Source organism: Gorilla gorilla, chromosome 7 (assembly GCF_029281585.2).
Source record: "Gorilla gorilla gorilla isolate KB3781 chromosome 7, NHGRI_mGorGor1-v2.1_pri, whole genome shotgun sequence".
Classification (NCBI taxonomy): Eukaryota; Metazoa; Chordata; class Mammalia; order Primates; family Hominidae; genus Gorilla; species Gorilla gorilla.
The window spans coordinates 133,440,980-133,729,337 of record NC_073231.2 but is presented as its reverse complement, the minus strand read 5'-3'; the positions used below and the strand labels follow the sequence as shown (position 1 = coordinate 133,729,337).

At 45.3% G+C, this 288,358-nt stretch overlaps 1 protein-coding gene across 2 annotated transcripts; it reads right to left on the bottom strand.

Moving 5' to 3' along the window:
- Positions 1 to 181,327: 181,327 nt before the first annotated feature.
- Positions 181,328 to 186,172, bottom strand: MYC (MYC proto-oncogene, bHLH transcription factor). Of its 2 annotated transcripts, none has more exons than XM_004047526.5 (3): positions 186,149 to 186,172; positions 183,747 to 184,518; positions 181,328 to 182,366 (listed from the first exon to the last, which is right to left on the bottom strand). In XM_004047526.5, exons 2-3 carry the CDS (start codon positions 184,501 to 184,503, stop codon positions 181,804 to 181,806), a joined length of 1,320 nt encoding a protein of 439 aa, XP_004047574.1. In that variant the 5' UTR covers positions 184,504 to 184,518; positions 186,149 to 186,172; the 3' UTR covers positions 181,328 to 181,803. The 2 variants fall into 2 exon arrangements, with proteins under 2 accessions (XP_004047574.1, XP_018888332.1); XM_019032787.4 differs by having other exon boundaries at positions 183,747 to 184,515.
- Positions 186,173 to 288,358: the final 102,186 nt, after the last annotated feature.

Here is a 288,358-nt window from a genome sequence, read left to right as displayed (position 1 = left end):
GCCAGAGGGGGCATGGAGCAGACAGCCAGGAACTCTTATTTTGTCTCCTGCCCCGAGCAATTCCTAAACAGTGGGAGTTAAATATTTATAAAGCCGTCACTGTTTGTTTAATGTTCAATCTGTACTTGGGAAGGCTGATGCAGGGAAATGCTGAAGTGACAGCTGATTATACAACCTGGGAGAAGTGCGGCGCACCAGGATCTGACACTTCCCAGGGCTCTGGCCCTCGCCTTCTCTCCCTTTTGCTCCCCAGCATGGGCTGCCTTCCTCCTTCTCCATGTGCCCCTGGGTTAGGGGGAGGCTCCTGTGTTTAGTCTCCTCTTCCCAGCTCCCGTGGAACAAGACAAAATAGCCCTTTTCACCAAAAGCCAGAGTCTCAGTGCTTTTAATGTGATGTGAACAGTCCCTGAGACTGGGATGCTGTTGGGGAGACATCTTCCTTCATGGAAGCCACTGCATTGAACCCTCTGCCAATAGAAGATCCTGCTCAGAAGCGGGGACCCAAACCAAGGCAGTGAGAGCAGCACACTCAGACCAGGAACGCCTTCTGAGGCCTACCCCAAATCATCCTCCTCGTCCTCCTCTGAGCATGTCCCACACCAGGCCCCAACCTGAACGCTTCATCGAAGATGAATGTTGGAATCCAACTCACAGGCTTCACATCTGGCTTTGTCATTTATCAGCTGCGTGACATGAACCTGCTCTGACTCAGTTTCCCACACTGTGAAGCACAAATGAATGGCCCGTCTGCCTCGCAGAGTTGCTTGTGAGCATTAACTAAAATAGTACTTTGAGGCAGCCAGCATCGCTATGATGAACTCAACGGTGACTCTGCCACCTGCTTCGGAGTCCTAACTCTAAACCTCACTTGTCTGTGACCTTGGGCAATTCCAGTCACTTGTCCCAGCCCTCCTCACTGGTCTACCCAGCAAATGAGATTACCATATAATGAGATAAAATAAGATACCTAATAAAATGATACAAACAAGATATACAGTAAGATAAAATGAGATAGGGTGAGCACTGCCCAAAATATGGGTCAGGGCTTAGCGGTGTTGCTGATACAGCAAGGTGGGGAGATGGCCGCTAATGCTCCTTCATGTCTCGGACTCCTGTGACTCTTTTGGGGGCCCAGATACCTCTGAAAGTGGCTAATGCACAGGGATTATCCTGCCAGCTGCATCCGGTAAGAGGTTGCCAGAATCTTCAAATTGCCAGAAGGCATTATGGTGTCACCAGTTGGTCTGGAAGTGAAGAGATGGGCCTGGGCTAAGTAATGGTGACAGATCCTGTCCAGCTTGCAGGACCTTGCCTAAGCCTGCCGCCTTCCCTTCCTACCACTGTGTTGGCAGTAGAGTGGGGGACACAGATGGATGAGCAAGATCTCCCTCTTCAAGGAGTCCTGGGTCCCACAGTGAGCTGGACACATAAAGAAACCCCTAATGAATGCAAGGATAGAGGTAGGAAGGTAGCTCAGAGAGGTGCAGTCAAGGCAAAGAAAAGTGAACTAGGCATAAGGAACAGCAGGAGCTCTGTAGCCATGGAAAACTGAGGCAGAAGAGAACCTCATTACCCCAGAAAAGAACCCACTTAAAATAGGTCCAGATATTTAATGTAGCGTATGGGGGAGGGGGGTTGCAGCATCTTGAAAAATCAAGCTTCATCACCTGCTTCAGATTCCTAGCTCTACCTATTTGGCTGTGATCCGGGGTGACTTTTGTCACTTGTCCTAGCCCTCCTTGGTGGGGGGGTGGGGGGGGGGTATCTTGGAAAAAGAAATAAAGAATTATAAAAATGACTTTATATTTATTAGTATACAATTTATAATTACACATAAATTATACATAAAATAAGATTGATCTTATACTTTGAAACCTGAACTGGCCGGGTGCAGTGGCTCAACGCCTGTAATCCCTGCACTTTGGGAGGCCAAGGCGGGCAGATCACGAGGTCAAGAGTTCAAGATCAGTCTGACCAATATGGTGAAACACCGTCTCTACTAAAAATACAAAAATTAGCTGGGCGTGGTGGCACATGCTTGTAGTCCTAGCTACTCAGGAGGCAGAGGCAGGTAAATTGCTTGAACCCAGGAGGCAGAGGTTGCAGTGAGCCAAGATCATGCCACTGCACTCCAGCCTAGATGACAGAGCAAGACTCTGTCTCCAAAAAAAAAAAAAAAAAAAAAAAAACTTGAACCAAAAATTATAATTTTTTTTTAATTTATTTATTTTTCGAGACAGAGTCTCGCTGTCTCACCCAGGCTGGGCTGGAGTGCAGTGACGTGACGTTGGCTCACTGCAACCTCTGCCTCCTGAGTTCAAGCAATTCTCATGCACAGCCTCCCAAGTAGACAGGAAGACAGGCATGCACCACAATGCCCAGCTAATTTTCTGTATTTTTTAATAGAGATGGGGTTTCGATATGTTGGCCAGACTGGTATCAAACTCCTGGCCTCAAATGATCCTCCCTCCTCGGCCTCCCAAAGTGCTGGGATTACAGGCAGGAGCCACTGTGCCCGGCCCCTGAAATTATCATTTTAAACTATGATCTAATTTGCTGAGTTGTGTACAGAACGAATCTAATGTCGAGGCCTTCCTTAGCACACGTTTTCTCACAAAATAGAAACTTCCTTCACTCCACTCCTTCATCATTGATCCAAGGAATCATTTTGCAAAACACCTTTCAAAGACCTCTCTGTTTTTTTTTCTTTGAAGACCTCTCTTAACTTTTTTTTTTTTAACATTTTTAAATCACTTTCCCTTGATTTGCATAGAGAGCCATCATCTTTCCTTTCTCTTCTCCACGGTTAACAGCTCTGATTCTGCTAGTGCTCCCCAATTGCTGTATCCTCAGCATTACTCAGCGCTCCGCACACAGGAGGTGTCAGTAAGCGTGTGTGGTTCATGCAGCCTCTCACAGGCCTTTGCTGATTCCGGGAAACCCTGCAGCTGATACAAAACGTGCAATTTCTGGCAGCTGATCTGCCTTGGAGAGAAAAACCCCTGTTCCTCAATTCTGCCACTGTCATTTCATTGAAAATGTAGGCAATCATAAGGACCAACACTTAAATATTTTATTATAGTTGCATATTTATTAACCAGTCAAAGGGTAGGATCTTTTTTTGGCATGCTGACTAGAGATGCAAATCATCTTCCATGCAAAATACACACTCACAAGTCAACATCTACAATTCCTGGTTTCAGTTTCTTTAAAGCAGTGCCAAAGTTAATCACCTGTAAAGCATATGGAATACAAACGATGGTTTTACAATTTTTTACAGCTGTTTTGCCTTTAAGTTATTTGGTGACAATTTTTTTTAGCAAATCAATATTATCCATTCTATCCAAAGTACTAAACTTTTCATAAAACAACTCTTTATAAACTCAATTTTCATTAGTTTATGTAGTACTTAATTACCAACACAACAACTTTTGGCAAGCACATAAATCAACTAGTAGTAACAAGCCTTCTGGGCACACCAATGTCAATAGCTAACATTTATTGAGTGTTTACCGTATCATAAAACACTGTTCTAAGCCTTTAAACGTACTAATTCATTTAATGCTCATAATCACTTGAGAAGGTGGGTACTAGTATTAATCTCATTTTACAGATGCAACATACAGGCACAGAGAGGTTAATTAACTTGCCCAAGGTCACACAGCTAAGAAATAGAAAAAATTTTGAATCTGGAAAGTTGGGCTTCTGGGTAACCCACAGAGTCTTCAATGAGCCTGGGGCCTCACTCAGTTTGCTTTTACAAAGGGAATGAGTAACATCACTTAATTCAGTGAGTAGGCCAAATGGAGGTCAGCTACAAGTTTCTGCTGTTCTTGCAGTGAACTGACAGATGTTTACAACGTCTGGCCATCAGTAAATGACTGATTATCATTGGATGTGGGTGGGCTGAATGTTGGCAGTGAGTTTATTCATGCATATTTTTATGTTAGGGTGACTTTTGCCGTCCTAGGCAAGCTCTGTCTGCAGGAACACAGATAACGCAGGACCCCCTCAATTTCTGTGTGGCTAGAACATGAACCACTGTTGGGGACAAGAGGAGAGGCTGGGGGAGACTTCAAGGCCAGATGTGTCAGGCCAAGTGTTTTGGATTTAACTCCGCCTATAGATGCTTCTTCATGTTCAGTGACTGGCCAGAAATTGCACCTGCCTACCACTGCGAAGGGATAAGATTCAGGAGACCCCCAAACTGCTGGCACAAAATGTAGAGCAGAAGGAAAGGGAAGAAAACCTGACAGTGGAATGGTGGGCCTGCATGCGAGGGCTTGGAGGCTTTCCTTCCACTTCTGACCTTCCCCGAGTCTCCAGGACACCTGCACTGCTGGATGGTGGGCCACAGTGAGTGAGGCCAGAAAATGAAGGTAGGGACCCTGACCAGAGGCCAGGCAGCTCTTCCAGGCAGAGGGAAGGTCAGACATCTGATCTCTGGGCTCTCAGTCCAGCGTCCTTTCCACCACCCTATGCCACAGTCGCCAACAGAGCCGGAGTGGGTAGCAGGATGGTGACTGCTCAGGGGAGGGAGCAGACCCCACTCAGACTGGATGAAGAGTGAGAAAAAATATATAACATTGCACAAAAGTGGGGAGAAGCCTTCAGTCTCCAAAGCCCTGCTCCTGAAGCCCAGACAAACAGACTGTGTCGCTAAGTCAATAACTTTCCACAGTAGAGGGTTAAGAAGAGGAAATGGCTTTGTTACCTGAACCCTTTTCACTTGTTAAAAGAAGTCACCTTCCTGCTCCTTGAAGTAAGCGACATCAGGGAGGAATGCCGAGAATTTTCAGCTTCTCAGCCAGCTGACAAGGTGCTGTGTTAGAATGTGCACACTCCATAGCAGCCCAAATACTACTTAAAGTGCAGAGGCAGGTGACATTAGAAAATAAACAAGCCAACAAAAGTAAACCGGGCTTCACTGCTCCCTGGTTAGCAGAAGCTGAGGGCTGGCCAGGCTCCTGGTACCCGACGTGCAATCACATCTCTAGGGAGGGAAGGCCCAACGCGCACTGCCTTCACCAACCTGACAGCTGTCATCTGAAGAAGGGTGTCAGGACAGCCCCAACGATCAGAACCCAGAGAGCTGGAAGAAAGCCCCCACGACCCAGCGAGAGGAAGAACATTAGAACTCTGCACACCATCTTTCAGTGGTAGTGAGTGCCCCGTCAGTGGAGGTATTCCAGGGCTGACTAAACAGACAAGTGGCCAGGTTGCTACGAGTGGGGGTTCAACTTATCTCTTGGGTGGTTAGAAAAGAATGCAGTGACTCAAGGCTTGTGCATTTGCTCACTGCATTACAAATGCATATCAGAAAGGTTGCACAACCTAACCTGACCCTTTGTTCCTTCACATTCTTTCTCTCTAGGGCTTTCTCTGCAAAGCTAGAGGAGCTGTATGGATGTCAGGAGCAAAGTGTCCCTTCTTACTTTATGGAGGGCCTACTATGTGCCAGCATTGTCTAGGGAACTCAGATGAATCATGCAAGCCCCTAGTGCCAGTTCTCTAGAGCTATGGCACAATGGCTTCAGTTTATCAACGAGACTAGAAGCCAATAAACATTCCTGAGGGCCTAGTGGTTCCAGTTGTGAAAGCCATCGTCGTTGGTGGTAATGTTATTCTATTATTCCCACTGACAAATGAGGACACAGATCAGGGAAGAGAAAGGATGCCCTCCGTTCACCGAGCAAGTCCGTGGAGGAGCTGGCTTTCCAATTTAGCCAGCCATACCAAGCTCCAAGATCCACACTCTTTCCCTGGCTGTGCTGCATGGGCCGATACACAGTTCCACACCCCCAGGAACGTCCCCTCTACCAGGAAAGTCAGGACTTGTCTCCACTCCCCCATCCACTGCCTTCAGGGGTCATTCCACCGTTTCCTCTCTATTTCACCACTGGCCCAACTGAATTCCGGTGGCGCAGGCCGCCCCCGAGGCATGGCAGAGATGAGCAGGGCTTTGAGAGCAGAGATGAAAGGCTGCGCTGCAGAGCGCATGAGGTCTCAGCACAAATGTCAACTACTTTCATCAGGAAAACCCAAAATTACCCACTCTTACACGCAGTCTTTCATCTGCTACGGGGCAAGCAGAGGCTGCTTATTAGAAATGCTGCCTTGTCCGTAATCTCCTTGTGGGGGACAGGGTTGAGGGGCAAACGCCAGCATCACCCTCAGAATCACGGCGCTGCCTCACTCTGAGGGGCAGCTGGCCTGTCGGAAACACAGGCTCCACTCTGCCCTTGGCCACCAGACGCTGACTAACCGGACAGAGAGGAGGTCTGCCTGGGCCAGCTGCCACCACTGCAGAGGCAGATTCTGCCAAGAGACGGCTGTCCCCAGAGCGGGCTGCAGGAGCGTTGGGCCGGCCAAGCCACTGCTGTGCACCTCCCACACATACAGCCTGCAGCTCCAGGAAACAGAGGTTTGAGACCGCAAACTAAATGTACAGGAGGGCTGACCGGCCCCTCTATTTCTTCCTTCTCTCTTTCTCCAGCAAAGCCAGCAATTGAGAACTCCACATCATAGATTACTGTGGCTAAAAGGGGCCTCTTGAGGTCACTGATATGGTTACCCTGGATCAAGACCAGTCTGTCCTGGGTCATCACAGGATCCAGGCTATAATCCTCATGAAAGGGATCTCAAGGGAGAGCTGGTTTCCTTTATTGCTACCAGAGCAGCCTGCACCTTTCTGAATCCCAGCACTCATGACATTTGACTTCTGCCTTCTATTCCAGTATCTATCGCCTCCTCATGATCTGTGAGTCCTTAAGACCAGGGGCTGTTTTAGCCTTTTCTGTGTCTTCAGGACTTAACACAAGGCCTGGTCCAGAGACCTGGCTAGGAAATGTGGGTGGGTGGGTGGGTGGATGGGTGGTTGCGTGGATGGATTAGATAGTAGCGCAGGCACAAAGGGGAAGAGACAGAAGAGAGTTGTAACTAGGGGCTATCAAACACATCTACTCTAGACTGCCACAATCATGGAACTTTTGGGCCAAAGTGGGCTTGAGAGATGCTCTAAGTCTCACTGCCACTCCTTATTTTGCAGAGGAGAAAACTTAAACTCTAGCACTCACTGTCTTGTGCAAGGTGAGATAATCCATCCTAACATCTAAAGCTTTCGGCAGCCTCCATCAGAAAGGATACATAACAATCCATCCTGCTATCAGAACCGAAATGATACTCACGCTCCCCTAGCTTGTGCAAGAAGTGCTGCCTCTAACCTGCAACCCAGAAAGCTTCAGCTCAGTGCCGCTAAAAATACAATAAAATCAAGAGGAAGTGGGGCTCAGGAAGGAAGGAACACAGGTCTCCCACCACTACAAGCCAAGCTTAAGGTGATGGCCCACAACTTCCCACCAGGAAGGCCAGTTCTCCCTGCTTCTCACCTGGATCACACACCTCACCAGGATGAGAGGAGGACAAAGCTGAGCATTTGGATCTTCCGGGAATAACTCCTACTATGAGAGAAAATGCAGCCAAAATCCAGAGACCAGAATGAAATCATCTATCTCCTGCTTGGTTATGGTGAATACGGACACATTAATCCATGACTACTTCCTGACAGCCTGCTGTGCATTCAATCCTGGGCTGAGCACACACAAAGACAAGAAATCTAAATCCTGACCAGGCCCACATTGAGGTCATTGACCTACTACTCATTCATGCACTTGTTCACACAACAAATCATTATTGAGCACCAACCACATGCCACAGCACTAGATTCGGGAGTTTGGGTCTGTTCTCTGCTGAGTATGCAAGAAGCTTGAACTTGATTCCAGGAGAGAACATCTAACAATAACCACCATGCACATCACTCATGTCTGCACAGTGCTTTTCCATTCTCAAAGCACTTGCCCCTAAATGGTGTGTTTAATCCTCACAAAACCCCAGGGAAGACATCAGATAAGTGTTCTCATGCTCTCCCACTGCACATTTAGGGAAACTGAGGTACTGAGGGTTGAAGGCACTCATCCATGACCACATAGTGGAACTGTGACTCAAACCCACATCTTCTGTTTTCTTTTGGCTATAAATATTTGCCCCCCTGTAAGTGGGATGTGGGGAGTCCCTATTGGCCTAGTGGCCAGGGTGGGATGGACTGTGAAGGATGTGAATATGTGGAAAGCACAGGGCAAGGCTGCATGAAAAGACATAGATCTGGGCTCTTCATGGTCAGGTGATGTACCCATGGCACACAGCACTTGGCATGAGCCAAGAATCTGAAGCAAAGCGAAACAAAACAAAAGCTGTCCACTGTAGAGGAGGAGGAACATAGAAAAGTGATCAAAAGCAGCATTCTAGAGTCAGACCAATCCTGGCTCCACTTCTACACTGTGTGCGCTAATGGAGCCTCTACTTTCTCATCTGTAGAATGGGGCTAATGAACCCATCCCATCTCTATAGAATCCACCAGTTTAAGTGCCAGACATAGTGTCCACATATCCTTTTTTTTTTTTTTTTTTTTTTGAGATGGAGTTTCGCTCTTGTTGCCCAGGCTGAAATGCAATGATGCAATCTCGGCTCACCACAACCTCTGCCTCCCACATTCAAGCAATTCTTCTGCCTCAGCCTCCCAAGTAGCTGGGATTACAGGCACGTGCCACCACGCCTGGCTAATTTTGTATTTTTAGTAGGGAAAGGATTTCTCCATGTTGGTCAGGCTGGTCTCAAACTCCCGACTTCAGGTGATCCGCTGCCCGCCTCGGCCTCCCAAAGTGCTGGGATTACAGGTGTGAGCCACTGAGCCTGGCCCACATGTCCTCTTTTAACCTGATGGGATCTGTGATGTCATAACTGTTTTAACTGAGGTAAAAGCTGCATAAAGTAATATTAACCATTTTAAAGTGTACAAAATCAGTGACGTTTGTCTAGTACATTCACAATGTGGTATAATCACCATGTCTATCTAGTTCCAAAACATTTTTATCACCCTCAAATAAAACTTTGTACTCATTGGCCAGGTGTGGTGGCTCACACCTGTAATCCCAACACTTTGGGAGGCCAAGGTGGGTGGATCACCTGAGGTCAGGAGTTTGAGACCAGCCTGGCCAACATGGTGAAACCCCATCTCTACCAAAAATACAAAATTAGCCGGGTGTGATGGCACATAACTGTAACCCTAACCGCTCAGGAGGCTGAGGCAGGAGAATCACTTGAACACGGGAGGTGGAGGTTGCAGTGAGCTGAGATTGCACCACTGCACTCCAGCACTCCAGCCTGGGAAACAAGAGGGAAACTCGGTCTCAAAAAAAAAAAAAAAAAACCAACAACAACTTTGTACCCATTAAGCAGCTACTCCCCATGGCCCCCAGCAACCATTAATCTGCTTTCTGTCTATATAATTTTGCTTATTCTTGAAAATTCATAAAAATGGAATCAGACAATATGTGACTTTTTGTGCCTAGCTTCTGTCACCTAGAACAGCATTTTTGAGGTTCATCCATGTTGTAACATGTATCAATGTCTCATTCCATTTTACAGTTGAATACTCTTTGCTATTCTTCCACGGACAGACATTGGACATCTGGGTTGTTCCCACCTTCTGGCTGTTGTGAATAGTGCACATGCCTGTAAAAGCTTTTTGTGGACTTACGCCTTCAACTCTCTTGGATATACACCTAGGAGTGGAATTGCTGGGTCATATGTAATTCTATATTTGACTTTTTGAGGAACCACCAAACTGTCTTCCACAGAGACTGTATCATCTTACATTCCTACCAGCAATGTACAAGGGTTCCAATTTCTCTACATCCTCACCAACACTTGCTATTTTCTGCATTTTTTTTTTTTTTTTTTTTGCTGTTGTTGGTGGTGGTGTTTAATTACTGCCATCCTAGTAGGTATGAAGGGGTATCTCATGGTTTTAATTTGCATCTCCCTAACAACCATGGCTACTGAGCATCTTTTCATGTGTTTATTGGCCATTTATATAACTTCTCTGGAGAAATGTGTGTTCAAGTCTTCTGCCCATTCTGAAACTGGGTTGTCTTTTTGGTTTTGAGTCCACTAATGTTTTGAGCAAGTGTATAGCAAACTCGTATGCTGCCTCAAGCCTGTTCATCTGGCAGTCCCAGCCACTACTGAAAAGCAGGTGTGATGCCAGGGGGCTGCTGGATTCTGCATGTGGGCCTGGAGAGAACAGACAGCCATGTGTGTGGCCCCAAACCCTTCACTTAGAGAGGCACTGGAGCCCCTGGAGATGTCCAGGCGAGAGCAAAGGACATGATTAAAATGCGGTGGGAAGCGGCACTTTCGAGGAAAGTTAGAAGAGATTAAGGGAGGGAAAGACTGCGGACGACTTAATCCCACACAGACCCTGGAGTGTCTGAGTAGGTGATTTCAAGGAATCAGTGGTCAGCTGTTTTCCATTTCCCCAGCAGAATAGAAGGAAATGTGCACACTCGGGGAGAGGCTGAGCACAGGGAAGTGCTTCCATACTGAAGAGCTCTACCTGGCAGAACCTGCCAACACTTGGCATAGAATGCAGACCACCCATGGGGCAGACTGGACCCACCCAAGCAGCAGCGCCCAACAGAACCCAGGCTTAACTGCCCCTGTCCCCCATGGAAACACCTTCTTCAGCAGAGAGAAAGGGACTCATCACAGTCATGTGTGGCCCAGCATTAACCTTAACACCCCATGGCCTCCCAACATGGGAGGGCCTATACTGGGCCCAGGTCAATGGATCAGGCTAGGTGCAGTGAATTCCTGGTTTGAAGGCCAAGTGCCAGGGAGCAGATATGAAGAGCATGTTGTGCCTGACCCTGAGGAATGCATGGCTGATGGGAGGATGCTGTGGAAACCACTCACTCCAAACCAGCAGAAGGCACAGGCACCATGAAAACACCTGGACAGAAAGGCTCTTGGACAAGGAGCTGAGCTTCAAAGTTAGCAAGAAGGGAGGGAAGAGGCCAAGCGTGGTGGCTCACACCAGTAATCCCAGCACTTTGGGAGGCCGAGGCAAGTGGATCACTTGAGATCAGGAGTTCAAGACCAGCCTGGCCAACATGGTAAAACCCCGTCTCTACTAAAAAGAAAAAAACAAGGTGGGGTGTGAAGGGGATGGGTGGGTGTGGCTCACGCCTGTAATCCCAACACTTTGGGAGATGAAGGCAGGTGGATTACCTGAGGTCAGGAGTTCAAGACCAGCCTGGCCAACATGGTGAAACCCCATTTCTACTAAAAATCCAAAAAATTAGTCTGGCCTGGTGGCAGGTGTCTGTAATCCCAGCTACTTGGAAGGCTGAGGCAGAAGAATTGCTTGAACCCGGGAGGTGGAGGTTGCAGTGAGCCAAGATCATGCCATGGCACTCCAGCCTGGGTGACAGAGTGAGACTAGTCTAAAAAAAAAAAAAAAAAAATTTGGGGTCAGTGGACATGTGTTCAATGCTAATGTCACCATTTATAATTTCTGGCAAATTCCTTCACCTTTCTTCCTCTATCACAATAGGGATAATCCAACTTCTCCACTGGGATGGTGTGGAATAACACAAGTGAGTCAGCTCACAGGAGGCTGCTGCCCTTCCATCGTGGAGGGCTGTACCTTGGCAGAATCTCCTCCTAGGATTATGCTCTCTCCCTGGGTTCCAATCCCCCCTTAGCCACTTACTTGCCAAGGGATCTTTGGCAGATTACTTAATTCCTCTGAGCCTCAGTTTCCTCATCTGTAGAGTGGGTGTGTAAACATAGTACTTATTATAGGGTGGTTGCGTGTGTTACATGAGTCAACACGTAGAAATCACTTGGAAGATGAATGGCAAGTGCTCCAAAATTTAAGTAGCTATTATTCTATAACATTCAACAAAATAAACAATCCTTCTTCCTAAACTGTCTATATGTTTAGTATCGATTTCTGCACAGTGGGCTGAGCTGAATGCCAAGATGTTCAAACTGCAGGATCACAGAACTTTATCACACGTGGGATCTGGAGAAACTAATGTTCTGCTCCAAGAAGTGAAGAAACAGGTACAAAGGCTCACCTAACTCAGGGCACTCAAATCCAGGTCTCCACTAAAAGCTGGTTACTCTGCTGCCCTCTCCCCATCCACCAACTTCCCCACACTGAGCCGCACCCATTCTTTATCCATTATGAAACAAGCACCACCCGTAAACCTGTGGTGAGGTTCAGTTAAAACAGTTTACTGAATGTAAAGCTGTTCTTTTGGCCATCGCCTAAGATAAGGGCCTGAGGCCAAAGGGAGCAGGGAGGTCACCCATAGTGCGGACCCCTAGTCACAACAAAAGAACCATCAATTTCTCTAAACAGCACTTCAAGAAGCAAATAAAAGCACAGCAGAGGGGGCACGCATGCTATTAGACACAGCTGGTGTAAGCCCTAGTTCTATGACTGTGCCTTTGGACAAGTTCCTGACCTTCCCTGGGCCACGGTTTCCTCAACTGTAAAACAGGGACTACACAGGGGTGGTAGCGAGGATGAGAAACAGAGGCTTATACAGTGCCTGCGGTTTGGCAGCCTGTTTTTATTAGAGCTGTCATCTCCTCCGGAGACCTCCAGTCCTGTACTTCACAGTGGCCACGGGGATCAGTTTCAGTGATTCACGGGCTGGGGCCTGGCCCTGCAGAGCATTTGCAAGGCCGGCCAGGTGAACAGCTGGCAGCTGGGGACCAGCAGCCACTCAGACCTGCTGTGCAGGTCAGAGCAACTGCACACAGGAGCACTCCCCTTGCGGTATCTTCAGGGCTTTGAGTCTCAACCCAGCTGCGTCTGGATGCAACTGACACAGGCCCAGGAAAACAATGGCCAGAACAAAGGAATACTATAGCATAAGCAAGGGGGTGGCTCTACTAACAGGAGCCCGACACAGGCTGCAAGTGGCAGAGGAGGTCACTATTCTGGGAGTCCCACCTGTCTGACCTCCTCTGAGTCCCTGGATGGTTCAGGGCAGGAGGAAGAGGAGATGGAAGTCTATAGGTCCAGCCCGCCCCAGGTTCTGGGACTGACAGATTGTCAGAACTGAGTTAAAGCCCATGGCCCCATCCTTCTCACAGCTTCTATAAGTAAGCCTGACCCACCAAGACTGTAGCACAGGAATGCCTTACAATGATTTCTATTGCTCTTCACCGTACAACGCACAATCTCTCTCTCTCTCACACACACACACAGACACACACACACACACAAACACACACACACAGCAGACTGATACAATGGTTAACAGCACAAACTCTGGAGCCAGACTGTTGGGGCTGGAACACCAGCAAGCCACTTTCAGCAGTGTGACATTAGACATTATACTTAGCCTCTCTGATCCTCCAGTTTTCTTGTTTGCAAAATGGGGCTAATTATAGCACCATCCTCCTAGGATTATTACAGGAATTAAATTATTTAACAGATGAGACCAAATTCGCACTGCCCAGAAGTTAATAAGCACTAGATAAATGTCAGCTATGATTATTAGTTACTAATCTAATTATTATCATTAGGAAGTCATTTAATTTAATTGATTTGACTGGTAGGTTCTTCATGAGTTATCAATCACACAGAGATTTACCAAGGAAAGGCCATAAAGAAAAGAAGGAAGAAAATTAGCATTCTTTGTCAGCTTCCTACACATGTGATCGTTTCAGGTCAGAATTTCACATTCCCTGCAAAACTGAGATTGTGATCCCCAGTTTGCAGATGAGGACACCAAAGTTTGGAGAAGCCAAGGCAATAGAGTCAGATTCCAAAGCTAATAAATTTATTATGAAACAAAAACCGCCTTCTAAAATGTCACCTTCTTGTGCATGTTTCCATGACCCTGTACCTTTCGCACACAACTGCCCCCGCTTCCATCTCCCCAATCTTCCCACCAGTCCCATCTTCCCCTTGCGTGGCCAGCAGAGACCCACGTCCATGGTGGACACTGCTTAGGCACCCCGCTATTTGCTCTTCCAGCGCATGTACAGAGCTGACCTCATAGCAGGATGAGGATGGACGTGGTGTGCAGAGGCCCTTTCCTGCACCGCACTCCCAGCACCTTGCGACCAATCCCCACACACCCAGCCTCTGCCCCATGTTGGAAAAATTGCCTCCCACTCTGGTGCTACAGGTATGAATCTGAGCCACAGTGATGACTGTGGCAGCTATAGGCCTGATGAACACCCCAACAAGAAAAGGAGCATCATGTGCCTGCTTCTCTCTGGTTCCTAAATCCTTTGGCCAAACATTTTCCCCACAACCCTCCACTCCAGTTGGCTGGTCACTGCCTCTCAGAAAGAAGTCCCAGGTCCCTGTCAGCCCCAGAGCGCCTGCATGGACTCTGCCCACTGTCCCTTTCCAACACGGAGGCCCCCAATTCTGGGGTCCCCTACACCCTACCCTGTACCACCACATCCCCATGCCTGCTCCAGACAGCACTAACCTCCCATGACAGTGGGACCAAAGCAGTTCTTAAAGGTCCAATCCACTCAGTTCTTAAATGAAAAACAGTTGCCCATGAGTCACCCCCAAAGAGCTCCGCACATATGCCAAACATTCGGTGTGCACTATTTCAACTGATCCTTGAAACAATCCCCTGAAGCGAGCACTATTATCACACTCATTTTGCAGCTGGGAAAAACAAGGCTCAGAAGGTAAAGTGACTAGAATCACAGGCTGGTAAGGCACAAAGGCATGATTCAGACCCAGGCCCTCCCTCTCTCGAGATGCATCACTTTGAAGACTCTTTCCTACTGTTCTCCTGTAGTTTCACCTGATTTGGGGAGAGAGAGCTCTGTTTTTCCAGTAACCACACTGCGAACACAGCAGACAGTCACTTACATTCACGGATGATCTGAATAGCAAAAGTAGCCAATAGGCAAGGACAAAAACGCGGCCTGCATGACCCATTTCCCTTTAATTTTTAAAAGTCTCTTTCAACCAGATCTCCTCAGAGTTCTTCATCCATCAGTAAATACGAACTAACGCCATATTGAGGGCCTTCAAATATTGTGGGCCAAACCTTGTCCTTCCACTGGAAATACGCACAGGATCACGAGAGACATGGACCTAAATGGCAGGGGCCACGTGGGGGAAAAAAAGGGCAGCGTCTATAAGCTAAGAGGACAGAGCAACCAACTCTGCCGGGTAAGTCAGAACAGGCTTTGAAGACCCGGCAGCTGGGTTCAAAGCTGAAATTGGATGGGGACTGGAGAGGGAGACAGAGGCAGAGGGTGACCATACCTCTTAGGACTGGTGATGGTGGCTGCCTCACCTCCCTGTGGCAGGGACCCTACTGCTACGATAGTTCAGACACCTTCCGCAGCCCTTCCTCCCGCACTCCAAGGAGTTCCTCCATCCGACTCAAAGTCCACCATGAAACCAGCAGTGCTACTGCATCTAATCTCAAGGTCCCAGACAATGGGGGTGTTTAGCCGGGAGTCCCATCAAGGGTTAAGAAACTGAACAGGAGGCTGGATGCGGTGGCTCACACCTGTAATCCCAACACTTTGGGAGGCTGAGGTGGGCGGATCACAAGGTCAGGAGTTTGAGACCAGCCTGGTCAATATGGTGAAACCCCGTCTTTAATAAAAATACAAAAATTAGCCGGGCGTGGTGGCACAACCCTGTAATCCCAGCTACTCAGGAGGCTGAGGCAGGAGAATTGCTTGAACCCAGGAGGCGGAGGTTGCAGCAAGTCAATATCACGCCACTGTACTCCAGCCTGGGTGACAGAGCAAGATTCCATCTCAAAAAAAAAAAAAAAAAAAGAAAGAAAAAAGAAAAAAAAAGAAAAGAAACTGAGGAGGAAGGGATGAAGGGATGCACATGCATGCACAGATAACGAAGATCCACCCTCCTCACGGCTGACCAATGTGAAAATACAAAGCCTGGGATGCCCAGAAAGGACTGTGTACGGAATACTAAAATGTGGTTGTATTTTGTGGAGTTGTGCCATATGTCTCCTTGACTTATCACCCAACACACAAAAAGAAGGCGAATTCCAAAAAGATGAGGCTGCCATAAAATTAAGATAGAGAAGGCCATGGGTGATGTGTGGCCACAGATTAACTGAAATGGAATTTCCTCCTTAGTCACTGGAAGGCATAGGAACCCAACTCCAGGCAGGGAGGCCACTGAGCCACTTGAATCAGCCTCTTGTTCGCTGCTTGGAGGGAAACACAATCAGGAAGAAGCTGGGTGTGGAATGTGCTCCTTTCTGCAGCACTTTCTCATTTCTTCAGCTACCCGCCTCCCATCCCAATCCCCAATCCAACCATCCCCTCCTTACAACCACTATAAAACTTGCCTTGGAAATCCAAAATCCACAATTATTAGGGTGATAGCTTAGAAAACAGGGTCTGAAACGGTGAGGATTTCGTGGAAAAATATAAAGATTTAACACAATCTTTCTGCCATCTGGGCTTCCTGACCCAAATCTGATCATTGGCAGCACTGCATACTAATCCAGGAATTCACTGACAATATGGTCTGAACTGTTTCAGTGGTGTTTTCCTCCCTACCAGCCCTGTCTGCCCGCTCCCTGTCCAGCATGCACCCCAGCCAGCCCACAGAGCTGCAGCAGAATTTCCTGTCATCCTCCGGAGTGCTGGCCACCACGGCTGATGACTTCCGGAGACCCTGCAGGAGAACAGGCACTGTAAACATAGCAGGCCCGTGTCAGTTCCATCAGGCATAAAGATCCAGACTCCTGAAGGCCAGAGTGCCTTCAAAGGGCCCGGGCTGTCCATCTGGGACCAGAGCCCTGTCATTTACAGCACTGCATTTTGACATATCTGGGGTAGGAAGCAGGCGGTCTGGAAACATGCTCAAGAGTGCCAGGGAAGGCCGGGCATGGTGGCTCATGCCTGTAATCCCAGCACTTTGGGAGGCCGAGGCTGGCAGATTACCTGAGGTCAGGAGTTCAAGACCAGCCTGGCCAACATGGTGAAACCCTGTCTCTACCAAAAAAAATTAAAAATAAAAATTAGCCGGGTGTGGTGGCACATGCCTGCAAATCCAGCTACTCGGGAGGCTGAGGCAGGAGAATTGCTTGAGCCCGGGGGGAGGGAGGTTGAAGTGAGCTGAGATTGTGCCACTGCACTCCAGCCTGGCTGACAGAGCAAGACTCTGCCTCAAAACAGAAAAAAAAAAAAAGAGAGTGCCAGGGAAGGCTGGCAATCCCAGCTGAGTCCTTAATGGCTAGGTAGGTGTCTCAGCCTCTCTGAGCCTGTTTTCACATCTGTAAAACGAAGGTGATATGACATTTACATCTTTGGGTTGCTGAGAGAAATATTGAAATCCTGGCACATAGTAGGCACTCAATAAAGGGTAACAATTACATAAGAATAGTGACATTAATGCCTGCACATTGACACCTCAACCATTATGCACAAGACCTTAACACCTGACAGAATGCATGGAAACAAGACTCAAGCGTGAGACCCCAGAAGCATCGGGAAGGCACTGGATTCTCCGGATGGCAAAACAGAGTCCACTCCCCATCCCCCTCTCAACCCCTAGGAGCAGGGGACATCAGATGTGTCCTTTAAGCCACTTCTCACCCATTCGTCACACCAAAGAGTTACAATCTGCTCAGCCACAGCCTGAACTACCCCCAGTTTCTCCTTTTACCATTATCTTCGGTGCTATCTAAACATTTATCATCCTCAGGAAGATGTAAAATGCTGGTGCTGTCAGAATTCAAAATGCAATGTCAACTGGAAGCCTCAAAGCCATTTGGAGGATTTATTTTGGTGCTAACTAGAGAGCAAATGAAACCCCAGGAATGGCTTAATTAACCCCGCAAGCAGCAGCCAGGCATTTTCTTCCTGTCTCGTTCTGGCTCTCAAGGTTCCCTTAGGTTATCAGCAAGGACAAAGGAATTGACAGGGACAAGAACATAACCCAGGTGGTCATTAGGGTCTGTCCATGAAAGCAGAGTGGGGAAAGGAGCTCTCATTAGGAAGACGAGTCCAGCTCTGCCCAAGATCTGCCATACACCGATTATGTGACCATCTGCAAGTTCCTAACCCTCTCCAAACCGCTCTGAGGTTATAAGGATAATCAGCCTTCATGGATACTTGGTGTGTGTGGGGTGTTGTGCAAAATGTATCTTACTGAAACCTCAGACCCTTCCTACACAGAGCAACTAGTATAGCCCCATTTTACAGATGGGGAAACCGAGGTCAAGAGAAGTTAAATCACTTGCCTCAGACCACAGCTGCAAATGGCAAAGCCAGGATTCAATCCAGGCCAGCCAGCTCAGGCCCCGAAAGCCAGTGCACTCTTGCACATGACACAAAAGACTCAGACTGTGATGTCAGGTAAATCCAAGATAGGAGATTGACTCAACCTCTATTTCCTCACCTGAGAAATGGGGGTGACAGCAACAACCTCACAGTGTTGCTACAGCAATGAAATGAGGTGAAAGTCATGTAAAATGACAGAAGAACACAATTATATATACTCAAAAAAAACCCACAGGTCCTCAATTTTTTACTACACTGCCCTGCACATAGTAGGTGCTCAACAAACATTCATACAAACACATTCACCTGAGTTGAGGTGCTCAACTCAGAAATGACCAATGGATGTGAAAACCTTACAAAGTTGTTGTAAGGATTAAATGATGCCAAAAATAAGAATTGCCAGCATGCTAAGACCACAAGAAATACACATCCCAAAGGAAATTCTCTTCTTCATGTGAGGCTCCCCGTGGACATAACCCCCAGGGCAACACACAGGTGGTCTATATCCCTGTAACCAATCAGTGCCCAGAAGAGATAGTGAAGCTCAGCACAAAAGAGCAGGTGAGAGCTCCCAGCCCATGGCATTTGCCCATGTTCCTGAGTGGGAGAGAGAAGGCATGCTAAAGCATCACCCCCAATGTTGCATCCCCCCAAATCACATTAAGTCATCAAGTCACAGACAGAAGCTGGTCCAGTTGGATTTCTAAATATTCATCTGAGCATTTGTGTATTTTGAGACTGGGGAAGGGCAGGGGAGAGAGAAACTTTTCCCCAAGGAAGACAGGTACCTTTGAGCACCACAGGGACTTATCAGCAGATAGACCAGAGCTCTGCAGACACACAAAACACAGCCTGGACCCAGGATGCTTGGCCATGGAAGTCAATATGAAGCCTGAACCTTAGTCCTGCCCTAGGACCAGCTCCTTGGACATACAGTCTGTGCAGGCACACAGGGCTCCTGGCTCAGAGGGGTCCGAGCTTGGTTTAAAGCTCTGCTGTCAGCATCTAGAAATTCTTCATAATTTTTGCCCAAGAGAGCCCATATTTCATTTTGCACTGAGCCCCACATATTATGTAGCCAGCCTGGCCTACCACAGACAAGCCAACAGGCCCAGGTGCTCCCCATCACCAGCCTCAGTCTGTCAGTGGTAAAATGGAAGCATAATGCCTGCCTCACAGTTGCCAAAGCTGGCCAGGGACCCATACACTCAACACTTCATGAGTGTGAGATGCCATCCCCCTAACGGAGGGCCATGGTTTGCTGCCTGGCAAGTGGGATTATTTTCCCAGGTATTGGCTACCACATGAATGTTTTGCAGGTATAACGAGGCCAGAGATAGACACACACCTCAGAATGATGGATGTTGACATCATCATCATCATCATCATCATCATCTTCATCACTGTAAAACACTGAGCTGGCTGTGAGAATGGGTCACATCATTTAGGGGTCTGAAAGTGCTGCACAGCAGGGCCAGGGGCAGTCAAATTCAGCATTGGTACCAACATGCATCCTCTCTCCTGGTACCAACCTGCAAAACTGGATAACCCACCAGAACAAAAATATCCTTAAACCCCTAGTACCCAATAATAAAAGAAGGTATTGCCCAGGCTACAGTAAGACCCCCACTCTCACAAGTGAAATGCCCCTACTGCATACCAAAGACAAGTTGTAAGCTCCTTAAGGATAGAAAACAGGGCTTCATACACACATAAATAAAATATCTAGTAATACTTCTAACCAAGGAGGTGAAAGATCTCTACAAGGAGGACTACAAAACATTGCTGAAAGAAATCAGACATGACACAAATAAATGGAAAAACATTTCATGCTCATTGATTGGAAAAATCAAAATCATTAAAATGGCCATACTGTCCAAAGCAATTTATAGATTCAATGCTATTTCTTTCAAACTACCAACATCATTTTTCACAGAAGTAGAAAAAACTGTTCTAAAATTCACATGGAACCAAAAAAGAGCCTGAATAACCAAAGCAACTCTAAGAAATAAGAACAAAGCTAGAGACCTCACATTACCTGGCTTCAAATTATACTACAAGGCTACAGTAACCAAAACAGCATGGTACTGGTGCAAAAACAAATACACAGACCAATGGAACAGAATAGAGAACCCAGAAATAAAGCCACTTATCTACAACCATCTGATCTTCAACAAACTTGACAAAAAGAGGCAATGGGGAAAAGACTTCCTATTCAATAAATGGTGCTGGGATAAATGGCTATCCATATGCAGAAGAAAATGAAACAGAACCCCTATTTATCACCACACAAAAAATAACTCAACATGGATTAAAGACTTAAGACTTCAAACTATAAAAATCCTAGAAGAAAACCAAGGAAATACCCTTCTCAATATAGGCCTTGACAGGAATTTATGGCTAAGTCCTCAAAAACAACTGCAACAAAAACAAAAATTGACAATTGGGGCCTAATTAAACTAAAGAGTTTCTGCAGAGCAAAAGAAACTATCAAGGGAGTAAACAGACAAGCTACAGAATGGGAGAAAATATTCACAAACTATGCATTTGACAAAGTTCCAATATCCAGAATCGATAAGGAACTTAAATCAAAAAGCAAAGAAGCAAATAATCCCATTAAAAAGTGGGCAAAGCACACGGACGGACACTGCTCAAAAGAAGACATTCATGCAGCCACCAAACATGAAAAAATGCACAACATCACTAGTCATTGGAAAAATTCAAATCAAAACCACAATGAGATACATTTCATACCAATCAGAATGGTTTTCATTAAAAAGTCAAAAAATAACAGATGTTGGTGGGCCTGTGTAGAAAAGGAGACACTGACACACTGTTGGTGGGAATGTAAATTAGTCCAGCCACTGTGAGGAGCAGTTTAGAGATTTCTCAGAGAACTCCAAGTTGAACTACCATTTAACCCACCAATCTCATACCTGGGTGTATACTCAAAGGAAAATAAATTGTTCTACCAAAAGTACACATGCACCCATGTGTTCATGGCAGCACTATTCACAATAGCAAAGACATGGAATCAACATAAATGCCTGTCAGTGGTGGACTGGATAAAGAAAATGTGGCACATATACACCAAGAAATACTATGCAACCATATAAAAGAATGGAATCATGCTCTCTGCAGCAACATGGATGCAGCTGGAGGCCATTATCATAAGCAAACTAATGCTGAAACAGAAAACAAAATACTGCATGTTCTCACTTACAAATGGGAACTAAACATCGGTTACACATGTGCATAAAGATGGGAACAATAGATGCTGAGGGCTACTAGAAAGGGGAGGAAAAGAGGGTGACAAGGATTGAAAAACTACTGGATACTATGCTCAGTACCTGCGTGATGAGTTCAATCATACTCCAAACTTCAACCGCATCCCATATACCTCTGTAACAAACCTGCATATGCATCTCTTGATTCTAAAATAAAAAGTGAAAAAAAAAAAAAAAAGAAAATAGAACTTCAGCTCTGGAGCTCTGGTGCAGCTCCAGAACATGCAGCCTCGCACAATGCCTTGCACACAGCCGAAACCAAGTACACACAATGACAGCACTAGAAATGACTTGTGAACTGTCAAAGTGCTTGATGCTCAGTGGTATCATTCAATTCACAGGTAGGGTGAACGACCATCCCAGTTTGCAAAGGACTGAGGAGGTTCCCAGAGTGTTGGACTTTCCGTGCTAAAACCAGGAAAGTCTCTGGCAAACCAGGACAAGTTGGCCATTCTGTTCACAGGTATTATTTCTAAGGCCAAATGTGAACAGAGAATACTCCTCAGTGGAGGGTTAAGGGGCTCTTTTCAACCACCAACACATTTCTACGCATTCTAAGTTTTCACCAAAGATCTTGTATTAGTGCTATTATCATGGGAAGTGTTGAAGAAGTAAAAAGGTTATTTCATAGTATGCACTATCCATTACCAAATCCAAATTTTCTATTTCTAATGATATTTTTCTTAAAAAAAAAAAAAAAAGTACCCTTGGCCAGGTGCAGTGGCTCAAGCCTGTAATCCCAGCACTTTGGGAGAACAAGGCAGGAGGATCACTTGAGCTCAGGAGTTTAAGACTAGCCTGAGCAACATAGTGAGACTCCATCTCTATTAAATATAAAATTAGAAATTAAAAAAAAAAACTCTTCTCAAACTGTCTATGTTTAATCTTCCCTTGTGGCTGTACAATGGTGGTTCATGCCTATAATTCCAGCACTTCGGGAGGCCAAGGTGGGAGGATCACTCGAGTTCAAAAGTTTGAGACCAGCCTAGGCAACATATCAAGACTGTCTCTCTAAAAAGAAAAAGAAAAAAAAGAAAAGAAAAAAATCATTCCTCGTTCATTTCTGTCAGCTTTTTCCCACAGCATTCAACTTCCTTCCAGAAGTTTCCCCCTCCTGATCTTTACAGCCCTGCTGCCCTGAAGTGTCCTTCTGGGCCACCGAGGGCATCTCAATCTTGTCTTTCCTAAAATGTGCCTGTGCTGTGGGCTTTGCTAGAAGCCCCAGATCCTGGCTGAGACAGTCTCATAAAGTGGTTACAGTAACTCTGGGTCCCCCACCCCTCTTCCTGCAATGGGTCACTTGGATAACCCTCAGTGAGTGAGGGCCAGAGCCAGACTCCAGCCAGCCCCTCCAGCAGCCCTCTGCAGCAAGCCCAACCTCCTCCTCAGCTCTCCACTGTGCATCCAACTCCCCAAAAGCCCACAGCAATGGTGCCTGGGACCTCCATGTCCAGCCTCATGATATCCAGCCAGGCCCAGACAACGCTGTTGGCCTCTTTACAAGTGTCTTCTCAACAGCAATGTCTTCATTCACACCCCCACTCCAGGCCCCTATTTCTTTGTTCTTTCTGCTGCTTCTGCAAGGGGCCCCCATTATGTTGCTCCTTCCACACCCAGACTCTGGACCTGCCCTGGCACTTGCCTTGTCCCCTTCCAGAATTCACCCCATTCAGGCATGTCATGAGCTGGTACATGGTGTCGGGCATGCTGACTGGCAGAGGGATACAGTGGTGAACACCACCCACCCCTGCCTTCCAGAAGTTCCCAGGCTCTCAGGGAAGGAACCTAGGAAATAGTGCCAACTGGAGAGTGATGTGGCAACCTCCAGTCAGGCTGGAAATGTGCATGCTCTGTGCCCTGTACTCCTGGGACACACCCAGACATGCACCTGCAGCCCTGTGCTAGGATGCTCATGACAGCATTGTTTACAAAAGCAAAATTCTGGAAACAACCCAAGACTCTGTGGCCCAGGGAATGAATGAACAAGCATAGTAGCATCATCTGCCCAGCATAGCGCCGGGAGAAAAGAAGAGCCGGGAGAAAAGAAGAAAGTGCAGACATCTTACACATTATGTCACCTACCTAAAAATTTTAAAACACACAAAATGGTGCTACCAGTGATCTTCAAATAGATTTGTAATGAAATTGTAAGAGCATGACCTGTTATACCCCAAGTTCGGGAGAGGTACTTGTATGAAGAGAAGGATGGGGAATGGGAGACAAGGCTCATAGACTTCCTATTTATCTATTTTTTTTTTTTTTTAATTTCTTTAAAGACAATGATCCAGGCTGGGTGTGGTGGCTCACGCCTGTAATCCCAGCACTTTGGGAGGCCGAGGTGGGGGGATCATGAGATCAGATGATCAAGACCATCCTGGCTAACACGGTGAAACCCCATCTCTACTAAATATATAAAAAATTAGCCAGGTGTGGTGGTACGGGCCTGCAGTCCCAGCTACTCAGGAGGCTGAGGCAGGAGAATCGCTTGAACCTGGGAGGCAGAGGCTGCAGTGAGCCGAGATTGCACCACTGCATTCCAGCCTGGGCAACAGAGCGAGACTGCATCTCAAAAAATAAATAAATAAATAAATAAATAAGGAAACAAATAAATAAACAAAATAAAATAAAATAAAGACAATGATCCAAAGCAAAGCATGCCACCTCATGAGCATGTGCCAATCCTTGGGTGGGAATACGGCTTTTGTTACATTGCCCTTTGTAGCTTTCTCTTTTGTGTTTCAGAGCTAGATATTCACACTATGCAGAGATCCCCCTGAAACTCCACAGCAGATTCTAGAATACATGGAGGCTTTGGGAAAGACAGTGGAAAGCCAAGGAAGCCAGAGAGCTCCAGGCACTCACAGCACAAGAGGGAGGCGGACCACCAGATCATGAGGTCTCCACCGGTGCCTCAGCAGCCAAGCACTGCCTGGCCTGAAAGGAATGTGCTCTATGCCCTCACTTCCACCAGCTCCAGGCTCCCTCCCCGAATAATCAAAAGTCAGGCTCTGCTCTGCTCCCTTTTCCGGATGTCTCTGTGGATGAAATGCAATCCCACAGAGTGGTGTCATCCAGCTCTCAGGCAGTTTCCCAGAGGTGACTCATCTGTCCTCTCAACAAGCGCGTGAGGGGCACAAGACGAGGACTGTCACCCCATTGAGAGATGGGGAGCCAGAGCCTCACAGAAGTCCCAAGAACTGCCTGAGCTGACTCAACAGCCGGAAACTAGGACAGTCAGAAAGTCAGTCTGACTTCCAAATTTAAATGAGATTCAGGGCTTACTATGCGTCATGTTCAGAGAGGGGAGATGGACAACTGGCCAGTTTTACCTCCCAGATCATCTCACTTTCACAATAACAGGCTTCCCAAAGGAGCAAGCGAAGGCCCAGAGAGGCCAAATGTCCTCCCTCAGCTCACAGAGCCAGAAAGCCTCAGGGATTTTCTAACATGCCTCAACAACCTCCCCAGAGCATTTCTCCATCAGGAAAACTATTTTCATTATGGGTATCCTTATTTTCCCTGCAGATGCAACAAGAAGCTTCTGGGGCCCCCCAGTGAGCAGAAAGCTGAGAGCTGGGGGCCAGCCAGTGTTTATTTGTTTATGCCATCATCTCCCACTGAACCCAGTCCCAAGCTACGGAGTGACTCAGAGACCTGACCACCAACAGCTGTTCTTTGGCTGGAGCCAGATAAGCCAACAGGGGGTGGGGGTGTCCATTGCACTTCCCAGTAATCAGGTGGGACACACTCTTTCTGTCCAGTACCCCCACCCCTTGTGGAGTGATAAAGGGTGACAGACAGATGAGAGGGAAAGACCCCCATCCCCAGCAACTGCACTGGAAATCCAGTGATCAGCATGTGGCCACTATTTTAACAAGGCTACAAGGCAGAGAGAGAGGGAAGAAGCCCCCACGCCACCGCCTCACCCCCACCACAGGGAAATAATCTGCCTCCTGGGAAGGTGAGAGGGAAGAGAGCCACCAGGGCCACTGGAATACAGGTTCCAGCCAAGGCCACCCTGAGGCCCAGAGTCTCAGCAATGGGCCATGGTTGGCTCCAGTCTAGTGTGGCCCATCAATTATGGTGACTTCACTGCCTCAGTCTGGTCTCCAGCATAATAAGCAAAGGCGCTTCCCTGCCTAGCTTGGTCTCCAAAGCCTTTTCCCTGAAGGTTCCCTGAGCCAGAAACAGAATGTATCTTGAGGCTTTGCCGTCCTCAAAAGCCTGATCTGTGGATCCTACTCCACTCATTTTAACTGAAAACACCACTCAGGTCCAAAGGACAGTAATGAATCTTTCTTTCCTTTCTTTTCTTTCTTTACACTATTTTCTTTCTTTACAGTCTTTTCTTTCTTTACATTCTTTCTTCCTTCCTTCGTTTCTTTATTTCTTTCTTTTCTTTTCTTTCTTCACGCAGGTACAAAGGACAGAGTATATTTCTTCACTCAGGTTCAGAGGACAGAATAATGAATCTTCTTTCTTTCCTTCTTTCTTCCTTCCTTCCTTCTTTCCTTCCTTCCTTCCCTTTTCTTTCTTTCCTTTCTTCCTTCCTGTCCTTCTTTCTTTCTTTCTTCCTTTTCTTTTCTTTTCTTTCTTCACGCAGGTACAAAGGACAGGGTATCTTTCTTCACTCAGGTTCAGAGGACAGAATAATGAATCTTCTTTCTTTCCTTCTTTCTTCCTTCCTTCCTTCTTTCCTTCCTTCCTTCCCTTTTCTTTCTTTCCTTTCTTCCTTCCTGTCCTTCTTTCTTTCTTTCTTCCTTTTCTTTTCTTTTCTTTCTTCACGCAGGTACAAAGGACAGGGTATCTTTCTTCACTCAGGTTCAGAGGACAGAATAATGAATCTTTCTTTCTTTCCTTCTTTCTTCCTTCTTCCCTTCCTTCCTTCTTTCCTTCCTTCCTTCCTTTCTCTTTCTTTCCTTTCTTCCTTCCTGTCTTTCTTTCTGTCTTTCTTTCTTTGTCTGTCTTTCTTTCTTTGTCTGTCTTTCTTTCTTTCTTTCCTTCCTTCCTTCCCCTCCCTTCCTTCCTTCCTTCTTTCTTTCCTTCCTTCCTTCCTTCCTTCCTTCCTTCCTTCCTTCCTTCCTTTCTTTCTTTCCTTCCTTCCTTCCTTTCTTTCTTTCTTTCTTCTTACTTTCTTTCTTCATTTTTGGAACTGGGCCTTCTTCCAAACTTCTCACATAGCCCCTTACTCTGCTCTTCCTATGGACAGCTGAGAATCATTTTCCAACTTTATCAAATATGCTCCCTCCTCTTAAAATAGCCTGCCCTGGCTGCTTCCTATGTCTCTCGCAGTCTAACCAGGCGCTGTAGAGAAGAGGCCCAAATGCACCCACCTGGCCCAGATATCCAGAGGCCAAGGCCACGGTCCTGCACCACAGCCTGAGAGTTCTTCTTTGCAGTGCCTACCAACCTATGCTTGCTCCCAAACTCGCTCAGGGATAACGGCGTTGGGGAAAGAGTGGAAGGTCAAACAGAGACCCTCTTGGAATCTGTTCCCTTCATTAACTTTGGAATTCCACAGGCCAGTGTTTTCTCAAGGCTTGTTACACTGAATACTCCCCCAGGAGGAGGGGGCTGCAATCTTCATACCCACAGGCTCTAGCTGGGAAAGCCAGGAGACAGCTTCATGGGGTGAGGTCAGCCACCGCCCGCCCAGCCCCCAGGTGGAGGAACTAACATTTAGAGAGCAAACACTAAATAGCTAGCATTAGAGTAACAAATAGAGATTCAGAGGTGTTATGGTTTGCAGATGAAGAAAGTGAGGCTCAGAGAGATTAAAACACTTGAGCACATTGGGGTCTGTGGGGCGGGGGCAGGGGGAGGAAAGGCATCAGGAAAAATAGCTAATGCATGCTGGGCTTAATACCTAGGTGATGGGGTGATAGATGCAGCAAATCACATGGCACACGTCTACCATGTAACAAACCTGCACATCCTGCACATGTACCCCAGAACTTAAAATAAAATAAATACATACATAATAAATAAAAATAAAATCCCTTATACAGAAAAAAATAAAAATAAAAACTTGAGCAAGATCACACAGCAGGTATAAAACAGCAGAGCTTCAAAACAGATTTAGTTTTGTTCTAAAAACCACACTCTTCAAATAATTGCAGCTATCAGTCAAAGAGGGCCAAGATTTCACGACACGACCACTCTTGAGGCAGGACGCTGAGTGACTGTCCCTGGAGCCCAGGCCTGCCGGACCAAAAGCCCACTCAAGTTAGCATTGAGGCCTGTGTGTAATTCAGGGACGGAACAGTGTGTCCAATACTGTTCTAAACTGACTTCCCAAAACTGTCACGGAGACCACTCCTTGTCAATGCAGCACTCCCTGCCAAAATGCACACGCCTTTACATTTTACTATGTATGGATACCAGAGCCTAGGACGTAGTAAGCCCTCAATAAATGTCTGTTGAATGAACAGTAAGGGAACTAGCCATGTGAAGGCCATCTTCTAAGTTTTCTGTAAAATCCTAATGAAAGCACTGCGCATATACTGCTTAACAAGTCTCACAGAAATATTGCATCTTGTAACAATTTTTTTTTCAGTGTTTATGATCCAGGAGAAGTTTCTGCCTTTCAAAGACAAACATGTTTCCTTTATTTAGGCCAAGGACAAACTACAGCCTAAAGGCCTATTGCCAGTTCTTGTAAATAAAGTTTTATTGGCACACAGCCACACCCACTCATTTACATATTATCTATGGCTACTTTCCAGACACAAAGGCAGAACTGACAAGCAGTACAGAGCTGTATGGCCTGCAAAGCTGAAAACATTTGTCACCTAACCCTTGATATAAAAAGTTTGCCAATCTTTACTTTAGATACAAATATAACCTACTTAGCATGTTGTGCTAATTAGGAAGCTCAGAGCTAAACGTAATGTTAAATTTTAGTAACTCACTCATCTTCAATATTTTTTATACCTTTACGCCTATATGCTTTGATCTTCTAATCCCATTTTAAAATTTTATTTAAAAAAAACTAGTATTCCCTGAGTACATATTATATGCCTGGCACTGAATGAAGCCTTTTAATATGTTCTGTTATTTAATTCTCATAATAAACTCATGGGGTAGGTAATATTATCTTTTATTTATTTATTTATTTATTTGGGAGATGGAGTCTCAGTTTGTCACGCAGGCTGGAGTGCAGTGGTGCAATCTCGGCTCACTGCAACCTCCGCCTCCCAGATTCAAATGATTCTCCTGCCTCAGCCTCCTGAGTAGCTGGGATTACAGGCGCATGCCACCACACCCAGCTAATTTTTCTATTTTTAGTAGTGATGGGGTTTTGCTATGTTGGTTAGGCTGGTCTTGAACTCCTGACCTCAGGTGATCTGCCCACCTCGGCCTCCCAAAGTGCTGGGATTACATGTGTGAGCCACTGTGCTCAGCCCTTATCTTCAATTTATTGAGACTAAATGAATGAAATGAATACATGAATAAGTCACCAATTGATTGCATAGTGGAAATATTTACTATTTCATAATTCAATCCCAGAGAATAATTAACTCAGGAATTCACTGAAAAACTTTGGGTGCTCAATGAACATAACAGGCAGGTCTGAGATAGTAACTGCAGGCAATTTGAGCCAAATTATAGGATTGTAAAGTGCTATCGTTCTGGGATCCTTATTGTTTTCAATCTAGCTTCAGACCAAGCCGGCCAGTCACTTCATCATGAATCTTCAGGATTTGGGGAGAATCAGCAGACATGACACAGAGCTACTACTCAAGTCACAGGCTCAGACACTGCCTCCAGTGGCGTGGCCAGAGCCACACAGCCAGAGTACCGCACATAGAAACAATTACCGGTGCCCCAATGTAGTCCTCTTCAGGAGGACTAGGTCCACATGTCACTAATAGTATTTTTGAAAAGTTGACCTTTTCTTAAGTACCAACATCCTAAGCAGTATCATCTGCAAAACCACAGGTCTCACATACCAATTGTTGCCTTTTTCTAATTTGAGTTAAACACAAAACAATTTTTTTATTCTTATCTATAACATGAAATCATCTTGCATTACTCATCAGCACGCTTTGAGAAACACTGGCTGGACAGGAGTAGGGGTGTCAAGGCTGACAGATGGGACTGCAAACACCAGCTTCTCTGCTCTCTCCATCAGTAACCATGGCAGCTTTCTGGATCTCACTGAACCTCAGTTTGTTCATATGCATAAGGAGGAGACACATTCTGCTTGCCAGATTAGAAGGTGAACTGGCACATTCCAGGTATTCATATACACCAGCTGTTAAGCAACCTTGGGCTGTTCACCGAAGAACCCCTGGAGATGATCAAGTCACAGCCTTTCCCTCATTGCCACCCTGGGTAGACCATCAGGGGCTCCAGGCACCCCATGGGGAACAGGTCCAAGATGACAGGCCATCTCCAGGAACCTGGCCAGGATGTCAGTGTAGGTGGCAGGGCAGCCCGTAGGACTAGAGAGTGTGCTGTCAATAATTCCAGGAGCCCATCAAGTGAAAACAACACAGGTTGGGACTGCTGTAGCGGCAGTCAGGGATAACAGGGCTCTTCTAAGTGGCTGAAAGCAGGCTTGTGCTTGTGACATGAAATCAGAACAGCAAGCTCCTGCACCACGAGTAGAAGTGCAAACTGTTCTGGCAAAAGTCCAGGGAAAACTGGGAGAGCCAGCCTTGGATGCATGATGCACCAGCAGCACCAGCACCCACCATCTAACTGATGAGTGTGGGAGCCACTAGGCCTGGCTTGCCCAGCTACATCCTCGTGTACACCTGTCGTCCCAGAGTAAGTGATACAGTGCCTCTTTCACTCTCAAGTCTCCAGGCTGAGAAGAGAAATTAGCCAGTTTCTCTATGAATGAATGTACTAAGGCCCAAAAAGCAGAGGTAGTTTGCCCAAGGTCACAGTCACCAGTGGCCAAGAAGGGAGAATGTGTGTCTCTCAGCTCCAGGCAATGTTGTGCAGTGGCTTTGGAGTCAGACGGGGCTGTCCAAATGCTGCCTGTATTCCCTAGGGACACTTGATTTCCCTCTGGGTGCTCCAGTTACTTCAACAGTAAAACAGACCGGGCAAGGTGGGTCACGCTTGTAATCGCAGCACTTTAGGAGGCCTAGGCAGGCAGATCACTTGAAGTCAGGAGTTCAAGACCAGCCTGGCCAACAAAAATTAGCCAGGCATGGTGGTGCACGCCTGTAGTCCCAGCTACTTGGGAGGCTGACGCACGAGAATCACTTGAACCAAGGAGGTGGAGGTTGCAGTGAGCCAAGATTGCGCCACTGCACTCCAGCCTGGATGATAGAGCAAGACTCAGTCCCAAAAAAACAACAAAAACAAAACAAAACAAAAAACAGTAAAACAGATAATCACCATAATGGTGCGCATCTCATAGCTCTGTTTTGAGGTTTGAATGGAAAAACATGTGCTATGTGCCCTGTAGACAGCATGGCTTAATAAATGGAGATTATTACTACATCAGCATCCTTGCTGACACAGAGAAGGAATCTTATTCATTGCCATAACCATTCTGTGTCCTTTGGTGTCTGAGCCCACTCTGGCCCTACTGTGAAGAGTGGGAGATAACCCAGACCACCACAATTGGGTTGTTCTAGGCAGTAACTGATAAAAGGGGAAAAAACAGAGCTATGGACCATGTGATAAGTGAGGCACAGCTGCCACCACGATAGGGTGTGGGGAGAGGGCAGGAAGGGGTGAGAGAGGCCTGGGAAGGCACAAAGGAGTGGGGAGTATCTGCCTCTGTCTTTCCCAACTGATCCCCTCCTATCCGAGAACCTCTTTGCTCACCACTGTGAGCCTCTCTCCAGACCCTCAGCAGCCCCCCGAAATGGCTCCTCTGCCTGCCCCTACGTGACCACAGTCAAGCACAGCCCAGCACCTGCTGCAGCTCACCGTCACACACACCCTTCCCAAGACCGCAAGGAAAAGTCTTCAGCTGAAGGGGCCTTGTTCGGTGTAAAACACGAGGCAGTTCTCAGCTTCTGGCTCTGTCTTCTCCTGGATAAATAACCTTGGGAAAGGTACATGGCCCCTCAGAGCCTCCAGGCGCTCAACTGTATAATGGATAAACCATTGCTCTCCTAGTGGGATTGCTGGGCTAAGTCATATACATACTCAAGGAAAGAGTGTTTCCCTTCCGTCTGACCTTTTCAAAGAAACCAAGAGAAAACCACAGAGAGTCACCATATTTGATCAAGGCAACTGTGATGCAACAAATAAAATGCCTACTATGTGTCTAGCCTGTGCGCAAGGCAAATGCATTTCCTCAACTCAGAAAGATTACTTTCTAGTGTGAGAGAAAGACAGGAAACCCAGTAAATTGCACATATGAATATACAATTAGAACACATCTAAGAGCTATGGGTGAGAACAGCGTGTAACACCCAGAGGGACGTTATTTACCTTAGGAGGTCAGGGAAGCCTGTCTGAGAAAGTGCTGTCAGGCATGAGCAGAACTAGGAATCCAATCAAAATCAGACTCAAGGCCCCGCCCCAACTGTGGTCTTGGCCGCCACATGCCAGGTGGCCTCAAGTGGTCTGAGAGCTGGACCACTTGCTGTTTGAGCTGCAACTCTCCTTCAGGCACCTTGGCACCACTCATCGCTCAGAGCTAGCAGCCTCCCAGGCCACCAGGCCTGGACCTGAGAGGCCAGTCCTTCCACTTGTCAGCTGCAGAACTGCAACAGGCCTTTGTGGCCAACCCAGCTGCTCCCTCCCTCCAGCTGGCATGAGACTCCATTTCCTCATCTGCCACTGACTTGTCACTCTGCCTTCCCATGGGCTGCAGGGAAACTGTGACCTTTAATCAACTGTCCACGCCAACCAGCTGTGCCCAGGTCAGAGTCCAGCACTGCCTCCCTGGCTCTGCTCAGAAAGATCATCAGGGCCAAGAAATGTCCACCATCCCCAAAAGCTACCCCCAGCCAACATCACCCACCACATGCTGAGTGTCTGTCATGTGATCAGCATTTCAGTGTCTACTTGGCGATCTTCAACTCCAGTCCTGTGACGTGTGATAATACTTAACCCTTCACTGCAGGGAAAGGAATCCATCAGTCTGCATGGAGGCATGCAGTGTGTATGTGTTAAAGAGTCACACCCAGGCCTGTCTGCCTCCACATGCATCTGCCCACATACAACCCTCACAGTACCAGCCATATGGTCTTATGTTGTTCCTAGCTCTGAGCACAGAGCCAAGAAATTATCCCCCCATGCATATCTTTCCATTGAATCTCCCATGTCTTCATTCATTAACAATCCTGTCTTAATTTACCCTTTCTGCAGTATGAGAGACTGTGCCAAATGCCACACAATGTCTTAAGGACACAGAACCAACAGCAGAGGCACTTTATAGGGAGGTAGATGGTGACAGATACGCCAACTGGGAACATCAGAAAATGGTGACAGGTACAATAACACACGTCAGGGCAGGGAACAGTAACGGCTTCCAGGAAGGACCTCTTTAGTTCCATCTGTCTCCCCCAGGCACCCAGCATCACGCCAACCACACAGAGGGTGCTCATTAAATGCCACCTCGTTGAGACAACCAGCCACATCCCAGTGAACCCTCCGCGACCAGCCAGGACAGCCTCACCTCAAGCCCAGCTGAGCGCCGGATGGAACGTGCATCAGATGCTTCACCAGGAAGAGTCGGGGTCTTACATTCCATAGGGAGACCCAAAGGAAGTTGGCAGAGATCTAAGTAAACAGAGATCTCAACCCTCTCAGCCAGCTGCAGTCCTTCGTCCCCCATGGACATCCAAGCTGTAAGAATCCATGAGGCATTCGGCCACAGCCTCCCTTAAAACCACTTTTAGTATCCTGAAATGTGCCGGGCGTGTGTCATTCCAGTGCATGGTTCCACCAGCGTTATTCCCCAGACCACCGAAGATCACTGTAAATCCATCAGGCTCAGAAAATACTTGAACGAAGCTCCATGCAGCTGACAGGCACGGCCATCTTTTTAATCTCCTTCTGGCCAAAAGATCAGGCCTGCAACAGGGAAGAAGAAAAAAACAGTCTTGTCACAGTCACTGACCCAGAGCAGTATTCAGTCACTCTTTCCTCCTTGTGTTTGGCCCTAACAGAGTGTAACTCACTAAAAATAATTCTCCATAACTGGTAACACACAAAGTTGAGACTGGTGTCCAGGGAGGCCTTCAGGTGAGAGCTGCCTCTCCTGCGGTACCAAGGACCTCTCAGACAGGGAACTGCCAGCTGCTCATAGCCTCAGGAGCACCCTGAGAGGGGAGAGGAGGCTTTGGGCATCCATTATAAAGTTGAGAGGAGAATGTTTGTGACTGGCTTAGAAAGCTGACAGCAAGGCCAGGCCTGGCACATAGCCTGGGCTCCCCTGCAGGGCTGAGAGGTCCCTGCAGGGAGCTGAGGGGTTTAGGGTCAGCTGGTAGGAAGTAGTTCTTTGTTTTGTTTCTTTTTAAAGACAACCACAAAACCCTGGCCTGGTTCCAGGCCTTGTCCTGCACTGTGAGCCTCTTCAGGGCAGGGCTTAGGACCCGTTCTGTTCTTACTCATTCATTCACTAACTACTGAGCACCTGCTAGGTACCCAGCACTCTCCCATCAGGAGGGTGATAGCTTTGTCTTCCCAATCCAGTGTATTTAAATTATTCCAAAGATAACTGAAGAACAAATTGATCCACAATGCCTAAGGCTGGAGGCTCAATATTCCCCATCCACCCAATGATAACAATAACTGTCCTTTGGGGAATGTCTATGATGTATCGGCTAAAAACTCTGGCCTCTCCATCTGATACCATCTCTCAAACACCCTGGGACGCCTGCCCCTATTTTCCAGATGAAGCAGTGGAGGAACAGACAACCATTCTACTTCAGACTAGTAAGAAGCCTAAATCTGAAGCTAGACAGTCTGTCTCCCAAGTCTGTGCCCTGATCCCCCGCTCTAAGTTACCTAGTGAGGGATTCCTGCCCAGAATGGCCGCAGCTAAAACTAACTTCCAGGCTTTCTGCATGTATGAAACCCTCATTTCATCCTCACAAAAAACTATGAGTTGTAGATTATTGTTAACCGACTTTAGAGATGAGAAATTTGAGGCCCAGAGAAGTGAAGCAACTTCCACAAGGTCACACAGCTTAAAAAAAAAAAAATCACAGGAAAAGGGTTTGAGGCTGGGCGCGGTGGCTCACACCTGTAATCCTAGCACTTTGTGATGCCGTGGCTGGTGGATCCCTTGAGGCCAGGAATTCAAGACCAGCCTGGCCAACATGATGAAACCCTGTCTCTACTAAAAATACAAAAATTAGCTGGGTGTGGTGGCGCATGCCTGTAATTCCAGCTATTTGGGAGGCCGAGGAATGAGAATCGCTTAAACCAAGGAGACGGAGGTTGCAGTGAGCCAAGATCACACCACTGCATTCCAGCCTGGGCCACAGAATGAGACTCTATTTCAAAAAAAAAGAAGAAAGAAAGAGAGAGAGGGAAGGAAGGAGGGAAGGAAGGAAGGAAGGAAGGAAGGAAGGAAGGAAGGAAGGAAGGAAGGAAGGAAGGAAGGAAGGAAGGAAGAAAGAAAGAGAAAGGAAAAGGGGTTTGAAACAAGGCAGACTGGCAGACTGGCTCCAAAGCCCACGAGCTTGACCACTGCTCCAACTTCCATCAAAAGCAACGATTACTGCCAAAGAATTGTTTACAAACGTAGTGGTTTAAAACAGAAAAAGAAATAAAAAATAAAACAGCACACACTTATGACCTTACATTTCTGGAAGTCTGACATGGGTCTCACTGAGCTAAAACCAGGCTGTTGGGAGGGCTGCATTTCTTTCTGGTGGCTGAGAGGGAATGCGTTTCCTTGCTTTTCCAAGCTTCTAAAGGCTGTCTCATAGGCCTTGGCTGTGGCTTCTTCCTCCATCTTCAAATACAACACCAAGGCATCTCTGACTCTGCTTCTGTGGCCATATCTCTGTCTCTGAATAACTCTCTGCCTCCCTCTTCCACTCCTAAGGACGCATGTGATTATATTGGGCTCACCCAGATGATCCAAAATCATCCGTCGACCTCAGGGTCCTTAGCCTTACTAGCATCTGCAAAGTCCCTTTTGACATGCAACATATTCACAGGTTCTAGGGATTCGGATGTGGACATTTAGGGGGACGTTATTCTGCCTGCCATACAAGAATAACAGAGGGCACCCATCTCCTGTTTTAAGAAGTCTTCCATGAGGAGGCACCACTCATTCCCAAAATGGAAATCAAGCTAGCTACCTCACCCTACCCACAATGCACAGAGCCACACACACTTGCAGCGGCTAGTGAAGAAATCACGAAGGAAACAGTAAGGTACGTTTTCTTCTTAAAAAACATATCCAACCCGGTGCGGTGGCTCACGCCTGTAATAATCCCAGCACTTTGGGAGGCCGAGGCGGGTGGATCACGAGGTCAGGAGATCAAGATCATCCTGGCTAACACGGGGAAATCCCGTCTCTAATAAAATACAAAAAATCAGCCAGGCGTGGTGGCACACACCTGTAATCACAGCTACTCAGGAGGCTAAGGCAGAAGAATGGCTTGAACCCAGGAGGCCGAGGCTGCAGTGAGCCAAGATCATGCCACTGTACTCTAGCCTAGGTGACAGAGTGAGATTCAGTCTCAAAAAAAAAAAAAAAAAGAGAGATAGAGTGAGATTCCGCATCCAAGTTGGGTTTGACTCCAAAGCTGTTTTCTTTCCATTCTGAGACACACTCTTTCTTATTTAAATAAGACAGTGTTTCTAGGCCAAGCGTGGTGGCTCATGCCTGTAAATCCCAGCACTTTGGGAGGCTGAGATGGGTGGATCGCCTGAAGTCAGGAGTTCGAGACCAGCCTGGCCAACGTGGTGAAACCCCGTCTCTACTAAAAATACAAACAATGAGCCAGGTGTGGTGGCAGGTGCCTGTAATCCCAGCTACCTGGGAGGCTGAGGAACGAGAATCACTTGAACTCGGGAGGTGGAGGTTGCAGTGAACCAAGATTACACCACTGCACCCCAGCCTGGGTGGCAGAGCACAGAGTGAGACTTTGTCTAAAAAAAAAAATAAAATAAATAAGACAGTGTTTCTAGAAAGTTCAAGAAGGTTCTGGCAATGGTTGAGTAGTTCCTATTGAAGCAGTTCCCTGGTAGATAGCAACTATAAACGCTGAACAAATATTTTTAAAAAATAAAAAATCTAGGCACCAGATGACCAAAAGTAGGACATTCTGGAGTGTGATCAAGACTTGGACACTCAGCAAGCCAGTGAGTTCCTGCTTTTGGTCAATTTTAGTCTGAGAGTAGGCCCGGTTCTGCAACATGTGAGTGGCTAACACTCAGATGGTGTTGCTGCACTCAAACATCAGGACAGAGATCAAGGCAACACAATAGGTGAAAGTGAAAGAAGAAATCCTGGTAAAAAGAGAGTTTCCAAAAAGGGGAGTTCAAATTCTGTGTACAAATGTTCCCTAAGTCACTAAGTGACTCCTGAGCCAAGTTTGTATGCAGTAGCCCAGTTAAAGCCAAAAGAACTAAACAGCAATTTATATTGCTGCCCAATACTAGGGAGTCAGAATTTGAAGTCTTAGTTTACTGAGTTAACTACCTACTGAAACAAAAAAGCACTACTCTTTGGAGTAACAAAACAGAATCAGTCCTTACCAAGTATCACTCACAATGTCTGTGATATAATTTATAATAGCTCAATATAACAAACAACTAAAAAGAAAACAAAAACAGGAAATGTAATCCATTCTTAAGAAAAAAGATAGTTACGGGGACCGTCCCCATGACCCTGAGATGACCCAGTTTCTGGAATTAGCAGACAAGGGTTTTTTAAGCAGCTATTATAACTACACTCAAAGACTCAAAGGAAAATGTATTCTTAGTAAATAAAAAGATAAGAAAGCTTAGCAAAGAAAGAGCCAAATGGAAATTCTACAATTAAAAAAAAAAAATCTGAAACAATCAATTGGATCCATTTAACGGCAGACTGAAGAGGAACCAAGAGTCAGTACAATTTGAGGAGAGGCCAATAGAAATTATTTAATCTGAATAACAGAAAAAAATTTTGAAAAATTGAAGAGCGCCTCAGAGACCTGTAGGACAATATCAAAAAGCCTAACAGACATGTAATTTTAGTCCCAAAAAGAGAGAAGAGAATGGAGCAAGATCAATATCGGGGGGGGAGGGAGGGGAGGGGGTGGGAAGGGATGAAAGTGTTCTAAATTCAGTGAAAGACATTAATTTATAGATATAAGAATATCAGCAAATCCCATGCAGGATATATATTTTTTTAAATCACACCTAAGTATATAATAGTTGAACTGCTGAAAACCAACGTTTGAAAAAAGTCATGAAAAGAGCCAGAGAAAAACAGTGGTTCTAATTTCTTAAAATCATTGAAAAAGCAGATAATTACATCTGAACCCAATATGTGCTCTGCAGGTCACTTCCTCTTGTCCCATTTATTTATTTATTTATTTATTTATTTATTTATTTTATTTATTTTTTCCTTGAGACAGAGTCTTGCTCTGTTGCCCAGGCTGGAGTGCAACGGTGCCATCTCAGCTCACTGCAACTTCCACCTCCCAGGTTCAAGTGATTCTCCTGCCTCAGCCTCCCAAACAGCTGGGATTAGAGGTGTTAGCCACTGCATCTGGCCTTCTTGTCCCATTTAAATCTACCTGACAGCTTTTAGACCCAAGAGGAAGATGGCTTCAAAAGGAAGCTCAAGTATCTAAACAGCCCCTAAGAGAAAAGAAGAAGGAAGTACAGTAATTAAAAATTACAGTTTGAAGTTAGACTCCCAAATTTACTACGTTTCTTACTCTGGGAAAATGTTTTTAACCCTTAATTTCCTCATCTGAAAATGGCGGTAAACAACATCTACTCATTTCATAGAACTACTGTGAGATTGTATGATGTTTTGAATGTTTGTTACCCACACCCCCGACCCCTAAATTCATACGTTGAACTCTTAACTGCCAAGGTGATGATCTCAAAAGGGGAGGCCTTTGAAAAGTGATTGGGTTATGAGGCTGGAGGGCTTAGTGCCCTTATAAAAGAGGTATAAAATACCTTATTTGATCCTTTCACCATATAAAGACCCGACAAGAAGGCATCATTGCTAAACCAGGCAACAGGCCCTCACCAGACACCAAATATGTCTGAGCCTTAATCTTGGACTTCCCAACCTCCAGAACCATGACAAATAAAGTTCTGTTGTTTACAAGCTACCAGTCTAAGGTGGTTTGTTATACCAGCCTGAATGGACTGTGACAGGTTGCAATAAACAACATAAAGGACTTAGCATGTTGCTGGGCACATATTAAGAGCTTGATGGATCTATCATTCTCACATCAAATGGAAGAGGCTCCTGCAAGTTACCCCACAGCAGTGACTCCAGGACTGCACACACTCACTCCTCGGCTCCTACAAGTGACCACCAAGACCTGCCAGCCCTGGGAAGCAGCCCAGGAGAGGCACTGCTCCTGAATGTCAGGACTGGAGTACCGTCAGCTGAGAGGGGCCACTTACAACAGGAAGGGGAGCTGTGATTTATGGTACCAGCCTCAGTTAATGACAGGGGAGTGAACAGGGGACACAGTCTGTTAAATATTTACTGAGGCCCACAGGCAAGTCTGAAGCCAAGTTTGTTTTGTTGGGGTCGGGTCCATTAAAGCTCTGTCACCTGAGGAAGAATTATGACATGGTCTGTTGGGTATTACTGCAGTCAAGTGGTGGTCCCTGACCAATGGCAAGGACTGCCCTGATGCTCACAAGAAGGTGGCTGCACCTCGCCCTCCACCTGCAAAAATACACAATGTGTGGCATTGTACACCGGGATTTCCCGTATCATCAAATCATAATGCTTTCTCAGGGAGCATTTTCTTTTCTCTCCTGATTACTTGCTGTTAGATTCCTTTCATTTGCTCTTTCTGTAATGGGTTGGCTAAAATGTAAAAACCACACAACGCCAATAATTGGCTTTGATGTGGAACTGGAATTCATACGTGCTGGTGAACAGACACTCTGAAAAAGGATAAACAACCACTTTGGGAAACTGTTTTGCACTATTTACTAATGCTGAATATACCCAAACCCTATGACCCTGCAGCTCTACTCCGTGGTATCAATGCACAGATATGTGTGCATATGTTCACCAGAAGACATGTCTAAGGATATCACAGCAGCACTATTCATAACAGCTAAACACTGGAAACTACTCAAATGCCCGTCAACAGTAGAATGGATTTTTTTAAATATGCACACAATCTAGTGACCAGTGAGAATGATCTGAAAATGCACGTACCACATGAATATATCCCACAAACATAATTTTGAGTGAAAGAAGCCAGACACAGGGGAGTGTGTGATGATGTTATTTATATTAAGTACATAAACAGGTTAAACTAATCTGTGTGGTTAGAAGTCAGGACAAAGTTCTCCAGAGTGACTGACTGGGAGGGGGCTTCCAAAATGCTGGAAATGTTCTATTGATCCAGGTGCTGGCTCCACACTCAGGTTCAGTTTGAGAACATTCGTCAAGCTATCGATACACATATGACATGTGCACTTTTCTCCATGCACATTATTTCTATAAAAAGGGAGTTTATTTTTTTTAGTTTTCCTGTGAAAATATGTTTGCTGGAATGTCAAAGACATCAGAACACCCCTTCAAGGCTTGGGAATCGGCAGCTTCCAGGTTTCCCTGTTACATCGTATTCTCACGCCCCACTGCCTCACAGCTGACCCTTCCCCAGAGGACACTGAGGGGAAGTCTTCACAATAAGCATGCTCTGGCCCAGTGACACGGAATTGCCCCACAAGAAAACGTGGCCCCAGCCCCATTCTCTTGGCTCCATCTCTCTCCTCTCTGCCTCCCAGGCTGTCAGGACCAAATCTGTCATTTCCTTCTTTTTTTTTTTTTTTTTCCAAAGTTAAAATCGGAATTCTTTTTTTATTCTTTTTTTAATTTTATTTATTTATTTTTTTATTATACTTTAAGTTTTAGGGTACATGTGCACAACGTGCAGGTTTGTTACATATGTATACATGTGCCATGCTTGTGTGCTGCACCCATTAACCTGTCATTTAACATTAGGTATATCTCCTAATGCTATCCCTCCCCACTCCCCCCACTGTCATTTCCTTCTTGACCCTCCCCACCAGGTATTTCCACTAGCTGAGGCCTTGCCGAAGACATCTGGAAGAAAAACGAAAAACAGGCTGCGTCTATTCCCTACCCAACACCAACAGACCACCTCTGCGCATCCACTCCCCCTCAATATAGGACGGGCAGATGGATGCTTTGGTAACTGAAGACTTAAAGTATACAGGGTTGGCACAGGCTGGTAAATGGGGTATGAGGTACAGAACACAGAAAGTGAGGGAAGGTGTCCCTGGTCCTAAAGCTTTGAGGGGAGCACCATTTGCAGGGGGAGCCATAGTAAGTGTCTCCCAGTGTGTGTGTGGCTGTGCCTTCCTCTCTCTCTCTCTGTCTCTGAGCCTTCTGGACTCTGCATGTGTGTGTGTGTGTGTGTGTGTGAGATGTGTGTGCATGCATGTGTGCATACAAGTGTGTGTGTGCATGCATGTGTGTGCGTGTATCTGCACATGTGTGTATCTCTTTCCCTCTCTTGCAGAAGGGACCAGTCATGTTGTTAATTTTAGTACCAGCGAGAGTCAGAGGATGTTAATTATAACACCTCTGAGACCCGGTCAATGGGGCAGCAGTTGTAGCAGCAGAAGTGAGAAATCAGTCTCACATGCTAAGTGTGCCTCAATTTCTCTTTCTCTCAGGATTGTGAAGTAAGATTTCTTCAAAACTGGCTGGGTGCGGTGGCTCACGCCTGTAATCCCAGCACTTTGGGAGGCCAAGGAGGTGGATCACCTGAGGTCATGAGTTCGAGACCAGCCTGGCCAACATGGCGAAACCCCCTCTCTACTAAAACAGAAAAATTAGCTGGGCGTGGTGGCAGGCACCTGTAATCCCAGCTACTTGGGAGACTGAGTCAGGAGAATCGCTTGAACCTGGGAGGCAGAGGTTGCAGTGAGCCGAGATTGTGCCATTGCACTCCAGGCTGGGCAACAGGAGCGAGACTCCATCTCAAAAAAAAAAAAAGATTTCTTCAAAACTGATGCCAAAAAGACGATGTCTCCTTTATCTTCTTCCGAGGAAGGGAGAGGTGGCAATTTCTCTGGCTGTGCTCACATTATTTCTCTGTGGTACCCCAGGAGCTGGGGCTTCCCTAACCTGGAAGATAAATCGGGGAGATCTGTTCCCAGAGAAAGCGGCAGCTGTCCCCCCGCTGACAGGCTCTATTTTTGCTTCGTTTCACTTCCTCCCTAACGTGTGCTGGGATGACATGGATCAGCTGCTTTGGAATTCCCAAGCCTTCGAGTGCCTGCTCCCGTCACACTCACCCGATTCCTCATTCAGGGGAGGGGGGATGGGAGCCACAGGAACCAAGGTGTGAATCCTCATGCTGTGGTCACAACCGTGTGGCCTTGGGCACATCCCTTAAGCTCATCGAAAGTGTTTCCTCATCTGTTCAATAAAAACAAAGAATAAGCCGGGCACAGTGGCTCATGCCTGTAATCCTAGCACTTTGGAAGGTGGAGGTGGGCAGATCACTTGAACCCAGGAGTTTGAGACCAGCCTGGACAACATGGTGAAACCATATCTCTACAAAAAATACAAAAATTAGCTGGCAGTGGTGGCGCACCTGTAGTCCCAGCTACTCAGAAGGCTGAGGTAAGAGGATTCCTTGAGTCCAGGAAGTCAGTGGAGGTTGCAGTGAGGCAACAGCCTAGGTGACAAAGTAAGACCCTGTCTCAAAAAATAATAATAATAGGCCGGGTGTGGTGGCTCGCACCTGTGATCCCAGCACTTTGGGAGGGCAAGGCAAGTGGATCACCTAAGGTCAGAAGTTCGAGACCAGCCTAACTAACATGTTGAAACTCCATCCCTACCAAAAATACAAAAATTAGCTGAGTGTGGTGGCGGGCACCTGTAATCTCAGCTACTCGGGAGGCTGAGGCAGGAGAATCACTTGAACCCAGAAGGCAGAGGTTGCAGTGAGCTGAGATTGTGATTGTGCCACTGCACTCCAACCTGGGTGACAAGAGTGAAACTCCATCTCAAATAATAATAATAATAATAATAATAATAATATAATAACAATAATATTAATATTATTATTATCTCAGAAAAACAAATGATAATAATAATAATAAGGAATAGAAACATGTGTCCACTGGAGTTCATCTGTGGACAAGACACTGAATGTATAGAGAGTGCTCGGCACGCAGTGGGCTCACAACACAAGCAGATAGTCAAAGTCACCCTCAACAGCACAGCGCTGCTATTATTGTGGCTACTCCCACGAGTCAGACTCGGGAGATGCAAACCGAACCCAGTCCAGTTCCCTAATGTTATTAAGGGCTTGATTTCCTCTGCACTTTGCCAGACACAATGTGGGTCTCCACAAGGAGGAGGCAAGCAGCCAATATAGAACCAGCCTTCTACCAGCAGGCACCTTCATGGGCATGACGCAGCAGAGCCCTGCTTGAGCTCTGCAAGGTACATTGCTTAGAGCCATTCTTCAGGAATACTGACATTCGGGTTCTGCCAGCCTCCAGCAACCCATGCGTGTTCGGCACAGTGCTTGGGAACTCAACAGGTGCTTAAGAAATGACTGGAAAGCTGAGTGCAGTGGCTCACACCTGTAACCCCAGCACTTTGGGAGGCCGAGACAGGCGGATCATGAGGTCAGGAGATCGAGCCCATCCTGGCTAACACAGTGAAACCCCACCTCTACTAAAAATACAAAAAAAAAAAATATTAGCCAGGCGTGGTGGCGAGCGCCTGTAGTCCCAGCTACTCAGGAGGCTGAGGCAGGAGAATGGCGTGAACCCGGAAGTGGAGGTTGCAGTGAGCCAAAATCATGCCACTGCACTCCAGCCTGGGGGACAGAGCAAGACTCCGTCTCAAAAAAAAAAAGGAAATGTTGACTGGAATAGTGGGTGATTAATTCCAGCTACACAGACAGTGTTCACGTGCTAGCTCCTAGCACAGTGCTAGAAGCCAGAAATCATATCAAACATGAAAGACACAATCCTGACTTCATGGAGCTTTCAGGCTGTACCAAGATTTCCAAAGAAGCAGGACATGTCCATAAGCGAGGACATTTGTTGATGCTCAGGTTGCCTTGGCGGGCTGGCAGAAGCTGAGGAACAGGAGGAAAGGTTGGACCACATGGAATGTGAGAGGCCCCAGTACGTCAGCACACAAGAAACCTTGGAAATAATCTCGTTTAATGTCCTCACTGAAGAGCTGAGAAGTAATGCCTGGAGAAGTAAAGTGACTTGCCCAAGATCACCCAGCGAAGACCTGCAGATGCAGAGTGAGAAGCAAATCTCCGTGAGAAGGGTGCGCTGGGCACAATGCCTAGAGGAGGAACTGGTCCTTAAACTGGTGGGTGCTGGGGCATTGTCCATCGAAGGTGGCATGACCAGAAGCCCAGAAGAGCATGTAATTACCACACTTCCTGAGTGCTGGTTCTGAGAGCATTGGTTGTGTTCCTGTAATCTCCAACAATGCTGTGAGATACGAACTCACTAAGAAACGAGAACACTGGTGCACAGCAAAGCCCAAGTACGCCCAAGTACGCCCAAGCCATGCAGGAGTCAGCAAGAGACAGAGCTCGGATACGAGCCCAGGCACTGCCTCCGGTGCCTCTGTTCTTTTTTGTTTGTTTGTTTTGTTTTGTTTTGTTTTGTTTTGTTTAATTGAGATAGAGTCTTGCTCTGTCACCCAGGCTGGAGTGCAGTGGCGTGATCTCAGCTCACCACAACCTCCACCTCCTGGGTTCAAGCGATTCTCCTGCCTCAGCCTCCCAAGTAGCTAGGATTACAGGCACCTGCCACCACGCCCAGCTAATTTTTGTATTTTTAGTAGAGACAGGGTTTCACCATGTTGGCAAAACTGGTCTCCAACTCCTGACTTCAACTGATACCCCGGCCTTGGCCTCCCAAAGTGCTGGGATTATAGGCAGGAGCCACCATGCCCAGCCCTGGGTCTTTGTTCTTAACCACTAGTCTGCCTTGCCTTTGAAGAATTATGTGATGAGAAAGACTGGAGGCAGAGCCATAGGATAAGAAGCTTCTAAAAGAAAGAGATGGGAATGGCACTTTGCTGGGAAATGCAAGGAAAATAGAGATTTCCAAAGCATCAATATAATCTACTGCCAGGAGTTGACCAAAACAGCCCCAATAGGGTTAACGTCTTGCTCTTTTTCCCTCAGTAATTTCTTCACGTCATCCATGACATCCTTCTCCAGACTGGCTCCCTGTCAGAGTAGATAATGTGTCTAGTTGTGGCCTGAAGCCATAATATCATTCCCCCTAGGCTCAGGGAGTGAGGAGGCAGGCATCCCCAGAACAGCCCACCCCTAGCCACTTCTCCCCACCCCCTTGCAGGTGAGAAGGCAAACACCCTCGTCTGCAAGATGCCTGTGGGCAGCATCCAGGGAGGCTGTGGGCATTTCTCGCTGATGGGCACTGTCTTACAGATCCATTAGGACTCAGGCACCTAAAAGTTATGGGAATATGACTGTGCCAATAAGGATCCCAGGGTTACCTCACGATAGCCTTCTTTTTAATTAACTAGACCAGACCAGACCAGACCGGTAAGGAATAGCAATAGTAATTTTAAGACAGAAAGAGAGGCAAACAGGAAGACAGGCAGACAGTGGCAGGGAAGGGAAAGAGGAAGAGAGGGAAAAAAGAGGGAGGGATGCAATGTCAAGCAATAACCAACGCTTCAGAGACAAACAGGCTAGGGGGAGAATTCTAGCTCTGAGGCTTCCAAATCTGCGAAGCTTTAAGCTTCAGTTCTTTGAACCTGCATCCATATCTGTGAAATGCCTTGCAGAGGTGGGGGAAGGCTAGAGATAACCCATGTGAGGTCCTTGCACCTAGTAGATCCTCAATATAGGAAAAGCTCCCATTTAATCAGGCTCACCTCCACTCTCCTTCATCTTTAGGCTCAAGATGATTAAGATGCTGAAATGACGAAGAAGAGTCATGAACACTGTTCTTCTCCAAGTGACAGACCTTCAAAATTTGTGGGTTTTTTTTTTTTTTTTTCAATTTCCTTTTGTTTGACTATGCCCACAAAATCCCTCAGGGAAAGGTCAGCAAAGGTCCAAATGTCAATCAATCATGAACAAAGGGGTAAAGTGCCAAGGACCTGAGCCGTCAAACAATGACTCAAGGTGACAGTTCTTTACAGAACAGCAGGACCTGCACTTGAAGATTCCAAATACAGAAGTTCTACAGTGTGCATGTTCTCCAAGAAAGTTCAGTAAGTTTTTTTGTGGGGGAGGGGGGTTGTTGTTTTTTTGAGATAGAGTCCAGTTCTGTCACCCAGGCTGGAGTGCAGTGGCGTGATCATGGCTCACTGCAGCCTCAAACTCCCGGGCTCAAGCAATTCTCCCACCTCAGCCTCCAGAGTAGCTGGGACTACGGGCACGAGCCACCATGCCCTGCTAATTTTTGTATTTTTTTGTAGAGAGAGGTTTTCATCATGTTGCCCAGGCTGGAAAGAAAGTTCACTAAGTTTGACAGAGACTCAAGAGTTTATACTGGTCCCTGTCTGCAAACAGCTTAAAATCTCATTTACAAAACAGGACTATGAGAAATAGTCCATTTAAGGACTAAGTCAAAATGTTATCCTAAACAGTAGTAGATGTGCGGTGTGGAGTTCAGGGAAGCTCCATGAGAGATCAGAGCTGCTTTTCTGGGTTGTCCATGTGTCCCCTGAGAGGAATCTAAGTTGGGAAGAGAGAGAGAGACCCTCGGGGTAGAGGTTGGGGCTAATGTCAAAATAAGGAGGATGAAAGGAAATGGCATTTATCAGTCACCAGTCACAAAGAAAACCCTTTTAATTTCCCACTTAATCCCCATGTATCCTCACAACCCCACAGACAGGTCTCATATCTGAAAGTTACAGAAACAGCAGCGTGAAAAGGGCGGGCCCCTTGCCCAGTTTGTGTGGCTGAAGAGGGTGGACTTGAACCCAGGTCCATAAGACTGCAAGTCCCCTCGGGGGCCATCATCACACCACAGCCTGCTTCACTTTAGAATCTGGGCACATTCTAGGCGCTCTGAGCTCCCGCTGTCTCAGGCGCTGGGGAGTTGGCCTCCTCGGCGAGAGGAAACTTTCTACCACGCCACTCTGCTGAACCTGTCCTCTCCCACATCCCACAGCTCCATACATCCCATAATCACCACCTTTGTTCCAACTCCTCTTTAAAACCTGGATTAGCTGGGCTTCCGGGGAGGTCACGCTCCTGACTTTGGAATGCACTTCTGACTTTCTCAGAAGCAGGTCTCTACTCAAGTCACGCAGGCACATCTCGCTAAGTAAACTTTGGCAGCCATCTAGCTTGCCCAAGGACTCTGGGTAAGTCCAAATTGGGGGGGATGGGGCAAATGAAAGCGATGACAGCACGAACAGCCCATGACCAGGAGCAGGCACATCGGCTCTGCTCTGCTGTCACCCAAGCGCCACGGAGGACAGGAGTTGTGGAAAACTGGCAGCAGGTGCTCTGGGGGCACCTAGGAGCTGACATGGTTCCCTCCTCCGCCTGCTTAGAGGACAGATCCCACTTAGTCCCCATCCCTTCAGAACTGGAGGGGCCAGGAGATGGGAAGAGTGTACGGGTAATGCTAATATCATCCAGGGAAAGGTAAAGGATGAAAGCGGGAGGAGATGAGAGGAAAGGGAGAGAAGGGGAAAGAAGGGAGCAGCCAAAATAAATACACGGGAGACATTCAAATTCACTGTATTGAAAACCTGTCAGATATAATAATACTAATAAAATAAAAATAAAATAAAAAAATTTAAAAAATTTAAAAATTTAAAAAATAAAAATAAAAACCTGTCAGAATAGCACTCCAGAAAAGAACCCTGACTTGGGGAACCTGAGTTCCCAGAGCTCTGTGGGAACTGGGTGGCGTTACAGCATTCATAGCAAACCAAGTGTGAAACCACACACACACACACACTGCTGTTTGGGGCATGTGTGTGAATCACTGTATGTTTTCCAGGTGTCTCCATGGTGCAAGTCACAGTACTGGTCTCTTAAAAGGCTTCTCCCAGTCTTCCCCTCTAGGTCAGTGGCTCTCAAACCTGAATGTGCCTAAGCACCACCTGTGGACTTGCTACAGTGCAGATCCGGAGGCCCACCCCTGTAACTCTGTTCAGTAAACCTGGCTGGGGGTGAGGGGGAGTGGAGGGTGCCTCTTTGCCAGGTCTCCCAGGTGAGGCAGGGGTGCCACAGAACTCCCCAGAGAAACCCTGTTTCAGAGGACTTACTGCTCAGAGAGCAAGTCAATCTCTCTTTCCAGCATGAGGCCTTGGAGATAAAAATGAGAATATGAGTGATGGTTGCTAAAAGGGAGAAGGAGGAGCCCACGACCTGCCCTTACTGAGCTCCATTCTGTGCTGAGCACAGGCGGGGTCCAAACACTCAGGGTCTCCCTTCCTCCCCACCCTTCCCTTGGAAGCAGTTGCTAGAAGCTTGTGCGTATGAGCAGCTAAGGCTCCCCAGGGTGCCTTGTCCAAGGTCACTGAACTAGGAAATAGCAGAACTAGGAACTTCCCTTTGTCTCAGAGAAAAGAAAATGAGGAAAGGAGTACACTCTATATCATGGAGATGTGGAGCGGCTTAGAGGAGAAGAAAGAAATGGAAAAGAAAACAAGGAAAATAAATTATTGAGCACATATGACTTTGCACATTTGGCCACATCCCTTTAAATCCTTCAGTCCTTTACTATGCTTATTTCATAGATGACGAACGGAGGCTCGAAATATGTCTAATGATGAAGTATTCCTCTTATAATCAGAAAACAACATGTGAAAAAGGGAGAGGGAGAAAGAAGAGAGAGAGAGAGAGACAGAGACAGAGACAGAGTCAGAGACAGAGTCAGAGACAGAGACAGAGTCAGAGACAGAGACAGAGACAGAGAGGACACACACTTCTCCCTTCTTGCTATGGCTCCAGAAATCAGGCCACCTCTGCGTACCCTCCTGGCTCTCACAAACCGTTAACACCCGGAGGAAGAACAGACCCCAGCTGTGAGGAAGGGGATGATGTGCAACTTTCCACAGTCACTGGTTAAGGTGGGAAAGAGTTAAGACCAAAATCCAGCACCCCAATTTCTCCCCCAAACACCATAGAAAACTGAGTGCAACTAGCAATGACAGTTCTCATCATTATAGTGGAGGACGTTCCTCCACTCTGAATACACAGGCACCCAAGGGGTCACATCCAAAGAAGCACGCATGGTGAAAGGGCAACTGCACCTGCTCCAGCAGGCACAGTGCAGCCCAGGGCCACACACACACCCACACACACACACACCTAGAGGCCAACCAAGGCTGCAGGGCAAGAGAAGGGCCAGGTGGCAGGCCAAAACTCAAAGATCAGTAGGCTTCCTGCAGGTGGGAAGGGTACCCACCAGGGATGTGAAGGAAGGGAAGGGTGGGCAAAAGCCTTAAAGAGGATGAAAACCTTCTTTTGGGGAAGAAGAGGATCACACAACAAATTGAACTGCTTCACTTCTGTCTCAAACCTGCTTCACAATCAGGCCAAAGGTAATACCCACTGCTAACATTCACGGTGCACATTTCAGATCAGAGACACTGCACACCAAGAATTTGAGTGTGGCTCAGACTCTCAACACCCCTCCTAGGAAGGTACCAGTCTCATACTTGTGTTACAGATGACAAAACCATAGCACCAGCCATATGGGTAGGAATAAGATGAACTGGGATTGAAGACCCACAGTCCAAGCTCTTACACTTTTAGCTTCAGCTGCAACCATCCCTGATCTCTGGACATGGTGGATGTGTCATTCACTGATTCTCCTCTGGGCTTCCGTACCTGCTGTTCCTCCAACTGTTACCCACCCTTGGTGAACCTCTACTCATCTACAAAGCCCTTCTCCTCCTCTGTGCAGCCTTTCCCAATCTTCTCATTAACCCCTTGCGACTCTCAGCTGAATCCACTGCTGCCCCTTCCCCAGTGCTCCCATGGCATCATGACATTATCAAATTTAAATCCTAAGCCTGTCACCTCTACTGTGTCATTCACTCTAGCACTGCACCCCAAGATGCAGAACTGCATGTACTAAAAGCATGCAGACTGTATTTTCTCCATAACCCTCACCCCAAATTGAGCTGCCCTGAGCTTTGCATGTTCCCTTGAGTGTCTTACACAAAGCTGTGAGCAGCTTGAGGACAGTAACTACATAGCCTTAAATTCTACGTCTCCCAGATATAGGGCGCTTGGCTGCTTGGCAGCTAGTGGTGCTCAATTAATGTTCACACTGGGTATTCATCCACTAGACATTTACTGCACACCTATTGTATGTTAGTCACTGTGTTGGCCAGAATGATGGAGACCATTTTTAATGAAGAGATGGCAAAAGATTGCAAAGGAAAAATGGACAACACAGAATCATTGATTCATAGAGGCAGCAAAGTGGAGAAATGGAGCAAAGATTCTGTGGAGCAAAGGCCTCCTCTGGGAAGCCCAGGCTCTGAAATCTCCACAGCACATTTGCACCCTGCCTCCATTGCGTACTGTGTACACCAAGAGGGGTATTTAACATTTCTAAGTTTCACCTTCCTTCTCAGAAATTAACAACTCCCTTTACTCCCTCCCAGCTCTTTTACCTGCTGGGAGGATAAAATGAGACAATCCATGCAAATTGCACGCCGGGTCCCTCCTACACAAAAAAACATGAAATAGATATTAGCTACTATTGCTACCACCTAGTAGCTCAATACGTGAAAGTGAAAGCTAGCCACGATGATTTTTCAGCAGCCAAGAATGCTCCTGAAGGATAAACACACTTTTGTGCTTCCAGAAGTTAGAAGGGGTCTCCTTCCTATTCATTTTCCAAATAAGGTTAAGAAAGTGTTACCCTTCAGTTAATTCCAGATGCCAAGTAATCCAGGGCTGTGCTTACCCAGCAAGTAAAAGAGCTGAAGGTAAATCAGGTGTGTGTCATGGGAATCTTCAGAAGGCTGCAAGGAGAAGCAGGCATTCAGTCTGAGCCTGCCCAGATTTCTCTAAAACTCGCAGGAGGACACACCCAGAGGCCAGAGGCAGGCCCTTGTCTTGGGACACCATAGGCGCTCCAGGCTGGAAGCCTTCTGCCCCATATCCTCACCTAACCCCAAGCAGAACAGCCAGAGCAGGCCAACACCAGCAAGTGAGAGGGCAGGAAAACAGGAGGAACCATACGGGGCTCAGTAGGAGAGAGCAGCTCAGTGGTGCAGCCAGCAACAGATCAGGAAATGGACAGGGCTATCCCGTCACTTTGCTTTAATGTATCTGGATTCCTAGAAGATCTGAAGCAAGGGGCAGGCGTGGGGACAAAGAATATATCTCAAACCGCAAAGGACCAGGGACCACTGTGGACATAATTTCATCAAAAGTCTGCTGTAACTCTCATGATGGCCTTTGACAGTGGCAAGACTATTCCCCATGTGAGACCTGAAACACTGAAATAATCAAGCTCAGATTCCGAGCCAGGGTTTTCTGGATGCTTCCATTGAAATTCTCTGCCAAAGTACAGGCATGACATTCTACGGAAAGGTCACTTCTACTTTTAACATTTCTGTAGTGTTTGAAGTTATTTTTAATGAACTTTTTATTTAATTTTTAATTTTTGTGGGTACACAGGCATATATCACTTTGGCAAACAGTATAAATAATAAGGGCTCACATTTTCAGGCTGTATGCTGGGGCTTTACATGCATCATAGCATTTAATCATTGCCTTGACCCAGACAACTTTGCAAGTAAGGTCACTGAGGCCCAGAAATGTTAAGCCATCTGCCCAAGATCTCATAGCTAGTAAGTGGAAGAAGGAGCTTCCTCTAGCTGAAGAGGATGTTTGTCTAGACGTTTCAAGAGCTCCCAGAGCTCTGAATGCAGAATGAAATGGCCAGTTCTACAGATACTTCATCTTTCCTTCATTCAGTAAATATTTACCAAGTAGTCCTATGTAAAGGGAGGGAGTGCCACTCATTCTCTCGCTCCACTTCCCTCAATCCCCAAAGGGCATTTGGTTCTATGTTGGCTACTGTCTTAGTTTCTGAGGGCAGCCATAACAAATTGCTACAAACTGGGTGGCTTACATCAGCAGATGCACTCTCTCACAGTTCTGGGGACTAGATGTCCACGATCAAGGTGTCAGCGGGACTGTGCTCCCTCTGAAGGCTCCATGAAAGATCCTTCCTTGCCTCTTTCTGGCATCTGGTGGCTTCCTGCAATCCTTGGAGCTCCTTGGCTTGTAGCTGTGTCACTCTAATCTCTGCCTCTGTGGTCACATGGCCTTTTCCCTGTATCTCTATAAATCCTTCTTTCCTATGTCCCTCTCTTCTCCTCTAAGGACATGGGTCATTGGCTTTAGCCCCCACCCTAATCCAATATGATATCATCTTAAGTAATTACATCTAAAAAGACCCTATGTCCGCCAGGCATGGTGGCTCGTGCCTGTAACCCCAACACTTTGGGAGGCCAAGACAGGAGGATCACTGAAGGTCAGGAGTTCAAGACCAGCCTGGCCAACATGGTGACACCCTGTCTCTACTAAAAGTACAAAAATTAGCCAAGCCTGGTGGCGGGTGCCTGTAATCTCAGCTACTCGGACGGCTGACGCAGGAGAATAGCTTGAACCCAGGAGGCAGAGGTTGCAGTGAGCCGAGATCACGCCACTGCACTCCTTCCTGAGTGACAGAGCGAGACTCCATCTCAAAACAAAAACAAAAACAAAAACCCTACATCCAAATAATGCCATGTTCTGGAGTTCATACAGGCACGAATTTTGGGGGGACACTACTCAATCCAGTACAATTATTTACTATGTTCTTCTACTATAAGGTAAAATTTGTAAATGACAAACATTCTCAAGCTTGCAGGTTATGAAGTAGCAGGGAACAGTAGAAACAACCAGGCCCTTAAGGTCTCAGAAAAACAAGAGGAGGGAAAGAGCCTAATGGGAAACAGTTGGTATTGTCTACCATCTTCTTTGTCCCTTCGACTTGTGATATTAGTCCAACACTGCAAAGCTCAATACTAAGTAGTAAGACTGCAATACATATTTGAAAGCATCAGCATCATTTTGTTTTTTAATAATAAAGAATAAGCCAAGCGTGGTGGCTCACACCTGTAATCCCAGCACTTTGAGAGGAGGAGGTGGGTGTATCACCTGAGGTCAGGAGTTCGAGACCAGCCTGGGCAACATGATGAAACTCCGTCTCTACTAAAAATACAAAAATTAGCCGGGTGTGGTGGTGCATGCCTGTAATCCCAGCTACTCAGGAGGCTGAGGCAGGAGAATCACTGGAACCTGGGAGGTGGAGGTTGCAGTGAGCCGAAATCATGCCATTGCGCTTCAGCCTGGGCAGCAGAGCGAGACTCCATCTCAAAATAAAGAAAGAAAGAAAGAATAATAATGCCAACTTCATGATTTACTAATAACTGCTTATAAATAATTCATTGTAATTGTAACAATATAGAACTTGCAAAATTGTTGAGTCCACCCTGAACCAGACCCCTAAGCCTCCAGTCAATATTATCTCTGCCATCTACAGCTTCTTAAGCTACTTGTTATTGACTTTGGTCCAGCAGAAGCAACTCCTGAATACCAAAGTGTGCCTGAAGATCACAGCAGTGCCTGTGTGTTTGTTTTGGGAAATTTTAAGTAATTCTTAAAGTCTGAGAAACTTTTAAAAAGTAAAGAGATAATACATACATATATATATATATGTTAAAAGGAAGGAGAAATAATAGGATGCAAAATTATACACACAGGACTATTAAAAAAAACCTGTAGGCCAGGTGCAGTGACTCACACCTGTAATCCCAGCACTGTGGGAGGTGTAGGAGGGTGGATAATCTGAGGGTGGATAACCTGAGGTCAGGAGTTGGAGACCAGCCTGGCCAACATGGTGAAAACCCATCTCTACTAAAAATACAAAAAAAATAGCTGGGTGTGGTGGCATGCACCTGCAACCCCAGCTACTCTGGAAGCTGAGGCATGAAAATTGCTTGAACCCAGGAGGTTGGGGTTGTAGTGAGCCAAGATCATACCATTGTACTCCAACCTGGGCAATAGAGTGAGACTCCATCTCAAACAAAAACAAACAAAAAAAACTGTGATTCAAGTGATAGGAAATTGGTAAAATCAACTATATGCCTGGATTCTGGAAATGAACACTGTTTCATTTCTGGGTGGTGGAACTCATGTTTTAAATTCCCTTCTTTTCAGTGAGTAGGGAATGCCACAGACCCTGAGGCCTTATAGCTCAGAGAGCTAGCGCTAAGGTGGACCCTAACCTCTCTGTCTTCCCACCACCTCGCAGAACTGCTCTAGGATTAAATTAAATGAGTTAATATTTGCAAAGGACTTAGAAGAGTTACCTAGCTTCTAGAAAGACTACAGAATTCTTTGTTAAGCAAAATAAATATCTATTTCATAATAAGAAAAAGATTATTTTAAAAGTCAAGGAAAAAAACACTGGCAGACAAGGACAGAGGGATCACAGAGGAAGGAGCCTCATGCCCCGGGGGCTGTGCTGTTGCCTCTTGTTATGTTTTCCTTTGATAATAGTTGAGATGGACGTCCTGCCCTCAGTGAAGGCATACTTCAGATTCGGCAGGAGGCAGCAACAGTGATTTTGTTAGGGGGCAGAGGGTGAGTGACCTAGGGCCTCTGGGACATTTTCATCCAGAGATGCTCCATAAAGGATGACATCTCACATCTTAGCTTCAGGTCTCAGATTTCCCAGTCCCCTTCTCCCCACCCCACCCGCCACCATGTCTCTGCATCCCCCAACATATCTGCATAAAAAATGAGACTGCACAGCCACAGGGGCTGTCCTCGAAGTTCATTTTTTACCTTCAATCAAGGCCAGCCCAGAGGGCATTACCATCCCAATAGCCCGGCCTTTGTCAGACAGGAAGGCAGAGTGAGGATGGAAAAGCAGGGAGTAAGTGCTGGTTCAGCAGAGCCCTCCCCAGCGGAGCATCCTCCAGAAGCATCGCTCATTGTTATTCCAGCCAGGTGTCAGCAAGCTGGCCAAGCCCGGGATACTGCCGAGGAATGTGCACATCAAGATCAGAGATAATTCCCCTCACAAAATTCCTCACCTCCCACCCCTCTAACTGCGGAGGAGTAAATGGGGGTGTTCCAGGCAGAGGAGCTGATGGGTCTCCTTTGCACAAAAAAGGACTGCTAGGCTGTGGCGGCTTGGACCCCTCCTCCTCCACCCTCCCAGGCAAGTGTGCCCCTCCCCCTTCTTCCTTCCTGACAGCCTGACCTTGGCTGAGGCCAAACACATGCCCAGGCAGCATCCCCGGCCATTCCTAGCATTCTGGGCAAGCAAGCCCGAGGAAGGCCACAGGCAGGTCTTGAGCAGAACTGAGAAGGGCATCTGAGGCCAGCTAAGCCAGGCCCTACGTGGAAAACACTTGGTAGAGCTTCACCATTCAGGCGAGCAGCCCATGCACTGCCCAGCTGATGACTTGGGTTTCAAGTCATCCTCTACAGTGAATCAGTGAATGCAAGCCTTATAAACAAACACACATAGCATTAGTGCAAACTCCTCACAGGCACAAGGAGCCTTCCTCTAACACGGCCCAAGGCTCCCTGATGATGTGTTTACCTGGCATAATGTGTAGCATCTGCGGAGGGTCGGCGGATGGGAGGCAAGATCTGCCTAGGTCTCGGAGCCCAAGATCTTCCCTGTGTACTAATATGAATGCACAGACAATACATAACAGTCTGGTCTCCTGCAGTGATGTCTGCCTTCACCAGTGATTAACTGAGCCTCCAACACAAACTAAGGTCTCTGCACTGCTTCTGCCACTGTCTGTCACCATCCTGGAACCCACCAGATAGCAGGTTCCTCTCTCCATCCCCTATCCCCTTCCCCCTGCGACCACCCCAACCCACTCCTGTCTCTATTAGATAGGGGCTACTCCTCCAGGCCTCCTTCATTCCTCTGATGCTGAAGGAGAGGGAGTGGGAGGGGATACTGAAGGAAGGCAGGATGTCCCAGTGCCTATGATCCAAGAGCAGGACAAGCCACCAGCAGGTCAGCAGTGGGCCTCAGGTCAGAGAGCACCAGCATCTCTGTCATCTGGCCCCCACTCTGCCACATCCTATTCCTGTGGGTCAGGGGCAGGAAAGAAGACCCAGGGGCAGCCATGCTGCCTACACAGACAGCTCACGAGGGTCCCATCAGCAGGAGTTGGAATACGTGTTATGGAAAACCACGAGGGTGCTGGGCCCAGAGCAGGGACACAGCCAGCAGATATGATCAGCTTGAGGAGTAGGTCGTCTGGGGCCTAAGGGTACTTGTAAAGGGCTCCTGAGAACGCCAACAGACCAACAATTCAAACAGCAGGGCAGGAGGGGAAGGGGTCCCTAATGCACCAACACGCCATCCTGGCCAGGCAGCCGGAGGCAGGGCTGCGCTGTCAGAGGGAGAAGCCATGGGCATGTGAATTTATGCAAGCCCTTTTATCTCACTGATCTGCAAACCCTGCCTACTTAAGCCATCCCTGCCAGGTCACCAGGCAGCTTCAGTGGCCCAACTCACTGATGATCACACGCAAACAAGGGTTTGCCTGCCGGTGCCACACTCAAAGGACATTTCCCTTGGACTGCCCTCAGCTCCCACTCCCCACAGGCTGGATGCCAGGCTGGCCATCAAATGCTGCGCCCATCGCATTCACTTCCTAGGGCTGCCGGAACAAACTAGTACAAACTCAGAGGCTTAAATCCACCCACATTTATTATGATACAGTTCTGAACATACAAAGTTCAAAGTGGGTCTCACTGAGTGTTAGCAGGACTGTGTTCCTTCCTGGAGGCTCTGGGGGAGTTCCTATTTCCTTGCCTTTTCCAACTTCTAGGGACTGTTATTCCTTGTCTCATGGCTCCTTCCTCCATCCTCAAAGCCAGCAATGTTACTTGTCACCTCACATGTTTCTGAACCCTTCTTCTGCCTCTCTCGCCCACTTGTAAGGACTCTGTGATGAGACTGGGCCCTCTGGATAATGTAAAAGGATCTCCCTCTTTTAAGGTCAGCTTTAATTCCACCTGTGACTTTAATTTCCCTTCTCTGTATGGCATATGACATCCCCATGTTCCAGAGATCAGGATGTGAACCTCTTTGGGGGAAGCATAATTCTGTCTGCCACACCCAGGTTTATTCCCATCCTCAGGCTGCTGTTCAATATCTGCAAAGCCCCCAGATTGGCACCTACCACCTTGTCCTTCTGAAAAAGCCAGGACCATCCTGATTCCAGTGACCCCTGGATGATTTCAACCACCTCTCCATCCTGAGAATCCTCGTCCAAATTGAGGTGCAGTAATGTGGTGCCCACTTCAGGATGAAGAAATAGTGGCAAGAGACTCGCCCAGGGCCACACAGCTCTAAGAATGAGATGTGGGATTGGAACACTGGTGTTCAAGCAGGCCTGCCGTCTACAGCCCCATATGAATCTCAAGCACTCAGACTAGTTCTGGTCTTAGATTCTCTTAGCCAGGTCCCTCTAGGACAAGATGGCCTCTGTCACCTCCATCTGGTGCTTTGGTAGGCAAGAGGACCTCTATCTCTAGTTCCCGCTGCCTCCACTGAGAATTTCTCTGTGTTAGAAATATCCTGGCTGGGCGCAGTGACTCATGCCTGGAATCCCAGCACTTTGGGAGGCCGAGGCGGGAGGATCACGAGGTCAGGAGATCGAGACCATCCTGGCTAACACGGTGAAACCCCATCTCTACTAAAAATACAAAAAAATTAGCCGGGCGTGGTGGTGGGCGCCTGTAGTCCCAGCTACTCAGGGGGCTGAGGCAGGAGAATGGCGTGAACCCGGGAGGCGGAGCTGGCAGTGAGCCGAGATCGCGCCACTGCACTCCAGCCTGGGTGACAGAGCGAGACTCTGTCTCAAAAAAAAAGAAAGAAATATCCTGCCACATTCAACACATGTCCGTGTGAAAAGCAACAGGAAAAGAATAAAAGAAGGAGCGAGGGGTGGGAGAGAAATCAAAATTTATTGAATGCTTGCCAAGGGCCAGGAGCAGGCATCCAGTTACTGAATCTTGCCCACAAACCCTGACGGCAGGCCTCATTAGCTCCATTTTACAGACAGGAGGCTGAGGCTCCCAGAGATTGGAAGCATGCCCAAACTCATGCAGCGGGGGACTGGCAGGGCCCCAGTTCCAGCTGGCAGGCTCTCTCCCCTCCCCAGGTCTCCTTCATCCCTGCCCACCCAGGAACCCAGCATTCCAACCCACACTGAATTGACCTGACCCCTTCACCCCACATAACCTTTCTTTCCTGCCCCACCCCCACTGCAAACCACACCCCACCCGCAGCTTCTCCAGCCTGGAGCTTGATTGGTTTCAAGCTTCAGCTTGTGAGGAAAGAGGCTTCTTTCCCCTTGGATGGCAGGCCCAGGAAAGCCATGCAGGGTTTAGGGCAGGGATGTGCCAATCACCTGGAAGCCAGTCCCAACCTTTCCCCTACATCTCGCTCCATCCGCGCTGAGCCAAAATAACCTGGAATCAGTGATGCCAGCGGGCATGGGGGCAAAGGCCTGGCACCTCAGCAACTCTTACCGCTCTCATCCAGGCACCAAAGCAAAGCCCTGGCCACAGGTATACAGAGTCCTGAGGGATCCAGCTTGAAGGTGGGCCCAGACACCGGGTCCCAGATCTGCCAGGTCCAAGCTGAGGGGCCTCAAGCAAGTCATTCTACCCCTCTGGGCTTTGGCTTCCAAGCCAAGCACTGTGCTAAGGGCTGCAGCAACACATACCAAATGATAAAAGAGACATGATCGCTGTCCTTAGCAGAGAAGCTGACATTACATAAATGTTCACACAAGCACACACCTAAGTAAGAAATTGCAATTGGTGCGACAAAGGAGAAGTCCACCCCCGATGCCAACAGCTAATTTAGGGGTTTAAGGTGGGGCTCCCAGAAGAGATGACTTTTAAACTGACACCTGAAGTTAGTAGGATTTTTTGTTTATGAAGACAGAAGGGAAGAGAGAAGTTCCTTGGCAAATGCCACTCACCTGAGAACATTTAAAACTGGCAACTGGCCAGGCACGGTGGTTCATGCCTGTAATCCCAGCACTTTGGGAGGCCAAGGCGGAAAGATCATGAGATCAGGAGTTTGAGACCAGCCTGGCCAACATAGTGAAACCCCATCTCTACTAAAAATGCAAAAAATTAGCCGGCGCAGTGGCGGACACCTGTAATCCCAGCAACTTGGGAGGCTGAAGCAGGATAATTACTTGAACCCAAGAGGCGGAGGTTGCAGTGAGCCGAGATCATGCCACTGCACTGCAGCCTGGGTGACAGAGCAAGACACGGTCTCAGAAAAATAAATAAATAAATAAATAAATAAATAAATAAATAAATAAATAAAAACTGGCAACTGCCCAGATTAATGGGGTAGATCCTTGTATTCACTTGCAAAGCATGGTTTGGTATCACAATCAGATGCAGATTTGTAAAGAAATGTCCCCCATAGAAATGGAGGTGTCGAATCCAGGGACAGGATGCCTAACAAAGGGGACTTACTATGGGGCACCCCGGTTCCACCATCTGCAAAATTCACAAGTTAATCAAGACAGATCTTACAAATCAATGAGAAAAAAATTGCTAACACCCCAAAGGAAATGACCAGTTAACAAACACAAATAAGCCATAAACATGAAAAGCTGGCCAACCACACCAGTAGTCAAAGAAAAGCAACTTTATAAAAAGATAGTTCCCCTCATGTTTTAAGAGTTTGCTGCAGGCTGTGGCTCAACCCATAATTCCAGCATCTGGGGAGTCCAGGATTGCCCGAGGCCAGGAGTTTGAGACCAGCCTGGTAACATAGTGAGACCTCATGTGTACAAAAAATATTTTAAAATTAGCTGGGCATAGTGGTGTGCACCTGTCGGAGGCTGAGGTGGAAGAATCTCTTGAGCTCAGGAGGTCTAAGCTATGAACTATGAACTGAGCTATGAACGTATCATTGCAATCCAGCCTGGGTGAAAAAGCGAGACCCTGTCTCTAAAAAATAAAAATTAAAAGTTAATTTTTTTTTTTTGAGATGGAGTCTCACTCTGTCTTTCAGGCTGGAGTGCAGTGGTATGATCTCAGCTTACTGCAACCTCTGCCTCCTGGGTTCAAGCAATTCTCCCGCCTCAGCCTCCTGAGTAGCTGGGATTATAGGTACCTGCCACCACGCCTGGCTAATCTTTGTATATTTAATAAAGATGGGGTTTCACCGTGTTGGCCAGGCTGGTCTCGAACTCCTGACCTCAAGTGATCCACCCACCTCGACCTCCCAAAGTGCTGGGATTACAGGCGTGAGCCAACGCGCCCAGCCAGAAAAGTTAAAACTTTTTTAAAAGAGTTTGCTGCAGTAATTAGAATGCTCACACTATTGGAGGCTGCCTCAGCAACCCCTAATATTGCCTGTGGAGTGGTGACTGGTTAAATACTCCTCAACAGCAAGCTGGGAATGCATCAAGACCCTATTAAATTCCTGGGGTGTGGGTGGCTCTGCCAAGAAAACAATCAGAGACACATGAAAAGGTTTATACTTTGCAACAGGTAAAAGCAGAGGAAATCTGAAAGCCCCGCAGGACTGACTTGGCTGATGATTAGCAATGACAATGACAGTAATACCAGTAGCAGACAACATGCGCCCAGTACCTGCTCTGTGCCTGGTACTAATGAGGGGCTTTGACAACTTTCTTCACCTCATCCTCGCAACAACCCCATGTAGAAGGGGTTCTTATTTTCCCCATTTTACAGAGAAGAAAAACCTACTTATGGAGTACCTTTCCTGTACAGGTGCATAATGAAATATGGAAAAGATACTCAAAACAAGTTTTTAAAACTTTAAAAGACATAGAGGAGATGATCATAATATAAGTAAAAAAAAAAAAAAATGTCAAGAACAAAACCATCTGGAAGCAAGACAACAAGATGTTAAGGGTGACTATTGCTAAGTGTCAGAATGATGGGTGATAATTACGGGTGATCTATATTTGATCAATTTTTAGTAGAGGCAGGGTTTTGCCATGTTGGCCAGGCTGGTCTCAAACTCCTGACCTCAGGTGATCCACCCGCCTTGGCCTCCCAAAGTGCTGGGATTACAGGTGTGAGCCACGGCGCCCAGCCTGCACCCATGCTTTTGTCCAAAGTCCTAGTCATCGACCTGTTTGAGAAGTGGCTCCCATCAGAAACAAGTGGCCCAACTGTGCCGCTTGAAACTCTGTCTCAATAAAAAAGGATAGTTAGTTGGAAGCCTAGCTAGGTGGAAGGCTGGTTAGGTGAAAGGGTGGCTGGGTGGAATAAAATACAGAAGAATGGTTGGGAGAAAAAAACATGGAAGGGTAGAAGGAAAAACAGAGGCATAGGAGAAAGGGGATATTGAGGTGAAATCACCAGGAAGAGGTGAGGTAATAGGTCCAAGGCAACACGATACCAGTACACCAATGAGGAGGGAGGCTGGGGACACGTCCACAGTGGCATCCCAAGTTCACGCCTCTACCATGGGTCATAAGCCACCATTCTGGGCATGTTTCAATGTGAAAGACACTCTTCAAGGAGCCCCTTGCCCTTGAGAAGGTCACCGAGTAGGAGGGAGAGAAATGGCCACCTGGCCAAGTGCTAAACTCCACAGGAGACAGAAAGCTCACAGTTGTCGCCTTCTCCTTTTTTTTTTTTTTTTTTTTTTTGTGAGATTAGGTCTTGCTCTGTCACCCAGGCTGGAGTGCAGTGGCGTGATCTCGACTTACTACAACCTCCACCTCCTGGGTTCAAGCAATTCTTCTGCCTCAGCCTTCCGAGTAGCTGGGATTACAGGCACGTGCCACCACACCCAGCTAATTTTTTTGTATTTTTAGTAGAGACGGGGTTTCACCACGTTGACCAGGCTGGTCTTGAACTCCTGACCTTGTGATCCGCCCACCTCGGCCTCCCAAAGTGCTGGGATTACAGGCCTGAGCCACCATGCCCAGCTGCCTTGTCTTCTCTACAGGACTGCCTATCAGCAAAGCATCAACCTAGTGAATCTCCCCCATAGTACTCCTTGAGCTCCGAAGCTCCGAGAAAAAGTTTTCCCCCAAAGGCTCCTCTCCGGAATGCTCAGCCCTGTCCTTGCCTTCTGAAGATGGCTTCGAGAAGACTTTGGTTCTGGCGGTTCCTGGCAGAGGAGCAGCCTGTTGCTGGTCCCACACCGCACCCCAGCGCCCAGAGCTGGAAGCCGTTTCTGCCAGGAGCGGGCCTCCTGCGCCAGCACCTCCGCCACCAGGACCTGCTCCTCGTCTCCTGGAGCTCACTGGGAGCCGGTTCTCTTCACAGAGCAGCCCAGTGGTTCTAGGAAGTGGCCCTGCCCAGAAGCACACACACCGTTCCTGGTAGCCCTGGAGCGTCATCAGTTCTCATCACCGCTGGCAGCCGCAGCCAGTCACGGGGTCCGTGTGAAAGGAGGTGTTCACGGGGCTTGATGTCACAGCATTATTCCTGGGGCTCACCACACCCAGGTGGATGACACACGAAAGGAGGGAAGAGAAAGTGATCTCCCCTCAGGATCTGTGTGACTCAGCCTCTCTGCTTGTAGAGACAAAGAAATAAATGACGGCCAAGGGCCTCCATGCATGAGAATCTCCTGCAACTACCTTCGACCTAGATGGTATCATCCCCATGGTACAGACAAGGTGATTGCGGCTAGGACAGGTTCAATAAATAGCAGGCCCGAGATTCAACCCCAGGTGTCTCTAAAGCCCAAATCTGACTCCTGCACAGATTTCTCCAAGTTCAGCATGGCCCTGAGCCTGCTCCGTTTAGACAGAAGCCATGACGGGATTCCACAGGACCAGGGCAGCCAGGACTCTGGCGGGGAGTCAGACCTGTGTGAATAGTTCGCAGGCCAGCAGTGGATATTTCTGTCCTAACCTCATAGCTTCTTATGTGAGGTTACTGTCTGTGCCATGTTTGCCACTTAATTATTTAGGAGGAGCAGTCTAGGGTCATAGGAAGGAAGCAAGCTCCAAAAACAGAGACCAGAGTTCAAGTTTGGAGTCAGCCACGGCGTGATATGAGAAAGCTGCTTCATCTACCTGCTGTTCCTCAATAGAAGGTCATGGCCAGTATGAGGTGGGCACCCAAATACATTGTTCCTAGTCTTTCTTCACCTGCCTCGCAAGATAAGAAGCCCAGACCTGGTTGTTCTGTGTGTTCTAAGAATACAACAACACAGGCAGTTGAAGAGCCAAGCCGACAATCAAAATTGTCCAAAATGAGACAGCCAACTACAGACAAGCATAAGAAGGTTGTGAGGAAGAAAATACTCAATTTACCTCACTTAAGAGTGCCATTACAAACGAGCCTTCGGGCCAGGTGTGGTGGCTTATGCTGGTAATCCCAGCACTTTGGGAAGCTAAGACGGGAGAATCACTCGAGCTCTGGAGTTGAAGACCAGCCTGGGCAACATAGCAAGACCCTGTCTCTACAAAAAGTAAACAAATTAGTCAAGCATGGTGGCACACACCCAAAGTCCCAGCTATTCAGGAGGCTGAGGCAGGAGAATCATTTGAACCCAGAAGCTCAAGGTTACAATGAGCTATGAGAGCACCACTGCTCTCCAGCCTAAGCAAGACCCTGTCTCAAAAAAAAAAAAAAAAAAAAAAAAGAATCTTCAAGTGTAGTCCACAAGAGAAAAAGAAAAAAAAAGAAACCAAGTGGTGACTGAAAGTCACAGAACTGCTTGCTGTACATTAGTAGATTTCATAGGAAACTACTATAATGGCCACCATCTATGGGCCAGTTGCAGTTCCAGAAATCCTTGTACAATAATCATTCCTTTACAGAAAACAGGCTTGAAATTTTCCATCAAAAATAGAAAGTCCACTTTGACATCTGGCCTTTTGGCCAATATTTAAGATGTCTGTTTTCAAAAAGTGCCCATGTTAAAACTTGTCTCCATATCACTCACATGCATTCTGCAGAAGGTAACCTATGCCCAAACCGAAACCTCAAGACCATCTTTTATTTATTTAATTATTTATTTATTTATTTTATTTATTTATTTTTTTTTTTTTTTGAGACAGAGTCTCACTCTGTCACCCAGGCTGGAGTGCAATGGCACAATATCCGCTCACTGCAACCTCCGCCTCCCAGGTTCAAGTGATTCTCCTGCCTCAGCCTCCCTAGTAGCTGGGATTACAGGCACCCGCCACCATGCCCGGCTAATTTTTGTATTTCCAATAGAGACACAAAATACACCATGTTGTATTTCACCATGTTGGACCGGCTGGTCTTAAACTCCTGACCTCAAATGATCCAGCCGCCTTGGCCTCCCAAAGTGCTGTGATTATAGGCATGAGCCACCACACCCAGCCTAAGACCACCTTTCTGGTGACAAGTTTGAATCTTTGGGGATTTCTCACACCAAAGATGATAACTGAATTCAGAATCATGGATCCCTGACAGCACTCCAAAGATTCTGAACATTCGACTCCATTCTCTTTATTTCCTTAACTCACATTTCCTCTCTTCTCAACCCAGAGTTTAACTTCATCACAGTCCACCATACGAATCAGAGCACTTTGAAGATTCATTTGAAGACAGTTTCAACTCACAAAAGAAAACACAAATGATTTAATATCCATTCATTCATTCGACCAATATTTATGAAACTTCTCCCAAATGCCAGGCAATGCCAGGAGAGGGGAGAACATGAGGGTAAAAAAGCAATAAACAATGTCAGAAAATGTGGATGCTCCTCCCTATCTGTACCTAATTGTTTTTGCTTTGTTTTGTTTTGTTTTTTGAGGCAGTCTCACTCTGTGGCCTAGACTGAGTGCAGTGGTGTGATCACTGCACACTGCAGCTTCCAACTCCAGAGCTCAACCAATTCTCTCATCTCCTCCTCTTTCACCTACTGAGTAGCTGGGACTATAGGCACACACCACCATGCCCAGCTAATTTTTTATTTTTTGTAGAGATGGGACCTCACTATGTTGTCCAGGCTGGTCTCAAACTCCTGGACATACTCCATCCTCCTGCCTCAGCCTCTAAAAGTGCTGGGATTACAGGCAGGAGCCACCATGCCCCAGCCTGTCCCTAACTGTTGAGAGTCCCTGGGGGAACCGAGCTGCCTCTTCTTATAACCAATGTCATCAAGAGCCCAAAAGAGGTCTTATTCATCTCAGTATCCCAGAACAATGTAGGCACATGGTAAGCACTCTCGGATTATTATTATATTACTATTATTATTATTTTTTAGGCAGGTCCTGCTCCGTCTCCCAGAGTGGAGTGCAGTGGCACAATGTTGGCTCACTGCAACTTCTTCCTCCCATGTTCAAGCAATTCTCCTGCCTCAGCGTCTCGAGTAGCTGGGATTACAGGTGCCTGCCACCATGCTCAGCTAATTTTTGCATTTTTAGCAGAGACAGGGTTTTGCCATGTTGGCCAGGCTGGTCTCGAACTTCTGACCTCAAGCAATCCACCTGCCTCGGCCTCCCAAAGTGCTGGAATTACAGGCATGAGCCACTACGCCCAGCCCTCGGATTATTTTAGCTTCAGCTTCAGTAATATATCAAATGGGATGACACAAGGATGGAAGGTTTCCCTCCTCACTCCAGGCATAGCGGTTAGGAGAGCACTCCAGGCCTAAATGTTAGCCTTGCTCCTGACTGGCTGTGTAGCCAGGACCAGTTACTGTGACTCTCTAAACCTTAATTTTCTTATCTATTGAATGGGGATAATGACAATACTCCACTGTCATTTACTTTTTTAGTCTTCAACAAAAACTCCATTTTAGTCCTCAACAAGAACTCCATTGAGTTAATATAGCTGGCTGGGGCCGGGCATGGTAGCTCATGCCTGTAATCCCAGCACTTTGGAAGGCCGAGGCAGGAGTATCACCTGAGGTCGGGAGTTCGAGACCAGCCTGACCAACATGGAGAAACCCCGTCTCTATCAAAAATACAAAATTAGCTGGGCATGGTGGCAGGTGCCTGTAATCCCAGCTACTTGGGAGGCTGAGACAGGAGAATCACTTGAACCTGGGAGGCGGAGGTTGCAGTGAGCCAAGTTCATGCCGTTGCACTCCAGAGTGAGACTCCGTCTCAAAAATAAAAAAGAAAAATATATATACATATGTATGTACAGCTGGCTGGGAGCACTTAGAGTCCTAGGCCTGCCACGTAGTGTCTATAAAAGCCTTCCCAGGACACCCAACCACCTTTCCCAGCCACCCCAGCATACCCCCTAAGCCCTACACATCACATGCCCCATCAAAGCTCTCCACACACCAAAAGGACACTCATCCTTTTGTCTACACATTGGGTGGAGGGCAGGTATGGAAATTCTTCCTTTCAGAGAAGAGGGATGCCCACTCTCATTTTTCTAGAAACATAGAGTCCTCAAGTTTCTTGCTCTACTTTTGATAAAGATGTAGGCACAAGAAATATTTCTCATCTCTCTTTTCTAAAAGAATAACAACGGAATGAACTTGAATATAAATGGCAACGTCAGGTGGCCTGGTCAGGGAGGGGCGAGATTATGGAGAAGGGAGTGGGGCATGACCAGGGGACGCTGCTTGTGGGCTCTGGCTAGGGCGGCTGCACAGGTGTGGGGCCCCCACCCCTACCGGCCATACCTTTCATGCCTCCGCTCCCCAGAAGGGAAGCCAGAAATTTTCATTTTCACACGAGGTCTATCCATTTTTACAGGTTAGTGATTAGTTCAAAGGACACTTGTCTCAAACACAGGCCCAAGAAAAACGTTGTCCTGAGCAACCTCGCTGGTGGGGGTTCCCGCTCAGTCTGCTGAGGGCTGAGATGACAGGAGTTCACCGGGAAAGGTGCTCTCCAGTCTCTCCTGGGTAGTGTGTTACGAATGCAGATTCCAATCCCCTCACCCACTTGTCTCCCTTCCCGGGAGAGACAAGGGGCTACACTTTAGAAACACTGCTCTAGTCCAGTGTCTGCCAGGGCCAGCAGAAATGACCCCCTCAAAGCCACCTGACTAAAGGAGGGTGAAGCCGGAACCCGAACCCTAGAGGGTTTCTCTAAGGCCAGAAGACACTTTACAGCGTCAACAAGGGTTTCCCCTTGGGGTCAGCGAGCCATCCAATTTCCGCACACCGGGACCCATTCCCATCCCCCAAGCTCCAGACACTAACCCTTAGGGGTCCTTACAGCCAAGGCCCCCAGCTGCTTCTCCATCCACCTCTGCGATGAAATCCCTCAGGGCTTCACCGGCTCAATCCACAATGACAGCAGGACTCCTAAGAACACTTTTGTTTCCCCTTAATAGTTGGCTTCCTGCACTGCAGACAGCTATGGTCCTTAGGGAAGATTCCAGCAGCCACGTGGGAGAAAGAGAGACAGAGAAGGAGGAGAAACTTAACTTGAATCGGGTAGTTTAAAATAGTAAACTGAGTCAGACAGGTCTGGGGTCAAATCCCAGACATGCTGCTTTCTAACTCTGTGCCTCTGAGTCAGTATCTTCTCCTACTACACCTTCAGTTTCTTCAACCATGAAATGGGTATAAGGACAGCATCAGCATCTTTGGGTCAGGACAAGAATTCACAACATCAGTGCACACCGAGCATGCTACCCTGTGCCAATGGATAAATGGTATTCCTGCTCCTGCTTCTTCATGGTATTGGGTAGATTCTCAAGGTCATTTCAAGACACTCAGAAAACACGAAGACACAGGAGATGTGTATGCTCTTCCTGTGGCCCTGCCAGGACACGCGACCCAGCCCTCTCCTCCCGAAATCTTGCCTGGTTCACTCCTGCCTGGACTTGCTGAATCATTGCCCTGGCTGCTTTCCTGTAACTCAGCTGCTGACTTGAATTGAACTCTTCGATGCTGGATCCTGTAAGGCGGACCGAGATTGAGGAATGTATCTCTGAATGCCTGGCATCCAGCCACAGTTCTGTAAAATGACCAGGGCGCACAAGACCTAGAGTGTCTCTCTTGCATCAGAGAGGGTCACATGACAATTTGGGACCCCTTTAAATGCTCTGAGGGACAGGAAAGCCCAGGAGGGTCCCACAAGGCACTCACTGTCCAGTCCAGGGCTGCACTGTGACTCAGAGGCCTTACGGCTGAGCGATGACTCAGCGGCCCAGCGCAGAGCCAGGGCAGCCATGAGCAAGCCCCTGAGCTGCCTCCAGGAGCAGGGGGTCTTGTGCCAGGCAGGCCGGGCTCGAGTCAGCCCAGAGGAATGCCCCCTGCCCTCCGCCTGTGCCCACTGCCGGAGACTCACGCAGCTGGCATCTCCGCAGTGCTACATGATCTACCTGTCCCTGAGCCAGGGTAAACAGGCAGAAAACAGGAGCCCTGCTTCCCGGCTGCCACAGGGGTGAGGCCTGCCTACGGAGGGCAAGGCCATGCTAGATCGGAGGAGGGTGGGCGGCCTTGGGGCAGGAAATGGCTGGGATACCAGCAGGCCTCCTTGCCAGGCTGAAACAAGTTGGCACGTGGGGCTGGGGACAGAGGAGCCGGGAAGAGAAAACGCAGTACAGAAAGGGCAGGACAGAGCAAGGGCCACGGGATGGGGGCAGGGGTAAAGGAAGGGTCAGTGAAACGCTGGGATGTAAACAATGCTATAAGATGCTCATAGACTTAAATAGCATCGTGCCCTGCCTTTCTTCTCTCTCTCTTTATTCACTTTTTTTTTTTTGAGACAGTGTTTTTTTGTTTTGTTTTGTTTTTGTTTTTGTTTCTTGTTTTTTGTTTTGAGACAGGCTAGAGTAGAGCAGCACAATCTTGGCTCATTACAGCCTCTGCCTCCCAGGTTGGAGTGATTCTCCTGCCTCAGCCTCCTGAGTAGCTGGGATTACAGGCACCCACCACCACACCCAACTGATTTTTGTATTTTTAGTACAGACTGGGTTTCACCATGTTGCCCAGGTTGGTCTTGAACTCCTGACCTCAGGTGATCCCCCAGCTTTGATCTCCCAAAGTGCTGGGATTACAGGCTGGAGCCATCACGCATGGCTCCTCTCATTCACTTTTAAAGCTCAGTTACGACCACGTGCCCAACATTCAGGTCACACCACACCCCTATGGAAAGGCTCTGCCTCAACTAGACTGAGCTAAAGAGCCCCCCTCAAACTCACTCGTGGGGGGCCTCCACTGCTGCCAGCCCTTAGGTCAACCTGAGCCTCCACCAGCAGAATCTCCCTCAGCCCATTCCATTTCTTCTCTCAAAATCCTATGCTGCTCACGTTGCACCTCTTCCAGGAAGCCTTCCTAGAGTTGCAGGAGTCACTTTCCCCTGCCTCCTGCTGGGCATGGTTCTTTCACGATTGCATTATGGGAATTCTCTGGGAGGCTGTATCTTGTCTCCTCACTTGAAGCCCTGGCCTGGGAAGACTCGCTGTCCTTCTACCATGTACTTCAAGGCTCCACCCACAGGTGATCTTGCCCATGGGAGATGCTCGATAAACTTATGCCAGCCGGGACTTTCCCTGATCTGAAATCTGTATGTCGTGAGAGAGAACCTTGTCTGTTCTCCCAGCAACCACTATGCCAGCCAAAGTCACACTCAGCCACTGTTTCCTGAGTCCCTCTCCACGTCAGCTGGACCCAGTGCAAGGTGCCACAGAGGCAGTGAGGACCAAGTCCTCTGGGCCTACCTCGAGGGCCCCACTGTCTAAGCCAGATCATCAGAACATGTCATAACATGTGTCCAGAACCTAGAGAACAGCGGGTACCAGGCTGCTGTGCGGATGGGGAGGGAGGAGGGCTGGGCAGGCTTCTTGAATAGTAATAAAGGACCAATAACATCAGCTCACATTTATTGAGCTCTTAGTGTGTGCCAAGGGCTTAACCTGCCTTAATCCTGATAGCAATCTTGCCAGGAAGCCAGGCACTGTACCATTCACTTTACATATGTTAACTCATTCAAACACCAACCCTACGAAATAGATACTGTTAAAATCTCCTATTTCACACAAGAGGGAGCTGAGAGCCAGAAAGGTCAATATCATACAACATCACACAGGTGGATTCAAACCCCAGCAGGCTAGAGGCAGAGTCGACGCACTGACCACTTCACCTCACTGCCTCTCTGCCTCAAGGCATCCAAGCAGGAGAATGACATGCCCAGAAGAGTTTGGATGACTTGCCCAAGGTCCTAAGCTTACTCATGACAAGGAGAGTCACCAGCTCGCTAAACATCCAAGTGTCTCTCCAATAGGCTCCCACAGGCTTCAGCATTAGCGCAATGCAGCTTTCTGACGCCAGGCTCTGCCTTGGAAGCTGCTGATCGTGCTGTCTTCCAGCTGTAGTCACTGCTGCTACAGTTTGGAATCCCACACAAAGTAAACACAATTCATCACAGCAATTACTGCAGTGACTCAGTCCCAGGAATTCTGTAACCAGAAATCGAGGCAGCTCCCCAACTGCCGCTGAGCCTGGGTATGGGCCACCCAGAGTCACCTATGGTCAGCCAACAGGCCAGTTTGGCTCCAGATCACCCTTGTAAAGTGCTGGCTGAGCTGCAGCCCTTGGAGATCTAGCGATGAGTCCTCACTTCAGGGTCATCACTCACTTCCCGCCTAGGAAGGCAAGAACAGAGACTGTGAGCATGGCGTGGCAACCGGTCTAGAGAATGTGACAGGTTTCTCCAATGAACCAGTCCGGAGCAGCAGGGGCCACAGAGCACAGAGCCCCCAGAAAGACCCCTTGTCCCAACCTCACTCCTGCATGGAGAAACCATGGCTAGAGTCTCCACAGACTGCGTCGTGATGAATCAGCGCCTGGCTCACGTCTCATCTCTGAGACTCTGGACCCCAGGTGCAGATTCACCCTCCTGAAAGGCTGGGATGAAATGACTTCCGCTGCTTGCCAAGGAGAGGTTACTCCTGCAGTGACTCAGTCTCTGACCTCACAGTGGAGGCAGAAGAGGCCACATCCAGAGAATGGCTGTGTCCGTGTACCATGGATTACAGACCAATTGGTGCTAGGCTCTGGGCTGGGTGTTTTGCTACACCGTCTCACTTGCTCACCAAAAGCCTGCAAAGCCCACACTATTATCCTCAGGGTACAGATGAGGGCCATGGGCGGGGTGGCTCAAAGGAGTTAAACAACCAGGTCACACTGCTTGGAACTGAATTTGCATTAGAAACTCAAGCTTCTCTAATTCCATGGCCCTTGTTCTTACCATGCACACACAGTGCACCCCAAAGAAAGGGAGAAACAAAAACCTCAGAAGAGCACCCACTCCAAACGAATACATCAATTAGGGTGACACTTATAGAGCAGGCCATGTGACAAACAAGCCGGCAAATGACTCACAACACCCAGATTCACCACCCCCACCTGCCAAAGTTTATATTTAAAATTGAGTTTCCTTCATCCCCAGTTTTATTGTTTTGTTTTGATTTGTTCTGAATTCCTGTTTTAATATAAAATGCTTAAAAATGCTTAGAAATCTTTCCGTAACTACATTTTATCTTTTTTTTATTTTTATTTTTTTATTTTTTTTTTGAGACAGAGTCTCCCTCTATCACCCAAAGTGGAGTGCTATGGCACGATCTTGGCCCACTGCAATCTCCAACTCCTGGGTTCAAGTGATTCTCCTGCCTCAGCCTCCCCAGCAGCTGGGATTACAGGTGCCCGCCTACTTTTTGTATTTTTAGTAGAGGTGGGGTTTTGCCATGTTGGCCAGGCTGGTCTTGAACTCCTGACCTCAGGTGATCCACCCACCTCAGCCTCCCAAACTGCTGGGATTACAGGCGTGAGCCACCGCTCCTGATCACAACTACATGCTCTTAACTTAAAAAGGCACTGTGATATTATTTCCACAGTTACCCAATCAGTGAGTCTACATAAAAAATGAAAGAACAAAATTCACATCAATCTTACTTGTTTAATCCCATGTGCAGACACCAATTATGTCAGGCAAAGTCGCTATTCTTAACATCTGCAAAGCTGGCTCTGCATGGGTCCACACCATCACTGTGTCTTACTATACAAACCACAGTGCTCTGTGGTATGAAATCTACACCAATCATTTTCATCATTAATTATCTTTTTTAGGATACCTGAACCAGGGCCGTGGCATCATAACCAAAAGTGCAAACATGTGCCCCCAACAGATGCTGGTGGCCTGAGTTTCCAATCAGGTTTCCAATGTGTATCAAACAAGCCGCAGAGATTACAAATCTTTTCCAAAATAAAGGTTCCTTTTCCAGGCCAAAGTACTACTCCCTGATAATCTATGTTGTAAATCAGACCGACCGCTAGGTCCTCTTAAAGGGAGGCACACCTTTGCCTAACTGCCCTAGGGTGGGTGGTATAGAGAGCAGCAATCTCTCAAATGGCCTTTAAGGAAGTTTCTAGTCCCTCAGGGTCCCTCACTCCCCTCACATACCCACAGGCTCACACACATGTAGTTACAGGCTGTGTATCCATGCATATGCAAGCAGGAGCACACATACACATATGTACAGGCTGTGCACCCATGCATGTGCACACAGGAGCACAAATACACATATGTACACAATGTGCACCCATGCATGTACACACAGGAGTACACATACACATAGGTACAGGCTGTGCACCCATGCATATGCACACAGGAGTACACATACACATACGTACAGGCTGGGCACCCATGCATGTGCACGCAGGAGCACACATACACATATGTACAGGCTGTGCACCCATGCATATGCATGCAGGAGCACACACACACATATGTACAGGTTGTGCACCCATGCATATGCACGCAGGAGCACACACACACATATGTACAGGCTGTGCACCCATGCACATGCACACAGTCTTTCTCTTTTCTTATTTTCAAGTGTCCCTGATTCTTATTCCACCTCTTTTTACCTTGATGGCATAACTAGGAGTGTGAATGATAGCTACCACTTCATAGGAACGGCAAGGCCCTAGGAGTTTTTCACAGGATCCTACCTTTATCTGATTGAAAACCAGTCTTTCCACCTCCTGGGAACACCTTGTTTTGAAAGCTGGGCCAAGCTGCAACTTCTGCCTAATCCTCAATAAGTGGAAGCCTATGAGGGTCCCCAGAGCTGTTTTTCACCCATGGTTTACTTCCACTTTGTCACCAAACTGCTCTGACCCTGTCTTAGAGGCACTGAAAAGGTAAAGGTCTCCCAAGGCCTAAGGAAAAGAACAGAAAACAGCCTCAGCCAGGGTCTGCCAGCCTAAAACCTCCAGGCTCCCCAGGCCGGCATTATCTGCCACCTACTCTCTAACCCCCTTCCCTTGTCTTTGGCAAACTCACTAAATGAACACACACTCTTCCTACTGAGCCAGGGCACCATAAGGCTCTCAGCAGCCACCCAACCAATCAGGGTTGGCACAGAGAAAGAGACTAGCTGGCATCCCCTTCCCAGCAATTCAGCATCACACAGGAGAGCCCCTGGGATCTGACTCCCAGCTGTGTCTCCAACCCCACCTCCCTTCAGCGTGGTCCACACCATGCCCTGGGGAGGGCTTCAGTCCTCTCTAGGCCTGGACCTCCTCCCCTAAGGCCCAGCAATATCTCAGAGGGCCTTTCCACACCATGCAAGCATCATGTCCTCTGCCAGGCTGTACCAGTACCACCCTGAGCACAACTGTTCCCACAGCCCTTTATTGGAGCACTAGGGGTGGTGGTCACCACCTTTTCCGTTTTGAGGAGTATTGGTCAAATTTGTTGGCCTCTTTTGTTTGTTTGTTTGTTTGTTTTTTATCTGAGACGGAGTTTCGGTCTTGTTGCCCAGGCTGGAGTGCAATGGCGCGATCTCAGCTCACTGCAACCTCTGCCTCCCGGGTTCAAGTGATTCTCCTGCCTCAGCCTCCCAAGTAGCTGGGATTACAGGCATGCGCCACCACGCCCGGCTAATTTTGTATTTTTAGTAGGGATGGGGTTTCTCCATGTTGGTCAGGCTGGTCTTGAACTCCCGACCTCAGGTGATCTGCCCACCTCAGCCTCCCAAAGTGCTGGGATTACAGGCGTGAGCCACTGCGCCCAGCCAAATTTGTGGTTTTGGAGAGATGAGGTCTTGCTATGTTGCCCAGGCTGGCCTCGAATTCCTGGGCTCAAGCAACCCCCTGCCTCAGCCTCCCCAGTAGCTGAGACTACAGGCACATGCCACCACACCTGGCTTTGGTCAGGTGTATTATAGGGATATGCAACCGGGATTTATATCAGTCGCGTGGATAGATAACCTTGACATGTGATAAGAACTGACGTTTTACCTCTGGGGTCTCCCTCCTAAAAATGCATAACCCCAGTCTAATCATGAGAAGGTTATAAACTTTTTAAATTAAATGTATGATAGATAATATACTCAATGTTTGAGCTGCTCCCGATTTCAATATATTCATGTTTCAAAATTCAAATGACACCCAAAGATACGCAATCAAGAGTCTCCTTCATAGTCTGAGGTTGCAGCAAGCTATGATCACACCACTGCACTCCAGCCTGGGCCACAGAGCGAAACCTTATCTCTGAAAAGAAAAAAAAAAATCTTCTTCATGCATCTTCCTCCCTAACCCAGTCTCCCCTCCCTGCATCTCCCTCCTCCCACCACGCACAGGCCACCACTTGTGTTGGTTTCCTGTGCATCCTAACAGAGTTTGTGCAAAGACACATTTTTACATCCCCTCTACACCCATGCTTTTTTTTTTACAGAAAAGATGGCATGCCATACTCCCCGCTCCACACTGTGCTTTTTGTGTCAACAATACATCCTGAGATCTCCCCGTGTTTGTGCACACAGCACTTCCTTATTCCTTTCCGCATCTTGCCTAGCACAATGTGTCATCATTTGCCAGTCTTCAACTCACAGATGTTTGAGTTACTCCCAGTCTTTTGCTTTTATAAAAATGTTCCATGAATAACCTTGGGCACTGTTCTTGTCCTACAAATATCTATAGGTTATCTCTGTAGGGGAAATATCCCAATGTCCCAACATGAGATGGCCAGGTCAAAGGGCACATGCTTTTGTAGTTTGGATAGAGAATGCCAAAAGGCCATAATTCTTCCCAAAGGGCCACATCCACTTGCATTCCGTCCAGCAACACAGCTTTTGCCAACAACAGAGCGCATCACCAACATGTGTATTATACAACGTTGGTATTTTTTATCTGTATTTCCTTTTTTAGATTGGGTAGAGCAACTTATCAAAGTGTCATTCGGGGCCAGGCGTCGTGGCCAAGAGTTCGACTATCCTGGCCAACATGGTGAAACCCTGTCTCTACTAAAAGTACAAAAATTAGCCAGGTGTGGTGGTGGGCGCCTATAATCCTAGCCACTCCAGAGGCTGAGGCAGGAGAATTGCTTGAACCTGGGAGGCGGAGGTTGCAGTGAGCTGAGATCTCACCACTGCACTCCAGCCTGGGCAACAGAGCAATACTCCATCTCAACAACAACAACAACAACAAAAAAAAAAAAAAAAAAAAAAAAGGCCATGTGCAATGGCTCACGCTTGTAATCCCAGCACTTTGGGAGGCCGAGGTGGGCGGATCACCTGAGGACAGGAGTTCAAGACCAGCCTGGCCCAAATGGCGAAACCCCATCTCTACTAAAAATACAAAAAAAAAAAAAAATTGCTGGGTGTGGTGGCAGGCACCTGTAATCCCAGCTACTTGGGAGGGTGAGGCAGGAGAATCGCTTGAATCAGGAAGGCAGAGGTTGCAGTGAGCCGAGATTGTGCCACTGCACTCCAGCCTGGGCAACATCTCAAAAAAAAAGACAGTACCATTTGGGGCCCCTTTCCTGTGAGCTGTCTTTATATTGTGCAGACCCATTTCCCACACAGCTATCAGCTACACCAGCTGCCACTCGGCCACGAGCTAGACTCCGTGGGTGGTGGGTGCAACTTGGAAACACACGGCACAGACTCCAGTCATCAGGGAGCTGATCCAGGAGAATGCTCTCATGTAAAGGAAGGCTGCAGCCTGAGGGAACACACAGTAGGAATGCAAGGGTAGGAGCAAGGATCATTCTAGAAAGGAAAAGCTCATTTAGGAAATGTGATTAACCACGGCCTCCAAGTACTACCTGCTCCTTGGAGAGATAGGAGAACAGGAAAGGTGCCCCACACAGGTAATCCTGTTTAGTAGGGAGATAAGGCCAAAGACACCATGGACACCCACCAGGGACTCGACAAAAGCCAAGTAACCGGGTCTTACCGTGAAAAAATGGAGGAGAACTCTCCCACCTGTTCTTTCTTTCCATTCTACTGACATTTCCAGACTGGTTACTTTGTTCACTTTTATTACCACTTAGTTCAGTAGCTCTTAAAGCTCCAGTCACCTGAAGAGCCCTTACAAAGCACATGTGCAGCCCTGGAGGGGTCCAGGATGTGTGCTTGGGAAAGGCTCCAGGGTGAGTGATTCTCATGGGTATCTCTGATAAAGGACTACCACCCAGCTCAGGGCTGACAGGACAGCACAGCCTCCCTGGGACCCCGCTAAGAACAGACCTTTCAAAGTGTGGGTGGGATGTGACAGAGAAGCTAAGACAAATAGGAGTGACCTTTCCGCCAAGTTTTGTTCAAGTGAGAGAGAAAAATCGCCAGTGTCAGAGAGATGTCCACCTTGGAAATCTCTTTTGAACACAAAATCCTCGCCAGGCCTGGAGGCTGTGGATGGGAAAACAGGACACTCTGTTCTGCAATTATCTCAGCTCTACTAAGAATTCTTCCCAAGACCATAGACACCCTGGGCAGTTCATCTGCATATCTAATGTATTATTTATGCCCCTGCCAGCTTCCAGAATGCTCTGGGTCATATCACTTGCATAATCCCATCCGGTAGGTGGAAGACAATAATGTTGAGTCTGCTATATAAGTATGTCTGGGGTCAAGGACTAGCATTCTTAAGTTCCTAGACTCACACAGTATTTTTGGCTAGCCATTCTTCTCTGTTTCAGCACACGGCGGGTCTAGGCTTTCAAATGCTTCAAATACTGTTAAACTTCCTCCTCCTCCCCACTTTCACCCTCTCCCCTCTGTCCCAGCCAGTCCACCAGAGAGCCATTCCTGTATCTTGGGCATGACTCCTTGAAAGCCATGAGGATCTCCCTCTTCTATAGGGACTTGAGAAAACACTCTTCATTTAGGCCATTCATGCAACAATAATCTAGATCCAAGCTCAGTCCCCAGCTCCTCACTCTGACCATTAGCTCCAAGGAAACAAGCCACCTCAGCCCCCACAATGAAGCCAGTGCTTTAGGCCCCCAGTGCCATCCCTCGTCACAACACACACCTAATTTCTCTGATTTTATACCCTGCAAAGGGCTAAATTCTACACACACCTCCTTTAAGAAACCTTTCCCCACTACTACAACCAACACCCCCCACACATAAAACACCTGCTAGGTTCCAGGCACTGTCCCAGGCAGTGAGATGCATGTAAAACACACCTCTGGCCGGGCGCGGTAGCTCACGCCTGTAATCCCAGCACTGTGGGAGGCCGAGGCAGGTGGATCACGAGGTCAGGAGATCGAGACCATCCTGGCTAACATGGTGAAACCGCGTCTCTACTAAAAATACAAAAAAAAATTAGCCGGTCGCAGTGGCGGGTGCCTGTAGTCCCAGCTACTCAAGAGGCTGAGGCAGGAGAATGGCGTGAACCCGGGAGGCGGAGCTTACAGTGAGCCGAGACCGCGCCACTGCACTCCACCCTGGGCAACTGAGCAAGACTCCGTCTCTAAAAAAATAAAAACAGCCAAGCAGGCATCTCTCAAGAGCTGTTTGATTTACAAAAACTTGGCAAGGATAAACCTCTTCCAACCATATTACCTGTTTTGTTGTTTGTTTGTTTTTTGAGACAGAGTCTCGCTCTGTTGCCCAAGCTGGAGTGCAGTGGCATGATCCCAGCTCACTGCAACCTCCACCTCCCGGGTTCAAGCAGTTCCCTCCTGAGTAGCTGGGATTACAGGCATGCACCATCACACTCAACTAATTTTTGTATTTTTAGTACAGATGGGGTTTTGCCATGTTGCCCAGGTTGGTCTCGAACTCCTGACCTCAAGTGATCCACCCGCCTCAGCCTCCCAAAGTGCTGGGATTATAGGCATGAGCCACCGTGCCCAGCCCATATCACTATTTTTATCCTCACAACCTGTGTGGTAGGTAGGGTCCCATCTGTCACTTCTGTAGACCAGGAAACTGTGGCTCTTGCCTATTGGTCATACATTCAGAAGACTCCAGAGAGGGTATTGTGACCTGGCCTTCTAGCCCTATGCTACTTGCTCTCTACTATACGAACTCTAGGAAGTTGGGTACTAGGCGATCTGTTAAGGCCACCTCATTCAACTCCCTTTGAGAGCCCGCACAGGAGCTGAGGACCTCTGTGACTTGGTGACCCATCTCACTCAGATGCTATCTCTTGAAATTGATTAATTGGCTCAGGGATGAAAAGGTCTCTTCTGAAGCAAGAGGGAGGGTTGGTGCACACTGATCACTTCATTATTGGCCCTGTCTCACCCTCTTTGGAGGAGTGGACAGATGACCCTCCAAGACGGCTGGGTCTTGGAGAGACTCGGCCTTTCTGTGGAGTCCAGAGTTGCTACTTGGGAATGGGGAGAAAAAAAATTCAACACAGGCCATGCACAGTGGCTCACACCTTTAATCCCAACTCGCTGGGAGGCTGAGGTGGTAGGATTGCTTGAAGCCAGGAGTTCAAGACCAGCTTGAGCAACAAAGAGAGACCCTATCTCTACAAAAAAAATTTAAATTAAAAAAAAAAAAATAGCCTGGTGCGGTAGCGCACACCTGTATTCCCAGCTATTCAGGAAGCTGAGGCAGGAGGATCACTGGATCCCAGGAGTTGAAACTTGCAGTGAGATATGATTGTACTTCTGCACTCCAGCCTGGGTGATGGAGCAAAATTCTTTCTTAAAAAAAAAAAAAATCCAGAGCAGTTCCACAAAAGAGCAAAGCCGTTTTCCAGTTTTTGTCTTAAAAACTCTAAATTGACTTAAAAAAAAAATTTAAAGAGGAAAGCATTAAATCCATGGATTCAAAAAACTACTTCTGCAAAAGTTTAAATGGGCCATACAACTTTTTAAAATAACAAAATATATATAAATAAAAAATATAATAACAAATATAAATAAATAATAATTTTAAAATAACAACTTTAGTCAGGCGCGGTGGCTCACGCCTGTAATCCAACCAGTTTGGGAGGCCGAGGAGGGTGGATCACAAGGTCAGGAGTTCAAGACCAGCCTGGCCAATATGGTGAAACCCCATCTCTACTAAAAATACAAAAATTAGCCAGGCATGGTAGCAGGCACCTGTAGTCCCAGCTACTCAGGAGGCTGAGGCAGGAGAATCACTTGAACCCGGGAGGCAGAGGTTGAAGTGAGCCGAGATCGCGCCACTGCACTCCAGCCTGGGCGACAGAGCAAGACTCCATTTCAATAAATAAATAAATAAGCAACTTTAAAATGCATCAACATGCCTTTGCAAATAAAAATACAGGTGTCGGGCGGGTTCTGTAACTCATACCTATAATCCCTGAACTTTGGGAGGCAGAGGTGGGCAGATCACTTGAGGTCAGGAGTTCAAGACCAGCCTGGCCAACATGGTGAAACCCCGTCTCTACTAAAAAGACAAAAATTAGCTGGGGGTAGTGGCGCACACCTGTGGTCCCAGCTACTCAGGAGGCTGAGGCACGAGAATCACTTGAACCTGGGAGGCAGAGGTTGCAGTGAGCCAAGATTATGCAACTGCACTCCAGCCTGGGTGACAGAGTGAGATTGTCTCAGAAAGAAGAAAAAAAAAGCAGATGTGTAGCTCGTGGGTCAGATCATGAGGCACAAAATTGCATCTGTGATGAGAAGTACACCAAGTCTGGGGTCAAGACTTGGATGCTACCACAGATCTTACCTCAGCCATGGCATTTAGCCTCTTGCTGTCTAATTTCACCTCCTATAAAATGGAGCTAATAAGCCACATGTGGTGGCTCACGCCTATAATCTCGCTGAAGTGGGCGGATCACTTGAGGTCAGGAGTTCAAGACCAGACTGGCCAACATGGCAAAACCCCCTCTCTACTAAAAATACAAAAATTAGCCAAGCGTGGTGGTACATGCCTGTAATCCCAGCTACTTGAGAGGCTGAGGCAGGAAGATCACTTGAACCTGGGAGGTGAAGGTTGCAGTGAGCCAAGATGGCACTACTGCACTCCAGCCTGGGTGATAGAGCAAGACTGTCTCAAGAAAAATAAAAAAATAAAATAAAATAAATGGGGCTAATAGTACCTACCTCCCCTTCCTTCAGGCCAACAAGAGGTGGATGAAGATCTAACCCTGAGCTGAAAGGGAATCTGCTGAACAGGTACTATGTGCCAGGCACATGCCAAGCACTTCTTGCCTTACTCTCAAATGCCCTCTGATGTATACTTTCCCCATTTTACAGGACTGAGGACTCAAAGACAGCAAGCATTGTTTCCCAAACCATCGATTCCCGGAGCAAGCTTTGGGGCACACAAAGCTGAAAAAGAGGTTGCTGCCTGCAGTGGGTTTCCAGATGACTTGGTGCCTTGGTCACAGCAGCAGAACCTGACAGAACTGGGAGCTGTCTGAACAGCCGCCTCCTTCTTCATTTGCCATCCCACTCAAGTGTGTTCTCCCTCCCTGGGCATCCTAAGAGAACCAGCTCATTAAAAGAGACTTGGCTGTAGCGTGGCCTGAGAAGATACTGGCCAACTTTTCATTCCCTGGCTGGACAGGACCAGCTTCCTGCATAGGCAGGACCAGTTCGGTGCCACCCTCTTAGGGGAACAAATCCAGACAAGAAAGCTTTTGTGTGTCCAGCTCTGCGGAAGCACAGCTAGGAGAGTGGCAGGGTCCCCAAGGCCAGGGGCCGGTCCCACCAAGGTGTGGCCAGGGCTGCCAGCACAGGTCTCCTCCCTTTTGGAGCCAGTCTCCCAGCATCCCACACTATTTTAAGGCCTTTGGAGATCCAAACAGGATTCAAGCCTTGCCCAGGACGGCCTGTAAAAGTTTTCCACTGGAACAAAGATTTAAATGCTGTAACTCAAAACATGACTTTACAATGGGCTCTGATTATCAAACGTTCCAGAATATCCTCTTTTGAGACACTGCTCCTTTCTCTTTCCTGTCATTTACAGGCTGGCTGGCATGAGGCACGTAGTCTGGACTGGGCAGACGTCTCCTCTGAAGACGTTGGAGGAAAGGGCCTTTTCCTCCTCAGCACTCATCCTGAGAAAGGGAGAGGAAGGGGTGACTGTTCACACCTAGCATAGAGAAAGACGTTCTCCTGATGGCAGTGGCCATGATGCACACATCTGCTCAAACCCTCCACTGGCTTCCTGCTCCTTCCAAAGAAAGCCAAAGGCCCTGTGTAGTGTGGACCCCGGCCTCTCTGACTTCACCTTCTACCCCCTTTACCTGCTCACTCCTCTCCAGCCATTGGGACTTGGGTATTCTCTAGTTCCCCTCCCTCCCGACTCAATCCATTGTCTGCTCTGTGCCAAGAAGCAGATGCCTGTGGGCTCCAACAACAGCTCCCCAGTGCACTGGCCATCAACTGTGTTTAGCCAATGGGAGGCACCAGCAGGAGGTCAGAAGGCAGAAGAAGGGAGAGTTCACGGTAGGAGTGACAGGTCCCTCTCCACATGGCAGCGGCTGGGTACCCCACACTGCAGCCAATCCTTCCCAGCCCTGGCAACACTGTACCACCCCCATGATCCATGTTGGCTCCTTAACCTTCTCTGACACCTTCCCTAACACCTCTGTCCACAGTCTCTTCCTTAAACCTCCCTTCCTCAGCTGAGCCATTAGACCCTGACTGATGCATGGGCTCATGACCCATCTGGGTGTTTCGTATGCCCTCTGCCTGCCTTATTATCTGGCTTCAAGTCCCAGCTCTTTTTTAAATTATTTTATTTATTTATTTTTTATTTTTTATTTTTATTTATTTATTTATTTATATTTTTTTTGAGATAGGATCTCATTCTCTCACCCAGGCTGGAGTGCAGTGGCACAATCACGGCTCACTGCAGCCTTGACCTCCCAGGCTCAAGCCATCCTTCCACTTCAGCCTTCTGGGCAGCTGGGACCACAAGTCTATGCCACCATGCCCGGCTAATTTTTTTATATTTTTGGTAGAGGTAGGGTCTCCCTCTGTTGCTCAGGCCGGTCTCAAACTCCTCTCCTGAAGTGATCCTATTCCCCTTGGACTCCCAAAGTGCTGGAATTACAGGCACAAGCCACTGCACCCAGCCCGCCTTTTATTATATGGGTGACCTTGGGCCAAGTTAGTCAATTTCTTGCCACAGCTCCTTCATCTGTAAAATGGGGTGATGATAATAGGACAGTCACACATTGCTTAAGGGTAGAGATACATTCTGAGAAATGCGGCGTTAGGCAATTTCGTTGTGCGAACATTACAGAGGGAGCTTGTACAAAACTAGATGACAGCCTACTCACTACACATCTGGACGATATGGTACAGCCTACTGCTTCTAGGCTGCAGTCTTGAACGGCATGTTACTGTACTGAACATTGGAGTCAACTTAATACAATGGTGAGCATTTGTGTATCTAATCATATCTAAACATAGAAGAAGTACAGTAAAAATACTGTATTATAATCTCATAGGACCACCGTTGTATATATGGTCCATTGCTGATCCACTCATCATTATGTGGTACGTGACTGTACTTAGAACATAGGGTTATAACGACGATGAAATGAGCTAATTGATGAAAAGCACCTAGAATAGTGTCTGGCACATAGTAGTAAACAATAAATAGAAGCTACCATTATTATTTATTACTATCATCAGAGTCAGGCTCATTCTGTTGACCAGGTTGGAGTCCAGTGGCACCATCTCGACTCACTGAAACTTCCACCTCCCGAGTTCAAGTGATTCTCCTGTTTCAGCTTCCTGAGTAGCTGGGATTACAGGTGCCTGCCACCACACCCAGCTAAGTTTTGTATTTTTAGTAGAGACGGGGTTTCACCATGTTGGCCAGGCTGGTCTTGAACTCCTGACCTCAGGTAATCCACTCGCCTCAGCCTCCCAAAATGCTGGAATTACAGGCATGAACCACCGCACCTGGCTAGACCTTGTTTTTGACCCCATAGGGTTTAAGCTGAGTCACTTGCTATTCCTCCAAATGACAAACCTTTAAACTACAGATTCCCAACAATTCTGAGCACAGGTTCCATTACCAGTATCTGTCCATAGCCTTGCAAGACAAGCACTTTAGGAAGGACAACCTCACTCTGCAGCAAATTGTGATGTGATATGTAATCAGATATTACGTATACACATATATTTTTAAAATTCATAAATGAGACCGGGTGCAGTGGTTCATGCCTGTAATTCCAGCACTTTGGGAGGCCGAGGCGGGTGGATCACCTGAGGTTGGGAGTTCGAGACCAGCCTGACCAACATGGAGAAACCCCATCGCTACTAAAAATACAAAATTAGCCGGGCGTGGTGGCGCATGCCTGTAATCCCAGCTACTCAGGAGGCTGAGGCAGGAGAATCGCTTGAACCCAGGAGGCGGAGGTTGCAGTGAGCCGAGATTGCACCACTGCACTCCAGCCTGGGCAACAAGAGTGAAACTCCGCCTTAAAAAAAAAAAAAATCATAAATAATCACACCCCTTTAGAGCTACAACTGATATTCTCTACCCCACAAAAATCTAAGTCAAGGAAGCAGTACATAGGCTGATCACACCTGACAACACAAAAGATTATGAACACTGGGACAGAACTCCAAATCCTAGCCATGAGCCGGGGCAAGTTCCTCCCCTGGCTCCGTTTCCCCATCGCTAAACAATACTCATCTTCTCTGCTTCATAGGGTCACTTTGTAACTAACAACTGAAAGGGATGACCATTTAGCCTGGCACACAGGAGGGCCTCAATCAATATTAGTTCCTTTTTTCTCTTTAATAAAACAAAGTAATTGACATAGAAAACTCAGGAAATTATATAGGAATAATATACTCTAATGTTATCTACAGCCTCCGAAAAACAATAAATCAAGGGAATTTTTCAAAAGTACATTTTCCAAGCGCAATGGTTCATGAAGCCATTATGAGGTTTCTGAACTTCCCCTTAATTTCCGGTATTCAAAAAAAAAAAACAAATAAAAAAAAAAAAAAAACGCTTCAGTGATACAATGTCAGTGGCAGCAGCTGAGGCCCACCCCCAGCCTTCTTTTTTCCTTTTACAGGTTGAAAGGTGTTGCATGAAGCCTGCAGTCCGGCCAGAAAGACTTCCGCTGGATGGAAGGCGAGCCCATGGCCTCTTCTCTTGCATGTGGTGTTCCCAGCCAGAGACCCAAGCGTCTATCTCTACAGTCAGCCCACCCATGGCCCTTCTCTGGGAACTAGGTGATAATTATGGCTGAAGGGGCGTGGGGGTGTTTGTCAGTCATGAGCAAGATTCCAAAGAGTGCTGGCACTTCCCAGACAAATAACAGACCCTCAGGGGGCCTGGCTTATGGTCCCATGGGCTAGAATCCATATCCTCAGGTGTGGGACAGGCCAGTGAAGGCCAACTGTAACCAGAACCACTCATGTCCACTGCCCATCACCTAGAGGATTTCATCACACCTGGCATGGGTGTGAAATGGGGAGTTTGAAAACAGAGAGCAGGTGGGGGACTCCCTGCCCGGCAGCCCCTCTCAGCGCAGTGCAGGCGCCAAGCGTGTGGACTGTGAAGCCATATGCCCAGGTATGAATCTAGGCTTTCTTGCTCGCTGACTGTGGGCCAAGTTTCTTATTGTAATACTCTGTGCCTCAGTCCTCTCCTCTGTAACATGGAGACAACTGTGGAAACTAAATGATGTAATGTACTTAAAGCAGCGCTTGTAACACACTGTAAGCACTCTTTTACGTTCTTATTTTATTATTAGCAGTCAGAGTTATTGCCATTACCTCCAGCCTCTGGATCTGCCCAGTTCTGGCCAACTTCAACAAGGACATTCCATTTTCTTCCACCATGGAGGGGCTTCACTGCAGTCACTCCAAAATTCAGACTACATGGTTCAGCCTTGACCTAACCCTCTGCACCCTGTATACAAGCATTTGCTCACCTTTCATAGAAAAAATAGCTAATGCATGCTGGGCTTAATAACTAGGTGATGGGTTGATAGGTGCAGCAAACCACCATGGCACACATTTACCTATGCAACAAATCTGCACATCCTGCACATGTACCTCGGAATGTAAAATAAAAATAAAAATTAATTTTAAAAAAAGAGTATGTATGAACCACCCAGTGAGTATCAGACAACACAGAGTTCAAGGACAAAGTCAGTTTCTTTTCTCTAGGGGAGGAGTCACACCAAAATCAAAGAGCCAAATAATTTAATAACTTTTTTTTACAGACTATGACTGGTGCCACAGTGAAATTCAGCAGCATCCAGTGATGAGAAATGGAGGTTAGGGAATGAGTCTATTAGAAGGGGTGGTCTGAGGAGGTGATATTGAAGTTAGGATGAGAATCAGCTTTTCAACAAGCTGGGGAAAGAGCATTCTAGGATCTGGGACCAGCAAGTGCAAAGGTCCTGTGGTACCCAGGGAACGGTGTCAGGGAACTGATCAAAGACCAGGATGTGGGGCTACAGAGGGAGGGACCACATGATGAGGCTGGAAGACACTAGTGTTCACAAAATAACTCCGTGACTACTAAACAATCTTAGGCCTGCATAGTCTATCTAACAAGTGAATTCTATTTACCTCATCCAATTGTGTGTGATTCCAACCTCTTCTTGATTACCTCTAGTGATGGAGAACTCACTCACTGCAATTTCAGAGAATGCTCATTCACTCAATCAACAGGAACAGGCTGCTCAGGATTTCAAAAAAGTCAGGAGATACAATGGGAACCCTGGAGATAGGGTTTTTGTGGAGATTGTTTGTTTGTTTGTTTATACTTTAAGTTCTGGGATACATGTGCAGAACACGCAGGTTTGTTACATAGATATGCATGTGCCATGGTGGTTTGCTGCACCCATCAACCCATCATCTAGGTTTTAAGCCCTGCATGCACTGGGTATTTCTCCTAATGGCATCCCTCCCCTTGCCCCCCATCCCCCAACAGGCCCCAGTGTGTGATGTTCCCCTCCCTGTGTCCATATGTTCTCATTGTTCAACTCCCACTTCTGAATGAGAACATGCTGTGTTTGATTTTTCGTTCCTGTGTTAATTTGCTGAGAATGATGGTTTCCAGCTTCATCCAAGTCCCTGCAAAGGACATGAATGCATTCTTTTTTATGGCTACATAGTATTCCATGGTGTATATGTGCCACATTTTCTTAATCCAGTCTATCAGTGATGGGCATTTGGGTTGGTTCCAGGTCTTTGCTATTGTAAAAAGTGCTGCTATAAACATATATGTGCATGTGTCTTTATAGTAGAATGATTTATAATCTTTTGGGTATATACCCAGTAATTGGATTGCTGGGTCAAATGGTATTTCTGGTTCTAGATCCTTGAGGAATCACCCCACTGTCTTCCACAATGGTTGAATTAATTTACATTCCCACCAACAGTGTAAAAGCATCCCTATTTCTCCACATCCTCTCCAGCATCTGTTGTTCCCTGACTTTTTAATGATCACCATTCTAACTGGCATGAGATGGTATCTCATTGTGGTTTTGATTGCATTTCTCTAATGACCAGTAATGATGAGTTGTTTTTTGTTTTTTGTTTTCTGTTTTTCATTTGTCTGTTGGCTATATAAATGTCTTCTTTTAAGAAGTGTCTGTTCACATCCTTCGCCCACTTTTTGATGGGGTTGTTTTTTGTTTGTTTGTTTGTTTGTTTTTTCCCCTGTAAATTTAAGTTCTTTGTAGATTCTGAATATTAGCCATTGGTCAGATGGATAGATTGCAAAAATTTTCTCCCATTCTGTAGGTTCCTTGTTGACTCTGATAGTAGTTTCTTTTGCTGTGCAGAAGCTCTTTAGTTTAATTAGATCCCATTTGTCAATTTTGGCTTTTGTTGAAATTGCTTTTGGTGTTTTAGTCATGAAGTCTTTGCCCATGCCTATGTCCTGAATGGTTTTGCCTAGGTTTTCATCTAGGGTTTTTATGGTTTTAGGTCTTATGTTTAAGTCTTTAATCCATCTTGAGTTAATTTTTGTATAAGGTGTAAAGAAAGGGTCCAGTTTCAGTTTTCTGCACATGGCTAGCCGGTTTTCCTGACACCATTATTAAATAGGTTATTCTTTCCCCATTGCTTGTTTTTGTCAGGTTTGTCAAAGATCAGATGGTTGTAGATGTGTGGTATTATTTCTGAGGCCTCCGTTCTGTTCCACTGGTCTATATATCTGTTTTGGTACTAGTACCATGCTGTTTTGGTTACTGTAGCCTTGTGGTATAGTTTGAAGTTTAAGGTTTTAAGGAGACTCAATGAACTCTGCTAGTTAATAAGTGTAGGTGAGGTTGTAAGCAGGCCACAGTGGAAGCAGAGGGCCCAAGTAGAAGATATTACCTATGGGCAGGGAGGAACAATGGTTCCTATGGGAAGACTTTGCTTAAAGTGAGATACAAGGTCGTCAACTTCAGTGTCACCTGTGAGCTTGTTAGATCCAATTCTCAGGCCTCATCCTAAGTCTCTAGGGAGGGGTCCAGCTATCTGGGTTTCAACAAGCCCTTCTGGGGATTCTGACTACACTAAAATTTGAAAATCACTGGAATACAGGACTGATAATATTAACTAGAAAACAATGGTGTCCCCCAGGAATGGCTTCATATCCCTCTGGAGCCAGGCAGAGCCAAAGCCCTCGGGCCAAGATATTAAGATCCATAAGGCAGGCTTGTAATCCCAGCACTTTGGGAGGCTGAGGCAGGTGGATCACTTGAGTCCAGGAGTTCAAGACCAGCCTGGGCAACATGGTGAAACCTTGTCTCTACTAATGATACAAAAATTAGCTGGGCATCATAGCATGCACCTGTAGTCCCAACTACTCGGGTGGCTGAGATGGGAGGATTACTTAAGCCCAGGAAGCTGAGGTTGCAGTGAGATTGTGCCACTGCACTCCAGCCTGGGCGACAGAGCAAGATCCTGTCTGGGAAAAAAAAAATCCATAAAGCAGTTTTCAGAGAAGACTCTGTCCGTGGGATTGATGTTCACTTACCCCGGCTAGGACCGGGCGAGGTCAGGCTAGAGGGCAGGAGAGAGGAGCAGCTTCAACATCTCTGCAGACACCATCACTGCAGCCACATTCCAGTTCCACAGAGGAATGCAGACAATCCCCACAGTCCCCAGGGCAGGGCAGGAGGTAGAGAGGATTATGAAATGCCTGCTTGTTGACCAAAACCTACCTAGGGAATCTCACTGAATCCCTCAACAACCCAGAACAGTACTATTCTGTTTACTCCCTTTGGCTCTATAGGGCCCAACAGATTATGTGTGACTAGCAGGTAACAGAGCCAGGATTTGACGTGCAGAGGCCATTAAAAAAAAAAAAAAAAAAAAACCCTCACTTCACAGGCCTTGGGGTCAGACCTCCCCTTACAGACCCCAAAATATTCCATTTTCTCTTCATTCCTCTCAACCTAGGTGACGCCCATCATCTAAGGCAATCCAGAAAGGCTGAGACCAGAGCCCCAAGTGGCCAAGACAACAAGAAAGGAGCCATAATAGTGTTGCCCACTGTCCCCTCCTATATATCTGGGGAGGTGGGGGGAGATTCCTCTCAAAGATTTCTTGTTTTGTTCCAGAATGGTAAGAGACACTACTGTTCATTAAATAACTCCATGAATGTCAGATAATCTCAGACTTGGATAACCTTTTATCCAATACCTGAATTCTATTTACCTTATCCAATTGCGCAAGAATTTTTTTTTTTCTTTTGAGACAGAGTCTCGCTCTGTCACCCAGGCTGGAGTGCAGTGGTGCGATCTCAGCTCACTGCAAGCTCCGCCTCCCGGGTTCACACCATTCTCCTGCCTCAGCCTCCCAAGTAGCTGGGACTACAGCCACCCGCCACCACGCCTGGCTAATTTTTTGCATTTTTAGTAGAGATGGGGTTTCACCATGTTAGCCAGGATGGTCTCTATCTCCTGACCTTGGCCTCCCACCCGCCTTGGCCTCCCAAAGTGCTGGGATTACAGGCATGAGCCACCACACCCGGCCATGTGCATGAATTTGATCTCTTCTTGATTACCTCTAGTGACATAGAACTCACTCACTGTGTTTTCAGAGAATGCTTATTTGCTAAATCAGTCACAAAACCACTTGCTGAACCAGGCATGACATTAAGTACTACAGTAAAAATGCCTGTTGATGATACCTTATCTGTCAGCAGGTTGACAGACTATCTGGAATGCTGGGTAGAATTCTAAGCTGAGTCTGGGCTCAAAGGAAGAGAAGGTCATGATCAGCTAGTGATGCCTGCCATGGGTACCCAAGAGAAAGTGACAAGTGTGGCAAGCATTTGCTATCTCTGCGTGGGAATATAGAGATGTCATTCAGATCCTCTCTTCACTGGTTCATAATCTAGCTAAGAAAACCAAGAAATGTAACAAACCACAAAACACTGGGATGTATGCCAAGATGGGGATGGAGGAGGGGTGCCTGACACACAACTCTTACTTTTAAGAAACAGCCTGAAAAAAAACACTTGACGTTTTTAAGTTGTGGCTTTCTCATCTGTAAAATGGGAATAATACCTGCCTGCCCTGCCCAGCCTTTTCTGCAAAGATGTTGTTTTGAGAATCAAATGAGCTAATGGGTAGGTAAATACTAATGGTGACATTAGCCTTCAGGGAACCTACTGAGGACACTGATTTGCCTAAGCAAAGAGCAAAAGGCAATGAAGAGAGAGCAGAACGCAAGAGCAGTCACCTTCATTGGTCACTGGCTTCCTCTTGATTGCTCCCATGAGGCGCTCTTGCCAAGTTAGTCAACAACCTCCTTGATGCCAAATCTAACAGTCACTTCTGTGTGACTCATTCTACCTGACCTCTTAGCAACATTGCAAGTGATGACTCTCCTCCTTCCTTAAGAAGGTCTTCCTTCTCTAGGCTCCTGGCATGTTTTTCTGCCTCACCAGTGGCTCCTTGTAATCACCTTTTCCAGCTCCCCAACTTCTACTCCTACCATTAGTGGCATGTCTATTCTTGTGTCCACTTTTCTATCTATACTCCACTCCCATGGATTTGGATCCCACCTCTGCCAAAATCTCCCAAATGCTATCTCCTACCATGATGGTCTCAATTCCCAGACTCACTTTGCCAAGTACCTAGTTGGCATCTCCTGTGGCCATTAATGGGCATCTGCAATTTAACATGCCTGCACAGAACTCTCTGCACCCACAATCTACTGCCCGTCTTCCCCGTGTCCATTGAAGACACCAGCATCTGCCAGGTTGCTGATGCCAAAAACCTAGGAGTCATTCTTTTTTTTTTTTTTTAATTTTTTGTAGAGACAAGGTCTCTCTAAGTTGTCCAGACTAGTCTTGAACTCCTGACCTCAAATGGCCCTCCTGCCTCAGCCTCTGTATTAATCAGGGTTCCCTGGAGGGACAGAACTAATAGGATACACACACACACACACACACACACACACACACACACACACGTATGTATATAAAGAGGAGTTTATTAAGTATTAACTAGATGATCACAAGGTCCCACAATAGGCTGTCTGCAAGCTTGAGGGGCAAGGAGAGCCAGTCCAAGCCTCAAAACTGAAGAACTTGGAGTCCGATGTCTGAGGGCAGGAAGCATCCAGCATGGGAGAAAGATGTAGGCTAAGAGGCTAGGCCAGTCTTGCCTTTTCATGTTTTTCTGCCTGCTTTATATTCACTGGCAGCTGACTAGATTGTGCCCATCAGCTTAAGGGTGAGTCTGCCTTCCCCAGCCACTGACTCAAATGTTAATCTCCTTTGGCAACACCCTCACAGACACACCTGGAAACAACACTTTGCATCCTTCAATCCAATCAAGTTGACACTCAGTATTAACCATCACAGCCCCCCAAAGTGCTAGGACTATAGTAGGCATGAACCACCCAGCCTGACTCGTAGGAGTCATTCTTGATTCCCTTATTTTCTCACCTCCATATCCAATCCGTGTGCAAGTCCTATTGGCACAATTGCCCAGATAAATGTAAAATCTACGTTTTTCTCTCCACTTTCTTTGCTACCACCAAGACACGGGCCACACCACTCTCCCCTGAAATAAAGCAATATGGTTTCCCCAACCCCACTCCCACACCCCCACATAGCAAGCTCCTTGCTTCCATCCCTGCCCCTCTCCACCTGCCAAGCCAACCACACCTCTCCCTCCACTTCCGCTATCTGGCCCTCCTGTTCCTCAAATAATCAGGCTTGCTCCTATCTTCTTCAAGAAATGTGTATCCATACCTCTGGTAAGTGACAATCATAAAAATACCAGATGCTGTCATCTGCCCGGATGTTGTCTGCAATAAAATGCCAGACATCTGTACTGGGTTGATTGCTCCCAAGAATTCATGTCTATTCAGAACCTCAGAATGTAGCCTTATTTGGAAATAGGGTCTTTGCAGGTGTAATTAGTTAAGTAAAGAAGAGGTTCTGGTGGCCGAAATAGCTCAGTTGGGAGAGCGTTAGACTGAAGAAGAGGTTCTGCTAGATCAGGGTGGGCCCTGGATCTAATGACTGGCATTATTACAAGAAGAGAGAATTCAGAGACACACAGAGGGAAGAAGGCCATGTAAAGATGGAGGCAGAATGCTGCAGCCACAAGCCAGAGATTGCCAGCAACCACCAAAACCAAGAGGAGACAAGAAAAGATTATTTTTCGGAGCCTTCATGTGGAGCATGGCCCTCCTGACACCCTGAATTTGGATTTCTAGCCTCCAGAACTGCAAGAGAATAAATATCTTTTGTTGAAAGGAGCCCATTGCTAATTTGTAATGTGAGCCCTAGGAAATGAACACAGCATCTTACCAATATTATCTCCAGTCCATGAGCCAACCCACAAAGGTAAAATTGTGGATCTCACTTTACAGATGGGAAATTAAGTGTCAGAGAGGGGATGTCTCTTTCTCAAGTTCATACTGCCACACTGGCAGAGCTGAAATGTAAAACTCATTCAACTTCAGAAAGCGCTTTCTTTACATTGGGCTGAGCAGCCACCCTCTTTTTATAGAATAGATGTGAAAGAGGGAGGCCAGAGAAGCAACACCTGAAAGTCTTGCTTACTTAAAGGACCTCTGACAGCTCTTGGGTTGGAAAGGATTTCTGGGAAGCCAAGGAGAGAAGAACTGGCTACCAACCATTTCAAGAACAAACTTAAAGGCAATGGGGCCTTAAAACCATAGCTGTCATGTACATTTTTGTAGCTAGGACCATCCCATCTCGTATATACATATGTGTGTGAATATATATAAGGTTTTATTTCATGCAATATGCATTTTTTTTCCCCTGAGATGGAGTTTCACTCTTATTGCCCAGGCTGGAGTGCAATGGCGTGATCTTGGCTCACTGCAACCTCTGCCTCCCAGGTTCAAATGATTCTCCTGCCTCGACCTCCCTAGTAGCTGGGATTACAGGCACCTGCCACCATGTCCAGCTAATTTTTTGTATTTTTAGTAGAAACAGCGTTTCACTATGTTGGCCAGGCTGGTCTCGAACTCCTGACCTCAGCTTCCCAAAGTGCTGGGATTACAGATGTGAGCCACCGCGCCAGCCTCAATCATTATTTTTTGCTCATCACAGAGTCCTTTGTAGCTCCTGACCTGAATCATTATTATTATGCTTGTCTCAGATGCTAACAAGTTTACCTCTGAACAAGCATTCTCAGCAAAAGATCCAAAAATCTTTAACTGGTGGAGGCACAGAACTTGGAACGAGCATCTGGCATGTAATTATTTTTAATGGGAAAAAAATAGTCCATCTCGTCAGCTTTCCATCCCAAGCAAAGACAAATTGGCCATGAGGACACACATGGAAGGATGAGTCTGGGGCGGGGTGGGGGGGACCTGCACCATCCTTTCACGGATTCACTGAGTTTAATCAAGATGAATGCAATCATTCACTCTCTGAGGATGGACTGTCCTCAACATCCCTCTCCCCACGTTTATAGAAAAACCTGGCCTCGCTTGGCTCCCAAAACCACCGTGAAGAGGTTTCATGCAAGTTTTCTAAAGCGTCAGTGAAAACAGGACTTGTTTGCTTTATCATTTAAATTTCAAAATACATCTCTGGCCAAAGAGAAATATAAACAACACAGGGCTTGTGCTTCCATGAAGAGAAAAGGGGAGGCCACTAAGCTTCACCATCCAGCTGAAAAATAAAAGCCTCATGATTTAGGGCAGAAGATGCTTCTTCTTCTAATTATTGTTGTTATTTGCAGCTAATAATAAGTCTCACCTACTCAGAACTTTACAGAGCCTCTCCTTCGGAAACGTCACATCCACTCTGGGCCTCAGTTTCCCTCACCTGTACAACAAGGAACTAGGCACTCAGTAAGAAGCCCTTAGCAAGAGATCTACTTTGAGAATGAAATGAGGAGAGAGCCAGCTCGGCTTGACTGAAATGTACCCAGGTGTAACCTGCCAGAAAGCACACAGCCTTCTGTCCAACAAAGTAGAACATCCCAGCAGCAAGAAGATACACACCCTGCCCACCCCTCACCATGGGATCAATAAAGCTATTTTCATTTTGAATGGAGAAATGAAAAGTAGGCTCATAAACACTTTGATGTTTCCAGAATTGGTCGCTGGGTAGAAAAAAATGCTCACATTGAACTAGATGCCCTCCAAAGAGCAGGCACTCGGCCCTAACAGCCTGGCTCACCAGATGTTACAACGGTGCTGAGGGAAATACGGCACAGGGGCTTCGGGCCAGAATGAAGATCAAAGGCTTTCAGGACAGAGGAGGACTTCAGGCTTTCCACCCCTGCCCCTGCTGAAGCCACCCAGCAAGATGCTCCTGCAGGACTCAACTCAAGACTCATGGTCTGGGGCCATGCAGGGAATCCATCGTATTTGCCAGAAAGAAAGGGGGAAGGAAATTTTTCCAGGGAGCTGCCAACTCCGTGCATGGGGCCTAGGGGAGCAGCTCAACCCTGACATGCAAGCAGAGAGGCCCTGGAGTTCTTGGAACAGGCCTTGGTTCAAAGGAGGATAAGGAACAAGCTGCACAGATTCTCCCTTCTGTGCTGGGAGGCTCCTGGGCCGTGAAGGGGGCTGGTTAGGAGGAAGCCAAAAACTCCAGCCTCAGGGCTGCTCAGTCAGGCTGATGGCTCCCCTATACAGGGAGCCCCAGGGGGTGAACCAGAGGAGCAGTTGGCTGCGGGGGGACCAGAGGCTAAGTGTCTAGGACTCAGTCTAACATATTCTGGAGACAGACTGGGAGGCCAGCAAGAGACAGCAGACAGTCCATGTGAGTGTTAGAAAGCCCTGGGGCTAGGCTGGGTGTGGTGGCTCACGCCTGTAATCCCAGCACTTTTGGAGGCTGAGGCAGGCAGATCACCTGAGGTCGGGGGTTCGAGACCAGCCTGACCAACATGGAGAAACCCCGTCCCTACTAAAAATACAAAACTGGCCGGGCATGGTGGCGCATGCCTATAATCCCAGCTACTTGGGAGACTGAGGCAGGAGAATTGCTCGAACCCAGAAGGCGGAGGTTATGGTGAGCCAAGATGGTGCCACTGCACTCCAGCCTGGGCAACAAGAGCAAAACTCCATCTCAAAAAAAAAAAAAAGAGAGAGAAAAAGAAAGAAAAAGAAAGCCCTGGGGCCAGGATCCAGGGCATGTGAGTTCAGATAGACAGCTATAAAACCAACAGAGAGATTTTGCATACTCCCAGGGATTGTTTCCTTGCATTAAGAAGCAGGATTGGCTTTCAAAGATCTTTTACTACCTGGTGAATTTTAAGAACTCGTTGCTTATTAATTGAAGAACTAAAAGATACACATGGTAAAATTTTCCAACAGGACTGTAAAAAAAGGCATACAGTCAAGGCTAAGTTTCTCTCCTGGCCCCAGAAAGCTCCCGGGTGGCCTCTTAGCAACAGCCACTATGACCATTTTCTTTGTGCACCCTTCCAAATCCAGCCTATGCAAATACGCTTGTGTGTATATGTAAGTATGTGTGTGTTATCCTCCTTTACACACAAATGGAAACAGTTACGAAATTCCAAAATAGACACTCACCATCTGGAGCCTTACTTTGTCATCCATTGAGTGACAAACTTGGATGGGTCCCTTCTGACTCTGAAGATTCCAAACGATGAATCTAGCCAGCCATACACAACCAGCCTGAAGAACTAAAGTGCAGGTTGGCTGAACTCAACGCTGGGGAATCATCAGGTCTGGTGGACTCCACTAGTGAGAACAACCGATTTTTACGAGAAATCACCAGGATTAGGCACCAGGTCAAGCAATCTAGCGGAAGCACTTTGTTCAACCTTCCCAATCCCCTTAGGAATTAGGGACTATTATTATTATTATTATTCCCATTTTACAGAAAACAAAACCAAGATCCAGAGGCCAAGCAATTTGCCCAAGGTTACTGGCAAGTTATAGGTAAACAGGATAGGCTGGGTGTAACGGTAGCTCATGCCTATAATCCCAGCACTTTGGGAGGCAGAGGAGGGGGAATTGTTTGAGCCAAGGAGTTCGAAACTGGCCTGGGCAACATAACAAGACCTCATCTCTACTATCAAAAAAAAAAAAAAAAGCTGGGCATGGTGGCACACTCCTGTAGTCCCAGCAACTGAGGAGGCTAAGACAAGAGAATCCATCGAGCCCAGGAATTTGAGGCTGCAATGAACCATGATTGTGCGACTGCACTCCAGCTTGGGCAACAGAGTAAGACCCCATCTCAAAACATAAATAAATAATAAATAAATAAAGAGGATACAAATGCACTTTTCTTATGCTCAGCATTTTCGAGGACACCCATATAGCTGAGGAAGAGATGCACGCCATATGAAGAAGGTACGTACTGAGCAAGGTTGAGTGACGTGGCAAGGAACATACAGCTAGCCACATATGTCAGATGCAGAACCTAAGCCCTTTGGTTTTGCATTCACATCCCATGCTTTTGATTTCCACTAAAGCATCCTGAAAATGCAACATGGTCGTACCCCACGTAGCAGCCAGAGTTCTGAAGCAGATGTCATCATCTACCCGTTTTTACCCATGAGAAAATAAGGCAAACAGAAATTAGGTAACTTCCCAAAGTTCTCCTTGGTAAGACTGACCCGCAGCGATTGGTGTTCAGGCTCAGGCCAGGATTCTTTCCACTCAGCCACAGCAGATCTCAGGACACAGACTTCCACTGTGCCCCTTCAAAGCTACTCTCATTTTCCACGCAGCAAACTGTGCTATTTAAATCAAACTCAAAATGATAGTGAAAAATAGTGACAAATGCTGAAGAATTATCCCCTTCACCTCAACAAGACCCAAGTCTTCCTGGCCTCAGAAACCCAATTTCATGAGAAAGCAACTCCATGGAGGAAAAAATATTTGGTGTAATTTTGTGACTGTAACTTGGTGTAACCAAATGGGGAAACAACTGAACGACATGCATTGAGAGCCTTAAAAATGTCTAGAACCTTTGACTTGATAATTCTTGCAGAAATCTATCCTATAGGTTCCTGCACACATATGTGCACACATGCACATATACACCAAAACACTCATCTCAACATTATTTAAAAGAGGAAAATACACACAATGTTCTTTTTTTTTTTTTAGATAGTGTCTGGCTCTGTTACCCAGGCTGAAGTGCAGTGCATGATCTCAACTCACTGCAACCTCCACCTCCTGGGTTCAAATGATTCCAGCCTTAGCCTTCCGAATAGCTGGGAGTACAGGCATGCACCACCACACCCGGCTAATTTTTGTATTTTGAGTGGAGATGAGGTTTCACCATGTTGCCCAAGCTGGTCTCGAACTCCTGACCTCAAGTGTTCCACCCACCTCGGCCTCCCAAAGTGCTGGGATTACAGGCATGAGCCTTCATGCCCGGCCACATTATTCTTAATACCTAATAGTACAGATAAAATTGGGAGAAAGACAAGCTATCATTGCAATAGGATGTTACAACATTATATTGCATTAAAAATGATACCTAAAAGCTTGCTCTTTACAACACATGGAAATACTAATACTACATTAGGAGAAAAATCCAATAAACTTGTTGACATTACATGATCTCAAGTTTAAAAGAAATATGCAAAGAAAAAAAGAAAAATGCAGCAATTGCGTTAACACGACTTATTTTCTTCCTTATACTCTTAACATTTCCCACATTTTCTACAAAGAAAAATCTCATAAATAGAAGCATTATTTGAAAGAAATGATGACCCACGCTCCTGGATAAAAAGGTAAAATTTAATAGCAACCTGGCTGGGAGTGGTGGCTCATGTCTGTAATCCCAACACTTCGGGAGGCCAAAGTAGGCAGATCACTTGAGCCCAGGAGTTTGAGATTAGCCTGGGAACCATGGGCTGAAGGGGCCCCAAGGGAGGGGCCTGAGGAACAGGCATCACGTGTTCAGCCTTCATAATCACTTTAGGAATTTAGACTGTTAATTATTATTCCCATTTTACAGTAAAAGAAGCTGACTGAGAGTTTAAAATGCAACTACTCTTAGGATGAAGCCAGATAGTTCCTTTTTTTTGAGATAGGGTCTCACTCTGTCACCCAGGCTGGAATGCAGTGGTGCAATTACAGCTCACTGCAGCCTCAAACTCCTGGGCTCGAGCAATCCTCTCACCTCAGCTAGGACCACAGGCGCACTCCACCATGTACGGCTAATTTTTTAATGTTTTGTAGAGACAGGCTCTCGCTTTGTTACCCAGGTTAGTGTTGAACTCCTGGGCTCAAGAGATCCTCCCGCCTCAGCCTCCTGAACTGCTGGGATTACAGGCGTAAGCCACCTCACCCAGCCTCAGATAGTCCCTTAAAGGGCGATTAGAAAGCTGAGGGCAAAGAGAGAGCTGGACACAAAGGACATGTGATCAAAGCCGACTGCTTCGATGGGCAGTGAAGGCCATTGACAAGCCTCCTAATGTAAACACTGTTCATCCATTTATCAGTTGTTGGAATTAACCTTGCAGATAAAGCACAGGAGTCTTCAGCGTGGGCGTGGGAGGGAGTATAAATGTTCCACACCTTGCCAGGGGGAAAATGGGAAGTACAAGTGGCAAGAGGGGGCATGCTGGTCTCTCTGCCTCCCCCAGTGTGAGTCCTGGGACATTGCTGAGGGTCCAGAAGTCTAAGTCAACAGAGAAGGAGCAACATGAGCTTATTCTTTAGAGGCACTGACCTGTCCCTCATTCACTCTGGGAAACAGGGCTAAGGACAGGCAGGGAAAGGGCAGGGGAATCTGGATTTTCCATAAAAGCCTTACCCATTTGATGTTAAATATATGCATGTGCTATTTCAATTAAAAACCTAATTCTTTCAAAAAGATATCAGACCCAGAATTTAAGTATATCAAAAGCAGGAGTTTCATATTTTAAGCTCCTATCCTTCTCTTTGATATGGTTAAAAAGCTCTGCATCCATATGAAGTCGGCTGTCAGTGGGATGGGCTGGCAGCCACAGCCTAAAGCCTCCCCAACAACCTGACACAAGAATCCACATCCCCATTGAGCAGAAACCACCTTTAGATATGCACCATTCCAAGCGCTTTTCTCATGCAGATAAACTGGGAAGGGATTACAGGTGTGAGATCATAGCATACGTGCCACTTTCAATATAAAGACTTTTGAACTTTAACAACAACAATGAAAAATACACTACTTGAGCTTTGGAAATAGCAATCTTTCTTCTCTTGATCTTCTTGCCAAAGACTCTTGCTTTCCTTCCAAGACAACCTCCTCAAAGCAGTTAGAATGATCTGATCATGAAATCCAATCATGTCACTCCCTGGCTCAAAATCCTTCTTGGCTCTCCATGGGTTACAGGACAAAATTTACACCCAGCTGCTTGGGTTCATTTCCCACTTGCCACATTGCAGTTTGCTCAGGCAAACTGAGTTTCTGCAGTTCCCAGACTGAACTGAGCTTTCATCCATCTCAGCCCTGTAGGTGCTGTTTCTCCCGCCCACAATGTCCTTCTTATCTCTGGCCAGCCCAACAAGCTCGGCATTTCTGCTTCCGAGATTCATCTCAAGTCCTGCCTCAGTGGGAATGCCCCCTGATTTGTCCCGATGGACTTACCCCTCTAATAATCACTGCATTGAATTTATTTTTTCTTTCTTTCTTTTCTGAGACAGAGTCCTGCTCTGTCGCCCAGGCTGGAGTGCAGTAGCATGATCTCAGCTCACTGCAACCTCCACCTCCCAGGTTCAAGCAATTCTTGTGCCTCAGTCTCCCAAGTAGCTGGGACTACAGGCACTCGCCACTACGTCTGGCTAATTTTTGTATTTTTAGTAGATATGGGATTTCACCATGCTGGCCAGGCTGGTCAAGAACTTCTGATCTCAAGTATCCGCTCGTCTTGGCCTCCCAAAGTGCTGGGATTACAAGTGTGACCCACTGCACCCAGCCTGCATTGAATTGTTTAATCTTTCCTTTCGTGGTTTGCCACAGACAGACTGAGTCTTTCCATCCTTGTGTCCTCAGGTTCTAAAAAACAACCACTAAAGTAACAACTACAACAACCAAGACTCACTGAGCTCTTAAAACGGGCCAGACACTATTCTAGGCACTTTATATGCATTAATTCATTTAATCCTTACAACAGCTCTATGAAGTATGCACTATTGCAATACTCATTTTACAGACAGAACAACTGAAGCTCTGAGAGTTTAAACAATTTAATCAATACCACACAACTGATTACTGGTAGAGCCAGGATTCGAACCCAGACAGTCTGACCCACACCTGGTAGGCCTGCCACATATGGCTGTGCAGATTGTACCCTGCACAACTCTAAAGTCCACCGTTTGTGTCACAGTTTAGCATAGCACTGCCCAGTGGAAATATAATGCAAACTACACATGTAATTGTTCATTTTCTTTCTTTTTTTTTTTTTTTTTGAGACAGAGACCCTCTGTCGCCCAGGCTGGAGTTCAGTGGTGCGATCTCGGCTCACTGCAAGCTCCGCCTCCCGGATTCACGCCATTCTCCTGCCTCAGCCTCCCCAGTAGCTGGGACTACAGGCGCCCACCACCATGCCCAGCTAATTTTTTGTGTATTTTTAGTAGAGATGAGGTTTCACCATGTTAGCCAGGATGGTCTCGATCTTCTGACCTCGTGATCAGCCCACCTCAGCCTCCCAAAGTGCTGGGATTACAGGCGTGAACCACCATACCCAGCAGTAATTTTTAATTTTCTAGTTGCTACATTAAAAAATACTAAGCAGAAACCAAAGGTGAAATTCATTTTTAATGTTTTATTTAACTTAATATATCGAAATCTTATCATCTCAACATGTAATCAATATTTCAAAAGTTATTATGAATTTTTTCTTTTTTTTAAACTGAGTCTTATAATCCATTGTGCAATTTACATATACAACATATTTTAATTTGGATTTTCGCACATTTCGACTGCTCAATAGCCACATGTGGCTAGTGGCTAGCAGCTACCATATGGGACAGCACAGGCCTAGCTATTACTTGAAGAAGCCCCAAGTTTCCTGGGCCTCAGTGTCCCCACGTTAAAAATGAGGACGGGCTTGATCTCTGTATCTTCTTTCACCATCAGATTGAGTTTGATAACCTTTCATTGATCTTAGCTAGTATCCGCACAGCTTTTTTCATGTTACACAAGACAACAATACTTTCTCTAGCTCTCAAAACATGCTCCCAGTTGCAAGTATCAGAAACTGAGGCTCAGGCTCGGCGCAGTGGCTCATGTCTGTAATCCCAACACTTTGGGAGGCCAAGGCGGGCGGATCACTTGAGGCCAGGACTTTAAGACCAGCCTGGCCAACATGGTAAAACCCCAACTCTACTAAAAATACAAAAATTAGTTAGGCATGGTGGTGCATGTCTGTAATCCAGCTACTCGGGAGGCTGAGGCATGAGAACCACTTGAACCTGGGAGGCAGAGGTTGCAGTGAGCCAAGATCGCGCCACTGCATTCCAGCCTGGGCAACAGAGCGAGACTCTATCTCAAAAACACACACACACACAAAAAAACCTAAGACTCAGAAAGGCCAACTGCTCAGCCCAAAGTCACACAGTCAGCAGGGGCCAGAACTTGGGCTTCCCTGCCTGACCAGTAACTGGTCTTCAGTTACTGCTTGCTAATTCTTCACCCAAGCACCCTAGGAAATGTGTACCTCCTTCCCTCGAGGGAGATGCTACACCTCCCCTTGGCATTCCAGGCACATTGTTGAAATTTAATGAACCATTCTGTTCATCAACTTTTAAAGAGATCCCATCATGCATCCTGCTCTGATTACTGAGCAGAGGAACATCTGGAAGTTTAAACCACTCAACAGCTGGGCAACATTTTTATCCTTAAAAAGCATAATTTATTACTCCAACAATGAAAACCATATTTGTCAATTTGGGGAGAAGGGTGTGCAACTTTGCAGCTATCAGTTTCTGGGCTGGGAGGGGTGTATGTTTGCCCTTGGCCCCGTGACCTACTGGAGTAAACAGAATGAGCCTGCTGCTAATCCACTCTTACTGATTAAACTCCCAACCCACACAGAGGCAACCCTTCCCTATTACAGATCAGGTCTGTGGGAGGGCTGGACCGCTGGCCTTGAACCCATACTTCTCTTCCAGGCTCAGCAGATGCATCCCAAGCAAGCTGAACTGGGTGCAGGGCAAGTCCCACGGGAGCATCTCTACAAAAGGCAGAGTTCCAAACTCCAAATGCTTGACCTCACCCTTAGAATCATCTCCATCTAGTGACATTCCATGAAGATGAAAGAATGCGGATGATCCTTGAAGCTGCCAGATGAGACTCGATAGAATCTGTGGTGCAAGAGAAAGAGACACGCACCTTCTAATTCCACCTCTGCATTTCTTAGAGGTTAATGATGAGGGCGAATTACTTGGCAAAGAAATCCTTTCCCATGTTAAGAGTCTAGGATTCCAGGAAAATGCAAAGCAGTATTGGGTCCTACCTATTTAATATGTACCCCAGGAACTCTGGCACAGGTAACCTTGCAAGGCATCCCCAACTGCTCTGCTGTGAGCTCCTGAGGGCTGGGTAGCCTGCGGGTGTCATTAGCCGACTTATCCCGAGGCTCTTCCGCATTGCACATCTCAACCTATCTACCTGGAACCCTGGAGGAAGAGATCACCTCTAGACAGGAGAGCATACCAGTTAGGACACATAGAGGGTCTTTCAAATCCCAGCATGCCCTGCTACTGGTTAGCTGTTAACCTTGGGAAGACACTTATCTCTCTGCCTCAGTTTCTCCATTTGTACAACAAGAAATTACTATGGATCAACCACCTCAACTGTTGTGAAGATTAAGTATACAGGTTGAATACAGATGCAGAGTGCTCAGAGCAAAGCCTGGTGACAGTCAGAGCTATCTACAAGCTCACTAACAGATGAGGAAAGCAAAATCCAAAAGGATTCAAGTGACTAGCCTCATTTTGCAGACATGGGGCTCACACTTGGATCCCAGGACTCCAGAGCTGGGAAGAGAAAAACCAAAGTAATGTGTACTGTGAGATTCTACAACTGTAAAGCACCCTTGCTCCTTCAATGATGATTTACCGAGCACGGATTTTGCTATAGCCCCAGTACCAGTGTGCCTACCCCGGGGCTCACAGCCAGTTAGAGAGCAACCAGCACTCCAGCAGGGACCACATAGCAAGACCCCATCTGTACTAAGAATAAAACAAATTAGCTAGGAGCGGTAGCACTTGCCTGCAAGTCCCAGCTACTTGGGAGGCTGAGGCAGGAGTATCCCTTGAGCCTGGGAGACAGAGGCTGTTGTGAGCTATGATCACGCCACTGCACTCCAGCCTAGGCAGCAGAGTGAGAGAGAGAGAGAGAATAACCGGCGTTTATTGAGTACCTACCACATGCCAGCTCTGGGAAAGCTCTACATGCACGTCATTCTACTCTCACAACAAGGTAAGGATCTAGTGAGTACCACTTACTTTCTAGTTTTATAGATGAGGACATGGAGGCTCTAGAGGGTAAGCAACTCGCTGAGATCTCAGAGTTTTGAAGTGGCAGAGGGGGAATTCAAATCAATGCTGCTGGAACTGCAGAGTGCACCCTTATCCATTATGCATGATTGCCTTCCAACAGATGTCAGCAATTTTTTGTGGCTTCTGGTGATCTCTCACCAAATATCTGAATAACACAGAACGCCAGCAGAGCCCTCATTTATAAAAAGCCCAGGCGCTGAGCCTGACGTAATACATGAATGAATAAATCCTGCTGATGAACCGGGTCCCTCTCCTGGAAGAGAGACCTGCCTGCTCTCCCTTCTTACAATCTGGGCCTCAAGTGCGGATGGAATGTCAGGCAGGGGGCAGCACAGGAATTAACAGCTATTGATTCCTCACTGAGACTTCCGGAGCAGGGTGGGACCCCTTGGGAGCCCCTTCTATTCAGTTGCGATAAGTTTATCTGTTTTTGAAAGGCGTATCTTGGCAGGGGGGTATCCAAGCTCAAGGGCACACATCTACTGGAGGAGGCCCCAGCAGGCCTACATTTCAAGTCTAAAATGGGAAGCCTGGAAGGAAGTGGGGGTGAAATCCCACCTGGGCAATTCAAGATCACCTTGAGGAAAGCCACAATCCAGCCAGACTATGATCCTGCCTGGCGTCCTTGGCCCACGTTGAGGGGAAGTAAACTGGACCCGGGCTGTTTCCCTTCTGCTAGTTACTGCCCCTCTCCTGGGCATCAGTTCTGCCTCTGCAAGTGTAAGTGATCTTTAAACACCAACAGGAACAAGGCGAACAGCAGGGAGCACTTACTCTGTGTTTATTATTTCCAGGCTCCGAGTTAATCTCTACACATGCCGTATCTTTCTCTCTCTATTTTTTCTGAGACAAGGTGTCACTCTGTTGTAGCTCACTGCAGCATCGACCTCCCAGGCTCAAGCAATTCTCACATCTCAGCCTCTAGTAGCTGGGACTGCAGGCACATGCCACCACACCCAGCTAATTTTTTTTTTTATTTTTCATTTTTGTAGAGACAGGGTCCAACTATGTTGCCCAGGCTGGTTTCCCACTCCTGAGCTCAAGTGACTCTCCTGCCTCAGCCTCCCAAAGTGCTGGAATTACAGGCATAAGCCACCATGCCAGGTCTCTATCTTATTTAACCCTTAGGGAAATATATATATATATATATGTGTATATATATATATATATATATGTGTATATATATATATGTGTATATATATATGTGTGTGTGTATATATATGTGTATATATATGTGTATATATATATGTGTATATATATGTGTATATATATATGTGTATATATATGTGTATATATATATTTCCCTAAGGGTTAAATTGAGTCTGTTTTATATATATATATATTTAAATATATATATATATTTAAATAGATATATATATTTAAATATATATATATATATATAACAGACTCAATTCACAGACAGGGAAACTACTGAGGTAGAGAGATGTTAAGTTCATTGCTTAATGAACTAAGTAATAAAATGAGGCAAAGGCCCAGCAGGTCTGTGTCTCTCCTGTTCCAGAACAGCGCTCTCAACCATCACACCAAGAGCATTTCTTTTGAGATGACTGATGAAGGTGAACTACTTGGCCATAGAAGTCCATTCCAAATTTGAGAGTCTACAATCCCAGGAAAATCCAACAGCAGTACTGCATCCTAGCTGTATACCCCGGAAATTCTGACATAGGCAACCAGACATATGAAATGTCCACAGCAGCACTGTTTGTATCGGGAGGGGGTGGGGGGACACCTGCGAACAACTCACATGTCCTTGGACAACAGATCAATCAACTGTGGTCAGTTCACACAATGGAACAGATTATCACAGTGAAAAATAAGCTACAGCAGCAGGCATCAGCAGAGACTTACCAACATGATGCAGAGCAGCAAAGGAAGCTGAAGGCAGCATGGAATTTCTGTAAAGCTCTAAAGGAAGTAAAGGAAACAATACACTATTTAAGAATACAAACGGGAGGCCGAGGCGGGTGGATCACCTGAGGTCAGGTGTTCGAGACCAGCCTGGCCAACATGATGAAACCTCATCTCTACTAAAAATACAAAAATTAGCCAGGCATGGTGGCGAGTACCCGTAATCCCAGCTACTCAGGAGGCTGAGGCAGGAGAATCCCTTGAACCCAGGAGGTGGAGGTTACAGTTAGCCGAGATCATGCCATTGCACTCCATCCCCATCCTGGGTGACAAGAGCGAAACACCATCTCAAAAAAAAAGAGAAAAAAAAAAGAATACGCATGGGTTTTTTTTTTTTTTCATCCATGACATGATAAACATCAACATTCAAGATAAGAGTTGGCCTGGCATAGCGGCTCACGCCTGTAATCTCAGCACTTTGAGAGGCAGAGATAAGAGGATCTCTCGAGCCCAGGAGTTTGGGACCAGCCTGGGCAACATAGTGAGATCCTATCTCAACAAAAAGAAAATCAGGGCCACCAATGAGGGAGAATGCTCGGGGGCAGGGGGTAGGCATGGGAGAAAACTGAAAAGAATATGGAGTTGGAGTCAACCATCAGTGTTCATAGTTTGGATCCTAGGCAGGGTGGAGAGGTCATGGGTATTTACTTACCAATATGCCTCCCAACTGGCCTGTAGGTGACATCTATAATTTTGTTTGTTTGTGTTGAGACGGAGTCTCACTCTGTTGCCTAGGCTGGAGTGCAGTGGCGTGATCTCAGCTCACCACAACCTCCGCCTCCCGGGTTCAAGAGATTCTCCTCCCTCAGCCTGCTGAGTAGCTGGGACTACAGGCATGCGCCACCAAGCCCAGCTAATTTTTGTATTTTTAGTAGAGACGGGGTTTCACTATGTTGGCCAGGCTGGTCTCAAACTCCTGAACTCATCATCTGCCCACCTTGGCCTCCCAAAGTGCTGGAATTACAGGCATGAGCCACCACACCCAGCCTTACATCTATAATTTTGTAGGTATTAATAGTGTATAATGGTCTTCAGGTTGAAGCTACATTAAATTCATTCATCACCAATTCTGTCGCATCCAAATTATTTGCTAGCCATTTATGTTGTGGGCAGCATAACATAAATGATGCTATAGATTATTGGAAGGTGATTCAATATGTTGGGATTTTTTGGGTGGGTACCCTGTGCCTCCTCCGCCCCTGATGAATTTCTGCCATGCCCAAGAGAGCTGGGTGCTCCCTTCGAATTTCTGCCATGCCCAAGAGAGCTGGGTGCTCCCTTCCATATTTGCAAAGTGGAAAAGCAGCATCTACCTGATCAAGCTGCCGAAAGCACTGACAAGAACTCATGTAAAAGCAGAAGTCAGCCCCAGCACAGGGTCAAGACTCTGGGAGCAGCAAAGCCATGTGGTCAAGATCCAGGCTCTGCCACTTCTGGTTGAATGGCCTTGGCTAAGTTTCTTAAAATATCTGTGCCTCACACCAAAAGCACAGGCAACAAAACAAAGAGTTAAATGGGAATGAATTTAAAAAATCATTCAGCCTTAAAAGGGCATAAAATTGTGACACAGGCTACAACGGAGATATACCTTTGAAAGATTACACTAAGGCGGGGCACGGTGGCTCATGCCTGTAATCCCAGCACTTAGGGAGGCCGAGGCGGGTGGATCACCTGAGGTCAGGAGTTTGAGACCAGCCTGGCCAACATGGCGAAGCCCCGTCTCTACTAAAAAATACAAAAATTAGCCACGCGTGGTGGTACACGACTATAATCCCAGCTACTAGGGAGGCTGAGGCAGGAGAATCTCTTGAATTGGGAGGCAGAGGTTGTGGTGAGCTGAAATTGTGCCACTGCACTCCAGCCTGGGCAACAGAACAAGATTCTGTCTAAAAAAAAAAAAGTTTACACCAAGTGTAATGAGCCAGTCACAAAAGGATGAATACTATGATTCCACCTATACGGATGCTTAGGGTAGTCAGATTCATAGAAACTGTGGATACCGGGGGATGAGGGGAGGGGGAGAGGAGAGTAAGTGTTTAATGAGTGCAGAGTTTCAGTTTGGAATGATGAAAAATGTTCCGGAGATGGTTAGATTAGTGGTGATGGTTACACAACAATACAAATGGCCTTAATGCCACTGAATTGTACAGTTAGAAATGGTTACAATGGCAAATTTTATTATGTAAATTTTACCACAGTAAAAAACATTTTACACATAAAAATTAAAAATAAACCGTCTGTGCCTCAATCCCGACATCTGTAAAATGAGGATGGTCATCCTGTCAGTCCCCTCAAAGGGTTTGCTAGGGAGATTAAATTAGCCAAAACCTGCAGAGCACTTAGAGCATTGCCCAGCATGCAGCAGGAGCTAAATAAATGAGAGTAAATTAGGAGATGCCCAGCGTGTAGCTGGAACTGCTCATTAAGACACAACTCAGTCCCTCCTGAGCTGGGGAAGAAATAAAGACAAGGATGCGTGAAAGGCTGGCTCACTCAAGCCGACTTCACACAGAAACCCTCCCCAGCTGACGCGTCAGGCAGGCTCCTGGATTCTGGAGAGGCCCAGATATGGCCCAGGTGTCTCCACCTGCTCAGCCTCTCCCAGAAACCCAGAAGCTCTTTTCTTGGGAATGATGAGGAAGGGGCTGGAGAAGGAGGATGGAGGTCTTCCCCACCAGGAAATCTCCTCTCTATTCTCACGTCCACTTTCACCGCTCTCTGGATAAAGGAAAACTCTAGATTTAGGACAACTGAAAGTGCAAAAATAATTTCCCATCTGCGGCCGGGGACGGTGGTTCATGCCTATAATCCCAGCACTTTGGGAGGTCAAGGTGGGTGGGTCACCTGAGATCAGGAGTTCGAGACCAGCCTGGCCAACATAGCGAAACCCCGTCTCTATTAAAAATACAAAAATTAGCCAGACTTGGCAGCAGGTGCCTGTAATCCCAGCTACTCAGAAGGCTGAGGCAGAAGAATTGCTTGAACCTGGAAGGCAGAGGGTGCAGTGAGCCGAGATCGTGCAATTGCACTCCAGCCTGGGTCTGCCTCTCGTTTCCATGTGGTTTGCATCACCGCCCTCCTGTTCACGTTTGGTTTGGGGGTGACCATGTTTTTGTTGAAGGAGCCAGAGGTGAGGTGTGCAGCAACTCACTTAATTTTCTTGGATACCCAAACACACAGGGACCATTTGTATTCCCATTTTACAGATGAGGGAACTGAGGCACCAGGCTCTGAAGCTCACACAGCTACTTGGCAGCAGGGCTGAGGTTCGAGCCACACGGTCTGTTATTAGAGTAGGAGGAGACAAAAGCGGACATGGGTCAGGGACAGTAGGAGAATCCCTGACTGACGTGGTCACTGTCACTCACGTGGCCTAAAGTAGAGCTGGGTCTAGGGGAGGCATTTACAAATACAACCAGGAGAGCAGATGACGTTTGCACACTTTTTTTAGTTCAGAAATCAGAGCCAGAGAGCAGGAGAAGACACTGGGTAAGAGACCTGCAAGTTTCCTCTCCATGGGATCCTGGGATCAAACTGCTCCTCTCCTCCCCCAATCTTCCCATCACCATGACATCCATATATTATATATATACATTTGTATATATTATATATATATTTGTATATATATTTGTATATATTATATACATATATATTTTTTTGAGACAGAGTCTCAAAATTGATTCACATGAATTAATACAGGAAAAGTTCAAACCGGCACAAAGTCAGGGCTTAATATCTATATAATGCCATTTTATTATAGCTATTAGTAGTACTAGATAACATTACTCCAGATTGTACCTATATTAATGCTATATTATCATTGTCAATGCTCTTTCTCTCACTCTGTGCCTCCCAAAGGCATGGACTGGGCTCTTGTAGACTGTAAAAATCTACAGTTCCTCTTGTTTGTTCCCTGTGAGAGCCTGACACAGTTCCAAGTGCATATTAAGCTTCTATAATTCCCAACCAGAGACTTACTGAGTTTTTCCAGAAAGATAACAAGACGGGAAATGCTGCACAAAATGGAGTGGACTGAGACTTTTTTCGTCAAGATAGCCGACCGGTTTTTTCCTTCCTTCTTTCTTTTCTTCCCTCCTTCCCTCCCTTCCTTCCATTTTCCTACCTTCCTCCCTTCCCTCCCTTCCTTCCCTTCCCTTCCTTCCTCTCTCCCTTTCCTTCTTTTTTTTCTTCCTTCCTTCCCTCCCTCTCTCCTTTTCTTTCTTTTCTTTTTTTGACAAGGTCTTGTTCTGTCACTCTGGCTGGAGTACAGTGGTGGGAACATAGGTCACTGCAGCCTCAACTTGCAATCCTCCAGCTTTGGCCTCCTGGGACCACAGGTGCATGCCACTGGCTAATTAAAAAAAAAATTGTTTTGTAGAGATGAAGTCTTATTATGTTGCCCAGGCTGGTTTCCAATTCCTCCCATCTCAGCCTCCCAAAGTGCCAGGACTACAACAGGAAAGAGATACCACGCCCAGCCTTTCATTCTCTTCCTTCCTTCCTTCCTTCCTTCCTGCCTTCCTGCCTTCCTGCCTTTCTTCCTTCCTCCGTCCCTCCCTCCCTCTCTCCCTCTTCCCCTCCCCTCCCCTCTCCTCCCTTCCTTTTCTTTTCTTTTCTTTTCTTTTCTTTTCCTTTCTTTTCTTTTGAGACGATGTCTCACCCTGTCACCCAGGTTGGAGTGCAGTGGTGCAACTACAGCTTACTGCAGCCTAGAGACCTCCTGGGCTCAAGTGATCCTCCCGCCTCGGCCTCCCAAAGTGCTGGGATTACAGGCACGAGCCGCCACGCCTGAAGGTTCATTTCTTTAAGCAATTTTGCTATAATTGTTCACTGCAAATGAAGGTAAATCTGAAAATCATGCTTGTTACCCTGATGGAAATCAGCAATGGCTTACCAGCAGAGAGGGCAAAAGTCAGTGAGCTACCGGAAACCACTGTTGCTTAATAACAGCTGACCCCATGTTATGAAGCCCTGTGTTAACCGGCAGGATACAAAAGAACTGGCAAAAAACAAACAAAAACATATGTTGAGGGGACGGAGAGAGAAAGGAGAAAGGAAAAGAACAGAAGAACAGAGTTATCTAGAATCTAAGGAATGATGACTTTTCCAGGCACATACAGACTATCACTAAAGTATGTAAGGAACTGAAGCAATTCAGAATAGCATTACATACAAACAGTTCTGAGGGAAAAATGTTAACACCCTATGAGCAGGGAGGTGCTTGCTCAGTCTAGCATTCAAGTCAATAACCAATAATTAGGGAGCACCCACTGTGACATGCCAGCTCCCTGCTAGGCACAGGGGGAATGGAAAGGAAAGACATGAAATGCCTGAGGGAGCTTGTGCAATGGGTTAGAGGCACCTATAACCAAGGAGCTGCAAACTGCTGGCCCCGGGGGCCACATGCGGCCCACAGGTATTCGGTTTGGCCTATGAATGTTCCTTTAAAAACTTTACTGAAAACATTTAAAAATCAGGAGAGTTTATATTTTAAAAGGCTTCTCTTTCAAAAGTGGAAGCTCTGGCAACGCTGGGTCTATCTTTTGGCATGAGGAGAGAAAGGGGGCCAGGGGAGGAGAGAGCTGGAATCTAACAGCAGCCTCTATTAACATCTAGCAACCTCTCTCTCTAACAGTATCTCTCTGATAACATCTAGAAGAGGGACCCGCTGGTTTGCCAATCTGGACACTTCTTACTGTATTTGATCAGGCCCACCTGGTGTGGTTGTATAATCTACTCATCCTCCTAAACAGCTAAGTTTGGAACCCCTGACAGGAACCCACTGTAGAAACAATATAGTAATACAATGGGGTGTGAGCTGTGAGAATTCACACACATGGTGCTGGGAGGGGATCAAGCAGAAACGACACACTCAGAACCAGCGTAAGGAGATGAAGGAATGCTTCCTGGAGGAGGTGACCCCTTAATGCAGTCATAAAGCATAGGTAGGAGTTCATTAGAAGAGGAAATGGGGAAAGAGACAAAATCCTGTCCCATTTCCCTGGCTGGCTGATTCTCTCACTATGTGAGACACAAACCTTAGAGAAGAATCTGCAGACACAAATCCTCTGAAGTCTGGAAGAATCATTTCATTCCAAGCCTTCAAAAATATTCACACCCCACATTCACCTGCTGCCTCTGATCCCATGATCACTATTTCTAGCCCCAGGCAATCCTGCCAATCCTTATTTCTGACCCCAAGGCAGTGCTTTCCTCCACAGGGCAAAGGCACTCAGCCTTGGGACAGTGAGGGCCAGATTCCTCGCCCAGGGCCACCATGCATTCAGCAATTCAATACACGCTCACTGAGAGCCTCTGACGCACCAGGCACTCAAGCTAATAATGGGAAGCCATTAAAAGCTTTTAAGTGGTTGCCTTTCAGGATCTAGTTTACCATTTGCAAAGCTCGCTTACAGGAGGGAGGTGCAGGATGCTCCTTGGCTTTTCCTTTTTAACAAGATCAGCATGCAGAGAATGTCTTCCTAATGCAGAAAGTATGTATGGAATTTCCAGAGTCATGAAAAGGAAGAGATACGGCCTTTGCAAGGCCTGGGGAGAGGAAAGAAGAGGGCTCAGACCAGCCAGGAACTTAGCAAAGGCCAGAGGGTGGCCCCCCAGGCCCAGCATGCCTGAAGCCCCCTCCTGCTCCTCTCCCTTTCCAGAGGGCACGCTTCTGGGGGGCATCTGTCCCAGGTGTTCTCAGGGAAGGCAGCCCTATAAATGGGGAGGGACTGCAATGACCATAGGAAGCCCAGCCTGCCAGAGGAAGCTACTGGTCTCCACCGGCTGGGTCTGGCCAGGGCTTTTCACGGACAAAATGAACTCATTTGTTTTGTGAAAAGCGATGTACCACATGGATAGGAGATATCTCTCTTCAAAATCTCTAAGTGCGAAGATTGGCTGACGTGATCCCAACACTGCTGCTGGCCCAGTGGGATGAATCATGAACTAAGTGGGACTAAAACTATGGAACAAACTCAGTCACAATAAATGCCGGAAGGGAACTCTGTCTTCGTTAGCCACTCTCCTATAAATTCCTGGGGACTTTCCACGCAGAGGACCTTTTCCTTTTCCCATTTCCTTTTGAAAAAATGGGAAAAGCCAAGCATCCCACCAGAGGGTAACTGACACAATCTCTGCTACATTACCTAGAACGTTCCAAAGAGACTCCAGGATGGTCACCCTTCCTCTGGACAAATCTCTCTGGCAAAGGCACATCACTCTAATCTCATCCCTGCCCCACCTCAAAACCTTCCATAGAGCCGAGCACGATGGCTCATTCCTGTAATTCCAACACTTTGGGAGGTCAAGATGGGAGGATCGCTTAAAGCCAGGAGTTTTAAGCCTGGACAACAAAGTGAGACCCTATCTTTATAAAAAATTAAAAACAAAACATTAGCTGGGGGTGGTGCCATGCACCTGTAGTCCCAGCTACTCTGGAGGCTGAGGTGGGAGGATTGCTTGAGCACAGGGGGTCCAGGCTGCAATGAGCCGCTATGGCTCACTGCACTCCTGCCTGAAGTGACAGAGCAAGACTCTGTCTCCAAAAAAAAAAAAAAGAAAAAAAAAAAAATGAAAACTTTCAATAGTTCCCTATCACCCACAGGGTAAAATCCAAATGCCTGAGCACAGTTTGGAAGGTCCCTAGCTAGCTAACTCTTCCCTCAAACCTTGCCCTCCAAGAAGTCCTTTCCTTTTTCTTTTTGTTCTTTCTTTCTTTCTTTTTTTTTTTTTTTTTTGAGATGGAATCTCACTTTGTTGCCCAGGCTGGAATACAATGGCTCGATCTCAGCTCACTGCAACCTCCGCCTCCCGGGTTCAAGCTATTTTCCTGCCTCAGCTTCCCAAGTAGCTCGGATTACAGGCACCTGCCACCACTCCTGGCTAATTTTTGTATTTTTAGTAGAGATGGGGTTTCACCATGTTGGCCAGGCTGGTCCTGAACTCCTGACCTCAAGTGATCTGCCCGCCTCAGCCTGCCAAAGTGCTGGGATTACAGGCATGAGCCACCACGCCTGGTCCCAAGAAGTCCTTTCTGTCTCCAAAATAAATACCAAACTCATCCTCTTCTCTTCCTCTCCACTGCTAGAGCCGAGTCCAGCTCTCTCTTGGATTGCTGTAATTCAGTCCCCAAATGGGCCACCTGCTTCCGTTGATCCACCATCTACCCAACAAAAAGGTCAATCAAATCAGGCACCACCCAGCTTAGCCACCCCCAAAGACTTAAAAAAGCACTTAAGGCCCTCCATGACCAAACACCTGTTCATCTGGACCCTGGACATTCACTCCTTTCCAGCCACACGAATCTTTTGACACTCTGAACACACCAAAAGTTTTGCAGCCTCAGGGCCTTCACACATGCTATTATCTTTACCTACAATATCCCTTCCCTAAACTGTTTTGAAAGAAATTTAAAGAACAGGCTGGACGCCGTGGCTCACGCCTGTAATCCCAGCACTTTGGGAGGCTGAGGCGGGTAGATCACCCGAGGTCAGGAGTTTGAGACCAGCCTAGCCAACATGGTGAAACCCTGTCTCTACTAAAAAAATACAAAAATTAGCCAGACGGGGGTTGTACCTGAAGTCCCAAATACTCGGGAGGCTGAGGAACCAGAATTGCTTGAACCCAGGAGGTGGAAGTTGCAGTGAACCGAGATTGCTTCACTACATTCCAGCCTGGGTGACAGAGCAAGACTCTGTCTCAGCCGGGCCCGGTGGCTCACGTCTGTAATCCTAACACTGTGGGAGGCCGAGGCGGGCGGATCACGAGGTCAGGAGATCGAGACCATCCTGGCTAACACAGTGAAACCCCGTCTCTACTAAAAATACAAAACAATTAACCGGGCATGGTAGCAGGCATCTGTAGTCCCAGCTACTCGGGAGGCTGAGGAAGGAGAATGGCGTGAACCTGGGAGGCGGAGCTTGCGGTGAGCCGAGATCGCGCCACTGCACTCCCAGCCTGGGTGACAGAGCGAGACTCCGTCTCAAAAAAAAAAAAGAAAAAAAGAAAAATTCAAAGAACCTAGAATTGACAACCATGAACATCTTGTCATATGTATTTTCAAACTTTTTTTCTTTTCTACATATTTTCAAACTGTGTAAGTGATATGTGTAGGTATCCACCTTCTTTTCAAAAAAAGCATTAAAGATAGGCCAGACACTGTGGGTCCTCCCTGTAATCCCAGCACTTTGGGAGAACTGGGCAGGAGGATGGCTTGAGGCCAGGAGTTCAAGACCAGCCTGGGCAATATAGTGAGATCTCATCTCTACAAAAAATACAGGCATGGTGGCTCACACCTGTAGTCCCAGCTACTCCGGAGGCTGAGGCAGGAGAATCACTTGAGCCTGGAAAGTAGAGGCTGCAGTGAGCCACGATCACACCACTCACACTCCAGCAACCTTGACAGAGTGAGATTCTGTCCCCACAAGTAAATTAATTAACTGAATTTAAAAAAAGCAATAAAGGCAAAGTTAAAGTAGGCTTTGACCTTCACAATCACCCCACTCCCCCTCTCTCCCCAGATGATGACAGTGAGTTTGATACAGATCTTTCCAGCCCATTTTTTAAACCTTCATATTCATCTCTAAATATCCTTAAGTAACATACAGCATGAACTGTGAATTCTCAATCTTACCTAGGAACGGGGCTGCACATGTTTCCAATTTCACTACCTGCTGGCAAGGTGGTCTCTAAAGTGACCTCACACACTCACTAGTGGAGCTGCTGAACACCCTGTGCCTTGTCAACACTTGAGTCAGACATCCTATTTCTGGCACGTTGTAAAGCATGAAACATGTATCTTGTGGAAACACCCAGATGCTCTTCAAATGGTGAACAGATAAACAAACAGTGGTATATCCATACAACAGAGTCCCAGTCAGCAATAAAAACTACCAAACCCCTGATACATAGAACAACATGGAAAGGTCCCAAATGCATTATGCCAGGTGAAAGAAGACAAATCCGAGAGACTACACACTGTATGAATCCATTTATAGGACACTCTGAAAAAGGCAACACTGTAAGGTCAGCAAACAACTCAGGGGTTGGTTAAAGCTGGGGGTGGAGAAGGAGACTGGCTGTGAAGGGACAGGAGGGAATCTGGGTGAACGATGGAAATGTTCTACGCCATGATTGTGGTAATTACACAACAGTGTCACACAGTTCTATGCATTTATCAAAACTCTTAGCATTGTATCCTAGAAAGGATGAATTTTACTGACTAGAAATTAGATATCCAAAACCTGACTTTGTTAGCAAAATTCAGAATCTTTTCACATTTATCATCCACTTTGCTTTTTTTTTTTTTTTTTTTTTAGACGGAGTCGTGCTCTGTGTCCAGGCTGGCATGCAGTGGCAAGATCTGGGTTCACTGCAACCTATGCCTCCCAGGTTCAAGCGATTCTCCTGCCTCAGCCTCCCAAGTAGCTGGGACTACAGGCACACGCCACCACACCCAGCTAATTTTTGTATTTTTAGTAGAAATGAGGTTTTACCATGTTGGCCAGGATGGTCTCGAACGCCTGACCTTGTGATCCGCCCGCCTCAGCCTCCCAAAGTGCTGGGATTATAGGCGTGAGCCACGGTGCCCAGTCATCTACTTTGCTTTCTATGAGCACTGCATGGTCCTATCTTTCACCCACTTTGCTATAAGGCTGTTTGTCTTTTTGTTGTTGACTTTTGGGAATTCTGCATACATTCTAGATATTAGTGCTTTGTAATGTGTTATAAATATTGCAAATATCTTCTAAGTCTTGTATTTGGCTTTTAATACCATTGCAGTTTTTGTTGCTTAGATGTGCCTTTTTCTTTAATATGTAGTCATATTGATCAATCTTGTCTTTTCTGCTAACACTTTGTTCTTCTGGTTAACTTCTACTGAGTCTTCATGTCTCACTCAAATCCTGATTCCTCAGACAGGATTTCAGTATGAACCCCCTTACCTCACAATAACTATCCCTTCATATTATGCTAGTACATATTATTTCATATTCCTTACAATAATGTTATTTTTTCTTTGTCTGTTTGCTTGTTTCCCCCACTTAACAATAAGCCTCTTAAGAACTGGTACTAGTTGATCTACTTTGATCACTACTGAATACCCAAGGCCTCAAGCAGAACTTGGCACACCACAGGCATTCCACAAATACCTGCCAATAAATGAGAGTGAAGAAAAATCCAATACAGGTGCATAGGCTGCACATAAACATGTGCGAGCATATAACACTGTACATACATGTTAATGACATGTTAGTGCATCACGGACAGCAAAAAACATCACACGCCTCACCAGAAAGCAGCCAATTCAGCTTCTGTGCAAATCTCATGAACCACAATATTTACCTGAAATTCTAAAAAATTCAGACATTATGCACAATAATCCTAGGACTGAGAATTTGTTTTTTTTTTTAATTAACTGAAAAATGGAAAACATAATCTATATAAACAGGCTGTTATGAAGCTAAGCATCCAAATCAAAGGAATGATAAAGTAAGCAACAAAACAGTCACTGAACAGAAATATCTACCCAATAAAAATGACATGGACGGCTGGGCACAGTGGCTCACTCCTGTAATCCCAGCACTTTGGGAGGCCAAGGCAGGTGGATCACCTGAGGTCGGGAGTTCGAGACCAGCCTGACCAACGTGGAGAAACCCCGTCTCTACTAAAAACACAAAATTAGCCGGGCGTGGTGGCGGGCGCCTGTAATGCCAGCTACCCAAGAGGCTGAGGCAGGAGAATCACTTGAACCCGGGAGGCAGAGGTTGCAGTGAGCCGAGATCACGCCATTGCCCTCCAGCCTGGGCAACAACAGCGAAACTCCGTCTCAAAAAAAAAAAAAAAAAAAAGACATGGACAAAGTGCATATAATATTCAAAAATGCCTGTGTCCTAATAGCAACTAAGAAAAAAATCAGGATGTGTCCAGATGTGGTGGCTCACGCTGTAATCCCAGCACTTTGGGAAGCCGAGGTGGGATCACTTGAGGTCAGGAGTTCAAGACCAGCCTGGCCAACATGGTGAAACCCTGTCTGTACTAAAAATACAAAAAAAAAGAAAAAGAAAGAAAAAAAATTTAGCCGGGCACGGTGGCATCCCAGCTATTCGGAGGCCGAAGCAGAAGAATCGCTTGAACCTGGGAGGTAGAGGTTGCAGTGAGCTGAGATTGTGCCACTGCACTCCAGCCTGGATAACAGAATGAGATCCTGTCTCAAAAAAAAAAAAAAAAAAAAAAAAAAAAAAAAATCAGGATGCAACATATACACTATGATTATAATACAAAAAAATAAAAAATTAAAAAATAAAAAACCACAGCCTGGGCACAGTGGCTCACACCTGTAATCTCAACACTTTGGGAGGCCAAAGTGGGAGGGTCACTTGAAGCCGGGAGTTAGAGACCAGCCTAGGAGTGAGGCCCAATCTCTGCAAAAATAAATAAATAGGTAAAAATAAAACAAGGCAAAGACAAAACAGTGATTGTATTGTTTGTATTCAACTCAAGAAATATTCTTTTTTATGAATTTACCAACCCCACCTCCCAGCTTTTAAAAATTTATTTATTTATTTATTTACTTATTTTAGAGACAGAGTCTCATTCTGTCACCCAGACTGGAGTACAGTGATGTAATCATAACTCACTGCAGCCTCAAACTTCTGGGTTCGAGCAAGCTTCCTGCCTCAGCCTCCCAAGTAGATGGGAATACAAGTGCGTGCCACCAAAGATGGGACTACAGGTACATGCCACCAAGCCCAGTTAATTAAAAATAAGAATTTTTGAGGCCAGGTGCAGTGGCTCATGCCTGTAATCCCAGCACTTTGGGAGGCCGAGGCGGGCAGATCACAAGGTCAGCAGTTCGAGATCAGCCTGACCAACATGGTGAAACCCCGTCTCTGCTAAAAATACAAAAATTAGCCAAGCATGGTGGCACGTGGCTGTAACTCCAGCTACTCGGAAGGCTGAGGCAGGAGAATCGCTTGAACCCAGGAGGCGGAGGTTGCAGTGAGCTGAGATCTCACCACTGCACTCCAGCCTTGATGACAGAGCAAGATTCCGTCTCAAAAAAAAAAAAAAAAACTGTAGAGACAGGATCTCACTATGTTGCCCAGGCTGGTCTCAGATAGGCTCAACTAATCCTCCCACCTCTGTCTCCCAAAGTGATGGGATTACAGGCGTAAGCCACAGTGCCTGGCCCATATTTCCTTCTTCCACCAAAATCCTGGAATTCTTAAGTCAAGTACCTTCCTCCTTAAATCCACATTCCACATGAGTTTGTCATCTTTCTAGATGTATATTTGGGAAGTTGCTCCTTGCTGACAATCCTTGAAAAGTGCCCAGTTCTCAGGACCCAGTTGAAATAATTTCCGCCTGGGGCTGGGCGCGGCGGCTCACGCCTGTAATCCCAGCACTTTGGGAGGCCAAGGCGGGCGGATCACGAGGTCAGGAGATCGAAACCATCCTGGCTAACACGGTGAAACCTCGTCTCTACTAAAAATACAAAAAATTAGCCGGGCGTGGTGGGCGGGTGCCTGTAGTCCCAGCTACTCGGGAGGCTGAGGCAGGAGAATGGCGTGAACCCGGGAGGCGGAGCTTGCAGTGAGCCGAGATCTCGCCACTGCACTCCAGCCTGGGCGACAGAAGGAGACTCCATCTTAAAAAAAAAAAACAAAAAGAAAGAAAGAAAGAAAAAGAAATCACTTATACCTGGTTATTCAGGCTCTCCAGGCTGTCCTGCCCCTCACCCTCGCCCCACCTGCCTTTTCCACCTTAGTGGACTTGCGCTCCAAGGCCTTGAACCTCTGCACTGCCAGCCCACTGCTGTCACCAAGACCCAGACTGAGACCCAACACCCCAGTGTCTTCCTTCCCTCCTGGGCGAGTCTCTTCCAGCTTCTGGGCTGCAGCAGGCCTGGTTGGCTGTGGTCCCATTTCAACCTGCCTTCTTTCTCTCCTAGCACTTACATCTGCACTGTGCCTCCCTCCCACACTGGAAGCTTCCCGAAGATGGCAACGGTTTCTCATTCACGGCAGAACCCCTGTGCCTCACCCACACATTTGATTCACTAAATGCTGACCTCGTCCAAGGCATTGTTCCATCCAGCGAAAATATGATTCAACCCACATGTAATTTTAGATTTTCTAGTAGCCATAAAGTTAGAAAAAACAGATGAAATTAATTTTAATAATTTAACCCAATATATCCAAAACATTATCAGTTCAATATGTAATTAACATCAAAGAATTGGTTCACGAGATACCTTGGCAGGGTGCAGTGGCTCACGCCTGTAACCCTAGAACTATAGGAGGCTGAGGAAGGCAGATTGCTGGAGCCCAGGAGCTCAAGACCAGCCTGGGCAATACAGGGAGACCCCAGCTTTACCAAAAATACAAAAAAATTAGCTGGGCGTGGTGACACAGACCTGTGGTCCCAGCTGCCCAGGAGGCTGAGGTGGGAGGATCACCTGAGCCTGGGAGGTCGAGGCTATAATGATCTATGAACACATCACTGCATTCCAGCCTGGGTGACAGAGTGAGACCGTGTCTCATATAAATAAACAAATAGGCCTGGTGCAGTGGCTCACACCTGTAATTCCAGCACTTTGGAAAGCTGAGTGGGATGGATCACCTGAGGTCAGAAGTTCAAGACCAGCCTGGCCAACATAGTGAAACCCCATATCTACTAAAAATACAAAATTAGCCAGGTGTGGTGGTGGGCACCTGTAATCCCAGCTACTTGGGAGGCTGAGGCAGGAGAATCGCTTGAACCCGGGAGGCAGAAGTTGCAATGAGCCGAGATCATGCCACTGCACTCCAGCCTGGGCAACAGGTGAGACTCTGTCTCAGTAAATAAATAAATAAATAAATAAATAAATAAATAATCAGATATCTTACTCTTCTCACTAAGTCTCTGAAATCTAATGTGCGTTTAACACAGAGTACATCTCAATTTCCTTTCAAGTGCTCAATACCCACATAGGGCTCACAGCTACCATATGGAGAGCACAGTTTAAGATGCTGGGGATACAACAGTGAACAGCCTAGAAGTCCATTCCTGTGGCCCCATCCACCACTGCCAGCCTGGACCCGGCACTTAACACTCTGTGCATGTTTGTCCTGGTGCTCTAGCTCCTGACCCTGATTTAGTTTCTTCTCAATACAGCAGCCAGACTGACCGTTTCAAAAGCCAAGTCAGATTAAATTACTTTCCTTTTTAGAACACTGCAAGGAAGCCAGTCACAGTGGTTCACACCTGTAATCCCAACACTTTGGGAGGCTGAGGTGGGTGGATCACTTGAATTCAGGAGTTTCAGACCAGCCTGGCCAACATGATGAAACCCCATCTCTACAAAAATAAAAACATTAGCCAGGCCTGGTGGCACGCACCTGTAATCCCAGCTACTCAGGAGGCTGAGGTGTAAGAATCGCTTAAACCCAGGAGGCAGAGGTTGCAGTGAACCAAGATCTCCCCACTGCACTCCAGCCTGGGCAACAGAGCAAGACTCTGCCTCATAACAAACAAAAAACAAAAACAAAAAACACTGCAAGGGCTCCCCATTTTGCAGAGTAAAAGACAGAATCTTTGGAATGCCCTGCAGGCTCTCTGTGAGGCTCCACACTGCATGCTGCTCGGGTTCTCCTACCTCCCTTGCTCACGCCATTCTCATCTCACGCTTCTCCTGGCTGCTCCTCACCCCCACAGGCTCACTTCTGCCTCCACCTCTGTCCTAGCTCTTCCCAGAGCCTGAAACGCCCGTCCTTCCCCTGCTTCAGGTGGAGGTTAACGTCAGCTCCTCCATGGAGCCTGCCCTGACTCTGACCGGACAATTTAACCACACAGCACCACGCCCCAGCCCTCCAGACACTGACCCTGCTAGGCCTGTTCCCACAGCACTTCACAATCTTGAATACACAATTCATGTCCTTCTTTATTATGTCTGCTGTTCCTTATCTGTCTAACCCAGCTGTAACCTAAGCTCTAGCATGGAAATCTGTCCTTTTTCTTCCTTTCTGCATCCCCAACATCTACAGCAATGCCAGGCACAGAGTAGACACATGACAAATATATCCTGGAAAAATGAATGGGTTACAATTTAGTGGGAGGAGAGACATATGGTATACTAGGAAGATAAGCCCTATCGAGAAAAAATAACTCAGGAAGGGGAATGGAAGAAAGGGAGGCTGCCATTTTATGAGGGAGGAGAATAATATAATAATAATAAACATAGCAACTACCACTACATAGTAACTACTATGTGTGGGAGCCTGTGCTAGCACTTTACTGTTAACACAGTGGGGCCGGGGAGACTTTGCACAGGAGTTAGTTTTTGCCTGCACTGCCTCCATCTGTCCCCCAGCTGTCTCTGGGGACCAGCCTGCCCCACTGCTGTGTGACATCCACTAGGACAGAAGCTTCAGGAGGGCAGGGATTTTTGTCTCTTCTGCTCCCTGCTGGATTGCCAGCAGCTAAAACGGTGCCAGGCATACAGCAACTGCTCAGGAAATGAATGCATCCATCACTCTTGAACCAAGTAGTCAATGTTAGGGCTAATGCACCAGAAAAAAAAAAGAGCCCTGAAGAATAATAAATAATAATTGCTTTACTCAAATGTTTTACTGAAGGGCTTACTTCCTCTGTGCTAAGTGCTCTGCACCATCCCTGGGAGGGAGAAGCGATTCTCCTCCCCTGCTCAGCAGCTGAGGAAATGGAGGCACAGTGACCTGAAGTAACTTGCAAAGGCAGTCTGACATCCGAGGGACAGCCCTTTGATTCCTGTCCTTCCTGAGACCCACTTCTGCAGCTTTATTTACTTTCTCATCTGTTTCTAACTTACATAAGCCAGGGCTTGTTTCTGATGCTTGCAGAGAACTATAGTGAAGTCACTGCCATCTTAAGATCTAGGCAACTAGAATGTTGCCTTTCTATTCAGAAACCACTACTTCATGCAGCCACAGGAAGTAATAAAGCTCAATAATTGGAACAGTAATGATATTAGCTAACTTTTACAGTGTGCTCACTTATGAGCCCAGGTCCTCTGCCAGACACATTCTGTTCATCATCTCTTTCGTCATCACAGCAAACCATTTTATAGATGAGGAAACTGAAGCTTAGAGAAGTAACTTGCCCAAAAGTAACCAGATCTACACTCCTCAGCTCCCTGACACATCCCCAGTTGCCTCCTGCTACTGTGTTTTCCTTCTTTTTCATCAGCATACTTTCCCTACAGGCAAGCCCCCCACTTCCACACCATGTCAAGCTGTCTCATATCTAAAAAGATAATGACTGTTGACTGTGTATCTTGTTTCCTTGAAGACAAAGCAGTTCTTTCTTTATTTTTTAATTTTCATTTTATTATTTTTTACAGAGACAGAGTCTCACTCTGCTGCCCAGGCTGGTCTCAAACTTCTCGGCTCAAGCAATCCTCCTGCCTCAGCCTCTCAAAGTGCAAAAATTATAGGCATGAGCCACCATGCCGGGCTGAAGCAGCAGCTCTTGACAGCCACCTGATTGAACAAAGTACCAGGGCTGTGTTGGGCACTTAGATGCCCCTGTTCTCAAGAATTTCACAGTCAATGATAATAAAGAGGCAGATAAACAAAACAATATCCCATACTTCCCCCCCACCTAACTCCACACACACACACAAAGGAAAAGATAAAGGAAAAAAAAACAGATAGTTCGGAATTTCGCAATTAAAAAATGAATGAGACCATTTCCACATCATGTATATGTCTTGTGTTTTATGACCTGACATTGTTTTTGTTTTTAATTAAATCCTGAAACCTAGTTTTGGTCACAAAATCCAGTGCTATACGTGATTGCAGCCTCTTGCAAATGATTATAGATTTTGCACAAAGACCGAGGCGTTTGTTTGTTTGTTTTTTGAGACAAAGTCTTACTCTATCTCCCAGGCAGGAGTGCAGTGGCAATCTCAGCTCACTGCAACCTCCGTCTCCCGGGGTCAAGAGATCTTCCTACCTCAGCCTCCCGAGTAGCTAGGACTACAGGCATGTGCCACCACACCGGGCTAATTTTTTTTTTTTTTTTTTTTTGTATTTTTAGTAGAGACAGGGTTTCACCATGCTGGCCAGGCTGGTCTTGAACTCCTGACCTCAGGTAATCTGCCGGCCTCAGCCTCCCAAAGTGCTGGGATTACAGGTGTGAGCCACTGCACCCAGCCAAGACTAAGGCTTCTGACCTCTACCCATGACTCCTGCCCACACCCACAGCCCAAATTTTCCAGCATGGCAGCCCTCACCTAAGGCCTCTTGGCCCCTTTGTCTCTGACTGCTCCGTGGCTGCAGAAAAGGCCGGTAGCCAGAGCATGAGGTATCTTCGTGCAAGATGTTCAGCTTTCTGTTTGTGCCTAAGGTGCACGGGGAGGGTGGGGGACACACTGTGTTCTCCTGCTCAAGGCCAAGGGGTATACCCTTTTCTTGTTTTTTTGAGACTGAGTTTTGCTCTTGTTGCCCAGGCTGGAATACAATGGCGCGATCTCGGCTCCCGGCAACCTCCGCCTCCCAGGTTCAAGCAATTCTCCTGCCTCAGACTCCCAAGTAGCTGGAATTACAAGTGTGCGCCACCATGCCCGGCTAATTTTTTGTATTTGTAGTAGAGACCGGGTTTCACCATGTTGGCCAGGCTAGTCTCGAACTCCTGACCTCAGGTGATCCACCTGCCTCAGCCTCCCAAAGTGCTGGGATTACAGGTGTGAGCCACCGCGCCCGGCCCTTTGCTTGTTCTTAACGTCATTATCCTCTAACTTCTGAGAGTCACACTAAGAAGTCGAAGATTGTGGTCCAAATCTCTACAGCTCTGCCTCTCCCAAGCTGTGTGACCTGGCAGGATATTTTTAACCTCTCTGGGCTGTGGGTTCCTCATCTGCAAAACCACAATGATAATCATCCTATTTTATAGGAAAGTTAAATGAGATCATATAATTTGAAGTGTTAGAACCAACCCTGCCCCACAACAAGAAGTCTACCATTGCTAGACATTTCATTATAAATGCCTCATGGAGGTGTAGGGAGTAGAAGGTGAAGAACATGCTTTGCGTGATAAACAATGTCCATGTTATACATGCACTATTATTGTTCTTATTATTAATTGTTATTTATTACCGTTATTAGTTCCTTAGATTATTTGAGGTCAGAAAACAGAAGAGACAAAGGGGGCTCCTGCCAAAGGACCCATTTTGGCAGCATTCCAAAAGGCCTTGAATTTCTGAGACTCTCTAGGGATGATATTGAAGTGACTGTCCACAGGACTCAATGGTCCAAATGATTCCAGATTGTTGCTCTGTTCCCATCCTCAGTCAGGGTCCCACCACAGACACTGGGAATATAAGTTGGGGTGGGGGGTGTGGTCCTGATCCCTCAAAGAGATCACAAACCTGCATCAGGAAACAATAAAAAGCAAAACAAGGCCGGGTACTGTGGCTCCTGTAATCCCAGTACTTTGGGAGGCCGAGGAGGGCAGATCACCTGAGATCAGATGTTCGAGACCAGCTTGACCAATCTGGAGAAACTCTGTCTCTACTAAAAATACAAAATTAGCCAGGCATGGTGGTCCATGCCTGTAATCCCAGCAACTTGGGAGGCCTCCCAGCATTTTGGGAGGCCAAGGTGGGTGGATCACCTGAGGCTGGGAGTTCAAGACCAGCCTGACCAATCTGGAGAAACTCCGTCTCTACTAAAAATACAAAATTAGCTGGGTGTGGTGATGCATGCCTGTAATCCTAGCTACTTGGGAGGCTGAGGCAGGAGAATCGCTTGAACCTGGGAGGCGGAAGTTGCAGTGAGCCGAAATCGAGCCATTTTACTCCAGCCTGGGCAACAAGAGTGAAACTCTGTCTCAAAAAAAAAAAAAAAAAGCAAAACAAGAGAAAAAGAAAAATCTTATGTCTGCAGCCAACTATGAAAAGAAATGCAAAATAAAAGGCCACACATCCAGAAGGGCCACCTGATATATAAAACACATAGCAAAGGGGCAGCCATCAGCAGGCCTGCCACTGCCTCTCCAGAGGACCTGGACCGGCAACTATCCAAAGTCTTCCACTTCCCCCAGATATTCTGCCAATACTCTGCCCAAATGCAGGGCCACTCACACAAACAGGAGGAAAGAACAGGGTGTCTTATGGTCCGGGAGATCTCTTGACGAAGCTGCCAGAGAAACGTGTCCATCTTGGGCAGGCAGAAGGCCCAGGCATGGCAAACACTGGCTCCAGAACCCAGCCAGAGTGCCTGCCTACCGCTCAGGAGGCGGAAAAAGAAAACAACTAAAGAACAGGGAATTGATTTGATGTGGGCAGTGAGAATTCACCAGGTTTTCAGACCAGCAATCATATAAACTAGTGGGGATCAGATATGTCAGAACAGAGGGGAGAACTCCTCCTTTCCAGTGCAGAAAAGCTCCAGCCACAGAAACATACAGCATGGAGGTGGCGAGGGGCGGGGGAAGGTGTTTAAGACAGAGGAAAAGGAAAGTTAATCAGAAAAAAAACAAAACAAAACAAAAACGGACTTCTATTTTTCAAGAGAAGCCGTTTATGCAAAAATTCTGCACTCAAGGTAGATAAGGCAACAAGAATAAGCCACTCTTAACCAGGCAAAACAACAACACAACCACTTAACGAATACCTCTGGGAATTCAATGGGTACAGCATATACCCCACAGTCATACCCGTAAGTGGAATTCCAGTTGGGCCCTTGTGCCGAAGCTTTAGACCACGAGGCACGTCCTCACCTCCAAGATGTAACTCATCTCAAATAATGGAGACCAGGCCACGAGGTTTCTCCCAGACACGGATTCTGTATTTGTCCTTCTGCAGCTTCCGGGAAGGTTTTTCTCCTAATAAATCCTGTAGAAAGTTCCACTCAGGGTTCTGAGGACTGATACAACCCCCTTCTTGACTGATCAGAGCTTTAGAAAGATTTGCTATGACCACAGGACTGTGTCAAGTTGAACAAGTCTCAACTTGTCGCTGCCAGTATGCAAAATAGGTCTGAAACATAACAGACAACACAGCAGACACAGTCCCTGCATCCTCAGGGCCCCCGCCCACCCACCACACACAAACACATTTCTCTAGAGTTTTTTTTTCCTAGCAAGGAACTAGCCCCAGTAGCCAGGATTCACAGTAGTGGAGTGGGCGAGAGACAGGCTAACAGCCTCTCTCTGGAAAACCTAATACCAGAAAGGAAACACCAAAACCTCATCCTCTTGTCCCTAAACCCTTGCACGTGATTTCTTCTCCTCTCTAATGTTCTAGAAGGGCCTAAAGTCAGGAGCTTAGATGAACAGAAGAATCTTCCATGCCTGCAAACCACCAGGAAAATGCATGAGGCATCCACACACAGACGCATGCAGCTTCATGGCTGTGCTTCCTGAAAGTCTACACCCAGAACCACAAACACTGGCATAAATAAGAGCACGTTAGCAAGAGAAGGCAAACCTAATTAAATCAACAGCCCAGCCAAGAAGAATTACCACGATGAGGGTTTAGGAGCACCCAACAAACCCTCACATGCGATGCAAAAACTGAGAAAGTCTCAAAACACGGAGTTACTGAGTTTTTGGAAATCACCTTCGCCCAGCCCTGAGGGGGTGTGAGAGGAAGGGGGGAGTGATGGTCAAAGGATGGAGGGAGGATCACACATTCACAGACCTCTAGTTTCGCCAGAGGGGCCTCCAAACCACATCATGGCTCCAAATCTGTTCTGACTGCAGAGGGGTCTATTTTTAGAAATTAGTTAATATGCATTTGATCAAGTTCATAAATCCAGAATTGCCTCTATGCACCGGCCATTCGGTGTCATCCCCCTCCCCTCCCCCTCCCCAAACGCCCAAACTCGCCACCAGTCTTGAGGCTGGTGATGAGGACAGTGCACGCCTAGCACACACATATTGGATTCCGAAAGCCCCTTTCCTCCGTCCGACTACTCACAGCGCATCCCTACTCAAGGCCAAGTCTCGAGAGTTTCCAGAAACGCAGGGGACAAAATTGGAACTTACTGGAGGGCAGATCTGGCCGTGTCTCCACAGGTCACAGGGACCGCCAACATCCTTTCCGCAAGGAAATCCACTGGAAGGTGCCGGGGGTCCCGGGGCACATCTTTGCTCGCAGCTCCTCGTCGCCCCTCCTCGTCCCGGCCGCCCCGAGCCCGCCCGGCCCGCGGGCCCATGTGCTCGGCCGCCACACGCGCTCTGCCCGGAGGAGCGCGGGGCTGGCGGGTTGCCCGTGACGTCACGGCGGCTCGCGCTCGGGCCTCGGGGGAGGGGGGAGGCGCGCGCGGCCCGGCCCGCCGCGTGCGTCCTCGGTCCCCGCGCTCCCGGCCTTCCCCAGGTCCCCGCCCGCCGCCCGGTGCGCCCCTCAGCCTGCTTCCCGGCAGCGCAGGGCACTGAGCCGGAGAGGGCCGCGCGCGGAGGCGGGGCGGGCTTGGGCCACTGCGGCCGCCAAGGGCCCAGACTGGGGGAGCGGAGGGTAGGCTCTGCCCTGGGCTGGGGGTCCTCGCTACAAGCGCGCCGGAGTCCCACCGGGCCGGAGGGAATCCCCGGTGATGCCAGCTCGCTTGTGCGCCGAGCTTTCCGCAGTCTTTCCCTGAGCCCTCTTACCCTCCCCACACCGTCCTGGAAGCAAGCGGTCTTCCCGCTTTCCTGCTGAGGAAGGCGAGTTCAGTGAAATAGGAGGGCCAGAGATGCTCCGGGATAGGTGCAGTTCCCGCAGACTGAGCTCCAGCTCCAGTGATCTGAGCGCCTCTTTGGGTACCACCCAGCATCCACGGGCCTGGTGAGAGGGGCGCGCGCACCTTCTCGCCTCCTTTGACGTCTCCCGCTGTTTCCAGGAGCCGAGTTGCAAACCCGTGCAGAGGGCCAGCTGTCTGCGCAGCTCCCTCCACTCCGAGCAGAGCTGACCTACAGAGTGTGTTCAACTAGTCCCTTAAATGCTCAATAGTTCCTCCAAAGGAACAAGTGGACACTGGCCTCCCATGTGGGATGTAGTTATCTTGTTCTATCTGCATAAACCCGAGACTGGACAGGCGTAAGAGCTGCCCCTGTTCAGTTCAAAGTTTATTTTATTTATTTATTTATTTAGAGATGAAGTTTCACTGTCACCCAGGCTGGAGTGCAGTGGCCCGATCTTGGCTCACTGCAACCTCTGCCTGCCTGGTTCAAGCGATTCTCCTGCCTCAGCCTCCGGAGTAGCTGGGATCACAGGCGCGCGCCACCACGCCCAGCTAATTTTTGTAATTTTAGCAGAGACGAGGTTTCACCATGTTGGCCAGGCTGGTCTCGAACTCCTAACCTGAGATGATCCACTCGCTTCGGCCTCCCAAATTGCTGGGATTACAGGCGTGAGCCACCACGCCAGCGCCAGTCCAGTTCAACGTCTACTGAGCACTTTAGGGGAGTCAGGCACCCTGCTAGGCGATGGGGTGGGGGTTACTCATGGACCCTAGAAGGACGTCACAAACCAGCAAAAATTGGACACACAAATGGGTGGTTTCAATATTATGGAACAGAAGGTTGCCCCTCTTCTCCCCTGCCGGCTACCCTACATCCTACTCACTCCAACCTACCTGGAGGCTCCTCCCTCTTTCTGTGTACTGTTTCATCACATCTCTTCCCGTGGCGGCTTCTCAACGCAAATGTTCTTATTTGAAAAAGAAAAAAAAATTACTCAGTTGATGCTCCTGTTCTGCCTGTTTCACAGATTCATTTACACTCATGGGCATCTCTTTTGTGCCTGGCTCCTTGCCAGGAGCTGGACAAGTCTCCGCTTTGTGCCTGGCTCTCTGAGAGGGGCTGAACAGGTGTCTGTTTTGTGCTTTGCTCTCTGTGAGGGGCTGGACAGGTGTCTGCTTTGTGCCTGGCTCTCTGTGAGGGGCTAGACAGGTGTCTGTTTTGTGCCCGGCTCTGAGAGGGACTGGGCAGGTGCCTGAGCTGCAGTTGTCATCTAGTTGTCATCCATCTTTTAAAATATAAAAAGAAGATGATTAGAAACCTCTGCATCTATACATCATGCGATAGGAGCTGTGAGACCTTAATCCTTTCACTGCTTAATCATTTTTTCCAGAAACCAAAGGCTGTGACCTTGAGGAAGCCAGTGTCCTCCTGGGGGATGCTGGTGGGCTATGAGAGGACCAGCTTCTAATGGCAGATATCTCTGTCCATGTCCTGACAGTTGATGCCCAGTCCCTTCTGCATGGAAAATCTCCCCTGGCTGAAAAGACACTTTCACCCAGGACTCACTCAACTTTGACCTTGATGCTGTTTGCCCTCTCTGGGTCTCCAGCTCTCATGCACTAATCTTAGATTCACATTTTCCTTTTTATTACTTTCTTTTTTAGAATTCAAACATTTTTTCAGTAAAAATACAAAGAAAAAATAATATTTTAATATTCCTACCATCCAAAATAAACATTTTGGTATATCTGCTTTTGTTTTGTTTTGTTTGTTTGTTTGTTTGTTTTTAAATGGAGTCTTGCTCTGTTACTGGGCTTGAGTGCAGCGGCTCAATCTCGGCTCACTGCAACCTCCACCTCCTGGGTTTAAGCGATTCCCCTGCCTCAGCCTCCCAAGTAGCTGGGACTACAGGCGTGCACCACCACGCCCTGCTAATTTTTTGTATTTTAATAGAGACGGGGTTTCACCATGTTGGCCAGGATGGTCTCGATCTCCTAACCTCGTGATCCACCCGCTTCAGTTTCCCAAAGTGCTGGGATTACAGGCGTGAGCCACCATGCCCAGGCCTGCTTTCATTTTTTAAAAGTCACTTTTCTTCTTGCAAAAGTGATATTTTATATATATATATATACACACACACACATACATACACGTTGTAAAACATTAAAACTCTGCAGAAAAAAAATAGAGAAGAAAAACAAATTTTATCAGCCAGAAATAATTTTTCTGAATATCAGATGAGGCCTTTTTGGACACAGATGGATACATATAGGCATAGATCTTGATATAGATATATAGATGGATGCAGGATTGACAGATAGGAAAAATATTTTACAATGTTAATGTCTCATAGTTGCAATTTTTAAGAAATCTAGTTTTTTTAGTAGAAGAAAAGGAGGCTAACATAAAGCTAAACGAATTGTTATGTTTTAAATATTTATTTACCACATGAGAAGCATTGCTTTCTAAATAAGTCTACAAAGGTTCAGAAAAGATAATGAAAAGCAAGGAAAGAGTGGCATGATGATGTTTTATTTGTAGGCCTCATCATTGTAAAGTCCAGGCAACTTTTTGCTACTACATTCACACATTTTCTCACATCTCCCTTTACCTCACCTGTATTTGTTAGTTGTTTTCTGTTTTTGTTTTTGTTTTTGTTTTTGTTTTGAGACAGGATCTCACTCTGTCATCCAGACTGAAGAGCAATGGCGCAATCTCGACTCACTGCAGCCTCCACCTCTCAGGCTCAAGCAGTCCTCCCACCTCAGCCTCTTGAGTAGGTACATGCCACCATGCCTGGCTTACACCTGGGCTCAAGTGATTCACCCGCCTCGGCCTCCCAAAGTGTTGAGATTACAGGCATGAGCCACTGCGCTAGCCTAGTTGTGCTATTGTCTTTCGATTACCACTTCCATTCTGTAAGTGCAGTTCTCATGGTTGTTTAGTATTGGTTCTATAATTAAATAATTTTAGGCTCAGTACCAGTCTTTACCTTCTCTATATCTGCATCCTCTTTTTTTTTTTTTTTTTTTTTTGAGATGGAGTCTAGCTCTGTCACCCAGGCACGATCTGGGCTCACTGCAATCTCCGCCTCCTGGCTTCAAGCGATTCTCTTGCCTCAGCCTCCTGAGTGGGGATTACAGGCGCCTGCCACCACACCCAGCTACTTTTTGTATTTTCAGTAGACACGGGGTTTCACTATGTTGACCAGGCTGGTCTTGAACTCCTGACCTCAAGTAATCTGCCCATCTCAGCCTCCCAAAGTGCTGGGATTACAGGCATGAACCACCATGCCTGGCCCTATATCTGCATCCTTATCTACAAAACCCATTCATTCCTTTATCAAACATTATCAAATTCCTCTTATGTGCCAGGCACTGTGCTAGTCCTCAGGACTATGAGTGCAGTAAGACAGCCCAAGTCCCTGCTTTTGTGAGGTTGACATTCTAGTCAGAAGAAGCAGACAAGCCAATAAGCAAGGTAATTTCAACAATGGTCAATGCTATTGAGACAGTAAATCTCGGCAGAGAGCTAAAGAGAAAATGGGGCAAGAAGATAATTGATTCTAGATAATTTGACCAACAAGAAGAAGCCAGCCGTCCAGGTGTGGTGGCTCATGCCTATAATCCCAGCACTTTGGAAGCCCAAGGCAGGCAGATCACTTGAGGCCAGGAGTTCGAGACCAGCCTGGCCAACGTGGCCAAACCCCATCTCTACAAAAAATACGAAAATTAGCCGGGTGTGGTGGCAACGCACCTTGTAGTCCCAGCTACTTGGGAGGCAGAGGTTGGAGAATCACTTGAGCCTGGAAGGTGGAGGTTGCAGTAAGCTGAGATCACACCACTCCACTCCACCGGGTGACAGGTAGAGGCTCGATCTCAAAAAAAAAAAAAAAAAAAAAAGGAGCCAGCCATAAAAACCAGATAGAGTGTTAGAGTGTTCCAGGCAGACAGAACAGCAGAAAAAGGCCTAGAGAACCATCAGTCATTTCACAAAGGCTTGAGTCAGACAAACAGCCACCCTCATCATTTTCTATTGGGTCAGGAATCACATATCAGTAGCTCCATATAGAACCAATGAGTGAACAAAGGGATGGACATCCTAGATCTTGTGAGAACAGAATGAGAGGGGGTAACCCCAGGTGTGGTGGAAGCACAGAGAGGTATCTATTTGGCAAAGGCTGAAAAGACTGCCCCAGGGAGGTGGGGCCAGAGCTGAAACTCAAAAAATAGGTTGGAGTTTGCCATTTGTCCAAGAGAATGGGAGCATTTGAGCAAAGGGAACAGTGTGTATGTGCATAGGTTGATGCACTGCTAGCAATTCAGGATGGCTGGAGTGCATGACGAATGTTCTTTGTAGATGTATGATTTGAAAGTTTGTCCCCTACTTTCTGCCTGACCTAACAGGCTTCAAGGCTTCAAGAGTGCTTATGACAGGTACCACCACTTGCTGAGGCCATGAACCTGAGTTCTCCTCTTCCCAATGTCTGTCTACTGATTAGTCCTATAGATTCACCCACCCACCTTTCTTCATGCTCACGGTCATTGCTCTGGAATAAGCTTCCATCTCTTCAATCAATCTCTCTCTCTCTCTCTTTGGGACAGGGTCTCACTCTGTCACCCTAGGCTGGAGTGCAGTGGTGCAACTGTGGCTCACTGCAGCCTCAAACTCCTGAGCTCAAGCAATCCTCCCACCTGGGCCTCCCAAAGTTTTGGTATTACAGGTGTGAGCCACTGTGCCTTGTCAGCTTCTGTCTTTTTTTTTCTGGATTCTGCAGCAGCACAACTGGCCCCTCTGAATTCAATTCTCTGCCACTAATAGATTCTCAGTAGTCTCTCCAGATTTATCTTATGAAGATGCAGATTTTTCTTTTCTCACTCTAACCACACAGTATCTAGCTGTCCTGTCTCATTGGCTTTTTCTTTTCTCTTAGAAAATCCTTCTTTAGGGCTCAGCTGTGCATTCTATCTTTTGTGGCTTGGCCCCAGTCTCTTCTCTTCTATGCGCACTTCACAGAAGACTCTAGGCTGCCTCTTCTTCTCCTGCTAGGACTCAGGTCATGCTGGCCCCAGCCCTACCTGGCAGCCTCCAGGCATTACTGAGTCTGGTCTTCCTCTTCAGCCTCTGAACAGCTCCCGGGCTCGGTCATTGTTATAATTCTCACTTGTCAAGTCACACAGGCAAGCCGAGGCCCAAAGAAGTCTTGTCTAAGCAAATCAGCAAGTGGCAGAACCAGGACTTGCTAACAAGTCACCTGTGTCTTCTACAGCACAGCTGCCCTTGAGGTGACAGGAAGCCAAGACCAGTTTTATTTCAAGCAGCAGAGACAAAGAAAGCCAGCTCCTAATGAATCAGCACTTCCTGGAACCACATTGATCATCTTTATTCTCCCACCATCCCAACACTTTGTAAGATTGAGGCGGGTGGATCTCCTGAGGTTAGGAGTGTGAGACCAGCCTGGCTAACATGGTGAAACCCCGTCTCCACTAAAAACACAAAAAATCATCTGGGCTTGGTGGTGCAAACCTGTAGTCCCAGCTACTCATGAGGCTGAGGCAGGAGAATCGCTTGAACCCAGGAGGTGAAGGTTGCAGTGAGCTGATATCGCACCAGTGCACTTTAGCCTGGGCAACAGATAGAGACTCAGTCTCAAAAAAAAAAAAAATTAGACCAGGCATGATGGCTCATGCTTGTAATCCCAGCACTTTGAGAAGGTGAGGCGGGAAGATCACCTGAGCCAGGATTTTGAGACCAGACTGGGCAACATGGCAAAACCCCATCTCTACAAAAAATACAAAAATTAGCCAGGCATGCTGGTGCAAGCCTGTAGTCCCAGCTACTGGGGAGTCTGAGGTAGGAGGATCACCTGAGCCCAAGGAGGTCAAGGCTGCAGTGAGCCATGATCACACTACTGCACTACAGCTTGGGTGACAGAGTGAGATCCTGTCTCAAAAAATAAAAATAAAAATAATTTTAAAATAATTGCCTAGACCAGGGCCAGGCGCAGTGGCTCACACCTATAATCCCAGCACTTTGGGAGGCCGAGGCAGTCTGATCACCTGAGATCAGAAGTTTGAGACCAGCCTGGACAACATGGTGAAATCCCATCTCTACTAAAAAAAGAAAAGAAAAGAAAAGAAAAAATTAGCTTGGTGTGGTGGCCTGTGCCTGTAATCCCAGCTACTCAGGAGGGGAGGCAGGAGAATTGCATGAACCTGGGAGGCAGAGGTTGCAGTGAGCCGAGATGGCACCCCTGCATTCTAGCCTGGGAAGCAGAGTGAGACTCCATCTCAAAAATAAAAATAATAATAATAATAATAATAATTGCTCAGACAAAAGAAAATTGGCATTTTTGAATGTCTACCTATTGACAAATTGTTCTTCAGCACAGTTTTACCTGTGAACTTGTACATTTCCCTGTACTCCCAACCAGGCTCTATTCTTTTCATAGGGGGAAAGCATTCCAGTTCAATGGATTGGGAATAAAAAGAGAGACATTTCATTCTTGTTTTAATTACATACTGGTTTATTACCAAGAATAAATTCTTACACACCTGATCCTTGGCTCATTGTACTTTATTTTATGAACATATTTTGCTTAGGCCCATTGACCACTTTGCTGTTGAGATGCTCATTTACTTTTTGATACATGTTCCCTAAATTAAGTGCCTTTACTTGTTTATTTTATTACAAATGCAACCTGAATGCTCACTAGTTTAAAAAATCAACAAATATATCCGAAAGCGGTGCTTGTAATCCCAGCACTTTGGGAGGCTGAGGTGGGTGGATCGCCTGAGGTCAGGAGTTCAAGATCAGCCTGACTAACATGATGAAACCCTATCTCTACTAAAAATACAAAAATTAGCTGGGCGTGGTGGTGGGTGCCTATAATCCTAGCTACTTGAGAGACTGAGGCAGGAGAATCACTTGAACCTGGGAGGCGGAGGTTGCAATGAGCCGAGATTGTGCCATTGCACTCCAGCCTGGGTGACAGAGCGAGACTCTGTCTCAAAAAAAAAAAAAAAAAGAAAGAAAGAAAGAAAGAAAGAAAGAAAAAGAAAAGTCAACAAATCCATCAGAAATGGCCATTGTTAACTCTGGAATACACATCCTTCTACATAATTACATGCACATACACACACACATACTCCTACATTTTTCTTCAGGTATATAGAAACAAACCATGTGCATTATTTGTATTCTGATTTTGCCACTTAATAACACATCACAATCATCTTTTCATAACGGTACATATATTTCTGCAACGTTGTTTTTCAATAGTCCTGTAGCATTCCATTGTAAGTTTGTATCATATTTTACCTAACCAGCACCTTATTGCTAGGAATTCATCTTGCTTGCAAATTTCCGTTATTAAACAGTTCTGCTACAAATATCTTTGTGACTAAATCATTGCATATGTCCTTAATGATTTCCTTAAGGTGAATTTTTAGAAGTGACTTATGAGATATTAACACTTTATTTGCCATGTAAATTGCAAAAATATATGCCTGATGTCTTATTTGCCTTTTCCTTTTGTTTATGAGTGGTTTTATAAATTTGCTTTAATGTCAATAAGCTCATATTCACCAGTCATTTAATTTGTTATTTATTCCTATGGTTTTTATATTCAGAAAGTCATTATTTATCTTGTGATCACATTTACCTGCTATAGGGCATGCTTTGATTGATGCTCCAGTATCCATTCTACCCAGTGATCAGTCTAAGCCTAGCATGTGATTCTACTTCCTTTGTTAGTGATCAGTTCAGGAATGGCTCAGCTGATCCAATTCTGGCCAATGGCATGTGAAAGGAAAGCTATTGGGGAGCTTCTGGGAAAACTTAGACAATTCTAAGTGAGAGATAAAAGAAGAGATCATTTTTCCTCTTCTTATGTAAAAAACAATACTCTTTGTTGTTTGAGCTTAGTATTGTCAGAGCAGCATATTCTTGGTCTTGGGCATCAAATCCATGGTTAAAGCAGGAATAAGTAAAAGAAGCAGCCTAAGCCAAGTATGTCCCTTTTGAGAGAAAAAGCAAAAACCTTCCAACCAACCTGTGGTAAAACATTCAGCCTCATTGGCTAGAGCTCTCATATGGCCTCTGCTAGCTGCCAAGTAAAGCTGGGATAGCAAGTATTGGAGTTTTCCAACCTCTGTAGCAAAAGCAGTCAAGGAGGAAAGGGATTAGGAATTGGGATTGTGTTAACCAACGTTCAGTATCTGCGTCGGCCAGTTTACTTACTTATTTGTTTGTTTGTTTGTTTGTTTAATTTATTATTATATTTTGAGACAGGGTCTCAGTCTGTCACCCAGACTGGAGTGCATGGTGCAATCCTAGCTCACTGCAGCCTCAAACTCCTGGGCTCAAGCGATGCTCCCACCTCAACCTCCTGAGTAGCTGGGACCACAGGAACACACCACCATACCTGGCTAATGATTTTTAAAATTTTTTTTGTAAAGACAAGATCTTGCAAATAGAGGAGCAAATGAAGATTGTGGATGTAGATGTGGTATTGTGGATGTAGGTGTGAAGATTGTGGATGTAGGTGTGGTAGGGAGTTTGGTACATAATAAACTCTTCATAAACATTTGTTAGAATTACCAGTGCTTAAATTCTTGCTGGGACCCATCTACATTAGTATTTCCTGGGTTTCATTTGTAAACTAATGGAATAAGCCCAATAGGGTGATGGCAAAGATTCTCTTCTTGACCAATCTCTTACCAGGTCTTAACCTCAGCCTATAAAGACTTGGACAGGCTGGGCATGGTGGTGCACGCCTGTAATCCCAGCACTTTGGAAGGCCGAGGAAGTAGGATTACTTGAGCCCAGCAGTTCAAGACCAGCCCGAGAAACAGAGGGAGACCCCATCTCTACAAAAATATTTTTTAAAAAACTAGTCCGACATGGTGGTGTGCACCTGTGGTGTCAGGTACTCAGGAGGTTGAGGTGGGAGGATCACTTAAGCTTAGGAATTCAAGGCTGTAGTGAGCTGTGATTGCACCACTGCACTCCAGCCTGGGCAACAGAGTGAGACCCCGTCTCTGAAAAAAAGAAAAAAAAAAAAAAGCCTTGGACACACACTAACATGGTTCTAACAGCACGAGGATGCCTCCCTAGCACGATTCGAGCCCACCCTGAAAGTGCCTGCCTACAAAATTCAAAGAACTTACTGTTTGTTCCAGCCAACACCTGAAGATAGGGTCCTGTGCCAGTCTCAGTCACATAGGCCAAGCCCTTTTCCCTTCCTGCTCTTTGTAATTTTTCACTTCCCTAACTCATTTCAAGCCCTGCCATCCCCCATCCCTCCTTCTCCCTTTAAAATGCCCAGATACCTGGGCACAAATTGGAATGGAGCTCAGGTCTTTCCCTGACTGTGAGTAGTATTGAATAAAATATGTTTTAATTGCATTAGCGAATGTCCCGCTGGTCTAACACAGATGCTCAGGTGGTGAGGCAGCTCTTCCAGGCAGTCATTCAGGGCTCTAGGTTGCTGACAACTCTTCATCTTCAACGTGTGGCTTCCAAGTTCCCCTGGGGTCACCATTCCAAACAGCCTAAAGGGGAAAAGTCTGTGGAGGAGTAAGCATGGGGTGAGGTGGGGGTTTATAGGCCAGACCTGGAAGTGATTCCCATTACATTCATCCACATTCCTTTTGCCAGAGCTCAGTGACATACAGTGTACCCAAAGAAGAGGGAAAGAGATGGGTGCACAGCTGGTAGTCTCTGACACACATTCTATTCTACTCCATCCCACCCATATCTCACTCTATCTTTTTTTTTTTTTTCTTTTTTTTGAGACGGAGTCTTCCCTGTCTCCAGGTTGGAGACCAGTGGTGTGATCCTGGCTCACTGCAACCTCCACCTCCCAGGTCCAAGCGATTCTAGTGCCTCAGCCTCCCTAGTAGCCAGGATTACAGGTGTCTGCTACCACATCTGGCTAATTTTTGTATTTTTAGTGGAGATGGGGTTTCACCACGTTGGCCAGGCTGGTCTCCAACTCCTGACCTCAAGTGATCTGCCTGCCTCAGCCTCCCAAAGTGCTGGGATTACAGGCATGAGCCACCGCACCTGGCCTCTTCTTCTGTCTTTATAGTTGATGTTGTTTCTAACAGTTTAAATGTTGTATACTCAATATCTTCAAGTAGTTCCTTGAAAGTTCTCTGTTTTGCTCTTGGCAAGCGAGAAGGGAGAATCCAGTTACTGAGCATGAATTATATACCAGTTAGCTTTTGCTGCAGTGTACCAGTTAGCTTTTACCACAGTAACAAATAGCTCCAAAGTTTCAGTGGTTGGCAACTTGCTTTCTGTTCACAGATGTGCAGTTTAACTGTGGCTGTGCTCAACATGGTTCAGTGTGTCTGCTCATTAGGGGATCTGAGCAGATGGATGAACTCACATATGGGATGTGTTGTGCTCACAGCAGAGTGCAAAATCAAGGGAGACATTTCTAACTCCTGAACATGCATTTAATGATTCTTCTCAGACTTGGCATCAGTCACACCCACTCACAGCCCCCTGGTCAAAGTAATTATCATTGATAAGCCCAAAGTCAATGAGCTCAGAAGTATATTCTACCTAGAGGGAAGCAGGGCGAGAATGGGAGAAAGTGAATAGGAGAGAACAAGCAATACAATCTCTCAATCTGGCTCAGTTGGACACTATATCAAAGACATAACAAATATTATTCCATGCATCCCAATTTTGTTCTGTTTTTTAAAAAATTGTATTTATTTTATCATTATTTTGAGACAGAGTATCACTCTGTAGCCCAAGCTGGAGTGTAGTGGTGTGATCCTAGCTCACTGCAGCCTCAAACTCATGGGCTCAAGTGATCCTCCTGCCTCAGCCTCCTGAGTAGGGATTACAGGCATGAGCCAGCACACCTGACCAAAACTTTGTACTGTTTTATAATATTTGTCCATATTTATGGAAACACATTTGGTATTTTGATACATGCATACAATGTGTGATAACCAAATCAGGGTATTTAAGATCTTCATTACCTCAAATATGTATCATTTTGTTGTATTGGGAACACTTTAAATCTTCTCTTCTAGTTATTTTGAAATATACAATATATTGTCATTAGCTATAATCACCCTACTGTGCTATCTCGAATACTAGAAATTATTTTTCTTTTCTTTCTTTCTTTTTTTTTTTTTTTTTAAGACAGTGTCTCACTCTCACCCAGACTGGAGTGCAGTGGTACGATCATCGCTCACTGCAGCCTTGACTTCCTAGAAACTCAGATGATCCTCTCACCTCACCCTTCTGAGTAGCTGGGACTACGGGACTGTGCCATCATGCCCAGCTAAATTTTTGTACTTTTTGTAGAGAGGGGGTTTCGCCAAGTTGCCCAGGCTGTTCTTGAACTCCTGGGCTCCAGCAATCTGCCTGTTTTGGCCTCCCAAAGTGCTGGGATTACAGGCGTGAGCCACCGTGCCCGGCCTCTGCTTTATTTATAACAATATAACAATAACAATATTTATAACAAAATTAAGGTGGTCCTTAACCAGGTTTTAAAAATCTGCCTGTGGAGTGGTCATGGATCCCTTTGAGCAAATAATGAAGACAGTGAGTTCTCCACTTTGGAAAATATACACCAACATGTGCTCACAAATGTAATGGTCTGTTGATTCCCAGTTAGCAGCATCTGCCATGGCTGTGGGCTACAGGAACACAGAAACCATGTCTTTGCATTTTTGTATTCCTGAGAGCCAGCACAAAGCTTAGAACCCAAAGTAGGGTGCCTGGTACACATTGGTTGAATAAACTAATTGGCACATAGGGAGACATTATAGCAAAACTTACATAGAGTTTGTCATGTGCCAGACATTGGTCTAAGTGCTTTTTGTGGGTTACCACACTGAATTCTCACAACAACCTATGAGGTAAACACTATTATTAATCCCATTTTGTCAAAGAGGAAATTGAGGTACCTAAAGTTTCAGTGGTTTATTTAAGATCACTCAGCTTATTCCAGAGTTCATAATTATAACCACTATATTATAACAAAAATGAGGCAAATATATACATATATATTTTGAGATGGAGTCTCGCTCCATAGCCCAGGCAGGAGTGCAGTGGTGCGATCTTGGCTCACTGCAACCTCTGCCTCCTGGGTTCAAGCAATTCTCCTGCCTCAGCCTCCCGAGTAGCTGGGACTACAGGTGTGAACCACCATGAACAGCTAACTTTTGTATTTTTAGTAGAGATGGGGTTTCTCCATGTTGGCCAGGTTGGTCTTGAACTCCTGACCTCAGGTGGTCCACCTGCCTTGGCCTCCCAAAGTGCTGGGATTAAGGCGTGAGCCCCCGCCTCTAGCCTAAGCAAAACATTTTAGAAAGGTTTTGTCATTGTTGCTGTTTTTAATTTAGATTCAGCAGATGTTTTTTGAGAGCTTACTAGTTACCATGCATTATACTGGGTGTTTTCAGTATTAACTAGAGAATAATGCTCCATTTTCTCCATCCTTGAAGGTAATCCAAGCCAGATGGATGCTCTTCTGAGCTCTTGCCCTATTAATGAGGTCCAGGTTGAGCAATTCTTAGTCCAGAACCAGAAGCACAGGTTCTCCCAAGCAGGAGCAGTTTCTTATAAATGGCCAAGAATAATGGGGTTAATTTATTACCTTTTTTAATGCATTGACATCAACTCTAAATACCATAAGCTGGTTGGACTGGCCCATCCGGCAGGAAGTCTTTGATGTCTTGATCAACTCAGTTTATCTATAGCAAACAAAACCATGTGCTCATCCGTCATTGGTCAAACACAAAGAAGCTGATTGTTTTTTAAATTGCCATCATGGAATTTCTTGGCTCCTAAAAAAATTACATATACTAACGACAGAAGCTGTGGTGAGAAGTGCCAAGAAAAGGGACATCTCTTTTCTGCTCCTCCTCCGTTATTAAACTAGATACTTGCCTCTCAAGGTCGCAGTTTCTCATCAGTGAAATGGGAGAACTTCACAGAGTGATCTACATTTTTTTTTTTAAATAGGATCTTGCTCTGTCACCCAGACTGAGTGCAGTGACATGATCACTGTTCATTGCAGCCTCAACCTCCTGGGCTCCAGGGAACCTCCCACTTAAGCCTCCTGAGAAGCTAGCACTACAGGCATATGCCACTACAACCAGCTAATTTTTAAATTTTTTGTAGAGATGGGATATAGCCATGCTGCCCAGGCTGGTCTCAAACTCCTGGCCTCAAGAGATCCTTTAGCCTTAGCCTCCCAAAGTGCTGGGATTACAGGAGCAAGCCACCACACCTGGCCTTTACAAATTTAATTAGGGAGATTGAGGAAGACTTTACAGGGATGGTAATATTATTTAAAGTCTAGGCGAAGTGAGGGAGTGAGTCATGTGAATATTTAGCATAAGAATCTTTCAGGTGGAAGGAAGAGTAAGTGCAAAAGCCCTGAGATGGGAGTTTGCCTAGCAGGCTGGAGGGGCAGCAATGATGCCAGTGGGAGTGGTACAGAAAGACCAAGTGAGAGAGAAGCAGCACCAAGGTCACGGAGTAATGGAGCACCACATTGTGTAGGGGCTGGAGGACAATGTTACGTGAGGCACAAGACTGCATTAGGTAAGATACAAGCCATTAAATGCTTGTGAGTAAGCAGTAATGGTGCTGATTTAGCTGTTTTTTTTTTTTTTTTTGAGTTGGAGTTTCACTCTTGTTGCCCAGGATGGAGTGCAATGGCGCGATCACAGCTCACCAAAACCTCTGCCTCCCCGGTTCAAGCAATTCTCCTGTCTCAGCCTCCCGAGTAGTGTGCGCCACTACGCCAGGCTAATTTTTTGTCTTTTTAGTAGAGATGGGGTTTCACCATGTTTGTCAGGCTGGTCTCGGACTCCCGACCTCAGGTGATCCTCCCAACTTGGCCTCCCAAAGTGTTGGGATTACAGATGAGAGCCACCACGCCCAGTCAACAGTACACTTTTAGAAGCTAAATCAGGCTGGGTGCGGTGGCTCACGCCTGTAATCCCAGCACTTTGGGAGGCTGACGTGGGCAGATCACCTGAGGTCGGGAGTTCGAGACCAGCCTGACCAACATGGAGAAACCCTGTCTCCATTAAAAATACAAAAAATTAGCCAGGCATGGTGGCGCACTCCTATAATCCTAGCTACTTGGGAGGCAGAGGCAGGAGAATCGCTTGAACCTGGGAGGTGGAGGTTGCAGTGAGCCGAGATCGTGCTATATTGCACTCCAGCCTGGATGACAGAGCAAGACTATATCTAAAAAAAAAAAAAAAAAAAACCCGGCCAGGCGCGGTGGCTCATGCCTGTAGTCCCAGCACTTTGGGAGGCTGAGGCGGGTGGATCACAAGGTCAGGAGATCGAGACCATCCTAGCTAACATGGTGAAACCACGTCTCTACTAAAAATACAAAAAAAATTAGCCGGGCGTGATGGCGGCACTTGTAGTCCCAGCTACTCGGGAGGCTGAGGTAGGAGAATGGAGTGAACCCGGGAGGCGGAGCTTGTAGTGAGCCGGGATAGCTCCATTGCACTCCAGCCCCTGGGTGACAGAGGGAGACTCGTCTCAAAAAAAAAAAAAAAAAAAAAAAAAAAAAAAAAAAAAAAAAAAAAAGCCCAAACAAACAAGATGCAGATATGCATGCAGGAGGATTATTAGGCAGTGCCCTTGGGATTAACATGGGTCTCAGAGGCCTTAGCCAACCCCACAGGGAGCTCTGCCACTGAGATGGTCCTTTGGAGAGGTTCACAGTTGGGGCAAGGGGACTTTGCCTTGGCACTCCTGGAGGTAGGCTGCCCCTGGAGAAGGGGCAGAACCTTGGAGAAGTCAGCTCAGAGTGGAAGGCAGCGAGCAGCACTGCTGCCAGCTGAGGTAATAACTGTCTTGGTCATGACAGACTAATTTGAACAGCACATTACAGCACTCACTACAAATCTCTGATTCCCCCAGGCAGTCATTGTGGTCCATTTGGATTTTATATTTTCCACCATTTTAAATATAAAATATATATACATGTTCGTGTATACGTATAACACATCTATACATATATTTTTTATATACACACATACACAAACACTCAAGAAAATACATAGCCTTGTTCCATGTGTGCCTTTCTTATATTATTATTATTATTTTGTTTTTGGAGGCAGGGCCTCACTCCATCATTCAAGCTGAAGAGCATAGCTCTCTACAGCCTCAAACACCTGGGCTCAAGTGATCCTTCTGCCTCAGCCTCCCAAGTAGCTAGGACTACAGGTGAACACCACCATGCTCGGCTAATTTCTTTTCTTTAATTTTGTAGAGACGGGGTCTTGCCACGTTGCCCAACCTGGTCTTGAGCTCCTGGGCTCAAGCAATCCTCCCACCTTAGCCTCCCAAAGGGGTGAGATTATAGGTGTGAGCCACTGTGCCCAGCCTTCTTATATTATTATAAAGCTATTTTCACTCAGTGGTCGGCAGCCTATCTGTTTGCATATGTATATACACATTCTCAATAATGAATTTGTCTTGGAAAGCCATCCATATTAGGACATCCAATTCTATTCCATTTTTCCCTCTCCTCAGTCCCTTCCCCATCCCCATTCAAATGAACATGGTCCTATGTTTTAGATTAAACTGTATGAAGTTGGAATTTTGGAAGGTTAAACATATTGGCCATTTTTTCATGCGTGGTGGCTCATGCCTGTAATCCTAGCACTTTGTGAGGCTGAAGAAGGTGAATCACTTGAGCACAGGAGTTGGAGGCCAGCCTGGCCAACATGACAAAACCCTGTCTCTACTATAAATATAAAAATTAGCCGGGCATGGTGGCTTGCACCTGTAGTCCCAGCTACTCTGGAGGCTGAGGCACAGGGATTATTTGAGCCCGGGAGGTGAAGGCAGCAGTGAGCTGTGATTGCACCACTGCACTTAAGCCTGGGTGAGAAAGCAAGACTCTTTCTTAAAAAAAAAAAAGAAAAAAATATAATTTAAATATATATTTTAAAATATATATTTATATGTTATATATAAATTAATATATTATATATTAATTAAATTATATATTATATTATATGTATATTTAAATATATATATGCCATGTTAGATGGTTTAACCCAAAATCTCCTCCAGAGAGACAGATCCTGAGAAAAAGGAAATGCTACATTTCCAGAGGTGGGAATTTTACTATCCCAATGGAATGGAAGTTTAATGCAAAGTCAATATTCAGAAAATAAAGAAAGTGGTATTTCTTGCAGTATAGATCATCACTGGGCTGAGATTTACATTTCCATCACGTATGGTCTCATCCTGGATGGCTCAGCATCCACAGAGCTGCTGCATCACAGCTACCGATTGCCAATCTGAGAATTAGAGTTGGTAACTCCGGCTGCCCTCATGAAAACTGATGTCCCAGGATGAGGGAAACTCTTGACAGTCATTATTGATTCATAATATTTTCACTCCTGTTTGCACATTCAGGCTTGTCAACAGAGGTTTGTATCTTTCAATTAGCCAAGTGTGGTGGTGCATGCTTGTAATCCCAGCTAATGGGAGGCTGAAGCATGAGAATTGCTTGAACCCAGGATGTGGAGGTTGCAGTGAGCTGAGATCACGCCACTGCACTCCAGCCTGAGTGACAGAGCAAGACTCTGTCTCAAAAAAAAAAAAAAAAAAAGAAGTCTGTGTCTTTCTCTTTGTAAATGTTGCATGTATTCTACCTCATCTAGAATACCAGAATTTATTTAACTGTGCTTAGGAGTTGCTTAGGGATAAATAGTTAGGGTTGCTTCTGATTTTTTTTCTATTATGTACGTTGCTGCAATGAACATCTTTGTGAACTTCAGAAAACTTCAATTTTTTTCTTCTAATTTTACCTTTATTTTATTTATATTATTCACATTATTTTAAAAACATTTTCACACATACAAAAAAAAGAATATTACAGATCTACAATGTAGATTCATTAATTATTAACATTTCCTCATATTTGATTACTTTTCATGGCTGAGATATTTATTTCAGAGTAAGTTACAGATTATCGCTAAATATTTCAACATGCATGTCCCCAAAACAAGGACATTCTGTTAACCACAACAAGATATCCACACTTAAAAAAATTAAACAATAATAGTGTAATCAAATTTTTCCAACTGTCTCTCAAATATCTTTTCTAGCTATGTTTTTCTAAAACCAGGTCCAATCAAGGATAAGGTCATGAGTCTCTTTTAATCTCCAAGAGTCATTCCTGCCTCCTTTTTTTCATGACTTTGACTTTTTGGAGAAATCAGGCCTGTTATCTCGTAGACGATTCTATATTTTAACTTGTCTTTTTTTGTGTGCGTGTTTTCTTTCTACAGTAAAGCCCTACCAATTCAGCATCTGAATTTGGTCTTTATAAATTTTTAGCAAAATAATATTTTAGCTGGATAGATTTACAAGCAACTAGAGGACCTGAATTTTAGTCCAGTGGTTCTCTATTGTAGGTAATCCCCCAACCCTGGCCCCAGGAGACATTTGGCAGTATCTAAAGGTATTTTTGGCCATTACATATGGAGAAAATGATGCTAACAGCATTTGATACATAGAGGCCAGGGATGCTTCTAACTATTCTGCAATGCACAGGACAGCCCTCTCATAACAAAGAATTTTCTGGTCTAAATGTCAGTAGTGGCTAGGAGTGGTGGCTCACGCCTGTAATCCCAACACCTTTGGAGGCCGAGGCCAGTGGATCACTTGAGGCGGGGAGTTCAAGACCATCCTGGCCAAAATGGTGAAACCTGATCTCTACTAAAAATACAAAAATTGTTGGGCGCAGTGGCTCACGCCTGTAATCCCAGCACTTTGGGAGGCCGAGGCAGGCGGATCACGAGGTCAGGAGATCGAGACCATCCTGACTAATGTGGTGAAACCCCGTCTCTACTAAAAATACAAAAAGTTAGCCAGGGCGTGGTGGTGGGCGCTTGTAGTCCCAGCTACTTGGGAGGCTGAGGCAGGAGAATGGCGTGAACCCAGGAGGCGGAGCTTGCAGTGAGCTGATATCGTGCCACTGCACTCCAGCCTGGGCGACAGAGCAAGACTCCGTCTCAAAAAAATAAATAAATAAAAATTCAAAAAAATACAAAAATTAGCTGGGTGTAGTGGCATCTGCCTGTAATCCCAGCTACATGAGAGGCTGAGGCAGGAGAATCACTTAAACCCGGTGGGTGGAGGTTGCAGTGAACTGAGATTGCGCCACTGCACTCCAGCATAAGCAACAGAGTAAGACTCCATCTTAAACTAATAAATAAATAAATAAATATCAATAGTTACCCTCTGAGCCCATTTTGTTTATATTTAAAAACATATAAATAAATAAAATGTGAATAGTGGTGAGGCTGGGAAACCCTGCTCTAATTCATGACTCTGACATTAAATTCCTCTATGACCTTGGGCAAGTGCCGTTCTGTCTCTGGCCCTTTTCGAGGGTTCTTTCCAGCTCCAAATCAGTTGAACAGAGAAGCTCTGTTGCTATACTGGCATCTCTACAGCTGAGACGGAGTGGCTCAGAAGCACTCCATGCCAAAACCTCCTATTTGACTGACAGTAGGTCAAGTTCACATCCTGTCTTATCACTAACATCCACTTTCACACACTGTAGACAAACTGTGTTGGAGCCAACCTATACAAGACAGTTTGGATAGACCCAGCCATGAGACAAATGTGATGTGACTAAACAATGCCACAGTGTTGCCTGTATCTGGTAATTCTCATGATTGACCAAATATGTGGGTTATGAACTGACAGAAAAGGAGAGCAATACAGAAAGCAAAATGTCAGGACGGTCACACTCTTTATTATGACTGTGAGGTGAGAGCAAGGGTGATCCAGATCACCGCAAAATAGGCTATCTGAAAATCACTGGACCCTGAATACCTGTTGACCTGTTGAAGGCCTCCCCTGAGATTCTGACTAGCCTTGGTTCCATATCCGTGTGTAAACCAGCCACCACAAATTGGGTCTCTGCTACATGCCGGGTACTCTACCAGGCATCTAAACACATATTATTCATAAAATGTTTAACTCATTACTACCACTCTGTGGCAAACTGTACTTCCCAAAAATGGCCTTAAGAAAGTCTCTCATCTCTTTTTGCAGTGTGGGTTGGTTTTCCTTCCACTGACAGGTAGATTCAATGTTCCCTCTGAATCTAGCTGGGCTTGTGACTACAAAAAAAGTGATACTATGACTTCTGGGGCTGGGTCATAAAGCGTAATAAAGCGCCTCTCTGGAGTTCTTGGGCCACTCACTCTTAGAACTGAACTAACCTGGCCTGGGCAATATTGTGAAACCCCATCGTGACAGAAAGTACAAAAATTGGCCAGGTGTGCTGGTATGCACCTGTAGTCCCAGCTACTCGGGAGGCTGAGGTGGGAGGATCACCTGAACCCAGGAGGTTGAGGCTGCAGTGAGCCATCATCGTACCACTGTACTGCAGCCTGGGCCACAGAGAGAGACCCCATGAAAACAAAAAACAAAAAACAAAAAAAAAACGAGCTACCATGCTGCAAGGAAACCCAATAAAGCTATGGCAAAACCCAGGCTCCCAGCACACAGTCCCAGCACAGCTCCCAGCTGACAGCTGGCACCAACCTACCTACCACCCATGTGACTGCACCACCATGAAAGTGGATCCCCTGGCCGGGTGCGGTGGCTCATGCTTGTAACCCCAGCACTTTGGGAGGCCAAGGTGGCGGATCACAAGGTCAAGAAATCGAGACAATCCTGGCCGACATGGTGAAACCCTGTCTCTACTAAAAATACAAAAATTAGCTGGGCATGGTGGCACATGCCTGTAGTTCCAGCTACTTGGGAAGCCGAGGCAGAAGAATCACTTGAATTCGGGAGGCGGAAGTTGCAGTGAGCCGAGATCATGCCACTGCACTCCAGCTTGGGGGACAAGAGCCAGACTCCGTCTCAAAAAAAAAAAAAAAAAAGAAAAAGAAAGTGGAGCCCCAGGTGACCTTAGTTCACACTCTTTTCTCAAGAATTGAAGGCTAGTGTGGAGTCAATAGTTTGCTGGAGGTGCTGGGAATGATTTTCTAGTCATTCCTAACAGTAAAAGTAGTAAAAAATACCTTCTGAAACCATACACAGTCCAAACTATTATTCTTTTGAATTTTCCATTACTATGGCTTATAACAGCTATTAATACAGTGGCTGCCTGATTGTTGATTGACTCTCTGAGGTTGAACAAGTAGAAGAAGATGAGATTTTAGCTGCCAACAAAATAGGCAGTTGAGTCTAGGCTAATTTCTAAGCCATGGGATAGTTTTCAGTGTACTTTTTTTATCCTCAAGGAAAAGAATATAACTCCATTTTTCTTTTATCCCTTTTTTACTCTCTTCAAGAAGAAATGTGGTTTCATGAAAATCATATGGGTTTTATTTATTTATTTATTATTTTATTTTTTTGAGACAGGGTCTCTGTCTATCTCCCAGACTGTAAGTACAGTGGCATGATCCTGGCTCACTGTAGCCTCAACCTCCTGGGCTCAAGCCATCCTCCCACCTCAGCCTCCCAAGTAGCTGGGACTATAAGCATGTGTCACCAAGCCCCATTAATTTCAATATTTTTTTGTAGAGATTGGGTTTCGCCATGCTGCGTAGGCTGGTCTTGAACTCCTAGGCTCAAGCGATCTACCTACCTTAGCCTCCCAAAGTGTTGGGATTACAGGCGTGAGCCATCAAGCCTGGCCTGTGTGGGTTTTAGAGTTACAGATTTCTCAGCTACAATTCTGAGATGATATTTATCTATCTAATCTATCTATCTATCTATCTATCTATCTATCTATCTATCTATCTATCTATTGCTAAAAAGAGATTTATTATGACGATTGAGCTCACATGGTTATGGCAGCTGGAAAGTCCCACGATCTGCTGTCTGCAAGCTGGAGACCTAGGAAAGCTGGTGGTGTCACTGGAAAGTCTGAGAGTCTTGGTATAGATTCCAATGCTAGCCTGACGTTCTGAGAATTAGGAGTGCTGAGGGCAGGGGAAGTTCAATTGAGCTCCAGCAGCCAGGAGGAGAGGGAGCAAATCCAATTGTCTTCTGCCTTCTTGATCTATTCAGGCCTTCAGTACGCTAAGTGATTCTCACCTGCACTGGACAGGGTGATATTTACCCAGTCTACCAATTCAGATACAAATCACCTCCAGGAACACTTTCACCCACACACCCAGAAACAATGCTTAGCCAGCTCTCTGGAGATCTCCGGACCCTGTTAAGTTGACACATAAAATTAAATGAATTGTCATAGTAGCCATCTCTCAGGTTCTTGTGAAGAATTCATGAGATCACGTATATGAGAGAGATTAACATGATAAGAAAATGCCTAGTAGATGAAACTTTCTTTACTTTTCTTTTCCATTCCTGAAGGAGACCATTATAAACTAACATATATATATATCTAACATATATATATGTTATCTAACATATAACATATGTTATCTAACATATATATCTAACATATATATTATATATAATATATACATATACTGTAAATATATGTATAATATATACATATATTATATATATATTATATATATATAATTTTATTTTAAGTTCTGGAATACATGTGCAGAACATGCAGCTTTGTTACATAGGTATACATGTGCCATGGTGGTTTGCTCCACCTGTCAACCCATCATCTAGGTTTTAAGCTCCACATGCATTAGGTATTTGTCCTAATGCCCTCCCTCCCCTTGTCCCCCACCCTCTGACAGGCCCCAGTATGTGATGTTCCCCTCCCCCTGTCCATGTGTTCTCATTGTTCAACTCCTACTTATGAGTGAGAACATGTGGTGTTTGGTTTTCTGTTCCTGTGTTAGTTTGCTGAAAATGATGGCTTCCAGCTTCATCCATGTCCCTGCAAAAGATATGAACTCATTCTTTTTTATGGCTGCATAGTATTCCATGGCATATATGTGCCACGTTTTCTTTATCGAGTGTATCATTGATGGGTATTTGGGTTGGTTCCAAGTCTTTGATATTGTAAATAGTGCTGTGATAAGCATATACGTGCACATGTCTTTAGTAGAATGATTTATAATCCTTTGAGTATAAAACTAGTAATGAGATTACTGGCTCTATATGGAAACGGTATTTCCAGTGTCTCTGGGGTTACCAGCTTTCTCTAGGCTTAACAGAAACAAAGCAAATAAAGTAGTTACCCATTTCATATTTATATATGTGCAAATTTCACAAAAGTGTATGTGTGTATGTATGAACACACACTCACATGCACTCACGCACACTCACACCAAGTACAAGGTCAAAACTAGACCCAAGTACAGGTGCCCTTTAGATGTATCTAAGCAAATGGAGCTGTGGGTGATCACAACTGAAAGTAAAACATAACATAAAAGTTCCAATTACAGTTATCCCCTAAGATAGCCTGTAAATTACAGGTTTTACAAAAGATAGGATCAGAGAGCATTTATCTGCAGCTCACTCTGTGGGTTGATAACAAATTGCCGTGTTCGCCAGGCACAGAATAGAGAAAGATTTGACTAGACGCTGAATGGGCCTCATTAGTAGAAACTCAGTACTTTCTACCTTCAGCAGGCAGGCTTTGATCCAGAACTCCACACACTGCAGCTCTGTTTGGGGCTTGCTGAGAGTTTTAGCAAGCTTTCACCAAGCAATGTGTTGTGCAGCCTATACCGAAAAAACATGTCCTTAGGTATTTCTTAATATCAACATCAAATTTGGAAGAACTCACTTACATGGGCTCTGTTCTCTTCTGGGAAACTGGCTTCAGCTGTTCGGAAACATGGTGTGGTTGCTAGAAGTCACATTGACTACCTCTTCTGACCAAGGTGTGGATTGAGAGAGGCAAGCTCTACCCGACTGCTGATCATTCATTATGCTTGTCTTCAAAGGAGGGCTTCGTGGGCAGGTAACCTGTGCAATCACAAAAGGCCCCCCCCTCAGAAAAGCCCACATTTGGTTTAATGCTCTGTGGTAGCTGTCTTGAAATTCTTAGTAATATTTAAGTAAGGAAGCCTGCATTTTCACTCTGCACTGGGCCCTACAAATTATGTAGTCAGTCCTGTTGACCTCTGAGCCTTTGCACATAGTTGCCTGCCTGGAATGCTCTTCCCACCTCACTTGCCTGGGGAATCTCTGGTTTCCCTTCCTTCCTTCCTTCTTTCCTTCCTTCCTTCTTTCCTTCCTTCCTTCCTTCCTTCCTTCCTTCCTTCCTTCCTTCCTTCCTTCCTTCTTTCGTCCCTCCCTCCCTCCCTTTCTTTTTCCTTCCCTCCCTCCCTGCTTTCCTTATTTTCTTGTTTCATTCCTCCCCTTAATAGTTGTTGAGTCCCTGATGTAGGTTCTACCTTATGCTGGAGGCCAGGGATTCCAGAGTTGACAAGACAAAAGTAGTCTTTGTCACTAGGGGCTGGTGAAGGAAAGAGACAAATACATTTATAAAGAAACAGGCTGGGTGCAGTGGCTTGCGCGTGTAGTTCCAGCACTTTGGGAGGCTGAGGCGGGCGGATCACTTGAGGCCAGGAGTTTGAGACCAGCTTGGCCAACATGGTGAAACCTCATGCCTATTAAAAATACAAAAATTAGCCAGGTGTTCTATGCAAATAAACTAGAAAATCTAGAAGAAATGGATAAATTCCTGGACACATACACCCTCCCAAGACTAAACTAGGAAGAATTTGAATCTCTTAATAGACCAATAACAGGCTCTGAAATTGAGGCAATAATTAATAGCTTAACAACCAAAAAAAGTCCAGGACCAGACGGATTCACAGTCGAATTCTACCAGAGGTACAAGGAGGAGCTGGTACCATTCCTTCTGAAACTATTCCAATGAATAGAAAAAGAGGGAATCCTCTCTAACTCGTTTTATGAGGCCAGCATCATCCTGATACCAAAGCCTGGCAGAGACAACAAAAAAAGATATTTTTAGACCAATATCCCTGATGAACATTGATGCAAAAATCCTCAATAAAATACTGGCAAACCAAATCCAGCAGCACATCAAAAAGCTTATCCACCATGATCAAGTGGGCTTCATCCCTGGGATGCAAGGCTGGTTCAACATAGGCAAATCAATAAACATAATCCAGCATATAAACAGAACCAAACACAAAAACCACATGATTATCTCAATAGATGCAGAAAAGGTCTTTGACAAAATTCAACAACCCTTCATGCTAAAAACTCTCAATAAATTAGGTATTGATGGGAAGTATCTAAAAATAATAAGAGATATTTATGACAAACCCACAGTCAATATCATACTGAATGGGCAAAAACTGGAAGCATTCCCTTTGAAAACTGGCACAAGACAGGGATGCCCTCTCTCACCACTCCTATTCAACATAGTGTTGGAAGTTTTGGCCAGGGCAATCAGGCAGGAGAAGGAAATAAAGGGTATTCAATTAGGAAAAGAGGAAGTCAAATTGTCCTTGTTTGCAGATGACATGATCGTATATCTAGAAAACCCCAACGTCTCAGCCCAAAATCTCCTTAAGCTGATAAGCAACTTCAGCAAAGACTCAGGATACAAAATCAATGTGCAAAAATCACAAGCATTCTTATACACCAATAGCAGACAAACAGAGAGCCAAATCATGAGTGAACTCCCATTCACAATTGCTTCAAAGAGAATACAACACCTAGGAATCCAACTTACAAGGGATGGGAAGGACCTCTTCAAGGAGAACTACAAACCACTGCTCAACAAAATAAAAGAGGACACAAACAAATGGAAGAACATTCCATGCTCATGGATAGGAAGAATCAATATTGTGAAAATGGACTTACTGCCCAAGGTAATTTATAGATTCAATGCCATCCCCATCAAGCTACCAATGACTTTCTTCACAGAATTGGAAAAACTACTTTAAAGTTCACATGGAACCCAAAAAGAGCACACATTGCCAAGTCAATCCTAAGCCAAAAGAACAAAGCTGGAGGCACCATGCTACCTGACTTCAAACTATACTACAAGGCTACAGTAACCAAAACAGCATGGTACTGGTACCAAAACAGAGATATAGACCAATGGAACAGAACAGAGCCCTCAGAAATAATACCACACATCTACAACCATCTGATCTTTGACAAACCTGACAAAAACAAGAAATGGGGAAAGGATTCCCTATTTAATAAATGGTGCTGGGAAAACTGGCTAGCCATATGTAGAAAGCTGAAACTGAATCCCTTCCTTACACCTTATACAAAAATTAATTCAAGATGGATTAAAGACTTAAATGTCAGACCTAATACCATAAAAACCCTAGAAGAAAACTTAGGCAATACCATTCAGGACATAGGCATGGGCAAGGACTTCATGTCTAAAACACCAAAAGCGATGGCAACAAAAGCCAAAATTGACAAATGGGATCTAAATAAACTAAAGAGCTTCTGCACAGCAAAAGAAACTACCATCAGAGTGAACAGGCAACCTACAGAATGGGAGAAAAATTTTGCCCTCTACTCATCTGACAAAGGGCTAATATCCAGAATCTACAAAGAACTCAAACAAATTTACAAGAAAAAAACAAACAACCCCATCAAAAAGTGGGCAAAGGATATGAACAGACACTTCTCAAAAGAAGACATTTATGCAGCCAAAAGACACATGAAAAAATGCTCATCATCACTGGCCATCAGAGAAATGCAAATCAAAACCACAACGAGATACTATCTCACACCAGTTAGAATGGCGATCATTAAAAAGTCAGGAAACAACAGGTGCTGGAGAGGATGTGGAGAAATAGGAACACTTTTACACTGTTGGTGGGACTGTAAACTAGTTCAACCATTGCAGAAGACAGTGTGGCGATTCCTCAGGGATCTAGAACTAGAAATACCATTTGATCCAGCCATCCCATTACTGGATATATACCCAAAGGAATATAAATCATGCTGCTATAAAGACAAATGCACACGTATGTTTATTGTGGCACTATTCACAATAGCAAAGACTTGGAACCAACACAAATGTCCAACAATGATAGACTGGACTAAGAAAATGTGGCACATATACACCATGGAATACTATGCAGCCATAAAAATGATGCATTCATGTCCTTTGTAGGGACATGGGTGAAGCTGGAAACCATCATTCTCAGCAAACTATCACAAGGACAAAAAACCAAACATCGCATGTTCTCACTCATAGGTGGGAATTGAACAATGAGAACACATGGACACAGGAAGGGGAACATCACACACAGGGGCCTGTTGTGGGGTTGGGGGAGGGGGGAAGGATAGCATTAGGAGATATACCTAATGTAAATGACGAGTTAATGGGTGCAGCACACCAACATGGCACATGTATACATATGTAACAAACCTGCACATTGTGCACATGTACCCTAGAACTTAAAGTATAAAATATATATATATAAAGAAGATAGATGTCCCTTAACAGCTACTCAGGAGGGAGGCAGTAAATGGAAAGAGTACTGGACTTGAAGTCAGGAGTGCTCTATTCTTTTTACTCAAGAATACTTGCCACTAGATACAGTTTGCTTATCTACCAATTGGGCATATTACTATTTTACCTTGTAAGGTTATTTTGAAAATCAAGACGTGTGAACAGTGCTTCATGGATTGCCTGTGTACTGGCATGCCCAGTTTCTATCGTATAGGAAACTGATACTCAATCCTTTAAGTAATAAAACATTTAAAAATACATATGTAACCCCTAGGCCACATATATATGCTGTATAATATGTATAATTGTGGATTGAGAATAAAAAATGCTATATGATAAGTCCTATTAAAACTAACATTTGTTGAATGCTTACCAAAAAAAAAAAAAAAAAAAAATTAGCCAGGTGTGGTGGTGCACACCTATAATCCCAGCTACTCAGGAAGCTGAGGCAGGAGAATCACTTGAACCTGGGAGGCAGTGGTTGCAGTGAGCTGAAATCATGCCACTGCACTCCAGCCTGGGCAACACAGTGAGATTCTGTCTTAAAAAAAAAAAGAGGAAACCAAAAAAAATTTGTTTTAGATTATAGATCTTGCTGGCCAGGTGCAGTGGCTCATGCCTATAATCCCAGCACTTTGGGAGGTCGAGGTGGGCAGATCAATTGAGGCCAGGAGTTCAAGACCAGCCTGGCCAATATAGTGAAATCCTGTCCCTATTAAAAATACAAATATTAGCCTGGCGTGGGGGCGTGCCTGTAATCCCAGCTACTCGGGAGTCTGAGGAGCGAGAATCGCTTGAACCACGGAGTCAAAGGTTGCAGTGAACCGAGATAGCACCACTGTACTCAAGACTGGGTGACAGAATGAGACTCTGTCTCAAATAAATAATAGACCTTCCTGTGAAGAAAACATACAGGATGCTGAAAAAAGAATTGCAACCAAGGAGGGAGTGGGCCTACTTTGGGGAGGGCAGTCAGTGGTTTCAGATCTAGGCTCTACCAAAGAATCCCCCTCCTCTCTACTCTGAGAAGAGCTGTCCTCTCCCCTGCTGAGCTCAGGTTGTACTTCCTTCCTCACTCATTTCTCTATTGCTGCGCTGGCCACACTTAAAGGCAATTATATGTGGACACTTCGTCTCCCCTACTGCTGCATGAGTCATGAGTTGCTTAAGGAGCAAGCCCAGGTCATAAGCATTTTTCTCTCTCCACACTCTGTGGATGCTTTAATAAATACTGAACCATGCCACAATGCTTTGTTACTTTACATCATGGTTCACACAGGAGGAGAGGGGACAATTTGGCCTCCCAAGGGACATTTGGCAATGCCAGGAGGCATTATTAATTGTCATGACCTGGGATGGGAGAGCTACTGGGATCTAGTGGGCAAAGGCCAGAGATACAGAAACATCCAATAAGACATAGAACAGGTGGCCAGGCGCGATGGCTTACGCCTGTAATCCCAGCACTTTGGGAGGCTGAGGCAGGCAGATCACAAGGTCAGGAGTTCGACACCAGCCTGGCCAACATGGTGAAACCCCGTCTCTACTAAATATACAAAAATTAGCTGGGCTAGGTGGCACACACTTGTAATCCTAACTACTCAGGAAGCTGAGGCAAGAGAATTTCTTGAACCCGGGAGGCAGAGGTTGCAGTGAGCTGAGATGATGCCATTGCACTTCAGCCCATGGACAGAGTGAGACTCCATCTCGGAAAAAGAAAAAAAAGACACAGAATGGTCCCTACAACAGAGAGCTATCCAGCCCAAAATGTCAGTAGTGCTGAGTGAGATTGGAAAACCCTGCTTGACACCTTATGCATCACACAGAATTACACATATGAATACTATTTTAAAATGTGAACTGGAATCACCTATCTCCTGCTTTCCAGCAGGACCACACTGAAGAGATTCCCCTTTAGGACGCCTCTCAGAGGCAGCCCCATGGCTTCTGTGGCACACTGCAGCGTCTACCAGTGTCTACCAGAAACCGGAGTTTCTCCCTGCTTGTTCCCACTGTGATTGCATGAGCTCATTTATGCTAAGGATTGTAGTAGGCACTGGCCAGACATAATTTTCTCTTATCCAGTCCTTTTTTTTCCCATCTTTTTTCTGACCTAAGTTTCTCCTGATGCAGCTGAAATCCATTTCCTCAGCAGGGGATGTTTCTGAGCTCACCAGGGTGCATTGCATACTGTCCGGGAAGATGATTGAGCAAGGCCAAGAGCAAATAGCTACTCAAGGGATTTGGGGTTGAGGAAGGAAAGAACTAAAATTTGGTAAGAGCTCTTATGAAGGGCCAAGTACTTTCCCCAGTATAATCTTCAACACAAAGTTTCAAGGGAGATATTATTAGCCTCTCACCCTGACTTCTATAAAGGAAGAAACTGAGACACAATAATTCTTACAAAGTTACACAGCTACTACGTAGTCAAACTCAGATGAAGCCCAGATATTTTCTGATGCTAATGCTTGAGCTTGTTCTGTCACTGATGTTTACAAGTTATGCTGCCTGTGTTTTAATGTTCTTTCCTCATTTGAAAATGGATGTGAGGTTCCTCATGGGTATATATTTCAACAAGAGAAAAAATAAGTAAAGAAATCATGATAACAAAAATTAAAAAAAGAAAAATAGAATGAAGCCAGGACAAGGTTAGTACTAAAAATAAGCGCCATACAATCTTATGAGCTTGCTGTAGATAGACTGCAGTTTGACTTGGAGCTTCCTACCAGCCAGGGCAAAAAGGGAAATTTCTTCATTTATTTGCTCCTAATGTCCTCAGAGCTTAAAATAAAATACACATATCAAAAGTAAGGTTATAGGCCAGGCGTGGTGGCTCACACCTGTAATCCCAGCACTTTGGGAGGCGGAGGTGGGCAGATCACTTGAGATCAGGAGCTGGAGATCAGCCTACCCAACATGGTAAAATCCCATCTCTACTAAAAATAAAAAAATTAGCCCAGCATGTTGGTGCCCCTTTAAACCCAGCTACTTGGGAGGCTGAGGCAGGAGAATCGCTTGAACCAGGGAGGTGGAGGTTGCAGTGAGCCAAGATCACGCCACTGCACTCTAGCCTGGGCAACAGAGTGAGTGAGACTCCGTTTCAAAATGAATGAATGAGTAAATAAATAAATAAAAGTAAGGTTATAATCTCTGGTTCCAAAGAGAAGAGTTATCTTGGCACTGAGATGGAGGTTTCTCCAATGAATTCTTACAAAGGTGACTATAATAAAATGATGATCTTTGCGGATATCCCTATTAAGTGACCACAGTAAATCTTGGTTTGGATGCAAATACTGATAACTCAGGTGAACAAAACGTTAATGTGGTCTGTTGATTAGCTGCAGGTTTGATTGAATTACATTTGGCGTTAAATTATAATTGTCAAAGAGACACTGTGGTTTATATGAGTCAAAGTAAGCTAGTAGTAACAAACAACTCCAAAGTCTCAGTGACTTACAACAATGAAGGCTTATTATTATTATTATTATTTTTAATTTTTTGGAGGTGGGGTCACTCTGTTGCCCAGGATGGAGTACAGTAGCACAGTCTCAGTTCACTGCAACCTCTGCCTCCTGGGTTCAAGCGATTCTCCTGCCTCAGCCTCCTGAGTAGCTAGGACTGCAGGCATGTGCCACCACGCCCAGCTAATTTTTGAATTTTTTGTAGAGATGGCATTTCACCATGTTGGCCAGGCTGGTCTTGAACTTCTGACCTCAGGTGATCCTCCCACCTTGGCCTTCCAAAGTGCTGGGATTACAGGCTTGAGCCACAGTGCCCGGCCTCAACAAAGGCTTATTTCTTACACTGTATGATCCTCCTGGGTTCACTGGCTGGTTCTGTTCTGTGTCATGCTCATCCAGGAGCCCAGACGAAAAAGCTTTATCCCTATGCTTCCAAGATTGCCATACAGGAACAAAGAGACACATCCAAAGTGACTTGCACAGAAAAACTTCTGCCTGAAAGTGTCATATCTCACTTCCACTCACATTTCACTGGCCAAGGCACATAAGAAGTCCACACCTAACAGAGGGGGCAGGGAAGTTAATTCTACCATGTTCCCAGGAGGAGGGAGAACTGGAAATATTTGGTGAACAAAGCTAATGACTATCTCTATGGAGTTATTTATTTATTTATTTTGAGACAGGGTCTCAAAGACTCTGTTTGCCCAGGCTGGAGTACAGTGATCCATGATCAAGATTCACTACAGCCTTGACATTCCGAGCTCAGATGATTCTCCCACCTCAGCCACTCGAGAAACTGGGACCACAGGCATGCACCACCAGGCCCAGCTAATTTTTTTTTTTTTTTTTTTTGAGACAGAGTCTCACTCTCTCGCCCAGGCTGGAGCGCAGTGGTGTGATCTTGGCTCACTGCAACCTCCGCCTCCTGGGTTCAAGCGATTTTCCTGCCCCAGCCTCCTGAGTAGCTGGGATTATAGAAGCGAGCCACCATGCCTGGATAATTTTTGTATTTTTTTAGTGGAGACGGGTTTTCACCATGTCGGTCAGGCTAGTCTCAAACTCCTGACCTCAGGTGATCTGCCCACCTCGGCCTCCCAAAGTGCTGGAATTACAGGCATAAGCCACTGCGGCTGGCTGAAGGCCCAGCTAATTTTTAAAATTTTTTGTAGAGATGGGATCTGGCTATGTTGCCCAGGCTGGTCTCTAACTCTTGAACGCAAGCAATCCTCTCACCTTGACCTCCTAAAGTATTGGGATTACAGGTATAAGCTACTGTGCCCAGCCCCAGAGTAATTTTTTAAAATGATATACTAATTATCTATTGCTGTGTGACAAATTACCCCAGAAGTTAGCAAGCGAAAACAATAAACACTAATTATCTCACACCTTCTATGAGACAGGAATCCTGGCTCAGCCTAGTTGGTGGTTCTGCTCCTGGTCTCTCTGGAGCCTGCACTCAAGCTCTCTGTCAAAGCTGCGGTCTTCTCAAGGCTGGACTCTGGGAGCATTCCCTCCGAGCGTCACTCACACGGCTTTGGAAAGGCCTCAGGTCTTCTCAGGTCTTCGCTGACTGTTGGCTGGAAACATTGGTTCCTCCTCCGTGGGCCTCTCCAAAGTGCAGCCATCAAAGTGGCAGCTGGCGTCCCCTGGGATGACTGATGGGAGGCAGAAAGCAAGAAGTGCCCAAGATAGGAGCCACAGTCTTTTTTTTTTTCCTAATTTATTATTTATTTGTTTTAAAAAAGGCCCTTACAGATGTATTACTGAACCAGCCACTAGTGCAGAGCATATAAACAAACAAGAGAAAACATTTTTTCAATAAAACGTGTCCCACTCTCCAGATGGGGGTGACATTTTCAGTTTGATATGTTAGGATGGTAGTGACCTGATACATCATAAGTGTGTGTGCCATCTCAGGCACAATTCCGTATAGCTCTAGTTTCGTTCTTCTCCAGTGTCTCTTTTTGGAGTGGTACCTGATTTTATTACTAGTTTTCATCTGCAGTTGCTCTTGGCAACTTCTGCCTGTATATTTCCTGTGTACCTTGCAGTTGGCTGCTGTGTACAAGGAAACAAAGTTTAATTACCATTGACTTCCTCCCTGCCTGCAGTTAGCTGGTGATATTCTCACTGGCATCTCATCCGAAGCAGAACCAATATTCTGAATAATTCGCTGGAGCTCATGCCTTCTGGTGAGGTCACTGCACCAGTCCCAGAGTTTGACAACCAGGGGGCTGAAGGCTGATATCTGGGGTGGGACTGGACATATACTCTTCCCCAGGGAAAGTTCCACAGTCCCTTTTCCTTTATGTGTCTTATTGTCATTTTTCCAGCTTCTGTATAATGCTTTTCCCATACAACTTTACTTTATATATACTTTTTGAGACAGAGTCTCGCTCTGTTGCCAGGCTGGAGTGCAGTAGTTCGACCTTGCCTCACTGCAACTTCCACCTTCTGGGTTCAAGCGATTCTTCTGCCTCAGCCTCCCAAGTAGCTGGGACCACAGGCGTGCACCACCAAGCCCAGCTAATTCTTGTATTTTTAGTAGAGACGGGGTTTCACCATGTTGGCCAAGATGGTCTCGATCTCTTGACCTCATGATCCACCTGCCTTGGCCTCCCAAAGTGCTGGGATTACAGGAGTGAGCGACCACGCCTGGCCTCCCGTACAACTTTAAATCAACCCTTCCAACCAAATTGCCTTCCACAAACTCATATTTTATGGAAATATTAGAGCCTTAGGAGACTGTGGAAACAGAAGAAAATGAGGGAGAAAGCATGCTGTACTTTCCTAATCAGAACATATTTAACAATTTTTCCCTCATGTATTCGTTCAACCCACATTTTTTTACTGAGCATCTTCTGTGTGCTGGTTACTAAGCAGGTTCTGCAGATAAACTGGTGAACAACAAGAAAGACGTGATGTTTATCTCAAGGAATTCGCAGCCTGAGAAAGGCCACCAGTTCAAAGTAGTAGACTGTCTCCAGGACATGAAGAATCAGCCAGAAGTAGAGTGCAGGTGTCCTGATGCTCATCAGCTCAAACCTGGAAGTCCTCCCTTTAGTGGGCTCCAGTCCAGACCTCCTTCCTCTTGTTGTTCTTGCCATCCATTGAATCCTATCATTTTCTTTCATATCTCAAAGGATTTGAAGGAACCATCAAATCTATAACCAGTTCTTTCTAGCGAGAATGGAGAATGGCACTGTTGGCCTTTACCCTCAACCACAGGGACACAAAGATGGGTAAATCGAGTCCCTGTTCTTGGGAGCTTACAGCCTGGAACATAAATTACGGTTTACTGTTGTCAGTATAATAATAGAAGTAAGCTGGAGCTTAGGGCTTCCCAAACTAGGGTATAGATACCAGTATGGAAATGGGACGGGACTTAAGGTAATACACAGAATTTTTTTTCTTTTTTTGAGGCAGAGTCTTACTCTGTCACCCAGGCTGGAGTGCAGTGGTGCGATCTTGGCTCACTGCAACCTCCACCTCTGAGTTCAAGAGATTCTCATGTCTCAATCTCTCAAGCAGCTGGTATTACAGGCACGCGCCACCATGGTGGGCTAATTTTTGAATTTTTAGTGGAGACGGGGTTTCACCATGTTGGCCAGGCTGGTTTCAAACTCCTGACCTCAAATGATCTGCCAGCCTCAGCCTCCCAAAGTGCTGGGATTACAGGCGTGAGCCACTGCGCCCTGCCTACATAGACTTTTTATGGTAATAATTATATCTGTGTAATTTTAGTGAATATAAGGAAAAAATATAACCAACACCTTAATTCCGAGTTGAGATTTTCTCTATGCATTTATTCACTTAACAAATATATATTGACTGTTACTCCACCTGGCATTGTTCTAGCCCATTGTTATCCAGCAGTGAACAAACAGCTGAAAATCTCTGCCCTCATAGATTTGACATGAAATTCAAATCAATTATTTAAACGAAAAAAAAATCCACAGATATAAAGAAGTAGGAGAGTGCAGCAGGCAGGAGCCAGTTCTGCCACTTACTTGATGGGTAACTTCGGACCAGTTTCTTTTTTTTTTTTTTTTTTTTTGAGACAGAGTCTCGCTCTATTGCCCAGGCTGGAGTGCAGTGGCGCGATCTCCGCTCACTACAAGCTCCGCCTCCCGGGTTCACGTGGTTCTCCTGCCTCAGCCTCCCGAGTAGATGGGACTACAGGCGCCCGCCACCACGCCTGGCTAATTTTTTGTATTTTTAGTAGAGACGGGGTTTCACCACGTTGGCCAGGATGGTCTCGATCTCCTGACCTCGTGATCTGCCCGCCTTGGCCTCCCAAAGTGCTGGGATTACAAGCGTGAGCCACCGCGCCCGGCGGGACCAGTTCCTTAACCTCTTGGTGCCCCTGTTTCCTTGTCTGCAGCACAGGGATGATGACGGTGTCTTCCTCACTAGGGTTGCTGTGATCACTGCATGAGTGCCTGGAACACAGTAAGCTCCACATCCGTGTTTGTTAATTTTTTTAAAGTACAAGATAAAAATTGTGAAGATGAAGCAACGATTCAACGCTTGGAACCTTGGTCCAGGACATCTTCCCAAGTGCCTGGAGAACTTGTTGAGATGCATCTTCCCCAGGATCCACCCTAGAGATTCTGACATAGTAGATTTGGGGCAGGGCCCAGATTTTAACAACCTTCTCCTTCCCAGGCTTCCCTAAGAGTGAGACATCAAGGGCTGCTTTAGGGTTCAGATAAGGACTCCTCCAGGGCAGAGCCAGGATGGCTAAATGCCTCCCTCAAAACTGTGCCACTGGCAAATAGTTGGGTTCAGAGAGAGGTGTCAGGCAGAAGGAAAAGGTACAAAGAGGCAGGAGAGAATGGTTTGTTCATAAAACTGCGAGAAGTTTACCATGATTAGAGTGTCTGTTAGTTGCCTCTGATTTGGGGATATCTTGTGACTTGTTCCCTGACTGAAAATGCTGAATCAAGTTTAATGGAAATCTGCCAACAAGGAGGAGTATTTTGAAATTTTGAGGAGTTTTCATTTTAGACCTTAAGTTATTGCACTCAGAAACTCAAAGCAACTGCTATGAGAAAAACCAGTTCCAAGGGGATTTTGTATAAAAATCTGCAGGTTGTCAATGAGTTCCCTTTCAGCAGCAACCCTACTCCCACCCCAGTGATTTCAGAGGAGAAGGGAAGTGTAAAGAGTCTGTTAACCTTAACTCCTTAAAGAAAACAGCAGTTAGTACTCAATGGTCTTATGTGTTTTCAGGAAGCTTGGCTAGGAAGCAGTCTAAAGGAATAATGTTCCCAAGGGTTGCTTTCACAACCCTAGACTGTGGTGGAGAGAATGCACTCTGGAATCTGATGAACGTAGGTTCGAATTCTGACTCCACCTTCAATCAGCTGCATGACTTTTGACAAACTACCTTGTTGCTTAAGCCCTCAGTATTCTCCTTGGTACAATGAGAAACACATAAAGAATGGGCAAGATAATGTGTGTGAAGGGCTTGGCACACTGCTTGGCGCATAGTGTTCATGAAGTGACAACATATTGTTAATTTTTCACCAAAAAAGTGAACTGACATCCAGAAACTAAAAAGAGGAAGGCACAGGCAGTGCTAGCAATGAGGAACCTTTTCGCCTGGGACTTCTGGAAGAAAAAAATCGGAAGGGTATGTGGCTAAGAGAGGACATTTGACTAAGGGTTGAGAATTTAGTTCAACTTTCAGAGGAACCCTAATGGCCTTGCACCCTAAAAGCAGAGAATAATGACATGCTTGGATGGGTGAAGGTGCTCGAAGTGAGGAGGGGCTTCCTTGCTTCCAGAATGCATGCCCATGCACACACACATGCATAGACATACAGCTTCCCCTAAACTGTCATTCAAGGCGGGAAAGTGGGAGGAAGAAAGAGAAGAGGCAGCAAGGGTGGGTGGGGAGCAGGAAGAGAAAGCCATGTCAAAAAAGGGAAGGAAATGGGCTTGGGAGCGGTTGGCTGTACAGAGGGCTGGAAGGAGAAAATAAAACTGGCTTCCAGTGAACGGAGCTCATTGCCCTCATTCAGATCCACCGCTGTGAATGGGTCTCACCTGGATTGTTGAGTGCCTGCTGTGTGTACTTGCTAGTTTAGCACTGGGAGTGGAGTTGATTTATGCTATAAATCCAGCCCTGGAGGTTCTTATCCACCTGTAGTGGACTGAATAGTGATCCTCCAAGTTCATGTCCACCAGGAACTTCAGAATGTGACCTTGTTCTGAAATAGAGTCTTTGCAGATGTAATTAGTTAGTTAAGATGAGATCATACTGAATTAGGGTGGACCTTAAATCCAATGACTGATTTAAATCCTTAAATCCAGGCTGGGCGAGGTGGCTCACGCCTTTAATTGCAGCACTTTGGGAGACTGAGGCAGGTGGATCGCTTGAGGTCAGGAGCTCGAGACCAGCCTGGCCAACGTAGTGAATACCTGTCTGTACTGAAAATACAAAAATTAGCTGGGCATGGTAGCATGCATCTGTGGTCCCAGCTACTTGGGAGCCTGACATGTGAGAATTTCGCTTGAACCCGGGAGGTGGAGGTTGCAGTGAGCTGAAGTCACACCACTGCACTATAGCCCAGGTGACAGAGTGAGACTATGTCTCAAAAAAGAAAAAAAAAAAATCAAGGACTTATAGAGATACATACATGCAGGGGAGGAGGCCATGTGAAGTCAGAGGCAGAGATTGTAGAGATGCGTCTACATGCCAAGGAAAGCCGAGGAATGCCAGCATCTACTAGAAGCTGGGAAAGGCAGGGAATGACTTTCCTCTAGAATCTTCAGAGGGAGAACAGCCCTGCTGCCACCTTAATTTTAGATTTCTAGTCTCTAGAACCGTGACAATAAAGTTTTATTGTTATAAGCCACACAATTCATCATAATCTGTTTTGGCAATCCTAGGAAACTAATATACCATCATAAGAGAAAAACAAGTGAGGTATGGCAGCTCACACCTGTAACCCCAGCAGTCTGAGGGGCCAATGCAGGAAGATTGCTTGAACCCAGGAGTTCGAGGCCAGCCTGAGCAACACAGGGAGACCCCCATCTCTACAAAAAATTTAGAAAGTAGCCAGGTGTAGTAAGTAGCACTCGCCTGTAGTGATAGCTACTCTGGAGGCTGAGGTGGGAGGATTGCTTGAGCCTGGGAGGTCCAGGCTGCAGTGAGACGTGATTGTGCCACTGTACTCCAGCCTGGATGACAGAGTGAGACCCTGTCTCAAAATAAATAAATAAATAAATAAATAAGAAAAAGAAAACCAGAAAACAGGTTCTCCTCACTTTGTAAGGCACTGTATTCATGGAAACTCATTTGTGTCAGAACCGTGTCTTCATTTTTCATGGTTCCATGGTAACCAAGGTGAGGTCTCAGTTAACATGAGATATACTATCACATTGAGAAAAAAAGAAAAAAAGATAGAACCATACAAAACAAGGACTGCCTGTTTACACATGTGCACACACACATGAAAAACCGCAGTCTATAATTCAACAGAAAATTCATTAAGTACAGTGCAAGGTGGCTGTCAGAAGACAAAGATGCAGAAGGAGCTGGAGTTAGTTGGGAAGGGCTTCCTGGCAGAAGCTAGTTTTGATCAGAGTTTTAAAGGGTTGGAAGAACTCGGGCTCTCAGAAAAGTCACAGGGGAATGTTGGGTGTTATTTTATTTCAGGATTCTGATACCTACTCTACCACTTGCTGGCTATGCCATCTTCACCTACTTGCACCTGTTTTCTCTTCTGTGGAAAGATGATCATACATCCCAGTTTGCCTGGGAACACCTAGACCTAATCAACCGCAGGAGCCACTTGCACTCTCAAAGGTGGCCTGGTTTGTATTAAAAACATTGGGGGGCCGGGCGCAGTGGCTCACGCCTGTTATCCCGGCACTTTGGGAGGCTGAGGCGGGTGGATCATGAGGTCAGGAGTTCGAGACCAGCCTGGCCAACATAGTGAAACCCCGTCTCTACTAAAAATACAAAAATTAACCGGGCATGGTGGCGGGCACCTGTAGTCCCAGCTACTCGGGAGGCTGAGGCAGGAGAATTGCTTGAAACTGGAAGGCAGAGGTTGCAGTGAGCTGAGATTGCGCCACTGCACTCCAGCCTGGGCGAAAGAGCGAAACTCCGTTTTAAAAAAATAAATAAAAAATAAAAATAAAAACATTGGGATTGTCTTTATGTTTTGCTTTATTTATTTACTTTTTGAGACAGAGTCTTGCTCTGTCACCCAGGCTGGAGTGCAGTGGCATGATCGGCTCACTGCAACCTCCACCTCCTGGGTTCAAGTGATTCTCGTGCCACAGCCACCCGAATAGCTGGGACTACAGGCATGTGCCATCACACCTGGCTAATTTTTTTGTACTTTTGATAGAGATAGGGTTTTGCCATGTTGGCCAGGCTGGTCTTGAACTCCTGACCTCAAGTGATCAGCCCGCCTTGGCCTCCAAAAGTGTTGGGACTACAGGTGTGAGCCACTGCTCCCAGCCTACTTTTCACTTTCCAAATATAAAATTATAACATCATATTAAATATGCATTTCAAATGACAATTTCCCTGGAGATTCTGATACTCAACTGTCTTATGGTGGGGCATTCTCTGAATAGAGAACCACCTGACTGGGGCACCACTGAGTCATTTCCAGGCAATTCAGCCTAAGGTTTTACATCAAGGACTCTGGAATCAGATCGAGCTGGGATTATACCTAAAGACCACCACCGTGAGCTATGTGACCTTGACATTCATTTACAACTGCCCCTTTCCCAATTTGGAGAGCCAGTTTTCTCATTAATGCAATTAAGCTGATAGTAATGCACCATCTGTAGAATTGTTCACATGATTAGATGGTATATAAAATCCTTAGCACAAAACCTTTCATAAAATAGTAATTTCTTAAATGACAGTTTTGGTCGGGCCTGGTGGCTCACGCCTGTAATTCCAGCACTTTGGGAGACCAAGGCGGGTGGATCATCTGAGGTCAGGAGTTGGAGACCAGCCTGGCCAACATGATGAAACCCCATCTCTAGTAAAAATACAAAGATTAGCCGGGCATGGTGGTGGGCACCTGTAATCCCAGCTACTTAGGAGGCTGAGGCAAGAGAATCGCTTGAACCCGGGAGGTGGAGGTTGCGGTGAGCCGAGATTGCGCCACTGCATTCCAACTTGGTGACAGAGCGAGACTCTGTCTCAAAAAAAAAAAAAAAAAAAAAAAGGCAGTTTTTAAAAAAATCTGAGAATTGTGTTTAAACTGCACAGAGTTTATTTGGGTTTGATACTTCGAGACAGTAAGAGTGGAGACACTATATTGTGTAGACCACCCTATCAGCTGTGTTGCGAGTGGGGGCTGTTCTCCAGTACAAACTATCCCCAAATTAGATAGTGAAAGAACAAAATATGCAGCCATTGACTGAAAAGATGCAACTACCCAGGGTTTGGTTGTATGTATACCCTGTTATGACTTGCAGTGTTTCTGTCTCTGTGCCATTTTTTTTTAAAGGTTGTTGCCTCAGAGCAAGACAGCATGAAATTGTGGGGAAAATTTAAAGCATGCTTCATCCTTCATGGCTTTTTAGTTGCAAGAAGCAGAAACTCCTACTGGCTAATTTAGAGGAATTTTCTAGAAGGGTGTTGGAGAGCTCTAGAACTGATGGAGATAGGGAAGCCAGGGTAGAGACAGGTTTGACCCAGGCAACGCCAAGTGTTTAGAGAGCTGGATGACTCAGTCACTCCAGGGACAGGCACCAGAAGAGATGTGCTCTGTTCAGGGTCATTCCAGTTAAGTAAGATTCAAAGTCTGGCCGGGTGCAGTGGTTCACGCCTGTAATCCCAGCACTTTAGGAGGCCGAGGCGGTCAGATCACACAGTCAAGAGGTCGAGACCATCCTGGCCAACATGGTGAAACGCCGTCTCTACTAAAAATACAAAACTTAGCTGGGCATAGTGGCATGCACCTGTAGTCCCAGCTATTTGGGAGGCTGAGGCATGAGAATCACTTGAACCTGGGAGGTGGAGGTTGCAATGAGCCGAGATCGTGCCACTGCACTCCAGCCTGGAGACAAGCCGAGACTCCATCTCAAAAAAACACAAAACAAAACAAAACCAAAAACCAAAAAAAAAAACAAAAAACAAAAAAAGATTCAAAGTTCTGAGAGAAAGAGTCTGTGCCATCTCTTCTGGACATCTCTGTGGCTAGAAGAGGGAAGGCACTTCTTTGGGCCTACAAAGACCACCCACAATGGGTAAGAGAAAATTCCAGGTTGGGCCTGGTGACATTTGCTTGTAATCCCAGCACTTTAGGAGGCCAAGGCAGGAGCATCACTTGAGTCCAGGAGTTCAAGACCAACCTGGGCCACATGGTGAGACCCTGACTCTACTGAAAAACTTTTTGTAAAATTTAAAAATAAAGTATATATATACACATACACACACACACACATATATATACACACACACACACACGTATATATATTTAAGACAAGGTCTCGCTGTGTCACCCAGACTAGAGTGCAGTGGCACAATCTCAGCCCACTGCAACCTCTGCCTCCTGGGTTTAAGTAATTCTTGTGCCTCAGCCTCCCGAGTAGCTGGGATTACAGGTGTGCACTAACACACCCAGCTAATTTTTGTATTTTTAGTAGTAGAGATGGGGTTTTGGCATGTTGGCCAGGCTGATCTCAAACTCCTGGCCTCAAATGATCCACCCATCTTGGCCTCCCAAAGTGCTGGGATTACAAGTGTGAGCCACCATGCCTGGCCAAAAATATATTTTTTAAAAGAGAGAAAATTCCAAAAAGAGATGGGATGCTTTACCCAAAGAGGAGGAAAGAACATTGAGCAGTCCCAATGCCATAAAGCCTCCCTGGAAATGAACTTGACCTGCTGTCTCAACCTATTCCTGCATGTCTGTGTCCTCTGCGTACCGTCTGTCTCCTGTCTGGACCTCAGCTTTTTCACCTGTAAAATGAGGCTGTCCACTCACGTGACATTAGTTAGTCTTTCCATCCAGATTGTTCTCTGGACTCTGGTAACTCTCACAGCTCTGATCTTTGATTTCCTTGCATTTAGACTCCCAAACCTCTCGCCACCAAGGTCACAAATGGAGACTGAGAAATCCAAGGCCAGTTTCTGAAGGGCAGATTACTGGCGGGAGGCCCTCTGGCAAAAGCCCATGGGAGTGTGGCAGGCATTCCACAACAGTGTTCACATTTATGCTGCAGAAGGCAGCAGTCTCGGTGCCTGGGAGGGAGATTATTTGCAAGGTGAGGGGAATGACAGCCTGGTTTGTTAGGGAGAGAGAGAGGGCCCTGCCAGGCTCCTGGAAAAACAACCTCAGGATCCCTGTCTGGCCTGAGTAGACCTGGTGAGGGTTCACGAGGCTGGGGCACAAAGATGTGGTTTCTGTCCGCTCTGCGTTCATCATGCCACATTGCTGTTAGATCTCGAGGAGGCCCCAGCACCTCGGGGAATTCTCCCTCAGTGCTTCATCTGGGAGCCGTCCAGAGCCACACAGGGCACCTCATCAAAAGTTCGAAGCAGCTGAAACAGCCTTAAAACATGTTAAACTGGCACAAGCCATCACGGATTTTTCAGGTTTTGAAACTTCCTAAAGTATCTTAGCAGTAAGAGATGGCAGATGAGTCAGACTGGATGTCAGAGCAGACTCGGGCTTGAATCCCAGCTCTTTCACTTTTTTGCTGGGGGACCTTGCACTATTTACTTAATTCCTCAGTCTTTTTTCTCATCTGTCTGTCAAATGTGCATAATCGTAGTTACCTATTCATGTGGTTGTCATGAAGATTCAATGAGAAGTGTTTTGCACAGTACTAGGTACACAGAAAACACGCTACAAATGCTAGCGTTATTATTCTTTTTGTTTGCTTGTTATTTTGAGTCACGGTCTTACTGTATCACCCAGGCTGGAGTGCAGTGGTATGATCATAGCTCATTGCGGCCTTGACTGCCTGGGCTCAAGTAATCCTCCCACCTCAGCCTCTTGAGTAGCTGGAACTACAGGCACACCACCATGCATTGCTAATTTTTGCATTTTTTGTAGGGATAGGGTCTTGCTACGTTGCCCAGGTTGGCTTCAAACTCCTAGGATCAATCCTGCCTCAGCCTCCCAAAGTGCTGGGATTACAGGTGTGAGACACTGCACTTGGCCTTACTATTCTTCATTGAAACTTTTTTTTTTTTTAATGGAGTCTCACTCTGTCACCCAGGCAGGAGTGCAATGGCATGATCTCGGCTCACTGCAGTCTCCGCTTCCTGGGTTCAAGCAATTCTGCCTCAGCCTCCCAAGTAGCTGGGATTACAGGTGTGCGCCACCATGCCAGTCTAATTTTTGTAATTTTAGTAGAGACGGGTTTTCACTGTGTTGGTCAGGCTGGTCTCAAACTCTTGAACTTGTGATCCGCCCACCTCAGCCTCCCAAAGTGCTGGGATTACAGGTGTGAGCCACTGCGCCCAGCTTACTATTCTTATTATTACTGTTTTGTCCCAGCTGGAAAGACCTTAACATTACCTGGTCTGGACTTACTGACCCATACTACAGGCAGGATACTGAGGCCTGGAGGGAGATAATGGCAGTGTAGAAAATCCAGTGTCCAGTCATACCTGTAATCCTAGCACTTTGGGGGGCTGAGGCGGGCGGATCACCTGAGGTCAGGAGTTTGAGACCAGCCCGACCAACATGACAAAACCTCATCTTTACTAAAAATACAAAAATTAGCTGGGCGTGGTGGCAGGTGTCTGTGATCCCAGTTACTCGGGAGGCCGAGGCAGGAGAATCACTTGAACCCAGGAGGAGGAGGCTGCAGTGAGCCAAGATTGTGCCACTGCACTCTAGCATGGGTGACAGAGAGAGACTCCGACTCTGTCTCAAAAAAAAAAAAAAAGAAAATCCGGTGTCCTAACATTCAGCACCATGACTTTGCCCCCACCCCCACCCCCTTTTTTTTTTTAGATGGACTCTCGCTCTGTCACCCAGCAAGGAGTGCAGTGGCTCAGTCTTGGCTCACTGCAACATCTGCCTCCTGGGTTCAAGCGATTCTCCTGCCTCAGCCCCCTGAGTAGCTGGGATTACAGGCCTATGCCACCATGCCCAGCTAATTTTTGTATTTTAGTAGAGACGAGGTTTCACCATGTTGGCCAGGATGGTCTCAAACTCCTGATATCAAGTGATCTGCCTTGGCCTCCCGAAGTGCTGGGATTATAGGTGTGAGCTACCATGCCTGACCTACTTTCCCCTTGACCATGAGGATGGTGCCACCTTGACCACAGGACCTAGATAGCCCTGGTGGGATCAATGTGACCTTCCCCACTGTGGAGTTTGTCTTTAGATAACAGTCCAAACTGTTTCACCAGGGCCCTGGATGATCTGATGTGGGCCCACCCATGGGTCTCCCCCAGTGGTGGAAATTCTCTTGTCCTTCCTGCTCCTTCCATTCTGCTTTACTCTCCATTTCCTGAGCATGTCTCCCCTCTCCCATGGCAGGGTCTCAGGATATTTTGCTTACCTAACTCCTACCCACCCTCCATGTCTTGGCTGAGAAATTTCCTGGAACTCCTAGGCTGTCAGATGCCCCCACATACTCTGTACTTCCTCACCCCACTACTTTGCGCCTTTGCATCTGTTTAGGTAATTATGTATGTAAATAGTTGTATCATGCCACTCTTCTCTACTAGACTGTTGAATCTGTTTCTTCCACACGGGTGCCTCCTTTGTTTATCGGAGGTGCCCGATAAATATTTGTTGACTGGGCCAGTCTGGGTGTGGGCATAAGACCTGGCATGGACTTGGAAACGGGGTGAGTTTGAAAGCTTCATCTTAGTAGTAAGGCAAGTAAGCATCCTGCATCTCAGAAGACCTGAGGTCTTACTTTGCTTTGATAATCAGTTAGGATGCAACCAGGGCCCTGAGGTCATAAGCTAATTCGGCCAAAAGCCAGTAGAGGGATCTCAGGAAGATTGCGTCTTCTCCAGGGGCTTCATCTGGAAAGCGAATGCTAAGGTTGTCTCCAGCTCTGAGTCATCATCCTATATTTTAACCCTCAAGCAACCAGGCAGGTACAAACTCCTCTGGGCATAAATCTATCAGCAGTCTCTTTCTGGCCATGGATCTCAGCACCTGAGCACACTGACTGCATTTATTCAACCGTGTAATTGGGTCTGTTCTAGGTACCCAGTCTGTGCTAAGCATGGGCGATATCATGACATATAAGCAAGTAGCTCCAATTCTAATGGGGAAGCAGGAGGAGGAAATAGGCAATTTCAATATGGTGTGGTTGGTGGGAAGTAGCAAAAAGTGGAGAAGGCTGGTGACAAGGAATCTGAAAGACCTAGGGTGAATCTTCGCACTGCATTGCTATGTGACCTTGAGAACGTTACCTGCTGACTCTAAATCTCAGTACCCTGAAGTGTAAAAGGAGGAAGTGTAATTTTCTAAGGGGGTGTTGTGAAAGAAAATGAAACATGAATAGCCTGGTGAATGAGAAGGGTACCACAGTGGTTAATGATTGCTGGCTATTGTGATCAAGATAACCATGGATAAGGGGAACCAGGAAAGTAGAGATCAGGGAGGGCTTCCATGAAGAAGTGACATTCAAAATGAGACATGGAGACTCGGGATGGGGGTTGCTGAACGAACATCTCTCAGGCAGAGGAAAGAGCAAGGGTAGAGATCCAAGGGGAGAACGTGCCTAGCATTTCAGAGACATTAGAAATTACCTCCATAAGGTTGTAGCCTAGATCGGAGCAGGTGATATGGCAGCAGATGAGGCAGGACAGGTAATCTGAGGGCAGATCTTGAACAGGTAGGAAGATAATTGTACTTTATACTCAGAGCAAGGAGAGTACTAAATTCCCATACGTTGGAGAGTGATCTGCTCTGTTAGCTTTTGAGGTAGCCTACTCCTGTGCCTTTGAGAAGCCTGCAGGGAGAAGATACTGCAGAGATCCCCAGGCACAGGGTGATGGTAGGCAGCAAGACAGCAGTAGCAATGGGCCAGGGGATGTGTGGACAGAGCCTAGAGTGTTTCGGAGGCAGAATCTAAAGGACTTTGTGATACATTAGAAAGGGAGGGTGAGGCCGGGCACAGTGGCTCACACCTGTCATCCCAACATTTTGGGAGGCTGAGGCAAGCGGATTGCTTGAGCCCAGAAATTTGAGATCAAGCTGAGCAACATAGCAAAAACCCATCTCTACAAAAATTTTAAAATTATCTGGGCATCTGTAGTCCTAGCTAGGGAGACTGAGGTGGGAGGATCATTTGAGCCTAGGAGGTTGAGTCTGCAGTGAACTGTGATCATGACCTTGCACTCCAGCCTGGGTGGCAGAGTGAGACACTATCAGAAGGAAGGAAGGAAGGAAGGAAGGAAGGAAGGAAGGAAGGAAAGGGAAGGGAAGGAAGGAAAAAAGGAAGGAATGAAGGAAGAAAGCAAGAAAGGGAAGGGAAGGAGAAGAGAGAAAAAGAGAGAGGGAGAAGGGAGGAAGGAAGGAAAGGGAAGGGGAGGGAAGGGAAGGGGAAGAGAGAAAGAGAGAGAGAAGGAAGGAAGGAAGCAAGGGAGAGAGAGAAAGAAAGAAGAAAGAAAGAAAGAAGAAAGAAAGAAGAAAGAAAGAATAAAGAAAGAAAGAAAGAGAAAGAAAGAGAAAGAGAGAGAAGGAAGGAAGGAAAGAAGGAAAGGAAGGAAGGATGAGGGAGGAGAAAGAGGGAAATAAATTATCATTTACTAAACCTGCGCTGGACCATTTCTCATATCTTGTCTCATTTAATTCTCTCAAAAGCTCTGGCAGAGAGGTATGGCTCCCACACTCTTCTGGCCACTCCTTTATTTCTTTCCCTGCTGCAAATCAGGAAAGTCAGGCTTAGAACAGCAAGGTCTCCTCTAGGTCAGGCAGCTATCTGGGGGCACAGCCAGATTGAAACTCAAGTCTATGGGACTTTAGAAGCCACTTGCCATCTGCTCTGACATTCATTCCTCAACTTATTTGTTTCTCCCTTCCCCTGTGGAACTGTCTTTTTTTTTTTTTTTAGAGCTGGCGTTTCACTTTGTCACCCAGGCTGGAGTGCAGAGGTGCAATCATAGCTCTCTGCCTCTTCAAATTCCTGGACCCAAGGGGTCCTCTCATATAGCTGGGACTTCAGGCATGCATCACCCAGCTAATTTTTAATTTTTTGTAAAGACAGGGTCTCACCATCTTGCCTGAGTTGGTCTTGAACTCCTGGGCTCAAGCAATTCTCCCACCTTGGCCTCTCAAAGTGCTGGGATTACAAGATCTAGCCACCACACCTGGCCTACTTATGGAGCTTTAAAAAAATATGAAATCCTAGGCGTCACTCTCTGAACATTCTGGTTTAGCAGTTCTTAGGTGGACTTTCGAAATCTCTATTTCACAAAAGGTAATTCTGAAGACCAGGTTTTTAAAAACATCTGGGCTACATTCTATGTAGCTCTCAGGAGCTTAGCACCACAATTGCCCCAAGAGTCAATGCAGAGAACATCTGTTCCTTTTTGCGTGCCCATTCTTTCCTTTTAGAACTTGTCTTTCCCCTTCCTGATGGTGCTACCAACCGAAGGGCCCCAAAGCTACCACAGGATGGGGGCTGGGATCCAGTTGATCCACTGGCCTCAGAGTGGGCACATGACTGCGGGAGACAACTGGAATCCTGTCTAAGGCTTTTGCCTTGGAGGGAAAGAGGGGTTCTGTCTTTGAGAGGCTTGTGTAAGCCTCCAAAGGCTGCCAGCCACCTTTGCCCCAGGTGGAGATAGATCCTGACTGAGATGAAACTACAGAGATGGGCTATTGTGTAAGCCTCTAGATTGAATCATTCCTGCTTTTTCAGTTACATAAACTAATAAATACTTTTTTTTTTTTTTTTTTTTTTGCTTTTGCCCATTTGAGCTGAGTTTCTGTCATTTGTTACCAGGAGATCCTGACTAATAGATTCAGAGAAGCTATTGCTGAGGCTTTTGCTATCTGTAATGAAGTAGGTAGACATAAGGGAAGAGATTTGGCATGAGCTGAGGAGGCAGCATAGGACTGAGTGGGGTGAAAAAGACTGACAGTCCCAGGAAGTAGAAACTTACACTATATGCACATACATCCATTTATTCATGCATTCATTTGTTTATATGCTCATTCATTTATTCAAAACAATTTTAGAGAGTGGACATCATGCCTGGTCTTCAGGATATAGTTATGAAAGAGAAAGACATAGTCTTTGCCCACAAGGAATCTAGCAATAGAGAAAGAGAATTAAACAGGTTATTTACACACATGAGCACATGAACCTGTGCTGTGATAGAGGAAGGGGGGAGGGCTCTGGGAGTCCAGAGAAGGAGACCTGGCCTGGCCTTTGAAGTTCCTACCTGGAAGAATCACCACCTGGAGGTGAGGCTGTGTTCAGGAAATCATTCTTCCTCACCTCAGTTCCACACACAGCTGAGAGCTCCAGGCACTGAACAAAGAAGGAAACTGCCCTGGAGATGCCTACATCTGGCTACGTCATCCCCTTTGCTCCTGTATCTTCAGTTCTCCCTCTCTCAGCTCGGTCCCATCAGCATCTAAACTAATTATCTCTTCTATCTTTGATAACATAAAATACAATTTGGGCTGGGCACTGTGGCTCACGCCTGCAATCCCAGCACTTTGGGAGGCCGAGGTGGGTGGATCACGAGGTCAGGAGTTCAAGACCAGCCTGGCCAAGATGGTGAAACCCTGTTTCTACTAAAAATACAAAAAATTAGCCGGGTGTGGTGGCAGGCGCCTGTAATCCCAGCTACTCGGGAGTCTGAGGCAGAGAATTAATTACCTGAACCTGGGAGGCGGAGGTTGCAGTGAGCCAAGATCAAGACACTGCACTCCAGCCTGGGAGACAGAGCAAGACTCTGTCTCAAAATAAATAAATAAATAAATAAATATAAAAGAAAAGAAAGTTTGAGTCAATCAAATAAATCCAAATAAAAATGTTTGACCTCACTTGGTGTATTCATCTCTTTCCTTCTCTTCCCAGCTGAGTCTTGAAAGGTGGTCGAGAGCTTTGCTCCTGCTTCCTCGGCTACTCATGCTCCAACATCCTTCACTCCATCAAAATGGGTCTTTATTCAGCCATTCATCAAAGGACTATTATTATTATTATTATTTGAGACAGAGTCTTGCTCTGTCACCCAGTCTGGAGTGCAGGGGCACAACCTCGGCTCACTGCAAACTCTGCCTCCTGGGTTCACATGATTTTCCTGCCTTAGCCTCCAAAGTAGCTGGGATTACAGGTGCCTGCCACTGCGTCCTGCTAATTTTTGTATTTTTAGTAGAGACAGGGTTTCACCATTTTGACCAGGCTGGTCTTGATTCCTGACCTTGTGATCCACCCCTCTCGGCCTCTCAAAGTACTGGAATTACAGGAGTGAGCCACTGTGCCAAGCCCCATCAAAGGATTATTGAGTTGCTATTAGATGCTGGGCACTTACGTTGCCACTGATGATTCATTGTTAAACAAGACTGATAGTGGGTCCATTCCTCAAGGAGTTGATTTAAGAGGCAGGAAGAGCGATTTTCACAGAAGTGAGCAGTATTATCTCAGGCACTCCCATTCCCCTGTGGAAACTTGTCTGGAGGTCAGAGGATACTGGAAGGTGAGTCACAAAGGATGAAGAAGAGCATGGCAGGCTGGTGGGTAGCAGTGTCAGTGGATGGGTAGGTGGTGGGTGAACAGTGCTTTGAACAGAGGGACAAGGCATCTGAAAAAGCTCACAGAACATGGACCACTGGGAAGAATGGCTTTGAACTTAATTCTGAAGATAGCAGGACCCGTCTGGATGGTTTTAAGCAGAGACGGGCATTATTTTATCTGTGATTCATAAGTAGCACTGGGATTGTGGAAGAGGATCACTGGGAATGATGGAAAAGGCAGAGGGTCTCAAACTTCATCAAGCACTCCAGGGCTTATTGAAACAGTTTTCTGGGCCCCATCTCCTGAGATTCTAATTCAGGCTGTGTACCCGCATTTGCAGCAAATACACAGGTGATGTGGATGCTGCTTGTCTGGAATCATGCTTTGGGAACTCTTGGAGAAGGTAGGGCAGGGTGCTGGGAGAACAGAAAGGCAGCCGTTTCTGGAGATGGATTGAATGAAGGGAATGAAGGAGAGGATGCCGGTGGATGGGGCTGTCATCCCACTCATGAGGGGTGCAGCCAGGAAGCTGCCTTCATGTGATTAAATCCAACAGACCTTCCTCTGCTGTCTTGCTGTGCTTCTTGCTGCCTTCGACACACCAGGGCTTCCTCCCTGACATTGGTTACACGCTTTCCTCCAAGCTTCTCCTTATCTCTCTGATGATGTCTTCTCCTTTGGCTCCTCTTCCAGAATTTTCTGGGCTCTTTCCTGGATTCCATTTTCTCTGGGGGGAGAAGGAATGCCTTTAGCAGCTCCTGGAGCTTGAACCTCCTCCTGCTACATAGTAAGCTCGAAAGTGTTTGTAAAATAGAATCAAATTGCCTGTTTTCGGTGGGGCGCGGTGGCTTATGCCTGTAATCCCAGAACTTTGGGAGGCCAAGGCAGGTGGATCACCTGAGGTCAGGAGTTGGAGACCAGCCTGACCGATATGGTGAAAACCCATTTCTACTAAAAATACAAAATTAGCTGGGTGTGGTGGTGCATGCCGGTGATTCCACAGGATTACTGGGAGGCTGAGGCAGGAGACTCGCTTGAACCCAGGAGGCAGAGGTTGCAGTGAGTCGAGACTGCGCCATTGCACCCCAACCTGGGCAACAAGAGAGAAACTCCATCTCAAAAAAAAAAAAAAAAATGCCTGTTTTCTTTGTTCTCCATTAATCCATAACCCCTCAGCACCAGGACCTTATCCATCCCATTTATCTTGGTATCTCTTCCCACCTCTAGCATGGTGCGGGCAAACAGCATGCTCAAATGTTGGTGAATGAATAAATAATTTCTGCTTTCACCATTTTGCCAGCTCTGTGAATGCAGGCAATTTACTTAATCCATCAAAGTTTCAGTCTTCTCATTTGGGAAATGGGCACTGGAGATAGAGTTCACCTCCTAACTGCTGCTTTGGGGATGAAGTCAGGTAACACATGTAAAAATGTTTAGCACACAGTAAATGTTAACTACTATGACAGGTTTTTGTTGTTTGTTTTTGAAACAGAGTCTCATTCTGTTGCCCAGGCTGGAGTGCGGTGGTGCAATCATGGCTCACTGCAATCCCCGCCTGCCGGGTTCAAGCGATTCTCCTCCTACCTCAGCCTAAGCTGGGACTACAGGCTGTCACCACGGCCAGCTAATTTGTGTGTGTGTGTTTGTGCTCAGCCTAAGCTGGGACTACAGGCTGTCACCACGGCCAGCTAATTTCTGTGTGTGTGTGTGTGTGTGTGTGTGTGTGTGTGTTTGTGTTTAGTAGAGACAGGATTTCGCCATGTTGGTCAGGCTGGTCTCGAACTCTTGGGCTCAAGTGATCCACCCGCCTCGGCCTCCCAAAATGCTGGGATTACAAGCGTGAGCCACCACGCTCAGCCATATTACTATTGTTTTGTTATTGGTCCTTGTGTGACTTGGGGACAGCCATTTAACTTGCCTAAACCTCAGTATTGTCACATTCAACAACTGTCACATTCTTCCAGCTGGCTGTTGTCGGGTCTGGTGAGACGGAGAGTCTGGAAGAGTGTATGTATGTAATAAAGGTTCATTCTATCTCTCTGAGCTCTCTCCGAGCTCTCTCCTTTCCCACCCCCATAAACCTCAGATTGCACTGGACTATTTTATCCCTTAAAGAGCTAACGGGGATGACAATAGAAAGAAAGTGCTGGGGACTGTGGCTGAGCTCCCAGGCATTCTTTGAAAACAAAGAGCATTCCTTTCAACCTCAGAAGATCTACATCCCATGAACACTTGTTTCCCTCAACTCTGTCTTCCGAAAGAACTTAGTATAAGCTAATAATGAATGAAATAAAATTAAAAACGAAATCAACTTACAGTCATTTACAGTCGTCTCCAACCAGTTTGGCAAAGCCAGCATTTCTGGGTGTTTTCCTCTAAATGGAGAGCTGGTGTAAGTTCTCTCCTGAAGGAGCTAGAAAAAAGACTTTTTGCTAAGGCTTTGGAGGTAGGTAGCAGAGTCTTTTTAGTTTTATTTTTAAAAATAAGTCCTTGCTCCCATCCTACTGGCTTTGTTTTTACTCTTTTTCTCCTTTATTTATTTATTTATTATTTATTTATTTTTGAGACGGAGTCTCGCTGTGTCATCCAGGCTGGAGTGCAGTGGCACAATCTCGGCTCACTGCAACCTCTGCCTCCCAGGTTCAAGCGATTCTCCTGCCTCAGCCTCCTGAGTACCTGGGACTGCAGGCTGTGCCACCACGCCCGGCTAATTTTTTGTATTTTTAGTAGAGACGGGGTTTCACTGTTTTAGCCAGGATGGTCTCCATCTCGTGACCTCATGATCCGCCCACTTCGGCCTCCCAAAGTGCTGGGATTACAGGCGTGAGCTACCTCGACCGGCCTCTCTTCTCCTTTAATATAGTCTTATAATATTCTATAACCTTGAAGGAGGAGCCTTTTATAAAGTCATCTAGAAGTGCATTTATAGACAAGGGTGGAGAACATCATTCGGCATTTTCTAGACTAAGCATTATTTATCGATGGGAAAAAATGCTACAGGGGCCCTTAGTGTGTATACTAAAAAATAACTGTTGACTGAGCCAATTATAGTTATTGCAAACAAACCACAGAAAACCCCCTAATGCAACATTTTTGTCCTTTTTCCCAAGTTTTGTGTGAGAGTTTGTCTTAAAGACCAGCAAAGAACTCTTTACTTATGCATCCAAGCTGTGAGCTCTCTAAGTATTAGGCTGGGATTGTGAAAACTTTGTTCATTTTCAAATTTGATTGATTGTTTTCATACTGTTGATCTCCTTTGTTGCTTCCAAATGGCAGCATAAAATAACACTTCCTTCCTCTTTATACATTCCATCCCTCAACAAAATCATTCCAGGAATCCTCTGGGAGAGTCATTAATTCCTGGATAGTGTCATGGATAAAGGGCATAGTCAGAATTAGCTTATTCCTTCTTATACATTCCTGACCAAGTTGCAAACTCCTCCCCTTCATGTCCGATTCTTGATTATTATCTACAAACTAGGTTGCACAATGGCAGAGACCCCTGGGACTCCCTGTATAGGCTCTGAGGGCCAATTTGTATTGTGGTCAAGATCAGCCTGACTTTCGGGAAGGAAGTTGGCATCTGTCCTGTTTTCAGAGCCATTCTCTGGCTCAGTAAAGGTAAGAACGGCCTAATAGGCACTTGGAATGGTTCCTTTCTATTCCCATAGCCAAGCTCCACATCCCTAAAGTTCTTTCCTGATCATTTGGAATGGAGAGTTGTTTTCCTTGCTAGGAACACTCTCTCCTATTCTGAGGGCTTGCCTGGACTTAGTGATTCAGACTAACACCTTCCGATTCCCAAGTGAGTCACCCCAGAGCTGCACTCCAGCCCTGGGCCACAAAGGGGCAAAGACTGAGCTGTTTAAGAGTGCCTTGCTTTTGTAACCCTTTGAACTACTATACTTCTGTGGATTGCATCTCCCTTTGAAATTTGCCTATATGACGTGCCAATTTGAAGCAGTAATGGCGGTACTTAGGACTCAAAAGAAGGATCAAGAAAAAGACATTAAGGTCTTGAATAGATTATTCTAGGAGTCAGAGTCAAAGAAAGTAATTATTTATTGATTTATGGGTGGTGGTAGATTAAAATCTCAAAGTACAGGGAGCTGAAGACCTACCTTGAGACTGAGACAATGAGGTAATTAGAACAGCAATAGCATCTTTCATTTACCTATATAATCAACATCATTTCTGGTTTGGGCCATAGGTTTTCAGAGGCTTATAATTAATACACTTGTTCAAAAATACCTTTTCAAGGACTCAGGATGGGCATGTGTCATGAGTATGTAAAAAAGGATGGAAGCAAGGAGAGTTTGTAGTTTCTAAAATAATGACTCCCATGACAAAGAATAAATATGTTTTATTTTATGATCTGAACTGGCTTCTTCCCAGGAGCCGTCGTGAGTCTGATTCAACAAATGGCTAAGGTAGGAGTCAAGATGGTGACCTTCTCATTGTAAAAGGAAAAATTAAACAACGAACAACAAAATAAAAACAAAATAAACCACAAAAAAAGGGGAACTGATGCCTGACCAGGTTTAGATGTTGAGACTTAAAAAACATAACCCACTGGACTGTAACTCCTGTACTCACAAGCAGCCAGCTGATTCCTACCGTCATCTGAGAGGTGGCTTGGACAGGTTAGGAGTAAACAGCCTGGGTTCAAATCTCGCTTCCACTTTTCCCTATCAGTGAATCTTGGGCATGTGAATGAGTCTTTGTGTGCCTCAGCTTCCCTCTCTAATTCTAATATGGGGAAATCAACAGTATCTCCTTCATGGGGTTGATGTAGAGTTAGGGATAAAATGCTTAGGAGTGCTTGGGACACAAATAGAGCTTAGCATTGTTATGACTTGAGTCTGTCCATTAGGCCCCAAACCTTCTTGATCTCAGCACATTAGACCCAGATGAACCAAGGCATGATAGTGAAGGGTTAAGTGTTTTGAACAGAATGGGTCCAGATTGCTGCTTTGTATTATCTGCGTGGCTACAGATAAGTTACATAACCTCTTTGAGCTCTTCTATTTCCTTGTTTGTGAAGTAGGGTTAATAGTAGCATTCCTCCCAGAGATCCTCTGGGGTTTGCGAGATAACCCATGGACGGGACTGGTGCCTGGTTGTGAAGGCAGCAGAAGCTGGTTCCCGCCCTGTCCCCATCAACTGTCTCACTGGGCAGAATTCCTGGGTTTGGAGTGAGCAGGGGACTGGCACTGGTTAATTAAAGTAACAGGAGTTTCTTCCTCACCTTCCTCCCAACTCCCCAGTCCTTATGCCTCTTTGTGTACTTAACTGCTATCTTTGACCTCTTGTATCTCCTTTGCCTACCTCTCACCTTCTCACCGGCCTTCTGCCATTCCTTCTAACTGTCAACTCTGGCTGTTATCATAGTCTCCAGGAAGCATCTTAGAACCTCCAAGAACTTAAAGACCTTAAGGCCCCCAGACCCATTTCAACAGAGGAAAACTCTTGCCTTTCTTAAGACCACCCTCTGAAGGGGCAATTGATGAAAACAAACAGGGATGGTGGTGGTTGGGAGGGGGAAGAAACGAAACAAAACATTCACAACTTAAGATTTGGCTCAATGATATATTTGCCAGTTATTTTATTTTTTCTAAAAACAATAGAAAAAAATCAACTTTAAAAAGTAAAATGTACTTAAATAAAAAAAATTAGGGTTTATAGTACCTATAATACTAGGTACTATATACTAGGATTGAAATTCTGTGTAACTGCTATAAACGTTTTATTAAAGTTATTTACATTTAATGGCAATATTTACAGAGAAACATTGTGTAGATCTTAAAATTTTTTAAAAACAATTCTTAAATACAAATCTGTTAAAGAAAAAAAAAAGATGGTAAGCATAAAAAAGTTCTTTTATGCCCAAAGTCCAATCTGAGGCAGTTTACATTATGGCTAAATCTTTCAGTCTCAAGACTCAGCCAAGGTTGTGAGGTTGCATTTGATCATGCATTTGAAACAAGTTCATAGGTGATTGATCGGGACAGTTCTGTTAGAAGGAATCGTTTTCTTTACTTTTCCTTACGCACAAGAGTTCCGTAGCTGTTCAAGTTTGTGTTTCAACTGTTCTCGTCGTTTCCGCAACAAGTCCTCTTCAGAAATGAGCTTTTGCTCCTCTGCTTGGACGGACAGGATGTATGCTGTGGCTTTTTTAAGGATAACTACCTTGGGGGCCTTTTCATTGTTTTCCAACTCCGGGATCTGGTCACGCAGGGCAAAAAAGCTCCGTTTTAGCTCGTTCCTCCTCTGGCGCTCCAAGACGTTGTGTGTTCGCCTCTTGTCATTCTCCTCGGTGTCCGAGGACCTGGGGCTGGTGCATTTTCGGTTGTTGCTGATCTGTCTCAGGACTCTGACACTGTCCAACTTGACCCTCTTGGCAGCAGGATAGTCCTTCCGAGTGGAGGGAGGCGCTGCGTAGTTGTGCTGATGTGTGGAGACGTGGCACCTCTTGAGGACCAGTGGGCTGTGAGGAGGTTTGCTATGGCCTCCAACAGAAGGTGATCCAGACTCTGACCTTTTGCCAGGAGCCTGCCTCTTTTCCACAGAAACAACATCGATTTCTTCCTCATCTTCTTGTTCCTCCTCTTTAAGAAAGGAAATAGAAATCACTCCGTTAGCAAGGTTACATTAAAATAATCAATTACCAGATTAATGCTGTACAAATACAAGGCATTAATATGTTAGAAAGGTCTCTGGACAAAATTATCTCCCCAAAGACCTACATCTAAGCCTGGTGCCCTGGCTCACACCTGTAATCCCAGCACTTTGGGAGGCCGAGGTGGGTGGATCGTGAGGTCAGGAGAGACCATCCTGGCCAACACGGTGAAACCCCATCTCTACTAAAATTACAAAAATTAGCCTGGCATGGTGGTGTGCACCTGTAGTCCCAGCTACTTGGGAGGCTGAGGCAGGAGAATCTCTTGAACCAGAGGGTTGGAGGTTGATTGCACCACTGCACTCCAGCCTAGTGACAGAGTGAGACTCCATCTTAAAAAAGGAAAAAAAAAAAAAAAAAAAAAAGAACCAATCTAGCCAGCCACCCTTACTCCTCTCACCATGAAGGTAAGAGTCTCATAAAGGGAAGGACAGCTGGGTTATTGCATGGACAAGAAAAGTGCAACTTCCCAGGATAGGACATTGATGCCAATTCTTACCTAAGACTTAATGAGGCTTTGGACACACCCAAAGCAAAGCACATTCCCAAGCACCTCCTATTTTTGAGGGACTTTACCAAGAACACTTCAGGTGTTGCAAATGATAGCTGCAAATTGCTTGGTATGACTTTAGCAACTCCCTATTTTACTGGAAATGAAAAAGAAAAAAAAATCGCAGTTTTGCCAAAAGTCCAAGAGGGCGGGGGAAGGAAAAAAAGAAAAAAAAAGTCCAACTTTGGCAAGGATTTGCTTTTCAGTGTTCAAAATAGGCTGAGAAGATCCCAGCTCCTCAGCCCACCCACTCTTGAGGCAGTTCACTGGCTCCCGCACTCAGGCAGGCCCTGCCTAGCCTCTAAACACAGCCCCTCATTTTTGTAGATAGTTCATTAAATCCCACCACTTCTCGGAAGTTAAGAGGGAAGCAATTCATTCACTCTCTCAGAGATCAATCCTCTCTTATCCTCATTCATACACTCCCTGCCACCCCGCCCCAGGGCAATTAAAATGTTAATGGGAGGTAAGAAGAAGTGGATTGAGTTGTAAGATAAGCCAGAAGGTTTAAAAACCTAAATGAAATTCCTGAGGGGTGGGAGACAAACGGGGAGGGGGGCTGGAAACAAGGGCGGTCTAAGGGGAAGGAATGGGAGGAAACGCTAAAGCCCAAGGTTTCAGTGGTGATGAGCTCCCAAATCTCTCCAGATCTGCTATCTCTCCTTCCTAATAAGAGTGGCCCGTTAAATAAGCTGCCGATGAAAATGGGAAAGATATCCAGCCGCCCACTTTTGACAGGCCTGAGCGGGCTTCGCTTACCAGAGTCGCTGCTGGTGGTGGGCGGTGTCTCCTCATGGAGCACCAGGGGCTCGGGGCTGCCCTGCGGGGAGGACTCCGTCGAGGAGAGCAGAGAATCCGAGGACGGAGAGAAGGCGCTGGAGTCTTGCGAGGCGCAGGACTTGGGCGAGCTGCTGTCGTTGAGAGGGTAGGGGAAGACCACCGAGGGGTCGATGCACTCTGAGGCGGCAGCGCTCAGATCCTGCAGGTATAAGCTGGAGGTGGAGCAGACGCTGTGGCCGCGGGCGGGGTTCAGGCTGCCGCTGTCTTTGCGCGCAGCCTGGTAGGAGGCCAGCTTCTCTGAGACGAGCTTGGCGGCGGCCGAGAAGCCGCTCCACATACAGTCCTGGATGATTATGTTTTTGATGAAGGTCTCGTCGTCCGGGTCGCAGATGAAACTCTGGTTCACCATGTCTCCTCCCAGCAGCTCGGTCACCATCTCCAGCTGGTCGGCCGTGGAGAAGCTCCCGCCACCGCCGTCGTTGTCTCCCCGAGGGGAGAAGGGCGTGACCGCAACGTAGGAAGGCGAGCAGAGCCCGGAGCGGCGGCTAGGGGACAGGGGCGGGGTGGGCAGCAGCTCGAATTTCTTCCAGATATCCTCGCTGGGCGCCGGGGGCTGCAGCTCGCTCTGCTGCTGCTGCTGGTAGAAGTTCTCCTCCTCGTCGCAGTAGAAATACGGCTGCACCGAGTCGTAGTCGAGGTCATAGTTCCTGTTGGTGAAGCTAACGTTGAGGGGCATCGTCGCGGGAGGCTGCTGGAGGGGGGCACACAAAGCGGAAGGCAGTCTTGAGTTAAAGGAGTCTTGGTGCGGAAACCTGGCGCAGCGCGCAGTGCGCGCCACAGTCCCGAACCTCTCCCCTTGCAGAGCTATCCCCTAAAGCGGCTGGGTGGTCTTGGTGGGGGAATAGAGGGGGCACCCTTTCACCCCCTTTGGACAGTCTCCTACTATCTCGGAGACGCACTTAGTGAACCAGCGGCTTGGTGCCCGCCGAGCGCCCCCCCGCCCCGGGAGCCCGGAGCGCAAAGCCCGGGAGTCGGCCCCGCAGCGGCAGAGGAATCGAAATCGGCCTTGGCGCCCTTAAGAAGCCGCGGGAGGTGGCGGTGAGGAATACAATTTGCCAAAATCCAAGGCACAAAGTTTTGCGCCACCTGAAGGAGAAGGCGAGAGGCGCCTGGGCGCTAGCGGCTGCGTGAACCCCGCTCCCGCGCCGGGGCCCCTCCGCTGCGGCTGTTCCCACTAGCGCCCTCGCCGCTCTCCTACCCCCGCCGGCACCGCAGCCCCTCCCAACCTCCCCTCTCCACCGCCCCCGTCCCCACCCCCAGTACCGCCCCCGCCCAACACTCCTTCTTTTGCCGGCTTTTCTTCTTTTCTCTCGCCGGCTGGAGTGGCGAGCTCAGCCGCGGGCTTTAACACCCCTCCACAAATACAAGGGGGGTGTCAAATAATAATAGGGGCACCTCCCTTTGCACTCAATACGGCGATGCAACTGCGCCAGAGACCCCGCTGCGATACCTCCCCCGGAGCCACCCCACCAAGGGTAGCAGCTGTTCTGGAACCGCCCAGAGCCCCGCTCCTCGCAGTTCCTCCGCATCTCAGGCGCGAGGACACCCGAGGGCGGCCGCGGCAGGGGAGTCAGGGCTGGGTGCGGAGATTCGCCCTGGTTTTTCCAAGTCAACGATTCCAGGAGAATCGGACACATCCTCGCCTTCCTTTTCCCCTGCCTGCGCCTACCCAACACCACGTCCTAACACCTCTAGAGACCCAGGTTTTAAATTGTATTATTGCTTTTTAAAAAGCCAAATGCCAACTTCTTAAAAGGATCAGGGCGGGTTGGAATCGCCGCGGGGACAGGCGGGCGGGACGCGCCGCAGTGTCTGTCTCCGGCTGTCAGAAATGCGGTGAGCCGAAATTTAAATGCCCTCCCGGAGACGGGGACAAGTCAGCGGCTGCGGAGCTCTCTGGCTCACACAGGCGATATGCGGTCCCTACTCCAAGGAGCTCAGGATGCAAGGGGCTTTCTGCCCACCGCAAAGCAACCCCCAGCCCCCCAAAACCCAGACAGCAATTAACACAATAAAGCAGGAATGTCCGACCGGCCGGGAGTCAGCGTGAATATATTCATAAGGCAGAAATCTCGAAAGGCTAGTCTTAAAAACCATTCCCGTTTTCCCTCTGCCTTCTCCTCTCCCATCTTGACAAGTCACTTTACCCCGATCCAGTTCTGGATTACCCCCTACCCCAGCCCCAGTTACCATAACTACTCTGAGAAAAGTGTCAATAGCGCAGGAATGGGAGAAAAGACACCCTATTTCGGCATTCGACTCATCTCAGCATTAAAGTGATAAAAAAATAAATTAAAAGGCAAATGGACCTCGGTGCTTACCTGGTTTTCCACTATCCGAAAAAAATCCAGCGTCTAAGCAGCTGCAAGGAGAGCCTTTCAGAGAAGCGGGTCCTGGCAGCGGCGGGGAAGTGTCCCCAAATGGGCAGAATAGCCTCCCCGCGTCGGGAGAGTCGCGTCCTTGCTCGGGTGTTGTAAGTTCCAGTGCAAAGTGCCCGCCCGCTGCTATGGGCAAAGTTTCGTGGATGCGGCAAGGGTTGCGGACCGCTGGCTGGGGGATCAGCGGGAGGGCTGGGCCGGAGGCGAAGCCACCTATTCGCTCCGGATCTCCCTTCCCAGGACGCCCGCAGCGCAGCTCTGCTCGCCCGGCTCTTCCACCCTAGCCGGCCGCCCGCTCGCTCCCTCTGCCTCTCGCTGGAATTACTACAGCGAGTTAGATAAAGCCCCGAAAACCGGCTTTTATACTCAGCGCGATCCCTCCCTCCGTTCTTTTTCCCGCCAAGCCTCCGAGAAGCCCTGCCCTTCTCGAGGCAGGAGGGGAGCCAGGGACGGCCAGGGCCCGGCGGTGGCGGCCGCGAGCAGCACAGCTCGGGGGTCCTCAGCCGTCCAGACCCTCGCATTATAAAGGGCCGGTGGGCGGAGATTAGCGAGAGAGGATCTTTTTTCTTTTCCCCCACGCCCTCTGCTTTGGGAACCCGGGAGGGGCGCTTACGGGGAGGGTGGGGAGGGTGGGGAGGGTGGGGAAGGTGGGGAGGAGACTCAGCCGGGCAGCCGAGCACTCTAGCTCTAGGATGTAAACAGAGTAAGAGAGCCGCATGAATTAACTACGCGCGCCTACCATTTTCTTTTGCTCCCTCTCAAACCCTCTCCCTTTCTCTGCTGCTCCTCCGTAGCAGTACTGTTTGACAAAACGCATCCTTGTCCTGTGAGTATAAATCATCGCAGGCGGAACAGCTGCCCTCCACACCGAGAACGCACTGCGCGCCCACCGCCACGCCACGCGCGTACCAGGCTGCAGGGCGCCTCGCTAAGGCTGGGGAAAGGGCCTCGCTCTGATCAAGAGTCCCAGGGAGAGTAGAGGAAAGAAGGGTATTAATGGGCGCGCGTTCAGAGCGTGGGATGTTAGTGTAGATAGGGAGGAATGATAGAGGCATAAGGAGGAAAACGATGCCTAGAATGATTAAAATAACCCAGCAACGCATTGCCACGTATACTTGGAGAGCGCGTTATGAATAAACTCCCATTGCATTTGTTGGGGGGAGTCATGTATTATGCATTATGTATGCACAGCTATCTGGATTGGATACCTTCCACCCAGACTGAGTCCCCCAATTTGCTGCCAAAGCAGCAGATACCGCCCCTCCTGCCCCGCCTGCTCAGGCTTCCGTGGGGCCCCGTGCGGTAGGCGTCTGTTTAGCCCTGAGATGTGTCTGCCTGTTCCAGAGCTGGACTAGGGCGGGAGGGAGGTTGCCTGCTCTCTGCCAGTCTGTAGCCCACCGTCCCACCCCCGCGCCTCTCACACGGAGTTCCCAATTTCTCAGCCAGGTTTCAGAAGAGACAAATCCCCTTTGCGCCCTGTGGCGCCGGTTTGCAACAGTCTCGGGCTGCCGGGTTTGGGAGAAATCAAAGGTGCTAGACGGGAGAATATGGGAGGGGCAGGGGGTACCCGAACCGCGGGACCGGACTTCCTAAAAGGGGCAAGTGGAGAGCTTGTGGACCGAGCCGGGGGAGTCAGCAGAGACCCTTGTGAAAAAAACCGTTAACTCTTTCCTTCCCGGACAAACAGGACGTTTAATTCCTTTCCAGGTCCTCTTTCCCCTTTTATTATTGGAAATGCGGTCATGCACAAAAAATGCATCGATTCTGATCAAAGAAGAGGAGAGGAGTATTACTTCCGTGCCTTTTTTTTTTGGGGGGGGGGGTCTTGAGCTAATTAAAATTTGGCTGCCTTCCAGGCATTAATTTCCTAGTTCACTGACTCACAATTTTTTCTGAATACTAGTGAAAGTGCACTGTATGTAATCCGCAAACGTGTATTCACATTTTATTTACGCTTCGACTTAGCTAGTTGCCCAGCCCCACACATGATTTGTTTGCTCCCTGAAATGATCTATATTTAATATATAATATATATTCCCTCGGGATTTTTTATTTTGTGTTATTCCACGGCATGAAAAACAAAAAACGTTCTTCTCATCCTTGGTCCCTCACCCAAAGGCATTTTAAGTAAACTTTTCTCTCCCTCCACCACCTCCAAAAGAGAAAACAATTCGGGGGAAAGGGGTGCGTGTATAGCATGTACGCTGTTCAAGATGGGTTATTACCCGTTGAGCTTGCAGCTCAGCGTTCAAGTGTTAAGTGAATATAGCAGCTTCCAAATCCGATGCACTGCACAATTCAGCTTTAAGGATTGCAAATTACTCCTGCCTCCAGGCCTTTGCCGCAAACGCGGGGAGCAACCAATCGCTATGCTGGATTTTGCTGCAAAGCGTCTTCCCCTCCGCCCCCTCTCTGGGCTGCACCCGCGTTCAGGTTTGCGAAAGTAAAGTAAGTGTGCCCTCTACTGGCAGCAGAGATCACCGCGCCTGGATGTCAACGAGGGCGGGGGTCAGGTGGGGGCAGGAGCAGGAGCGTCCGAGGTGCAAGGTTTCCAGCGGGGGAAGGACAGGCGGTTCCTTAAAACAAGTTTCCAGCCACCTCCTTGTTATTCTTTCAGGTTGGCTGCAGAAGGTCCGAAGAAAGAGGACTTACTGGAGGAAAAAGTGGTTCAGAGGTGACTATTCAACCGCATAAGAGATGGTGAAAATTAAGCTATCACCACTGCTAATGAACATCACCCTATGGAGAACCGGTAATGGCAAACGTGAAATAATTCACAAGTACATAGACGAAAAAAAAAATTCCAACAAACCCTAAAACAGCCAAACAAGCTTTAGCCCCCACGTCTTAGAAACTCATCATCTTTTTTAACCACAAAATTTGAAAGCAAGACACTGGATTTATTGGGGAAAAGGGAGGCACAGCAGAAGGTGATGGGTATTTGGTTTGGCCTATTATTATTAATTATTCTTCTTATTATTTTTGAGACAGGGTCTCCTTCTGTCACCCAAGCTGGAGTGCAGTGGCACAATCAAAGCTCACTGCAGCCTCGATCTCCCGGGCTCAAAGCAAACCTCCTACCTCAGCCTGATGCCCCAGCCCAGTAGCTGGGAGTTCAGTGCACCACCACACCCGGTTAATTTTTTAAACTTTTTGTAGAGAGGCAGTCTGGTCATGTTGCCCAGGCTGGTCTCAAACTCCTGGGTTAAAGCGATCCTTCGGCCTTTGCCTCTGAAAGTGCTGGGAATACAATTGCGAGTCACCGCTCCTGGCCTTGCCTTATTATTTTTACTTTTAAAATATTGGGTTGGTGAATAATAAGTGATTTTTTTTTAATAGCAAGAAGGGGTATTTGAGATCTCATAGAAAAAAAGTGTGAAGGAATAGGAGCATTTTATTAAACGTTTTAATACTAAAATGAGTATGCAATAAGGTTGAAGTAAATGTGAAAGAAATTTACCTGGCACGTGTCCCTGGTCAAGTAGGTTTTTACAGGGCAAAGAATCCCTGACGGTGTCTGATCACTTAGATGCCCTAAGGACTTCTGGCAGTGGAGGGTCCTTCCCGCAGGAGCCTTGTAGGCTGATTTCCCAGGAATCTGGCACTTTTGGCATTACTCTAATTAAAGCTAAATGAGTGCTCTCCACAGTGGCATGCACTCCCCGCCCCTCAAAGAAAACCCTCAACAACAAACAAACAACAATCACAAAACCAAAAGTAGGTCCAGCTTGACCTCATAGGGTAGTTTTTGAAAGTTGCTAAAGATGGCGGATATACCACATCTTCGGATCTGACTCTCAAATTATGCCAGTCCAGTGTAGGGCATGTGAACCCCAGGCAGATATAATGCCTGTGGGTTCAGAACTTAACCTCACTCTCCCTCAGGCTGGTGACATCACCTGAGGTGTTACTTTCAAGTAACAGCTTGGAGTTGTTTTGTGCCATCTCCATTTTTACACGAGAGAAAACAAAGCCAGACCTCAGCCAGGTTAAAGGACATAACTGATTTTCTTTTAGTAATTTTTGAGACATATTTGACCTAGAATAGACATTTGCTGGGTTGAAAAATGGCTGAGATTACAACTAGTATCATATATAACTACCAAAGTGATACGTGTCCATTGGAAAAATCCATTGAGAAATAGAAAAACAAAGGAAAAGGCCGTGTGTGGTGGCTTATGCTTGTAGTCCCAGCACTTTGGGAGGCTCAAGTGGGAGAATCGTTTAAGGCCAGGAGTTTGACAACAGCCTGGGCAATGTGGTGATGTGCCATCTCTAAAGAAAAAAAAAAGAAAAAAAAAAAGAAAAGAAGAAGAAGAAAGAAAGAAAAGAAAAGAGAGTTTCTTCTTCTTTAATTTTTTTTTTTTTTTAAGACAGGGTCTCACCCTGTAGTCTAGGCTGGAAGGCAGTGGAATAATCATGACTCACTGCAGCCTCGACCTCCCTGGGCTCAGGTGATCCTCCTACCTGAGCCTCCTGAGTAGTTGGGTCTACAGGCACAAACCCTACGGTTGGCTAATTTTTGAATTTTTTTTTTTGTAGAGATGGGGGTCTCACTATGTTGCCCAGGCTGGTCTCAAACTCCTAGACTCTGGTGATTCTCCTGCCTCAGCCTAAGTGATTCTCCTGCTTCAGCCTTCCAAAGTTCTGGGATTACAAAGGCATTAGCCACCATACCCAGCTTCCTCTCCTTCTTCTTCTTCTTCTTCTTTTTTTTTTTTAATAGAGGTACATTTTTGGTAGAGATGAGGTCTCACTGTGTTGCTCTTGGTCTCCAGCTCCTGGCCTCAAGCAATCCTCTGGCCTGAAGCCATCCTCCTGCCTCAGCCTCCTGAGTAGATGGAGTTACAGGCGTGAACCATGACACCTGGCCTGAAAGTGGTTCTTAATCCTGACCAGTCAGAGGTAGTTGATGAAGTTTATCTTTTAGGAAGACATTTTAGGGACATCTTTGGTCTTTCACCTCGATTTTTTTTGGAAGACCATGGAAGTTGCCTTCTGACTAATTGCCCCTTGCTTGTTGCTCTAGCAGCAGTCTTTTTTGTTGGCTCCCCGTTATTTGGAGCTTCTGCTGAGTGGGTTAGGCTTCTAAGAACAGGCAGGTCTCCTGGAGGTCCGGGGTTGGGACTCTAGGTCAACAGTCTGATGGGGCGGCCTCACAGAATAGAATAGTGTGTAGCTAGAGGAAACATTTTTTTTTTCACATAGGAAGGCACAAATAATCATTCATTCTCGGCCATGCGCGGTGGCTCGTGCCTGTAATCCTAGCACTTTGTGAGGCCGAGGCGGGCAGATCATGAGGTCAGGAGTTCGAGACCAGCCAGACCAACATGGTGAAACCCCGTCTCCACTAAAAATACAAAAATTAGCTGGGGGTGGTGGAGCGCACCTGTAGTCCCAGCTACTCAAGAGGCTGAGGCAGGAGAATTGCTTGAACCCGGGAGGCAGATGTTGCAGTGAGCCAAGATCGTGCCAATGCACTCCAGCCTGGGTGACAGCACAAGACTCCATCTCAAAAAAAAAATATATAAAAAATAAAAGAATCATTCATTCTCACAATCACATAGTCTCACAGTAGTAGTCGTATATTTTTATACTTAGGAAAAAAGAAAGAAGTGCAGAAATAATGAGCAATTTGATCAAACTTTCTCCTTTCTCCCCAGAGACACAAAAGGGAAGATTCAGAATGTGTGACTTGTGTAAAATAAAACCGGTTTCCCCCGACCCCAACACCTTCTTTGAACATCTCTTTCTCCACCTCTCAAAAAAGTTCCCGCTGAGTTGGTCCTCTAGTGGAAAGTGCAGTTAATAAAATGGAAAGCAACTGGACACGGTGAAGAAAAAGCCAGCGAACTTAGGGGTGAGACTGAAGCCCCTCAGGGTGGCTGAGCTGTTATTTTAAAAATTCCTTCAAGTCACGTGCGGCCTGTCAAAGAGATGAGGTGAAGGAAGAGAATGATAAATATCTATCTCCAGTGGAAAGATCATTTTGAAAGAAGGGCTGTTAGATTAAAAACCAAGCTAGCCGGGGAATGTTAAAGGAAGAGAAGTTCTCACAAGCATTTTAATGCCAACCATGTGTTCCAATGAGAGGAACACAGGAAAGCTCTTCAGCAGATGAGAAGATGAAATTCGGCATCACTAATTCATAGGAATGATAACAAAAACGGCAGTGAAAAAAATCTGTGCATTTTAAAAAATGCATGTTTTTTGCTTAGTGTTGTCCCTTCCCCTCCTGGCTTTTAGTATACTGCATTCATTAAAGTAGCTGAGAAAAAAAATAGTAGATGCTTTTAACGTAAGGCCTGAGAGCTTCCATATCCTGTGTTGCATTGAGTTTTGGGTTTGTTTCCTTATTCACTGTCTTCTAGATCTCAGACCCTAGCAGAAGGTCTCAGAATGGACCCAGTAAACTCTGGTCATACCTCCAGCTTGGCCTTCTTTTATTTTTTTGTTCTTTGCTGCAACCCTGCCTTACTTTGTAGCTACTAGAGTGGACAAATGGTTCCTTTGTTGAACCCCTTCAAAGGCTTGGTTTATTGTTCTATAAGTGCCAAGCTCAAGCCAGTCTCAAAAGTTTCCACACTTTGGCTCACTGGCCTGTCTCTGCTATGGTCCTTTTGGACAACATATGTCCCCACAATGGGCCCTTGCGTGGTTGGACATATAGGTCACTGCAAAGGAAACCCTTGGAGAGAAACTTTTGCTTTTTACAATTTGATCTTCATAGAAAGTCAGTAGAATAGGAATCTATTCTTTTAGGGATCTGCAGAGATCCCAAGCTATGGCTTCTGACTTTCTTTTCAAAGGCATACTTTCTGAGAGTAGCTCACCCTTGGTTGTTTTCACTTTTATATTGTTTGTTTCCTCTGTAACGTCTTCTACATGGACTTGATATTATAGAAGGTGCTTTCTTGAAGGTATCTCATGACCTCCAACCACCAAAGCCAATGGCCTTGTTCTCATTTTATTTTTGGACTTTGCTGTTTGCTGTCAGGCTTTTGGAAATGATTATTCTTTTGATTTCCATAAATCAGTGGGTCTCAACCAGAGGCAATTGGCAATGTCTGGAGACATTCTGGGTTGTCACTAAGGGATGGGGCCTTACTACTTGGCATTTTTTAGTGGATAGAGGCCAAGGATGCTGCCAAATGTCCTACATTGCACAGGACAGCTCCCACAACAGAGAGTGGGGCTCAAAATGTCACCAGTGCTGAGGTTGAGAATCCCTGGGTTCACTCCACATTCTCCTGATTATATTCCCACATATTCAACTTGTTCTTCTGTTTCCCTTATTGGCTCACTTTCCTCTTTTACCCACTACCTATGGCTGTTAGAATCATCTTGCAGTAGATTCCTAATAGCTCCTAGTCTCTGCCACTCCATTTAACCTTGCACACTGATTAATTTTCCTCTTCATTTAAAATTCTTCAGTTGATCCCCATGGTCCAAAATGAGGTTCTCCATTGTGAGCTTGGAATTCCAAGCCCTCATGCATCTGGCCTCCTCCTTATCTTACCCTATTTCTTACCAACTCTGCACTTCAGAGAAACAGGTCTATTTACAGCCACTCTGAGTGACACACAAGTTTCCATCTCAGCACTTTGGTTCAGGCAGTTCCCCAGACTTACTGTCTCTTCTCTTCTTGATTTATCTAAGAACCACCTTTCCTCCCAGCCCAAGTTCAAGCACCATTTTCTCTGTGGACTCTTCCTTTTCCCATGATCATCTTACAGAATCATAAAAGTATGGAGCCAGAAAAAGTTCTGGAAAACATCTAATTAAGCTGTTCTGAAACATAAACCTTTGTTCTCAGGGTGGAATCCAGGGTCTCCGGCTAAAATAGACTAACTGTGGTTTTCTAGCTATCAGAGAAAGGCCTCCTTTTTCTCTTCTTCATGAGATTATAAATGTCCCGGGGGTCTAGAGGAGGGGTAGCATTAGGAGAAATATCTAATGTAGATGATGGGTTGATGGGTGCAGCAGACCACCATGGCATGTGTATACCTATGTAACAAACCTGCATGTTCTGCACATGTATCCCAGAACTTAAAGTATAATTAAAAGAAAAGAGAGAGAAATAAATAAATAAATAAAATAGAATGTTGTCAGCCCCTGCCAAAAAAAAATAGTCCCAAGGCCAGGAATCAAGTCTGGCCCATAGTTAATGTGAATGAATGTATGCTGACTCTACACTGGGTAAGAGAATGAAGTCAATGGGCAGACATTCTCAATAACTTTTTGGCTACCCAAGAATCTAGAATAGGAGGACAGGTTGCTGAATCAGCTTGGTTGGAGAACTACTCTGTCATGATCACCTGATAAATCTGTCAAGTCACATGACCTCTCTGAATCTCACTTTTCTCATCTGTAAAATGGGATTACTATAATTGCAGCACCTATCTTATTGAAGGTGTTACAGGAATTAAGTGAGATAAGGCACTCAGCACAGAGCCTGCTGTCTGGCCCACACTCAGCAAATGTTAGCAATTGTTAATGTGAGTTCCAGATTTAGCAGAAAGTTATGTATTGAGCTGTTTTAAGTTAAATGTATCAATATTTCATGGTGTTTCATAGTGAGTTCCATGAAATTGATGTCTTTTATCACTTCATCAAGTGCGAAAAATTGTGGACTAATACAAGCTTGTCAAGTTGAGGTTTAGAATCACAAAGAGATTATCTAATGTTTGGCGACAATTCCAAACCCACCCCCTTCCTGTCTCCAACTCTTGCACGACTTACCATTCCAAGTGTATGCTGTTTTGCAGATCACTCTATTCAGAAAAAGCAAAATTCTGGAAGTTCAGGAAGGCAGAATTAGGCATTGTTCCTATTTAATACGAATCAACGCTTTATGTTAGGATTTCCCTCCTTTCACTGAATTCATATGATGCCCCGGGGCTAATCCCTGGGGTGTGGTCCTGGAAACCCAGGGCACCTTTATTGCTGGCTAGACAAGGCTGCTACTGAAATCTACAGCTTGCTTTTTTTTTTTTTTTTTTGTCTTGGTGAGTGGATCTGGGCATTGGAAAAACTGTTTTCCTTCAAAGCATAAAGCGTAAATCAACACCCAGGTTTAGAAACTCTTTCTAACTTCTGATCCACATTTTCCGCTAACACATCAAGGGTTGCCAACTTAGATGCTTACAGAGGTTTGGCAGGAAATGTAAACGAAGAATACAATAGGGAGTGGTGGAGACTATGGGAAACTGGAGAGCATTTGCCTGTGTAGATCTGGTGGCTCCCATTTGGCACCTGCTCTGGTGGTTACCCTGAAATATGGGCCCATGGGTGGAAATGCTTCTAGTTTTTCAGGGAAGGTGGAAATCCAGGTTTTAAAATGTTAACTTATTGTAAGAATTATATGGAGATTTCAAGCCAGCAGCAGTGTGTTGGAAAAAAAAAATGATATGGAGAAGCAAAGCATGTCTATGGGCAGAGGTGGCCCTCAGGCTGCCAGCCTGCCATCTCTGCTCATATGTCTTAGTAATCCAACTCAAGCATCTCCCTGTAGGGGCTTTTCATGATCCTTTCCCCTTCCCTTGAGAGTTTAAACCATCCCCTCATTCTTCTGTGTTAGAAAATACAAGTTTGGCCAGGCGTGGTGGCTCGTACCTGTAATCCCAGCATTTCGGGAGGCCAAGGCCGGCAGATCGCTTGAGCCCAGGAGTTTGAGACCAGCCTGAGCAACATAGTAAGACCCTGTCTCTACAAAAAAAATAAAAAAAAAAATTAGCTGGGTGCAGTGCCTCATGCCTGTAATCCTAGCTACTTGGAAAACTGAGGTGGAGGAGGAAGATTGCTTGAGCCGTGGCTGTTGAGGCTGCAGTGAGCCAAGATTGTGTCACTGTGCTCCAGCCTGGATGACAGAGTGAGATCCTGTCTCAAAACAAACAAACATTCAAGTTTTGGCCAGAGATGCGGCGGCTCATGCCTGTAATCCCATCACTTTGGGAGCCTGAGGCGGGCAGATCACCTGAGGTCAGAAGTTCGAGACCAGTCTGGCCAAGATGGTGAAACCCTGTCTCTACTAAAAATGACAAAAATTAGCAGGGCATGGTGGCGCATGCCTGTGATCCCAGCTACTCGAGAGGCTGAGGCAGGAGAATTGCTTGAACCTGGGTGGCGGAGGTTGCCGTGAGCCCAGATGGTGCCACAGCACTCCAGCCTGGGTGACAGAGCAAGACTCTGTCTCAAAAAAAAAAAAAAAAATCAACTTTATAGTTTTTGTGCTTTTTAATGTCTGATTCCTTGAGGAGAAGCTTCTGGGGTCAGCATGGATTGCGTTTTACTCGCGTTCTCACCCATCAAGCCTCAAGGTGCCATTCACAGAGTAGGTGGTCTCCAGAGCCCAGCACAATGCCTGGCACGTGGTAGGCACTCTGTAAATGCTTAGTGAAGGAATGCTATTAGAGAGAGTTTCTGAGCTGAGGGCACACCTAGCCTAACCCAGTTTTAATCGTATATAGAGAGAAGAGTTGAGAACTCTTCCTTGCCCTTGCTTCGGTTCCATCGATGGGTAGGGCTCTGTTCAGGTGTCCTTGTTGATGAGCTGGGCCCCGACATTGTTGGAGCAAGGGTGACGAGGATGGGAGTCATTCCAGATGAATTGCCCTCATTGACCGAAAAGCAAATGCAACGAAATAAAAACCAAACCACACTTCAACAACAGTGTGGAACAGCACCCCCTGCAGGCGCTTTCCTCGCAACTTTATAATCCCTCTGGAGGAAAATCCTATCTGAATTGAAGAAGGAAGGGAAGAATGGGAAGATGGTAACAGGAACTGGGCTAGGGAGAAGCTCATACTGTCAGAGTTTTAAAATGGCAAATGATGACCCTTTAGTGGATCATGAAATCAATTTAACAATGTTCACTATTTGGATAATGAATACATTTAATGACCAGACTTGATGACTATGCAATGTATACATGAAAGAAATCCTCACTTGAGCCCCCTGCATGTATAAAAATTTAAAAATAGTAAATAAGAAATGAATTTAATGAATCATGATGAGCAATTTCACAAAATGGGCTAGCACAGAAAATATCAAAGTGTGTTGCAGGTGAAGTATTCTTTTTTCTCTCTCTCTCTCTCTCTGTGTGAGTGTGTGTGTGTGTGTATGCACTTGGACGATACGGGAAATGTATCTCAGTGAGTTAAAAAGGTTAGAAAGCCCCACTGCATTGCCTCCTTAAATCTCCATAGTAATCCTAGGAGGTGTAGGTTAAAATTCCATTTAACAGATGGGGAAAATTGAGGTGTTGCAGGGACTTGCTTAAACTCACACGGTGAATAGTAGTCATGAGATTCAGCACCAGAAACCTTTTGATATCATAACCTGGGCCGCCTCTGGCCTGTCACTGCCCCAGTCGAGCCAGGTGCCCGGCGCTTTCTATTTCTCTGCTGCTGGTGACCAGAGCAAATTTCCTTAGGGAAATAAGGAAGGAAGGAGAGGTTACCTCTTACTTTTGCCACTTTCCTGGGGCATAATGCCAAGGGGTAAAAGGCACCATGAGTATCGAGACAGTGGATACAGAAAAATGGACAAATCCTTGTCCTCCAAGGGGCTTGCTAAAACATGTATTCTTTCTCTTTCTTCTGGAAAGTTTCGTAAGACAAGTTAGTAATATCTGTGCTTGTAAAGTAGACTTTGGTTTTGGGGAGAAAATGAGGGCAGAGCGGCTGGGCACTGTGGCTCACGCCTGCAATCACAGCACTTTGGGAGGCCGAGGCGGGTGGATCACCTGAGGTAGGGAATTCGAGACCAGCCTGACCAACATGGAGAAACCCTGTCTCTACTAAAAATACAAAATTAGCTGGGCGTGGTGGTGCATGCCTGTAATCCCAGCTACTCAGGAGGCTGAGGCAGGAGAATCTCTTGAACCCGGGAGGTGGAGGTTGCAGTGAGCCGAGATCGTGCCATTGCACTCCAGCCTGGGCAACAAGAGTGAAGCTCCATCTCAAAAAATAAAAAAAAATAAAAATAAATAAAGAAAATGAGGGCAAAGAATGAGGCAATGATGGTGCACAGGAGAAGAAACGGGTTAGCGTAAGCCTTGGCAGTCCTGTGAATCCCTACAAGCCAGAGTTCGAATTCTGTCACTGCGCTTGACTGGGTGTGGTGCCTTAGAATTACGTCACTTAACTGAGCCTCAGTTTCTCAATCTGCAGAAAACGGCAACAACTATAGCTGTCTCCCAGAGCTGTCCTAAAGGTTAAATGACATTACAGGCACTCAAAAATGGTAGCTGCCTGTTGATGCTAAGGTTAACAGTGTTCTGGCTGGGCATGGTGGTTCACACCTGTAATCCCAGCACTCTGGGAGGCTGAGGTGGGCAGATCGCTTGAGCTCAGGAGTTCAAGACCAGCCTGGGCAACATGGTGAAACCCCATCTCTACAAAAGATTAACCAGGCGTGGTGGCACATGCCTGTAGTCCTAACTATTCAGGAGGCTGAGGTGGGAAGATCGCTTGAACCTGGGAGGCAGAGGTTGCAGTGGGCTGAGATTGTGCCACTGTACACTCTATAGAGAGGGCTATAGAGAGAGACCCTGTTAAAAAAAAAAAAAAAAAAGCAGTATTCTTTTTAAATTAAAATTTTTTTAATTTTTTTAAATTTTTCATCACAATAAGATCTAATCCAAAGCACCATTCTTTGAGACCAATCTGGGCAACAAAGTGAGACCTCATCTGTACAAAATAAATAAATAAATAAAAAGCCAAAAAACACAAAAAAACCCAAAGCCCTTTTCTTTGTCTCAGAGTCTCTGGTTTCTTCATTTCATTTCCTCAAAGTGGAACATCATTGCCTACCTCCATCCTTGTTCAAGGATTCCATGAGAGAATGCACAGTATAGCCTAAGCCCCGTGCTGTGGTGGGCAACCTGGTGACGTCTACACGTGGCAAGCCTTATCACTGGGGGTACAGCCGAGGCTGGGAGGTTCTGTTCCACGCTTTCTGCTTGTGGTCATTGCATCTGGATTCCCAGTCTGCAAAATAAAGCGGACTCCTTTCTGTGCACCTCCGTCCAAACGTATTTAGAACGTCGATGCTTTCGGAAACCCTTGCCTGTGGGCCATGTTGGAATTCTTACCTCTCTGCAGCTCTGGAGGGTGGGATGTGAGGGAGGGAGCAGACATTGGAAACTGGCCAGGGGACTTCACAGACCCAACAAAGACTTGTTTTCAAGGGTTGATTTGGTAATAGGCAGAGGGGAATTCCAAGGATAAATAATAATTTATGCAAGGAATGCCATCTGCTTCTCTGGTGAAGCATTAGTGCATAATTGCAGGCGCAATTTCCTTCCAATCCTGTCCTTTACCATTCAGCTCCTTAGGTCATTATATTGACACCTCCCGAGCTGGTTTTTTGGGTGAGTGGAGAGGCATGGGGTGTCCAGCTTGGATGTTGGCCGAAGACAGTTTGCCATAAAACTGAAATAATTAATTGGAATGCATTAGAAGATTAAACGCTAAATAGGAACTCATTGAAGTTCTGGCCAGTATATCCAAATACTGTGCTGGAAATTAATAAAAGCTGACTTCATTGGAGATATAAAATTGTAAATTAAATTTGGTCTTTGAACAAAGAATCTGTTATAGGGCTCTCTAATTAGATTAGGAATCAAAAACTTTATGCCCCACTCCCTCTCCATGCCACCCTAGCCTGACTTTGGCATCTTTGAGAATGTTTTGGGACTCTTTATTTATGTATGAATTCTTCTGTCTCTCTTCATAGCTTGGATAACTTCTTGCAGTGGTGGTGAGGGGTAAAGTGGGTTTAGGCAGGGCGAGGGGGAGGTGGGAGGTTTTGAAAGTCATGCTAAAGTACTCAAAGCAGAGGCAGCAAACTTGCTTGAGGACCAAGTCTTGCTTACTGGTAGGTTGGCTTGGATGACAGGTTTTGACCCTCTCAGCATTTATAACATTAAAAAATAGGTGCCAACACTTACAAGTCGATAGATTTCACATTAACAATCTGAATTTGTGCCTTTCCTTAAACAGGCAGATTTGGTAATTCTGGAACTGCATTCAGAAGTGGATGGAAGTTGAGGAGCAGCCGATTTCGTTTAAAAGGGCCAGGAGCTGTTCAGTTTGCCCCAGTCTCCACTGCTCCCATATGCTCAGCCCACTTAATTCATCCATAGTCCCTTTCTGGCTGGTGCCTGTCATTCGCAGGCATTTGTTCCCTGATTTAAAAAGTTTCCTGGTATATTCACGGTTCTGATTATAAGGAAGAATTGCATTCTCAGAAAGAAGGTACTTTTTAAAAGTTTGTTTAATAATGGTGATACTATTTTAGCTAATATTAGACACATATGTGCTCATGCACCTGCCTCCCTTTTCAGCTTTGTAATGACAGCCTTATTGAGATAAAGTTCACATGCCATAAAATTCATGCACTTAAAGTGCATGGTTCAACAATTTTTAGTTATTCACAGGGTTGTACAGCTATTACCACAATCTTATTTATTTGTTTTGAGAGAAGGGGTCTCGCTCTGTCACCCAAACTGGTGTGCAGTAACATAATCATAGCTTACCGTGGTCCCAAACTCCTGAACTCCAGAGATCCTCCCCACTTCTGGCTTCTGAGAATCTGGAACTGCAGGCATATGCACCTGGCTAATTTTAGAAAACCTTTTAGAGACAGGGTCTCACTATGTTGCCTAGGCTGGTCTTGAACTCCTGGGCTCAAGCCATCGTCGCACCTCAGCCTCCAGAGTAGCTGGGATTGTAGGTGTGAGCTGTAGTGCCTGGCCACAATCAATTTTACAACATTTTCATCACCCTCCAAAGAAACCCTGTACTTATTAGCAGTCACTCCCTGTTTCCCACAACATATTCAGCCCTTGGCAAACATCAACTTACTTTCTGTCTTTATGAGTTTGCTTATTTTGGCCATTTCATATTAATGGAATCATACAATGTGTGGTCATTTGTCCTGGCTGCTTTAATGTGGCATAATCACTTCAAAGTTTATCCGCGGTATAGTATTATCAGTACTTCACTTCCTTTTATTGATAAATAATATTTCATTGTATGGATATATCACATTTTATTTATCCACTCATCCATTGATGGGCATTTGGGTTGTTTCTACTTTTTGGGGATTGCGAATAATACTGCTATGACCATTTCTGTACAAATGTTTGTGTGAATATATGTGTTCTTTTATCTTGGGTCTATCTATCTATTGATGGATGGAAATGCTGGATCATATAGTTTTGCTTTTTTTTTTTTTTTGAGATGGGGTCTCTCTCTGTTGCCCAGGCTGGAGTGCAGTGGCACAATCTCTGCTCACTGCAACCTTTGCCTCCTGGGCTCAAGCAGTCCTCCCACCTCAGCCTCCCGTGTAGCTGGGACCACAGGTGCATGCCACCACGTCCAACTGATTTTTGGTATTTTTGGTAGAGGCAGGGTTTCACCATGTTGCCCAGGCTGGTCTTGGAATCCTGAGCTCAAGCAATCCACCCACCTCGGCCTCCCAAAGTGCTGGGATTACAGGCATGAACCACCACACCCAGCCTTCATATAGTAATTCTATTCTCACCATATGAGGAAATGTTGAACTGTTTTTCAAAGTGGTTGCACCATTTTATTTATTTATTTATTTTTATTTTTATTTTTTTTGAGATGGAATTTTCCTCTTGTTGCCCAGGCTGGAGTGCAATGGCACAATTTCGGCTCACTGCAACCTCTGCCTCCTGGGTTCAGGTGATTTTCCTGCCTCAGCCTCCAGAGTAGCTGGGATTACAGGTGCCTGCCACCACACCTAGCTAATTTTTTTTTTTTTTTTTTTTTTTTTGAGAAGGAGTCTTGTTCTGTTGCCCAGGCTAGAATGCAGTGGCATGATCTCGGCTCACTGCAACCTCTGCCTCCCAAGTTCAAGCGATTCTCCTGCCTCAGCCTCCTAAGTAGCTGGGATTACAGGTGCCCACTACCGCGCCAGGCTAATTTTTGTATTTTTTAATAGAGACAGAGTTTCACCATTTTGCCAGGCTGGTCTTGAACTCCTGATCTCATGATCCACCCACCTCAGCCTCCCAAAGTGCTGGGATTACAGGTGTGAGCCACCACGCCCAGCCACGCCTAGCTAATTTTTTGTATTTTTAGTAGAGACAGGGTTTCACCATGGCCAGGCTCGTCTTGAACTCCTGACCTCAGGCGATCCTTGGCCTCCCAAAGTGCTGGGATTAGAGGCGTGAGCCACCGTGCCCATCCAGCACCATTTTATATTCATGCCAGCAGTATATGAAGTTTTAATTTCTCCACATCCTTGTCAATACTTGTTGTTATCTTCCTTTCTCTATTTTTCATTATAGTCATGTCAGTGGGTGTGAAGTGGTATCTCACTGTGCTTTTTGACTTGCCTTTCTTTTCTGTTTTTTTGTTTCTTTTGAAACAGAGTCTTTTCTGTTCACCCAGGTTGAAGTGCAGTGGCACAGTCACAGCTCACTGCAGCCTTGAACTTGAGAGCTCAATTGATACTCCTATCCCAGCCTCCTGAGTAGCTGGGACAGCTGGGACTACAGCCATATGCCACCATGCATGGCTAATTATTGTATTTTTGCATAGAGAGTGTTTCACCATCTTGCCCAAGCTGGTTTGAACTCCTGCGCTCAAGCAATCTGCCCTGCCTCAGCCTCCCAAAGTGATGGGATTACAGGCATAAGCCACCATGTCCTGCCAACATGGAGCAACTTTCCATGTGCTTATTGGTCATTTGCCAGGCCTGTTGTAAGTGCTTAGGTCTAGCAATGCTTTACTCCATGACAGCCTTGGGGATAAGTACTATTGTTACTACCTTTTCCTATCACATGCCAGGCTCAGACTTTTAGTTGCAAGCTTTCTTGTCAACAAATAAAATGAATACTATTCAATGCAAGGACATTTTAGTTCCAACTCAACTGTCAATGTATAGTTAGCACTTAATAGTCAGTGCCTCAGTAATTCCTATTTATCCTGTTTTTCCTGACTCAGAAACTTTGTACATGCTATTTTTTTCCTTGATTAATTATTTCCTTGGTTAATTTAAAAATTTAATTTAAATTTTCCATTTAAATTTTTGTTCTGGCTGTTTCTGCTTTAATTTTATTATTATTATTATTTGAGATGGAGTCTCAATTTGTCACCCAGGCTGGAGTGCAGTGACACAATCTTGGCTCACTGCAGCCTCCACCTCCCAAGGTTCAAGCGATTCTCCTGCCTCAGCCTCCTGAGTAGCTGGGACTACAGGCATGCACCACCACACCCAGCTATTTTTGTATTTTTAGTAGAGATGGGGTTTCACCATGTTGGCCAGGCTGGTCTCAAACTCCTGGCCTCAGGTGATCTGCCCATCTGAGTGCTGGGATTACAGGCATGAACCACCACACCTGGCCTTTCCTGGCTATTTCCTTGTTTAATTTTTTCCTTGACTAATTTTTGTTTACCTTCTACATTTTCAGAGAGGCTTTCCTGACCCTCCTGTCTAAATTAGGACCCTTATTCTTTCTCACAGCCCTGTGGATTTACCATAATAACATTCATTTATTTTTGTGCCCTTATATTTTCTTATCTTTCTTCTAAATGAAAGTTTTTGTTTCATAAATTTGTAATCATGCTATAAATATTCCTTTGTATCTGCCTTTTTTCCCATTTCACATTGTGTTACAAAAATTGTCAGCATCATTGAAAGCAAATGTTAAATGGCTGCAAAATAGTCTATTAGGTGATTATAAAATACCTCATTTAATCATTTCCTTTTTAAAATTTGAAGTGTGTCATTGATTTGCTATGGTAAATAACACTGATATGAACATCTTTGGGAATAAATCTGTTCTTAATTTTTAGGATACTTTTCTTAGTATAGAATCCAGAATTATTGAATCAGAGGCATTTGTAAAGTCCTTGATTCATATTACTAAAGCTTGAGGAAAAAAGGAGATGTTGTAATTTGCACTGCCTCAGGAATATATGAGAGTGCTATACTAACGAGACTCATGTCAGTACTGTTTACTATCATTTTAAAAACAGCTTTGCTGTAGTCTGCATTTCTTTGATTTACAGTGGAAGCACATCTAATAATTGCACAAATGACAGAAACACATCTTAATTGATACTCCAATTAAAAAAATAGGTAGTACATTATTAGTGCATTTTCCTAAAGGACCCCAAGAAAGACTGAATAGGAGCATTTGTAGGTGAGGATAAGAGAATGAAGTGACCTGAACAGGCTCGAGAAAATTGCTGATAATGGGATTTGCAGATAAGGCAGAAGGACACATGGCTGGACTATCAGTCCACAGCTCATTTTTTATGCCTTATCAGAATAGAGGGCTGCTCCCCTGTAAATGATGGCTACACCTGGCAGTGTAATAAAAAGTGCTGTGGGTGGATGGGAAGAGCTGTGGAGATGGCTCCCGGTGCAGAAGACACAGAACTGAAGATGCTGACAGTTGCAATGAAAGGAGCCTTGGAGAACACTGAGAGGTTAGGAGTTTTCAGACATTTTATTGGATTTATTTTATTTTATTTTTTTTCTTGAGACAAGACCTCACCTCTGTCACCTGGCTGAAGTGCAGTGGTATGATCGCGGCTCAACGCAGCCTCAACCTCCTGGGCTCAGGTGATCCTCCCACTTCAGCCTCCTGAGTAGCTGGAACTACAGGTGCACACCACCACACCTGGCTAATTTTTGCAGTTTTTTGTAGAGATGAGGTTTCACCATGTTGGCAAGGCTGGTCTCGAACTCCTGGACTCAAGCGATCCACCCATCTCGACCTCCCAAAGTGCTGGGATTATAGGCATGAGCCAACACGCCCAGCCTTTATTTGGTTTACTTTACAAGTGGACTATGTTTTTTTCTCTGTAAAATCTCAACATGAAACCTGGGGTGGGGATGGACAGGGGAAAACAGAAGGGTGATTTGGTCCACTCTCTCACTCATCAAGGTCCTTGAGATATTGGCCATTGTCTCTGGGTGAGATTATTGTTGTTATTATTTTAAGATGAAGTTTCACTCTTGTTGCCCAGGGTGGAGTGCAGTGGCACGATCTCGGCTCACTGCAAGCTCTGCCTCTCCAGGCGAGATCATTAATGCAGTCCCAGAGACATACTGAAAGGATGGAGAGATTTTCAGCCTTTGACTCTCCAATAAGCACTTACATGTATTCATCATTTAGTCCCCACAGCAACCCAATCAGATCAGTGCCCATTTTATTTACATTTTACAAAAGAGGTAACTGCAGTGTGGGAAAGTTAGCTTGCCTGGGATTCAAGAATAAATGGTACCAAGGTGGGCAGATCACTTGAGGCCAGGAGTTCAAGACCAGCCTGGGTAATGTGTCAAAAGCCAGTCTCTACTAAAAACACAAAAATTAGCTGGGTGTGGTGGTGCATGCCTTTAGTTCCAGGTACTCGGGAGGCTGAGGCACGAGAACTGCTTGAGCCCAGGAGGCGGAGGTTGCAATGAACCAAGATCATGCCACTGTACTCCAGCCTGGGCGTCAGAGTGAGACTATCTCAAAAAGAAAAAAAAAAAAGGAAATGGTGGAACAGGGATTCAAATTCAGGCAGTGTGAAGAGGACAAGATGGAGATTTTGAAACTGGAGAGCATGAGCCAAGCTTAAGTGGGTTATCACTGGGAAAATGTGGTTCATTTTGGTTCATCTCTAAAGCTAAATTTTTATTGAAGTTGATATTAGCCAACCTTGGCTTCCTGAAAGATATCAATTAAATCAAGCAGTTCAAGTAAGCGGAAGAGATGGATGGCAGGGAAGGTCAGGAGACCCTCATTTAGCCATTTGAGAGCAAGTGCCTGAAGAAATCAATAGGACATTCCTGTTAACTGTCCATTCACTTGTTCTTCCTCAGATTGGTAATTTCTGAACTAGGCAGTGTCGTGGTTAGAGAAGAGAGGACATCAGGTTCCAATGCTGTTGTCCCTACTCCATAAATCTGTACTACTCAAACTCTCTCAGCCTTCATCTTCTTATCTTTAAAATGGGGATAATAAATACCTCATGGAATTCTTGGGGGAAATAATTAAGATAATGCATATAATGCGCTTATAGTACTTGGCGCATATTATGTGTTCAATCAATGTAAACTTAATATTTAGTAATTTTTTTTCAACAAATGTTCACTTAGCTTTACTTGTGCATTATTGGGTTGGTGGAAATGTCTTGGATGACCCACTAATGGATAAGATAAAATTCTGAGGGTAAAGGTTTTAGGTGCAAAACCCTCTTATCATGAAATGTGTTTAAAGGTAAGAAGTTTGGAGGGATAGGACTGTATAACTTCCCTATGATACAGATAGCTCAGGAGAAAGAGAATGGCCACAAAGTCCACTGAGAAAACAGAGTAAGCAAGGTCTTCTTGACATGGATTGTGAATTATGTGTCTTTCATTTTTATTTCTTTTGAGACAGGATCTCTCACTCTCACCCAGGTTGGAGTGCAGTGGTGTGATCACGACTCACTGCAGTCTTGAACTTGCCAGGCTCAAGCAATCCTCCTACCTCAGCCTTCTGAGTAGCTGAGACCACAGGGATGTGAAGAGACAGGGTCTCACTATATTGCCCCGGCTAATCTCGAACTCCTAGACTCAAGCAATCTGCCCGCCTCAGCCTGCCAAAATGCTGGGATTACAGGTATGAGCCAAGGCGGCCTATGTGCCATTTAGCTGTCTAAGATGAACAAAAGGAAACAACCAAAACACTAACACTTCTTTGTTACTTAAAGTCAAAATGAGGACATCTGTCAGAAAGCTACATTTACCCTGTCTCTGAGAAAGCAGAGTTGAATGAACTGGAAAGAATTTGGGCCATAAAACAAGGTCCCTGAATTAGCAGATCACCTTCTGTGAATAAATCATCTAAATATTACATCAGAGCTCAAGCAAAATTTTGTGTCTCTGAAGTGACACTTTGAATCACTTTTCCTGTGATTAAAAAAAAATGGCCAGGCGCGGTAGCTCACGCTTTTAATCCCAGCACTTTGGGAGGCCGAGGCAGGCATATTGCGAGTCCAGGAGTTCGAGACCAGCTTGGCCAACATGGCAAAACCCTGTCTCTACAGAAAAATACAAAAATTAGCCAGGCATGATGGCACACACCTGTAGTCCCAGCTAATCAGGAGGCTGAGGTTTGGGAGGATCGCCTGAGTCCAGGGAGGTCGAGGATGCAGTGAGCTGAGATTGTGCCACTGCACTCCAGTCTGGGGGGTCAGAATGAGACTCCATCTCACTATATTGGAAGGCAGTGGCTGATCACAGCTCACTGCAGCCTCGACCTCCCAGACTCAAGTGATCCTCCCATCTATCTCAGCCTCCCTAGTATCTGGGATTACAGACTTGTGCTACCACACCTGGCTATTTTTTTCTGTTAAGAGATGGGGTCTCACCATATGGCCCAGGCTGGCCTCAAACTCCTGGGCCCAAGGGATCCTCCTCCCTTGGCTTCTCAAAGTGCTGGAATTACAGGCGTGAGCCACCATGCCTGATCCTATTAAGTAATGCTTTTAAAAAGTATTGGATTTGGCTGGGTGTGGTGGCTCATGCCTGTAGTCCCAGCACCTTGGGAGGCTAAGGTGGGTTAATTGCTTGAGGCCAGGAGTTCAAGACCAGCCTGGCCAACATAGAAAAGCCCCATCTCTACTAAAAATGCAAAAATTTGCCAGGTGTGGTGTTGCATGATCCTGATCCTATTAAGTAATATTGTTTAAAAATATTGGATTTGGCTGGGTGTGGTGGCTCACGCCTGTAATCCCAGCACCTTGGGAGGCTAAGGTGGGTTAATTGCTTGAGGCCAGGAGTTCAAGACCACCCTGGCCAACATAGAAAAGCCCCGTCTCTACTAAAAATGCAAAAATTAGCCAGGTGTGGTGTTGCATGATCCTGATCCTATTAAGTAATATTTTAAAAAAATATTGGATTTGGCTGGGTGTGGTGGCTCACGCCTGTAATCCCAGCACCTTGGGAGGCTAAGGTGGGTTAATTGCTTGAGGCCAGGAGTTCAAGACCAGCCTGGCCAACATAGAAAAGCCCCATCTCTACTAAAAATGCAAAAATTTGCCAGGTGTGGTGTTGCATGATCCTGATCCTATTAAGTAATATTGTTTAAAAATATTGGATTTGGCTGGGTGTGGTGGCTCACGCCTGTAATCCCAGCACCTTGGGAGGCTAAGGTGGGTTAATTGCTTGAGGCCAGGAGTTCAAGACCAGCCTGGCCAACATAGAAAAGCCCCATCTCTACTAAAAATGCAAAAATTTGCCAGGTGTGGTGTTGCATGATCCTGATCCTATTAAGTAATATTGTTTAAAAATATTGGATTTGGCTGGGTGTGGTGGCTCACGCCTGTAATCCCAGCACCTTGGGAGGCTAAGGTGGGTTAATTGCTTGAGGCCAGGAGTTCAAGACCAGCCTGGCCAACATAGAAAACCTCGTCTCTACTAAAAATGCAAAAATTAGCCAGGTGTGGTGGTGCATGCCTGTAGTCCCAGCTACTTGGGAGGCTGAGGCATGAGAATTTCTTGAATCTGGGAGGTGGAGGTTGCAGTAAGCCAAGATCATTCCACTGCACTCCAGTCTGGGTGACAGAAAGAGATCCTGTCTCAAAAAAGAAAAAAAAAAATCAGATTTTGTACAAAAATTATCATATAAACAGCTATCAATTTTGCAGCGTGTGTCACATGCTAATTCTAAACCTAGAGCTTGATGCATCATTATTTCATATTAATCACTCAGCACTCAGAATCATCCTGACTCTAATTTTATAGATGAGAAAACTGAGGTTAGAGAAGTCATGATTTACCTGAAGACACACAGTTAAGAATTAGAATCAGGCCTGGTGCGGTGGCTCATGCCTGTAATCTCAGCACATTGGCAGGCTAAGTCGGGCGGATTGCCTGAGGTCAGGAGTTTGAAACCAGTCTGGCCAACATGGTGAAATCTCATCTCTACTAAAAAAAATACAAAAATTAGGTGGGTATGGTGGTGGGCACCTGTAGTCTCAGCTACTTGGGAGGCTGAGGCAGGAGAATTGCTTGAACCTGGGAGGTGGAGGATGCAGTAAGCCGAGATTGTGCCACTGCACTCCAGCCTGGGTGACAGAGCAGACTTCATTAAAAAAAAAAAAAAAAACACACACACAGAATAGGAATCAGCCTAGACAAGTCTTGTGTGATGCTCTAGGAGTAGGAAGGTGGTTCTAGTCTCAGTGTTGCTCCAGACACTCTGGATGCCCTGCATTGGCTAACTCAGCCTGTCTTCTCTAAAGTAAATGTATGTGCTCTGCTGCTCCACAATGTTCTTGTCAGGATCAAATCCAATACTGGACAGAAAAACCCTTTGGATTTCTCACATTTCTGGTTAGCTCTGTGGACAAATCCCTTTCTCTCCAGGCTTCATTTTTGCATCTGTGCATTGGGACTAGCTGCGTTAAACTCCCTTCCAGCTCTGAAAGTGTAGAATTTTGCATCTTCACACTTCTCCCAGTTCCTCAGTGGTGAATTGGAGACATTGATTGTCACCAGGAGAGGAAGGGAAGCTGTGAATGCTTCCATCTGAGCTTTGGGTTTGAGTAATGTTGGTAATTTCAAAGCCTCATTCTCTTGCTCCCTAATGTTCTGCTTCTAGATAACTGTAGTTTTAGGAGAGGGGAGCTTGAATAACAATGCTGGAAATAGTTCCGCTGGGGAAGGTGAAGGGTATTTGGAGTTTTTAATTTAGCACATAGTGGCCAAATGCTGCTCAGAGTTTGTCCCTGGAGCACCAAAGTCCCCATCAAGAACTATGCAGTGTTTTGGAATTGAGCCTATTATTAAGTGGGCACTGAGTGGCAGAGGATAATATAGCAAAGAGTGGGGGAATACACAATAGTTACCAGCTTGGGCTTGGGGGTCCAACAGCTTGATTCTAATCCCTGTTCTCTTACTCCACAGCTTTGTGATCTTAAGTTCTCCAGGGCTAGTTCTCCATGTAGCTAAAATGGTAATGTCTTCCTGAGTGTCTTAAGAAAGGAAACAAGATGTTAAGCTTGAAGGCTGGTGCCTAGTTAACTGTTATCCAATTCAGGCTCTTCAGAGGGTGGTCTAGTCCTTCAGGAGGCCAGGTGGGCTTGGAAGCTGCTCTGAGTTGACCTTTCCAGCAGAGCTGTGATGTCTCACTGAGCTAGAAACTTCTTGGGCAAGAGTTGCACCACAGTGTTTTTCTTTTCCTACAGGCAAATCTAGGCTGGGCAAGGGGAGGGGGCTGCCAGGTACGGCCTTATATACGTTTCATCCTCATAACACCGTAACGTTGTTACTCTTATCCCCATTTTATGAAAGAAGAAATTGAGGTGCAAATAGGTAAAACTTGGCAAAGATTACAGAGCTAATAAATGGAGGAGCTGGGTTTCAGAACTATGGCAAGTCATTGTTTCATAGATAACAGATTCCTAATGAAAATCACTGATGAAAAAAAAAAGAGAATCACTGATGCTAGACCTCTGCACCCCCAAAGCTTCTATCCTGCCAGTGGCTGCAAATAAATGACAAGAAGCAGTTTAACTGAACTGCTCTTGACCATTCAGAATTGCTCTAAGGTTCAAGGAGAAAGAAACTAAATAATATGACATTAAAGACTGATTGTAGATATGGCAGAAATTTATGCACCCTACAACATGCCTGTGTGGCTGTGCTGTCAAAAGGTGATACCTGTTTCCTTCCCCTGGATCTGGGTTGGCCTTGTGACTTGCTTTGGACACAAAAATGAGATGGAGTTGATGATGTACCAGTTCCAAGCTTAGGCTTCAAGAAGCTTTGTACACTTGTGTTCATTTCTGCTTCTTCTTTCCTGGAAATTTGCCCAGGCACTGTGGAAACAAATCAGGCTAGATTTTTGGGGAACAAAAGATCATGCATATCAAAGCAAAGATGCTCCAGCAAAAGCCAGCCAGTCTATAGAGGCAGAACTGCCTTGTTGAGCTGACCGTAGCCCAGCCAAGACTAGAAGAACCACTCAACTGAGCCCAGTCGAAATTATCCACCTGTACAATTGTAAGCTAAATACATGCATGTTACTTTAAAACATTACTTTTAAAAATTTATGGATAATTTAAAATTTGTGGGAAAGTTGAAAAGATAATATAGCTGTCACCTGGTTTCAATTACTCCTAATTTATCATCACATTGTTTATGACAACTAAGAAACCAGCATTTGTATGTCACTACTAATTAAGCTGCAGATAATTTTTTCAATTTTGCCAGTTTTTTGCTAATACCCTTTTCACTATTCCAGGATCCAATCTAAGATACCACAATGCATTTAGTGTCATGTTTTATTAGTTCCCTTTTATCTGTAACAGTTTCTCAGTCTTTCTTGCTCTCATGACAGTTTTCTTTCTTTGCTTTCATGACAGTTTTCTTTCTTTGCTTTCTTTGACAGTTTTGAGGAGTACTAGTTAAGTATTTTGTGAAGTATCCTTCAATTTGTGTTTGGCTGTTTTTTTTTTTTTTATAATTAGACCAGGGTTTTGGGTTTTTGGGAAAAAAAATACTACAGATGTGAAGTGCCCTTTTCATCACATCAGGGGGTACATGATATCCAGTTGACATCAATGGTGATGGATATCAGCTTTGAACAGTTGCTTAGAGAAGTGTTTGCCAGATTATTCCACTGTAAAGTTACTATTTTTCAAAGGGATTACATGCTGGGGTGGGTTATTACGACAATTCCTCCTGTTCGTGCCTTTCTAAATCTCATTTTTCTTATTTTTTGGACTGTTTCCCAATTTTAATCTCTTGCTTTGACAATCCATTGTAATACTGCTTTCAGATTGACAGTGCTAAAGCAAAGTTCTAAATTAAAAGTTTTGCTTTTTTTTTTTTGAGACAGAGTTTCAGTCTTGTTGCCCACCACTGAGCCTGGCTAATTTTTGTGTTTTTAGTAGAGACTGGGTTTCATCATGTTGGCCAGGCTGGTCTCAAACTCCTGGCCTCAGGTGATCCACCCGTCTCGGCCTCCCAAAGTGTTGGGATTACAGGCGTGAGCCACTGCACCCGGCCCGCTTTTTAAATTCTAAGAATCTTCCTAGGTTCTGCTCAAATGCCCCTATCTTCATAAGCTTTCCCTGGCTCACTCTGTAAACTCTTATGGTATTCATTCACTCATTCATCCATTTTAGTGAGCACTACGTAGGCCCTGGGCCACAAAGATGAACCAGACAAAATCCCTAGTCTCATGAAACTTGCCCGTAGAAAGATACACAATAAATCCAGGAGTCAAATAATTTAAAAATAAATATGTAACATTTTTCTTCTCTGATAACCATGTTCTTGTTGTAGAGGTGGTAGGTTCTAATCTCCCATGCATCTCTGTTAACTAATCAGCTGAGAACGAATTAGTAAATATATATCATGCATGTACCATGAACCAGGAATTGTGGTCGATGTCTACAATAGAATTTCTGACATTGCTGTTGGAGTCACTGAAAGCAAATGTTGTATCATCCAACCCGTTCTATCATTAAATTGTATAACAGGGACAGGGGAAGGGCTGCTTATCAGTAACAGAGCTGGGACAATGATCTATGTTCATATACTTCTAGCTTGGGGTTCTTTCCAATTTGTCCATTGTTCTCTTGGCTAATGAAAAGGAATGGCTGTCAGACTTGAAAGGCAAAAGGAAATGTACTATCTCAGTTATGGGGATGAGAGATTGGGATGACATTTGCCCAGAGACTGACCATTCTCTAGGGTCAGATTATGAGGCCAATTGGTATACCCTGAATTGAGACTTCCCTGGAATTAAAGCAGTAATCACCAAACTTCCCCATTTGACCTAAGACTAGGCATCCTATCTATTTATTTGTTTTACATTTCCCTTACTGGAATATAAACTCCACAATGGCAAAGTCTTTGTGTGTCTTCACTTCTACATCTTAAGTACCTAGAACAGGGCTTGTTATTTAGTAGGAGTTTAATACGTAGGTATGTATGAACACTGACTTGGGAAAGACAGAGACACCAAGGTCAGTGACATTTTTTTATAGGACAACTTCACTGTGTCCTTTACTTAGCATATTTATTGGCTGGGGCTCTTTCAGTTGTATACAATAGAAACTAGTATCTAATAAGCCTAAGCAAACAAAATATTATACAACACTTTTTTAAAATCTTATATTTATTGCTTACCCAACCGCATGTTTCCTTCAGGTACAGTTGGATCAAGGGCTTTGGTCAACTCCTAAAAACTCTGCCCTCTCCTCTTGGCCCTGCTTTCCTCTGGGCTGGCTTCATTCTCAAGCAGGCTTTCTCTATATGGTAGTGGTTGGTTACAGGAGCCAAAACATTCCCTATTTTGCTTGAAGCCAGTGGGAGTTGGGTTTCTGTCACTTGCAAAAAACAAAACGCATTGACTAATACTCTTTTACCTAATCAGAGCCTGGCATGGTGCAGGTATATGAAATGAATGCAGCTGAGGCTGCACTTGAGGAACCTGAGTTCCTATGTTACCTTGGATCCAGCTCACGGATCATCTCTGCCTAAGCTCAAGTTCAATGGCTTATGAATGAGATTCTACCCTGGGCATATTTCACTTAACAATATAAGCTTATGTGATGGTTCCTCCTGTGGGAATCAAAAGGCCTGTGTGTTAAACACTCAATTTGTTTGAAAGCCGCTGAAATTAGAATATTTCTTTTGTTCTGAAGATAACCCATCACAAACCAGTCGAAAAGGTGGGTGTTCTCAGTTTTTCTTAAATGTGGAGGTGGGAGGATCTCCTGCAGTTTTTTTTTGAAACCATCATATGAGGGCTGCAGCAGTAACCTCCAGATTTTTCAGGAATACCTAGAGCTTCTAAAGATCCCCATCATGACTCAAATTTCAGATGCTACTACTTTGTTGAAGAAAGCATTCTGCAATTGCTTTAACCTGTTGCTACTCCCAAAAAGCCTATACTAAGGTTCAGTGGTGTTCATTTTTTACACAGATATTAAAAACTCAAGAATGAGGCCAAGGAGGCCGGGTATGGTGGCTCATGCCTGTAATCCCAGCACTTTGGGAGGCTAAGGTGGGTAGATCACTTGAGGCCAGAAGTTCGAGACCAGCCTGGCCAATGTGGTGGAACCCCATCTCTACTAAAAATACAAAAATTAGCCAGGCATGGTGATGGACACCTGTAGTCCCAGCTATTTAGGAGGCTGAGGCACGAGAATAGCTTGAACCTGGGAGGCAGAGGTTGCAGTAAGACGAGATCGTGACACTGCACTCCAGCCTGGGTGGCAGAGTGAGAATCTGTCTCAAAAAAGAAAAAAAATGAGGCCAAGGAAAGTTGGGGAGTGTTGCACGGTTGTACTTAGCACTCACCAAATACCCAAGGGGCTGCCTATGTCTCCTGGCTTCCCTTGCAGGAAGGCTGGTGCCAGTGATTAGTTCTGGCCATGGGCTGTGAGTGACAATGATGCGTGTTATTTCACAGCCAAAGTCATTAGGAGCTTTGTGTCTCCTCTTCTTTTCTTTTCTTCTTTGGGGTGACCATAGAATTGTTCTATTGGGATGATGGAACCACAGGATGAAAGAAGTCTGAATACTGGAAGTACCAAAGAAAGCTGCACTGCAGAGTTGCTTGACCAGCAGTGGACGTGTGTGAATAAGAATCAAATGTTTTTTCTTTCTTTCTTCTTCTTTTGTTTTTTATAAGCCACTGAAATTTCAGGCTCTATTTATTATTGCAGCATAGCTTAGCCTATCCTGAGCAATAAAAGCCTGCACTTCTCCTCCAGTAGATTCTTTGGATGGCTGCTGGCTGAGATTTATTTAAACTAGGAAAAGATCATCTCACAGTATATATTCATTCACCTTCCAGTTCCTGCTTTTCAGCTTTTGCCTTGAAATTACCTTGGAGCAACACATCTGGCTTGAATCACAGCTCTTCTACTGATTTGCTGGTTAACCCTGAGCAAATTGTTTTACATCTCTGAACCTTAGTTACTTCATAAGTAACAAGTTGAAAATAGTTTGGCTTATTGAGATATTCTATCATTCATTGCTTTTCAGAAAGCTTCTTATCTTTCTCCACTTCAATTTCTTCATCTGTTAAAAGAGAAAAAACTGTTTCTTACCTAAGTTGTCTTAAGGATGAAATGAGAAAATACAGAGAACCCAGCCATTGTGCACACTTAAGTGTCCTTTGTTGCTACCTTTTCAATCCATTGAGGCCTCCTAATTTTTCCTATCACTCTCTGTTTTATTCCTTTCTTTCCCCCTTTCTCAATTCAGACTTAATATATAAAATCTTCTCCTTTTTAAGGAATCCTTGACTCTTTTGAGGTTGGTGTCACTGGTAAAGAATACACTTTCCAAAATAACTCTGAGCAAGTCTGTGTGTGTGTGTGTGTGTGTGTGTGTGTGTGTTTAAACTACACCCAAGTTATGAAAGGAAACGGTTGCCGGGAGTGGAGGGCAAAGTTAAGTCCACACCTGAAGAACATACTTAATATACTGATAAAGACCGAAGGACCTAATCATTTGTCTTGAAGAAAACTGAAACAGTTACCCTGATAAACAGACCAATTGAGAACAATTAAAATCTCAGCCACTTATCTGAAGCCAAACAAGAATAACCTCAGTGAGTTTGAAGGTGAGAAGTCACTTAAGCAGAAACTCAGGGAGCAGGATTCCTTGAGAAGGAGGAAATTTACAGCAATGCTTTTCTTCCATGGTCCTCCATATGTACCAGCAAGGCGTGTACAAGATAGAGAGTAATGGGCAGGAGTGGGCAGGAGTGATCTGTGTGCCAGGTAGGAGTCAGAAGACAAGAATGGCCGAAAACAATGCCAGATAATGACAACCTGGGTTTGCATACAGATTTTCTTTCTTTCTTTCCTTTTTCATTATTTTTGCTTGCACTTTGTGGTTATCCTTGGAAAGATTGGCGCCCCAGAAGGAAGAGTAGAAAGAACCAATTGACTGTTCTCAAAACAAAACAAAACTCAACAAAGGCCCTTTCTTCCTCAAAGACTATTCCCATGGAAAGTAACCAGCGAGCCCACTTGGAATAACCTGACTGCAAAACAATGCCACTTTTCTTAAAGGGAGTTAGTTTTCCACTCGCCCAATTTAAACATGGCTCCACAGAAATTGCCGAAGTCTTCCAAAAGGATGCTGTCCTCAGACTAGAGACCCAGGTAGAGAAATTGAAGACTGACAGGAGCACTTTTTTTGAGTGAGCCAAGAATACAGGTTAAGAGGGAGCCTCTCTTCTCAAATGATGTTAATAGTCGGATACATCGTTCAGCTCTCCACTGTTGAGTCGTGAGAGCTTGTTCAACAGCATTTTCTCCAGCGCTCTGAAAGGGGTGTGTTGCTTTGGTTCTGAGAACATTTGAAACCAGCCCAACCTTTTTAAAAAGCACATTTAAACTTTTGGGGGGGTTCTGCATAGTATATATACTTAATAAAATGTATGTGTGATCGTTAAAAAGTCAGGAAACAACAGGTGCTGGAGAGGATGTGGAGAAATAGGAACACTTTTACACTGTTGGTGGGACTGTAAACTAGTTCAAGCATTGTGGAAGTCAGTGTGGCGATTCCTCAGGGATCTAGAAAAAAAAGCACATTTAAATTTTTTGGGGGGTTCTGCATAGTATATATACTTAATAAAATGTTATGTGTGTTGAGATGGGCATGTTTGCCATCTTTCCCTCTTAAAAATACACATCGCCTTTGCACTCAAGGCAAGGAAAGAAACCATAGAGGCATCGTGGAGAAGAATCCCATCCCAGTTGAGGGAGGAGAGAAAGAGATTTGTTTTTTTCTCTAATTAAAATCAAATGTGAGTGATCACTATAGCTTTTTGCTAGTTCTTTCATTCCATATCTCAGGAATCCTTCAAATATAGTAACCCAAGAGAGGTATGGAAGGCTTATCCCACAGAGCTACAGGGAAATACAGACCTTTTTTTTCCCCCACAGAAGCTAAATCTGAAAATGTGACTAGAGAGCTGTGTTAGGAGCTGCTTGATTATCGTGAATTGAATTCTTGACCAAACAGTGCACTTTGTTTTTTTGTTTGTTTGTTTTTTTGAGACAGAGTCTTGCTCTGTCACCCAGGCTGGAGTGCAGTGGCACAATCTTGGTTCACTTCAACATTCCCCTCCCAGGTTCAAGTGATTCTCCTGCCTCAGCCTCCTGAGTAGCTGGGACTACAGGCATGCGCCACCACACCTGGCTAATTTTTGTATTTTTAGTAGGGATGGAGTTTTGCCGTGTTGGCTAGGCTGGTCTCGAATTCCTGAACTCAGGTGATCTGCCCACCTTGGCCTCCCAATGTGCTGGGATTACAGGTGTGAACCTGAATCTTAAAAAAAAATAATAATAATAATTAACAAAGCCGTCAACCAAGGGTTCTCCTAACTCCAGCCTTTGCAGAAAAGTGATTCATTGCCATTGAATCTTTTTAAAGATGAGTGAGATTTCTTCAAATCTTAGTGTATTTTATTTTGTAAAAAAAGAAAAAGAAAAGGCTGAGAGTGGTGGCTCACACCTGTAATCGCAGTACTTTGGGTGGCCTGGAGTTTGAGACCAGCCAGGGCAACAGAGTAAGATTCCATGTCTACAAAATTTAAAAATTATCCAGGCACGGTTGCTCACACCTGTAATCCTAGCACTTTGGGAGTCTGAGGCAGGCAGATCACAAGGTCAGGAGTTTGAGACCAGCCTGCCCAATATGGTGAAATCCCGTCTCGACTAAAAATACAAAAATTAGGTGGACGTGGTGGCGGGCGCGTGTAGTCCCAGCTACTAGGGAGGCTGAGGCAGGAGAATTGCTTGAACCTGGGAGGTGGAGGTTGCAGTGAGCCGAGATTATGCCACTGCACTCCAGCCTGGGCGACAGAGGAAGACTCCGTCGCAAAAAAAAAAAAAAAAAAAAAAAAAAAAGGAATTGCCTGTAGAGAAGATGTTAGCCAGGCGAGGTGGCTCACGCCTGTAATCCCAGCACTTCGGGAGGCTGAGGCAGGTGGATCACTTGAGGCTAGGAGTCTGTCTCTACTAAAAATACCAGAATTAGTCAGGTGTGGTGGCACATGGTAATCCCAGCTACTTGAGAGGCTTAGGCACGAGAATCACTTGACCTCTGGAGGCGGAGTAAGACTGTCTCAAAAAAAAAAAAAAAAAAAAAAGAATTAGGCAGGCACAGTGGCATATGCTAATTTTTTACTCAGGAGGCTGAGGTGGCAGGATTGCTTGAGCCTAGGAGGTCAAGGCTGCAGGGAGCTGTGATCACACCACTGCACTCCAGCCTAGGCAACGGAGTGAGACCCTGTCTCAAAAACAAAACAAAAATAAAAAAGAACACTATCTATTACACTTCTAAGTCAAAATTTACATCAAGACTTATCACGCTGCTCCTCCAACCAAAGAGGCCCATCTAAGTGGAATTCAGAGATGGCTGAAATTGTAAGATGAATTCTTAGAAGAAAGGGGGCCGGGCGTGGTGGCTGACGCCTGTAATCCCAGCACTTTGGGAGGCCGAGGTCAGGAGTTCGAGACCAGCCTGGCCAACTTGGTGCACATGCTGTGCAGATATGGCTACGAGAAATAAGGAACCAACATGGGCGTTGATGACAAGTTTTGAGACATTTTGTAATCTGTGATCTCTGTACTATACATTTTGATTCTTTCACTCAGAGGTTGACTGGAAGATTCCGTGCCACCTTGCTTCTTGCAGCTTAGAGGCTGGCTGATCTCATTTGTGCATGATTTAGTTTCTCAAGAGCTCCAGACGAAATGGCATCTGATCATTCGTCTCCTGCTTTCTATGTTGCCTCGCATTAATTAAAAGCATTAATCTGTAATTCTCTCATTTATGCAGAAAATATGTTGCGGTATACATACCAACCCAAATGTTTGGCAGTGGTGGCACGGACATAAACAAGACATGGCTTTTAGACCTCAAGACACTGTGTCTATAAAAAATAATTTTAAAAAATTAGCGGGGCATTGCGACACACACCTATGTTCCCAGGTACTCAGGAGGCTGAGGTGGGAGGATCATTTAAGCCTGGGAAGATGAGGTTGCAGTGAGCCGTGATTGCAACCCTGCACTCCAGAATTGGCAACAGAGTGAGACCCTATCTCAAAAATTAAATAAATAATAAAAAATAAAGGGAGAAAGATGCATGTAGAAATGATTGCAACGAGAAATGGTGAGTGCAATGAAGGGGATTGAAGCCATAGTGCATGGTGGCCCGAAGGTGTCTGCAGTCAGCCTGGGTCTTGGTGATTTTCTCCTGTTTGTCATGTCTGTGTCACAGATTGAGGGACATTATAAGAAGTGCCTGGGCCGGGTGCAGTGGCTCACTCCTGCAATCCCAGCACTTTGGGAGACTGAGGGGGGCAGATCACAAGGTCAGGAGTTTGAGACCAGCCTGGCCAATATGGTGAAACCCCGTCTTGACTAAAAATACAAAAATTAGCCAGGTGTGGTGGCGGGTGCCTGTAGTCCCAGCTACTTGGGAGGCTGAGACAGGAGAATTGCTTGAACCCAGGAGGTGGAGGTTGCAGTGAGCCGAGATCACGCCACTGCACTCCAACCTGGGTGACAGTGAGACTCCATCTCAAAAAAAAAAAAAAAAAATTGCCTGTAGAAAAGATGTTAGGCAGGCGAGGTGGCTCATGCCTGTAATCCCAGCACTTTGGGACGCTGAGGCGGGTGGATCACTTGAGGCCAGGAGTCTGTCTCTATTAAAAATACCAAAATTAGCCGGGCATGGTAGCGCATGGTAATCCCAGCCACTTGAGAGGCTTAGGCACAAGAATCGTTTGAACTCTGGAGGCGGAGGTTGCAGTGAGCCACGATTGCACCACTGCACTCCAGTCTGGGCGGCAGAGTGAGACTCTGTCTCAAAAAAAAAATAAATAAAATAAATAAATAAATAAATAAATAAATAAATAAATAAAACAAATAAATAGAAAAGATATTGTGGATCATGTTGTTCAATTTTTGTACATTGTGTGTCTCTTTGGGAGATCCCCAGAGGCAATTGTCCACCTGACTTCAGAATCAGAAGTAGCTCTGCTTTTCCTGAGAAGTGGTGCGGGTTTTGCCTTATGGATGCTAACTGAGACTGGAACATGTTCCCTTTTTTGTATCAGCTGCTGGTACAAAATTGAGAGTTGAGAGCCAAAACTGTACCCTTATCACCTGTCAGTAACTTCAGGTATGTGTAGAGCCACAGACAGGGTCTCGCTCTGTACTCTGTTGTAATTTCCTGCACTTGGTTTTTATTTTTTATCTTTCATTTTCCGTGCCTTTTAATTTGTGTCATTTTTGCTCTATTTTAAAAAAAAGCCTCCATAAATATTTCTAGTATAAGGCAGACTATATATATGATAATACTATATAATGATAATAACAAAACCCTCCCTGTCTCAGGAGGGGACAAATGATAGGGGAGGTGAATCGGATGGTGGAGCAGGATATTTCAGGCAGAATGAACACCATCTCAAAAAGCAAAGACACGTGAAATGGATGTGAGTTCTGGCTTCCATTTTTGTGTCATGAAAGGAATTCAACTAACAGCACATTCCCCCTCACCCCCTTAACATTGTCTTCTTGTTCTATCAAGTGCATTCTGGATATTTCTAATGTCTTCGATTAGGATGACATTAGCTTGGAGGAGGTAATCCCAAAGCAGCTTTCTCCAGCTTACACCATCCAACCCCTTTTAAGTCCACTCTGGGGGCTTGTTAATCCCCATGGCCCTAGAAGAAAACTCAGGCAGGCCCCAGGACTTTCCTAGGCTCTTTTCACTTTATCATAAAGAAGTGTCTCAAATGGAGGAATTAAACTACCCGTTCCCATGTAATTCCAAATTAATTACAGTTGAGGCTTTTGCCTTCTCCTTGCTCAAGAGGGGAGCCTCAACTGGGGAAGGGCTAGAGACGGTTTCTTCTATCTTTGCTAGGTTTTCCCTCCCTCATCTCCCCAGGGATGGAGCTCAGGAAAGGAGTGAGTAGAGGAGCAAGAAATTTATTCCTTGGCTGACTTTGGCATGGAGATTGTAGTGCCACGGGAGCCCCTCGCATCCACTTTTTCACTCCGTCTCTTGCTTCAGCGACCAGCTGTAATGGGATTCACTTGGAAACATAGTGTATTCTTTGCTTTCTGCTCTAGGGCCTCTTTGCTTCCACCCTGCAGCATCCCAAAGGAACCCACTCAGCCTTTCTGATGCATGCATGAGAGCATTGTAAACCCATAGAGCAATTTGACCATCAGGGTGGCAATTGGAGGACAAATGCTTCCTCTTTCTTTGTCTCAGAAGGTCAATCTTGCAGAGCATCCTACAAAGCTCCTTAGCGAGCCCTCTGATGAGATTGAGCCCCAGTTGCTCACAGAGCAATGAGTTCAATGATGCAAACTTGGACCAGCTCTTTCTCCTCACCTTTTACTCTTTCTAACTCCCATTTTTTATTTTAGCGGTCATTTCCCAAAACAAACTACCTGCATGCAAACCCTTGTCTTAAGCTCTGCTTTTTGGAGGAACTCAGGCTATTGGAGAAATCTAGCAATTAGGTATCTGTTTAGTTTTTGCAGCAGTTTAGAACTTACTTTCTTATAGATGCTTTTATGAGTTCATTAGAAAACCCTATCCCTGGGGATTTCTCATCCATGGTTTCTTGACAGAGCAATCACCTCTTTATTTCCATGGATCATTATTTTCACCCTTGGCTACTAAGGTAGGAATGGCTACATAATTTGTGGGGCCCAGTGCAAAATGAAAATGTCAGGATCCTTGTTCAGAAAGTATTCAGAATTTCGAGAAAGCAATAGTGCATTACACTGAAGTGTGGGGTCCTTCTTAGTGGAGGACTCTGTGTGGCTGTACAGGCTTCATATTCATGAATCTATCGCTGCCTCTGGCCTTTATACCCGTGTTTCCAATTAGGTAACTCCACATCAGGTCTCTCCCAGAGAGCTTCACATTTGGCCCATGAAATGCCAAGCACTTTGCCCAGCACTCTGTTGACACTACTGCATTTGCCAGCCTTTTCTAGATTTCTCACTGTAAGTCATATGCAATGCATGAGTTATTATTATTATTATTTTAGAAGTGCAGGCCTCACTATGCTGCCCAGGCTGGTCCCGAGCTGCTGGGCTCAAGTGATCCTCCTGCCTCAGCCTTCCAAAGTGCTGGCATTACAGATGTGAGCTACTGTGCCCAGCCTGCATCCGTATTTGTGCTAGCCAGACCTCTAAAATGTCCCCAATGATCCTTGCCTCTTGATTTTTATGACGTCCCATAAAAATTTAGTCCCATAAAAATTTATGACCTCTGTGACCAATAGAATATGGCAGAAATAACAAGGCATTACCTCTGAGGGTAGGTCCTAAAAGGTGTTGTAGCATTTTGGCTTTGTTTTCCTGATTTGCTTACTCAGGAGGAGGCCAGCTACCATGCCTCCAGGACACTCAAGTAACCCCATGGAGATGACATTGCAGAGAAGAACTGGTCGAAAGCCAGTACCCACTTTGCCATCTGTGTGAGCAATCTACCTTTGAGTGTGTCCTCCAGCCCACATCAAGCCTTCATATAACAGCAGTCCTGAAGGACATTTTATTGTAACCTCGTGAAAATTGAAGTAGGAACTCACCAGCCAAGTTGCTCCTGAATTCTGCAGGCATAGAACCGTGAGAAATTACAGATCATTATGGTTGTTTTGAGTCACTGAGCTTTGGGATGATATGTTATGCAGCAAAGGATAACTAATACAGTATTAGAAAGCAAGCCTGCCTTTAGGTAGGAAACAGCTCTTTTCAAATAAATCTTCAAGCATCCTGTCTCTCAATTTCCATGCTTCCCATGGACCAGACATGGCTGGTCATCTCTGAGAGACATTTGAAGGGTCATGTTAGATCCTGATGAAGCAGGCTGCCTGGAGGGACCATCTAACCCTAGGAGAGAAAAGCTGCAGTTGTCTGGATAGCATTGATCCTGTTTATACACTCAACTCAGTGTGAGAGATTTTGAAAATTTAGTATGAGAGATTTATATAGATATCTTTGCCACTTATTTTTATTTTTTATTTTTCCATCTTGTTCTAAGGTTTCATTTTAGAATATGCCTCAGCTTTCATTTTCATCACCAGTTATATTTTCTTACCCAACTTGAAAATCAATGGAACCAATGTCTTGGGATATTTTCCTCCTCCATATCCTCAGTGATACCATCTCTGTGAATTGGTTTCGGGAAAACGTCTGCGTTGCAGAGCTTAACGGATTTAGAGTAACGACACTCTTATGACAGCCAAATTGGGTAGCCATGGCCTTGGAAAACTGAGAAGTCAAAAATAGTAGGAATATTCATTACAAAACGGAAGTCTGGAAAGCTGCCCATGTTCTGAGAAAAACCTTTTAGCCAAAGAACTCAAATTCCCATTCAGATTTTCATGGGTAAAATTCCAAAAAAAGTCTTTTTTTAGCAGACAGAGAGACAGAGAGAGAGAGAGAGAGAATCACTTTTGTAGCTGTGACCTAATTCTGCTAATAAGGAATTTATTACTGAGGACTAGATAATTTATTTAGTATCTAATCACAGACTTATTTTCATGGAACAAGGACCTGGGATTTGTTAGCGCCTTCAGGGAACTACAGTACTAGTTACTGCTCTTCTCTAACAACCTGTGTGACCTCTCTGCATCTCGTTCTCTTTCTCTGCAGGAGTCTGAGAATATCTGTTGACCAGAGATAAACTATCGGGAGGCTTTGAAGTGCTGTAAATGCTTTACCTATTTGAGGTTTCATTATTATTTTGTCTTTTACATTTAGTCATTTTCTGCAAGAGGGGAGAAAAACGGCTTATGTGACATTATAAAAATATGAAAAGTCAAATAAAAAACAAGCCAATGCATGATGACTGTTAAGCAAGTTTCTGTTAATTGAATCATATTTCTCCATTGATTTGCATAAATAATGATGATTGGTTTCCATGGGGGCAGGTGGCTTGCAACGAAGCAAAATCACATTCAAAATTGCAGGAAATCTGTAAGCAGTCATTTAAAATACTAAAATAGTTTATGGATATATGAGTGTAATGTGACAGTGAACATGTATGATTCTTTGAAGGAAGGTCTTTAAAGAAAGGGGGATTTCTTTGATCCCAGGACTTTCCCTTGAGTCTGGAGAAAGTAGGTTTTTCTGCTTACTATAGAAATAAGATATTCCTGGGTAAATGTGGAAATTAGATGTGTATCTCAGGGTTTGATTGGAGAGCAGAAGGTGCACTAGATTCCAGGGAGTAAGGGCTTTATTCAAAGGACTTAGGACTATAAAAGACATTTGGATCTCCACCATGGCTGATCTTATCCCGAAGTGCCATAACAGAAGTTCTCATGAGCTCTAATGCTCAAGAATGTGTGGAAATGCCAATCTAATGTTCTTAGACTATGGTGGGAAAGCTGGTGGTTCTCAGGAACCCTGTGGGAAGCTGCTGTGAACCACACAGGCCCGGCTGCAACTACCTCCAAGGCTGATGACCCCACCTCCTCTGTGCCTTCTGGGTCTAGCTGAGTCCTCTCATTGGCAAACTCTTGCTGGGAACCACATGGGAAGGGGATTCTTGGAAATGAGCCCTTAGAATAGGAACTTAGAAGGGAGAGGGGATGATGCCGAATCCATGGAGGTCTGTGTTCGCTCCGCTGGCATCACTTGGGTCATCTCAGTGACCTCACCAGCAATGTTAGGAAGGTGGTATCATTCATCTCTTAATTTTCTTTTGAAAAAGATGATAAAAGTGAGGCTCAGAGAAGTGAAATAATCAGCCTAGGTCATACAACTAGTGTTTAGCCACTAGAATTCAAACTTGGGTCTATGTGAGGGAAAATCCCTAGCTCCTTTGGTATTTTATGCATATACACTAGTGGTTCAAACTTTAGCTGTATTAGCATCACCTGGAAGAATCATCCACCCCCAGAGTTTCTGAGTCAGCAGGTCTGGGGGTGGAGTGGGAGGGGAGTGACCTGAGATTTGCATTTCTAACAAGTTCCCAGGTGATGCTATTGCTGCTGGTTCAGGGACCCCACTTTGAGAACTCTAGAGTAGGAAGATGATCCTATTCCTTATCTCGATCTACAGGGGTGCTCAGGGCCAGGCAGATTCTACAAAATACCAAATTTGCTCTGAATATTTCTATTGCATTTGAATATGGTTCCTAACAAGTAGCATAGATGCTGTGGTGCTTGGCTTTGTGTGTGTATGAGTGACGGGTGTGTGTGTGTGTGTGCTTGTATTTTAGCTACATAGCCTTAGCAGGTAATTGTACAGCTGTATGAAAATGAATGGGCTCATATTTCTGACTGCTACCTTATTTGGAAACCGAGGAGGGTACCTGGTGCTATGCTTATTTTCCTGATTGAGCCAGAATACCAAATTAAACTTTTGACTTGGTGATTTATTTATTATTTCATTGTGAGTTTTTTTTTAAATCAGCATTTGATAAGTAAATGGTCCAAGTCTTACTTTGGCATTCATGGGAGTAAGATTAGTCTTGACGAATTATTTGCTTATTCATTGAGGTGTAATTTAATTCTATAGAAATTGCATGGCAATTTAGCACACATTAATGAGCAGATACTGTCTCATAGCTTAATGGATCTGTCATCCTTTTAAGGTGGGGGAAAAAACATTTAAGGAATCAACAGTTAACTAGAAGGCCGGACATGGTAGCTCACACCTGTAATCTCAACACTTTGGGAGGCTGAGGTGGGAGGACTGCTTGAGCCCAGGAGTTTAAGAGCAGCCTGAGCAACATAGCGAGACCCCATCTCACTAAAAAAAATTAAACAAACAAACAACTCCCACAAAAAAATCCCAGTCAACTATAGGAGGAAGTCTATTCAGAAATTTACTGAACTCAACCAACTTTATGGACCTCTTGGGCACACATATGCAGATTTTAAATGCCTGGTCAATGTGAAGGGGTAACTGCTTTCCCTCTCTGGAGAGTCAGAAAGGCCGAGGCCCTGCTTCCTAGTAGCTAGAGAAAGATAGGCTGTCATATAACCTTTGGGCGCCGTTACCTGTCAGATGGGGGGATGAGTTCTAATATGGATTTTATAGGATTGTAGTGGAGGTTAAATGATATAATGAATGACTGTAAAGGTTCTGAAATGTAGTTGATTCTCAACAAATTATTGATTGTTATAATATTACAATGCTACTATTTACCTTAGTGACGATTTTCCCCTTTTCTTTATTTCCTTTCATTTTTCCTTTCCCTCTTCCTCCTTCCTTATTTCCTTTCCTTTCTTCTACTTCTTTTCTCTCTCTGTGTTTTGAGACAAGGTGTCACTCTGTTGCCCAGGCTGGAGTGCAATGGTGCGATCATGGCTCACCGCAGCCTCAACCTCCTGGACTCAAGTGATCCCACCTCAACCTCCCGAGTAGCTGGGACTACAGGCACATGCCACCATATCCTGCTAATTTGTATTTTTTTTGGTAGAGACAGGGCTTCACTATGTTGCCCAGGCTGGTCTTGAATTCCTGAGCTCAAGCAATCTGCCCGCTTTAGCCTCCCAAAGTGCCGAGATTACAGCTGTAAGCCTCTGTGCCCGGCTCCTCCACTTTTCTTTTTTGTTGCTTACCTGTTTATTATACCCTTATTATAAAGGGTACAACTCATAAACAGCCAAATGGAAGAAACATGGGGGGTGTGGAGCTTCTGTGTCCTCTCCAGGTGTGCTGTGCTCTCAATATGCCTATGTGTTCACCAACCTGGAAGCTCCTCAATGAATATTTCTTTCAGGAATCTGAGATGAGCCATTTTCTGGCCCAGAAAGTCTGGCCATTCCAAATCACTCTCCCCTTCCCCAGCCATGTAGCCTGTCCCTTTTCCCACCCATATGCACATTGCACTTCTCTCCATTGTCCTTTTGTGCCAAATTCCTCCTCAACCTTCAAGACAAAGCTGGAGTGTCACCTTCTCTGTGAAGCTTGCCGTGATCACCTCCACCTATAGCAGAGATCAGAGGTGTTGCCGGCATACCCTTCCTTCTCACTGCCTTCCATCTGATGCTGAGATAGTCTGCATTCATGTCTGTATTCTCCAAATGCCGGCAGCTCCTTGAGGAAATGACCAAATGTGGTTTCCATATTCATGACCATAATACCTGGCCCAGAATAAGCAGTTGGTGAATAAATTAATGCTGCTTCGGGTGCACATAATGACTATCAGTCTGATGACTTGGGGCGTCATGGTTGACACTAGGTTGAAATGAGTGAGGTACCTAAGGCACACCTTTTTTTATTTTATTTTATTTATTTTATTTTTTCTAAGATGGAGTCTCACTCTGTCGCCATGTTGGAGTGCAGTGGTGCCATCTTGGCTCACTGCCACCTCCACCTCCTGAATTCAAGCAATTCTCCTGCCTCAGCCTCCCAAATAGCTGGGATTACAGTCGTGCACCACGCCTGGGTAATTTTTTTTTTTTTTTTTTTTTGAGACGGAGTCTGGCTCTGTCGCCCAGGCTGGAGTGCAGTGGCACAATCTCAGCTCACTGCAAGCTCCGCCTCCCGGGTTCACGCCATTCTCCTGCCTCAGCCTCCCGAGTAGCTGGGACTACAGGCGCCCGCCACCACGCCCGGCTAATTTTTTGTATTTTTAGTAGAGACAGGGTTTCATCATGTTAGCCAGGATGGTCTCGATCTCCTAACCTCGTGATCCGCCCACCTCGGCCTCCCAAAGACGCCTGGGTAATTTTTGTATTTTTAGTGGAGACGAGGTTTCACCACATCAGTCAGGCTGCTCTCAAACTCCTGACCTCAAGTGAAATCCACCTGCCTCGGCCTCTCAAAGTGCTGGGATTATAGGTGTGAGCCATCACGCCCAGCCTAAAACACATTTAAGGAGGTGCATCAGGACACTCATGATGGACACTCTGAGTTACTGAAAACATCAGACTCTTCATCTACAATCATTGCACAAGACAATTTTTACTGGCATCTGGGCTTTAAAACTTGAATATTAATTTTTGTCCATGTATTTCCAAGAACTGACATTATATTACCCCGTGTCTTGGCATGTGTGAGATAAGGGCATCCTTCAGTCTCTGGTCAGGTTGGCTGAGAGCCCGTCACATGCCAAACCCTGTGCTACTTCCTGGGGTACAGTGCAGGCATGATGGACAGCCCCATCTTCAGCACCATCTCAGCTCTCAAGGGCTCAGAGGGATGAGCATGGAGCAAGGAGAATACTCATCAAGAATTGTACGTGAATGGCTATAATACAGTATTAAACAAAGTTCAGTTCAGTAGGCATGGTAGAGAGAAAATGTTATGGGCATGTGAAGATGACTTCTAGCTGAGAGGATGGACAGAACTTGTGAAAGAGGTGGCATTTGATGACTCACACTAACCTAGTCAATGTTGTTCATGCCTCACTCGGTTCCCCTTCACTGGGTCCAGCTGCCAGGGTGGTTGGTTTCTAAGGCCAACAGTGGCGCCTTTCTCTGAAGAATTTCCCTCTGCTAATAAAAGCCCCCACTCCCCATCCCCATGAGTGGCTGTGTTCTCGCCACACGGATGGCTCCCAGATAATGACTTATTCATGCCTCAACTCAAAGTACGGCAGCTCTGTGGTGCCATTCACATTCTAGAGCTCAGGCTGAACCCAGATTTCAGCTGAAGTCACTATGTGGCTTAGCTCCTTGGCCTTTCTCCCCTCTCTTTTCCCTTATGTTTCTCTCCAGACAGTGCCCCAATATACCACTTACACAAGAGTCCCCGTTTGGGCTATGCTTCTAGGGATTCAGGCTTAAGACAAAAACCAACAAGGACAACAACAATAGTACTACTACTCATAACTTGATATTTGCAGCATTGTACATGTTCACTGATTTAATTTTTATAACACCTTGTGAATTGTTATTCCTGGTTTGCAGACGAGGAGGCTGAAACTCAGAGAGGTTTGCCCAAGTTCCCACAGCTGCTAAGCTGGGAGTCAAACCTAGGAAATCTGGCTTTTGGTTCCCTGATAGCAAGTGCTCCATGGCAACTTCAACTCTATACAACCCAGGGCTCGAGAGCTGGGGCATGAGGAGCTCTGCATGAGGATGCAGGACTCTGGGGTGCTCCTGAGTTTGGAGGCAGGGACTCCCGTGAGAAGAGTGCAGGATGTGGAGTCAGGCAGCCTGAATTTTAGATCTGGGCTGTGTCTCAGGAGAGTGCCACAGCTCCTCCTTGGGCCTCAGACTTTTTACCTGTGGAGTGGGCTGCATAGCCACTTTACAGAGCTGTTATAGACCTCCTGTGAGGATGTGCAGTCCTCATCCTCATGCCTGGCATGTGGCAGGCAGTCATTTCATGTTGCAGTCAGCCTGTCTGGGCCCATCTGGTGGCAGAGGCAGACCAGCTGACCCTCGGCATCCAAGGTGTCTGGAGCACCAGTGAGCGAGGACACCAGCTCTGGTCCTGAGACAGAGGCTGCTTCGAGATGGATGGAACTTCTTTTGTTCTCCCTGCTGTGAGAAGGAGATGAAGGTGACTTAGCTCTCATCAAAATACAGCTGCCCACGGTGTGGTGTGGTGTGGTGGCTCTATCTTGATACTTTACAATCCTCAACATGTGGTTTTCCTGTTCAGTCCAAGGTGGTTGCTTAGGGGCCAGCAGGAGGGTGGAGAGATGGGCTGTCTCATCCATGGGATGGTGCCTGGAAGTTACCTCACTTCCGTTTATATCCCTTTGGACAAACCTGAGTTTGTATTTACACCTTGCTGCCAGGAAGGCTGGAAAATTGGGATTTTATATTGGAAGAAGGGGGACAAGTAGCAGCTTCTGCCTCAGTGGACAGTCTGGTGCAAAGATAGTGGTCATAACCTGGAAGTCTTCATGGGCACTCACTGTGTGCCAACCACATGTATTACAGAACTGCTTTTATTATAATATTTTCACAGTCACCCTATGAGATGGGCACTATTAGTGGCATGCCCATTGTACTGATGAGGAGGCCCGAGGGCAGAGCCTGGATTTGACCCCTGGCAAGCCAGCTTTACAGGCTACACAGCTAACCACCACCATGCTGTATGGAGGGTTCCAGAATGGATAAACACAGTTTTCACTAATGGATTTGCTATTTACTAACCCTGTGGCTTTGGGTAAGCTATTTTTCCTCACAAGTTCTTAGTGTTCCCATGACAGAGGGGTGTATGTATCAAATGAAATAAAAACATGGGATGGCTGTTTGTCAACTGGAAAAAGTTAGAAGGAAGACTGACTACGATTTCTTTTAGTGACCATGGGACTCTGATTTCCAATGGCAGTGGAGAGAGAGAAGCTGTGACTACCTGACTGCCAGCCTCCACAAGACAACATCGTGTGCATGAAATGCTCTTTTTTACAGTGACCCTCGGGACCCAGCCCACAGCCCACAGCCCCCATTCTTTCACTGCTTCCTATTTCTGTGAGGTTATAACCACGCCTGTAGAATCACTTTGCCTTTCTATATTACTCAGCTGGAATAATACGGCAGATGAGGGCAACAGAAAGGAAAAAAAGATATGGAAGTTTGCTAAATAGAGAAGATCTGCTACTTCACTGGGAAAAGCTGGATCCTGAAGAAGATTAAGGTAGAATTTCTCACTAAATCTTGCTGCATGACGATGAGCCACTTCTCTCCCTCTCTTCTCTCTCTCTTTATTTTTTATTTATTTATTTATTTTTTTGAGGTGGAATTTCACTCTGTCACCTAGGCTGGAGTGCAGTGGTGTGGTCTTGGCTCACTGCAGCCTCTGCCTCCCAGGTTCAAGCAATTCTCACGCCTCAGCCTCCAGAGTAGCTGGGATTACAGGCATGCGCCACAAAGCCCGTCTAATTTTTGTATTGTTGGTAGCGACAGGGTTTCATCGTGTTGGCCAGGCTGGTCTTGAACTCCTCGGCTCCCACCTTGGCCTCCTAAAGTGCTGGCGTGAGCCATTGCACCAGGCCAGCCACTTCTCTTAGGAATGACTAAAAAGCCTTTGTTATTCTTTGTCCGTAACAGATGCAGGACTCAAGTCCACCAGTGCTAGACTGAAGTGGGTGTCTCAAAGCATGGTGCAGGAATGTCTCTGAGTCCAGTGCCTGGAGCACTGGGGGCTCAAGGAGTAATTGCAGTGAATCAACGAGCAGCTTTTGGCTTGTGTGGCCAAAAGGTTTTTCTACAGCAGCTGCTAAAGTGGTTGTGCATGGAGCCGTCTCTGCAAACTGGGTCAACAGGTCAATTGGGCCTTTTATATGCCAACCAGGCTGCCTGTATTTACGTTGACGGTCAGATGTAGGGCAGAAAACGATGCCGGCAGAGGAAATCCATTTAGAACTTTTCTCTGCTGATGCTGACTACATGGAGAAGCTGTTCATTATTTATAGACCACACAATTGTGTTTTGTACAGTAACCTTATTTGGGCATATAAATAAGCCAAGGATAAGAGAGGAGAACAAAAATGCATTGATTTTTTTTCTTCTTATATGAAAGGTAGATGAAGCGGTTTTATATTTGAGGTTTCCTGGCTGGCATATTACCCAGACAGCAGGAATTAGAACAGATTTAATCTTCCAATCCATACTAATGGGGGCATTAAAAACACTGTTTATTAAATTTATCTTTTTGACACTTTTAATATATTCCATTGCAGCCTTGCAGCATAAGTGCTGAATAACGATAATGTTCAGCATTTATTGAATGCCCGTTATGATTGTGCCAGACACTGTGGTAAGTAACACACATTGTCTCATTCTATCCTTACCACACAAGTGTGAAGAGACACCTATTTCAATTCCCATTTTACCGATGAGACACTTGAGGCAAAAAAAAGTGCAACAATTTGCTGAAATCCATTTAGCTCATAAGTAAGGAAGCTTCTTGGGGATTGACGTCAAGTTTCTTCTGTGAGTTTCTGCACTTGATGGTCACACGCTATTGAATGATGGGGATACCTGCAGCTGTGGGGCAGGGAAGTTCTTTCATGTTCTGGAAGTGGCAGGTGACAGAAGCAAAGGGAGCTAATCCTCGAAGTTTGCTTGCTGCATGCTGAGCAAAGGGCTAAATCTTTTTCCTACAGAGTCTCATTTTAAATTCAGAACAAGGTTCACCTACTTCTGGGCATCCCCAGAACCTTCTGTCTAAACCAAAAGAGAATCTTGAATTTTCTTAATTTACACTTTTAAATAATTTGGCAGTTTCCTGACATCTATTCTCAAGGGGTGGGGCACCAATGAACTAGTTGGTTCATTCATTCATTTACATCAACGCTTTTTTTTTTTTTTTTTTTTTTTTTAGACAGAGTCTTGCTCTGTTGCCCAGGCTGGAGCTGGAGCTGGAGTGCAGTGGTGCGGTGATGTCAGTTCACCGCAACCTCTGCCTCCCCGGTTGGAGGGATTCTTCTGTTTTAGCCTCCCAAGTAGCTGGGATTATAGGCACCCATCACCACGCCCAGTTAATTTTTTGTATTTTTTTAGTGGAGACAGGATTTCACCATGTTGGCCAGGCTGGTCTCGAACTCCCGACCTCGGGTGATCCACTTGCCTCGGCCTCCCAAAGTGCTGGGATTATAGGCCTGAGCTTCTGTGCCTGGCCAACATCAACTTTTTTTTTTTTTTTTTTTTGGACCGAGTCTCACCTTGTTGCCCAGACTGGAGTGCAGTGGTGTGATCTTGGCTCACTGCCACCTCTGCCTCCTGGGTTCGAGCGATTCTCCTGCTTCAGCTGGGATTACAGGCGCACACTACCACTCCCAGCTAATTTTTTTGTATTTTTAGTAGAGATGGGGTTTCACCATGTTGGCCAGGCTGGTCTCGAACTCTTGACCTCATGATCCACCTGCTTCGGCCTCCCAAAGTGCTGGGATTACAGGCGTGAGCCACTGTGCCCGGCCCACCAACACATTTTTTTGAGCACCTACCATGATCTAGGTGCTACAATTTTATCAGCAAACAAGATATACAAAGACTTCTCCCCTCAGAGAGGTTATGTCTTGGAGTGAGGAGACAGAAAATAAGCAATAAACATGACAACTAAATAAATGATGTAGTGACAAGTGCTGTATGAAAAATTTGAAGAGGATTAAGGGAATCAGAAGTGCTGTTAGTTAGGATGCCTCAGTATAGGTCTCTCTGAATGTGATATTTGGGCAATATTTGAAGAAAGCGATGGGATAAATCCTAGGGATACCCGTCAAGAAGAGGGAGCAGTCTGTCAAAAGATCTTAGAGAGGAGATTGCCTGGAGTGATCGAGGAACCACAGGCTTCAGCTCCAGGTGACGGGGCAGAGTGAACACAGAGAAAAACACAAGAGCAAGGCAGAGAGGTGATGCGGCCAGGCAGTGTGGGGCCTTCTAGACGGTTCAAAGGACCTTGGCTTTCACTCAGTGAAATAGAAAGATACTGGAGGGTTTGGAGAAAAGGAGTAACGTGGTATGCTTTTTTTTTTTTTTTGAGACAGAGTCTTGCTCTGTCCCCCAAGCTGGAGTGCAGTGGTGCTCACTGCACTCTTGGCTCACTGCAACCTCTGCCTCCCAGGTTCAGGTGATCCTCCTTCCTCACCCTCTCGGGTAGCTGAGATCACAGGCATGTGACACCACACCTGGATAATTTTTTGTATTTTTAGTAGAGACACGGTTTCACCATGTTGGCCAGGCTGGCCTCGAACTCCGGGCCTCAAATGAGCTGCCTGCCTCAGCCTCCCAAAGTGCTGGGATTACAGGCATGAACCACTGCACCCAGTCTGTACACTTTTATTGAGCAGCTACTATTTGTCAGTGTTGGGAATATCAGGATTAAAGAAACAATCTCTTAGTAAGTCACAGTTTTACTAAGAGAGAAATATAGGGCAACATCTACAGTCCACATGAAAAGTGCTGTGACGGAGGAGAGAGGCCATCAACATTCAGTGTGGTAGCCAATCCCAAGACTGCACCCAATGGTCCTTGCCACCTTGTGTGTCTCCTTATGCAGTCAGTCACCTCCCACCTTGTAAACTGTGTAGCAAATAGGGTATTGCAGAAATGAAGGAGTGTGAGTTAGAAGGTGGGTCATATAGGACTTTGCAACTTCTGACTCTTTTTCTTGGATCTCTTCCTCTAGGAGAAGTCAGGCACCATGTTATGAGGACACTCAAGCAACCCTGTAGAAAGTTCCATGTGGTGAGGAACTGATACCTCCAATCCATGGCCAGTACCAATTTACTTAGCACGTGAGTGCATCCTGGAAGTAGATCCTCTTGTCTCAGCCATGCCTGAAGCTGACTGCCATCTCATGGGAGGCCTCAAGCCAGAACTGTCCAGGCGAGCTGCTCCCATATTCTTGATCCACAGAAACTGTGAAATAATTAATGTTTATGGTTGTTTCAAGTCACTTACATTTTAAGTTCATTTGTTATGCAGCGGTAGATAATGGAAACTCTGTAAACAGGAGCCCAGTCTGGGGAGGATGGAGATAGTAATCAGGAGAGGCTTCCTGGAGGAGGTGTTAGCGGAGCTATGTCTTGTAGAATGAGGAGGAGTTCTGAGTAGGAGTTAGTGAGGCAGAGAGTGTTGGGGTGCTAAGGCTTTCTGGGCAGGAGGAACAATATGTATAAAGGACCACTTCAGGCCCCATCTTCTCTGCAAAGTCTTCCCTAACCATTCACTGCCTGAGTCATTCATTTACTTACTCATTCATTCGACAAAGCTTTGATGAGAGCCTCCTATGACCTGGGCTCCATGCAGAGTACTGGGGTTGCTGTAAGTTGCATATTCTGAGACTGCTCAGTTAGGCATAGAAAACTCAAATGCCCACAAGGGCTAGGCAAGTAATGCAAGCCAGGGAAGCTGAGTGGTGCACTGGGAGTCAGGGGTGAGGCCAGAGAGAAGTGGAGAGCCCAATTCCGAAGAAAGGCCCACCATTTCTCAGCTCCAGTTGTCAGCTGGCATGCCAGAATGTAAGCCCAAATCTGGCCAGATCTTCCAATTTATCAAGATATCTAGAAATTGTATTTTAGTATAAAGTCTCCTAATTTTCAAAAGGCAGCCAGCCCAAACTTGTGGTCAAATTTCTCTCTTTCCAGCCTTCTGTTCAGGAGCTCCATGAGTTGGCTGGTGGAGACTTCAGCTTCTCTCCTGCGCTGACCGCAAAACTTTGTCCTCTGCCTTCTGGTTAGCTTGAGTCCTGTGTGACTGGTGCAATGACTAATTGTCTCAATAGTTTTCTAAGTGGTGGCATGTAACACCTGAGCTCCACTGATCTCCCAGGAGGGGAAAGAAAGTTGGTGTTTATTCACATGCAGACTTCCATAGCTCCTCAGCAAAGCCCTCTGTAGCCCAACACCATTATGGTAAAGGTGTCGAAGCAAAATTACAGAATGTAAGGTAGTTAATCTCGTGGACAGTGAGCACTTTGTGCATTTCTGAAGCCGTGATACCTACTGATAGCATCCAGGGTTGGCCACCTAGTGACTTTTCAAGACACTGGTATGTGGCTGTGGGAGTGTCCATATCTTAGAAAGAGGACAGTGAGTTTATGGAAGCCTTCCTGTGTGCAAGCATGGGGCTGTGCATACAGAAGCTTATTTAATCCTCCCAACAGCCCTGGAAGATTGGTGTTATCATTGTTCTCATTTGCAGATGAGAAAACAGAGTCCCAGGGAAGCTTACTGATTTGTCCAGGGTCTTGCAGCCAATAAGAGGCAGGGCAGGCATCTCTTCTGGGACTGTTAAAAGTCTATGTTCTTATCTACTCTGCTGTAATTTTTCTCCCTGGCACTGAAAAAAAGAAAGCACTGGGGTTTCTGAGTTCTTACTGGAGAGGAACAGAGCAATGACAATCTGATCGGAGGAGGGTCAGGCTGTGGGGCATGTAAATCAGTGCCTATAGAGCAGGCACAGCTTATTGTTTTGTTTTGTTTTTTTTTTTTCTCTTAGAATGAGGTGCTTTCCCTTCTTCTCTTCCTACCCCCAAGTAAGCCCTTGGTGATGCCACTGAGAGGGACCTAGTTATGAAAGGAATTTCAAGGACAACCCATATGTCAGATTTAGTGACATAGTTTGTACTGAGCTTGTGAGTTATTAGTCAGGTGAGTCTTTTTCTCTATTGTATCATGTACCTTGATCTGTGGCGGGAAGCGGCACAAAGGAGAGGAAATGCCATAGGCTTTGGAGCCTGGGAAATGTAAGCTTCAATCCAGATTCACTCACTAACTAGGTGTGTGACCTTGGATGCGTTGTAACCTGTCTGAGCTCCAGTCTCCCCTTCCGGCACACGAGGTCAAGAATACGCAATTTACAGCAACCTCAGGGCTCTTCGTTGAGCCTGGGACAGAGGAGGCTCTCACCAAAGCCTTGTCGAATGAATAAGTAAATGAATGAATGAATCAGTCAATGAATGGTTAGGGAAGACTTTGCAGAGCAGATGGGGCTTGAAGCGGTCCTGGAGGATTTAATACATGGAAAAGAGGAGGGAGAGAATTGAAGAGAGGGAATTGTAGGCAGGGAAATGACATAACCAGCGGCTTGGTGGAGAGAATTCCAGGCTTAGAGGATAATGAAAGGCCAATATGGCTTCTGGTGGAGGAGAGGATGGCCTAGGAGGGGCCTGCACTGACTTCCCCATCCTGATTAAATTTCCTCAGTGGCCAAAGAGCGCTAGGTGCTGACACTAATAGTTCCTTTAACAGGGCCTTTCATCTCCTATTCAAAGTGCTTTGCAAGTGTTAATTAAATCTCCAAACACCTCATGAGGTAAATATTATTTATCCACCTTTTGTAGATGAAGACATTTAGGCACAAAGAGCAGTGATTTTCCCAGGGCAATGTCTAGATGGGTGTCCATTCCCACCTTCATTCCAGAATTGCCAAAACATGTCTTTAGAAGAAAGCAGAAAAAACAAATCAGATCTTTTTTGCCATCCCCCCTCCTATACCCTCATACATATAAAAAACAGAAATTAGGACCAAAAAAAGATGTTATTTCAGATATTTCTTAGTTATTTTAAAGTCTCCCCAATGCATTCTCAAATGTATACCTCCCTTCCCAATTTTTTAGAACTTACAGGTTACAAGGTTGAGAAAATTGTTCAGTTGAGTGATTCACAGGTGTATTCAGGCCTAAAAATCTGTGCTTTATATTTCTCATCTGTAACACAGGACCCCTCTTTCAGAGTTGTTGTGAGGATTAAAGGAGTAAATTTATACAAAAGCACTTATTTCAGGGTCAGACCTATATCATCACTTGATAGAGGGGGTGATGATGATGATTTTAGGGGAGCCAGAAGAATGTCCACCTTCATCTTCCAAAGGACTCCTGACATTTCCTCTTGAGTACCCTTCTATCACCTTGATTCATTTGACCAGTATGTATTATCCTCCAGCACTGTGCTAGGTTGTGGGAATACAACAATGCACAAGGAGGCCAGAGCTCTATTCTCTGGTTCCACCTTGGCTTACAGTCCAGTTAAGGAGTCAGACATTTAAAAAAATACAGTTATGTACTATTCCTGCCAAGGTGAGCCCTAGAAAACAGAGGTTCACGGTGCTCTGAGCTAGCTAAGAGAAGGGGCTCTTTTCTAAGTCAAGGAGGTCAGCAAGGGCTCCTGGCGGGGACGGGTGCTTTAGCTGGGATCTGAAGGATGATACAAGGCAAGTGGGTGAAGAAGAGAGGGAAAAGGACACCAAACAGAGGGGACAGCATGTACAGAAAACCCCAAACTAAAGAGATAAAAAGTGTCATTCAGCAACCATTTCCAAGTTCCTTGTTTAAAAAGAATGTCGGGCACTAGAAGAGCGAGACACAAAATGAGAAATTAGCCCCAGAGGAGTGGGAGGCAGATGATATAAATTGGTACTGACCCTGGAGTCCAGTTTGATAAGAAACATAGAGAAGGAGCTGGAATTGTTCAGAGGCCTTGGCTAATGGCTCTGCCCAGGGAAGTTGAAGCAGGCTTTCTGGAGGTGGCACCAGAGCTGAGCTTTCTTTTATTCACTTGTTAGCAAGAATGATTGAATATCTATCTACATGGTGTCAAGCAGTACGCTCTGCCCCATGGTAAAGGAGGGACCAGGAGAAGGTTCCTGCCCTGAAGGAAGCCACAGGGGAGCAGAGGAGGCAAAGGTTCTGACGCTGACCGAGGAGGAAGGAAGGAGCGTGGTCTCGTTCTCATGTCTGTCTTGGGAGTGCAGTGGAGGAGGGGCATGGTGAGGAGTCAGATGGATCTGTGAACGCTGGTGTAGTTGAATACATAAGACTTAATAATGATATCGAACTAGCTTATAATAGCACCTTGTATTGGTTTAGCACTTAACAGTTCAGGAGGTACACGCATGAGCCCATTGGCTATGACAGCAGCTTGGCAAGGAAGTAGAACAGGTATGATTCCCGCATTTTCAAGACAATGAGATTGAAGCTCAGGAAAAATAAATTAAGTGAATGATTTGATTTTTAGGAATTACAATGCCCTTTGTCAGTAAGACATTGGAGGAACTTGGTTTTGGATCCGTGCATTTTGATTTTGGCTTTTGTGGTTGTTTTCCCTGAATCTCCATCTGCATTAGTGTTTCTGAGTGTTCACAGCTGAAGATTAGATAGATTCAGGGGCACACAATGGACCCGCCACATGAGCTGCTAGCCCACCTGGAGCAAATGGCATTGGCTGCTATCCCCACTTTATGATCTGAAGAACAGCAAAGCTGCATTTCTTTACAAAATGTGCTCTAAGTAGGGTGAGCATCATAGACCATACAACTTGGGACACTTCCAAGAGTAAAAGGGTGTGGGAATCATAATTACTTTAGGATGACAGGCTTACATGGAGACTAACCCTGACCAATTGGGTCATATGGTCACCCTACCTATGAGTCATCCTTCTCACTAATTGAATTCTTCCTTTGGTCCTCACTTTTTTCTGAATTGTTTACTCATCCAATTATTGGACAATTATTTACTGGTCCCCTCTATTCGAGGTTCTGGGGTGCCAGGGATGCATAATTCAGGATTTCTCCTCCAAAGAAAGAAGGATTCTTCCTCCAGAGATGAAATCAGTGAACTCTGAGTAACTCTCCCGGATAAGTGAGCAGGCACAGAGCCTCTTGTAGGTTTCACTCTCCATCTTCTCATGTTAATGAGCCATCAAAGGAGATGTTCCTGGAGGGTAGAGATCATGTCTGCTCTGTCCTCTGCAACACATGGGGCTATGGGAGGTATTCACAGACACCAGGCAGGGCCTTTCCAAGAGCGAGGCAAACCGTTCCCTTCTGTAAAATAGCAGTGCTCAGCTAATGAGTCCCTGTGGGGCCCCCTACTCCTCACATGCCTTTCTTTTTGTCCTCTCCCTTTGTTTCTTGGGTTGTGTAACACTCATCACATTAGTAATTAATTATTTGTGAGCACCAGTTTAATGCTTGTTGGACAAGAAGCTGGGTTGTCCCTAGTACCTAGCAGGGGCCCTGGTTTGTGGAAGTCTTCAATAAATATTTGCTTGCTGACTCATTGACTTAAGGCCCAAGGCCAGGGGCTGCCTCTGATGAGAACCTAGGAGAAATAAATTTCCTGAGAGAAAATGGAGTGCAGGCAGGGATAGAGGGGAGCTTACAGGTCTGAGTCTGGCAGATAGAAGGTGCTTACTTGAGCAGGATATTCAAAAGAACAGGCTGGGTGCAGTGACTCACACCTGTAATCCCAGCACTTTGGGAGGCCAAGGCAGGTGGATCACTTGAGGCCAGGAGTTCAAGACCAGCCTGGCCAACATGGCAAAACTCCATCTCTACTAAAAAAATACAAAAAATTAGGTGGGCGTGGTGGCAGGTGCCTGTAGTCCTAGCTACTCGAGAGGCTGAGGCAGGAGAATGGCGTGAACCTGGGAGGCGGAGCTTGCAGTGAACCAAGATCATGCCACTGCATTCCAGCCTGGGCAACAAAGCAAGACTCCGTCTCAAAAAAAAAAAACAAACAAAAAAAAAACTAAAATAAATAAATAAATAAATAAATAAACATCAGCTGGGCATGGTGGTGCATGCCAGTAATTTCAGCTACTTGGGAGGCTGAAGCATGAGAATTGCTTGAACCTGGGGGTGGAGGTTGCAGTGGACTGACATTGCACTAACGCACTCCAGCCTGGGTGACAGTGAGACTCTGTTTGAAACAAACAAACAAACAAACAAACAAAATGAGCAGCCTGCCTAAGGAGAAAGAATAATGCTGCCTGTGTCTCAATATCATTCTTGAGTCCCTCAGGTAGGAGTGGTGGCTTTGTGCCTGCCCAGCCTTTCTGCCATCTGCCTTATCCAGCAGTAGGTCTTGGCCTGACACCCAGCTGAGCGGAGCAATGGAACAAGGAATAGAATTTCCTGCCTGGACTAAAAAGTGGCCCCATTTCCAGGATTCCAGATGTTCCAGTGAAAGTGCCAGGGGAAGCTCATGGCCAGGTATGTAGAGCTCAGCCAAGCTGGCACGAAGTGGTATTCCCATCATACTCTCTCATCAGGCACCCCCAAATATGGTATTGCCCAATTTTTTTCACTCCAGGATAGGTATTGGCTATTACATTTGCTGCAGGACTGTAGCTGTGGAGTGACCTGGATGGAGCTTCTATCAGGGAGGACTCTTGTCTTTGGCCATGGTGGGGTGGGGGGAAATGAGAAGGGCTGGGCCCAACCCTGAGCCAGAGGAGAGAAGCTGGGGCTGCAGTGATGGTCTGGCAGTTGGTGGGTGTCAAGCAAACCATTTATGGGCTATATCTGCTATGTCATTCAACCTGAATGGCCGCTGCAGCCTAATTGCTGGTGTTCAAGTCCCATCTCCACCTCCTGTTGGCCATGTGGCTGACAGCAAATTATTTATCTTTCCTTTTTCAGTTTCATCTTCTTGAAAATGAGGATGATAATAGTAGCCACCACAGTGGGTTCTTATGACAAGTAAATGATTTAATATATGTAAACTCTAGGTCTGGCACAGTGGCTCACACCTATAATCCTAGCACTTCGAGAAACCTAGGCAGGTGGATTGCTTGAGGCCAAGAGTTCAAGACCAGCCTGGGCAACATGGCAAAACCCCATTTCTGCTAAAAACACAAAAATTAGCCAGGCATAGGGGTGCATGCCTGTAGTCCCAGCTACTTGGAAGGCTGCGGCATGAGAATCGCTTGAACCTGGAAGGCAGAGGTTGCCATGAGCCAAGATAGCACCACCGCACTCCAGCCTGGGTGACAGAGCAAGACTATCTCAAAAAAAGAAAAAAGTCTTCAGAGCAGTTTCTGGCATAAAGTGTTAGCTAAAAGCAAAATAAACAAATGAAAACCTGCACTCATATCATTCCCCAACATGTTCTATGCCCTTGCACGCTTTCACTCTTGCCTTTTCCCAGTATCCACCTGCCTTAAACTTACCTCTCCTTCTAGTCATATCCTTATCACCTCATTCATTCATTTATTCAACAAACCTTGTTGGGTATCTAAGACTTGCCAAATGTTGGTCAGATCATACTATAACAAATAGGCAAAATCTCTAACCTGAAGAAACCTATAGTCCAATGGGATAAAATAGGGAGAAACATAATTTAAATAAAATAAAATTAATATATTTTCCAAGAGACAGATGAAGATAAACATAAAGGGTAAGTACTTTTAGCAGGAGAGAACTTGGGAGAATCTCTGCAAGAGACACCATTTAACTGGGTCAGAAAAGTTGGGTAATATAACACTATAATTATTATTATTTTATAACAATAATAATAGCTTCCATTTCTGGAGCATTTGCTATGTCCTCTGAAGTATGTGCTTGTCAGGGATTAGCTCTTGCAACAAACCCTAGGAAGTAGGTACTATCGTTATCCACCTTCCCTCTGACAGAAGAAGACACTGAAACTTTGAGTGGATAATTAGCTCATCTAAGGTTTTATAGCTATCAAGTAAAGATTGGGATTTAACCCTAGGCTACCTGGATCTGGGGCCTGTGCACCACTAAGCCCCACTGAGAAAGCACTGACCTCTTTATGCTGGAAGCCTCCCCATGCTGAGATGCTAGGATTCCTCATTCCAAAGCTACTGAACCCCTGGAATGCATCAGGCACAGTGCTTTGTATGGACCCTATCTATGTCAATCATCCTAGTTCTAGCTGGTTTTCAATACATATTTGTTAGTTAAATTGCAATTGGCAATGTTTACGAAGGGCTTATCAGACACGAGGCGCTATTCTAAGAGCTTTCCACGTATTAATCCATTTATTCCTCACAACAGTACTAAAACGGAGTATACATTATCCTTGTTTTACAGATGAGAAAACATCCGTAACAGAGAGGTTAAACTACTTGCCCAAGATCATTCAGCTAGGGAGGGGAAGTCCTGCCTAGGAGACATCCCAGGTCTTTCCAATTCTGAATATCCAATTCTTATATCTTTCTGGTTCTGTTTTTGCCGTGTCCCTTTCTGTTAGGGTGGGGTGATTCAGGCTGGGATGGGGGTACCCACAGATGGCCAAACAATTTTGAAGCAAGCCAATTGTTATATTTCAGGGGTTGAGATAGAGACCTGCGACACCCTTTCCTGGATTTGAAACACACTGGGCTACCTGGTCCTTCAAAGGATTTAGGATGTATCTATATTTTGCTGCTGCTGACTCAGGGAATTAAGCTGGTTGACACTGGGAAGCTTGCTTGAGTCTATATGTGCCTATGGGAACAACCCCACTAAAACTTCCTAGGAGACAGGCTTACAGAGGCCCCCTGTAAGAAGACCCCAGATTTAGAGAAGACTGTGGCGTAAACTCTCCTGTGCATGTATCTGCCTTTCTCACTAGACTCTAGGCTGCTCTGAAGGCAAGCACCAGGTCGCTGTCATCTTTGCAGGCTTCTGTCCCCCTCAAGCACCTGGTTAGGTGCTCTGCACATAGTAGGTGATGTAAACACATTGATGGAGTAAGGAATGTGGAATCTTCAGAACAGAATGTGGTTCCTGCAGGCATCTCTGTGCGGTTTGTGGCAGAAATGATCCATTGCCTGCTTGGGTGAACTTGGCTATTTACTTTGCCTTTCTGGACCTCAGTTTTCTCATCTGTCAACTGGGTTAAAACATTCTCGGCTGCTGTGAGGATTAAATGAGATAATACAGAACTTAGAACAGTGTTTGGCACATGGAAAGTGCTCCATGAATATGAATTATTCCTAATATTGTTAACATAGTCAGTATCATCAAACATCTGCCAGGTATAGCGTGAGTTCTGAAGCCAAAGAGACCTGGATTTGAATCCTGGTTCCTTTACTTTTTCTCAGGTGAGGTATTACAGCTCTGTATGCCTTGATTTCCACGTCTGTGAAGTGGGGATAAAGCTCATTCTATAGGGTGCTGGAGATATGCAAGTAAAGCCTTAGTGTAGGGGGGACATTTAGTGACTGCTCAGGGAATGAGGGTGGCCTTGATGATGTCCATGCCACAATCTTGATTTTGTACATGAGAAATAGAGGCAGCAAGGAGACTTGGTGGTTAGTTTCAGGGATTTGCCCTCCAGGACAACCAGACCTCCTTACTGTCTTGAGCTGCCTAAAAACACTTTGTGAAAAGAACTTGCAGTGGGCCAGCCTTCCCCTTTCTCCCTTCCCCACCCTGAGTCCTCTTGGACCCTTGGAAAGGGGGCTTTTGTCCTCTTCCAGGCTCCTGTGGCATTTAGACATGTTGGTGCTGCAAAGGCTACCCCGTCTGAATTGCAAAGCATCACCCCGCTGCATTTTCAGAGGAGCTTTGAGGCTGCACTGGGCCACCAGCAGTGAGCCTTTCATTTCAGGACTGGTCTCTATTGTCCTATTGAGGTTTCTGTCCAAACTTCCCCTTCAGGAAAACATAAACCCGAGAGGAAGGGCCGACCGGGATGCTTCATTTTTATTCTTTTGGTGGTAACGTCTGGTGCAATAAAACCCAGGCCAAAGGGATGAAAAATGGCTTTCTCTGTCTCTCTCTCTCTCTCTCTCTCTCTCTCTCCCCCCCCCCCCCCCCCTTCTCTTTCCTGCCTTCCCCAAACCATCCAAGCTGCGGAGCCCAGCCCTGGACCATTTGCAGGGCCAGCCTCAGTGCAAGCCCTCCCTGGGTTTGAATAAAAAACCACAAGCCATAATACATATAAAATCCTAATGTGCCTTCAAAATTACCTCATCTTTTATTTAGAGGTTATTCCGCCCTTGTCTTTCTTTATCGCTCTTTATATGACTGAAGTGGGTGAGCAGCACCAAATGAGGCCATCGCGGTCGCTGAGCGGAGGGAGTGTTTATAGCCTAACTTTGGCGAGGCAACAAGCCCCCAGGAGTGCCTTCTTTTCAGCACCCCCGGCCCTCCCCGAAGTCAGCTCGTTCTATTTGGAGACTGTTGCTGCCTTACCAGGTCTGTTTTTTTTTTAAGTCTTTTTCTTCCATACGTGAATTTTATTGTATTTCTAAGTGAAAGGGAGGTGGCTTTCCGAGAAGCTATGATTTTTGAGTAGGCTGCAAATGCCTGGCAGAGACTGGGGCCCCAACACTCCCAGGGCCAAAGCCTCAGCCCAGCATTTCCAGCTGAGGTCCTTGTTCTCTGAGCTCAGGATCCTTGACATTTAAAGGGCAAGAGGAGCCGTGATTTATACTGAAGCTCAATTTGGAGAAAGTGGTGGGGAGTTTGGACAAATTGCTTTTTGCAGGCTAAAGCGGTGGTTCTCAGACTTCAGTATCCTGTGTATAAAAATCTCCTGGAGGGATCATTGAAATAAAGTGCTGAGCCCCATCCCCAGAGGTTCTGATTCCATCGGTCTGGTTGAGGACAGTGGGGTAGAGGGGTCGGGGCTGATAGTCTACATTTCTTTCCTTTTTTTTTTTTTTTTTTTGGAGTCGGAATCTCACTCTGTTGCCCAGACTGGCATGTAGGGGTGTGATCTCGGCTCACTGCAACCTCCACCTCCTGGGTTCAAGCGATTCTCCTGCTTCAGCCTCCAGAGTAGCTGGGACTCACCAGCACGCACCAGCACACCCAGGGCTAATTTTTGAATTTTTCAGTGGAGATGTGGTTACACCATATTGGACAGGCTGGTCTCAAACTCCTGACCTCGTGATCTGCCCGCCTCAGCCTCCCAAAGTGCTGGAATTACAAGCGTGAGCCAGCACAGATGGCAAATAGTCTGCAATTCTAAAGAATTTCCAGGTGTTGCGCTGAAGGTCAGGATCTAGACCACACTGAGAAGTGCTGGGCTAGAGGTGTAAGTAAATGAAGGTGAGCTGGTGTGTGTGTGTGTGTGAGAGAGATACCAAGGTACACACACACCCAGGCAAGCAATGACTTTACTTTCCGAAGGGAAGCTTGCTACCCAGGGTGAAGGTGGGCTTCAATGATAGTGAATTGGATTCTAGATTTTAGCACTGTGAGATCCTACAACCTACGATGAATGCAGCCCGGTTTCCTTCAACAGAGATTTGAAAGAGACAGCAATTATCAGACTTTGGAAATGCCTTTACCCTGGTCCTGCTGAGAAGCAGATCGTGTCCTTTATATTTCACAAGTCTTTGAAATTGAAGAAATCTCTAAGGACCTAAGAGCCACGTCTCTAAGCAGTATAGCACAGTGATTATGAACTCAGAGTCCAGGGTCAGAGCAATGGCCTTTGTCTTAGTGATCTTGGGCGAGTTAGAAAACCTCTCTGAGCTTCAGTTTCTTTAACTGTAGAAAGAGATAAAATTAGAATCAACCTCAGAGGGTGTTGTAAGGATTGAATGAAATAAGGCATGTAAAATGTCTTAGCATAGTGCTTCGGACTTGGTTAGTCCCAATAAAGTATTACTGTTATTATTGTAAGCATGTGCCTGCTCTTCTGAATGTTTTTAAGTTAGTACTTTAGATTCAATGAGCACCTAATAAATACGTACTATGTGCCAAGCTCTTTTATACTCATTATATTGTGTAATCATCTGAATTTGTTGAAATGGGTGCTTCATCCGATTCTACCAATGAGAAAACTGATTCTCAGAAAGGTTAAGAAATTTGCCTGGGTTATTTACAAGTTACAAAGCTTATAAGTGGTACACCTGAGATTAAACCGAGACAGACTGGTTCTCATCCCTCCACAACCCAGATGGAGCTAGAATTTGCTCCTAGCTCTGCCACTGGGGAGCTCTGTAATATTAGGCAACATGCTTACCTTCTCTGGTCCTCATCATGTGGAAAGTGAAAAGATTGGATTATTCATGGTGAAGTAGAAGGTTCCTTGCAGGGGCGCCAATAATAACAGCTAGGGGCCTGGCAGGTATTTCACAAGTATTTTTACTGGACCTAATCAGGTTTCATTCAAGTCATCCTTAATTCAATAATTTAACAAGTATCTGTTGAACATCTGCTATGTATCCAGCGCTATTTTAATTACTAGAAATGTTGCAGTGACTAAAACAGAGCAGGCCAGGTGCGGTGCCTCATGCTTGTAATCCCAGCACTTCGGGAGGCTGAGGCAGGTGGATCACCTGAGCTCAGGAGTTTGAGACCAGCCTGGCCAAAATAATGAAACCCCGTCTCTACTAAAAATACAAAAATTAGCTGGGTGTGGTGGCGTGTGCCTGTAGTCCCAGCTACTTGGGAGGATGAGGCAGGAGAATTGCTTGAGCCTTGGAGGCGGAGGTTGCAGTGAGCCAAGATCACCCCATTGCACTCTAGCCAGGGTGACAGAGTGAGAACTTATCTCAAAAAAAGGAAAAAAAAAAAAAAGAAAAAGAAAAAACCCAGAGCAAAGTCACTTTCCTTTCTGTGTTTATATTCTTCTTGGAGGGGCTGGTGGTAGAGTGTTGGCTATAAACATATAACATATAAACATAAGGAAATATCTCAGGAACAGGAAATCAGGGAGGAAAGCTGCTCAGTTGAAGGCATGCTTAGAATGTTCCAGGAACATCCAGGAAACCAAGATGGCTAGAGTGTAGTGAACGTGAGGAAGAACGATAGGAGGGCAGAGTGTGCAGGGCCTCATGGATCACGGCATAGACTCTGGCCTTTGCCCTGGAAGGGGAAGCCATTTTTTTGGGTGGAGGTTCACCCAGAGGAATATCCTGAGACAAGAATTTGAGTGCAAGTAGTTTATGTGGAAAGTGATTCCAGGAAGCACCAGAATAGGTGTGGAGAGGTAAGACAGGAAAGAAAAAGAACCCAGTAAAAGGGGTAATATCAAGCTGGTTGCAATTGTAAGCAACTGCAACTCTGTCTTGCAAGGGACCACTGGGAGACAGTGTAGAGAATGCTTGCATGTCATCACAACCCAGGCCGAAGGACCTGGGAAATTGATCCACCGGCTCTCTGACCATTGGTGGTTGAAGGCCGTGTCCAAAGGTGTCAACTATCTGGCACATTCGGCTTGCCCTGGACTTGATTATGTGTGCTTCTCCAGCCGGGAAAAGGGCCCTGAGGCAGAGGGTTGCAGAGCCTAATTGACTTGCACAGCTGAATGCAGAATGGATATGGCCAGGGCATCAATGCCTCTGTGACTCCATTGGGAGTTTTTGAGCAGGGGAATGATGTGATCAGATATATTTAAATGGGCCACTTTGAATGATGTGTTGAGAATAGGTAGGGTGGAGGGCAAAGGAAGAAGGAAAGGGAAACAGCTGAAAAATTATCACAGTAATTCATGTAATGGTAACTTGGATCAGATGACTGCAGCCCCAGGTAGTGGAGGTAATATGTTTTGCTCACTTTTTTAGAAAACACATTTTTGTTTCAATAGCTCTTGGAGTACAAGTGGTTTTTGGTCACATGGGTGAATTGTTCAGTGGTGAAGTCTGAAATTTTAGTTTAGCTTACCTTTTGAATGGATTCTGTAAGCTCAATCAAAACTCATTGTTTTTAAGCATCAACGACTGTGTCCACCATAGGGCTAGATGAATTCTTACTTAACTTCTTTTCTTCTTCTTACATGCTTAGAATTGCAGCCTTGACTTCAATATGATGTATATTCAAACACCATGCAAATTAGCTTGTTTGTGCATTGACTACAGAAAACTCTGTTAGTCTTACTTTGTAGGAGTAAACATCAAATGCTTCTGACAGCAACACTCAAATGGCATGCTAAGATTACATCTTCAGAAGTTTAAGAATATAAAGAAACATCTTGAATTAGAAAACAGTACCTTTTTGTTTATATAAGTAATGAGTTTAGGGATCTACAACAACTCAGTAGTTAGTTGTGAATTGCCGTTGGCTTCAAGGACATAATACCAAGCAGTAGGTATGTAATACATATTTGTGGAACTGAATTGAATTGGCTTATAAGAAAGACATAATATTTAAATCCTTAGCTGTGAAGAACTTACCAGGGCTGCCTATTATTTTTAGAAGATTTCCTTGTCTGATCCTGCTCTGAAGTAGCTAACATTGGCTACATGTCTGCTATGTTCCAGGGACTTTACAAGCAGTATTTACATTAAGTCCTGTGGTAGCCAGTCTTGAAGAAGGCCCCGGTGATCCTGCCTCCCTCCTGGTGTTCACACTTTTGTGTAGTCCCCTCCCACATTGTACCAGGGTGGGTCTATGTGGCAGAATTGGTGGTTTCTCACTTTTTCTTTTAAAGGACAGGGTCTCGCTTTTTCATCCAGGCTGGAGTGCAGTGACATAATTATGGCTCACTGCAGCTTCGACCTCTGGGCTCAAGCAATCCTCCCACCTTAGCTTCCTGAGTAGCTGCAACTACAGGTGCATGCCACCATACTTGGTTAGTTCTCTTTTTCACAGAGACGAGGTCTCACTATGTTGCCAGGGCTAGTCTCGAAGTCCTGGACTCAAGCAAACCTCCCATCTTGACTTGCCAAAGTGCTGGGATTACAGGCATGAGCCACGGCACCAGGCTGCGTTCTCACTTTTGAGATTAGAAATATTGGCAGCTTCCATTGTGTTCCCTCTTTTTCTCTCTTGGATCATTCACATGTCATGAGAAGCCCCAAGGTGAAGCCTACATGGTGAGAAACTGAGGCCTCCAGCCAGCAGCCAGGTTAATGGGTTTGAAAGCAAATCCTCCAGCCCAATCCAGCCTTCAGATGACTGCAGCGCTAGGTGACAATGTGACAGAGGACTCATGAGGAACCCTAAGCCAGAACCACCCTCTCATCCACGCTTAGACTCCTGATCCTTGGAACATATGTGAGTTAAAAATGTGCTTGTTGTTTTAAGCCATTAAATTTGGGGGTAGTTTGTGTTACACAGCAAAGATAATTAATAGAATTCCCGTAATAGTTCTTTGGAAATGGATATTGTTTTCTATATTTTTACAGTAGAGAAAAGCAAAGCTCACACGGTGAAGGATAGAAGGACCATATAACTTACTGTTTAAACTGGGACATTTTGAGCATTAAAGGGATGTTCTTATTAATTACACTGAAACAGCAGGTGTAAACTCGGACAGTCCCTGAGTCCTGGCAGAGTATGGGGGAACATCACTTTACTTACGTAATTTAACTGGGATCTTCAGCCACCAAGTATCAGAGTTGGAACTGGTCTGAAGTATGTCAGTTTCCAGAGTGTACACCTTCCACTGTCTCAAGCTGCTTCCCTGGCTGTCCTAAGCACATATCCAGCAATAGAACTCCAGACATGAGAAGTGATATACATGCACAGTGTAAATGTATTTTGATAACTACATTTTTTTTTTTTTTTGAGACAGAGTCTCATTCTGTCACCCAGGCTGGAGTGCAGTGGTGTGATCTCACCTCACTGCAAGCTCCGCCTCCCGGGTTCACACCATTCTCCTGTCTCAGCCTCCCAAGTAGCTGGGACTACAGGTGCCCGCCACCATGCCCCGCTAAATTCTGTTTTTTTTTTTTTTTGTATTTTTATTAGAGACGGGCTTTCACCGTGTTAGCCAGGATGGTCTCCATCTCCTGACCTCATGATCCACCCGCCTTGGCCTCCCAAAGTGTTGGGATTACAGGCGTGAGCCATTGCGCCTGGCTTGATAACTACATATACATGTATATAAGTACAGGAAACAAACACGGATTAACACTTGGTTGTTTTTTTCATTGTGTCTTTGTGTGTATTCTACAATTATAAAGAAATGCATTCTTTTTAAGGCTGGGCACGGTGGCTCAGGCCTGTAATCCCAGCACTTTGGGAGGCTGAGGCTGGAGGATCACGAGGTCAAGAGATCAAGACCAACCTTGCCAACATGGTGAAACCCCGTCTCTACTAAAAACACAAAAATTAGCTGGGCAGGGTGGTGCATGTCTGTAGTCCCAGCTACTTGGGAGGCTGAGGCAGGAAAATCGCTTGAACCCAGGAGGCAGTGGTTGCAGTGAGCTGAGATTGCGCCACTGCACTCCAGCCTGGCGACAGAGTGAGATCCATTTCAAAAAAAAAAAAAAAGAAATGCATTCTTTTTAAAAACAAAAATCTCTTTAAAATATTAAGTGAAGAGCTCTTGGCCAAAGGTTTGGAGGAGCTGCATGCATGCAGGTATCCCAGGTAGCAAGCTGAAGTTTAGAATTTGCCAGTGTGAGTCACAAACTAATGACCAAGCATCCTTGTAAAACATTCATGTTTTCATCTCTGGGTGGGTCTGTGTTGGCAAAAAAAAGAAGCTGAGGGCAGAGAAATTTCCCAGGAAATCTAAGACAGGTAGTTCTAGGATGAAAAATTCTATTAGGTTGGTGCAAAAGTAATTGTGGTTTTCCCTTTAACAGTAAATACAGCAATTACTTTTGCCCCAACCTAATACTGTCTAAGCCCACAACACACACAATTGTCTGAGGACTTTAGGCAAATAAGGGCTGGTTTTTCTTTGTATTTCTGTCTCCCTGCTGTATCTGTTTCTTTCTTGCTTCCTTCTTCTCTTTCTTTTTTTCTCTCTCCCCTTTTGCCTCTCTTCTTTTCTCCTTCCCTTCTGTCTTTTCTTTCTTCCTTTCTTCTCTCCTTCTCCACCTGACTTCTTTCATTCATTATTCCCAATTACTTACTGGATGTCTACTATGAACCAGGAAATATACTAGATGCTAGAGATACTACTCATTCCTTCAAAAAATATTCAGTCCTTCTTATGTTCCAGGCACTATTCAAAGCATTGAGTCTCTAATAACGAGCTAAACAGACAAAAATTCCTGCCCCTCTGAAGCTGTAGTGAGGCAATATGGACAATAACCAAGATAGATAAATAAAACACATAGCATGTTGGATGGTGATAAAGTCTATAGAGAAAAGCAAGGTGGAGAAGGGACATAGGAAATGACAACGTGCTTAGAGTGTGGTGGGCTTTGGTTTTAAGTGGGCTGGTTAGGGAAGATCTCACTGCAGGGATAGGAGGAGGTGAGGGAGATGGTCACATAAATAACTGAGGCACAGGGTGTTCCAGAAGCAAGGACAGCAGTGCATAGGCCCTGAGGTGGGCACGTGCCTCATATGTTCAAATAACAGGGAGGAGGCTGGTGTAGCTGGAGAAGAGCCAATGAGGAGGCAGGTCCCAGGAGGTAGAGGCAGAGAGCTGACGGGTGGACAGGAGAGTCAGGATAAAGATTGTGTAGGTTCTCGTAGGTAAGAAGAAGGACTTTGACTTTGAGTCTGAGTGAGGTGGGAGCCACTGGGGGCTTTTTGAGCAAGGGAGTGACACCAACTGATTTGCATTTTACAATTTTTCTCATTTTTCTCTGGCCTTTTAGTGCTGGTGAATAAAGGTTCAGCTTTCTCTCTCTGTTTTTTTTTTTTTTTCTGTTGCCCAGGCTGGAGTGCAGTGGCATGATCTTGGCTCACTGCAACCTCCGCCTCCCGGGTTCAAGGGATCCTCCTGCCTCAGCCTCCCAAGTAGCTGGGATTACAAGGGTGCACCATCATGCATGGCTAATTTTTGTGTTTTTAGTAGAGAACGAGTTTCGCCATGTTGGCCAGGCTGGTCTCAAACTCCTGACCTCAAGTGATCCACCTGCCTTGGCCTCCCAAAGTGCTGGGATTACAGGTATGAGCCACCATGCCTGGCCAAAGGTTCAGCTCTCTAAGAGCTCATAGCCCTAGTTGGGGAGAAAGCCCTGGAAACATTTATGAAAGTGAAATAAAATGCTACAGATATATGATAGAATTTGTCCCAGGGATGGGAGCATAAAGGAGAGCACTTGGCCTGGACTGGAACCCACTCGAAGGAGGTGTCAGGAAATACTTCATAGAGGTGGTGTCATTTGAGCTGAGGCTTGAAAGATGAATGTAACTTATTTATCAAAGGAGAGGGGAAAGGGCAGTCCAGGAGGAAGGATCTGCATAAGCAGAGGTGTGGAGGCTTTAGAGGGTATGGCATGCTGGGAGAATGACCACAAGCAGTTTATTACAGGACTGGAGCAAGGAGAGTCCGGATAGAGAGAGTCAGGAAAGGACTGGAAAGATCCTGTAGCCCCTGGAAACTCCAGGAAAGAGGAATTGGAGGTTCTTGAGTAAGGTCTAGTAGGGAAGAATTGTGACCAGACTATTGTCATGGCTGGAGTGCAGACAAGGGTTAACCTATATAGTTGTCACCTTTCAAGTTGCCCCATATATTGCCAGGAAATGGTTTGAGGAGTGTGATTTAGCCAAGGCAGGATGCTTTCTGGCTTTGCAGCTCCTCCTCCACGAGCAGTCCTGGGTGCTGATACAGGGCTCAGGAATGAGCCTCTCATCAGGTACTAGGCGTGCCATGTGCAGGCTCTTGCAGCCCAGCTGTTGCCCTGGCAGCTCCATGACCACACCTCTGTGCCCAGACATGGATCAGAACTGGGAGAAAAAGAAGAAGGTGGTACCTTCTATCCCCCTCACCCTGGGGTCTTTCAGGATCTGCCCCAAGGAGCAGAAAACGGGTGCGCCCAGAGCAGCTTACTCAGGAGACGCTTGCTGTAGGTATGGCCTGGGACAACTGTAAGAGCCCTGAGGGCACAGAGTATGAGCAACAGGTGATAGCAAATCAAGGAGCATATTTAGCAATGCCTGTGCTACCTAGCAATGAGAAATCTATGAAAATAGCAACACCACAGGGATAGGGACTGCAGAGTGGGAGGAAATGAGGGGTGATCATGTTGAAGAAACTGTGTTTCGGCAGAGGAGAGAGCAGGGCAATGGGGTGAGGTGGGAATGCTTTTGGGTGGGCTTCAGAAGCAGTGAGGTCAGTGTGGCTGTCGTGAGGTGTGGAGAGTTGGGGAAGAGGAAAGGGGTACCTGAGTTACCTGGGGCCACGTCACATAGGGCCTGGTGGGCTGTGGTAGGGACTTGGGATGTTTCTCTAAGTGCAGAAGATTTTGAGCTGGGGAGATGTGATTGGATTTATGTCGTAGGGGCAATAGAGACTAGGGAATTGAACAGGAAGCAGGGAGGCCAGGAGGTGGCAGCTGTAGAGGTCTGGAGGCTTGGATGTAACCAGGAGGGTTGGACAGAGCTACAGGTCAGACTGGGTCCACATTTCGAAGGGGATCTTAAAGGCTGTGAGAGGGACTATTACATGCCACCAATATTGATTGTGCTCCTACCATCAGGATACAGAGATGAGACAGTGATTCCTGTCCTCAAGGAGGTTACATTCGCATGGGGAGAGACACATAGCAAAAGAGACCACCAAGGCAAGTCCGCCCAGAGATGATGAGATCCCAGAGGGCATATCACTAAGAGAAGGCCAGGAATGATCTCACGGAGCAAATGGCAATTGGGTTGAGTTTTGAGGAAGTAGAAGTTTGCTCAACAGGTAGGAAGCTGAGTAGGAAGGGAATTTCTGGCAAACGCACAGTTGCTGGTTCAGTGGCATCATTCCCTCTGGGGAATCTGGGAAGACTGTGCCTGACTGTGGTTCCTGATGGGATTGCCAGTAACTGGCTCCAGAAAGATTATTTGGTGGATAAAAAAAAAAATGCAGGATATATTTGGAAAACTACAAGTTAGCGTCTAAGCTGGCAATGCGATGAGGGCATGGCAGGGTGCCTCCAGGTTCTCTACAGTAATGGGGCTCTGAAGAGAAATTGAGGGGACTGTGAAGCTGTGTTTGCACAGTTCTCTGCATAAGATTTGGAAACAGCTGACAATGCGCATTAAAGAATGAGGGTGCTGCTAATGGAGGTCATGAGAGTCACCACTCCCTAAACTTGCTCCTTGGCCCCCTCTTTGAGCTTGGAGGTAAATCTGTGGAGGCTAAGGTTGGGTGGGGCAGTGTATGTCCTGTTAATGAGTTAGGACCACAACAAACAGGGAGCTCTTGATAGGGTTCCTGAAGGTGAGTGAGAAGCTCAGGTGAGTCCTCTAGGGAGTTCACTCTGGAGTGTTGAGGTAGACAGAGTAGACAGGACAAGACAGCAGCTGAGGAAGAGGATGGCTAGAAGGCTGTCGCAAAATTCCATTATGATCTTCCCTTTGTAAAACCTTCTTTGGAACACACCCCAGAATACACTGGAAAATTCAGAAAAGTGGACAATGGAGAAAGGACAGGAAGCAACTCCCAGAATCCACAGCAGTTCCCCAGCACCCCGGGCAAGCACTACCTCCCTGCCAAGGTTCAAGTGGGGCTCTCTTGGCAGCCTCCATAGGAACTGGCCCGGGGCGAGTTCCCGGGGTAAAAGGTGCAACCTGGGTGTGGGCCGGTTTCCTTGTGAAGGCTGTGGCTTCCCCTCAGGCTCACCCTTGCTGATGCTGAGTAATCTGCAGGCTGCAATCTGCCCGTGAAAGAACTCTTGCAACACATTGTGTGAGGATCCCAGGTAAACAGCCAATGTGTGTGCCCAGAGCTGCACTTACGTCTGTCTTCTAGGGAAGCCTCCCTCCCCGCTGGCCTTCAGGCTGTGCCTCCACCCTGCCTCTGTCTTGTTCTCTTAGGCTGCCCTGTCCTTCCCTGGGAATCAGGTCAAGAGCCCTGCTGGCAGGTGTCCTAGAGCATGAATCAGGCCCCTGGCAAGGAGAAGGCGGGAGATCTTGGCTGAGATCAGGTAGGAAGGTTTATTGGATGATGTGTCTGGTCAATAGCCAATCTATTAAACTCCCCTGAGAGAATTAGGAACCTTCATATGATGGGTCATCTCTTTGTGGGAGAAGTTTAGATAACTGGAAACCACATTTTGGTCAAGAATGACTCAGTTAATTTTTCCATGCTTTTAGTGAGGATTTAATTTTGCACAGGTAGGTGACTTCAGAGTGGTTGGTGAAAGCTGGCTGGCTGTCATTTTGTCTGGCAGTGCAGAGTGGCAATTTATCCCTTTAGGTGGCCCAAGATTTGGGTGGCTGGACTTTCCAAGGCAATTTAATTTAATTTATTTGTTTATGCTGAGCCTTGGGTTAATGCTTTCAAATGGTTTATTTCAGAGACCTGATAACCTGCGGATTGACTTTCTCCTTCTAGACTTGTGTTGATTTGATTCAACAGACCCTCAAGACTCATGAAGCACCTATATGTACTAGTCATTGTGATAAATCTGGGGATTAGACAGGGGCAAAACTCAGTCCTTGTTGAGTTAGCTCATGGTGCAATACTGGACTCAGATGTAAACGAACACACAGAAATGATAGGTTTGTGTGGCATGCTGAAGGCCCAGGTAAGAAGGAATTCATTCTGTTGGATAAGGCGGGGAATCAAGGAGGCTTCCTGGAGGAAGCGAAATCCTAGATGAGTCTGAAAGGGTAAATAGGAATGAATGCTCTCCAACTCTGATGGAGTTGATGATCTCAGGGTTGGCCTCTTTTCATACTGGTTTTGATTATAAATGATTAATTCGTTTGTAATAATTAATAAAAAGAAGAATGCATTCACAAGCATCACAAGTGAATCCATCCCCGACTTCTTAGTAATTTCCCGTTTTACACCCTGCTAATATGATCCCTGTTTTTTGCCCTTTATGAAGTGGTCCACAGTGTGAAAAATTTGAAAGGCCCCAAAGAATGAATAGTTCTTCAGTAAACGAATTGGAACAGCATATTGGGCATGGAGGCAAGATGTTGACCTATGTAATTCTTTTGACTTTTTTATTTTAAAATTACTATGATTCCTTCAGGGCAAGCACTGCTTTAATAATTCATCTTTCTGTCTTCAAAAGTCAGCCCAGTGACTGTCCCTTATTCCACAGATGTGGAACCAATTCAGGATTGTCCTTGTGATTCTTTTTCCTAAGTGGAATACTGAGCCTCCAGCTTGTGTGTCATATGTGTGGACTTTTCAGCATATTCTTCTCTGGCCCAGAAGTCTGGATTCTTCTTGTCTGTTGCAATAATATAAAGGTTGGAATTTTCAAAGTCTTTCCAGACCAGTCTTTCTAATTATTTGGCTAGGCCCCTTGGAACGGTTCTCTAACTTGCTTTACTTTCCTTGTTTTTCATTGAAGTTATTCACAGCTGTACATGAAGAGAAGTCCCACAGGGACCCTGGGATCAGAAGAACTCTGGGAAATGCCTGGCCCAGCCAGTGCTGTTCTAAAGATCCTCATCCTCATGGAGATAACCACTTTTAAGGAAGAAAAGAGGATCTGGACCCTACCCATCTCAGTCTCCATCAGATCTTATGGATGCTCCAGGAATTGGCCATGATTCTCCTCTTTTCTACAATCTTGTATGTTGGGCTTTGTAGAGGATAGATGTTTTCTAGAAGAATGGCGGATAAGGCAAGGTCTGCAGCTTGCCATTGAAAGTGTCTTTATCAACAGATCTGTGTGGAATTGTGCAGCTGAGAGGGGAGAAGAGAAATCAGAGAGTGGATGGACTGCCACAGTTCAACATATAATGGTGCTTTCAATATAGAATCCACAAGGCAACCTGCATGCTGGGCTCTGTGCTAGGCACTAGGGGTATATCTATGAGATGCCACCCCAGCTCCCACAGTCTTACAATCTAATGGGGAAGAGAGATATGTCAATAGACAAATGCAGCAGATGGCAAGTGCTGGGATATGAAACAGTAAGCAGAAGCCACGGTGTTCTCTGGGACTTCTGAGCTGAGTCCCAAAGTAATTAGATTGATCCATCATGGGAGGTGGAGTGGGTAGGGGGAGCTCCTGGAAGCATGATCAAAAGTGGAGAGCTAAGGCGAGGGAGAAGAAAGAAATGAGATTCAGCAAAGAGGAGGAGAGCAATGAAGAGCCATGTATGACCAGGCTAAGGCAAATTGTTCGGACCAAACATGACAGTATGGCAGGTTTTTGAGGGGTATCCACTGCACTTACAGAGGCAAGATTCTCTATGGTGACCTTTCAGTGAGGGTGGGCAAGTACACTACTTTTTGAGTCAGCCATTTTTCACTACTGAGCACCTCTGGCCTTAGCAAGTTCTGAGCATGAATACTTTCTTCTATTTCTAAGCCATTCAACAAATATCAAAGTGCTTTCCCATGTATTGGTCATCTTAGGCAAACTGGGTGGACATGTAGAGCAAGACGTAATGAGGTAAGCACTCACTAGAGCTAGGTCATCTTAGAAAAGTCACTTAGCTTCACTGAGCCTCAGTCTTCCTATCTGTGAAATGGGGATAATGACCCTTATGTCACCTGGTGGGCAAGGTCTAAATAAAATCATTGTAGTTAGGTCCATAGTAGGTTCTTTCTGACCTACCACTGTGCACCTCACGCTGTTGCTATTCCAGTGGGATATATCCAGCGGGGTTATGGGTATGACATTTCGTAACCCCACCATCACTTTTATCAGCAGGTCTGTCCTAGGTTCCCCAACTAAGCTTCCTGGATGAGGCACCTAGTGGCATCCCCTAGTTTGAGTGTGGGGGGTTTGGTAAACTAGTCCTTACGTATGCTTGTCAGATGGAGGGTACTGTCTTTAAGATGGGCTCATAGCTGAATCTGGACAGTAAGTGCTCCAGGCCAGTATTATGTTTTCTGCAGGATTCAAAGTTCCCTTGCTATTTCTGCTGACTTTGCTTCCCTTCACGTGTTCTATATCCCAAACCTATTATCTTCACCAGCGTTAATTTGCTTCCACAACTCTGTTTTTGCATTTTGAAATGAAATTTCCCTTAACCTATATTCCTCTGGTTCCCAAACTCCACCTGCTTCAGTTTTTTTTTTCAATATCATCTACATTTCCTTCACTAGATTATAGCCTTAGTCATTTGTACCCTTAGAATGAATATTTTTTTCTGTCATATCTTTGTTTGAACCTTTTCACATTTGACTTCAGACATTACCCATCTCCTTCGTCTGACCACTTTCTTCACTTTTCTCATCTTTCCATTTTGGTTGTATGTCTACTGAGCAAGGGGCTCTGTGCAGAGCATTCAAAGATGACTGAGATATAGTCTTGTGGGTAGAGAGAGACAATTAGAATGCACCGGGGAGAGTGTTAGGTTGAGGGAAGCAGAGATTACAGGAGTCCAAATGTCTTATCCGAGGATATGGGATAGGCTTGAGAGAGGATGCTGAGCTCATGTAGGTGAGGTATTGTCCTACGTGAAGGAAAAGAGGCAGGAGATGGCAGCTTGGAGGCTATATTACTTTCTCTGGGGATGCCATACCAAAGTACCACAAACTGGGTGGCTTAAAACATCAAAAATGTATTTTCTCACAGTTCTAGAAGGTAGAAGTCCAAAATCAAGATGTTGGCCCTAGAGCTGTGCTCCTTCTGAAGGCTTTGGGGTGAATGTGTTTAATGCCCTTTTCTTAGCTTCTGCCCTTTTCTTTTCTGGCCTTCACAGAAGGCCAAAGAGCAATCCTTGGCCTTCCTTGGCTTGTGGATGCATCGTTTCAGTCTCTGCCTCTGTTTTCACATGGCCCTCTTCCCTGTGTATCTGTCTCTATGCTGCTTCTCATCTTATAAGGACACAAGTCAGATTGGAATAAAGCCTATCCTAATTCAGTATAATCACATCTTAACTTGATTATATATGCAAAGACCATATTTCCAAATAAGGTCACATTTTCAGGTCCTCGGGGTTAGAGCTTTCACATGTCTTTTTGGGGGACATAGTTCAACTCATAATAGAAACCTTGCAGATAAATCATTTTGGCCGGTGCACAGAGTTAAGTGGTGGATTATCAAGAATATGGAATTTTAGAATTTTAGCTTCTTGGTTGATTTTTGGGAATTAACATACAGGAGAGCAGGTTTAGAAGTAACAATAACACTTTGAGAGGCCGAGGTGGGCAGATCATGAGGTCAGGAGATCGAGACCATCCTGGCTAACATGGTGAAACCCCGTCTCCACTAAAAATACAAAAATTAGCCGGGCATGGTGGCAGGTGCCTGTAGTCCCAGCTACTCAGAAGGCTGAGGCAGGAGAATGGCATGAACCCGGGAGGCGGAGGTTGCAGTGAGCCGAGATCGTGCCACTGCACTCCAGCTGGGGTGACAGAGTGAGACTCTGTCTCATAAAAAAAAGAAGTGACAATAACAATAACAGAGGCTGGTCTTCTGGGAATGATGCGATACTCTTCAGCCAGCCTTTCTGTTTTGAGCGAAGCCCCAACCTGGAGTTCAAAGAGAGTGAGGGCGCTTCCTGTCTTCTTGTCTTTCTCCTTTCTCCTGCTACTTGTAATGAAATTCAGAGCAATTAGAGATTTTCTGTCTCATCCCTGGAATGGTGTTTCTCCTGCTGGCCCTATCAGGCTGGTGTGTTGATGTTATCTGGGAGAGGCTGTAGTTACTAGGATGAAGAAGGCAAGAGAGAAATGGAATTCACACAGATCAAACATGTGTAATCAGAAGACATTACTGAGGCTTGATGATGCTGTTCAGGGTGTATTTCCCTTGAAATGCTTCTTAAAAGACAGCAGCTTAAACAAATGGACAAGATGAGATTCACAGAGATAACATTTCAGAGAGAATGTAGGTACAGCTAAGCAGAGCTAAGCAGTGACAGAAGGAGAAAGTGTGTCTGAAGAAAAATCTTCATTACAGATTTGAAAGAAAAATAACCCATCAAATCCCTCTGCCTTGTGGGTCTCACAGGAGGCAAACTTTCTTTACAAACTGTGTGTTTGTGTTTTGAGTGACTAAGAGTTCAGGGAGAAGTTCAAACACACCTAAGTTCAATTTAAAAGTAAATGAGATGAGATTGGAGGAAATTTATAATAAAATGTCCCTCTTTACCTAACACCATTTTCTCTGGAATTCAAAATACCCATTGTTTAAAAGTGACACAGTAACTACCATCTAGTTTGCTGAATGACCTTCTTTATAGCGTCATAGTATTAGAAATGGCTTCAGAAGGAATCACTCAACTGCATTTATCTGGCAGGAGAAAAATGCAGGTAGTATTTATTTTGGGGTGTGGTAGGGGATGTCCCCTAGCAAGGATCCTAGAAGTCAGTGTCAGGTATGAGAACAAGAAACATTCATTTATTGCATGCATACTCATTGAGTCCCTACTATGTACTGGTATTATGTGGCAGTATGAATATTCTCATTTGTTAAATAAAGATACTTGAGTCTGCTTTCAGAGTTGTGGGTTTTGTTATTAAGGGTAATACAGTCATGTGTTGCTTGATCATGGGGACTTGTTCTGAGAAATGTGTTGTCAGGCAATTCTGTCTTTGTGGGAACCTCGTAGAGAGTAGGGTACTTACAAAAACCTAGATGGGATAGCTTAATACGCACCTAGGCTATAGGGTAAAGCCCATTGCTCCCAGGCTACAAACCTGTAGAGCATGTTACTGACTGAATACTGTAGGCAGTTGTAACAAATCACTAGGCAACAGAAACTTTTCAGCTCTGTTATTATCTTACGGCACCACTGTTGTGTATGCAGTCTGTTGACCAAAACATCATGTGGTTCATGATTGTACTTATAGTACTAAGTGCCAGGCATTGAACTGTGCCAAGTGTCAGGGCTGAATGAGCTCATTCAATTTTTCTAATAAGTCTATGAGGTAGTTACTGATATTGTCCCTGCTTTACAGATGAGGAAACTGAGGCACAGAGATAAGGAATTTGGATAAATTTTTATAACAGGTAGGAGATAAGTGATGAAGAGACACTGAATGATTGAAAACTCACTTGGTTTGATTTGCTTATGTGAAAAATGGATTTAAGGAAGGCAGCGGATGCGAGCACGGAGGCAGGGAAACTGATTGATGTGTGGATTGAGTGAGTTAATGTGTGTCAAATGCCTAGAATGGTCACTACACAAGTATTTGCTATTGTTCTTATTTTTGTTGTAATCAGTCAGAATGGTCTAAGTCAGTGGTCAGCAAACTTTTTTTATGCAGAGCCAGATAGAAAATAATTTAGGCTTTTTATGCTCTTCGGTCTCTCTTGCAATTACTCAATTCTGCCCTTGTAGAATGCAGGCAACTATAGTCAATGTGTAAATAGGAATGAACATGGCTGCATTCCATTGCATGTAGTTTATAAAACTATAGCCCACAGACTATACTTTGCCAATTCTTGGTCTAGACTATGCTGTAGTTATAATTCCCAAACCCTATTGGTTTATAAGGGTTTACTATTATTTCTACAACTATCAGTCAGAATGAGCTAGACTATGCCGTATTAACGAACAACCCCCAAACCTTAGTGGTTTACAAAAATAAGGATTTTATTCTTGGCTCACATTGCATGTCCAATGTGGGTTGGCAGGGGAACTCCATTTCCTGCTTCACGACTCTGAGACCCAGGCTGATAAAGCAGCCACCACCTCAAAGTTTTCTGATTTGTAAGAGAGAGAGAGAGAGAGACAGAGAAAACTTTTGACGTGATCCTGTCCAGAAGTGCACACGTCACATCTGCTCACAACCCTAGTGACTGGCAGGCACTAGGCACATAGACTGAACTATTCACAAAGGGCCCAGGCAGGACAATCCTACCAGGTTCCTAGAAGGCGGGGAGCTAGGCACATTTGGCAAGCATTACCAATGGTTATTGTTACCTACTACTAAGCGTCCAAGTCATGTGTTACAGCTATGGCCACATGGAGAAAGAAACACTCAGTGTAATTTCAAATTGCAGAGGAAAAGAATCTGATTGGTTCATTCTCAGTCAGAGATCCATTGTTGGTTTAATTAAATGAAGAGGGTTGGGGTATCATATTGTACGAATGTAGTCGCTGGGAGCCAGCCCATCCTTTGGATGGGGGGAGGAGGAATCGTGAAGAAAGTTCGGGGAGTTATTTTAAGTTGGTGAAGTTACTTCAATATTAATATACCTTAATAAAGAGCCAGATAACAGCAGTTCAACTTTCTGAAAAGTCAGTGGATAGAAAGACAGCCCTATATATAAATGAAAGCAAAGGAGAGCTGGCATGGGCAAGTTAAGGCATGAGTCCTGGTTGCATGACTAACCAGGTATGTGGCTTGGGATAAGTCATTTCAGAATATATTGGCATCTTGGGTTTTTGTCTGTGAAATGAATACTTAGTAAAATGGCAGACAAAAGAAGTACAACTTGCTGAGAAAAGAGAGGTGTGTCAGGATGTTTTGGAAGCAAATGAGATAATGGATGTGAAGATGCTTTGCAAATCATATTCTGGTTTTCTTAATTGGGCAGCCTTGGCCACATTGCTTATCATTTCTCAGCCTGGCCTCCTTCTTTAACTTGGAGATAAAAAGATCTGCACTTCAGAGTAGTGAAGATTAGAGGCAAAGAAAACTGAGCACTACAGCATTAGATCTGGCAAGACATCCAATTAACGATGGTTCTTATTACTACTGGTTTTTACTTGCGGCATTTGAATTCGTGTCTCATTGGATTCCATGATTGACTCAGCAGATCCGACTGGTTGAGTGTGTTTATTTTCTCTTCTTTCTTGCTGCCATTGACATCTATGGCTCATGAATATGCACTCTTTCATGAGCACATAGGGCATAAGTAAGGCTGATCCTTCAAGCAGGTGAGCTTCTGTGAGATGTAATTAGCGGGATAGTATCCTAAATTACACTCTTCACCCACTGGTCTGTCTGGGATTCTCATTTTTTGGGTCATGTATTGTGTATTAATCAGGGCATTGTTTCTATAGGAAACTCATGAAAACAAACATGTAATCCATCACTAGATAGAAGCAGATGAGATATCTGACCTTCTGCTATGGGATTAGTCTTTGAAGGAAAAGGGCACAGGACAAATGTGACTGCATATTGGAAAGTTGGAATTGCCCAAGGAATTAAAACTAAATGCGTGGGACTTACCTGCAGAAATTCTGATTTAATTTCTCTGTAGTGTGGCCTGGTTTTGGAGATGTTTAAAAGCTCCCCAGGGCCGGACGCGGTGGCTCACTCCTGTAATCCCAGCACTTTGGGAGGCCAAGGCAGGCAGATCACGAGGTCAGGAGATCCAGACCAGCCTGGCCAATGTAGTGAAACCCCGTCTCTACTAAAGATACAAAGAATTAGCCAGATGTGGTGGCGCGTGCCTGTAATCCCAGCTACTCAGGAGGCTAAGGCAAGAGAATCGCTTGAACCCAGAGGCAGAGTTTGCAGTGAGCTGAGACCACGCCATTGCACTCCAGCCTGGGTGACAGGGTGAGACTCCATCTCAAAAACAAAAGACAAAAACAAAAACTTAAAAGAACTAACTTTTTGTTAAGTACCAATCATGCCTAGAGTTGCCCTGGACCTTTTGAATAGACCACATTCTACTTCATGTAAGGCACAATAGATTGTGTGATGCTTCTTTATTTTATGTATCAATAAGATAATTTTTAAAATGCTACCAATTATAGTTGTAGGAAACTATGAATTGCAAGTGGCATTCCAGTGTCAGAGATGTTAAAATGTGAGGAATGAGCATCTTAGAATAATTGCACCACCTCACTCCAGCCTGGCAACAGAGCAAGACTCCATCTCAAAAATAAAAAAAAAAAGCTCCCCCCAGATGATTCTCATGTGCAGCCAAAGTTGGAAGCCGCTAGTTTAGAGCACAGGATACTGTTAGAGAGGACAGATCTATTTGGGAATCTGTGATGAGCAAACAAGGGGAGGGGGCAGATGAGGTGCCAAGGTTTCTTCAAAGAGGAAATATGAGAGGGTAGGAGAGGGAGAAGAAGGAGAAGGCAATTTCACTCATGCTTAATCTAAGCCTGAGAACTGTTGTGAAATTTGTTAGGAAGAAGTGGTGAGAAGGGAGAAGATGAGGGCTCGTCTCAGAGCACCCCTGTGACTGTTAATTTTATGTATTCAATTTGACTAGGCCATGAGACCTGGATATTTGGTCAAACATTATTCTACACCTCTCTCATTTAGATGAGGTAGACATTTAAATCAGTGGAATTTGTGTAAAGTGGATAACCCTCAATAACATGGGTGGGTCTCATTCAATCACTTGAAGGCCTTTATAGAAAAAGACTGATTTCCCTGAAGGAAGAAGGAATTCTGCCATCAGACAGCTTTTGGACTGGAACTGTGATTCTTCTCTGGGTCTTCAGCCAGCCCACCTACCCTACAGATTTTGGACTTCTCAGCCTCCACAATTGTGTGGGACAGTTTCTTAAAACTTTCTCTTTGTGTGCATGCGTGCACGCGTGTGTGTGCGCACACACACACACACACACACACACATGCCCTATGGGTTCTATTTCTCCAGAGAACCCTGACTTAACAACCCTAATGAGGTGGTATTATTAGTTGCCTCATTTTACAGTTAAAGAAAGTGAGATGCTTAATAACGTGCCCAAAGTTGCACTTTCAGGAGTAGGGGAAACACAAGACACAGGATGTAAGACCAGGGAGTCTGGCTCTAGCATCGCCTGGGCTGACTCTCAGAGTCTTTTCAAAGAGGATGTTGCTGTGGTACACAGTCATAAAAGGCTAGATTTTTTTCTGAAGACCACCTTAACCCTCAAACCTTAAGTTTCTTTGTTTTCAAAACAAGGGGGACTTTTTAGATGCCATATGAATTTTAGGATTTTTTTTTCTATTTCTGTGAAGAATGATGATGTTATTTTGATGGGAATTGCATTGAATTTGTAGATTGCTTTGGGCAGTATGATCATCTTCACAATATTGATTCTACCCATCCATGAACATGGGATGTGTTTCCATTTGTGTTGTCTATGATTTCTTTCAGCAGTGTTTTGCAGTTTTCCTTGTAGCAGTCTTTCACCTCATTGGTTAACTATATTCCTAAGTATTTTATTTTATTTGTTGCACCTATTATAAAGGGAATTGAGTTCTTTATTTGATTCTCAGCTTGATCATTGTTCATGTAGAGAAGTGCTACTTATTTGTGTACATCGATTTTATATCCTGAGACTTTAGTGAACTCGTTTGTCACATCTAGACAATAGATATTGGCATGGATGTGGTAAGAAGGGAACACTTTTATGCTGAGGGTGGAGCTGTAAACCAGTACAACCGCTATGGTAAACAGCATGGAGACTCCTTAAAGAGCTAAAAGTAGAACTACCATTTGATCCAGCAATCCCACTAGTGCGTATCTATCCAAAGGAAAATAAGTCATTATATTAAAAAGACACATGTACATGCATGTTTATAGCAGCATAGTTTGCATTTGCAAAAATATGGTACCAATCTAAATGCCCATTAACCAATGAGTGGATAAAGAAAATGTGGCATATCTACACTATGTAATACTACTCAGCCATAAAAAGGAGTGAAATAATGTCTTTTGCAGCAACTTGGATGAAGCTGGAGGCCCTTATTCTAAGTGAAGTAACTCAGGAATGGAAAACCAAGTATCATATGTTCTCACTTATAAGTGAGAGCTAAGCTATGAGAATGCAAAGGCATTACAATGATATAATGGACTTTGGGGACTCAGTGGAAGGGAAGGTTGGAAGGGGGATGAAGGATAAAAGACTACACATTGGGTATAGTGTACACTGCTCGGGTGATGGGCATACCAAAATCTCAGAAATCACCACTAAAGAACTTATTCATGTAATCCCAAACCACTTATACCCCAAAAACTATTGAAATAAAAGTTTAAAAAATGAGGGGAACACCAGATGAACCCTTTCAGACCTGTTGATCTGTAACAACTAAGAGCAGACATTAGAAGCTGATGCCTGCCTATTGGCAATTGTAGCTGTCAAGAGTTTCAGCGGCGCCACTAGGTAGTGAAATTAACACTTGCTTTGCCTTCTTCCCTGCCTTCCCTCTGCTGGGTCTCGTCTCCCCTCATTCTCAAGGGCTGACCCCTTAACTCACTGGGACCTGTTTGGTTTCTCAAATTGCATTTGAATCTTCCTCAGTGGAACTCTTCCTGCTGCCTCTGTCTGATGTATTAGCAACGTCAGAAGCTCAGAATGACTGCTTCCAGCCAAACATGGGGTTGGTTTTAAATGTATTCATCTCTTGTCATACCAGTTACTGGCACTGTTTTTAAGCTCATGTGTGTGTGTGTGTGTGTTGTGTGTTATTTTCTAAGTAAGTAATTAAATTTTTAGAATCATACAGCTCTCTGTGTAGAACAGCTTTGTGCAAATACTTTGAATTTTATTCCAGGTTATAGCACATCAATTTGTTTTCAGCATTTTCTCAGTCTACTTTCCATCTGCCTGAACTCTGGTAGACTGAAGTCCAGTTTTGGGTGATAAAGTGATTAGCAGCATTTCTCTGCTCTTAGAGCACTTGGGATTCAAGTCTCCCCTATATCTCTTCTTCTGTATCTCATTGCTTTTAGGTTTTTTTTCCCCATCTTGACACTTTTTCAGTATATCAGGCATCTTTCTTCATATATATATATATGTGTTTTTTAAGACAGAGTTTCACTCTTGTTGCCCAGGCTGGAGTGCAATGGCGTGATCTCGGCTCACCACAACCTCCACCTCCCAGGTTCAAGCAATTCTCCTGCCTCAGCCTCCCGAGTAGCTGGGATTACAGGCACCCACCACCACTCTCAGCTAATTTTGTATTTTTAGTAGAGACGGGGTTTCTCCATGTTGGTCAGGCTGGTCTTGAACTCCCTACCTCAGGTGATCTGCCCACCTCGGCCTCCCAAAGTGCTGGGATTACAGTGTTGAGCCACCATGACCGGCCGCATCTTTCTTTTTAAATCAACTTTACTGAGGTACAATGGACACACAGTAAGCTGATGTATTTAAAGTATACGATTTGGTGTTTTTACATATGTACACATCCACAAATCCATCCTCACAATCAAGATAATGAACATATCTATCACCCCCAAAAGCATCCTGTGTCCCTTTGCAGTGTCTTCTGTTGTTGCACCCTTTCCCCACCATATGTTAGTTTACATTTTGTAAAATCTTATATAAATGGAAGCATACAGAGTGAACTCTTTTTGTCTGGCTCTTTTACTTATTTCTGAGTTGGTATTTCATTGTACGGATATACCACAATACATTTATTCATTCGCCCAGGGATAGACTTGCGGTTGCTTTTAGCTTTTGAATATGACAAATAAAGTGTCTATAAGCATTCACCTAGAAGTCTTTGCATGGACATATGTTTCCTTTTTTTAAAACATTGTTTATTTATTTTTTTTTAAGATGGAGTCTTGCTCTTGTCACCCAGGCTGAAGTGCAGTGGCATGATCTCAGCTTACTGCAACCTCCGCCTCCAGGGGTTTCAGTGACGTTCCTGTCTCAGCCTCTTGAGTAGCTGAGATTACTGATGTGCACCACCTTGCCCAGCTAATTTTTGTATTTTTAGTAGAGACGGGGTTTCATCATGTTAGCCACGGTGGTCTCAAACTCCTGACAGGTGATCCACCTGCCTAGGCCTCCCAAAGTGCTGGGATTACAGGTATGAGCCACCATGTCTGGCCCTGTTTTCAGTTTTTTTTTTTGTTTGTAAATATCTAGAAGAATGGCTGGATGATGAGGTAGGTATGTATTTAACTGTTAAAGAAGCGGCCAAACTGTTTTCCAAAGTGATGGTGCCGTTTTAACATTCCCAGCAGCAGCATATGAAAGGTCTAATTGCTTCACATCTTTGCCAACACTTTGTGTGGTCAGACTTTTTAATTTTAGCTTTCCTAATACATGTGTAGCGGCATCTCACTGTGTTAGCGTACATTTCCTAATGATTAATGATGTTGATCTTTTTTTTTTTTTTTTTCTGAGACAGTCTTACTCTGTCATGAGGCTGGAGTGCAGTGGTACAATCTTGACTCACTGTGACCTTGACCTCCCAGGCTCAGGAGATCCTGCTACCTTAACCTCTTGTATAGCTGAGACTACAGGCACATGCCATCATGCCTAGCTAATTTTTTGTATTTTTCGCAGAGACGAGGTTTTGTCATGTTGCCCAAGCTAGTCTCAAACTCCTGAGCTTAAGCAATTTGCCCACCTTGGCCTCCCAAAGTGCTGAGATTACAGGTGTGAGTCACTGCACCTGGCCTAGCATATTTTATGTGCTTATGTGCCATCCACATATCTTCTTTGTTGGAGTATCTGTTTAAATCTTGTTTAAATCTTTTGCCAATTTCTTATTGAGTTTTTAATTTTCCTATTGTTGAGTTTTGAGGATTCTTCATATATTCTAGATATAAATTCTTTTTCAGATATGTCATTTATAAGGACTTTCTTTCAGTCTGTGCCTGTATCTTTTGATAAGTGGATTTTTTTTTCTTCAGACAGAATATTGCTGTGTTGCCCAGGCTGGAGTGCAGTGGTTTGATCTCAGCTCACTGCAACCTCCGCCTCCTGGGTCCAAGTGATTCTTGTGCCTCAGCCTCCTGACTAGCTGAGACTACAGGCATGCATAGGCATACCCAGCTAATGTTTGCATTTTTAGTAGAGACAGAGTTTTGCCATGTTGGCCAGGCTGGTCTTAAACTCCTGGTCTGAAGTGATCCACCTGACTGGCCTCATAAAGTGCTGGGATTACAGGCCTGAGCCACTGTGCCCAGCAGAAGTGCTAATTTTGATGAAGTCCCGTTTATCATTCTTTTTTTTTATGCTTTTGCATCATATGTAAGAAATCTTTGCAAAACCCAAGGTCATGAAGTTTTTCTCCTGTTTTCTTCTATAGGTTTTAGAGTTTAAGGTTTCATGTTTAGGTTTATAATCTATCTTAAGGTAATTTCTGTTTGTGATATGAAGTATGGATCCAAGTTTCCTTTGTTTTTTTGCATATCAAGATCCAATTGTTCTAGCATCATTTGTTGCAAAGTCAATCCATTTTTCCCACTGCACCTTTGTAAAAGTTCACTGTCAATATTCATGAGTTTATTGCTAGACCCTGTATTCTCTTCCATCGATCTATTTGTCTGTCTTTATACAAATACCACAGTGTTTTGATTCTGAAGCTTTATAATAATTCTCAGGATCAGGTAATATTAGTCCTTCAACTTTGTTCTGTTTTTACAGAGTTTTTTTTGTTTTGTTTTGTTTTTTGTTTTTTTGACTATCCTAGGGTATTCGCATTTTTATATGGGGAAATGAAAGATGGTCTCTGTTAATGTGGCTTTATTTTCTCCACTTATCAAGAGGTCCCTGAGGGGGTCACTTACATGCTTCACGTCTACTGCACTGCCTTTTGAGAAGAAAAGTGTCAGGCTTGACTAATTTCTCCAAATTTGGAGAAGGGCTAAATTCTGAAACTCATGACCTTTCAGAGCCTCCTGGCTGATAGCATTTTCTCCTCCCCTTATAACCTGCCTCCTTAAGTGATCACCTTCAGGACTGGTTTGAGATGCAGTGGGACTTTTAAGTGAGACTAAACTCCCTGAGAGTGAGAAGTTGGTCTGTGTTCCTCACTTGCCTCCCCAGAAACAAGCACATTGTCTAGTGCCTAGTAATTGCCCAGTGACTATTCTTACAGTCAAATCTGTTGCCAAGTGAAGCTTGCTCTGGGAGTTAAAGTCTTGCCTTGTATTGCTCTGCTTTCTGGTTTCAGGGAGGATTAAGGTGAAAGGAGGGCCTCTGGTGGCTCTGGAGCTCCCACTGTGTGCAAGGCATCATGGCAGGAATCCACACATAGGCTATCCCACTTACTCTTCACCATTACTCTACAACAAGGAAATATTATTCCCATCTATTACTAATGAGGAAATGGAAGCTCAGAGGGTATATTAGTCAGGGTTCTCTAGAGGGACAGAACTAATGGAATAGCTATATGTAAAGGGAGTTTATTAAGTATTAACTCACATGATCACAAGGTCCCATAATAGGCTGTCTGCAGGCTATGGAGCAAGGAGAGCCAGTCTGAGTCCCAAGGCAAAAGGACTTGGAGTCTGATGTTCGAGGGCAGGAAGCATCCAGCACGGGAGAAAGATGTAGGCTGGGAGGCTAGGCCAGTCTCTCTTTTCACATTTTTCTGCCTGGTTATATTCTAGCTGTGCTGGCAGCTGATTAGATTGTGCCCAGATTAAGGGTGGGTCTGCCTTTCCCAACCCACTGACTCAAATGTTAATCTCCTTTGGCAACACCCTCACAGACACACTCAGGATCAATACTCTCTTTCAATCCAATCAAGCTGACACTCAGTATTAACCATTCCAGAGGGGTTAGGGAACTTGTTACCACACAGCAGAATTGAAATTTGGACTCCTACTTTTCCCAATACTTTAACCTCCCTCCGTAAGTATCTAAGATATGCCAAAGTCATTTACTTAGAAAACATATAGCTAAAATGCATTAAGCACTTACTGTGTGGCAGGCACTAGGGACTTGGTGAACAATGAGTGGTTTGTGGTAGAGGCTACAAGGGAGGCAGGGATGGGGGACATTGATGAGGAGGAGAAAAAGGCACTGGCTTTGAAGGGTGTTAACTCCAGCCTAAAGAACATGGGCTCTATCCGGTAGGTGTTGGGGAATAGCGGAAGGGTTTTATTCAAATGCAGAACAGGATTGGCTTATATTTAGGAAGAGCATCCAGCAGCAGTGTGGAGGGCAGATGGCTGTGGGCGAGGAAGGAGTCAGGAACAGTAGTTATGACAGCACCGAAAGAGAGAATAAAGATGATGGTGATGAGACGGCTGAAGGAACTGAACACTTATGTATAGCAGACACTGTGCTTAGTGTATTCCATGTGCTTGCTCATTTAATATTCAGAACAACTGCATGAAGCCAATACTACTATGATCACCATTTTCCAGATGAGGAAATTAAGCCACAGAAGAGTTAAGTAATAATCATTCCAATCAGAATAAGCCCTGAAACAATGTTCCCTGTTCACATCTGTAAGATTCTCTTACAGTTTTCAGCCAGTAAATTGCAGAACCAGGATGTGAGCCTATATATCCTAGATGCAAATCTGCATTTGTTTTGTCGCTTACCAAATCACCTTGCATCACAGAATACCCAAGGAGGGGAGAGAGAAATCTTTGTGATCACAGAGGCCACCTCGCTGCCCCTCCCAGCCCCATCCAGACGTGTGAATCTCTCCTGTGCCATCTGCTTAATCATCTCCAGTGATGAGGGCCTCCTTCTCTGTCCAAACATCCTGGACCACATTTTGACACCAGCATTATGAAAACTTGATCCTTTTTGTTGAGCCCTGGTGAACTTGGCTTGCTGCTTCCAGGGCTTTCTCTGAGCCTCTGCTGGCTTTCTTTTCTACTTAATAAGCACCTGAAGGTGTGAACTGTGGCTACTGGTACAATCTGGGACAAAGTCCACCAGGGATTTTAAGGAGTGTTCTTTGCATGCAAAATATCACAAGGTGGCTGAGGCCATGCTAATTGGCTACATTTGAACTACAACAACATTCAAACCCAGCAAGACAATTAAAGCTGAAAACGATCAGCTGGGATTAAAAGGATCCAAAGGGTAATTGCTTCATAACAAGCTACATTGCTCCAAGTAGCAGGAAGGATTGACGAAACTAGAATTAATTATTATATTGGAATACTTGTTTATTTTTATAGTGTGTTTTAAAATCATTTGGATTTAGCCAACTTGTGCCTTTTCCCAAATACTCCTGGGTTTGGTTAACTGCCTTGGATTTATCTGCCAACTGAAATTACTCCTGTTCTTGGAAACTACAGAGGCACAGAAACATACTCACCATTTATCAGTGTGATAAATACTTTTATTGCCTTGGTAATAATGATGCCTACATTTGTATAGTGCTTGTAACGTTTTCAAAATGACTTACGTCTGTTATCTCAGTTTGAGAACAACCCGATGGTATGGTTAAGGGTTGGGGTTCCGATTTGGAGATGATAAAGGCAGGGAGAAGTGAGCCGCGCAGCAGATTAACATTAGTGCTCACACGAGAATCCCGTGTGCCTGCTCTCACCTGGGCTATTCTAAGAAGGAAGCATCTTGTTCAGCAGGGCTGAACCCCGCCAACGCAAAGTGAAAAAGTAATTGTTGGGGATTAAGAGGAAGGTGAAACTCATTGATAAATTAGCTGTTTGAACTTTACAATGTGAAAGAGATCAATCGTCGGTCAGATAGGAAAGGTGCTTTCAGAAATAAAGTTGCTGCAATAAAACCTAAGGTATGAACTTTGGTTTGGAGTTGGTAGTCTTGGGCTTACATTCTGCCTCTTCCTTTTTGTGGTTCTGTATCTGTCAGTTGACTAGTCTTCTGGATCTTAGTTTCCTCTTTTGTACGATGGGTCTATCAAGGACATTTCACTGGTGTTATGGTTAAGGTCAAATGAAACCGTGTATGTGCTGGAGCTAGACATATATGGGATACTTGGTCACTGGTATTTTTCTGTCTGATGTTCCTACTTTAACTGTGATAAGATATTCAGAAGACCAGCCACCTTTGCAGCTTGTTTCTTGAGAGACTTCATTCCCTACATTTTAAGGTGTGTTTAAAGGGATGTTTTCCTTATTATAATAGAACGAGTTACTAGGGTTTCACAATTTAGGAACAGGCAGAAGTCTTTTCTAGATACACACAAAGTGAATCAACCACCTTAAACCAAGCAGCATCTAAGAGATGTGCCTTCTAGTTTTGAAACGGATACAATTTCCAGCTTCTGTGACAACCCTGCCAGTTTAGCCTGCTCTAATATTGGTTCTGGGTGTGAGATTTTCTTTCTTTCTTCTCTCTTTTCTTTTCTTTTTTCTTTCTCTCTCTCTCTTTTTCTTTCATTCTTCTGAGAGAGAGTCTGGTTCTGTCAACCAGGGTGGAGTGCAGTGGCATGATCTTGGCTCACTGAAACCTCTGTCTCTTGGGCTCAAGCCATCCTCCCACCTCAGCCTCCCAAGTAACTGGGACTACAGGCATGTGCCACCATGCCCAGCTAATTTTTGTATTTTTTTTTTTTTTTTTTGTAGAGATGGGGATCTTGCCAGTATGCCCAGGCTGGTCTCAAACTTTTGAGCTCAAGTGATCTGCCCGCCTTGGCCTCCCAAAGTGCTGGGATTACAGGTATGAGCCACCGTGCCTAGCAGGGGCTGAGGTTTTAAAACAACACCAGTTTCTCAATGTAAAGCCTTAAGGTATAGAAAGGATTCTTTCAGATTTTGCAGTCTAGTAAAGACTGTTTTTGTGCCATGCACTCTGGACTAACCCTTACAGATAGAAAGTATTGTTCTAGGCATTGTAGGGCATGCAAAATAAATAGAAGTTAGTGTGTCTCCAAACATGAACTCAGAATCTAGTTGGAGGAAAAAAACAAATACACATAAAGTACTTATATTTAGCTCTCACCAAGCTTTTGTTTGGTGCCAGGAACCAGGTGGAGCCCGCTGTCTATATCATCTTATTCCCACTAGGTAAGTACTATTTCTTTTATCCTTAGTTCACAGCATAGAAATTGAGGTTCAGGGAGTTTAAGGGCCTTTCCGAAGACAACTCTGTCCACCTGTCTCTAAAGGCCACACTCTAACCACCTGCTAATCAGTACTTCCAAACTCAATGAGTGGGTCTTCCCAGCCAGCTCTTAATCTGGGTTCATGGTTCAAAATATCAGGAATTAAAGTGCAAATGAATAGATTGCTTACAAAAGCGGTCACTTTAAGTAAAGGCAGTGAAGCCACAGGGGAGGAAAGTGACTTCTGGGATCCAACTGGCCTGGGTTTGAAACCTGGATCCATCAGTTATAGCCTGCAAATAGTTCAGCCTCCCTGGAACTCGATCTCCACATCTCTATTAAGGAGGGAGAAGAATGCTTTCAACTTTAACTGAGATAACCTGTAGAAAGCACCTAGCACAGAGCATAGCACAAAGGCTGGCCAATACGTGGCTCCTTCACCCTGCTTCCCATTCAATGGCTGCTCAACAGCTTTCTCTGACCAAGAGACCCCCACTTCACATCTTTCCATCATGCCCCCCACAAGCTGCCTTATCCACTCTCTCTTCATAGATGCCAACGAAAGGTGGCCTGCTCATCTGCTTTGAATCTTGCTGGTCTCTGGCTTATCTCTTCCAATCCCTGGTGCATTCTTGGCTTCGCAGGGATTCAGCATGCCCACATTCTTGTGCGGTCACTGATTGAGCCCAGTTCCCTGTCTTGACAGTGGCCTTTAGAACATGAAAGTGTGTTTACACTCCACAAATGTGTTTGAATTTCCTAGAGCTGGCATCAGAGGAACTAGAGCCTCAGCTTAACCTCCCGCAGCCTGGTTCCAGCTGAGTGCTTTGTGGGATGCCATTTCTGTCAGAAAGTTTGTTCTTAAACTAAGCCGCAACCTGGCAGAATGGTTCTGAAATGAAGAACTCAGACCTGGCATCCAATTGCCTTGATTTAGAACCACCTAAGAATAGATAGTGAGCTTGTTTCCAAGTGTTTTACTGTTATACATAAAACTCCATGCACATCCTCATGCACACTTGTGAGAGTGTCTCTGGGAGTACATATCTCAGAGGGAAGTTGCTGGCTTAAAGGTATGCACACCTTTAGGTTGACTAGGTACTGCCAAATGGCTCCCCAACTTGTTGCAATAATTCACACTACCATTAGAATCTATGAAAATTCCAGTTCTTCCCTATCCCTTCACTTTTGGCATTGTCTGACTTTAAAATTTTTGCTAATCTGATGATGTGAAATGACATTATTATTTTTAATTTGTATTTCTCAGATGGTTAGTAAGGATGAACATCTTTATATGTGATTTTTGACTAATTGCGTTTCCTTATTTGTGAATTGTCTTTCTCTATTTTTTGCTTACTTTTCTATTGGGTTGTATATTGTTTTCTTATTGATTGCCGAAGAATTCTTTATATTATTCTGGATATATATATGTATATGCATATATATGTGCGGGATTATATATTCTGTATTATACATATTCTGTTGATTATATGCTTTGAAATATTGTTTTCTAGTTTATGTGTTACCTTTTCATGTAGTTTATGATGTCTTCGTAAGAAATTATATTTAGTAGTCAAATTTGCCATCTTTTTTTCATAGTTTGAACTTTTTGTGTAATTCTTACCACCAAAGACCATGCACCTCTAATAACCAGGAAATAGAGTCAGTAATGGGGGCAGGAATAAGTAGAAGCTGACACCATTGAGAATTCTGGCAGAAGTTCTCTTGGAAGGGTTAGCAGTGAGGTTGTTGGGGTTTTTTTTCAACTTTCAATTTTTTTTTTTTTTTTGAGACAGAGTCTCACTTTGTTGCCCAGGCTGGGGTGCAGTGGCACGATCTTGGCTTACTGCAACCTCCACCTCCTGGTTTAAGAGATTCTCCTGCCTCAGCCTACAGAGTAGCTGGGATTACAGGTGTGTGCCACCATGCCTGGCTAATTTTTGTATTTTTAATAGAGACGGGGTTTCATCATGTTGCCCAGGCTCATCTCGAACTCCTGATCTCAGGTGATCTGCCCACCTCGGTCTCACAAAGTGCTGGGATTACAGGTGTGAGCCACTGAGCCCGGCCTCAACTTTTAATTTTGAAATAATTATATCCTCGTAGCAAGTTGCAAACTAACGTGCAAGGTGGTCCCAAGGACACAACACCAGCTCCCCCCAGTAGTAACATCTTGCACAGCTATAGAACAATATCATCACAGTCAGGAAATTGACATTGGTTCAAGCCACAGGGTTTGTGTGTGTGTGTGTGTGCGTGCGCGCACCTGTGTTCTATGCAGTTTTTTCATAAATGTAGTTTTGATCAGCCAGCACCACTGTCGAGCTACAGAGCTGCTTTGTCACCACAAGCTTTCTCATCCTATCTGTTCGTAGCCTGTGATTTTGTTTTGAAACATGTTAAAGACACTACAGCTAAACTCATTTTCTGTTTCTCTGGATGACTTCCAAAGAGTAAACTTAAATGCACAGTTTATTTTTAATTTTTAATTTTTTTTCTTTTTAACCCCTGTCAGCTTCATTAGCACAGTTTTTAAATATAAATATACAATATGCAAAGCAGAATGATCACAGGCTCTGGAATCTGGTGCACCTGGATTTGCGACACAGCACAGTTATTCACCAGCTGGGCAACCTTGAGTCACCTTTCTGAGCCTCACTGATAAGAGGGTGGGGGGACATAGTACTTGCAATAATAGGCAACATTGCTGTATAGTGGCCAATAAGTGCCTCATGAGTGGTAGTTACTGTAATTGTGGTTTCTCCTCTGACACCAACCTCATTACCCTGATTTTCTTCCACATGAGTAGAAATCATGGCTGTTCTGGCCTCTGCTTGTCATCTCAGCTGATGAACCATCTTTTTTTTTTAAAAAAATTATAAATTGACAATTTATAATTGTGTAAATTTATGGAGCACAAAGTGATGTTATAATTTACGAATACAGTGTGGAATAATTAAATCAACTAGTTAACATATCCATCACCTCAAGAACTTAACATTATTTTGTAATGAGAACATTTGAAATTTACTCTGTGAATACTTTAGAAATGCGCAACACTACACACAAACTACAAACTACAGACCGTTCTTGACTACTTAGGTGAGACAAACAATTTTTTTGACTTTCTCATGATGCAAAAGCTATACGCACTCAGTAGAAACCATATTTTGAGTACCCATTCTATTTTTACTGCCAGTACAGTATATAATAAATTGTGTGAGATATTTAATACAATATTTTATTATAAAATAGGCCTTGTATTAGATGACTGTGCTCAACTATAGGCTAATGGGAGTGTTCTGAGTGCATTTAAGGTAGGTGAGGTGAAGTTATAATGTTCTGTAGGTTAAGTGTATTAAATGCATTTCGACTTAGGATATTTCCAACTTTCCATGTTTATTGGGACATAACCCTATCGTACATTTAGGAATATCTGTATATTTACCTTGCTGTGCTTTAGGACTTAAAACAAAACAAAACAATGATTTTCCTTCTAACTGGATTTTTGTACCTTTTAACCATCATGCCTATCTCCCCATCCCTCGAAAAGCTCTTACTGCTTTTATTTCATTTTTGTCTTCCTCTTCCACTGTGCTCGCCAGCAGGACAGATAACTGTGGCAGAGGCCTCCTGAGCTCGTTAGCTGGGCTCTCACATCTCTCTGGTCTTTTTGTCTCACACATTTTCTGTTTCATCTGTGGCTTGCCTTTGCTGTCTGGCTGGGCAAATCCTCCCCATGCCAGTGCTGACGTCGCAGTGCCCTTTTAAGAGGAGCACCCCACTGGGTGCCAATGGCTCCTGATCTAAGCAGAGAGGGCTGAGCTGGGGGGAGCCAAGAGCTCCTTCCTGGGGCTGGGGGGAGCAGCTATTCTGGGAAACAAACGCTCCAGGCATCTCATTAGCATAATCTCAGGAATTAATGGCTTGATTGATGTTTCACGTTTCCCTGCAGTTTTCTATAAATGATAATGCATTAAAAGGAGATGGAGGAAAGAAAACATGACACGACATATATTATTTAGGTGTTTGCAGAGAGGCTGACACACAAACACACACAATTTATCAACAGTCACTTTTTGCATGGTGTTCTGAGCCCCAAGCCTCCAAGATGTGGAATTAATTTCATAGCAGGTGATTTTAGACTATTTCACATGGACCATCTGTCGCTTCTTCATTTAACTCTCTGCTGTTACAATAATTAATCATTTCAGGGACTGGCTTGGCCCAAGCCAGTCCACTCTGGCTGAGAGCTCTACAAAAGGGGGTAACGTTGGATTACTTGCTTTAAAGTGGTGTGCTCCTTTGAAGCAGGTATGTTCAATTTTTTTTCTTGTTCTCTTGTATCTGCTAACACCATTGGCTCAAGAGCTGGTGACTGCTCCAGAGTATTAGATTTTTGTTGCTTAATCTGTTCATCTTCTACATTTGCAATTGAAAAAAACAAGTTCAGAGAGGTTGCTTGAATTGTCTAGGCTCACACAGCCAACCTGAGGGAGCTGAGACCAGAACCCCTGGTCAATTTTTCATACCTTGGTCTTGCTGTCTTTCGTCTGAATGGGTTCTTCAGAGAAAGAAGAAAACTCACTAGGAATAAGAAGAAGGGAACCCTAGAAACCCTAGGGGTATCTCAGCGTAGGATATTTGGGACATACTCAAATTAAATGCTACATGTCAACGATTTAATCATTTCAGAAATCAAAATGTAACCAGCTCTAAGATGGAATTAGTGCCAGAGGAAACGAAGAGACATGAGGCACTGGTCTACCGTGCTTGATGAAACTGTGGAAGAGAAAAAACACCATGCTGCTTTTTAAATTGAGACGCATTCACCTGCCATCATTTATTGATGGACTTACTAATGACACAAATATTCTTTCATTGATTAATCAGTTCATGCCAACACTGGGCTGGATGCTAGAGATACAGTGAAGTCCATGCACTCATGGGACCGATAATTTAGTCGAGGGACATAAAATGAAGAGTTAAACAAACAAATACAAATTGGCGTAAATGCTACCAAAGAAACAAACAAGGAGTGAAGATGGGGAAGGACTGGTGGCTGTTCCTCCGTGTGTGTGTGGGTGAATATAGATCGGATGGTCACAGAAAGCCTCTTGAAGGGAACTGCACTTGAAATTGGACCCTGAAGGATAGGAGCTGACATGTGACCACAGGAGGAGGGCAATCCCAGGAGCTGGTGCTGCATCCACAATGGCCCTGGGGTGGGAAGGAAGATCAGCACCACAGAAATGGAGTCAGGGGCTCAAGAACCAGTAAGCAAGGGGTAGAAGAGTAAGTGGGGCCACTGTAATCCTACAGGGGATTACACCTGTAAGCCCAGCACTTTGGGAGGCCGAGGTGGGCAGATCGTCTGAGGTCAGGAGGTCGAGACCAGCCTGGCCAACATGGTGAAACCCCATCTCTACTAAAAATACAAAAATCAGCCCAACGCGGTGGTGTGTGCCTGTAGTCCCAGCTACTCAGGAGGCTGAGGCAGGAGAATCACTTGAACCTGGGAGGTGGAGGTTGCAGTGAGCCGAGATCGCACCACTGCACTCCAGCCTGGACGACAGAGCGAGACTCCGTCTCAAAAAAAAAAAAAAAAAAAAAAGAAGAGGTAAGAGGGAGGAAGATCATTGAAGGCCTCTCCAGGTCATGGTGAAAAGTCTGGATATGACTCATGGGAACCACGGGATGGATTTTACTGGGAAAACAGAGCCTGGTGTATACTTCATTTTCTCCTTTTTACAGATGAAGACACTGAGGTGCAGAGAAACTTGCTGAAGACGACATGGTGATAGGTGGAGAAGCTGGATTTCGAATTTCTAACCTAGCCCTCTTCAATTTCAGAGTTCAATGCTCTAAATCAGGGGTCAGCAAACTGTGGCCTATAGACCAAGTCCAGACTACTGCCTGTTTTTGTATAAACAAAGTGTCATTGGAGCACAGCCATTTCCATCCATTTGTGTCATGTCAGTGGCTGCTTTCCCACTACAAAGGCAGAATTGAGGAGCTGCAACAGACACTGTGTTAGGCAGAGCCCAAAATATTTACTATCTGGCCCTTTAGAGAGAAAGTTTATTGACCCCTGCACTAGCCTGTAGGCCTCAGGCAGGGAGGAATCATGTCTGCTTTGTGTTTATTGACCCCTGCACTAGCCTGTGGGCCTCAAGCAGGGAGGAATCACGTCTGCTTTGCTCCTGGTGTTTCCCCTGAGTCACTCAGTGATTGGCATTTAGCTAGTATCCCCTCAGCATCTGCTGAATAAATGAAGAATGGGAGGTGAGTGCACAGAATTAAGAAATTAAAGAGTCAGAGATTGGGTGGCCAGGATTGGCAGGAGATAAGAAACACAGGCCGATGGGCATAGGCTCTGCTTGGAGTGCAGCAGGTAGACCCCTGCTTGGCTAGCAAACAGCATGCAGAGGGGAGGGGCAGGGTGTCAGGTTAGAGAGACCACCTGGGGGTTGATTGAGAAGAGCCTTGAATGCCATCATCATGAAGTGCCCAAGACCTTTAAGTGGCTGAGTTAGCACTCACAGAGGGGATGGAGGAGACCTGCTTTCCCAAGATGAAGACTGTAATTGGTTATTGATGTCCTATTTGTATGCTAATGCTGCTTAATAAAATAGCTAAGCCATAATTAACGCTCCAGGTTTCTCTCTCCCTCAAAAAAAAAGAGCCATGGAAAGGTCAATGGATTTCGTGTAATAAATTATTAAATAATGGGAAACACAAGAAATCAGTTTCTGAGCTATAATCTTTTCAGGTTTTATTAACTATCATTTGTTACAAGCACTGACAATGTTTACATTTTGCTTCTGCCATCTTCTTGCCAGTTCCAGGAATTTTTGGAATTGGAATCAGTGTTGAGTGCAAAAATATATTGTTTGCCAGAGTTTATCTATTTGAAAATCAAGACAGGTTACCTCTGTGATCTGACTTCTCTCTTTGTGTCAATGTTTAGGCCAATGGTATGGCAGCACATTGGCAGATGTTATGGTAGATGGAAACCGTGATGAACAGCACTATGATGCCAGTTACATTTAGTTGGTAATAACGAAAATATGCCAGGACCCTCTGTAGTTAAAATTCTTACTCCTGTCATGCAAATTCTGCCAGAGGGAAGACTAGCAAAAATTCAGCATGACATAGGGGTACCCATGAGCTTGGGCTCCGGGGTCAGACACTCTGCATTTGAATCACAGTCTCACTTTTCAGTAGCTGTGAATTTTGTCCTTGCTTCTTCCATGCCTCATTTTATTAAACTAGGAAACAGGAATATCAGCAATGCTTACTGCATGGAGTTATGAAGACTAAATAAGAAAATGCATGTAAAGTGCATGTCAGAATGTTGGGCACACAGTAAATGTTCAATGAGTGTTGAAAGTGCTCAAGGACAATGGCCCATAAGAAGCCAAATGTATCAGTAAATTTGTTAGCTTTAAAGAGAACAACAGACACTGGGGTCTACTTGAGGGTGAAGGATGGGAGGAGGAAGAGGAGAAGAAAAGATAAATATTGAGTACTGGGCTTAATACCTGGGGGATGAAATAATCTGTACAACAAACCCCCATGACATGAGTTTACCTATGTAACAGACCTTCACATGTACTTCTGCACATAAAATAAAAGTTAAAACTATTGTTAGCTTTAAATTTTCTCTTCAACTGTCAATCAATTCATTGGTAGTGTACCTAGTCCTGTGCTATGTGTTTTGGGAAGATGCTAAAAGAATATTGGCCAAAGTCATCCTGGCTGCCAAATAATTTACAATTCTTGCTGTGAAATCATGTCAAAGGTCTCTGAAGCAATCAGAGGACAACCCAATGGAGTAGAACTCAAATGTTCATTTACTGGGTATCTACTAAGTATTAGGGACTAGGCTGGGTGGTGATAGAGAAATGAATCAGAAGAATGTAGCTTACAGTCTAGTGGTGTCTGTAGACAAAAACTTCAATAAAGGGCAATGGAGTCAACATTATAAGTGTTTCCTCAAACAGAAAAAATAAGGACCTAGTTCTACTAATGATAGGACTTCATCAAATTTCTGGCCTTAATTTCCTCATTTCAGGTTTCAACCAAAGACATAAAAGATATTTCCCTGGCCTAAGGACTCACTCCCTAAGAGTGTGTAATACTTGCACAGAATTCTTGTTCCATAGTCAAACGATCAAGGATACACTTCTAAAAAATACATTTAAATAACAGAAGTCATAATCCCAGCATTTTAACATCACTCTAATTCTTTGAATTCTTTTTTTCACCGTCATATTTTCAAGTACGATTTTAAATGTAATTCCTATCAAATTTCACATATCGTTAGGACCGCAGTTGTACAGAATCAGATACTAGCAATAATACCCAATTCAGAACATACTCTTATCATTTTGTGCCTATGGATTTTTGTGTCCTGGGTTTTCCATTTTGTATTCAGCAATACACAAGCATTTTGATGTTGTCGCTTAGTTTTAATGGATATTTTTGGTATAATTGTTGTTGAATATATGGGTTGCCTGGTTTCACACCTTGTCACATACTTTACATTATGGCTTATATTAAACTATGTATGTTTTCCCAAGCGTAAAGGTACTGTGGGAGTAGGCAGAGTCCCAGCAGGGAAAATATCAGATGTCACTCAACTCTTCTCTTGGCCTTGGCCATGCAAAGAACATGTCAGAGTGGTGAGGCTGGGTATTCCCCTCATAGAATCCATGGCACCACTCTGCACGCTCTGATAAGCTTGATCAACCTTTTTTCATAATTATCAATGTTTTTCAAGTATTATCTATCCTTCTGTTTTTTGCTTCAATATTATCAAGTATATTCTAGGCATCGTATTTACATGATCTGTAGTGGCTGCTAGTGTTATGCATCACACTGAGTGGATTTTGCTCATAAAACGTTTCCATTGTTAGGTAACAAATAATTTCACAGTGGACATCTTTAAGTCTGAAGCTTGTTGGTGTTTGATAAGGGCTAAGACATGAAACCTTTCTCTTTCTCTCACAAGATCTGATACAAATGAATGAGAGATGTTAAGGCCAGCTAGATACAGAATAAGGTATCAGCTATACCAATTTCCTAAAATTTTTTTTCTGAATTGAATTTCACATCTCTTATTGTTCAGTACAGACCAAACTGTCTCCCCAGATGGAGCATGGGGAAAGAAAATTAGCCCAACATATGTATGAGCATTCTTCTGTGGCTCCTTCTCCCAAATCCACTCATCAGCCAAATTCCTCCCTTCCCTCTGAGACTGCAGGGAAAAAGAGAGTATCTTCTGTGATGTGAAATTTCCCCTCATCAAAAGAAAACAGACGCTGGGAGATAAATGATACCCCTTGTAAAGCTTTTGGATTCATCCCCAGGAGGGGGATTCCTGAGTTAAAGGGGAAATACATTTTTATCGCATAGTGCCAAATTATTTTTCAAAAGAGCTATACCTATGTTGGCTTTTAAGCTGCCCAAATTTTAAATTATCCAACGTGCATAAATACCTGGGGAAGTGTATTTAGCATAATTGTATTTCAATAAGCATATGAAGTAGAAATTGTTGACTGTTGTCTAGTAGAGATTGCCAAAACTCAACTAACCAACCTGGGTATTAGCACCCTTAAACAGAGTAGGGGCCATCTGAGCTGAATCAGCACCAGTTGGAAAGCATGAAATTACTGACTTTGTTTAAATCTAACTGCAATTTATCTGTTGGAGAAGCATTGAAAGGTGACATTTGTCTTGGTGCGTTTCCCTTTCATTTCCGGAGCCGGAGTTCATCAGTCATGCAGCTCAAGTGCATGATACATGCAGATGAATATTTATTATAGATGATGGAGTATCCTTCTGGCAACATAATACACTTCATTCACTGGGAAGGGAATTCAGGCAGATTCATGATAGACTACTTGTGTGACTGGAGGAGGCTTTCACCTCCCTTCAGGAGAAATCCATGGAGAATCTGCCATTTTGGTGCAAGGAGAATCCACTTGGGTAGTGTCCATGTAAAAATTGATTTTAAAACATCATGGCTCGAATTTAGTTAAGTAACTTTTATTTGGAAAAGACTTGCTACTTCAGAAATAATTCATTAGTGGTGATGGAAAAAACCAGCTTTATGCCTGAATTCAGCCAATAGTTTTGAAGTGCGTTGGTTGTGGAATGCAATCTGTTTGAATCATGTTAAGTTCACTTGTGAAGATACAGAGTTTCCATGTGTTAGAAAAGGATCTTAAAATAAAGCGTGCATTTCCAACATTGGTCTGATACTAGAGGTTAAGTGCTTCTTTCTTAGGAAATGCAAGATCAAAGACAATGAAATGACAGGAAAAAAGAATACTAGAGCATGATTTTCTTTTTTTTAATTTAGAAGCCACTCCTTTTCCCAGGAGAGTTGAGCAGAGAAATCACTAGAAGAATAGCTTCCTTGTGCCCATTAAGCTACCTTTTGTTTTCTTTTGATGACTGATGGGAATCTTGTTCATTAAAATTGTATGGATGCCTTCTCCTTTCCTCCCACTGTTTATTTACACATAAAAAATAGATGATTTCGAGGATCCAGACATCATGCCTGCTAAGGCTGCTGAAAACCTCCATGTAAACAGTCCTTTCTGCAGAAACATTGTGAGTTTCCTAAAATATACTACAGCATATTCAAGTGGGTAAATTTGTGGAAGCGTAGACAAGGCTGACTATCTGAGGAAAACCAGTGTTACAATGGGCCTTTTTTGTTTTAACAAAGCAGAACCACCGTGCCTTCCCAGTCTCTAGACACATGCCTCTCTCATTGCATGCTGAATGGAAGTTACAGGAGGTGCAGTGAGTATGAGAGACTGAAACCAAAAGTACAGCCATCGAGGAAGATTAAACTCAACTTGACCTCCAAGGCTGATAGACGAATGATGATTAGAAAGAGGATATGCCTATCTAAATTGCACTTTATCTCTATTACAGTCTAACGACATTACTAAAATTGCTGTTTGATAATTCCTCAACGCGAAATGTGTCCACTTATCTCTGACTATACAAACAATCATTGATTCAGCCTCTCAGTGTGAGTCTCACCAAATTATTATGGGCAGATGGTCAGACCATTGAATTAGGGTTTGAATCCAAATCACCTCTGTGTTTTTTTTTTTCTTTTTCTCTCTCTCTCTCCATTTCTCCTTTTCTCTTCCTGTCTCTCCAACAAGTATTTAACACAGTTTAATACCGTGTTAAAGTGGTCCCGTTATTTAACACAGTTTCATTTCTGGCTGTACCACTTGCTCACTGGTGATCTTGACCAAGTCACTTAAAATTTTGGAATCTTGGTTTCTCCTACATAAAAGGAGAATGATATCTGCCTTGCTTGATTCACAGACTTTTTGAGAAGCACAAAAGTCAAAGTATTTCATAGGGAGTAAAATGCTGTAGACACATGAAGATCCCCACTTGGGCTATAGTGTTCATTTATGAATTCATTGAGTACTTACTGTGTGCTAGGCACTGAGCTGGGTTCAGGGGATATGAAGATGAATAAAATGTATTCCCTGTGCTTCACATTTGTTGAGTCGAGGAGGGGTGACAGATGTATAAAGAAGTGTAGGCAAGGACAGGTGTTGTGGGGAAGAGCATTTCATACAGAAAAAAGAGCATGTCAAGATCCAGATGCAGGATGGTGAATGACAACTACAGGGTCATCTTTCACCCTGTGAGCCATGAGCATTGCTGTGTTTGTTTGTCTAGACTCCTCCTGCACATCCCCAGAGGCTAAGCATCTCTATTCCTTATAACCTGGGCCAGCCCAGGTTGGGCCTGCCTATATTATCTTACTGGATGCTGTTGCCCTTATAATTATGACATCATTGTGTAGCTGCTGCTGAGGGTAGAGGTGGAACAGAGAAAAAGAAAAGCAGTATGGACATGAGAATGGCTTGGGAGGGTGCTAACCCTCCTCTACTTGTGCCTTTTCCTAGTGATCTGGTGCTCTTGTGATGAATTGGATGTACCATGTGACAGGATCACGTCAGATGGTAGAATTACTAGAATCCTAGGAAAAAGAGGCACCTGCAATAGCTTCTCAGGCTTCAAAGCTGGAGCTCTCCTTGGCCCCTGGACACAGGTCCTTGTAGCATAACAAGCAGAAGTGGAGTCAAACAAACCTGCTTGGAAGCGTAACTTGCACACTTACCATCTGTGTGATCTAGAGCAAGTTACTTAAACACTTTAAGGCTCGACTTTCTTGTTTAGAAAATAGGAGTGATCATCACAGCAGTAATCTCCTGGGGTTGCTGGGTGAAAAATAGACATGAATTGCTCAGCACTGGCCTCCATACATAATAAGCACTTAGTACGTGGTTCTGTTTTAGAGATTGCTCGACTTCTGGATTTTGAGAGAATTAACAGGGGAAAGAAAGAAAAATGGCTTCATCTTCCCCCATGGGTACCACTTGCTTCTTTCAGAGGGAGAAATGCTTTTTGTAGCAAGGCTGTAGTGAAGAGAGAGACCTGCTCCAGCTGTCATGCCAGCTGCTGCAAATGAAAATTTCCTGTAGGTGTTTATGTGCATCTTCCCAGCAGGTGTTTCCCAGGTATATTTCCTGGCTGGTGTGGTCTATAGGACTCTCTTTCCAGCTTGGCAGTCTGTGCTGTGTTTCAGTAACAACCCCAATCTCAGTGATTTAGATCCACAAAGGTTTATTTATTGCTTGTGCTATCTGTCCCTTGGAGGCTGGCAGGACTACTCACATCATTTTGGTCACTCAAAGACCCAAGTGATAGAAGCTCAATCATGATGCATGGTTCCATGAATTTCAAGGCAGGAAAAGGAATACGGTAAAGCTTGCATTGGCTCTTCCTTTTTAAAAAGTTATTATTATTAAATTAATATTTTTTTAATCAACAAATCATAACCATCTGCATTTAGGGGGTATAATGTGAAGTTTGAGATACGTATAGAATGTGGAGTGATTAAATCAAAGTAATTAACATAGCCATAACCTATCATTTTTTATAGTGAAACATTTAAAATGTACTCTTAGGTATTTTGAAATATACAATACATTATTACCATCTACATTCAATAATGTGCCAAGTCCTGTACATTACCTTGCTAATCCTCACCCAAACCCTATTTGATAGGGAACTTTATCCTTATTTTATTGATGAGAAATCAAATGCAGATTTTCCCAGGATGACACAGGTAATAAATAGTAACGCTGAGACTTGACCTCAGGCCTCTCAGACTTCCCAGTGCAGTGAGATTATGATTCTGTAGCAATCACTTTATTTGCCTGTCTCTTCTACCAGCTGGGGGATGCCCTGAGGGCTTAGTCTGCATTTTATTCTTCATTTACTCCCAATGCTTAGCATCGTGTCTGGCACAGAGGAGGTGCCCAAGAGGGATTTGTTGAATGACTGAATGGTTAGTTGTGGCCAAAAATGGGGGGAACAAAAGGCATCAGGGGAATTAGGCAAAGGAGGCAGTGGTGTAGTGGTGAACTCTTTAGCATTGCTTTAAGATTAATGGAAACCTTGACATAGAGAGGCTGACACCATAGAAGGCATTTGATCATCTCATTTAACAGGGGGTGTAGACATTAATAGACTGAAGGGTTCAGAGCTGAAAAATCTTTCTGCTTTAGGTCAGCACCTCTCTCTTACTGCAGGTATCATGTCCGATGGTCACCTCCTGAAAAGTCAAGATTCTTGGCTCACAGAGATATCTAGAAAGACAGAGGCCACCTTCAGAGATGTAGATATGGTTCCTTTGTTCCATGCCATCTGGACAGCATTGCCAACCCTGTGTGAACCATCAGCAATAACATCTCCTTGTGTGATAGCTTACTTTTCAGTAACTGAAAGTAAACAAACTGCAGCCGTGTTTGGGGACACTACCTAGTCCTGTGACTTTTAATTAATTAATTAATTAATCTCTTTGGACCTCAGATTATTTTTCTATTAAATAGGAGTACTGGTCTTCATAGTTACTTCCCAATATTGTTTTTGCCCACATTTTCTGATGGGACATGCAGACTGCATTTCCCAGTTTCTCTTGTAACTAGCAACTGTGTGGCCAACTTCAGGCCAGTGGTCTCTCAGAAGAGTCACATGGCAGTTCTAGGAGCCCTCCTGAGACTCAACGCCCATGCATCCTTCATTCCTCCTCCATCCTGAGCCAGGAATGTGGATGCTGCCATCTTGGGCCATGATTTTGAGGCCAAAGACGGTGGATGACATGGAGCCTGTGTTCCTGACACCAGGAAGTGCCCTATCAGCCCTGGACCAATGGCCAGCATAATTTAGGAGAGAAATACCATTATCTTGTTTAGTTAACTGTTGTTTTAGAGATTCCTATTACTCACAGCTGAATCTCATTCTAACTAGTAGGCTACGTCAATGTTAAATGTTTTCTAAACTGGCCCAATCATAAGCACAGCCTGAAATATTTATTCAAAACAGATTCCCAGGCTCCTCCGTGGAAGATTCCAAGTAAGTAGGTTGAGGGTGGGGCCCAGGAACCTATATTTTTAACAAATTCCCTAAAATCATTCTTATGATTAAACAAGTTTGAAAAACACTGACGCAGATAATATCTAACATCTCTTACCTTTTCTAAGCAGGAAAATGATATGTTTGTTTATTTATATATGTATATATGGATATATGGTTTATTTTTAATGTCTCCCTACAGCTATATGGAAAGTGTTTTAGAGGATCCAGCGTATGGGGAAGGAGA

Excerpts from the sequence above, each read along its gene's own strand:
- MYC (XM_004047526.5), bottom strand. The coding sequence starts at position 184,503 with ATGCCCCTCAACGTTAGCTTCACCAACAGGAACTATGACCTCGACTAC. Across the intron at positions 182,367-183,746 it reads CACCACCAGCAGCGACTCTG|AGGAGGAACAAGAAGATGAG; the intron begins GTAAGCGAAGCC and ends CCTTTCTTAAAG.